The 236,093-nt window shown below is 33.8% G+C and overlaps 2 protein-coding genes across 2 annotated transcripts; one reads left to right on the top strand and one right to left on the bottom strand.

Annotated features, from left to right (window-relative positions):
- Window positions 1-32,453: 32,453 nt before the first annotated feature.
- LOC147074614 (oxysterol-binding protein-related protein 9) lies at window positions 32,454-233,770 on the bottom strand. The gene is made up of 16 exons (XM_085943848.1): window positions 233,574-233,770; window positions 172,178-172,306; window positions 170,417-170,614; window positions 167,740-167,817; window positions 165,770-165,820; window positions 158,341-158,428; window positions 132,861-132,981; window positions 46,399-46,541; window positions 45,121-45,227; window positions 44,161-44,246; window positions 42,706-42,881; window positions 40,818-40,949; window positions 38,710-38,884; window positions 37,250-37,472; window positions 36,198-36,425; window positions 32,454-35,479 (listed from the first exon to the last, which is right to left on the bottom strand). The coding sequence occupies exons 1-16, from the start codon at window positions 233,679-233,681 to the stop codon at window positions 35,318-35,320; spliced, it is 2,205 nt and encodes a 734-aa protein (XP_085799974.1). The 5' UTR covers window positions 233,682-233,770; the 3' UTR covers window positions 32,454-35,317.
- On the top strand, window positions 178,247-193,298 carry LOC147074615 (very long chain fatty acid elongase 4-like). Its single transcript, XM_085943849.1, has 6 exons — window positions 178,247-178,483; window positions 181,469-181,528; window positions 184,947-185,137; window positions 186,616-186,862; window positions 189,425-189,567; window positions 192,921-193,298. The coding sequence occupies exons 2-6, from the start codon at window positions 181,480-181,482 to the stop codon at window positions 193,119-193,121; spliced, it is 831 nt and encodes a 276-aa protein (XP_085799975.1). The 5' UTR covers window positions 178,247-178,483; window positions 181,469-181,479; the 3' UTR covers window positions 193,122-193,298.
- Window positions 233,771-236,093: the final 2,323 nt, after the last annotated feature.

Below are 236,093 nucleotides of genomic sequence, written 5' to 3'. Positions count from 1 at the left end.
TTATGAGTTCCATCACCAACCAGTTCCGTCAGATTTCAGTTGCGCCGTGGGAGGAGGGCCTTAGTGATAGTGAGTATTTATAACAAGTCACGTGTTTATAATAAAAACATCTTAGTTACTTATGTTAACTTAACGACGTCATCATCTTTGCATTTGGCCATATTTGTAGAACTAACAGAAGATTGATTCCTTGTGTTGCAATTGGGTTTGTACCATGTTTTATATTTGGATTCGTGTCTGTCTGTTAACATAATAGTGTATGTCTCAATATATACTACAATACTTATTATTAACAATGATTTCAATCTTAACTGTTTCACCTTTGAAATTTATATGAACCAATTTTATTTATTTGTATTTCGAAAAATATTTCAACAAAAATATCATAAAATTAATGTACTAGAACAGTGATGCACAACCTTTTTATTATTAGTAGAAAATATTATTCATTATTTAATAATTAATAATATTCATTGTCCGCACAATGTAAGTACCTATAAATTCCCGGAAAACGATAATATAATATTCCAGCGAAAAATTCTATTTATTTTTTTGACACACCTTCATCAATAGGTATATGAACCGCGCACTAAGCTAAGTATTATAGCAAAGGTGACATAAGTATAATTATTATATTACAACGTATTTATCAAGAACATCTATTGTAACGTAAAATAGTTAAATATATGTAGGCAGTGACGTCCCGTGGGGGTAGGCAGATCGAGCGTCGCTTGGGGGCGGTAGTTACTCAAAGGGCGGCAAATCTAGTAGAATCATTAGGTAAAGGTATATAGAAATAGCTATCTAAACTTAGTAATAACAAAAATATCTTTCCATTAGAAGAAAAGCGACACGGATCGCCCTTAATTCCTCATGAAATAGCAAATTAATGTATAGCAAAAATGAAATGTAAGAAACGACTGTATTAACAACGTCAAAAAATCCTCACTTTTAAGGAAAAATATTTATAAATTTAATTTTGTTAGTTTTAGTGGTAGGTATATATTATGTTAATAATGTACCCATACAATTTATTTCTACGATATTGGAGACATGAAAGGGTGATAAAAAATACTATATAAAAATAGGGCGGCATTTTGTCTAGGGACGTCACTGTATGTAGGCATATAATTAATGGATGAAAGCATTTTACAATTTTTCATTGAACACCTATATTGTATTAGCATATTATTATGTTAGGATTTTATTTTGCGAATTATGGTTGTGCACCACTGAACTAGAAAATCTTTTAACTGCATTGTTTTGGCAAATTTTATTAAAAGAAATAAAATGTTGAAGAAAGAATATTTTGAAGTGAGAACGAAAAGTTTTGGAGTGATTGACAAAAAAATTGATGTAATATTTAAAAAAAAATATTTTTAGGACTTAACTGACTCTTACCAAATCTCATACTATTTATAGAGAAATAAATTAGATCGTAATTTAATATTATAATTGCCTATTTATGAATTATTATAAGTATATTTATTGTAGAATAATTTTGTGTTTATCAGTCAATTATGCTGGTTGAAAAAAATGTAATTATATTATCGTCATTGAGATGTCCACACCTTCAATGACATTTATTTTTATTTTTTGTTTGTTTATAATTATATGTCTGCATTCAGTGGCGAAGGGTGGAAGTAGACTGTTAAGATTCGACATAATCGTGCACAAAAACTTTCTCAGTCAAACGTATTGTAGATAGTCTTTGCTAGATTTTTTAAAAATTCCATTAAACCCTGCCTAATCGAAGGCATAGTAGATAATTGTAAAAAATATTCGTTTTTCTATAAATATCTAAAATTATGCCACTAAACCATACATAATTTTAGATATTTTATGTATAAAAGAATATTTTTTATCGATTATTGTTTGGTTATGCAGGATTTAATTAATTTAAAAAAAACTAACCGACACTAATATGTATTCGTAATCAACGAAAAACAATAAGTATGATTGAAAAAATGTGCACTATTTTAGGTCGAATCGCCCATAACATACCTAAACTATCACGGTTTGGTTTAGGCAGGGTTTAATTGAATTTTAAAAATTAGCCAGCACCATTTGTAAATTGTATTCTTAGTTCAGTGAAAACAAATAAGTATGACTGACAAAGTTTAAAGTGCACTATTTATGTCGAATCTTGACATCCTACCTCCATCCTTCGCCACACTTCATATTATAAGTACGGGCATGTCCGACTTCAAGCATGTTGTGATCTACTGTCCAGAATTGCCATTCTTCCACTTTTAACAAACAAATTTAACTAAAACAAAGAAATACTCAATGTGTGAAAAATATTAAAGTTCGGTCCTCTTTCGGGCAGTCGTTGCAATCGTCAAAAACTGTATAAACAGCCTACTTCGCGACATATTCTTTTTCTATCACTCCTGTGACAGATTATGAGTGGTGTTATACGCGTTGGACATGTCTGGTATAATAGTAAATCCATCAATGTTCTAGGAATATAATACTTATATAAGTATAATAAAATATAATAAATAATAGAAACCTTCGACGTAAAATGTCTTATTTAAATAACATCGTAATACTTTAAATTTTATATTGTAGCCATAAATTACATCGGAGCGATTTCAAGTATTCAATAATAACTGAACCCTTTTACCTCTTATTTAGATTAATCAAACTATTCACATAGGGATTGCAATACCGGTATTTCAAAACCGGTATTCCAGGATTTATCGATACCGAAGTACCGGTTTTAAATATCAAAAATATTGGTATATTCGCTATTAAGAATCATATTTACTTTTTGGAAAACGAATTTAATGTTTACGATGTATTTGTAAAAATCAATAATTATATAATTCACCTGTAGGTGCATATTTTCAAACATCAACATAATATTATCAAGGTAGGTACTTAAATACATTTCCTATAAGTATACTATCTAATGTATTAATAGAAACTTTCATTTTTTCTATATCGAGTTTAGAATGGAAAAAGGGCGCAATTCAAACAAATTAAATTTTGCAGGAGGCACAATAACGTTTTTTTTATGGTTTTCGGTCAAAGTTAAAATACAAAATAGACATAACCGTGAAGTGAATGATTAATTTGGGTTTTATATACCTAGTCTGATATTATTTATTGAGTTAATTATAGAAAAAACCGACACATATGATGGTTAAGTCGTTTTTCATCTTTTTTTTTTTAAATCGCCAGCTTAATTTAGACTATAAATTCGCATTTGCAGCTTACATCCTTGGATACAACGTGTATTTAGTCGTGTACAACATTATTATCCAATATAACCTATTTTGAAAAACTGAGGGTTACATCCTTTTCCCTTTCTACAGTCGATATGTTTTAAAGAATACAGGTATTCAATAAGAAATACCGGTACTTATTGATATTTTCATTCGGTATTGCAATCCCTATATTCACAGACTTGAAAATTGTTTGTAGCTTTCTTGTAAAAATTAAATATTTTATCATCGGTGATTTTTGTAGCTCAATGACGGTATTAGATTTTTTTATATAAAATTTTTACTTCGTAGATAGATAAAAAATATTGGTGTTAAAATAAAAATACATGTCCAAAAATTAGTGAATATCCAAGTGTCGTCCCATATTAATATTATAAAAAATTACAATCATAAATTCAATGGTAGTGTGGTGTTGTCGATTAAATTATAAATAATCGAGTTGTTGAAGATTGAACTAATACAAGTGAACCGGTTATTTGATTACTATTCTTTTTTAACACTACAACAAACATAATCAGATAAATACACAGGCTTCGAGAAAATCACATACTTACTTAAAAAATAATGTTTTGTGACCTCACCAATAATCGAATCCGAAGCCCCTACGGGTTTACGCATGATAGTCTGAAAACTACATACTTACTATATTTATTTAAATTCTACCACCTGCAGCCCTATGTTGTAACTTGTGACATGAAGTCACCCGGCGACATGACGTCATATGACATCATTGTGACGTACTACCGGAGTGAGTCAATAGTCTTCGAGAAATTAACGCAATACTGGCGTTATTCATTGTCCCCATACACAAATAGGTGTTTCAGCATAATAATATCTATGGTGAGCCGTGTGCATTGGGCGGCTCGCCTCGATGCGTGTATTGAGCTTACGTCACAATTACGTCATGTCGTCGGGTGACTTCATGTCACAAGTTACAACATAGGGCTCTGCTGTAGTTGTTTAATGTCGAGCAAGTCATGTATTATAAAAATATTTAAATTTAAAATATATTTTATTGATTCAATTGATCACGTCCTTACCTTAACTTGCCCCCTGCCAAAATCTACACTTACCCCCCCCCCTCAGATTCTGCCAAATTAGTGACGTAACGAAAAAAATTGCCGTCCTCAATTCATAACTTATAAAAAAATATTTTACTATTAATTTTTATGGCTATGTAATGCAATAATATTATTTTATAAATTTCGACATTACTACACATCCGCTGGCTTTAACTTTTCCATTCCTACCTTAGTTTGCCTACCTTTTCCCACAGGACGTCACTGCGCCTATTTAACCATGGGCTAATTTTAATTAAACATTGTATCATGGAATCTATTTGTTGTACGTTGTTTAGAACTTTCAAAATTACATGGGTACATGAAAAGCTCGTAACTCTATGCTATACTTAAGTCTTTGCATAATATTTCCTAAGTCATCGTACTATCAAAAGGGTTATTTTCATATAAAATAAGAAGGCTTTGGTTGCAATCTTATAATTTTTTTTATATTAAGTGTATTTTTACAATAAATACAAAATTTGTGAATTAAATGACGTACCAACTTAAAATTCTCTAAAATTAATGCAAGTTTTTATACAAAGTCGGTGAAATCTACCAGTATATTGATGTACCTATTAGTAATTTGATTAACAAAAATAATAACTAATACAAAAGCCGATCGCCAATAGTAATTTTGGAAAACGCTTCAGAGAGTATTAAAAGCCATTAGTTAAAATTTGTAAATTAAGTGTGGCGCCTTTAGTGTAGTGATCTATGTGCATGGGCGCGAAACCCGAGAGATGCAGGTTCGATTCCTGCAGGGTGCTTACTTTTTTCAAAAAAGATTTTTTCTATTGCTTTTAATATATTTTTAGTAAGTATAGTGTTTTCAAAATTATGTATGTTCAATAATTAGAATAAAAAATATAGTTAATTAAAAATTCAAAATATGCAAAATATATACATAATTTAACAAGAAATATCCAGTATGACGCGAAAATTTTATAATTTGAATAGTGTACCATACACTATTAACAAAAAAGGTTGGGAATCACAAGTTGGCAATATCCAGTGCTCGAAATGGAAAATGTTACGAACCAGAGCGCCTAATATTTTTTCCAAAACATTAATTTACCTAGTTATCAATTTTATGAACTTCCCTATATTTAATAAAAATAAATGTTAGATTTTTTGTGAGACAGCCTATTTAATTCTGATGGTCAAGGTGTTGTTTCACGAGACGGAGCGTTATTTTTGGGGATTTCATGAACCGGAACAGCGCTCCGGTCCATTTCGACCCCTGGCAATATCATAAAAACGCAACTCGCATTCATTCTGCTACTAATAAAGTAATTGTGAGCGCAAACCTTGGATTTTGCGTATCATAGCATCGTTATTTTGTAGTATTTTTTCATGAGCTAAGAAAAGTTACGATTTTCTTTTTAAATCAATTCTATATAAATAGGTTCTCTTCTTCCCAGGGGGTGTACAGTTTGGAAATAGCTGAACTTTATGAATTACCACCGAATTTTTACAATATTGACCACGCAATCAATCCATTGTAAATAATTTTATAATTTGTAAATGAACTTTTATTTTTAGTTAGAGCATAAATAATTCTTATTGCTATGAAGATTTTTTAGTGTTGAAATTTGGAGAATAATTAGTCAAAATAATAATATTACTGTAGAGTTTTACTAATTCAAAACAAATCATTATTTACGGGTCCATTAAATTTGTAATTCTAATTGTGTAATTTTATTATTATAGACGTAAGTTTTATTCACTCTTTAATTAAAAACTAATTAAATTATTACATAATATTATTATTATTATTATTCCATGTGTGTTGGCAGTTTATAATAATATTATTATTATAATAACATAGATGGCATTGTCAAATTGTATTTAAATTTATTATATTATTACAATAATAAAAATAATTACATACTAACTGTGCCGAGAGTTAAATTAATACTGACAAAAATATTTACTAGACAAATTTTTTCATGTATAAATGATTAAAAATAATATAAAACATTTTTAATAGTTACAATTATTATAAATTTTATTTGTATAAACCTCAGATATAGTTTATAATTCTCTTATCAGCCTAAAACATTATAAATACTGAATTATAACTTGCAATTTTATCAACTATCCCTTTCCCACATTACATAGGTCCTTTATTACCTTCACCGCCCAATGGCAAAAGCTCATCAGGTGAATGAAACTCATTGACAGACTACCCTTTATCTTAGCGTCGGGTGCTGTTTCTTTCTACACAGCACAATTGTCGCAATCTAGGTCTCCCAGCCCTAATTTTCTCCTCTGGTCTATTCTGCCCTTCTAAGGAAGAAGGCAGTAACTGATTCTCACACACTTTCGAGATAAATGACATAATGTGGTTTTTTTTTTAAACTTTGTACCCTGAATTAATAAAAAAACCGTGATAATTTTTATTAGTAGGATGTTAAAATACAAATAAAGTAATAATAAACAAGTAGTAACTGCAATAAATAGGTGCAATTACTGGCTTTTTGCTAAGAAATTTGTATTATTTCAGCAGATGTCCAGTTTTTCACTAAGAATTTTAACGGTATTTAAGTGATAATACTGATTTTAAAGTGAACAGAATATATAGCTTTCAAAATTACCTAACGGATGGCATTCATAACTCAATTTCACAAATTTTGCGAGTTACTGCCTTCTTCCTAGGAAGGGCAGTATTGAAGAGAAGCTTCTTGTGTGGTTGGTTACTTCCATCCTTAAAACATGGACGACTCTATAAAATCTACATAATCATCATAATAAGCGGGATCGATCCACTGCTGGATGAAGGCTTCCCTATAGCTCCTCCTACTCTTCTTGGTCCCTAGTTCTTCGGTGCCATAAACTTTATGGGTTCGTCTATTTTACAGGTTTTAGAGCATTCCTCTGGGGTACCAATATGAGACAGCATTTGCCTAGCAGTTGTGCACTCAAACGACATTGTCATTTTATCTACTCAGTAACCTCTATCACATTGCGTACTGTTGTCTGCTTCCTTATCATTGGTTTCTTTTGTAGTCTTTCCGCATTATGCCCAACATGCACCTTTCCGTGCCCATGTTTCATTACTGGTAATTTTTGGATTTCTCTTAGATTAAAAGTCCATGTTTCACACGCATATGTGAGCACTGGTAGCACACATAGGTGTGCATTAGACACATTACGCTTAAGACACAATGTGACGTCACTTTTGAAAATATTTTTCAGGCTGCCTAACGCACTCTATGCCAGTTTGGTTTTCTTTTCGTTTTTGGGATCGCTTTTGATTCAGCAAAACAGTTTATCATTACCTATATCTTCAAGGCATTTATCTTTTAATCTACTGTATCCCGTTCTGAAGGTCTTCTGGGGCGTTCGCAAAGAAACAATATCGTCTGCAAAGCGAAGGTGACTGAGGTATTCCCCGTTAATGGCGATTACACTGTTCTCCCAAGTAATTTCTGCCACTCTACATAATGTTATTGTTAATTGTGAAATCCACAAATAGATGGCAGTATAATGTTGAATTACATAATTCAAAAATCATAAACTATATCTGAAGTAGATACACGTAATACATTACTATTATTCAATGTGTCTATTATAGTGTGTTAAAATGTTTATAGTGTACCTATGGAAAAATGCTATATATCTAGTAGGTATGAATTTATATATTATTTAGAATGTAATAGTAAAATTTTAGGGCAAACTGTGTTCATTTATAGTTGTGAATTTCACGTTCCCTCTCTATTTGATTCTATAATACTATAATAAAATAAATAAATGTTGTCTTCCTTCGATTGCATGTGACTTTTCAGTATTATACAATATATATATATATATTATATATATGTAAAGAATTTTCATTCATTTGGACAGATCAACATCATTTCCACAAAGCAATTTAACATTGTGTGAATTTATACTACTGACATTATAAGTGTTCTAATAATATTCTATACCTACTTATAAGCAGTGTTTATAGGAAATAAGTAAATTTAAACTCTGTGGTTCTTAAACATTGATTTGATTAAATATAATATCCTCTTCAAAGTGTCAGTCATTTAATGAAACAAAATACATTATATTTATGGATTTTAATGATATTTACTTGTAATAATATTTAATCTATTTTTATTATATTCATATTATTACATTTTCCCTGCTTCACTAATGCAAAACTCATTTCAATTTACATAATGCTCAATGAAATATTTAATAAAAGCATAATATTATTTTTAATTTAAATATTAACCGGTTCTATGCTTTCAGCGGGTTATCTCGCTCTATGAGGCCGTGACCGACAGGCCGCACATACAAATTTCGCGAGTTATCTCATCTGACTCTCAAATTACTAGCCACTGTCGATTGATTTTCATAATCTAAAAAATTAAACACATCGTCGCTGTAGGATTGGTTTGTTGAATAGACCAAATGTTCAGGAGACGAAAAACAAATTTCATAATCCTATATTTAAATACATGGAGATATTTAAATTGTTATTTTTACAGCATATGAATGATGTATTCATTACTATTACAAAGTAATTTAAAGAAAAGGATGGTTCTAGTCCATTTAGATACAAAAAAACATTCTGCATTAAAAGGTCGATTTCGATGAAAACGGATATTCGACAAACCAATCCCATAGCGACGACATGGTGAAATCTCCCCCCTAAAGAAATTATTTATTCATTTTTGACTGCAATGACCAGGAAGTGTTGGCTTATTCTGAAGTTATTCATTACTCATTTTTTTTATTTCATACCAACTAAATTTTATATATTGTAATTTATAATGTTATTCCCTACCAAGAGATGACTAAGAAAAACTAGTCATCAAATTTTTGATTCATTAAAATTAGAACTTTTTATAATATGTTCTAATAAGATTATTAATTTTACTAAGCGTAGGTTGAAAAAAATTTAAATTATTAAGAAATCCTTACATATTATTATGATTCCATTTCAATAGAAGTATATTATTATTTATTTTAAGTTTGTACAGAAATAAACCAAGCCATGTTAAATACAGTGGATTTAAAAAGACAAATATTGTATTTTATTTTTGGTAATTTTTACCCCTCATTTATAAACCACAATATAATATCTCGTTAACTTTAGAATGGCAGCTAATTAAAGGAAAAAATACCATCCATTCTTTCTCAATAGTCGTATAAGACCTCTGTAGTTATTAGGTACTTATATAATTATGATGACATCTATGGGACTGTAACATCGTGGGGCTGCTGCCAAAAGTTGGTAAGTCGATAATTTAGGTATTTAGAGTAAACAAAATGTATGTTAACAGAAAATTCAAGGTCATCTGAAATATAGAACATGCACATAAAGCACTAATAAAATAGAATTATGCTTGATTTTAGAGGGCACGTCAAACTTCAGATTGCAATAATTATTTCTCCATAACATGATTTCGAGACTTACCAAATTTTGGCCAAGTGCTAGTGCACAGATGATACTGCATATTATCAAGTTTTTACTGAAATTAAGCAATTGTTAATTATATTGTTCTTTCAAAATGTGGTATCAGAGAAGATATTTGGATATTTTCACATTAAGTTACAATAATATGTGTTGCTGAGTTTCAAATCCCGATTCAACACTTTTTCATTATGTTGAGAAAATCAATAAAAACGTTTTGAACTAAAAAGGTTTTTGAATGTTTCAGTAGTGTTATAGCGGAATTTGATAGACGCATTGATTTTGTTTCATAAACGACAGTTAATCGTAGCGGCTTTTGAAAGAGACGATAAAATTTTCATGTAGAGATTTTAATAACAAATCCAACGATATATATACATCGTAATTATTTCAAAAAAGTGTTATAGCGGGTTTTGAAATTTAGCGACACATATTATATATTATATCCTATTCGCGTTTGATTTTCAATCAAATTGAAACAATCACATTATGATTATCACATTACAAAATCATGTTATGAAGTAATTACAATTTAAAATATTGACATGCCCTCTGAAATCAGGCATACCTACTGGTAATTTCTTTTTTCATTACGTGCATGTTCTGTACATCGGATGACCTTTTTTTTTCCGCATATATATTTACTTATATAATAATTACTATATAGGTAAACGATGGCCGCATGGCTTAAGCGCCGGTCTATAGTGTCGAGGGTCCCAGGTTCAAATCCTGGGTCTGGCAAGTACACATATTGTTTTTCAATTTGTGTATGAGTCAGAGTATGGACCTAATAGGTTGAGCAAGTGGCTGACATCCACTTCTCGTAAAAATAAATCTGTTAATACAAACCCCCACTCTGTGGAGGCCCATATGATCCTATTAGGATCGGACAAGGTCAAAGAAGAAAAGAAGAAGAATTATATACGCATAATCCGTAACTCTAAATACGCAACTCACCAACTTTTGGCAGCAACCACATGATATTCTGTTTACTTTCTCATTGTCATGCAATCATTGTCCAAGAAGAGGCTATGGTTTTTTCTTCAGCTAGTTGCCGTGGTAAATAAACAACATGATCACATTTGAATTAATTACAATTCATAATATTATTTGGCTACATAATTAGCTTCCATATTATTATTTACAACCACTAGATACTTCAATTTTATAGATTTTACATGACAGCAAACATATTGGATTCTATTTTTTTTTTTTAATTATTTTAATCAAAGCTTGTAAATAATATTATTATTACAATCTCTGATACCTAAACATTGATTAAACTGATTTTTTTACGTACTATTTTGTGTAAATTTGACCAATTTTGACTTCTTTGTGAATACTAAATGTAATATGTAGTATTCTATAATATTATGTTGACTATTCTATATTGTATGTAAATTAAAAGATAAAAAATGTAGGCCAAAGTTAGAATGATTGGTCAAAGTTTCTTGAATGGACAGTACATTTTGTATAATTTCCCTTTACCGAATGTTCATCGGTTCCTAAGATTTAATGGTAACCCAGAGTAGAATTAACATTTTTATTAAATAATATAATTTTCCTTAAATATTGTACAATTATTTACGATGCTTAGTTTAAACTATTTTACTGTTTTACTATTTAAAAAAAAGATTAACAATGCAATGTTTTTTTTTAATTTGTACATGTTTCGTATTTGTATATTGATATTAATTTATAAATAATGCATCATTTTATTTATTAAAAGTGGAATTTCTTCCTATATTCTGTTTATTCTCACTATGGATATCAATAAATTATTTAGATGTTATAAAAAATGTTAGAATTTTAAACAATTTCTACCTATAATGAAATAAAATGTGACAGTAAGTAAATGAGTCATTAATGAAAATATTCCCTTTTAGGGCTAAAACACGTGGCGCTACAAGTTACCGTGTTGATGTCGATACTATGTTGGTTTTTGCATAGACATTGCAATGCATATTATCTTGTACAACCAAATCAACCTGGTATCCGCGTCAACGCGGTGCGAATGCGACATCTTGCAGTGCCATCCCAAATGGGTAAAGTGTGGATGTAACAGTGAAATCTAGTGATGGAATTATGAAACATAGATAGGTACCATTTAAAGAACATTACTTTTATTGAATATTGTCACAATACGATACGACAATTAGATATTAATAAAAAGGTTGAAAGTTAACCACATTTAATATTTTTTAAATAATACAAAAAATTTACAAAATTTTTCTCTACATCTTCGGGTTCAAAAGTTGTCAAACCACATTTCAATAATATTAAAATAATCATAAAAAAGAAGTACCTACTTACTTATAAACATATCACATTAGCGTGAAATTTGATAGTTTTGACAGAAAATAAGTCATAGCTGACACAGAGAAAGTGATACAATAAGTTTGAAGTAAAGTTTTATAATATACATATAAATTAATTAAAATTTTTAATTAATAATTGTATTTGATTAGATGTTTCATAATTCTGTCGGTAGATGTCTCTAGTACTACAAAGCTATGCTCCACCATTTTAAATGACGTGACCTTTATCAAAATCACAATGGGTACAAATGCATTTCTGACTTTTGAGTGAAAACATGTATTTGACAATATTGAAATAATCACTGATTTCTGATTATCGAGGACAGATACTGATTCAGTATCTGTCCTCGATAATTTTTCTTCGTTGTGCTGTAGTTCAGCTGTTTATTGACAAGGCATGACTAGCCATTCTCAGTTGTTATCTACGGTTAGGCATTTTTTTGACTCACTGAGTCAATGAGTATGTAAATAATTGTCAATACATACATATATTTAAATGATAACTGTATTTACAATTAAAACAGCATGTGGACAAAAACGTTTTGTGTTTCGTCATGTTTTGTCATAAGATTATAAAGAAAAACTGTCATAATAATATGTAATATATTATATATTACGTATATGTTTCTATTGTAAGATGTTAAACAGAATAATGGAAAAGAGCCGATGTACTAACAATCGACAAAGACTGGATATATAAGCTGTATGAATGTTCCAATAAATTAATAAAAATATGTCTTAAGTGTTTTATTTAACTACCTATCTTTATTATTCATCGAACTAACACTGAAGGAGAAAGCATACTCGAACAATTGGCCCCATAGACATAGACGATTGATTGAATGGGTAGATTACTATTACCCACTGTTACCTCCCCTCCTAGGCACTACTCTTTGAAAATAAAGGGGAAGGGAGGCAATGAATGGTACCCTTACCGGTAGGACAAACATATTAGGAAGATATATTTCCCATGTATATTAGAGCATTATTATTTATTTTTAAACATATCCGTTTCTCAGCTAGAGCATAATATAGACACCTTGCGGTGCATTCAGAAATCTATGTTGCCTAACCCTTTCTATGCCTTACGTCTACGATATTACTATTGCAGTATCTGACAGGCCGCACATTTTTAACGACACATGTAGAATGTGGAGCGAGCTTTACTAAAATCGCTGTAATAGGTACCGATAATTTGTGGCTTAGTAATTCTTATACTAAGGCATAAAGTCCACTAAAGCGGACTTCCGGGGCGCTCGCGCATATTCTATATGAATCATCGAAAATACAACGTAATCAAATACGCCAGCGCACACTGGATTTGACGACGCATTGTGTCCGCCTGCCCCATGATTCATCGTTTTTTGGCTTCTCAGCGATACGAATTAACGAAAATACAACGTAGTCCATTCATTGAACACGGCAAGGAAAATCACGCTCCTGGAAGCGTCGTCGATAGACGGGCGAGAAGCCATTATTTAATAACAGTGAACTCTTTGTTTAGTTATTGCGTGTCCGATATTTCGCTGGTATAATGATGTCATCGTGAATATTAATTACAAGCCCCGAGAAATTTAATAATATTTTTATTGCTTTGTTATGAGAGACGCTGATAATAATAATTATTTTGTGCTCCTTGAGCCCCTTATTACATAGGTGAAGGGTAATGCGCGGGTGGGAGGGGGCCTACTTCGTAGAGAGCGCACCGAGCGCCGCATTGGTGGGCTTTATGCCTAAGGAGTCATTCATCAATTTTTCAGATTCATATGTATGTAAGGTGACTGCTATAGTTATTGGACACTTAAGAAAAGTTTCTTTTTAATCAATGTATAAGTCAAAAAATATAAGCATATTGTAATAAACATGCTGGGTATGTAGTCATAATTATTCAAACAGATGTCACTGCGTGTTTAATTTTTTAGATTATGCAAATCAATCGACGATGGCTGGTCATTTGAGTTTAAAGTTGAAATTTGGATGTGCGGCCTGTCGATCACGGCCTCATAGAGCAAGAAAACTTGCAGAAGGCGTAGAACCGGTTAACAGACTTCTTGCGTTTTCTCCAGATATGCCAGTATCCCATAACTCTGCCATATACGCTGGGATCTGTTAGCTTAAAAAACAGGCAGGCCAGGTTTAAATTCTCTTAAGGCATCCGTATTACGTGGCCGAGTCAGGTCCAACATCGCTTCTTCACTCTAAATGTGATGTAAGAAATGTGACCCAATGAAAGCTAAAATGAAAGCAAGCACAAACTAAAAGAGAATATCATTAGGTCACCAGAAAGACGAGGATGGGTTATTATGATGAAAAATGATGGCATAAAACACAAATTATTCGGGGTCGGCTTATTTCTCAAAATTATATGATATTGATGACAATCATTCATCATATTATGACATTACAAATAATAATAATAAATAATATTATATATTGAACACTTTGTTTTTCCACAAATAATGTTTAGTAGTAGACGAAGGACACATTCTTCTGGCATTGCGGTCACGACGAAAACACTTTATAACAGTGTTATAGGCCATCCATGGACTGAAACCGTATGCGGTTTCGAACCGTGTGCTATACTAAGCTTATCTTTTCTGGTCATGGAAATATATATCCACAAAGTATATTATAAGCATTTGATCGTATCCATTTATACTATACACTTACACTTACAAATTTAGTGAAAATATATTTTCATGAACAAAAATCATAAGTTTAGGTATGGCACACGGATCTAAACCGCATACGGTTTCAGTCCATGGATGGCCTCTTAGTGTCATTTAAAAGTAACGATACCAATCTCTGCACTGCCAGAAGAATCTAACACTATTCTACCTACAGCTTAAAGGATCTTCTATTGTAACTTTGAATAATCTCACTGTGAAAATTTTTGATATTTCATTCGACATGGTGAAAAAATTGAAATTAAATTCAAAACCATATTTGGCTTCTATTCACAAAAATGTGGCCATTGTTAAAAATAATTACAAGATAAAAAGAACTTTTTATATACAACGTTTTTAAATTTTCTGTTGAATTATTATGCTCAATATGCTCAAACTTGTACTTGATATGAAGTAAATAAAAAACAAACAAACAAATAATATAGAATACTGAAATGTCATTTTGATTTCCATAGTAACGCACGTATATATTAATAATTTAGTTGCTAGGACCACCCCCTTAGCAACCAATAATAGTCTTTTACTTTTTACGGATTTTTCTGAAATAACTTTCCATACAAAACAGAATTAACTGAAAATGAATTTAATTCTGCTTAAAGATGGTTAAAAGTATTAAAAGATTGCATCGGCATCGTGTTCTGATATATTCTAAAAGTTTCAAATGTCTAGCTAGTCGGGAAGTTAGTTAAAAATTGATTGCAAGATTTGTACTGGACAAACAACCACCGGACAAACGAGCTAATAAAAATGTTGTAATAAAAATATTTTGTTTATTTCATTAGACGTGCTATTAGGAAAAATGTGTCAAAAGCCTGCAATTTTTTGGGGTTTACTAAAGTTTCCACTTAATGCGTCTATCCCAGACATCACAGGAAACCATCAAACACATTAAAACATTTAAAGCCTCCATAAAAAGTATAACGCAAACTGCATAATCTCATTTATTTTTAGTCCAAGGCTGGCAGGTCGATCCCGATCGATCTATGTGTTTTAATTTGTAACACTCCCCCATAATAAATTTGAAAAGTTTACTGCCAACCACGCAACCTGTAATTTTCTTTGACTAATGATAGAACATTATGAGTACTGGCACAGATGGTTGTATTTAGTACGTCCCACTTTTAGTTTGGTTTAAGATGCAGCCTTCAATTTTGTTAATTTGGCCGGTCGTAATTCACAGCATCGATGATTTTGCCTCAATCTTGCAATTTACGACCGGAAGCAGGGGCTATAAAACTAAATTTATTTAATTATATATTAAATCTGTATATAGAGTTAAAACGCTAATATTTTCAATTTTCCTATACGGTGTTGAAATCTGGAGATTCAGAGAATGTAATATGGAGAGAATTGATGTGTTCGAGATGTGGTGTTGACGGAGGATAATCTGCATTTCTGCTACAGCTTGGCATCAAAAAAATGTCTCTCGGTTAACTGCAAGGGACGCGTTCGTCAATTCTTTGTCACATGGTAAGAACAGATCTGGAGCACCCTTGAGAGAAGAATGATCTTTGGTGGTGTCAAAGGGAGGAGATCGTGAGAACGTGCGCCTTCCAGATGGTGTGACACGATCAAGAAAGCGAAGGAAATTGTAGGCAATACTTTTATATCCACTAATCACCATACTCAGTAATAAGGTGAAGTATATTAAAATTTTACATCGGTGACATCTTTACGAATAAACCTTTCAATATATAATTGCAACTGAAACACAGCTGTTAGAAATTCCCATTATATTCAGGCCGTGACACGAAACTGTGAATTTCGATCGTAGTGCTTCGAATGCAATATGGTAATCTGATGATTTTTTCATATTGAAAAAAAATGGTAATACATAAAGTTATTAATATGAGCGAAATACGCTATCGAAAATCTTAAATTACTGACAACAGGTGAACACATCGCATTCGAAGTCGGCATACCATCGGAACTTGTCATTTGTGCCGCAACCTGACTATACACAGCCTTGATTTGTTATGATAAACATTGTAGATATATTCACATATGCATGCTACAAGAGCTGTCAGATGAAGATTGAAAAAAAAAGTTAGATATGAACCTTAGAGTAATAATATATAGAGAGTGCTTATTGTTCGGCAAAATGAAGCCGTGTTTCTTGTGTACGAGGGTGGGTCAATAATTCCTTAGAAAAAAGCATTAAAACAGTTTTTATTTTTGTATTTTTTTTTTTATTTCTCAACATAATCTCCTTGGAGCTCAATACACTTGGTTAGACGTTTCTCAATTTTTTTTAAACCGTCAGAAAAATAAGTTTTCGGAAGGTCCTCAAAATAAGCATTTGTCCGATCGATGACTTCTTCATTTGAAAAAAAACGTTGTCCACTTAGCCATTTTTTTAAGTTTGGGAAAAGGAAAAAGTCACTGGGGGCTAAATCTGGCGAATACGGTGGGTGGTCGACCAATTCGAACTTCAATTCTTCAATTTTAGCCATTGATCGTAAACGTGTGTGAACACGGGCATTGTCCTGATGAAAGAGGATTTTTTTCCTGTTTAAATGAGGCCATTTTTCTTCAATTTCGTTTTTTAGCTGGTCCAATAAAGATGCATAATAATCCCCTGTTATTGTTTTTCCTTTTTCCAAATAGTCAACGAAAATAATTTCACGTGCATCCCAAAATACAGTAGCCATAACCTTACCAGCTGATTTTACGGTTTTCGCCTTCTTTGGACATGGTTTGTCTTCGCAATCCACTGCTTTGACTGTTCTTTCGTCTCGGGAGTATAGTGGTGTATCCATGTTTCATCTACAGTCACAAAGCGACGAAAAAATTCATCCGGATTGCGTTGCATGAGCGACAACAGGGCTTTAGAGGCCACCACCCTATTGCGTTTATTGTCGACTGTGAGCAAACGCGGCACCCATCTTGCAGAAACTTTTTTCATGCCCAATTTGTCATGTAAAATAGAAATGACGCTACCTTTTGAGATCCCTGTAACCTCAATTATCTCACTCAACTTTAATCTTCGGTCACTTAACACCATATCGTGGATTTTATTGATCATTTCTGGTGTAGTCACCTCTACAAGACGTCCTGAGCGTGGTTCATCCTTTGTTGATGTACGACCACGTTTAAATTCATTTAACCAGTTATAAATAGTTGCAAGTGAAGGAGCAGATATGCCGTGAACTAAATCCAACTCATTTTTTATTTCCTTTGCTGTTAACCCTTTTATATTAAAATGTTTAATAACAGCTCTAAACTCAATTTTCTCCATTTTCCATTTTTCCATTTTCCACAAGCGTTAAATGTACGAAAAACACACAACAACCCGACCAATCTGATTGAAACTTCGCAGCATACTGAATCGGTAGTGCCGCTGCATGAAAACAAACCGCTTACAGTACTAGTCGCGCCACTTGTCGGCTTTTCTAAGGACTTATTGACCCACCCTCGTATAATGCACAGTAGAACCTCGATTTTATTATCATCAACTTAACTATGAAACGTTATACCATCATGTTGCTTCTCAGTACGGCTACCAAATTTAAACACAACATAGTTAACAATATTTTCTACTAAATTAATTAAAAATAATTACCACTAACTTTATATTTAACACAAAAACAATAAATTTTAGCAACACATGCTCGTAGTATTTAAATGAATGTTATTAGTCAAATCCATATTTACCGGCGACGTTTCCAAAAAATATTTAATTCAGCCGTAGAAATTCTATCTTACTCTAACGCATAGTGCGGAGATATAAGAGTGCCGAATGCTTACTCACTCACACTTATAGTTCGTTTTTGTTTAGGCCTTGATATGAACTAAATAGTTACCATAAAAAATAAAAACAAAACATCATTGATTAAAAATGGCATTATTTATAATAATTACGCAGAAGGTTGAATATTTCTGACTGGTGAGAAATCAATCAGGTTTTATTTGAGGAAAAGTTGAATGCATAATAGCAGACAGATGCATTTTTTTAATGATTGTTTTGTCTACGGCCAGACTGGGCTAAAAAAATATAAAAGCAGATGACTCAATGACGTGACCTATCTGGCTGCATATTTTTATTACCAATACAAAAAAGAAAACAACAGAATTGATTCTAGTGATATTTTTATCAAATTTATTTTAGTGTGTATTTACATATAATATATGACATGAATATTATAAAATAAGGTAGATACTTAATAGGTGTGTATCTTTGGTGCTACAAGAATGATTGACATACTTTATAATTAACAAAGTAATCGTGTGTAATAAATGGTTGCATGTAAATTGTATGTAAAACATTTCACCGCGGCACAGTTCGCCGTATCGGAAAAAGATGACCGTATACTATACGGTCTCCAATTTTAATAGATTCAATATGAACATTAATTCAATTTGCATAGCTGATTTAGACAAAATTCATGAATTAAAACCCAACCTAACATAACAAATAATCCAGTGTATTGGCTATTTTCAAAATTTGTTTGCTGCTGGCTTCTTGTAAAGTGTAAACTGACAAGAACTGTGTTTTATTTAGACTTGAATTTTATGTCAGTACTATATGACCCAAAAAGGTAGGACGGTTTTTAATATAGGGCCATATATTTCCGATACAATCATGGTGAAGTGTGATATGGCGAACTGCATACGTACAAGTTTCCGGACACGGTAATAAATATGTCACTGACACAAATGAGTGAGTTTCAGGCATTTTCTTTTCAATTTGAAATAATCATTTTTGCTGTACAAAATCCTAAGCTGGAATCCTAAACTCGAACGAAAGATCCTGAAGGCAGATAATGAAGATGGAGAGTGGTGTATTCGTCACATTTGCAAAGTCTAAGAGGAATTTGGGGAACCCAATATAATCCAAACTCTCATAATGTTTTTCAAAACATGGATCCCACATCCTGAAGGGGGACTAGGCTAGGATCTTTGGCAGGCCCCCTACCTATTTCTAAGGTTAAAAACAGTTGTGATACTCTAAAATGACGCTTTTCAAATGGTGTTTCCAGACACGAATAAAACCAGGGTTTCGAACCATTATTTTATTTCATTTCAGTTTCCATTCCGGTTCAAGTAAAAAAATATATCGGTTCGGTTCTGGTTTTCATTCCGAAAAAAATAACGGTTTTTCCTGTTTTCGGTTCAGCCCAGAGTGATTGATTTTTAAATGTTTTTTTGTAAAAAACAAATATTTTCTACCATAATTTAGAACATTTTATGATACTTGTATGATAGCCCGTCGCCATGGTCCGAAACCAATGGTTATGCTGCACTGCAAGGCCGAAGCCATAAATATTAAAATTTAAAATAATGTAAGTATTATAAATTATGAGAATTATGTTAAGGTGCATTACGACAACTGAAGTGGGGAGTAAGATCATGTTAACGCGCGTGTTTGATACGTATTTCAAATACCAATATGGAGTTGGTTTTAGTTTCAGTTGAGTATGAAACTTTTGTCGCATACGCACGCCAAACGCTCTATATAGTATTCCAAATACTAGTAAGTATTTTGGAACAAGTTTCGATACTAAGTATTTTTTTATACTGGTAGTAAGTAGACTTAGTCTTCAAAATCGATCAGTTTTCCCATCTCTAGTGTAGGGGGTCAATAATTAAGGTGAGTAATTTTTGTTGTAAATAATAACAATTGTCTGTTGGCTTATTGCAAGATTTATTAATCATTTCTTACAACGCTTAGATTATTTAATTTTAATATAATACAATTAAATAAATTCATAACTTTTAAGTCAATCACATAAATGTATATATACAGAATAATGGTTTTATGCAGCTCTTAGATCAGTATAAAACGTCTATTTCCTTCTATCAATGTGCACAATAAAATTAATAACCAATCATTTTTGTTATTTTTTTTTAAGTGATATACGATATATTGCTCTAGAAGAAATTGCTGAATTTACATCGTAACTTAAAGTGTTTATTAAACATTTTTGAATTTAAAATCTATCTGCTACATATCACTTTACAATATGACAAGGTTGTATGTCACTTTTTAGTCAATATTGAGAGACTATATTGCAGTGGTGAAGGGTGGAGGTAGGTTGTTAAAATTCGACATAAATAGTGGACACTAAAACTTTGTCAGTGAAACGTATTTGTTTTCATTTAACTATGACTACAATTGAACGTAGTTATGCAGAATGTAGCCAGTCCACAATAATGTCGAGCCGAGATAATGGTACTTTAGCAACAACATGATGATTAAAAATGTATGTAAAATTGTAAATAGTATTTTATTTCGAAAATAATAATTTTTTTGCGGCTTGGCTATTTTCAGCAGAACGTAGAGAAAACCTTCTCGCATCTGATCTATATCATATCTCATTTTTTTTTATTTTTTGTGGACTGGCTACTTTCTGCATAACTATGTCCAATTTACAGATGGTGTTGGTTAGTTTTTAAAATTCAATTGAACCCATCGAAAACCAAGCCATAATAGATAATTGATGTGTAGATAGTTTTTGTTAGTTTTTAAAATTTAATTATACCCTGCCTAATAATTATTGTTAATTCAATGAAAACAAATAAGTGTGGCTGAAAAGGTGTGCACTATTTTTGTCAGATCGCCCATAAAATATTATGGTTTGGTTTAGGCAGGGTCTAATTAAATTTTAAAAATAAACCAGCACCATCTGCAAATTGTATTCTTAGTTCAATGAAAACAAATAAGTATGACTGACAACGTATAAAGTGCACTATTTATGTTGAATCTTAACAGTCTACCTCCACCAATCGCCGCTGTTATGTTGTATTCATGAAACACGGGTAACCCGCAAATCTAAAATATCAGATACAACTTTGTTATATTAAAACAATAAATAAATGTAAAAATGCATTGTGAGTATTTTTTATATAATCTTTATGTTGTAATGATTTCAAATGAATTTAATAAGAAAAAAAAATTATAGCTCAATAATTCCGTGTACGAAAGAAATACTTTGATAACTCTAATTATTAATTAATTAAAAAAAAAAAAAACATAAGACGAGGTTCCTCTTTGATTAAATTTATATTGTTTTAAAATGTGATACTTCATCATTACTTAAGATATCGTAATCCACAAATAAAATAATATTCCTAATTTGCATTTGATGATAATGTTGAACCTTGACAATTATTGACGTATCAATATATTCTCACATAATGCACGGAATTAGACCAATCAAATTGCTCATTTATCTCTCCGTTTGATATTTCATAGCATCCGCTACTGAGATCTAAGTAATTACTAAAATATATTATAAAACAAAGAAATAATGATGTATATAGATATAGAACAATATGTCATTTATATAAATGATAACTGTATCTGAGAGCCAGTGTATCTTATGTCCAAAAAGAACACTTTCTGGAAAATATAATTAAAGATTTTTCATGCCTTAATAATGTACTTACGGCTTTAAAGTTTTACGACTGTTATGAATAGACTCAAAAAGGTGAATTGATGAATTTATTAAAGGTAAAAATTTAAAGCATATTCATCAGTGTTTTGTAAAAAGGGCGAATCAACCATTTTGACAAAATTGAGATTTTAATGAAAAAACACTATGTACTTCACTACATAGCTTTGTTGTGTAAAAACGGCGAATCTGTACGTCCACAGGAAAGTACTTAAAAATGATAATCGTTAGGGTGAATATCCACTTAGTGTTATGGATAAAAAGCGAATGTGACATATTAGGCCTTTTAAAATATTATATTATAAAGCCTATTATAAAAACAGTATTCTTTCTAAGCTTTATTATGAACTTGTTAGACATTTATAATCATCCATAGGGAATTAATAAGTAAATGTCAACAGTTAAAAATCCTCATCCTGTAAAATAGCATTTTGGTTAATTCGCCCTTTTTACAAAACACTGATCACATTATCTGTTTCGCAAAAATGGTACTTGATCTATGAATGCATAAGACCATCCAAATTGCTATTAAAATTGCAGTAATTCAAGTTACTGGACTTAATAGTCAACAATATCATTTGATAATATTAAATTCCTGTTACAGTAAAAGGTACATCTGAAAATACAATATTCATTTAGCATTTTCTAACGTTTTAAAGAATTGAGACAAGCAAATAAATTGCAATGTTCTTTTTCTCCCACAGTTGACCAGTGGGCAGCACGCCACTCTACAAATCTTCAGGTAGCATGTTCGAATCCTGCAGTTGGATCAAATTCACATGTTGTTTGGATACAGCACTTGGTTCTAATGAATTGAGCGGGTGACATATTATATTCATTCCAAACAAAAAAGCATATTAGATATTACTCAACTGTTCATGATAACCAGAAGTAATGAATCACTGTCGAATCAGGTGTACAAATCCAGTGTTGGTACAGTTAATATTTTTCACATTATAATTTCATGTAAAACACAGTTTATCAACAAAGAAAAGAAACTATGACACATTAAATTAATTGTAGTGTTGATCAACGGAAGTGTTGATTTATTATTGTAGCGTTGATTAAATTTCATTGTTACAGTATTGTCTATGGTTTTATGATTGCATCTACAATAATACAAAGCGTTGAATAAGTCTTAAAACTAAGCAACATGATTTTTCGTTCTTACAAAAAGTTATTTACATTATTAAATATTTTTTTGCCATACAGATGAACTGCGTTTTTAAATATACAAAAATAGGCAGCGTTGAATGTCTTTTATATCCAAAGCATGTTCAGAAAACCCTCGATGTTTTATTTCTGTTAACGGTGGAACAGATATCTGTTTACCCCATCGTGTAATATATTATTTTAAATATATAATTTTTAGTTTTTGTTTGCGTCATTCTGTGGTACACATGAGGGATAAAATGGCCAAATAACTATGGAAAGAGGCCGTTATCCAACAGTAGATTAAAGCTGGATGGTAAATGTATTACACATATCAATTCAATTTACATCCTGTGATAATGTTTATATTCAACATTTCTAAATAATTAACATTATTGAGTCTTGGATCTTGAAGGCAAAGTAGCGGAAGGCAATCGATGCCAAATGTTTTGTATTTCTTGGACAGAGCACATGACGAGAATCAGTCCAGAATTCAGACTCCATAACTGAGACGCATTCTATAATTTTTTGGACATATTATTCCGCACAGCCTGGATAGTCTGGAGACACCGATGGTTTTGTGTAGCCTCCAGGAAAGTGAAGCAGAGGAAGAGCATCGGCGCGCTGGAGCGTCCAACTGAAGGAGCTTTCGCTATGCCCTGAGGGTCTATTCTTAACAGTTATGACTATGTTTTTGTTATTTTCATATTTTCATAGAAGGGATTCCATACACTGAGCAGTTATCGGCAGCTATCTCAAATAGTTGGTAAATTCGGGTATGTTCGTGCTGACAGTTATGGCCAAACCCAGGCGGATACGGCCGAACACAAGAATTTTTTATTGACACGTCAGACATACAAACATAATCTACAATTTTATTAGTCATGCCATTGCGATTGCAGCACAAAATGTAATTGCAGTAAAACAAATATTATGTTACTGCTATCTGCTACTAGCCATTCGATATTTGACAGCTCGTGGGGAACTATAAATTAATCATATTTCAAAACAGTTGGATCTTGCATTTCAATTCACAATATGTAAAATTTATGCACTCTGTCTCGCTCTACAAGTTAACACAGTCAAGAGAGGAGCTGTTAAAAGATAGCACATTTTGATACTTCAGACAGTTAACTTGTTTACATAATTAACCGCCTGAATACGTAAAGTGATAAGTGTGATATATTTATCACAATTAGCTCTTTTTGGATGCTAAGTGATATGTTAGAATAGGCCTGCTGAGAGAAGCAGATGACCAAGAAGAAGACAATACTATAGACTGAGGGTAAATTATGGAATTTCAACTTTAATTCTAATTGATTTAAGTTTTTTACTTTTCCATTAGAATTATTTTACCATCTTCAGGCACTATGCATATTCACCGATGGGAAACGTACAACTGTCACAGAATATAGTTACTTACTGTATATATATATGGAAACCTATTAAAATAATAATAAGTACTAAAAGATTGCGAAAATACACTATTTTTATCTAAAGAATTGATCCAGGCATTAGAAAAAAATCTGTACATTAAAATAATTCTGTGATAAATGTATTTAAAGTACAAAACATTAAATAAATTAGAATTTATTCCAGATAATTAATTATTGAAGAAATTCTATTTGAAATCGAAAAGGTGAAAGTAAAGATTATTGATTATAAATTAATTTCAAGATGTGGGTCAGATCGCAACATCAACCGTGTTTAGTAAGTATTTATATACTGAGGTTTTTCTGACAGCATCACATATATTCTTATGGTAATGTATACATCATTTAACGTGGAAATAGTCAGTATCACGACAAGCTTATAAAATTTGTTAAATATATTTTATTACATCAAAATAAATACACGTAAATTTAAATATGTCGATTACAATTTATATAGTGTCTTTTTCAGGCGACTAATAGTTGAATAGTCAAACAATATTTGTGAGAATTCAACGATTGTTAAAAATTCTATGTCCTTTGGGATATTATATATTTTGCTACGTTGTAACGCAGATTTATCGAAACAAATAATAATTCTAGATAATCTCCATTTAATGCACGATCAGAGTGATATATTAAAATACTTCTGAGACTGTCATGTTGGATACTAATACTCTCGATGACAGATTTTTTTTTTTTAAATAAATGAATGTATGTAGGTAGCATTTGCTGTCACTAGCATTATGCACTGGCGTGGAGTGGGCAAGCTAAATTGTATTACAAAATAGAAAGTCCCACACCACACCGTATTACCGGGCAACTGGTATCACATTATTATTTTCATTCAAAATACCTTTCGTTAATAGATTCGTTCCACATATTTTAAACGAAATAAATGTAATTAGATAAGGTGGGGTGGGGAGTAATAGTTATTAGAGACATCTATATTGTACTGACAGAATTAGGAGGTATCCAGTTAAATAAAATTAACTGAAAAATACCTTTCACACAGTAATTGGATGAAAAATATAAAATGCTTGAAGTATAAAATAAAGATTTTGATCTACTTTTAATCTACGTTGCCGCCAGCAGGGATGTTTTATTATTAATAATAACAGACAACTTTAATTGAAATCGTCTATAAAATTATACTAAAAAATATCACCATCGATTAGAGATATAAATAAAAAGGATTTCGATTTTAAAACATTTCTTTTATGTTATTTTTAAATAAAATAAATATAATTTAAACTATAAAAATAATCATAGAAAATATGTACACAAATCAAGCATTTTTAATATTGTATGTTGTTTATCTTTTTTAATTAATTTTTTATTAGATATTCTTTTAAGGTAGTATTAATTAATTAAAACACATTTGGTGGTATTTGTTTTAGTAAATTGTAATATCAATCGCAAGTCTTGTAATTCTGTCACAAGATGCCCCTTGTATCTATCACATTAACCCTTAGTCTTCTTAAAAAGAGTATGCTGTCACAACGCATAAATATGAAGTTATTCAGATGGATACTTAAGATTTTGTAGTGTATAAAAAACAAATTATCTTAGACACGAACCTACGTCAGAACAATGTTGAATAATTACTATCATTTATTGAATATTCGTCAATACATATATATAATATTATTATTAATTCCACTGTGAATAGTTCATTGTGGTGATAACATTAACATTGCGTATAAAATATAATGTATTTATATCGTAATGAGTTACACAATATACACCAAAATTACCTAGCTTCTATCAGATATCAATTGAGGGTATTAGATGCAAAGTTATTCAACTGCACTTTTTTGATATTTCGTGATCCATTTTGTTTTTTCTTTTTGTAAGGCAAAATGACGTTCTTGAATTGTCATCGGTTATGTGTTTAGTTTTCGTCTTTCTTGAGCCTCTACTGAGGCATTGCCGTATTTTATCAACATCATATTTTAATTGAATTCAATCTTCAAACTCGATTAGGTAACTTAAGATTAATAGGTCAGATTTACCGCAAGTTAGGACTGGGGTGACAGTTTTAGCAACCTTTTAATTACATTTAAATAACACGTTAATTATATCTAATGGCCAATGACTCCAAACACACCAGTCACGGTGTTGGCACTAAATGAGTTTATTGAATACAGCTCTTTACACACTAGTAAAATTGGGTCAAAATCAGATGATATTAATTAACCAATAAGGAAATATCGTATTCTATTAATTAATATGATGTCCAGGTTCATTATGGCCTATAATGTAGTGGGTCCCAGGTTCGAATCCTGGGTCAGGCAAATACACATATTGCGTGCATGCATGAGGCAAAGACTCAATCGACTGATTGTAATTGTGACTGACTTGATATATGGCGTTGAGAGAAATTCAAATTTAAATTTTGACAAACTTGCGCTAGTTAGTATGTTTTTTATACAAGGCTGAATAAAACCAGAAAAAAATGTCTGTTTTTACATCTCATTCAATTCACATTCTTTTTCTAGGTTTTTACTAATGTGTCTTCAATAAAACGAATAAAAAAATATTTCAAGTCAAAACAATTATTCTATGTAACTTTTAATAAACAGTCAGTGTTTTTATGAGTATCTCAGAATAAAAGGTGAAGTATCCGAGCTTTGCAACTAGTACCCTCAATTCGTTAATGGTTACAAAAATATCTATGACATCTAAATTACCAAAGAAAAAACCAATAAATTTAATAACGGTTAACACCTTCCAAGCTCATTACTAATACTAATATAATATTGATCTTTACTTTCCTTGATTTTGTCATTGTTAATTTTTGAAAATTTTCGAGTAGGTATTTCTTTTACAATATTCTTTGATTAATACAAAGCATGTATATAAAAAAAATGGGATTGAGGGTTCAACCAGACCATACTGAGCAGAATAAAGAAAACGAAAAAATCATTGCGTCCATAGAAATTAGTGATTCCCAACCATTTGTGTCACAGAATTTTTAATTAAATATTTTCAGAATACTTACATAATAATTAATGTGGAAATTTTCATATTACTCTGATACTCAACTGCGGAATGTAATGCCTATGACGTAAAACCATTGCAACCCTTTTTGTCTCCATTGTTTACTGCCTTATGATAGAGTTTATATGTTTGCCTTGTGACGATTATGGTAACTCTGCAACACGTGTTATTTTATGAATTTCACTAACGGAATACTTTGTTTTTGTCGCAAAAATGCAGATATTCTGATGTTGCGGCTATGTTCTGTTTTACTCTGCTCAGTGTGATCAGACTCTTAGATGAACGTCGACAATTAATAGCAGTGGTGTAGTGGAGAGTTGGCATAATACAAAACTTACCAAATTATTTGTTTAGGAGTTAATATTATTTTTTGCTTTAGACAATACTGAGTAAATCAAATGGGCTGACAGCACAAAAACTATATTCAACTGTTTTATTATTAGATTGAATAGAGTTCTTTTTTATATATTAACCACTTAGAAGAGAGATTTTATAACATGTTTCTAGTGTGTACCATAGACTAGTAAAAGTGAGTGAAATTATGTGTAGGTAACTGTTTTAATTTGTTCAATTTACTACTTGTTTAACTAATGCGTCGATGAGATCGAGCTGCTTTACAAGCTGCTTGTCAGCGAGTTTAAAAGCGGGCGAGTCAGCTAGTGCGATTGTGATGATGACAAACAAAACTTTCCACTCGCTCAGAAGCCAACAAGCTAGCGAGTTGAAACCGTAATTTTTGGTACTATTTTGATATGACGTATGGAGTAGTTCTTTTATTTACCGGGAGGTCGCCACTATCGCTCTACTGAGCAGACGCAGATCGTCCACACGACAGCGTGTAAAGTAGCCAGGCTGTCAACTTTTATTGGTAGATTGTTTACAATCCGCTTGTTAGCTAGTTCGATGATGACACTGGGCAAGTTTACAAGCAGATTGTATCGCTGGCTTGTAGCACGTAAAGTAGCTCAATGTCATTGAGCCATAACTATAAAGTAACATTTTTTTTCCACTACACCACAAAAAAATATTTGAAATAGAAGATAGATACCTAGCTTAATTGATCTAAGTTTAAAAAAATATTTAGTAGAGTGGAGAGATATAATATTACAATATATTTTTAATTGGGGTGCTTTATTTTATTTTTATTCAAGTGAAATGATAATATTATGAAAGTTTATTAATTAATTTTTTTAGGTATTTAATGTCCGATATTTGGATCACAGCTAGAAAACATAATTAAGGCCGCGTAAATGATTGTTATTAAGTCTCTATTAAGCGTATAACTAGGTATGAAAAGACACTACCGAGAATGATCAGAGTTGATATAGCATCGTTTTAGTGATGAACTGACCTATCCCACATTTGTAAATTTCTTGGTCTTTTCACTACGATAAAATTTGGTAGCAGTTAGATTGGTCAAATAAAATAATTTTACAATATACCAATGTATTATTTATTGCACATATATTTGTATGTCCAGTTTTTACCAAAATTGAGTCATTATATTATATTATAAAACACGTATCTGTATCATTTTACCTTTATAGTGTAAAAATATTTTAGGTCATTTAAATTGGGTATTTGAAAAGATATTATTTCATTTAAAGGTATCATCCCCATCTTGTAAAACTTGTAAATCCCATTTATGTTGTAATAAATTTTTTATTGAATTTACTAGTATTATCAAACATGGGGTCCCCCCGACAAAACTGTCCGGACATTGCCGCCAAAACAATTTAGAAATGAGACTATTTTTATTTTTACATATCATATTTTAGATACGCAAATAAAAAAAAAAACATATGAATAAAGATATTATTTAAAAATAAAGATTTAATTAAAAATTAAATTTCAATATTGTGTGCTAGCCTTCGTAAATATTCTAAATTAGAAATACTACCATAGAAAGGCATTAACTCTTGCAGTCTTTCGTTTAATTGGATTTAGTACTAAGTGTTAAAAGCTGATGATTTTATGCTATTACCCTACGAACAGCTGCAACGGATTGAATCTCAAATTATACTGATTATTGTAAGTATGTAAATTTCTATCGATACGCAATTCGAAGAACCAAAAAAGCAGTTGTTTTACATATTTTTGTATTTTTTGTCTATGCGGATTTGTCCAAGCGGTTTTGACGGGGTGACATTAAGCATATCTGTGTAAAATTCTTGGACAATAATCATTTAAAGAATTAATCCATAAAAATTTCCATTACTTGTATAAAAATTTTAAAATCTTGTAAATAGTAGGAGCTGATACCCTAAAAGACAATTATTATTGTCTCATGGAGAAAAATTGTATTGTATCATTATTTAGAAGACAGAGTGACAATCAACATTCCCTCTTAAGTGAGCATGCCCAAATATTTCAAACCTTTGCACACAGAATTTTTTTAGAAAGTAGTTTGTGACACTTTGTTTGTGCTTTTTGGTTTGTCTTGGTTTGGTTCAAACATTTTATTTACGACCAAAAAATTACTTGTTGGGTGATTACTTTCTTTCACGGCATAATAATTTGACGAGGTCAATATGATAACTTTTTTTGTATAAAATTTACTGCCCAGATGAATTTAATTAGAGAGAACGTTGCTGACCAAATGTCGATTTCACATTTGATTTTGTCAAAATATACAAAATTGGACATACATCATATTTTATCCACTGACCCATCAATATATTACGTGGTGTAGGTCAGTCCATCACAAAGGTGATAATAATTTTATTGGCAGAGCACATTGGGGTAATAATTGAAATATCACAAATGGAGCACAGATATACTTACAATATTAACGTAAATAAGTATTTTGTCTCCGTCATTTAAAAATTTGCCTATAGTAAAATCTCGTTAATATGAACACGGTTAATTCAAAATTCGCCGTAAATCAAAATTTTCGCGAAAATTCATAAACTCTATTGAGAGCGATTTTAATTCACTGTTTTTTTAACAATACATTTTATATTTCGTAATTCGAATTTTGTTTGGTGGATTTCGAATTAACTGTGTTAATATTTTATCATTTTTCTATGTAAACTTTAGTGGGTAACAAATTTGGTAATTATTAAAGTGTCGTTTTATGTATTTAGATATCCATCAGCCTAAGAGTCAATTTAGAATGTTTAGATATAATCCCACCATGCATGAAGGTCTTGGAAAGGAAAATGGAGGTTTATCTACATTTTTATAATATAGAAATAATCGTAAAGACACCATTATATATTACTCTGGACTGTTATAGGATAGTAAGGATTGTTAATTTTATTAATTAATAATAACTAATCTGTTGTACACGTAAAGTTAAACAAACTTATTAATGCTTTGGAGACCTTGCACACACAAACTCGAGACTACTGCAAATTGTTGACACTTAAGTGATTTAATTTAGATGAAAACACATTTAATTTAATGTATTGTCAAACATACATACAGTCAACGCAACATTGTCGCTTTTTGACTACAATTCAAATAGTTGTTGCAACATTGTCGTTTTTTGACTATAATTTAAATGGTTGTAGCACCATTCTGTCAAAACGTACATAATTCGTGGCAACCGGACATGTATTTTCATTTGTAGTTCAGGTATTCACCTGTCAAATCAAAGAGTACAAAAATGCTAATGGTCGACGAGCAGAATATTATCTTTTTCCCTACACGTGATTAAGAAATATCCATTCAACAGTTGAACAATGACGTTTTGACATGAGTTTGCATCGCATTATTGTCGTGGCTGTGTACAGAAAAGACTTGAAGCATTGCTGGCAGTTATGATTTATGGCCATGTTGGTGTCGAGTTGAATTTCAGTGGGCATTGCACATTAAGCGACAATAATGTAACATAACGTCTAAAGTAACAATGTTGTATGCCACATGCAACATTGTTATATAGGTTTTTAACTTACATGTACAACCAATAGTTAATTCCTTTAATTTAGAAGGTATGGACAAATAGATAGTGCATGTTAATAGAGACTGTCGTATAGTAATATATAGTACATTTATAATTAATGGATGCACCCAATCCTCCTATTTCTTATTATAAAAATCATTGAATTTTTGTCTGATGACATAATGATGTTTAGTCAGTTTCGGGTGTTTTAAATTATTAAACATTATTCTACGGACTAAATTGCAGTTTTTCAATTTGTGTTTGAGTCAGAGTATGGACCTAATAGGAGCAAGTGGCTGATATCCATTTCTCGTAAAAACTAAATATGTTAATATGAACCTCCACTCTATGGAGGCCCATATGATCTTATTAGGATCGGACATGGTCGATCTGTGTGCACGGTCATAATATAAGCATTTTTTTTTGACTTCAGATTAAGTTGAGAAATATCAATAATAAAGATTTGAAATAAAATAAAAAGAGGGCAGTAGTGGGTGATTTAATTAATGCAATTATTGTGCCGCCAATTCTAAATGGCATATTATTTATCTTTGGGTGAAATATATGAAAAAATTGATAGATTTTTGTTTGGAAAGTGCTTTCGAATTAAGTGGAAGGGTATAATATTTTATATTCTCTCACTTTTTGTGATTTACGATGAAATAAAATAGATCTTTCACTACCATAATAATATTTTAAGCTAAATTGTTTACTAGTTTCTTGCAATTTTTTATAATAGATAATAATATATAAGTATTATAGATTATGACTAAAATTCTAAGTCATATTAGAATAAAAATTGCTTTAATACAGTAATGTTAATATATTCTGCGATGGGCAGGGAATATTTGTTGTTGTTGTTTTTTTTTTATTAAGAATTGATTATTAGAAATATAAAATTGGAAGAGAATTTTATCTTCGAACCACAGAAACAATTATTTTCTAGCTAGGAGAAAGATTTCTATCGTATTATTTATTTATTTTTTAAATTTAATTTAGTACAAAATGAAAATATAGCGGAATAAGTAGAATCTTCGATTTTAAAAGATTTGATATGTATTAATAACATCTATGTAATGAAAGAGGAAATAAAATTAGAAGGGAAGTGTTACAGAATGGATTCAAAATAAACTTAACACACAAACCAGGATCGTACAAATTATTTAAACAATCGGATGAATATACTGACGGATCAAGTTCCATTTTTGAAAAATCGCAGCAAGACTGCGTCATAAAAAATCTCTTTTACAAGAATATAGTTTAATTTTTGTCTATTTAAATTCAAGGCTTTATTCACAGATGGTACTATCTTGATCAGTCAATTCATTTATAGCCATTATTATTACTGATTATTTTATTAGTTCACTTACTAAATATTTATCAGTATGATAATCGGGTTATGTGTAGTTTAGTTAAATGTTTTTAAAATTTTCATTTTATAGAGTATTAAAAACAGACAGCAAAAACAAACTATCTTTTAACTTCATGCAAACTATTGTATGTCTGTAGTAATAATTGAATACCTATTTATTTGTTGAAATAACTAAATTATATTATTTAATACAGTGCAATTTTACCAAACCCTCAAAAGAATTTTTGGTTCCACAAACCACCGTTGCGGTTACATACTATATACAGTAGGTACTGGATATTAATGATAACTGTTAAAATATTGATAAACGAATCGTATGCCATATTTATTGCGATTGTGGCAAGTAATTTTTTTTGAGTCCATATGAACGCGGTCTAAATAAAACCACAACCAAATGGACGCAGGATAGTAATATCACTTTGGTAACATGTGTTGCGTGTCCTGCTGAAATTTCTCATGTGTCTATATAGGCAATATTTGTGGCACGTGGCAAGATATTTTTTTAGAGTTCATATGAACGCGGTCTAAATTGTCCATGACCAAATTGACACGCCATATATACCCTCCTGGGTAACATCACTGTTCTGGCAGAAGACACTAATTCGAAAAAATGATATTTGAGTTTGTTATACCAAAATGTTCCTTATTACAAACTTTACTGCCTGGAAACCTTCTTAATAAATAAACAGTCTTAATTTTAAAGTCATCCTTTTTACGATTACTTAATAAACTCACTTTATAGACCATTTCAAACATTTTAACAACTTCAATGTCAAATTACTCAAAACTAGTATTCTACAGTTAGTGTGTTCTGCCAGAACAGAGACGATATGGAAGCGGTCTGACTACTGTACCAAAATTGCACTGTACTAAAAGTATTTTCAATTGAAACAAAAAAAAAAAGATGTATACAATACAACAATGAAAAAAATGTAAAAAAATATTTCATTTTATATTGAAATTCATCAATTTAATGGAAAAATTCAAACCGATTTCGATGTTTTAGCCTTGTCTTTTATAAATTAGTACAATTTAACAATTAAACAACAGTTGTGTCTACTATTTTTTAAATACAATAAAAATTAGCAATAATAGAGTCATTACACCAAATAGATTCCTTTTAAAAAAAATTAAACATTACAATAATAAAAATATAAATAACAAAGCTTCAAAATCTTTCTAGCACGGATTTTCTAGGCTCCCGTTCTATATTCTAAAAATATTTTTAAAATAGCGTCTGCGCGTGCGCCATCTTGCTTTAGCCGAACTGTCAAGCCTCGCGGAATTTGCACTTAACACATGTTATTTTAGACAATGACATGATAAAGTATAACAATGATATTCGTTTATTACACATTCAAAAAAATTATATTTTTCTTGAGATATTCTTGATGTCAGAAAAAAACATTATGTAAGTATCTATAAAATAAGTACTTACTATTTGTGACAATCGCCTAAGGGTCTAATGCATAGTAATAATATACTTATTTGAATAAGTTGGCTTATGTGTTAGTCAGCCGATTTTCAGATAAATAAGAGATAGTGTAAAACCAATGCAGCGAAATTATGGTGTTGGGCACATCAAAATTGTATCGAGTACCGATTGTAGATTTCGCGGAATAATCGTTGAAGCGATTTGTGAATAATATTAATAAACACCGAGAGCGTGTTGCCATTTAAATAAAAATTATGCTTTATCCGCGGTGCGTGTATTTATTCAATAATCACTGACAAAGCAACTATCAAATTATTGAAAGTTTTTAATAACACTTTTAATCTCAGACAACGATGTTGCCATATTAGTCAATGTTTTACACAATGTCACCAATCTATGCATTAGGCCCTAAAGGCAATTATGTCAACTTTGCAAAAAAACACTTGATATATTATTACAATAATATGTAAATGTGTAACGGAGTACTTGAATGTACGGAATTATTCCAAGTCACATTTTACAGTCGAATTAAATTATTTATTTTTTGTAAACAATGATGTAGAGTTTTTGTAATATAGGAACATTTGTCTACATAAAAAAAAATACCTATAATTATTGGATTTGGCCGTTTCAAACAATTTCAAAGAACTAGGAATTTTAATGTGATTTATGAGATAGTCCTGTATTGTTAAAAAATAGTTTACCAAGACGTACGTAACTTGGTAATTCATTCGTTCAACACATGTCATTGTCTAAAAGATCGGAGCACAGATAAATACGACAGCGCGGGCCCGGCGCAGAATTGTCAAGTAGTATTCGTTCACAAATATATATTTTGTACTAGGCCGATGAACGGGGGTCGCACGGGGGCCCCACCGTCCAAACGTTTGGGATATGCAGCGCGGTGAATCACTTTCATTTCACTGCGGTCGAACATTACCTCAGGTGTACGTCACCCGAGGTGGGAATGTGGCTTTGCTCCGTGGGGCGGTGGGGGTCGGGTGAGTCGGATGCCTGCACGGGTTTCGCCTTCACCCTGGTCTTCAGGGGTGTCGTGAACTCCCACCCGTCATCCGACGACTCCGGCTTCTTGAACAGCTGGAATTGTTTCAGAGTTGTTTAGAGATATCGACAGCGGAAGATACTACAAGTTGTCAAATGCCATTCCTATTTTTACTTCCTTGATTTATATTGCATCACTCATGGTCTGCTTCAGGGGTAAGAGAAAGAGAAGATGTGAATCCCCGCTCTTTAAACTGAGGCGCAGTTTTAGCATACTGTCACGCAGTAGACTTTTGCACACCAGGAGAATATTTTGGTGATGGGTGCAATAATGAGTGTCCAAAAGAAGACCAAAACTCATCATTGTCACAACGAATTGGAAACTAAACATTTCTTTGAGATGGTGTAAGATATATTGTTTAATTTGTAACACTTCAGTATCTTCAGCCATATATAATACATTTGTAAAAGTTGAAGAATGACAATGGGAGAGTATAGAAGATGACAGCCAACAGTGTCACAAACTTATCTGAAGAATTGATGGGGGCGCTACAGTCGAAAACTACCCCATCAAGACTCGCAACTGGACAGAATCTGACATTCGAATGACGTTTTCATTATGGCGTGGCCGCCATATATAGCTATAGTAATTCGTAGTTCCATTTTTGACCGTTCTTCAGATAAGTTTGTACGACTGTACTTGAAGTTGGACATGCCTGGTCTATATGAACTGTACATGCCATCCCCAATATTTATATGACTAGTTCACTTGAAAGACATCATGAATGAAAACTAAAAAACATAAATATCTTACGACAGTCTCCCAGGGTCTGCTAGTGAGCTCTCTTTGCCGGGCGGCGTCTCTTTGTGTCTGCTCAACCCGGCACTTGGCCCGTGTTGCCCCGTCGATGTCTTCGGAGCGCAGGCCGGCCGTGACGTCTCGCCACACGCGCCTCGATTCATTGCACGCCTGCGAGCCTACCGTCCGGACCAATTTGCGCTGTGCACGCATCTTGCTAGCGTCGAATAATACTTCCGTTCGCTAAAAATTGAAATAGGATTAGACGAGACAAGAAATAATAGGAAGTAATAAAATAAACAACTCTAATAATATCTCGAAGGGTCAGACATTATAGGTCCAGCAAATTTGCATCAAGCTTTTAGGATATTTCGGAATATTATTGTCTCAAATGCATAATAATATTGAAAGTTGTGTTTTTAAATAAAATAGACAATGGTAGCACACTTTTGATGCTATGCTTTGTTTACCTTTTTACCTACTCATCTAAATAGTAAAATGATCAAACATTATATTATAAAAAAAACGTTCATTAGACGCATTTTTGTCTGGGTGTGACCCTGCTAAATAATTTTCAGAACACAAATGTGAATCTTGCTGCAAATGAATCTGCAGATAATTATTAGGTAGCCTCCAGTGACCTTTTCTCAGTTTCATTTTCATATGTGTATTTTGGCTCTATTTTCAGTTCACAGCGGTTGTATTGGATGACATAATGTTATCGAAAGAGATTCTTGGGTTTTCACCGCATGTACTTCTTCCTTCTTTCCTCAACGTTTCGGGTTTGTTGCAGAGGTCATTATCAAGAGATATGTGTTAGTGTAGGTGTATGAATGCAAACGCCGCTCTGAGACTGCCAAAAGGAATACGATTTTGCATTCATATACCTACACTACACTTCATCATAACACATATCTCTTGATAATGGCCTCTGCAACGAGCCCGAAACGTTGAGGAAAGAAGAAAGAAGTACACGCGGTGAAAACCCAAGAATCTATTACGATAAAAATCAAACAATAGACGTTACGTTGGCTACAATAATTTAACTGCACAAATTTAATACTTACACCGGATTCCACCCATTTCAATTCCATATATGTGTTCCACTCTCCCTGCGCTATAACAAACGGTTTCTTGTCTCCCGGTCCGAAGACCTCGCAGGAAACTCGATTCTTCTTGCCTCCGTAGAAAGGCTTCGTGAGGAATTCGATTGTCGCTCGGTGGCCAGTCGCCGCACAGTCCACGGTGACTGTGCCGCCAAGCTCGATCCATGGAACGGTCAGAATCGATCTGTAAAAACATTTAACAGTGAACAGTAGCCGAAACAACCGGTGAGTGCCGCTGAGATGAATACGTACATACTCTTGAGAAATCCAATGAAGTAATGCTGTTGCTGTTTTGGGTGCTGACAATATATTTATATGCAGAGTTTTGATGGAAGATTGATGCTATTATAGGCAGCTGCTCTTAATACCTGGTGATGCACACACATCACAGTAGATGGCACGTTGAAAAGAGAGTTTGTTATACAAATGAAATGGTTGAAGTACCATTTATGTATCTCACTGTGAAAAATTCTTGGGTTAATAGCAACACTCAATTAAAACCATATGCCCCATGTCCAATGCTTGTCTATGATGGTTCTGCTTTTACGGTCGTGAGTCGTAACACCTTACGAAACCTAAGAACAACCATATATGTACTGAACTCCGGAAACAGATGCTTATGGCGGATACCAGTGGCGAAGGGTGGAGATAGGCTGTTAACATCCGCCATAAATAGTGCACATTAAACTTTGTTAGTCACACGTATTTGATTTTATTGAACTAAGACTATAATTTACAGATGGTGTTAGTTTTTAAAAATCAATTAAACCCTACCTAAAACAAACCATATTTCTGCACATTTTTTCATTCATGCTTATTTGTTTTTGTTGGGTTAAGAATACATACATATTACACATATTGTTCATTCATTTTTTTGATTCATTAAGCCCTGCCTAAACCAAACATAACAAAAAAAAAAAATCAAACTATAATAGATAACAAATATTATTCTATCTATAAAATATCCAAAGTTATGTGTGATTTGATTGCATAAATATTTTATACAGTGTAGATATTTTATAGATAGATGAGTATTTTTTGACTATTATCTATTATGGCTTGGTTATTTTTGTTATTGGTTCAATTGAATTTTAAAAACCATCCAACACCATCTGCAATTTGCAATCTTAGTTCAATGAAAACAAATACCTAAGAATGACTGCAAAGTTTAGTGTTCACTATTTATGTCGGATCTCCACAGCCTACCTCCACCCTTCACCACAGGCAGATACTGGGAGTGCAGTGGTATGACTTAAAAAGATGAGATAAGAAAACGGACCATTAATCATAGTGAAAGTGAAGAAGCAACATTCAATCTCGCTCGCCCAATCCTAATAAATTCCCAACCATAATAATATGTCAGTTTGGGTCAGATATTACATATTTTTAATAGTACTTATTTGATTTAAGATCTGTTTTACCTTCCGTATCCATTGGGGAATGTGAGAACATACTCCTCTTGAAGGTCAAGCAGGTTGACGGTTCCTTTACCGATGTTGTGGACTCCGATGGACAGGCCGAGGAATTTGCTTTTGGTCCATACCCACGCGTCAAACGTTATGCGCTTGTTTATGTGCTCTGCGTAGAATGCTGAAACTGAAAATAATCATTATTGATTACTGTTTATGTTTAATTATACAATGCCTTGGCAACATCAATGGTACCATTCCGTTTGGTCTGCTGCAAGCTTCCTATACTGGTTTGGTCTCAAGGATGCTGTGCTGTGATTAAGTACAATCACTTTAGTTAAGGTTTTGCAAGTCTCTATTTTGGTTTGTGATTTTTATAAGAGAACCTCATAAAGGGGCTCTGTGGTCGATCTGGGTGAGGGCACAATACAGATGGCCCTCGTTTCGCACGTAATTTGCACCTGAAAATGTGATTGAATGTTGAATATTCAAAAGTAGAGGGATGTAAAAAAAAACATAAAAAATGTACTTTAAAATATTTATTTATAATGGGTATAATAAAGTTAGCGATGCGTATTAGCAATCAGGTGTTTTCTTTATAAACTTGTCAAGAGATAGTTGAATACCACCCTTTACGTATATGAAAAGATAACGGATAGCAGAGGAGAGAGGAGTGACTGCATGGAAGCGCACAGTTCTTGCAATATCAACAAAAATCAAAATTTTTGTACGAAATAGCGAATTGTGTGAAAGTAAAACGTTCGAAAGTCGAGGGCCGCCTGTATGTGATTTTATGAAAGCCTACTGTTTCACTAGACTACTGTCATTAGGTCTCATGGCTTGTTGTAGTAAAACAAGGCGCACTATAGTCAGGCCACGACACAAAATTGGAAACTTCGATGGTAGTATTAGTTATTACTCATACTTCAAATACAATATGGTACCTACTGTTTAAAGATATCTAATATATAAAAAATAATATTTGTTTGTGGGTTTGTTTGTTTGTTTGTTTGTTCGTTTTGAATGCACTGCCATACCGTTCATCCGATTGCAATAAAACTTTGTCAACTTATTGCTTGCACTTTCGCGAAGAGTATAGGCTATACTAATATATAAAAATGAATGTCGGTCTGTCTGTATGTCTGTCTGTCTGTGTGTCTGTCCCGTAATAACCATTAATAACATTAATAACGTTTGCGTATTTTGGATTCGATTTTAATTTAGTGTTCTTTTGTTTGACCTTTACTCCTATTAGAATTATTTTCATATTGATATATTGTATTACACAGATATTTTAATATTAAAAAAATAATTACCTCTTATTATTTTTTAAATATCTAAGATAAATATAACCACGAAGCGACCCTGTGCGAAGCCGGGTACTTCAGCTAGTATATATATAAATATTGTCTGAAGAAAATGACTGTTGTATTAATGAAATATATGATAATAATTTGCAATCAAAAATATTCATATATTGCGATCAGCGATGAGCACTACTATCGTAATTCGCAATTCAGTAATTCAGGCCTATGCATAGTTGTCGATAATTTAGGTATTTAGAATTGACAACAGATTTTGTGTCTTTACCAACTTTCGGCAGTAGCCTCACCCCACGTATATATTTATATCGGTGGTGTGCGGGCCATAGATGCTGTGGATGCTTTATAGTATAAGTATGTATTAGTAAAACCAATAAATAATTTTAATAACACACTAGCTCCCCGGTACTGCTACCTATGATAAAACTCAAGTCAAAAAAATTACTGAAATGGAAAAAAAAAATTAAATCAATCAGAATCGAAACAAAATGTTTGTTTAGAGGCAATGAGCATAGTAAGTTATTAATGTGTTCGTTTAGTCAGGTAGAGTTGCCACTTTATAACTTTGCACTCTGACCGGTGAAAATGATGTAATATAATGAAAAAAAAAATATTTATTTATTACTACAAATATTAACACAAGTGAATATCATTTGATCTAATTTTATGCGAGGTAATCAGGCAAAGATGCGTATTAGTATAGTGAAAAGTTATGAAGTGTATAAATACTCTACTCTGAATCCATTTCATCTCTTCTATAAATATTATTATGTATATGACTTGAGTATATTGACTTACTTGGCGGATGATGTGAAACTTGTTCAGCCACAAAAGTGAGCTGATGAGGTCCACACCAGGGAACAGGACCACCGGAAACTACAGTCGATGAAGCTATCCTATCCGAACCGTTTCCTGTGCTTGTGTTGCCACCTGAAATGGAAATATACCATTAGATATACTATATTGTCATTATTAACATAAACACAATGAAATTTATTTTGACTCAGCAAGGAATTGAGCCCACGACCTTCAGAATCCTATAGATTGGAAGTGTAAGTACATTTTCATGGGTTGGTGTCGGGGAGCACAAAAATAATGGGAATTGGGTTGCCTTCTGGATGAGACTGTAACAAGGTCTGAATTTTGTGTGTGGAGAAATATTGGATAAATTTAAACACTAATTGTTAAAGAATATGTTATTTTATATAGTTAATCTGTACCGCAATATGCATTAAATTTTGTCACGTAAACATAATGTGCATTCAATATGGGAAATATTTGAGAACAGTGGGTGCGTTTTGTGTTTAATGTGTTTTATGGCCTGACCGCAGTAGCGAAGGGTGGAGGTAGGCTGTTAAGATCCGCCATAAATAGTGCACATTACACTTCGTTAGTCATATGTATTTGTTGTTATTGAACTAAGACTACAATTTACAGATGGTATTGGTTAGTTTTTAAAAATCAATTAAAACCTGCCTAAACTAAACCAGACTAAATCGTTTTGGTATATTTTGGACGATACAACAAAATTGTGCAAACTTTTTTCATTCATACTTATTTGTTTACGTTGGATTAAAAATACATATTACATATATTGTTAGTTCGTTTTTTTAAATTCATTAAAACCCTGCCGAACCAAACTATAACGGATGAAAAATATTATTCTATCTATATAATATTCAAAGTTATGTATGATTTAGTTGCATAATTTTAGATATTTTATAGAGTATTTTTTTACTATTATCTATTATGGCTTGGTTTTCACAGGGTTTAATTGAATTTTAAAAACTAACCAACACCATCTGTAAATTGTAGTCTTAGTTCAATATAGTGATATCCCGTGGGGGTAGGCAGATTGAGCATCGCTTGGGGGCGGCAGTTACTCGAAGGGCGGTAAATCGAGGAAAATCATTTGGAATATATAGAAATAGCTATATAAATTTATTAATAACGAAAATATCTTTCCATTAAAAATTTCAGCTCACTGATTTTGTCGGGTTCGCGATATCCAGTTTACTTCCGTTGCCCTTCGACATCTTTGGTGACCAGAAACGACATGTGCAGATTTGCGAATGATTAGTCATATATTATTTGTTAGTAATGTATCCATACAACACATTTCTTAGATATTGGACTCATGAAAGGATGATAAAAATAATGTATAAAAAAATGAGGCGGCATTTTGGCGCTGCCTAGGGCGGCATTTTATCTAGGAACATCACTGAGTCAATAACAACAAATACGTATAACTGACAAAGTTTAGTATGCACCATTTATGGCGGATCTTAACAGCCTACCTCCACCCTTCGCCACTGCCTGACCGTCATAAATTAATAAACTGGCGCAAAAGCTTGGTCCACGATGATTGGCTTTCACATTTCTTTCTTATTAATCTTTTCTGTGGTTAGTGTACATATTAGTATGTCGAATGTCAAGTTATGTCAAGTTATGTTTTAAGAAAATGTAATTTGAAAGATTTGAATCGATTGGAAATTGAAGGCGAAATAATGGACATAGTAAATATTTGAATGAGAAAATTAATATCTTCTAAATTTGGAGGTACAACATTTTTACTACATAAAGGTATGACGCAGACATGTGTTTTGTGTAATGATTCAGGAATTACTTGAGGTTTGAAAATAAGAAAATTGTTGATATTATAAGTGAAGTATGTTGGAATACGAGCCTGTGGTCGCCGACGACCCTCCATCTTTGACATCCCAGTGGCATCGGAAGACTTCTCCCAGCACGGGGTTATAGGGCTTCTTCGCGACGGCAGACTTGCGGCCCGCGTGATAAGAACTTAGGTACCATCGTATCACTTGTACCATGCGGTCTCTTGGGGTGGGCATGTCTGCTATCCTGGAAAAAACATGAATACTATGAGACCAAAAATAGTAAAAAAAATTTAATACATTTGAAAAGGTTTGCATACTATTAATTATTATTATCACAAAGAAATAACTCAAGAGTCTGAAGAGACTTCAGTGAAGGCAAAACATAGTAAAAGCCTCGGCACACTGGATCAGAGTGAGTAAAGGAAGTAACAGGAAGTAACCTTCACTCTGCTTCGAGAGAAAAATTAAAAACTAGAAGACTGCGAAAATTATAACTTGAAGTGTCATAGCCGCCGCCGTGGCACTGCGATATATTATGAAAGGTTTGCCAGTATTAGGAGACTTTTTTCCCTACTTTGGGTTCCAAGAAAATACCAGATGACATTTTTTTTCCAATCTGTCGGGTTAGTTTTAGTTATAATCAGTGGCGGCTCGTCCATATGCACTGTGGAACTGCAGCACCCCAAGCAAAGTGAGAAAAATGTAATATTATAATATATGTACATAAATTTATGTATAGGTATTATATGAAAATATCAATATTATTTAAGCGTGTATTAAGCTCAACCGCGCACCGATACATCCAATGATTATCATACACCGCGGTACTAGTATCAGTAAGTGACCATCTTTATGATTTTATGCAGTACCATTTTCAATGGAATATGCTCGAGTGGGCGAAGGAGGGGCGAGGGGAGCGGGGCTTGCAGTTGGAAGCTTGATCGGTACTGCCGGTCTGACAGTATTTCGCCGTTTTTGATGTTAATAGTAAAATATACTTAAGCCAAATAAACATTTTTTTTATTTTTAATCAACCGCAGCACCCCCAGATATCTTATCCACGAGCCGTCTCTGGTTATAATATAACACTGAAATGGCAAAGAATATCTATCTGTCATTGCGGGACTCTATCATCGACCTTATTTATAGGCCCAGTGCGCTCATTTTGTTTTTTTGTTCTTCGCAGTAGGTTATAACACGTCTTATAATCCTCCTGCTACCACTTCTTGCATTATTAACACGTTTAAACACTTTACACGAACTTGCAGCACACACAAAAATAACGAACGTCAAATGATTGCATGGCGAGTGGAATGAAGAGGAAAGGGTTGAAGGATTGTAGTTCTCGAAACGGCCACGCTTCATGTTATACTTGCCAGAGCCTAGTTACTAATTAAACGTATTTAAAAAAAATCCGGAGTCACTAACAGGTATTTTAACATATTATGCAGTTCGATAGGTTCTCCTTTTATTAGTTCGAACTCAAGAAATAAAATAAAAATAAAACTCTTTGGAAAACTAACCTCACAAATTGATCAGGATGTGCGAAGTAATCTGCGTACATTTCTAAAAGGGATCGCCGCTCTAAAATAAATGTCGGCAACACAACCTGTGAATAAAAAATCATAAAAATTAGTAATATATTTAATTACCATTATTGGTCAGTGTAAGTATACATATTATTGAACAAAATACTGTCAGAAATGATTTAAAAATAAACCGACCAATTAATAAAATTTAGTAATAAAGTCTTAGTTAAATGAAAACAAATACGTATGACCGACAAAGTTTAGTGTCCACTATTTATGTCGGATCTTAACAGCCTACCTCCACCCTTCGCCAGTGTAATACATTCCCTTTGCCAAATCAGTGTGGACAAGAAGCACTGTTGGTCTATAACAATGACACTCAACCTTTTTTTTCTTCGGGCCAAATACATATATTTGTAAAGTAACGCGGGCTGCATCACTACTGATGTGACGAAAAAAATCATGAAACCCCCCCTTTTTACAAAACATTTTTGAGATTTTAAAAATTATGCGTGTTTTTAAATTAATCATGTGCAATAGCAACACTCTTTTACCAGATCTGATGTGGACCATAATGACAATCCTCTTCGGGTGTCACTATCTGTGCGTCAAAGTCGAAACGAATCTCAAGATATACGAAATTCCTGATAATAAATGTGTTTCGGGCCGCACATAAAAGCTTAAGCAGGTTGAGTATCGCTGGTATATAGCCTGCCTATTTACTATTGTCAATATGTCGATGAGATTGTAAAACTCTGTGATTCCTGGGTAAATCTTTGGACGTCAAAAAAAACTATCAAGGAAATTTAACTTTTTTAAATATTTAATATTGATATAACTTATAGTAGTTTAAAATATTCAGAATTTAAACACAAAAAAGTACGAAACATCAACGAATTAAAGGCTACAATATTTTCAAAACTGTGATATATCAACGCAACAAAACTGACTTACCTTGGTGAGGTCCATGCCAATTTTAACTTGCGACAGAAGGTGAGTGACGACGGACCCATGTGTCTCCATCGACCCAATGTCGCTATCACTGTCGCACTCATAGAGGGCTGGAAAATAATGAAGTCGCATTATTAACAATGTTCTAAAGAAATCTACAGTTGTATATCGTTGAGGATGTTGACCATCTTTACGCCTGAGGGTAGACAGAGTGCTGGAAGGCAGTATTTTGCATAAAAGGGTGAAAAGCAAAGAGAACTGAAGGAATTTGGTTGAAGCAACTTGCTCTGCAAATACCAATTAAAAATGAAACTGTTTCTGTGTCTAGTTAACAGTATTAGGTGGATGAAACATCTCTTATGCAATCGAGACAGAGGTGAGGTGAGGCGATCAGGTGGTACATCAAACGCATACTGGTCAGCGGAGTCGAAACCTGAATGTCAAAGGAACGGACTATATAAAAACTGGAGGTTTTCAAGATCAGCCATGGACCCCACATCGTGCAGGGCCCCCCTACCTATCGCTAAGGTTAAAAGTAGTGTGATGCTCTACAGTAGATTTTCCCATATTTTACACGTGAATTATCATTTAAATATATCGATCATCATATCACATCAAATTGGATCGCACAACCACATAATTTAAAATTTTAATATTCTTTAAACAAAATAGTGCTGACTTTTTAACTATTAGAGGAAATGTTCGACATGTGTATCTCGACCGGCCAGGTCGCTAGGTCTTCTCCTATGCCCGAACCCTATGCTACAGCCCTGTCAGCCCCCTCTCTCTTGTGGGGTCATGGTATCAGCAAACCATGAAGATTACTAATGAGGTGATTTGAAGATAAGCTACCCAGGGTTAAGGTGATATATCAGTGAAACGGCAAATAATTTTCAACTATAGGTGCGACGAAATTTTGGACTCGCTGCCATTCGGAGAGAGAACGTCGAGCTGGAAACACGTCAATTTGTTTCGTGATGGCGACGGGCGTATTAATTCTTAAATCGTGTAAAGATGACTAAAAACGTTACCCATTTACTTTAAAAAGAAAACATGCCAATGAATATATTATTATTGTTACTGATAGAACAATAAACAGAACATTAAATGGACACATGTTGGATTTACATGACAATTTATATTTCGTTTGACATGCGTCATTTGCACCCGCGACCCGCAATCCGCGCATCGCCTAGCCACGATCTTTTTAGACCGTGCCTCAACTGAGGTATAACCTTAACATTGATATAAAGATGCAAATGCTGATATGATAATGCTCACCGTCATAGTCTATGGATCCGTCTTTGTTTCTTGGAAGAGTCCTGTCGTCGGAGGGCGTGAGGTCCGACCGGGTGGAAGGGGAGTCAGCTCCTGGCACTACCCCTGACCCAGACACGGAGACTGCGGTTGTCTGGCGGGATGCACTGTAACCAAAGAGAGAACACAGTGTTAATGAAAAACATTTTTATGACAATTTATTTGCACCCATGGTGACCTAGTAAGTTCGCTGATTCTTAATTTGTGGGTTGATCCAACAGTTTGCAAAAAAAAAATGTACTTATGTTGTTTTTTTAATGTGTGTTTAATGCAGTGCAATTATCAATTATTAATGGTTTGAATGAACGACTAACAATCATTCTTTATAAAAACTCTGTTAAATTAACTTCCAAGTAACTTTAGTTAAATTTTAGTTTAGTTAGTTAAAGTTAACTACTCAAGTTATGATTTAACATGGTAATTAACCTTTTTATTTTATTTTTTAGATAGGTTACATCAGTGTTTCCCAACCAGTGTGTCGTGAATATTTTTCGATAACTATAATACATACTGCTCCTAGGCTAGAGCCGTGTCGGCCTCCCCTTATGCGGGCCATGGTCAGTAGTTTAAAATGGTGGACAAAACACTGGATATACTTTTATTAAAAATATTTTAAATTTTGAAAAAAAAAGATCAGTTCGTACCCCCCCCCCCTCTGTGGAGGGGGCGTGCCATAACATTTCTAGAATTATTGATAGTAAGACATAATATAATAAGTACGAGTATATTGTATGAGGTTACGCATTTATATATCAAGAGACGATTTGACGATTTAGTATAAGTTATAAAATTGAATTAAAAGTGTTGTTTTTTCTCAATTGAACATAGTTATGCAGAATGTAGCCAGTCCACAACAATGTCGAGCTGAGATAATGGCACTTTAGCAACAACATGATATTAAAAATGTATGTAAAATTGTAAATAGTATTTTATTTCAAGAATATTTTTTTTGCGGCTAGGCTATTTTAAGCAGAACGTAGAGAAAACCTTCTCGCATCTGATCTATATCATATCTCATTTTTTTATTTATTTATTGTGGACTGGCTACTTTTTGCATAACTATGTCCAATTAATATGTATGCTTTTAAAGATTTAACTAATGGCTGTTACTATTAACTATGTCGTTTGATATATGAATGCATAACGCGGTCCAATTATTGCAAGATTAGTTACCTCGAGCTGTCCCTTCTGAGCGGCCACCTGGCTGACAGCACCCGAAGCATGTTTTCGAATTTGGAAAACTAGCTCACGATGACATTTGAAAATGGAACGTCGGTTTTAATTTTTTTTAATAGTTCAGAGCACGACTTCATGCAGTGGTAGTGATCAGGGACTGGCATTTTGATCGTTGTTTTCAAGGGCGTAGAATCGATTGCCGAGGTTTATGAATATTGCACTAGCAAATGTCGTTTCACAGAGTATAATTATTGGTGTTTGCACTGACTGTTACTTGCTGATTCACATATACCTACGAGTGTTTTAGGTAGGTATGTATATTTCTTGACCATACAAACAGCTAAACATGCTAAAATTTTATTACCTATAATGAAAGTAAAAGAAACACAATGTACAATTACGAAAAATTATCAGTACACCCTGTGGCGAATTAATTGATAGCTCTGGGGCCTGAAAAAATAATTGAAATATCACTGTCACACAGACTAAATTAAAATGAAAAAGTCATCGCCACGGAAGATTTTGAAGCAGGGTACTTATAACGGTAGAAAACGCACTGACTACCCTCAAATATTGAATGCACGGTACAAGCGTTAATGCATATTATTATGATGCAGACGTAACTATTGAAAATATAACATATTCTTTAACAGATGTTTAAGTTTATGCCATATTTCTTCACACTCTAGATCCGTAGCCTGTTATACCACACCCAGTAGGTAAAGATAGTTCACAATAATTTTGTAGTCCCTGCGCTGCCAGTAGATATACAGCGGCAATTTTCTTTGACGCGGATGACGCAACCGATCCGTCATAGGATTTCAAAGAGGCCTCGAAACTGTTTAAATCAATTAGATTATTAAAATAATTTATAGTACTATTTGACAGGTCGTGAAAATCGGTTAACCTCAAAGTGAGTCTGCGCGGTGTTCGTTTATTTACCGGCAGGTTCGCCACTGTCGTTCTACTGCGCAGATATCGCAGTCCAATTGTCGCGTGAAAATTCAGAAGCTTCTGAACCTTTTTAATCCATGCATGCAATCTTGAAATTAGCACGATAATGCGTGTATATACGTACATTTTTTGTTATGGCCGCGATAATACGTAATGTCACCAATAAATCCATAAACGTGTAAACGGGGTATAAAATATGTACCGTGAAATTGGGTGAGATTAAGATTAGACCAATATTAATTTCAAAACTTTTGCACCTAATTATTGTTTTTTCGCCTCAATTATTGATACTTTCTTTCAATACGATAACGATGTCAGGTATTGACACATGCACACGCACGGTTACATGTAAATTGTACGTAAAACATTTCACCGTGGTACAGTTCGCCGTGAGCTTTCTATCGGAAAGACATGATCGTATACTATACGGTCTCCAATTTTATTAGATTCAATATGAAAATTAATTAAATTTTCATAGCTCATTTAGGCAAAATTCATGAATTCAAGAATGAAAACCTAACCTAACAAATAATCGAGGATATCGGCTATGTTCAAAATTTGTTTGCTGCTGGCTTCCTGTAAAGTGTAAACCGACAAGTTATGTTAGTACTACTACCCAAAGAGGTTGCACGGTCTTTAATATACGGCAATATATTTCCTATAGGTACAACATTTCACGGTGAAGTGTGATACGGCGAACTGCATACGTACAAGTTGCGTGGACGACGTTACAAGGGCGTGAAGATCTCTTCACATAATTTTTGCCGTCCGTTTTGCTAGCTACATTTATTGTTATAAACTAAATTTATTTTCTTTTATGTAATTTCCATGTGTCTTTCTCTCCCCGGCACTTTGCTTTACAGTAACTCTTTAAACTCAGTCAAAGCTCACACATTACCAGGCGAAAAAACTGTACAGATGCCTCACATCGCTAACGTAATGTGCCTCGTGATACGCTCGACTAAGCCCGAGTGTGGTGCGGGACGGTTGGTTTGGAGGGTCCTTCACTTTTTTTTTGGTCTTTAATATGCGGGCATATATTTCCGATGCAACATTTCACGGTGAAGTGTGTAACGGCGAACTGCATGCGTACAAGTTTAGTTTCCGGACACGCACAGGCATCATAAACACGGCATGCAAAATTTGTCACGTACGGATTACCATACTAGCCGCTAACAACAATGATTCGTGACACATCCGCAGCTAATAAAATAATTTAGATACACTATTATACGACACGCAGTATGAAGTCTGTGAACGAACTGAATTAAACAAATCAAATCACATTACACTACGACAAACGAAAGCAAGGTAATAAAAACAACATCGGAAAACCCTATTACGGTCCATTCAGGCGCCTCATCAGACCCAAGGTTGATGTTTTGTTTACCAATAATTTCATTCAAACCCCAGAATATACAATAATAAAATGGTGGCGAAGACTTCTACTATAAACATATCAGAAAATACTATTTTCACCACTGCGTCATCCATGGCACCATTTTTTGGAAAGTAAACGTACTCTATCAGACCAGTAATTCTTTTCAAAATTATCAACGGATTTGTTGAGCTGTCAAACCTACTCCAAATGGTGGGTTTCAATAATTGGGTGGTTCACAATGATTATGGATCAAGTCCAATTTTCATAAAATTCGATTCTTTTGTTTCAGTGGCTAGATAAAACAGATTTCTATACATATTGTGTGTTAATATCATAATCGTAGCTCTACAATTTTATACTAGTATTGATAAGACATAAAATTGAATGTGAATCATGTCCATTTTGACAGTTCCTTCAGCTGTATAAAGAGGTATTTGCTAACATTAATTTGCTAATATTAATAAAGCTTGAAAATGCTTTATGTTTCGACTATCTATTTAAATTGATCCATGTACTAACAAAATATGGTAAGTATATACAGTGAAAACATTCCTGATTTTTACAAAAGGTGTTTTAACTTTAGGTCCAAATATCTCAAAATCCATTTTCATGGACTTGATTCATAATTATTGTTAACCATCCAATTGTCTTACTTTGTACCATGTCAGTCGTAATGATTCTAATTTTACACCAAACTTTTTATTCGGGGCTCGTGATCCCACCGTTGATCCATTCAATAATTCACATGTTTCATTTGAACGCGCCATCTCCAAAATTGCGTATAATTGACACTAACCGAATTACAAGAACAATCGGTAACAATAATTCTATTAATAATAATAAAACGAAAATTTTTTGAGTACTTGTTACACTTTTAATAAATAAATCTGGACCGGTTTCGTCCGCCTCAGAGGGACATTTAGGGATTTTCAGTTGAAAAGGGTAGAAAAAAATTACAATTAGAACAGAGGCACGGTAAACAAAACAATGAAATAGAAATCAATCGCAAAAAGTAATTCAAGGTTCCGCCGAAACGAGCTTTATAGATTCTCTGTATAAAAAAAGCTCTTACCACTAAAGTAGGGAATAGCTTTTCGGCCGTTTTAATATTTTATTTATCTCTATACTCACGACCGCTAAAAGTTCGGTTGGATGCTCGACAGAGCGTGGAAAATACGAAAAAAAAATATTGTACTTATGTGTGATATAAATACATTTTCTACAAAACGAATGGATACAAGTGTCAGGATGTGTTTCTTATATAGCAGGCATGTCCAACTTCAAGTGGTCTGTGGTCTAGTAACAAAACTAATTCAACTCAGTTTTAATTCGAATAAAAAATTGTATTTGGCTGCGGACATAGGGGCGTCACAAATTAAATAGGCAACACTAGTATGGGCACTCATCATCAAACTATTCTCTTGCTGATCAAAGAGCCTACTGCGTGACGGTAAGAGACACTACGCCTCAGTTAAAAGCGCGGAGATTAACACCTCTTTACATCTCCGTGAGTGATGCAATTCGAATTACGTGGGCATCGACATGGTTAATTAGCAAAAAAGACTCACGTAAATTGATTAAGTATTTTTTATGTATCATCCCTTTCATATGATGACAAAAAACTGATAAATCGCCGATCAACCCCGTTGCATATTTTTGTATAATATTGTAACATGCACGGTGCGACGTTTGCCTGTACACACTGACATGACTTTATAGAGACATCTAGTGTGTAAAGTAGAAGTATCAATTAAAGATTCATATCTATAAATTATTTGAAAACATAATGGTAATGTTCCCTCCAATTTTTATATAGTGTGTGTGTGCAGATCATAAACTTATTCGAGCATTCATCATTTCATCGAGAAATCGTTTAGTACATATATAAATATATATATAAACAAGGAAGTAATTATTATTATTGTTATGTACGGTGGACGAAGAGTAGACGGAGCTAGGGGAGACTTTCATCCAGCTGTGGATCGACCCCGGCTGATGATAATGATGAATATATATAAGTTTAAAGTCACACGGTTCAAAACGACCCGCAGTTTTAAGTCTATGGGTACCTCCTGCTAAAATACACGTCAGAACTTACACCATAGCTTGTCACTTGAACAGGAATATCATTCGCTTCCCTCCAGGAATTGCTCGACATAATCTATCTATACTATATGTGGTGGGGGTCTCGAATATCAGATTTAACCCGTTGCACCCCGGGGACAGTTTTACGGTTTTTGCGGGAAATGCCGCCGCGTACAGGGCCTTGAAACGCGGAAATTAATGCTGCAACCCCCATTTTTTTAAAGTGAAAATGTCGCTAGAATGTGTACATTTTAAAAATATAGGCGTTTATTTCAGCTCGATCGGAGGTCAAATGGCAAAGTTAGATGCAAATAATTGTGTTATTAGAATCGCTAATCGGCAGGGAGCCAACCGAGCCGGCGCGGCGCGGCCGACGCAGTGCTGCCACATTAGACTGGAATGCTTCACTCACGAACAATTGTATTTAGCGGAATCAAGAGTGAGGAGTAGTAAAATTCTATATATTTTGGCACCAAATGGAAAAGCCACAAATATTGTATATCGAAAAGCCCTGGAATGATGGATTGGATATTTATATTATGGATGGATATTTATATTATATAGAAAAGCCTTAAAATAATAAATTGAATATGCACTACTTGTTAAGATATTTAAATACAAAAATATACTATACTATATTACGTTAAAAATAAAAATCTCTAATATTATATTTTTTTACTTTTTTAAATTCAATCCTTTGCACTCTACGTATTAAATTTATAGATTTTATTTTCAAATATTAAACCATTCCACTCCTGGGCAGCGCCGGGCGATACTGTTAGTATTTTATGGACGTAAAAAATAATTGAAAGCACCTATAGTATATCATTATTTATAGATGCTCTCGTCGTGAACGAGAACATTTTGTGTCTAGAAAATTTGACTATAGTGTATAGTATTAAACTATGTTCTATTGTGTCCTTGAAGTTTGAAATAAATTTATGTTAAGAAATGCGAAAAACAATACGTAGGCATGTGTAGCTTTCACATTTTCTTTTGTCTCAGCTATCCTTTGAATGAAAAATATGTACGCGTGTAGAAAAAGTTGTTTTTCCATTCAACACCGCTTTTGTTGGCGTATTTTTAAATTGCCGCGATATTTGAAAAATTTTCCGCAATAAAGAATGGAAATGTATCATTGTACCACGGCTGAAATCGGGTGATTTTGAAGGACTAGCCAGACATGGGTGATTTTCTCGTGACATCACGTCCTATCGCTTGATACATCTTTCTATCGTCTTTTTTCGTGCCGTCTTCTGTCGAAGGTTGGCGACCAGATTGTATCCAGGGGCAGTCGTATCAGAATATCAAATCACCAATGTCTTGGACCGTGTCCGGAAACTTGTACATACGCCGTATGAAATGTTTATCGGAAATATATGGCTGTATATTAAAGACCATCCAACCTCTTTGTGTCGTATAGTACTGACATATATATTAATGTCTAAATAAAACACGGTTCCTGTCGGATTACAGGAAGTCAGTAGCAAACAAATTTTGAAAATACCCGATATACTGGATTATTTGTTAGTTTAGGTTAGGTTTTCATTCTTGAATTCATGAATTTTGCCAAAATCACATATGAAAATAAAATTAATGTTCATATTGATTCTAATAAAATTGGAGACTGTATAGTATACGGTCATCTATTTCTATCGGAAAGAGATGACACGGCAAACTGTGCCTCGGTGAAATGTTTTACCTACAATTTACATCTAACCGTCTTGGACAATGAGATTCTTCTGCCTACTATCTTGCCTTGCATTATGATATTATACGTTGGAGTACCTACATCTACGGATAAAAATATGGACACTTTAAGGGTGGTTATAGTCGGGGGCATATGTTACCCCGTGGAATTTTGAATAAAGAAATTGAATGAATACCTGAAATTCATTCCTTATGTACTCTATAATCATGACTTACCGAGTGTTTTGCTCGAAATCATAATAATTTCAAGTAATTTTATTATGTGGTAAGCAGGTAAGGTATAGTCGGTAAACTTTAGATTGGAGTTTTTAATTGACTCGAGTTTTTTGTGAAATTGCAATATTTTACATTACGTATTTTAAACAAAAGTTTGGCATATTATAACTCTTTAATGATAAAAGATATGAAGAAATATGTATCACTTTTTTGTTTATTTGTCTACTGTGAACAAAAAATGTAAAGCACAAAACTGTCATAGAACATCACTGTGAAAGGAGATTTGATTTTGATTTTACTCGTCAATCTCTGGAGCAGCCGCCATCTTGGATTTAAGGCGTCGCTAAAAACATCTGTGATGATTTCAAGCAAAACACCCCGTAAGCCATGATTGTAGAGTTCATAAATAATGTAATTCAGGTGGTCTTTCCACTTCTTCAATTCAAAATTCCACAGAGTATCGTTTATACTACGTATGCCCCAAGGAAAGACATCAATGTAAGGGTCCTTTTTTATTGCGGTTTGTTTTAGCTATCCTATTGAATACAAAGTGACCCCCGATTTAAACATTATGTAAGTAGTATTTTTCCAGGTTTTTGCGAAAATTACTTTTCCATTTTATAAGATTTCAATAAAAAATAAAGTAAGTGCCGAAGGACAGAAAGAAGGGTTTCAAAGTGAAACAACACAAACATGGACCCCTCTAAACCAATCCGCCCCGCACCACACTCGGTCTTAATTGAGCGTATCACGAGGCTCTACATTTAGGATGTGAAGCATCAGAAGTTGTTAACGCCTGGAAATGTCTCAGGAGCAGATACCCAAGACTGAGATACCCACGCTCAGGTTTTTAATAAAAAGTGCCATGGGAGAGAAAGGCACGGTGACGTAACATAAATAAATGAATTTAATGATATATAATATACAAAAATAATACGGACAAACAAAACTATGTGAAGAGACCTTCACGTCCGCATTTTTTTAAAATGCAATATAATTTGTCATATAAATCCAACATGCGTCCATTTAATGTTCTGTTTATTGTTCTATTAGTAACAATAATAATATATTCATTGACATGTTTTCTTTTTCAAGTAAATGGGTAACGTTTTTAGTCATCTTTACACGATTTAAGAATTAATACCCCCGTCGCCATCACGAAACAAATTGACGTGTTCCCAGCTCGACGTTCTCTCTCCGAATGGCAGCGAGTCCAAAATTTCGTCGCGCCTATAGTAGAAAATTATTTGCCGTTTCACTGATGTATCGCCGTAAGCATCTCTTCCCTCTCGGAGCACATTCTCTGACATTCCCAAAGGATGTGGTTTGCACCCTGTTAGTCAAAGTGAAACAGTATCTAATAATGATCTAATACTGATATAAAATAAAAGACGTAGATATGTGTGCAGAAGATTGTATAAATACACAGATATTCGAAAAAAAATATTTACTTACTATTCAGAGAATCTTTCAAATGATTCATATCGTAGGGCATTTTTGTTATAAAAAAATAATAGTGAATGGAAACAGGGTTTTCTTTTTGTGTTTCCCTCATATATCCTCTTAATAATACAGTTTAACGGCCCACATGCTCAGCGTAGGTCAAAATGGAGGTTTTATGCTATTTTCAGAGCATAACCCTGGACATTCCTTAAACGTTGTAGATAATCAATTTATATAATTTTGAAGCCTTATTATCCATTATATTTATTTTAAACATTTGATGACTGCATTAAGTATTTTTATTACATAAAATAGTATTCTTTTAAACCCCTCGATCTAATGTTTTAGAATATAGTCATATTTCAGTACGTCCATGTGCAGTGGTGTTAAGATTTTTTACATTTATTGATCTTTAAAAGCATTTATAAAACCATTAGTAACATTTATGTTGACATTATTATAGTGAAATATTTACGATAAAAAATTATATTGATAATCTCTGTGATCCCAAATTTGACAAGAATTAGGCATTTTATTATTCAAAAAATGGGCAAGATTTTAAGATACATTTTAAGATAATTCTAAAGATACTGATTATAAGCTATGTCTTTGACCATTCAAATGTGATAAACATTCTACGAATAATGTTTGCTTTATAATAATTATTGACCTAAGAATAAGGTAGTATTTTAGTAGGTAGGTAACATTTCCCAGTGGCTAGCATAAAACCTCCATTTTGACCTACGCGGCGCACGTCCCCTTACCTACCTACCGTACCTTAAGCAGGAATTCGGCTAGACCCGTAACAGCTTATCATTTTTATAATACATTGGACCATAATTACATTAATTAACCATAACATGACGTGACCACCTGATTAATTAATTAATGATATATTATAATTATTGCTACGTAGGTATATTAAATAAATACCGAATGATGAACGGCTGAGTAGTTTTGGCAAGGTTTGAGATATGACTAGAGGAAAGTGTTGTCATGAATCATGATAATTAATAATATAATATTTTTTGGCGTAGGTATCAGGGATGCGATTCCAAGTTTAATATTCCTTCAATCTCATATTCCGAGTTTTGAGTTATTTTGTTTTGAGTTTTTGCACTTGGTTATTTATCTACTTCATACCTATGAACTTTCCTAACATTCAAATATTTAGTGTCGTCCTGAGAATGGCGTCTGCAGCAAGCCAGAAAAGTCGAGTGAAGACTACAACTGAAATCAATAACAAATCCAAACCCTACGGGTAGCGCAACATGGCGCGGAGAGGTGCGTGTTGGGCATAACACGGAAAGACCACAAAAGAAACCCATGGATAAGAGTACGCGATATGATAGAGGTAGTACAGGTGTTGAAATTTCACAGTAACGCCCTAAAACACGTTGGAACGATTAACTCATTCAGTTCGGCGGTTCTACGTGGCAGTGAAGAGTGAGAAGAATGGAAGATGGTAAACCAGTAGTGAATCGACTCTAGGCCAGGGTAGGCGAACCTTTTTACGTACGCGTGCCAAAATGTCTCAAATATTGACTGTCTGGTGTGCCGAGCACTTTTGTATATGGAAAAAATAATTATAAGAATTCTATTAAAAAGGTTCAAAAATATAATTTATTTCATGAATATTACTGAATTACTTAGTTTGGTTCTTTACAAATTGACGTCAGAATTACTGAGATCAGATAAGCCAAGCCTCTCGCTCGCTACAGTGGTCTCAAGTATTATAAAATGATTGTAAATCGATCAAAATCAGTGGTTCGCGGCGTGGCTTCGCGTCGCCTGTTGAGGACGGTGTGGTAATATTATGTGTGACATATAAAACCTAAGGACCGACCTATGCAATTAAATTTAAACGTAATGCTTGTTCTTAAAGAGTATCCCCGCCTGCTATTTTTTATAGTGAAATCTGTCATTTATGCTTGAAGTTCGTTTCCGTTTGCGCATCGATTGTGTAAATATTATTAAAAACCGAAGAAAATACGCATGACTATGTCGTTGTCATTTTTAATATTACTTGTATAATATATATATTTGTAAAACTTTTTTGTAAATTTTGTTTTCAACTATTATCTCTTATTTTTTTTCCTCTTTAACATAAAACATTCGCGTGCCATAGGTTCACCATCTCTGCTCTAGGCAACTATATAATAAATTATTATATATTAAAACTAGGGCGTATGTTAGTTACGAGGAATGGCAGAAAACTCACCATGATTTTGATACGAGGTGTAAGTAATTGATAATAGGTTCTTCATTTACGGTCGGATTCAATCAAACATTTATTTCAGTACTAATTTACATATTTGACAAAACACATTTACAAGGTTATTCAGTTGATTTTTAACTTATGTTCGAGATGACAACACACACAAAAAAACACGCATGTGGAAGTTACATTTTGAATTGAATGCTTATTCGTGCTAGCAAGGGTAAAGGACAACTGATAATTCATCCCTTCTCTGGGGGTATACGAATTCGACAAGTCTAAATAAGACCGTGACGTAGGGATGTGATCACTCGGAGATCGTTGGGCTATGCCTACGTGAAGTTCCAACAGCCGGCCGATGCCGAATGTACATTGGCCTCGAGAGCCCGATAAGAATTATGACGTGGTCCCAACGCGACCCTTACTTGCGAAAGTCGGGTGTAATGTCGGCAACGTAGTATTCATTAAACACATTGACACTAACGACGATATCGCCCACGACGGTCGAGCGGCTTACGCGTCGGCTTATAATGTTGTGGGTCTCAGGTTAGAATCCTGGGTCTGGCAAATACACATATTGTTTTTTTTAATTGTCAGTATGGACCTAATAGGTTGAGCAAATGGCTAACATCCATTTCTCGTAAAAACAAAAATCTGTTAATCACTGCACTCTGTTGCGATGATCCAATTAGGATCGGACATGGTCAAAAAAGAAATAAGACCGTAAAGCACTGCATCTTGTTAAAACGGCGCAAATTTCAAACAAAAATCAAACTGGCTCTGCTTTGGTTAATAAATTATCATGATTACAATAATACACCGGTTCACATGTGTTACCGATGTATTATCAGTATTATATTATCACAATGATAACAATATATATATATGCAGCGCTCGGAATGGAAAATTTTACAAACCGGAGCGCTAAACAATTTTCCGAAAATATTAACATAGTGAATTATCTAATTGTATGTATATATTTTTGTAACAATAAGTGTCTTATATTTTTTGTTACATGGCCTATCTAGCTCAGATGGCCAAAATATTTTTTCCACGAGACGGAGCATAATTTTTGGGATTTTATGAACCGGAACGGCGCTCCAGTCCATTTCGAGCCTTGGATATGCGAAATAGCCGGGTCCCGAGAACACCCTGTCTGTACATGAGGAATACGTATGATGATATTGTATGATCAATGTATGTTTTATTACAATGACTAATGTTTTCAACACAATCATTATTCCATACACGTGTAATAATACATAGACAGCGCTAATACGCAATGAATACATCCCTGGGAGATAATTTATTATTATTTATACACAATAGACCGCAAGCAAGTAGAAGTTAGGATAGAGTAGCATACCTGGCAACTACTTAGCCTACTTGGGAATTGAAAGCACGGGAAACATATTTTAAACACGTGAAACTCCTCGTATACGCAGATGACATGGGTATAGGTACTCGCTAAAACAGTATGCTACCTCGAACGTGCCCATTTAGGCGAGAGGTTTAAAAGAATACTATTTTATGTAATAAAAATACTTTATGCAGTCATCAAATATTTAAAATAAATATAAAGGATAATAAGGCTACAAAATTATATAAATATATTATCTACAACGTTTAAGGAATGTCCAGGGTTATGCTCTGAAAATACCATACAAGCTCCATTTCGACCTACGCTGAGCATGTGGACCGTTAACCATTTTTTATTTAACAAATAATTCACAAGATTTAAGAATATAACATTCTAATAATTATTGAATATACCTAATTTTGAAAGCATTTCTGAGAAAATATTATAACAAATAGAAACAATATTTTTGAAAAAAGTAAGACACCCAGCAGGAATCGAACCTGCATCTCTCGGGTATCGCGTCCACGCACATATACCACTGTGTTAAAGGAGTCATACTTAATTACGACAAATTTTAACCAATGGCTCTTTTTGAGAATAAATTATTCGTTGCATAAAAAAATAGTTGATTAAAAATTATTAGCAAGTAACGACATAGTGTAACGTATACGGGCCAAGACACACGACAACGTACACTGTTGTGACGACGCAGGTCTTACTTGATTCCAAATATATTCAATTGGGATGGTCTTGCTTGATTCCAGTTGAATACATTTGGAATCAAGTAAAACATGTGTCGTCGCAACGGCGTCTGCGTTGCCGTATGTTTTGGCCCTTTGATGTAATCGTAATCATACATAATATAGATTGTAGGAAATTAATGAAAGCGTCATACGCCTTATCTCGATTAGACAACTTCAGCGGGCAAGACACGTGCAGGCAGGTGTTTTGCAAAAAACTCTAAAGAAATGCATCGGCATGTGTGATTGGCGCTTGTCAGCTGAGGAAGGTCGGGTTATAATTACGAAGACCTACTGAAATCAGAAACGTAATCGAAATCAGCCCATAACATTAATTGTATATGTGAGCTATTATCCAACTAGCTAATGGTATTTGAATTACAATATTGCTACCAAACCATCAATTCCCAGAGGATTTTTCCGGCAAGTTCGTTGACAGTGGAAACATGTCCCAGAAGATTTACTAGGCGAAGGTCGACCTTGCAGCCTCTTATCACAATACAATGTGGAGCAAACGTTTGCACGCTACGGCGATTAGGACGGGAGTTCCCAAGTTTTTTTGGCGTGGTGCCCCCAAACGCAATAATATTGAGAGGCCATTATATTTTTATTTCACAAATAAAATTCGATGATATTTTCCAATTATCATAAGATGCATTATAATTGAATCATCATTGTCACAAGTGCCCAAATACGTACAAACATCTTTGACTGACAAAGTTTAGGGTGCACTATTTATCAGTGGCGAAGGCTCCATAGTAGGCGATTATTTGAAGCCTACCTTCTAAGAAAAATAGATATAAAGTATTTAAATTTAAATAAATAGAAAAATGTGCGGGAACCAATTTATCGTCAGAATAATTAATCAATATTTAGAAAATAAAAATGAGAGCCATCTATCGTCAGAATTTAGAAAAAAAAGTGTCAAAGCAGCGCCACGTGCTCTTTAGCGAATATTGAAATATCGATTCATTCGAGATGATTTTGGCGTGCTTTTTGTATGAAATTTTTTCTCATAATTTCAAGATGTCTGCAGTAGTCCATACAAATCTGTAAGCTATTGACCCGAAGTCTACATACCTATAGTCTGACTTTTTAACCAGTGCGAGGAATTTTCGAGATTTTCCATCCCGAATCTCAAGAATTGAAGTTTTAACATTTCGGGAAATCCCGGATCTCGAGAATCTTTTCTCGGGAATCGGGATTTCTTTATTATCAAATATTAATTGAAAAAACGATTTTCTATATGAAAATAGTGGACATAAAACACAAAACGTTCAAGGACTGATCGGGACATTTAATACAATTAAGCCAACGTCGACTCAAAATGAGCGCAATTTTTGCAATATCAGGGAATTTTGTGTCTTAAAAACGTGCGTACGCGATGTCAGACGCAGCGATTGACAGTCTGTGTTTTTTGAAATTCTATTTTAATAAGTAATGTTTTGAATTATTTTTGTTTCCCTACGTCTATTTTGTTTGTCTTGTTACGTAAATTAAAAAAAACATATTTTTTTGGAATTGGTCTGTTTTTACACTAAATTTAGGATTTTTACAGGTTTTTTTTACATTTCCCGATTTCTCGAGAATTCTTTTCTGGAAATCCCAAGTCTCGAGAATTCAAAATTTCATCATTTCGGGAAACCCGAATCTCGAGATTGAGATTTTCTCGGGAAATACCCAACTATACCTATATGTAAGTACTTAGTTTTGACTACAGCCTTCTAAGGGTACCTACTCACGAATTACATGAATTGTATATTTGTGATGTCGTGATTAAAAAATATTAGTTGTCATATATTATATCGTCACTGTTCTACCAGAAGACACTAATTCGAAAAAATTACATATTGAGTTAGTTATACCAAAATGTTCCTTATTTCAAACTTTACCGTCTGGAAACTTTTTAATAAATAAACAGTCTTTATTTTAAAGTCATCCTTTTTACGATTACTTAATAAACTCACATGATAGACCATAAACATTTTAACAACTTCAAAGTCAAATTATTCAAAACTAGTATTCTCCAGTTAGACTGTTCTGCCAGAACAGAGACGACATATAGTATAAATTTGTGCCAAAAAGACGGTAATAATCTTTAAATTTATTCCAATTCATTTTTTTTTATTACATACGGTGAACATTACAAATTATAAATTTAAGACGTTCACAACATGACATTTAAAAACAAAGAAGTAGTATAAAACAGTGGTAAAGAAGAAATAACTGTATGCAGTATCATGAAAACAGTATGAAAAATAAAGTAAAATAAAGGTACAAAAATATGTAGGAGTTCAATATAAGTAAAATACAAAACAACATCTCAAAAAACATGCGTTCAGCATTATGTAATATAGTGACCGAATTTTATACGGACGTCATAATGCGATGACTGTGGATTATGTATATTGATAAAGTTGCCAGTCGGCATATATTTTGAGCGCCAGTGGGAACGAGCAAAATGAGACCAAGAAGACTAAGTGGATAAAGACGTACAATCATTCGGTGGGCGACTAATACCTATTGGAAATACGATAAGACGTTATCCAAGGTACCCATTTGTCACACACATAATATTTCTTGCCAGTAGAAATAGTTCTGTGTTCTATGGCCAAATAAAATATGAAGAAATATAATTAACTGGTGGTATATTAACTGAGGCTTTAGGTCTCCTTCAGTCTGCTGCAGCAATTTGGTTTGGGTTATAATTAAAGTTGAAAACACTCGCATATGTATTATAGCAAAGGGCAATACTACATTTAGTGTGGTTTATGTACTAATTTAGATTTTTTGGGAGTGTCAAATCACTTTGTATTTCTTTCAAATAAAATTGGTCCTGTAGGATATTAACACTGAATATACATAATTTTTGAAAACACTTCTGAGAACATATATTAAAACCAATAGAAAAAATCTTTTTGAAAAAAGTAAGACAACCCGCAGGAATTGTACCTGCATCTCTCGGCTTTCGCGCCCACGCACATATACCACTATGTTAAAGGTACCATACCTAATTACGACAAATTTTAACTAACGGCTCTTATAATACTCTCTGAAGCGTTTTCTAAATTGAGCTACTATTGGCTATCGGCTTTTGTATTTTAAAACAACGTAGGTAATACCTACATTAATTACTAACCGACGTCAGGGATCACTCCAAGATATTTTAGTGTTGTAGCATCCTTGAACTTGCTAATAAAATTAAAATCAAAAATTATGTATTATTGTGAATTATTATGTGTCTTATGAATAATTATTCGTTGAATAAAAAAGTAATTAATTAAATATTAATAGTTGTATATGCGATTATCCGCAATCACGATATGTTTTACAATGGGTATTACGATACAAATTAATATGTTATGTTGTGAGAATTTTTTATGCTTCAACTTTTTTTTTAAACTTAGATATCGACATTTTCTAATGAAGCGACCAAACCATAATTTAGGTATGCTATGGGCGATCCGACAAAAATAGTGCACACTTTTTCAGTCATACATAAGTACTTAACTTGTTTTTGTCGAATTATGAATACATATTACAGATGGTGTTTGTTAGTTTTTTTTTAAATTCATTAAGTCCTGGCTATTCTAAACTATAATTGATAAAAAATATTGTTCTATCTCTAAAAAATCTAAGGTCGTGTTGGGAGAGCTGATTGAACAGCAAACGATCATAAGAAACTGTAAGTCCCAAAGACTACGATGGGCGGGACATGTGGAGAGAATGCCTGAAGTTAGAGCGCCAAGTATCATGACGAAGTGACTACCCCAACGGAAGAGACCCAGAGGCCGTCCAAGGAGATGTGCTGACGCCGTAGAAGTGGACTGGCTTCATATAGGAAGACCCGGTAACTGTGGCGAGAGACCGGAGTGAGTTGAAAGCGGTAGTGGAGGAGGCCAAATCCCACCCCGGAATGTAGCGCCGTGGAAGAAGAAGAAGAATAAAACATCTAAAATTATGTATGGTTTAATGTCATAATTTTAGATATTATATAGATAAACAAATATTTTGTAACTAAAAAAAAAACTAACAAACACTTTTTTACAGTTTTTTTAAACATTATAATAACCATTATGTTTATGCATTTCTACACAGTCATATTAGTTCACTGAAAACAAATACGTTTGACTAACAGTTTTAAGTTTAGTGTGCACTATTTATTTCGGATCTTAACAGCCTACCTCCACCCTTCGCCACTAACATTTATAGGCAACAAATTACATATTTAACGTTTGAGAAAAAAAATAAAGATCTATATAATTACGCAGAACAATATTATAAAGGAAACATATTTAGACACAATAATATAGATTGAAATCAATTTTCTGATATACTTTAATAACGCCTCTCTTGACATTGTAAGACGGAATAACAAAAATTTCTCCCCAATTATATCGGGTCATTTTTCCTGACGAGATTGATTGGTCTGCTTTTGACAGTTCGTCAGAAACCCATTTCAGTATACCTACATATAAAGATCGACAGATATAATTGCATTTCTTGAACATCCCTACTCTTATATTATTACAGGGAGTAATCACGTTTTGATTGACATCTGGATAATTGGACATTTAGGAAACTGGCTGGTGGCTACACCATCAAATCTCGTGACTAATGGGGAAACCATTATAAATAATAACGTAATGATTTAGAGAAGTAGTTGAAAGGGTAAGTATGGTCGACTGTGTATTTTCTGTAAGACAGAAGTGAAGCTAGTTTTTCATGTGGTAAGAATGTAATAAGAGAAAAGTGCGAAATAGTATCATTGGTTCTCTTAGATCAGTGGTCGGCAACCTTTTGAGAAACTGGGTAAAAAATTTAATTATGAAAAAATTATTTGGTTAGTGGGTAAAAGTTTGAAACAAATTTTTAATATATGTCCTCATGGGAAGAAGCAAATCGCAACTCTGCGATGAATGTCATGTTTTAGAGGACATTGTACACATAGCACTACAATGCCCTAAATATGAGCTTCACAGAGTACAGTTGCGAATTGCGGATATCTATGAGAATGTCGACGAATTGAAAGGTGTCCTGGCGGTGGGTAAGACGGAAGAGCTAGGTAAAATTGTAAAGTTATTTAACAGAATAGGAGTGAGGACCTGATCGACGGATCCCCTTCTAGAAGAGAAGAGGCGATATGACAGCGAGTCGAAGTCAAAGCCTCGGTAAAATCACAAAAAAAAATAATATTTAAAAAAAAATATTTTTATAAAATAAAATATATATAAGTATAGGGATATATATTGACATATACATGTGTGTAGATACAAATTTATTTTATAAGTGGCTTCCTTGGTTTTGATTTTTTTCGACATTTGCCAAATACGCAGTTGTCTTAAGTCGAGTAGTCCGGAGACATTTTCATTTGAGAAAATGTTTGCTCACAACAATATGTTGAACCAAATGCTGATAATAGAGCAAATGCAATTTTTTTTAAGCATGAAAATTTTTGTGGTAATGACGCCCAGCATGATGATATTGCATTCATGTGATCATGTTCTTCACGTTCAATGATAGCAACGTCGAAATTGACATTCAGTTACTTGGTTAAAATTCACAAGTGAAAAAAACATTATTATTTATACATTTAAACTTTTTTTAATTATTGGTATTTTCAATAGGTAAATAAATAATTTTATAAAAATAATAATTTGAAAATATTGTCATATTTTCTTGGCGGGTAACTCAAAATGTTGTAGTGAGTAATTACGCGCTCATTATTAATTTAAAATCCGCTGGTAGTAGGTTGCCGACCACTGTGTTAGATTGTCGAAGCATCACCTATAAAACATGGGTTACGGGTTCGATTTAGGACTCAAATGCAAATTATGTTGTTCTAAATTATGTAGGGATACAAAAATTAATGGGAACTGGCTTCCCCTACTGGGTGTGGTATAACGGTGTCATGAATAAACAGAACATTAAGAAACAGAACGGTGACAAAACAGAACAGCGTTAAATATAACTGTGGTCCTAATGTGTACCAGATACGGGTTCCCAAAAATATCCCTAATTTTTTCGAAGGGTTCCACCAACCAATAAAGGTTGGGAATCAACGCATAGAAGAAGCTTTTTTTAACATCTTTGGCCACGATACTGCCACCATAAGCAAAAAGGAAGCTTTTTGCCAAAGTCACATTTTGAGATAATGAGAGATTAAGGTTTTTTCAACTTTTCTTAATAATTCTTTAAACAATGTGGATGAATCATTTGATACATGGTATAAGCAAAAACTAATATGTTTTCAATCGATGCTGTATTTTTGCTTATGAGACTCATTATAATGTATTTTTGTTTAGAATAACTACAGTTTTTGTGAAAAAAAAACGAAAAACAATGTGTTGATTTATTATACTGAAATAAATTTTATACCGCTTTTGACTTTATGTCAAATGGTTCAGAATTTCACGTAGAGCATTATCTGTACACTTACTCAATTTGTGATGTGTGTGTGTGTTGTGTCGAAAAGCTGCCTTTTTCCTTATGACGGCAGAATACATATTATCTATGTATTTTAAAATGAAAATATTTAATATACAAATACCTATATATCAATTAAATTACTACACGGAACAAATGAAACTGTCATATATATATAGGTATCAACAATCTTCGCAATGAAAGTATTTTTTTAATGATTTATCGACGCCATATATATTGAAAAGAGGGTATCGGAAAAGCGATGAGCGAAATATTACGCCCAATGGTAGACGGCCTGCGATGAAAATGTGTGAACACGAACAACGATCTCTCAGGGGCATTTTTTTTACATATTTTTTTATTTTCGCCGAATACAACCCAACCCGCTCACCTGGTGTAATTGTAAAACACTCAAAAAACATACATAATATTTTATTATTTAAAAAGTATACAGGTTCAACAAAATTTATACGTATTTTGCTAGTTTACATTTGCCACGGCTCTCGACGACACACTAAACTTTGTCAGCCAAACGTATTTGTTATCATAAACCATTACTTTTATTCAGATGAATAATTCACAAGATTTTGAGAATGTAATATTCCATATATTGAACATACATAACTTGAAAACAACTCAAATTAATATTATTATTTGACCATGTCCGATTTTAATAAGATCATATGGGCCTCCCGCAGAGTGGAGGTTAGTATTAACAGATTTTTGTTTTTGCGAGAAATGGATGTCAGCCACTTGCTCAACCTATTAGGTCCATACTCTGACTCATACACAAATTTAAAAACAATATGTGTACTTGTACTTGCCAGACACACGATTCGAACCTGGGACCCACGACGCTATAGGCCGACACTTACCCACTAGGAAAATTCATATTTGAAAAAAAAATACGAAACTTGACGGGATTTGAACCCGTATTACCATTGGTGTCGCGCCAATCTGTGTATTAACCAGTTAAGTGCTCAAAGCGTCTTTGGACGCCCTAATTACACCAATTCTTATGTTAATTACTATCAATTAACTAATTGCGGCATATAAAGGATTAACAATAGTAAATAATAACGATATCTAGTCAATAATAACGCAATTTGATAAACATTTCATGTATGACCTACTAGTTTAAATTGACGTAATTAGATAGGAGGCTCGTAGTATAATTGGTCAATGCAGAAAATGGCACAACACAAATGGTTATACCGGTTCAAATCCCGTCGAGTTTCGTATTCTTTTTAAATATGATTTTTTCTACTGGGTAGTGGTATATATCTGAGATGTTTTCAAGTTATGTATGTTCAGTATTTGTATTCATTTAGTAAACAATATTTTGTAAATAGTAGGTATACGTTAGATTTTAAAATTCAATTAAGCCCTGCCAAATCCAATCAATAGTAGATAATAGTCAAAAAAACATTCGTTTGTCCATAAAATATCTACGATTATGCCATTAAACCATACATCAAGTTGGCAGCTTAAATAATTATCATGTTCGCCTTGACAGACTGGGAATCATTTTAACAGTTGCTTTACGAGGAATGATTATCAGTTGTTACTTCGAACCAGCTAGTCCTTGCATATTATGAGCAAATAGACACCGAAAAAACATTAAATTTCCGGCCAGCCGCAAGATCAAAACCCGTGACCCGACTGAGAAACGACCGCGAAAGTTGTGATTATGAAACATAAAGAATAAATATTATAAAGCTTTATATTTTTTCAGAAAACATCTGTAAACCTTTATAATGTATAATATTTAATAATAAATATTATAATATGTCAAATGAGCGAAGAGTGCTGACCTTCACACTGTGAAAGCTTTCAAGGCCAAAAGCTCAGCTGGAGAGGTTACGGGGTATGTATCGATTCCGGTACCGCAGTAGCCTACGCAAAGCTCGCTTGACAATAATCACACCCCATACTAGCCTCACTTGCCGGTTGGAATTTTAAATTAAGCCTGTCGACATGTGGGTCTATTCTATACTTATCGAACACTAAAGTAATAAATAGTATCAAACTTAGGGTAGGTTTGTATCAAAATATTAGCATTTATTGTAACAATTACACGAAGCTGGTTTTTATTGTTGCAATAAGTGCGATATTTTAACAGCAGCAAGATAGGTGCTGTTAAAATATAGCACTTATTGCAACAATAAAAACCAGCTTCGTGTAATTGTTACAATAAGTGCTAATATTTTGATACAAACCTACCCTAAGTTTGATAATATTTATCACTTTATCACTTTAGCAGTCGATAAGTATAGAATAGACCCACAGGTAGATATATTATATTATTATTGTCACGTGACTGAAACCAGTTTTGATGAACAAAAAAAGAATAATATAGTATCAGGGTGCCGCTGGAAACGAAAGCAAATGTGATATAATATGAACATATATTTTATATATAACTGATTGGAAAATACTCGGATTCTACCACGATGAAAAACATTTATATCTCAAGAAACTAGTACGTAGTAATAACTTCACTGTTCGTGGTGTATTCGGTTTAACCAAGTGATAAATGATAAGTAGTATGTATATAGTATTTATTGATATTTAACTAAAGTGTTTTAATAAAAATGATAGAAGAAATACACAACGAACATTGATTTTAGATATTTTCATTTAGGGTGTGTTACAGGTATTTTTTTCACAATGCAATACTGCAATAATAAGACAAAAACATAAATTAGATCGACAATTAAAAAAAAATTAACCAAGAAATTTTATAAATTCCGTTCAGAACCAAAATCGAGGGTCTTTCTTTTTTTGGTATTCTCGAGAATCTAATTGATGATTTGTCGAGAAAAGGGAATTCTCGAAATTTTGGAAAATTTATTTCTCAATTACAAACTCTAGATTTGAGTATATTATATTCCTTTCCTCTTGAAGTGACAATGTTTTTTATTGCCGAGACATTATTTTAAAGGGTGTAAAAAAACAACACGAAACAGCAAAAAAATATGTTGTGTAACACTGGTCTTGGGCACTGCAGATATAACTTTTTTTAAATTTTATTAGAATTATGAATACATCATACGCAAATTGGGGAAACCCTGAATTACGTGCACGTAAAATCTGGGTTTTACTATTTATTATACCCATAAAAGCGAAATTCGCTATAAATATTATATTATACAAATAAAGAAACCATTATATTATTTAACGTATATTTTTATCTCAATAATTTCCATCAATTTATAAGCATTCAATGTATATTGTGCCATTTTCATAATGTTGCATGTCAATTAAAAAATATTTATATAATTATCGGGAAATCGAAATTTACATTCTGACTGGAGAAACGTCTCCTCGTTCGATTTTACGTAACTCATGATTCTCTTCAGCTTAGGCAAAGACAATAAAACCATAACTTTGAAAACTCTCTTCTGGGCTATTAGCAATTTGCTAGTTGGATAGTGCTGTTAGGAAACATTTGAAAAAATACATGGTTGAGCCGTTTATATTCGCATTCATCCTTTCTTTCCACCAAACTCAATCCCCAATTATTTTCACAAGACCACCAGTCACGGGTCACGATCGACCGTGATAAAAGTTAAGTTTAGTTATCTCAAGACAACTGGTGCGTGTAGGCCAGTTACTGCTAAACCACAGTTTATTGATTAATTCAATCATAAAAGACTGATTCAGAAGTTGTTCGTGGACCACGGCCGGGTCAGCTTGATATAGTTTGACCGTCGTCCAAGCGATACTTCTGAATACCTGGCAAGCCGTGATACCGGCTCTCATCAGTCGTCAACCTCATACGAGTGATAGTGGAACTAAACCACGGAGCCATCATCAAGATCATAAAAGGTCAGTGTCTGGCATCTTGGTAACCCCTCACCTCATACGTATCTAATATTGTATCCTATGAACCTATCTAGGTAATTTTATAGTCAGTTATTCGCAGTCACTTGAAAGTTCAAATTGGTTAGCTAGTTTATTAGTACTGAGTGAATGGTGTACCTATATTTAATTTTATGATAGTGGCAACGGAGCTTAAAGCACAAACTTGTTGGAAAGCTCTACCACTTTAATTAAATTAAATTATTATAGTATATATTATATTTAATTTTATAGTGTAAGAAACGGTTGGCATTCACTAACGAGTCCAGACTGGCACCAAGAAGCAACGAGAAAGTCAGGGAGCAGCGCAATCGCTTCCACCCCGATGTTATTTTATTTCTGCAACGCGACATGGGGGAAACAACACAGTCATGTTGTAATATATTCCATAAAACACAATATATATTTATATTTTGTCACATCAGCAAGGGTGTGGCAAGTTTGGTATTTATAATATTATCATTTAAAGCCATAAAAAGTACTATTATAAGTGGGAAATTTTAATATAGTCACAAAGTTTCAATTACCAATTTAGCATCTGTAGTTAGAATTAATCATATAACTATATAATACAGTTCTAAACGCCATTTCGATCAATATATTAGAATGGTTTAATAATGAATCAAAATTAGTATATAATACATATAAAAAAACATCCCCTACATTGCGAAGATGAGAAAAAAGAATTCGATGATGGAAATAGTACCTTTAAAACAGTGTTTCCAAAAGTGATACTGCTCCCTAAGAGTCGCAAAAGTGATCTAGGGCAGTGATTCCGAAACTTTCACATACCACGTCCCCAAAATTAGTAAAAACTAATTAAAACAGTCATAAACTTACGAGCCATACTGATATCTTATAAAAATATTAGCTTAGCGTAATTTGAAAAATCAGTAACTTCATCAAGCTGAAATGCAAAGAAGTTGTTATGTTTAATCGGTAATATTGACTGACTTTTAATGCTGCCTCTCATGCATTCAATAATTGAATATAAGATTTTCAATGAGTTCTTATCAGACAAATTAAAATAATTCGTGCGGTTGCTGCCAAAAGTTGGTAAGTCGATAATTTAGGTATTTTGAGTTAACAACGGATTATGTGTCCAAGTATAAAATATATGTATGCTAAAAAAATTCAAGATCATCCGATATGAATATGCACATAAAAGTCCAAAGAAATGAGCATTATGCTTGATTTTAGAGGGAATGTTAAACTTAAAATTGCAATTACTACATAACATGATTTCGAGGCTTCTGGCAGTAATACATAAAATGTATATAATTGTGAAAACTATTCATAAATAATTAGTATTTTGTAGTTTCATTCAATTCAATTCAATTTTTTTTAAACATATTGTGGACATTACAAATTATAAGTTTAAGACATTCACAACATGACATAAAACATTATTATAAAGAAGAAAAAAAGTAATAAAAGCGATAGAAATTAAAATAATAAAAAAAAACATAATATAAACATACAAAAGCAGTGAAAATACAATTATACATCTATAAAAGTACCTACACCGAGTTTGCTGAGACCCTATTTTAAACACTTTCCTTAGCGACCCATGAGTATGAGCGTGATTACAAAAATCCGGAAAAAGCTTTATGTTTGATTTGATAATTGTTATACACGGATTGGAGACGTATTATTCATTAATGTGAGCCAAATATAAGTTGTTTTTTTTAATATCACATGCTAGAATATTCCAGGCATGTCTAACGCGTCGATCGCGGGATGGATTCTAGTCCGAAAGGTTTCAAACGTACACGCTATAAAAGATACATTTTCGTAGAAGTTTGTAGAACGGAAATGACCTTTAAACAGGTTTAAAAATATTCTTACGACAAAAATTTTAAAAAATAGCAATTCTGCATAAAATTTAAAAGAATTTATAAAAATTACCATAATAATAATAATAATATATTTGATAACATACGCTGCTTATCGCAACTATGATCTCCACGAAGGCTGTGGAATTTGAAATGAGTTAAGTGGAAGCTTATTCATAAGTTCAAAGTCACAGCATAACTTAAGTAGCGATGTTTTCACCTAATAATTCCAGTCACTCAAAACAAGTAAGTTTGAAAAACCTCAATAAACAGATGAACGGAGTGGGATTAAAACTTTTGCCTTGCACTATCCAGGGAGTGGAATTATCTTTCAAGCTTTTCGACAATACGAAATGATTAGTTGCTACTAAAAAGTAACTCCTCTTTTAAATTCGAAGATGATGTAACAAGTAGTAATAATTACTGCCCATTACTGCCCACGTTTGCGCGCGGTAACGTGTCAGCCGAAAAATTCATGTTTTTTCAATGCGTATTGGACCAGGTTGAATAAATGGCGAACATCCATTTCTTGTACAATAAAAAATCTGTTAATACAACCTCCACTCTTTTTAGCATCGAACATTGTATAAAATAATAACAAGATAAAAAGAACTTTTTATATACAACGTTTTTAAATTTTCTGTTGAATCATATAAACTTGACTTGACTAGCTTAAACGATCAAAAAAATTTGTATTTGATAGAAATAATACTGAAATGTCATTTTGACACTCATATTGATTTCCATAGTAACGCACGTATATATTAATAATTTCCTAGCAACCAATAATAGTGGATTGGATTACGGATTTCTTCAGAAATAACTTTTCATACAAAACAGAATTAACTGAAAATGAATTTAATTCTACTTAACGATGGCTAAAAGTATTAAAAAATGCATTGGCATCGTGTTCTGATATATTCTAAAAGTTTCAAATGTCTAGCTAGTCGGGAAGTTAATTAAAAATCGATTGCAAGATTTGTAGCGGACAAATAAGAATACGACCTAATAAAAACGTTGTAAAATACTACATTCTCTTCCTATCATTACTGCTAATGGTGATCTCTAAAATTCGTCAACAATCCTTTTCCATTTGGAGCGATCCTGTGGTGATTTTGTTGCATTAGTCGCTTTCCGGATGATGTCGCTCCATCTGGAAGATGCACGCCGTCGAGACTCTTTCCCTTAGATATTACCACCTCTCCAAGCTTTACAATGATGTACCAGAAGCATTAAAGAACACGTTTCTTGCAGGTGGCCGAGACGTTATTTGGTGCCAAGCTCTTCGACTATAGACATTTGTGCGTCTGACAGTAGAAAACTAAGTATTTATTATATTATTATATTTTATTTGATTAAATGTATACATTGAGAATTATTAACGTTAACGATTCAAATTGATAACTTTGTGTTACATTTTTACTTTTGTTTGTTTACATATTTGACTCTCTCACTGTATATGTCAGAATTTCTAATCACACACAGTGTGAATGTTAGGTATTTCGGTTAATAATCATTCTTTGCCCCATGGGTCACAATCGTAAAAACATTAATTTATTATTTACAGTTACCAATTGAGTCCACGATGACCGAGCGGTTTACGAGTCGGCTCATAATGTCGTGGGTTCCAGGTTAGAATCCTGGGTCTAGCAAATGCACAATGTTAACATGCATTTATCGTAAAAACAAAAATCCGTTAATACAAGCCTCTACTTTGTGGAGGCCCATGTTTATCTTAGGATCGGACATGACCAAACAATTGAGTACTTATGTTAAACTTTGGTAAAGCTTTTCATTCGCCACCGGAATCGGTCCGCGGCACCGTCTGTACTCTGAGCTTAAAGCTCTCGCATGTGCTCACGGAATCGGTCGGAAATTCGCTCCAAGGATGTTGGATGACAGTAGAAGGCGGTCTGATTTAATATGTAATTACTTCCCAGAGTAAAGTAATAATACTCAACATAATAAAAAAAATTGAAAGTTGATCCCAAGCCAATTTAAGGTAAATTTAGTCGTTTTTTTAAACAACACATTTATTATTCTTTCTATTGTGATTCTTTCACATTTTTTTTATTTTGTGAATACCTAAGCAATTCGTCGCTCGAATGTAGAGTTATTCGAAGTCACATTTTACATATTTTACAATTTATAAGTAGTTCTTTGAACCATTCAAATATAATTATCTATTCTTTGTACAGACACATGTACGCATAATATTCTTCGTTTAGACATATGTGAGGAATACATGTATCTATACAAGTCTATACTGCAGTAATTTTTGGTTCTTTGTAACCGCTAGGATTATATTGATGAATCTTGCACAGCTACGAGTAATAATATATTACAATATCGGTACACCAAGTTCCGAATAGCTCTTCGAGAGACTGGGGCAAGTGCAATGTTCGACGATTCATTTTTAAGGGTATACTTCAGCTGAGGCATGGTCTAAAAAGATCGTGGCTAGGAGATGCGCGGATTGTGCAAATGACGCGTGCCGAACGAAATATAATTTGTCATAAAAATCCAACATGCGTCTTTTTAGTACATACGTGAAGTTTTTTAGTCATCTTTACATGATTTAAGAATATTTTCGTGCGCACACTTCGACTGTCAGTCTCCGATTGGCGAGTCCAGGCGACGAGTGAGAAATTTCGTCGCACCTACTGTTGAAAATTATTTGCCGTTTCACTGAAGTACACCATTAAATGTTTATTCGAACTAAGTGATATGTTTTGCAGTTTTGTAAGCAATACAAAAGGATAGTTATTTTCATAGCAATATAGGTAAAGTAAAACTTTGAACTAACGCCTTTCAATGTTGACCCCATTCACTGCGGACCAATTAATTACTATTTAATTAACATGCTAACAGTATCTAATGGCGACGCACCAGTTGCGTAGGATGCACGGGATGGGTTAACAATAACTTTCCGGTTATATGCGAGCACAGGTAACATACACCGGTTGAATACTTTAAAATAAATTAATGCAATAAAAATATATTATTGTAAACGTCGTGAAATTGAGAATAAAATCAGAGTTTTGTAATTTATCAGATATCAGCGGTTAAAGCACCTTTTCAAACTACTTTCTCGTTAATATGTGCATTATAATAGTTTATTAATAAATAACATTATATTGAAAAATATTTTCAGTAAACTTTTTATTGGAGTTTGAAATTGGCTCGTAACTTTATATAATATATTAGGCATTATTTTACCTGCTATATGTATTTTATAATTGTTCAATATATTATTATCTCAATGTCCATGATCGTGACACATTGAGATTTACGGTGAGAAAGGACATTATAATGACATATACACATTTCTTATAAAGTATGTAAGTATACAGATTGTTCAGACTAAGGTCCTAAATACACATTAAAATCTTACATTTCGGCTGTCATACAGCGTGTCCGGAAATTTGTACGTATGCAGTTCGCCGTATACTTCACCGTGAAATGTTGTATCGGAAATATAATAGGTATATGGTCTTATATTAAAGACCGTCCAACTTCTTTGGGTTGTATAGTACTGAGATAAAATTCATGTCTAAATAAAACACGGTTCTTGTCGGTTTACAGAAAGCCAGCGGCAAACAAATTTTGAATAGCCGATGTACTGGATTATTTGTTAGTTTAGATCAGGTTTTCATTCTTGAATTCATGAATTTTGCCAAAATCGGCTATGAAAATTTAATTAATGTTCAATTGAATCTAATAAATTTGAAGACCGTATAGTATACGGTCATCTCTTTCCGATAGAAAGCTCACGGCGAACTGTGCTACGGTGAAATGTTTTACGTACAAATTACATGTAACCGTCATACAGCACATACGCCCTTAAACGAGATAAAAATGTACTCGGACAAAGTACGATTCTTAAAAGCAGGCGTTGAGAGAACGGATACGATAAAGAGGCCCATATAAATAGATTTATTCGAAATGTAGAAATCGTAAAATACATATTGTGTTATGCAATCAAGAAGAACATCGAATATTAGGCTAAATTCGAAGGCATTCAGATGGAAAAATATGTATTGAATATTTAGAATTGAAATTAGGTGTAAGTATCTGTATCTGATACGAAATAATGTCACATGACAAATCAAATGCCTTGAAATAAGTTATTCAATATAACTACTTAGTATTTAAATATGTATGTAAACTTAGAGAAATAGACATTTGTATATTATTTAAAATAAACGAATTCACACATTTCACTTGACAGTAGGTACTCAAAGTTTTGAATATTTTGAATTAAGCTTTGGCGGAGGGAGGTACTTACATTTTACTTTCAGCAATATTACATATTGAAATACAGTCCCGGGTCTGGCAAATTCACGTGTTATTTTTTTTTGTGTGTTTGGAGTTTTGGACCTAATAGGATGAGTAAGATTTTAATATCTAATTTACTTAAAAACAAATACAGCCTCCACTCTGTGTAGATCTATATGATCATATTAAGACGATACATCAGTGAAATGGCAAATAATTTTCAACTATAGGCGCGACGAAATTTTGGACTCGCTGGCATTCGGAGAGCGAACGTCGAGGTGTCAATACGTCAATTTGTTTCGTGATGGCGACGGGGGAATTAATTCTTAAATCGTGTAAAGATGACTAAAAACGTTACCCATTTACTTGAAAAAGAAAACATGTCAATGAATATATTATTATTGTTACTAATAGAACAATAAACAGAACATTAAATGGACGCATGTTGGATTTATATGACAAATTATATTTCGTTCGGCATGCGTCATTTGCATCCGCGACTCGCAATCCGCGCATCGCCTAGCCACGATCTTTTTAGACCATGTCTCAACTGAGGTATAGCCTTAAGTGATATAATGAAAATGAAAATTATGAAGGTATTCCAGGCAAGGAATCAAAGATTTTTCTTTTGTGTTGCATACTATGAAGACCGCGCACATCTACCTAGTGATAGTCGCACGTAACCTTCGAAACGTATATATATTTGGATGCGGCGATCGGCAAGCTGGTATAGGAATGACCAATTCGTAGGTGTTTGTATGCGTCCTGGCGTCTTCGAATCGCAGGTCGAGAAGCATGCCACTTGTCGATTGCAACAGTAGATTTTTTTTTCAAGCTAAAATCTGCGGAGCTCCATTTGGCAACGTGTGTTTTGTGGATAACGATTTGACACGTTGCAGGCGAGACGAGTTTTGATGTGTGAGCCGGCTAACACGTAGGCACACATGTGAATAATACCAATAATTGCGGAGTAAAAATAAGTTTCAAGTTCAAATATAGATATGTGGCGATGGGTGACTTTTGGAAAGAGGTAGGCTGTGGAGAACTGAGAAAAAGAGCACACTTGTCAGGTATACTTACGAGAAATAAGAATATAATACGATATTACTACAACTCAATGCAATGCATTACAATTCAATGAAACTTAAAAAAGTCACTGACGACATAAAATTGGGCGTTGAGTTTAAAAACAATCTATAGAATTAATATGCGATTAATTTATTAATTTAATTATTATCTAATTACAATCTATAGAATTAATATGCGATTAATTTATTAATTAATTATTATCTAATTATTAATTATTTTGGACAAAGTGCAGTCAGTGATGACAATATTATGGGCGAAGGTTTACGGTTATGCGATAGGAGCTTACTATATTTCATACAATTCGATAGACTGACCGAGGTTACGTGAAGTCCATACGAAAAAAACATCACAATTCCTTCACACATAATCCGACCTTTATTTACGTCAAGACTGATGGCGCGTTGTGGTATATTTTTTTTTAACCTTTGAAGATTGTTTTGTAAGCTTACATTCCTATATATACGAAATCTGTCGTTGAAAAGTTCAATTATTTTTATAGAATATGAAATAATCAAGTGATTATATGCATGTCAACATGCAATATACAAAAGGTAGGCTTTAAATAATTGCCTAGCATGGAGTTTTCCCCACTGTTATCTTCTACCGGTTAGTTTAGATTAAGAACGACTACCGCAAAGTGAATGTATTATAATGTATTCAAAATTATATGGTAAAACGTAAATAGGTCAAACATATACATATATACGAATAAAGTAAGTAGATACAATTATAAAGCAAGATTAACAGACTGGTATGGGACATGGTACAATATAATATTTTAAGCCTAGATAATATTAGCAAAGAATTTCGTTAGTGTTTAAAATATAAAAAGAATGACAAGGGTTATTTCCATAACATAAAGCTATGTCAAAAAAATATGGGGGTTGTCAGGGGTTTACGGGTAAAAGCTTGATATTTTGAAAGCCTTTTGTTCGTGGACGATGCTGACAATCTTGCTTCGTGAGTTCCGAATAGGGTCTAGGACGATTCGGCGCCGGGACAACTGGGCGCCACGCAATCGAACGAAATTCGAAAATAAATGGACGTTAAATCACATACGTCATATTATTATTTACAACTTGGTGTGAATTTAATTATATACTTACAGTTCCAACGAGACGAGAGTTCTTTTATTTTTATATAAAGCCTCAAGCATGATAATTCTTAATCCGCAATAAAAAACATTATGCTAAGGGCAAAATTAATTAAACTACTAAGTAGTAGACAGAAACTGATTAAAATTTCTCGTCTACTTTCTGCATAAAATCATAACGAACGCCTATTTATTTCATTTGACAGTGCGGCGCCCAATTGTCCTGGCGTCCAGTTGTCCCGTTCCTCCCGAATACTAGCCCTGTGGACATTCGTGATGATTTTTCCGAATATATTTTACTATATCATTTTAGATAACAATTGAATAGGGTGTATATACATGCTAATTATGATTCTTGCATCTGACTTGACACGTTATTTCGATTTAGTGTAACGTCGAAATTGTATGCATGTGGGTTTAGTGTATGTTTGTATTGCTATTTATTATTACATACAAATGAGAGAATAGTAATTGTTGTACATATTGTCACCAATACAATAATGTAACTTCAGGGTATATGAGAAGTTGTTTTTGTGAGTACTTGACGAAAACAGCATGCTTGATTTTAAATTTCGCGCGGTTTTGCCCCAAAATTGTTCGAAAGAAGAACATCATGCGTCGCCCTAGCTAACCGCATGAACCTTTTTGGAGCTGGTCTTCATTTTACCACACTCTCGCCCTTGCGTCAGATATATATTTTTAAAATGATATTTTGATGTTAGGGGAGATATGCAACCACCCTCCTAGCCACCCGTATATAATTAACTTTAATATAACACTAAATAGGTCTGTCAAAAACCTGAATATGAAATTAAATCACAAAAGGTAGGCAGCCAATCAGAAGTCGAAAAGTTACAATATGTAGCTAGTAAGACAATGAAGTGATTTATTAATTTGAAAATACTAGAATTCCCAAGCGTAGGGATTGTAATACCGAATGAAAATACCAATACCGGTATTTCGGTAGTTCTTATTGAATACCGGTATTCGTAAAATAATTGAATAAATATAATACACGTAAAAGACTTTTTAAAATATTAATATTTTATAGCATGTGTCATTCGACGGTGTCACCAACGACGATGAAGGGCCACGGAAGTAAACAAGACATCGCGTAACCTGACAAGAATATTACAGTCATGTTAAGCCTTTTATGTTAATACATTTTGTTTCCAATTTCAACACCGAATATATCGGTAAATGGCGATTGGAGATAACCAAATATCTGACTCCTGACCATCACAACATTCAATTTGTGGCTCGACACAGTGGGTTCGCTGGCAAGCTCTTTGAGCTTGGACTTGTAAGCCGTCCTACATGTCCATGCGGAGGGGGAATTCAGGATGCCAACCACATCCTCTGGGAATGTCTTAGAATGTGCTCCGAACGGGAGGAGATGCTCAGGTCGGTCCAACCAGCTGTTGGGCCCATCGGGCCGTGCGACTTGGTTGCTACTAAGGCCAATTATCTTGCATTTAAAAATTTTGCGGCATCTTACTACGGGCGTGAAGATCTCTTCACATAATTTTGATGTCGGTATGATAAGCTTTATTATTTTTGTTATATATACACGAGAATTATTTTTAATTTTTATAATTTCCTTGTGCTCTTCTCTCCCCGGCACTTTGCATTAGAAAGTAACTTCTTTAAAGTCAGTCAGAGCTCACTTTGAGCGTAGCAACCTTAGTCCTGGGTATCTTTCTCCTAGGGAATTACCAGCCTAAAACTGAACTAGATGCTTCACATCGTCGATGTAGGGCCACGTGATACGCTCGATTAAGATCGAGTGTGGTGCGTGGCGGGTTTGGTTTGGAGGGATTAACTTCAATTGTATTGTCTGATTTTTGAAACCGGTATTTCGGTATCGAAAAGTACTGGGACACCGGTTTTGAAATATCGGTATTGCAATCCCATCCCAAGCTATTACCTAAATGAACATTCTACGAACATAATTATTTTAGTATTAGATAGTATGTTTACATCAAATTTAGTAGCAGGGTAAATTATAAATTGTAATTTAATTACATACTAAACATAATAATGTAATAATAATTGTAATCGTGCAAGTTGGTGAGATTAAAAGCACACAATTGGAAACAGTTTGACGAGGGTATTTCCCTGAGGTAAAATTTTCCGGGAAAGCCCCCAAAGCGGCGTGGAGTGGCCTTTTAATGCACGAGACCGTGCCTAAGTAAGCAAAAAAATATGGAAATAATGTACCCATTATAAAAGGTAGTGACTAGTGAGCGGCCGCCAAGTTTTTATAATAATCTATATTAGATTAAGAAAATTCGTTTTCATATTGGATTATCATTTTAATTTTGGGATAAGAGTTACAACTAAATAATGACTCATTATAAAATCGTGTCCGGTTACATCCACGAAACCTCTTATAGCATTATCGTCAATTTCGCGATACAAGGGAATACACAAATAAGGTATGCGGGTTGCCTTTTCAGTGAGACTGTAAAAATCGTGTGGAGAAATATGGGATAAACTTAAACATGTTTACGTTAAAGACGCCCGACGGTTTTTGAATTTTTTACGTTTTATGGCATGACCGTCATTAAGTAATAAACCAAAACTGGCTTCGAGGCCTTGATGCATAGCGACTGCCTTTCGCATTTTAATCTAAGTAATCTGTTATGTGGCTGGTACCATCGTTACGAATGCTTTCATAATTGCAGCACCAGCACCAAGGCCGACTATATTCAGGCCGTGGCACTGAATTGCGAATTACGATGGAAGTGCCAGTTATTGATTATATTCGAATTCAATACTGTAACCGTGTAGCCTATTCGCAATAAATGAAAAGTTTCAATCGCATATTTCGTACAATTTTTTAATATCAATTTCAATATAATGAGGGTTAATATTAGTAGTGTCGTTAGATTAAGATACCAACGTGCTTACCTAAATAATATGTGAGGCCTGAACACTCCTAGTGCTTTTTACTTTTAGTATAATAACCCATCCTTGTCACACCTACAATACATTATTGTGTTTGTATTTGCTTTCTTTTCATCTTCCGAATACATTCCTTACAGCAGATTTATTTTTATATTTGGCCGATCGAGGACAGATTTGAATAATTTGCCGCCAAATTTATATTATATACTAGAGAGTACCCGGCATGCGTTGCGATGCCACTCAAAGAAAGAAAGTGTTTGTTTTTTAATTCTGTTTATTAAAGTGCTTTTGGATACACAATATTTTTTGTTTTTCCGTCTGGTGCGTACACGAATAAATCAGAAGGTTTTCCAACGCGTGAGCAGTCCACATACAGTTGTCCATGTGAGAAGCATGGATAATCCAAATTTGGCATACGAATAGAAGAGGTTTTTCTAATTCATACAACAATTAACCAAAGTTTCATCGCAATCGGATGAATGGTATAGGAACGCATACGGGACAGACAGACAGACAAACAAACATTAATTTATATATATGTGTCGCTAGATTTCAAAATCAGCCAAGTCCACCTTTAGGTATGTTTTACTTTTTTGTGAATTCCTGAAGAACTACTACTTTCTAACATTTCTGCTTTATCGAAATGTGGAACTTATTAATTTTAAATATTCTATACTCGAAATAATATAAACTTCCACCCTTGTGACTGTGTACTTGAGAAAACAAAAAGCTGTTTTTCTCCTATTCATCTATTATGGACTTGGCTGATTTTGAAATCTAGCGACACATATTATATAGATATATATTATTTACTTCGCAATAATCCGTATCTTCCTAATCTATCTCACGTGTACCTGTATTTCTCCTGGAAAAGAGATGCCGTCACTCACATCGTTTTTGAAAACTCGTTATTATATGATTTTCTGGATAATATATATTGTTCAACGTAACAGACAGTGGTGTATAACCAGGGGGAGTAATAGAGACGATGGTTGAAATTACGACGATTATAATACTTTACTTTCACAATAATATAATGCTAAGATAAAATTACCAAATGTCACCAGAACAAACAAGCGTTGACTTAGAGGTCGATGGTGTGTCTTTAATGTTCGTCTCATTTCGTTTGGATAATAAAGCAATGAGAATAGACGTCGCGGCGCTTATTAATAAACCGACGCCGACGCCTCAAAATCGACGCCTTCCCTTCGCGAGCGAGTCTGCGAAAATTATTCGCGAGGAAATGAATATAAATAATTCAAAAGCGGACGGAAGGCGGATGAGAAAATTGCGAGTGATAATGCATTAAGCTAGCGTTGAAATATGATTATTATACTAACGGAAAATACTTCTTTTCACTGGAGGGATGGAAGTGCTTCTTCAAAACAATGTGAGTTTAGACAATTGTATAATTTATCCCGAGCTATCAGTCGAGAATTCATTAAGATATTTCTTAAAATAAAACACTTCCTTCGCAATCGAGACCTTTATAATATGTACCTACCTGCGCATTTATTATATACACAAGACTGCTTTCGGCCCGCTACGGCAGCTAACTAGGGTAGGAAAGTATCGACATATTAACACTTATTGTAACAATTACACTAAGTTAGCCGTCTAAACAGTCAAAACTGACGACTATCTCGCTTTTAAGAAATGTGTTGTATGGATACATTACTAACAAAATATCAGACTAATAAGGACGTCGAAGGGCAACGGAAGTAAACTAGATATCTCAAACCCGACAAAAACAATGAGCTGATTTTTTTAATGGAAAGATATTTTCGTTATTACTAAGTTTAGGTAGCTATTTCTATATATTCCAAATTATGTTCCTCAATTTGCCGCCCTTCGAGTAACTGCCGCCCCCAAGCGACGCTCAATCTGCCTACCCCCACGGGACGTCACTGGTTAAAACATAGCACTTATTGTAACAATTGCAAGTATTACAACTAACGTATAGTAATTGTTACAATAAGTGCTAATATTTTGTTACTTTCCTACCCTATTAGAATAGATGCGCTGAGATTATATTACGAGTGTATGGTTCGCTGTTAATCGTCTCAATTATTGTCTATGGGATGTGGACACTGAACAAAGAGTTAAGACTTGTAAACTGTGGTTGTATATATATTATACTGCCATACTAGGGTATATGGTACTTTACGGTGAATGGTAGAAAGCTCAACATGATAACTTTGATACTAATTTACACATTAGACAAAGCATATTTATATGATAATACACGGTTATGGAATTGATTTTAACATTGTGAAAGGGGCTCGGGAATACAGCACACTCACTTGCCCCAAAAATAAACAAGCCGGAGAAGTTACATTTTGAATCGGATGATCGCTATTTCGGCTGAAGGAAGACTGATTTCTTCTCCAGTATAAAAATGCGAAAGCGTTTATGTTGGTCGCATTCGCTGGAGAGCAGCGCGTCTTGCTAAAAAGGCTTGAATTGTAAATAAAAATCAAACGTCTCTGCTTTGGTCAATTAATCACGATAAAACTTCGGTTTAGACGTCTTACCGATGTATTATTATGATGGTAACAATAAGTATATTAAAAAAATGTACTGACGCCCTGGTAAGGTGACAAAGTCCTCAAAATAATCAAAAAGGATCTAGAACAAGGCCTGAACAAAAACGATGCATGAGTGCGAGTGAGAAAGTATTCGGCACCCTTACAATCTCTGCGACACGCGCTAGAGTAAGATAAAAGGTCTACTAGCTACAAGCCAGTTTCCAAAAGTATCGCCATCAAATCGGGGCGAAACGCTTCAAATAGCGTCGACATCTTGCGAGCTCGTGTTGCTAAAATTGATATTTTTTGTGTTAAACATAAAGTCAATGGTAAATATTTTTGGTTAATTCAGTAGAAAAGATGGTTCTGTGTGTTGTCTTAAAATGTGGTAGCCGTACTGATAAGCAAGAAGATGGTATTACGTTTCATAAGTAAGTTGATACATGTTCGTGATAATTTATTTGTATTTTATTATATATTTTAATATCAGTGACCTAGTGTTTCTTTAAAACAACTTAAATTATGGATATCTTTATCTAATGGTTGCATTTTGACCGCTTAAAAATACTATATAACGTAAAAAAATAGAAAATTATATTTTAATTCTGAGCGTCTAGTGCGAGCACTTTGGGAGAGCACTAGCGAAATGGTCTATGGTCTCGAACATTTGTAGACGAATACGAATGCGTTCGCTCGCTCACAAACTGAACGCAAGGCACGCGGCTTCATTTAGCAATGCAACGGGTGGCGTCTATATGTATCTATAGTCTAAGATCTAGAAGTTTTCCGTACCATTAAAACTACAGTACCTCGTCTCCATCATGATAAGAGTACAGCATTTCTAAGAATTACAATGATATCAAAATGTTCGGGGTAGCAGACGAAAATGTGGAGATCACCCTAATGGTAGTGATTGCAATACCGAATGAAGATACCAATTAATATTATATACATGAAAATCTCTTTAAAATATTAATATGTTATAGCAAGAGTCATTGTTGATCACCAAAGACGACGAAGGCCCACGGAAGTAAACCAGACATCGCGTAACCCAACAAAAAATACAGTCCTATTAAGCCTTTATGTCATTTAATACATTCTGTTTCCACTTTCAATACGGAATAAATATCGGTATTGTTTGAACTTTAAAACCGGTATTGCAATCCCTACCTAATGGTGACCGAGCTTTTCTATGGGATGGCACCATAAAAATAAGAATATCAGTATTGAGGGAATACACCACGATAACACGTATTCTCATATAATCATTTAACTAAAATATTCAGTTCTATGGAGGTCTATACTCTACCTACACGTTGGTCTTGAAGCGAAAATAAATAATGATTTACATTGTATAAAGTTTGGTTTTTAATGTGATCTGATACTGATATCTAGTGTCACCATCACGATAATGCACCGATAAGACTTGCAAACTGAGATTTACCAAATTAATTTATAAAATTATATTTTGTAGCCATTTGCACCACCAGAGTGAAACAGTACACGAATACTCTTAAAGGTTTCTAGGCAGTGAGTAACTGATATCGTCAGAAAGTATTCTTTAATAAGAGATAGCCTAGCCAACCCTTTTTTTTCTTTATGGGGCGAAGGGGACTATTAAGTTAAGCCCCAAAGCCCATGTATGGCCATGTAGTTGCTAACTGTAAAAATATTCGTAAAATAAATACACTTAAGGAGAGATCGCCTGCACATAAAATGTTTATTATGATTTAGCACTCATTCCGTATTAAGAAATTAAATTCCAATTGTCAATTAAATCGTCAATTAAAATGTGATTATATCATTAAAATGAAAGCAAAAATTACTCTGGATGTATGGATACAAGAGGTATGGAATGGAAGCGGTCACTCGACTTAATAAGTTTTACGTCGAAAATATATTCGAATATGGCGGTTTTAAATTAGAAACAATTTGTATTAAATATGATGGTAGGTACAGACTATAAAGAAAGTCGTAATAAATTTAATACATTCACAAGGCCAACAAAGTCTTTACAAAACACATTAAGTCAAATCGGCCATATTATGCAAATGTTGGCAACATTAACCGAAAGCCAAGTCGCTAGGGAGAGCTTTTGGAAGTCAGACGCACGTGGGCATTTCAGAATAGTCTATTAGTCTGCCAAAAAAACACAATCGATGGATAAGAAAATAAGTTTCGGGACAAGCAACGCGACGTTTTTGAAGCTTTTGCGAATACTAAATGCGATTTGATAATAGAATGAGCCAATTTTCCGGTATTATGTGTATAATTTGATTTTATTCTCAGGAGCTTTTTTACACATGTACACGATGAAGATATTGTCTGAATCAAAATCACTATATTGTGAATGTAGGTTACTAGCAGAACGCCTGAATAGTATTTTCAAGTAACCTCAACTAAACTAAACTAAAGTTCAACCATTGTGTGATACCAACGCTCACGTATGCGTGTGAAACATGTAGGTACTATTAATGTAAGATAAATCCAAAAATTACGAGTAGTGCAATGTGGCATGGAAAGGTGAATGTTGGCACAAAAGAAACAGTGGAAGTACATAAGAAATACGCGATAATATGCTAGAGGTCACCAAGCAGATTAAATGAAAATGGGCTGGCATGTCGCTCGGCGAGTGGACAACCGCTGGACAAATTCCGTCATACAGAAGTACTCAAGGGGCACTAAACGACCACAGGGACACCTTAAGTCCGCTGGGTAGACGGTGTCATAAAGTTCGTGTCCGGAAACTTGTACGTATGCACTTCGCCGTATCACACTTCATAGTGAAATGTTGTATCGGATATATACGGCCGTATATTAAAGACCATCCAACCTCTTTGGGTCGTATAGTATTGACATAAAATTCATGTCGAAATAAAACACGGTTCTTGTCGGTTTACACTTTACAGGAAGCCAGCGGCAAACAACTGTTGAAAATAGCCGACATACTGGATTATTTGTTTTTGCCAAAATCAGCTATGGAAATTGAATTAATGTTAATATTGAATCTAATAAAATTGGAGACCGTATACTTTATGGTCATCTTTTTACGATAGAAAGCTCACGGCGAAATGTTTTACGTACAATTTACATGTAACCCATAAAGTTCACTCACTCAGCGAAGAATTAGGGATCGATAAGAGTGGAGGGAGCTAGGGGCCTTCATCCAGCAGTAGATCGACCTCGGCTGATGATGCCGATGAAATGACTGTACCCAAATAATTTTCATTCCTGTTATTTCTTCGTGGAAGTTAAATGGTTTGCAGCGATTTGAGGACAAGACAATGCCGAGTTCTACAGACTAGCTAGGTCACGTACACCGTATGAATGACAATCGAACGTGTAATCCCGTCTAAGTCGAGAAATCCATTAGGACGCTGAGTGTAGGCTAGGCCAAACATTCATTGGCTAGATTGACCTACAAAAGACTGCCGTACACTTGGGGTACCAAACTGGAAAGCGGCCACTATTGCTAGGGATAGCTAGACAGAGGGTCGATCACTCCGGAATACTTTTGATTTAAGCCTTCTGAGCTGAGGAATATTAGGATACCCTAATTGCGGTGGTTAGATGGCGTAGCCCAGGATGCGCGAGTGATCGGAGACCTGGATTGAAGTAGGATTGCGGACGACGATTTAAGAAGGACGGGGGCCCTTCCTAGGCTTTTGCACCAAAAGTGGTGAGTTGAAAACAAAGTCACTTAGAATTTTTGACACAGTGTTGGAAGTAGGGCATGCAAAATTATCGACAAAAGGCATTACTGGTAAAATATACCGGATAACCGGTAATTGTTAAGTTATTAAAATAATCTTAGAACGAGAAGTTTTAACAAGGAAGAGGGATTGAAATAAGCAGTTTCATCATTTAAGATTTGGTCACGTTTTATTTCAGATCGCTCCTGATGGAGAGAAAGCTCTCTCTGATTCTAGACGATTTTATTAATGTAAATTGTCATACATAAACCAAATTGTAAACGATGAAACATAAATATTGTATAAATTGGAGAAAAGAGTAGTTACTGGCTAGTTTGACTATTAACCTATAGCATATTATATTGCCTTCATTTGAACGAGGTCGGAGATTTCTATGATTTTTTGATAATACAAAGACTCACTTATCTTGCCGTTGTAGGTACAATTCCATATTATGATTGTGTGGATCAGAACCAGACTTGTCCAACCCACAAAAACGAAAAAACTGAGTTAGTCACCTCATCGCTATTAAATATTCATATTTTGTCAGGTTCAAATATGACCATCACTAAAAATTGCCATCTTACGACACTACCATCAACAGTCATTTCTTGCGATCACATAAAACAATTCATTATGGGTGTCATATTTATCCATTCCACATAAAAATGGCGGACAATATTAAGATTCGTTAAATGCTGGAAGAAACAGATGAAGATTTTTCAACAGATAACAGTGAATATAAAACATATCAAAGAAACATTTTATAATAAAAAAAAATATATATTAAAGCACAGTTTTTTTTTCCAATGAATCTATAACTTTAACATTAATTGAACGTAGTTATGCAGAATGTAGCCAGTACACAATAATGTCGAGCTGAGATAATTGCACTTTAGCAACAACAAGATATTAAAAATGTATGTAAAACTGTAAATAGTATTTTATTTCAAGAATAATATTTTTGCGGCTTGGCTATTTTCAGCAGAACGTAGAGAAAACCTTGCATCTGATCTATATCATATCTCATTTTTTGTGGACTGGCTACTTTCTGCATAACTATGTCCAATTATCTTAGAACTCAATAATTGTGGGTTGGACAAGTCTGGTTCTGGTCCACACAATTGTAGTTTCATAAATACCCACATATATAATTGTATTAGAAACTAAAAATACGTATATATTTTATACCGAAATAACGTTAATAATAAGTACATTGATCGGTAATTCGGTAATATACTTTACCGGTAAACCAGTTTACCGAAAACCGTTAATACATTAACTGTAGTTGGAAGGGCACGACGAGATTGCTGTCCATCTCAGACGGGTCGGTGCGATTTGATAATTCGCAATTTAATAGGAAACTCCCGGCGATTCGGCTCGCTATTACTTATTAGTTATTGCCTACGTGCGCTGTTAATTATGTAAGCCGGTACCTACTCTCTGAAATTGGTAGGTGAAACGCAACATAAAAATGATTTTTTTACTATCGTGCTCGCTGTAATGTCAGCTCATAAAACCTCCATACTGTTTCAAGGATCGTGTCAAAAAAAAAACCTGGAAAATGGCGTGGGGGATAGAAAACAATTTTCCTGAATAAAATAACATTAACGACCCGTGCGAACCGTCATGAATGAAAATGAAAAGATAACTGTTTTTGTTCGCAATATTTTTATTACGCACTTTTATAGAAACCGACTATACCTAGTTAGCATATTTCTATTGTATATATTCCATAGGCTTTTTGTTATCTTATTCACTGGTCTCACGATAATAATATGGTCCGCTTTATGTGTTCACACATCAAACCACGTTTTCTTGAAGTCTCCACTTGAGAAATAAATTATTAGGTATCTCGTTATCTTACCCGTTCCTCACAATTCGTAGCGTTTCTCGCAAGCAAGTACCTACAGCGAGATGTTTGGCCATTGTCCAAATACCTGAGTGAATGCTTTTGAGTGGCCAATTAAAAACGCCAATGTAAAGTATACCGACCATGTTATACTATATAAATATATTCATTATTGAAATCACGAGTTTAATTGACGCATTGACGAAAGAATAATTTTAAAAACTGTTATAACGACAGAAAAGTAGTGTACCGAAATAGGTACTTAATACATTTTATGGTAATAATATATTTTATTTGATTATCCTTTCCTAAGTCTACATAATGTTCGTAATTGCGAATCAATTGAAAACTACAATGTAAAGTTTACAAAATAAATTTTACATTATAATGTTATTTATTATTAAAAAATGAAAGTTGCACGTATTGACAAAATAATAATTTCAAATGGTCCTGTAACCACGGACGAGTGACGTACCAAAATAATATGTCTTTATCTTTGTACAGTACTAACTAAAGAATTTGGACTATACTTTTTTTAACCGTGTCCGATTATAATAAGATCATATTGGTCTCCACAGAGTGGAGGTTTGTATTAGTTTTGTTTTTTAGAGAAATGGATGTTAGCCACTTGCTCAAAATAATAGGTCCATACTCGAACACAAATTGAAAAACAATATGTGTATTTGACAGACCCAGGATTCGAACCTGGGACCCACGACACTGTAAACCAACGCTTAAGCCGCTCGGCCATTGTGGGCATATCACATAGCAAATAAATCAATGTAGGTACTATAAATAGAAGAAATATAGAAGAAAAGAAAAGTATTTAGCAAACTTATGAAGCATGGTTAAGTTGGTGAGCTCCACAAATATTAACATCGCTCAGTTGCCATTCCCATTTTCTTACTCGAGTAATGGGTGCAATTTTTAATGTCGAAAGATAGTATAAATCTTAAAGTACAGACGCTATAAGTACAAAAAACGAAATTTCGCGCAAACGTCGACTAAAAGTGTACCTATACTAAAGTGACAAAATGAATAGATTAAGCGACACTCTTCAGACTTTAAATCACGATTACTGACTGACAATAGAATATTTGTACACAGTAAAAATATGGACTAAATATACCATTATTATATTACATATGTCAATATTGATAAAGTAGCCACACTACGCCTGTGCTATAAAATGGCTGCTATCAATCAGTGGCGTGCGGTCCATAAATACACTAGATGCGAAACATCCCCAGAAGTAGTCGATAAAGTACTATTTAGGCAATAACATTATGAACTTGCTATGGAATTGTATGATAAATCTTACTTAACTAAAGGTTCTGTATTGTTAATATTAAGTACCGTAAAATGGGGTGAATAGAGACAAAAACAAGGGATGAACTAATTTAACACAATTCTACTTAAGAATATTTTTTTGTTTCTTCCTTTCTTTTTTTGACCATGTCCGATCCTAATAGGGTCTCTACAAGGAGGTTTGTTTCAACAGATTTTAGTTTTTTATGAGAAATGGATGTTAGCCACTTGCTCAACTTATCAGGTCTATACTCCGACTCCAAAGGCAAATTGAAAAAAAAAACAATGTGTATTTGCCATATCCAGGATTAATGATGCCAATATCAGTTATCGAACGGCAAAACCAAAGCCACTCAAAGATCTGTCAAAGTTGAAATAAATACATTATATTATTTTGATGCCTGGGGATCGCTACTTTCCGACTATTCAAAAAGTTTATTATTATTTCACAAATGGTTAATAAAACTATGTTATTATAATTAATGTTTATTGTATATTTTGTTTTATATAATATAAATACGCTTTTTTGGATATTTAATTGGGTTTCGGCATTATTACCTATTTTGTAGACATTGAAAAAAAATTGTCTGTTTTTTTTAAAAATTATAATCGTTAGGATATTTGCAAAATATTTTTATGAATATGTAGAAGGACGATAGAAATAGGTTTTAAGCCATTAATGTCTGAATAATATTGAGTAAGTATATAGATATGTGGTCGTAAAGGGTATTTATTCACCCCATTTGACGGCACATAAAAATCTTTAGAATATCAGTGTTACCACTCCGCAATAATACACACTATAATATACCTATCATTACCCACCAGCTATATTATAATATATTATATTTCATGGTGGGTATATAGATTTTCAATAACATCCCTACAAGTAAAAGTCACCGCACATCACTGACCGATATGATACTTGATCAGTTGAAGCAGAAAAGATATAAGTAGGAATCCCTATGTATTTGAATTCACGAATAATTCGACTGCTAATCTTTAATCTAATCGAAAAATCCGTTAAATTTTCAATTTTAGTATAAAAGCAGATTTCATTGTGCTTCATCTCCGAAGTGAATACCTACCTATATCGCGGCAATGACTGATAGTGAATTGAAAAGTATATACGAAAATCATGAATCAATTTAAATATTTATACAAATGTTATACAAGCACAATGTAATGCTGCCACACAAGAAAGTTGCCAGATAATGGATTTGTGATAAGCCTATATTTAATAATAATTGATACTAAAATATATTAAAATATCATAGATACTCAAACTGCAAATAAGCAATACATTTTTAAAAATAAGGTTTACATACTTGGCTGAAGCAACTTTCTACTCGATGCGGAATATATGGGACTCACGACTATACTCGGCGAAAACTAAATTCCGTATATCCCTCCTACGCATGCATTTTGACGGTGCTGATTTATGGTAGCGAATCATGGCACCTTACGACCCAACAACCGTATAATTAGCTACGAGAACATATATTTGTGACGAATACTGGCTGTGCAGTAGCGGTGGAATGACAATAGAATGCACCAAGCAGCCTCTCATCAAGCTGAGAATGAAGAGGCGACGTTGGACATGGATCGGCCATGTGATGCGGATGCCAGAAAAGAGTCTCAACCTATTCTGACCGTTCTTAAAGTCAACCGGATTCCGGCGTCCTGGAAGGCCGCTGAATACTATCTATAAAGTGTATACGGTAGAGTTATAGAATGCTGGTATGACTCGGAATGATGCAAAAAGACTGGCTAATGACTGGGATTCTTGGAGAGGCCGCATGGTCTCCATATGCTCGGGCAGATATGGGTGAAGATAAATAAGAAAAAGACTTTCAGTATATTTTCTGTGATTTTAAGAGTTTAGGTGTAGTATAGGTGGTGCAATCTAGAAGGAATAGGATATTACAAAAACCCATGCCCTAAATTCAGATACACATCGATTGAAAAAAAATATGCACTAGGAATTGAAACGGACTACCTTATCACTAATTATATTATATTTTAGCAAATTAAGCATATTTTTTTAGACAATTACGTGTACAAAATATACACGTTAAGGCATAAAACCCACTTAACGCAGCAAGTGTGGCTCTCGCGCAAAATTTCACAAGTGGCGCGTAAATCAACGAAAATACAACGTAATCAAATACGCCAGCGCCCACTGGATTTGAAGACGCATTATACGCGCCCGCCGCATGAATCATCGTTTTTTCGCGAATCACCGCTTCTCGGCGATACGAATGAAAGAAAATACAATGGAGTCCATTCATTGAACACAACGAGCAAAATCACGCTCTGGACGGCGTCGTCGATCGACGGGCGAGAAGTCATTATTTAATAACAGAGATCTCATTGTTTAATTTTATTGCATGTCCTATATTTCGCTGGTTGAATAATGTCGTCGTTAATATTAATTACAAGCCCCGAAATAATATAATATTTTTATTGCTTTGTTATGAGAGACGCTGTAATAATAATTAGTTTGTGCTGCTTGGGCCGCTTATTACATAGGTGAAGGGTAATGCGAGGCAAGAGACGTGTGATTATGGTTATGAATAAACGCTTCATACGCCGACTTCGCCCGCTCGACGCGTTCTATGGGCACTATCGCAGGCAACGGTAAATGATAAAACTATTATTTTAAATCGATACGGAATACAGTTACATACATGATTTAAGAATGTTAGATTAATATTATTATTAAATTACTTTTTCTCGAATACGGAAGAGTGGCCGTAATTTCGCACAAATTGAACATTAAAAAACAACATGTGAGTTTGATTCAGCCGCGAGATACGAACCATTAAATTTGGAGGCGAGTTTTTTCAGTCCACTAGGTACTCCAATTTAATAAGAACCCCCTCTAGTAGTAGCAGTAAGGTATTCATTATATTATGTGAGATATTTAAAATTATTATGCGGTATCCCACGCTAGTTTGAGCACCGCTGAATCAAATATTTAAACGGGTGCTAAGCAACAGTCGTCGCACTATCGACAAACAAATAAAGTAAACATAAAATATGTCAGTGATTTAAATAAAAATATATTCAGCATCAAGTGTGTGGTCAAATTAACGAGTTTTCAATGCGTAATTAGGACGTTTGATCTAACACTCGATATTAGAATCTAAATAGCGGGTTCACTTGGTATTTAAAATAATATTATTGCCTTAAAATAAATATGTATACAATGTATTTACAAACAACAGCTGTTATCTTATTAAATTTGATATTATTTGACATGTTGCCATGCAAGTTTTTTATTTGTTGGGTATATTTTTGTGTGTTTCTCATTGTTTTAATTTAAGAATGTGAATGTTTTTCTAGCAGTGTCATAATATTATGTAAGTTGACAGTTATGCATAAATTACCGATTTAACGTTAAACATAAAAACCGTAAATTCACTACCGTCAATTACCGCTATTTCCGTAAATTAAAAAAATATATTTTTTACTTTTTAATGTAATTTAGGTACCGAATTAATGAAATATATAGTATGTTTTTTGTTTATAAAATTTCATTATAACAGTTCACAGAGATTTTTAGCCAACAATAACAGAGAATAAATTTCAAACTGTACATGAAAACAGAATAACAAGATAAGATCACTCGCTCGACCAAATAACCAGACGAACTTGCCAAAGAATTAGTTCAGTTCAGGTAGGTATCACATTTGACAACTAGAAACCACACCTGTCACTAGAAACGAATCTCGATAGTGCAAGGTACTTAGTTTAAAAATAAAGGACTTGTATTACCAAAAGGGTCAGAGCTAATCAGACTGGCTGTAAGAATGTGAGAGATAAAAATTACGGAGTTAACACAGAGTTAAATCCTAATCCGTCTACATAGCGCTTGCGACGTCCATTCAATGGGTTGCGCCATCTATGAGTCTCTTTTTGAAGTCACGCCGCTACAAATTATAATTATTTGTAGCTGCAACTACAAGACTGGTATGTTTTACTTGTAAATTCTACTTTACGCCTACAGGGAGTACTGCATAAGTCAAACTTAGTCATAAAATAATATATTCCCGATGGATAAGAGATCAATTATTATCATTGTGGACGACAAATTATTGCTCATTGTTTCATCAACGATTTGGTACCTACATATTTCTATTTTACAATAAAATATAAAATTCAAGTTATATTTGCCTCACTAGAATTTTTGAAGAACATATTGAGATTTGCTTGATTTTTTCTAAACGCTATCATAATTACATGTAATATCTAACTTTTAATAACCGGTTAAAAAAATATTAACCGGTATTTCCATAAAATATTATTGATTTACCGGTAACGCTTTTGTCCGGTAATCTCGCATGCCCTAGTTGACATATTATAATAGCTAGTCAATAGTATACCTGACCTTGATTTAGATCGATTGATCGTTGCAGTTTCAATAAATAAATTGGCATTTTATTACCTGTGTCATATGCGAATGACAACGTCTCTACCCATTTAGACCCACCCGAAGTAACTATACTGCCCTTCCAAGGAAGAAGGCAGTACCTAACTAACTCTCAAACACTTTCGAGATAAATGATATGTGTTTTTTTTTCAAATTTTTAGTACTGTGAATTAATAAAAAATGGTGATATTAGTAGGATGTTAAAATACAAGCAAAGTAATAATAAACAAGCAGTAACTGCAATAAATACGAGTATATGCAATGAGTTCCCTTTTGCTAAGAAATGTGTATTATTTTAGCAGATATCCATTTTTTCATTAAGGATTTTAACAGTGTTTTAGTGATAATATTGATTTTAAAGTGAACAGAATATATCGAGGGTATACTGAAAGAACGCATTAACTCAGTTTTTGCTGTTTTCCTGTTTCAATTGTCAAAATGTATACAATTTTACGCTCTACGTCCCGGTAAAACGCACAAAGGCCTATAGGATATAATGGTAAGATATTAGAAACATTTGTTATTTTTTTATTCTGATAGAAAGCGTGATAATGACCTAATGCGTTCTGCGTATACAAAATACAGGACTTGTATCATGTGGTATATTGTGTTTGCCATAAAGGTTAGCCTTTATAATGTAGAAAAAATGTTTTTAAATCATAAAAAAAACTACGTGGGAAAACGCTTTGAAAAAATATTTTAAGTCCTTTTTGCGATTATCTCAGAACTTGTTTTAATGACAATGCTTTCTGTCAGTATACCCTCGATATAGCTTTCACGGATGGCATTCATAACTCAATTTCATAAATTTTGCAAGTTACTGCCTTCTTCATTGGAAGCGCAGTACGTACCTATATCAGTAGTCAACATTGGTATAACACTCTATTCGTACGCTTCCTCTCAGAGCAACTTTCAAGACTGCTTCTCGTTCGTTACGCCATAGAATACGGCCGAACCTGTGTGTTTACGTGCCGGTCGGACGGCAATTGTTTTATAGTAAGTATATATAGAATTAAATTCAAAATAATAGTATATATTTAAATTATTAAACATTTCTTTTGTATTATTATAATACTATCGACCGAAGGTACTTGATGGAATTTGAATTTAAATTCTAATGGATTTAAGTTTTGTACTATTCCATTTGAGTCATTTTTTGCGACCCGGGGTTCATCTTTCGTCATTTACAGGCACCGTGTAAACTCACCAAAACTTATATGTCAGTGTTTATTTGCCTTTTGGTGAGTTTACACAGTGCCCGAAGATGCCGAAAGGCGAAACCCGGGTCGCAAAAAAAAACTCAAATGGAATAGTACAAAACTTAAATCCATAAGAATTTCTTTTGTAATGTGATTCGGCGGCTAATAATCCTTCGAATTCTTAATTAGATGCCGAAAGGCGAAACCCGGTACGCTAACACCAATTCTTATGGAATAAATAATTACAAGATAAAAAGAACTTTTTATATACCACGTTTTTAAATGTTCTGTTGAATCATAATAAACTTGACAATTCTATGTATTAATAAATTCTTTTTTTTTGTACTTGATAGAAATACTGAAATGTCATTTTGTCATTTCATATTGATTTCCATAGTAACGCACGTATATCTATATTAATAATTTAGTTGCTAGGATCCCCTTAGCAACCAATAATAGTGTTAAAAAAACAGAATATAAACAGAATTAAGTGAAAATGAATTCAATTCTGCAAAAATGGCTAAAAGTATTGAAAGAATGCATTGTCGTCATGTTCTGATATATTTTAAAAGTTTCAAATGTCTAACTAGTCGGGAAGTTAGTTGAAAATATACAATCGTCCAATACAAATCTTGGACAAACAAGAAAAAAATTGTTCTGGATAAACAAGAATACGAGCTAATAAGAAATCGGTAATAAAAATGGAAAAGTCTCATGAGTTATTGCGTAATAATATATTGAATGCAAGGATTGTGCAATACGAATCCCCGCCTACTATTCATATAAATTTATATAGGTATACATAATATTATATATAAAAACATAAGAACAGTTTTCATATATGTACGTATATATACGAATAGTTGTACAGTAAACGTGTATTTCATTTCATCAGTTTTATATACCTAAATATATCTGAATTCAAAAAAGGAACGTGTATTTAGTAGTTAACGCTCTATGATGTTATTGATTTACTTGTCATAACATAAGAGTTACAAGTTTTTTTCTATTAATATGCATTATATGAAAACATAAAGGTTCTATAAACAAGATAATAACCTAACTACATAAATAAATGTATAATTAATATATTGATAAAGGCCTTTGTTCAAGTAGGTACTTAATAAAATATAATAAACATAAGTCAGGTGATTTACGCCTAATTCAAAAATCAAATGTCATCGATTTTGCCAGCGAAATAATCTTCTAAAAATGAATCACTGATAGAGTGAAAATTTAAAATAAACACCGACTCTATCTGTCAAAATATCGACAACAAAAACACTGCCAATCACCGATACATCTTTTGGTCAACTGTCAAGAATTTGTTTATGTTACGACACACATTGATAGACGTTGGCAATTAACACACACACGAAAATTATTTAAACTGTCGAACGAATGTATAAACTTTGTGAGCACTGCGAAAAACGTAGAAAGAACAAAAAACGCACTCAAAAGCGAATCCATAAATAAAAGATCGTTACAATTCACTCATTTATAGTTTGATTCTGACAGAACTTATATAGCAAATCACAAGTAAAAATATAATACTCTTTTGAAATTGTCTATTGTTTATTTAACACGGTGAATTAAGTTTTTCAATAATATTATGATTTCGCGTTTTTCTTGTATGTGACGTCGTTTGGGACGACCGGCATTTCGGCGTCGCGACGCTACAGTGCAGACGGCGTCGGAGCGAGAGGGCCGCACCGAGTGGGAAAGGGAGGGAGCGTTTGCGAGGGTGGGAGGTAAAATCCGGTCCCAAAATGGCGGATCGAGCATGTAATAAAGTGCCGGGTCGCGACGAAGTCCAACAGACCAGTTCTCTATTAGACTAGTGTTTATTTCTTAAGATTACGAACGTAAACATCCATTAATACTTGTCAACAAATCTCAACAAGTTTCTCCGTTCCAAGACATTGGGCCACAATTTCAATTGCATCTTTAAGTCACTACTAAAACCAGCTGTTACCGTGTATGGTGTATGACAAAAAACAGAGAGAAGGCTGGAAACCTTTTGAAGAGGAGGTGCTTCGTGGTTTTTTTCGGACCCGTCAATGACAGTAAGTCATGGAGTAGGAGATATAATGAACAAATCTGTGGGCTATATAATGACCTATAAAACTAAGATGGGATATCTCAGATATACTCAGATATACTCAGAGTCAAACATGTAAAAATATTCGTATATTTCGAAGGCGAGATGGAGAAGTATTGGGTGATCATGTAAAAAGTGGATGGAATAGTGTAAAGTTCAACCTTAAGACGCTGGAAATAAAAAGCTGGAAAGAAGCTGCTAAGTAAGAACAGAGATTTTAGGAGATGAATGATGAATGATGGAATAGGCTAGGATCCCAGTGGCGAAGGGTGACTTTTGGAAACAGGTAGGCTGTGGAGAAAACACACTTGTTAGATGTTTTTACGGGAAATAAGAAGAAAGGTACACAAAAACCGATGAAATTTCAAAAGTTCACACATGGGATAAAATTAAGCCATTAATTTGAATTATGTATTTTCTTACAATATAAACGCAAGATACGATCAAAAAATATTGAAAATATCCGTTGTTGTGAATCTGTTCCATAACAATTTATAATTTAACCCGTAAACTAGACATTTTAAAATACTTCTATATTTAAAACACAGACTTAGATACAATATCAGATTTTAACTTACATAATTGGCTGAATAAATTGTCTTAGTCTATGAATAAACTAACTGACAAATAAAAATCACGAGATAAATTATTTATTATTTTTAACAACAATCAATATTTATATGTGATTGAATCCCTAGAAATAATTTTTTTAAATTATCTTATAAATTATTTTGAATAAATGTGCACTTACGTAATATGTAAGCGTAAGCGCTCCTTAAATAGCTTACCAATTTATACGGGCCGCCGCAGACGTCTTGAAATTATGAGAAACAAACTTCATATAAAAAAAGTTTTCGATTCACGCGAACGTAATCCATACAATATGTAAAGCGAAACGAGATGTCGCTTATTTTTGTTAAACCTTCGAGACATGCCATAAATGGTGCTTATTGAAATAGTGGAAAAGATCGTAAAATTATTATGACAATTATACAATAGATGTCGTTGGGCATATTGAATATATTGTTATGTGATTATATTATTTGATATGTCAATATAAAATTTAAAAATATTTTTCTTAAGAAGGTAAGCTTTAAATAATCGCCTAGTATGGAGTCTTCGCCACTGTAGGATCCACACTGGGTTGCATTACAAAAAGAAGAGTTATTGCCTAAAAACCGAGCTCTGAAAGTCAAATGTTAATTTGGAATGGTTTTGATTTCGAGTCACGATTTGATCATTCTATTATTACGATGGCAATTTTCTGCAGATTATCGACAGAAGGTCTATGTCATCGAGCAAGAAATATGAAAAATGGGAGGAGAATTCTATGTATAATATAGTCCAAGAATAATGCAATAATTGACGAATCCAATAAATTCAAAGTGAATACAAAAACCAGACGAATATCGATACTTACCCCATTTCAATCAGGAAACAACTCAAAATTTCAAGGTTTTGAGTTAATAATGCCATTCGATGTATAAATGTCTTTATAATCCAGCAAAAATAAGAGTCAAAAAATTCTTCAATGTGTCACAAAATCGAATAACCCTTTCTGAGATTGATCATTAATTCAGTTATATACTGAAATTTCTGGACTAATTCTTTATTTAACTATAAAATTTCATTGGTCATTGCTGAATTCCACTAAACTGAATATAAAAAAACATACAATTTCCTCAAAACCAAGACCTTGTAATTAAAATGAGAATTTCTGCACAAAATTCAAACGCCATTATCTTGGAACAAGATTTTTGAGTTGTTTCCCTTTTTAACTGTATCGATATCGTTTTAATTTCTATGCAAACTTCTGATTTTTTATTTGCGAACGGGATAAACAAATAAAATAAAATATTTAATATGCATATAAATATTATAATATTATCTATATTTTAAAACAATCATATTACATTGTTTTATTCATAAGATGTTTGTTATGAAAACAAGTGTTTCGAAACCTTTTTTCTCCAAATTCGCTAAATTGTGATGTAAACATAAAAATATAATATATTCCTATTGACATTTTTTTAACACTTGAATACCCCTGAATCTGGGACTACAAAAACGATTGTGATTGCTACTACATAGCTACTGCAGCGAACGCGAACAAGATAGTTGCTTGGGTATCAGCTGTTATCAACGTTAACAACTAATAACTTATCTTTTCTTTTATATCACGGACTAATAATATAATGTAAACCAGAGGTTTTCAAATTGTGCTCCTCAGGGCCCTGTGGCGCAATGATTAAGTCCCATGAGCGTAGCATGATATGCAATAAAAAATACCATACAATATTAATTTAGTGCACAGATGCACAGTCGCAATTCATCTGTTATTGTTTTTTTTTCAATTAATAACACATTTTCAATAACGCATATCGCTCTTCTCTTTTCGCAGATATTAAGGATATTACGTCACTTCCGTCTCTCTAAATGTAATGCAGTTGTTTCTCTTATGATATGAATCAGAAACACGAATTCAGAAAGTCCAGGGCTAGTCGGCGTAACTGAGCATAGCTGGTTGTCGCTATCATCGCAGAGCCTTGCAATTTCCCTCATATGTTTCACATATCCAGAAACTCCTTGGTTTGAATTTGGTGATGAGCACTTGGACTGCAGCTGTATCCACTGGTAAGAGCTCACATGCCAGACGCTGCGAGTGACGACTGTTTATGTAATTCAGCCATTAGGTACTGGGTAGTGAATACGCTACACTCAGGTTTATGGGCAGGTTACAATAAACGGTATTAGGTTATTTTTTTTTTTTTTGGATTATTAATAACCATGTCCTTGCTTTTTCGTACAAGGTGGTTGTTAGTAATTTTGAACAATCACACAGGCTTTGAGAAAAACACATAAATATTGTGTGCCCTGGCCGGGAATCGAACCCAGGAACTCTCGGGTGGAAGGCAAGCGCTTTACGCACTGTACCACGAGAGCCGCCGGTATTAGGTTATTAAAGATCTTTGGGAAATATCTTTTATGAAGTATATTTTATAAAATCTTTTACAGTGTAATACATTATGTATTTCATGAAAGGTAAAGCACAGTATGTATATTTTACCAAAGATTAGATAGTCTATGTGCTCCGCAACATTTTCTCACCGACGGCACACCAAAGGTCTTCCAGAATTCCGCGCCACACCAGACGTAAAACAATTTATATACCAAAACATGAACCCCATATCCTGGAGGGAGACCCTAGGCCAGGATATTTGGCGGGCCCCCCTACCTATCGCTAAGGTTAAAGACAGTGTGATAAAATAGCGTTTTTCAAATGGTGTTCGAGGTAAAATTAATGGTATTGATTGTATGTTCAGCGATTTTTTTGTATTTATTAATACATACATCCACTTATATTAAGACCAGCGTAGTAAAATTGCGTAGGCGATTTTTTTACTATTAGAGAAAAATTGTAATTTGTGTTTATCTCACTTATCTGGTTGACCTGCCATGCCAGGCCCTCAGGCTAGAGCTCTGTCAGCCGCCAATTGTGGGGGCCATGCATCAAAATTAGGTACACTAATTTATGTTATTTTATTTGACACACAGCGAAGAACTAAATGTACATATTTCCATGTATTTTTATTATCAATATAATAACTAATTAATACGATACCTGAGCTTGTTTCAATGAACGTAAAAGTTTTATATATTTTGACATGATATTTGAAAGAGCAACCCGAAGTTCTTGGTCAAGACCTTTCAAGCAAGACTACTTATTATTTTTAATTATAAGTTGAGTTGAAAAACTTTGCTCACCTAGATATGTCTTAGAAAATGGGAGCTGAACTGCGATAGCCTTGTCGGAAATCCGAGAATATTCGTAATTAACCAAAATCCAGAAAATAGCCAATGGAACATCGGCGAAGTTCAGTTTTAGCGTGCCGTTGTTTCTCAATTCAACAAATTCCTCTCGAATTTATAGGGAACGAGCTTCCATAGAATTTTCGGCATTGGTTGCAAAAAGGTTTCAAATCCAGTCGTTTTGTTTGTATAAAAGTAATGATGAAATTTCTTTTGCAGCAAAGTTAATTTTTTTTGAGACAGATCCAAGATTAATTGTTTTCAATGGTGGTCTGGTAGGTTATTTGGTACATTTGTAGAGATCCTTGTCTTAGCTCCTTCTAATTTATCAGAGCACGTCAATATATTCTTACCTTGCATAGTTTTATTAAGTTTATGCACCACCAAAGACATTTTGCACCACCCATGAACGCGAATTTCGCTATTTAGTAAGTATTGTATAATTTACAAAATTATTTGTTTTTTTGGAAGCAATGTACCTACCGCAGCACACCGATTGCGGAGCACTGGTCTATGGTAGGTATACTGCCCTGCTAAATAAAAAGACAGTGTTTTTGGTTATGGTGAAATGAGAACCCAAGTTTTAACAACCTTTTGTCTTATATTATGTAAAATTATTGGGTTGTTTTGTCATACGGAAAATATGAGATGCTATATCTATGATGGGAGAACTTATAAGTCCAAAAAGACAAATTTACAGGAGAGCAAAATCAAAGTTAACCACTGTCTATTAATTGAGTTAGCATTTACTTGGTAGAATTCCATTTTACAATAAATGAACATATAATTAATATTAAATTCTACAGGTTTGTAGCCACTGTAACCACAGTCGTCATTTTTATACCATGTTGTCAATTTTTTAAACGTAACTTTTATATTCCAATGGATTTAAATTCAAATTCCATCAAGTACCTTTTCCTTCCGTCGATAGTATTAATAATAACTTTTATAAATTAAACTTTTACGTAGTGTAATAATGTGTTCAAGCCCTCTCGTGTTTTATTTAAAATAGATGCTATAAAACATCATTGTTAGGTTTATACCGGACATACAAGAGATTACTACTAATGGATAGGGGATAACAGCATGTATTTTCTACAAATATACAACCGGTCCTCCGTAATCGTGACTCTGGTAATTAGTATTTCATGAATTAATGATTGCTCGCCAGGGCAGCAGCCCTAAGGAATTATTAATTCGGGGATGAAATGTTGGATACGTCTGCGTCAGACCAATACGACGTGCCCGGAAGGGGCGAGTTTGAGGGGAGAGCGGGGCGAAACGGGCCTCGGGCTCCCGTCGAAAGTGCGAGAAATAAATCGCAGCGGAGGGAGGCGAGCAGTGTCATCGTGCTCAGCTATACCCATGCAGGGTTTATTAGAAAACTTTACTTCCAGATTCGAGGATACTGGAGTTCAGCAGCAGCGGGATACAGCAGAAATCATTATAAAAGTTTTGCAAGAAATGTCGAGGCCTGTCCTATATTGTAAATTTCATCGCTGAAGATGTTGAGTATAGTCGTATGGTTTAATATTATTAGAGTAAAGTTCTGTGCTAAGAATGTTTGCAACACGTAACGTATTGAGATGACAATGAATGATTATTTTATGAATGATTATCGAATTTTGAACAGCGCGGAGTGGTGACAATGATGTAATAAACACAAGACGAAAAGGCACACAGTTTATAGTGTATGACTTCATTATACAGTTTGAAATTCCCTTGATATAACGATGAAGGTGTAGAAGTTCCGTATAATCCTATAAGCGACATGTTATATCTATAAAAGTCCATAGACAATAACGAAAAACGGAAATGTGAACGGTTGTCTTTCGGCCTTCGTATAATGTAGTCAACACGCGTCCCGCGTTTCTCACTTTATCAAAATTCCAAATTAATGTAAAACTTTCAACTCAAACTAAAATCAATGTGTATAAAACCAAGAAAATACCAACTCCGTGTATTATTCATATCTACCCGAACGCACGTCACACACAAAAACAACCTATCTGATATCAAACTAATAACTGATGCAGTTGGGACAAAGTCAGCGCTCGAAATGGAACAGTTTACAAACCGGAGCGCTCGACAATTTTCTGAAAATATTTACATAGGTATCAAACTTTGTGTATTTTATAAAAATAAGTGTGTTAGATTTTTTGTTGTGTAGCCTATCTAACTCAAACGGTCAAATTATTTTTTCCACGAGACGGAGCGATAATTTTACCGAGCTCACGAACCGGAACGGCGCTTCAGTCCATTTCGAGCCATACAAAGTATTATAACCACGAACATCCCTTATAAAGGTGAAGATTGATTCCGGCCTACTGGGTGTCTACCGGGCTAATTAGCCCCATGCCGTCCATTATCATCGTCAGCCTGGATCGATCCACTGCTGGGTGAAGGCCCCTCCAAACTGTCTCGATTAAACTCGGTCCTTTGCATTGGGTTACATTATTGTCTATATATAATGGACCCACGTTTAAAGCATCGAACAGCCTCATTTTTTTGTAAAAAATAAAAAGCCCAAGAGAAGTGAAGTTGGTAACAATAAGACGGAAATGTATTAATTAATTCGCGAAAAAAAACCTAGTAACCCTGCAGCCTAAACATAAAAAACGTGTATATATAATAAAAAAATCGGCAGAGATAACATCCAGTTACAACTATAAAACTCGTGAAAGCCACGAGGAAAATAAAAGAAATGTTTATGGTTGGGCAGAGTAGGTTAAGTGGTGGTACGGGGCAATGTTTAACGAAACGAAAGGACACGGGCAAATTCCGGCGAGCTTTGCCTTGCCACACTGGTCACGTGGAGGGTACTTTGCCCACATGAACATTTAGCAAAACATTTATTACCCCTTTTTTCGTTGGTTATGATATTTTGCACAATTGTGAAAAATTCTTCTTTCGCTATTCAGACTGAAGACGCTACAGGCACTGACAAAAATATTCACGTGACGTGACGTGACAGCAACTGAAGGGCCGTTGCGAGCGCTGCAGGCTCCTGAATGCGAAAAATAGACATACTTACTTAAAGAGTTCTGAGATATAAAAAACTCTTACTAGTATAAAATCAACATATATATTCTATGTACGTCCCGCATACATAAAGCATTTGTATAATAACCATATCGTCATCTACCACAACTAGATAACTCTGATTCGGTCATTGTTTAGATTTAGTTGTATTTTTTATATGTATTTTAAAAAACATCGATTTTTATAAAAAATATAAATGTGTATAACTTGAAATCCTTTTTATTTATATCTAATCGAGCTTAAATATTGGGACCATATCTGAATAAGATTTCATATAAAAAAAAGGATTTCAAGTTATACATATTTATATTTTTTATAAAAATTGATGTTTTTTAAAATATATATAAACATATTATTAAAACTATGATTTAGTCAAAAATCTAAACGGTGAAAAATTGAAAACTTAATAAACTAAATTTTAATAATAAATATAACCATAAAAATAATGTAATAATAACGTAACCTATGTACCAAATATGTGACAAATTCACACTTTTTTACAGTTGTAAGTTTATTTTTGACTTAAAATTTTTTTTTTGTTTTCAGATACATATTTATTAATTAATACAGTTGAAATTGTAAATTATCAAAAAGAATTCTCAAATTAGAAGCTTCGTATTTTTTCCGCTAGGTTCTTTGTGGCATATAGGATCCCCCTTAACGTCACGCACTTCAATACTTTACATATTGTATATAATCACAGCGATATAATACATTGTGTATAATATATATCAGATCAAAACAGAATCTCACAAAATGATAATAATATTTCTGTATATGTACTGATACCTTCCGCTTCTCCGCAGCTCTTCAAAGATTTGAGGGTATTGCAAGTAAATGAGAGAGAGAAGACAATTTATTGTAGAAATGAAAACACAGTATTTTTGTGAATGACAGTTGAAACACTACACACATGACATCAAAGATAGACACCGTTGTACGTATGCAGTTCGCCGTATCACACTTCACCGTGAAATGTTGTATCGGAAATATATGGCCGTATATTAAAGACCGTCCAACCTCTTTGGGTCGTACTCATGGAGTACTGACATAAAATTCATGTCTAAATAAAACACGGTTCTTGTCGGTTTACACTTTACTTACAGTAAGCCAGCAGCAAACAAATTATGAAAATAGCCGATATACTGGATTCTTTGTTAGGTTAGGTTTTTATTCTTGGATTTATGAATTTTGCGAAAATCAGATATGAAAATTGAATTAATGTACAGTATACGGTATCTCTTTCCAATAAGAAAGCTCACGCTAGGTGTTACGGTGAAATGTTTTACGTATAATTTACATGTATGTCCAACCTCATTAATTTTAAATTAATTTGTTATTGGGAAGGTATTATTGGACGGATAATTTATGTACCTATTGTTATATTATTTCTGTCGCTTTGGATTTTGTTTGATAAATATTGTTTTAAAAAAAAATGTATTCAGTTGAAAATGTCCCTCTGTGGCGGACGAAACCGGTCCTAATCTATTGATTAAAAAGTGGAATAAGTACTACAAAAAAATGCGTTTTATTAAATTAAAACAACAATACAATGCAGTGATATTCATATGATTCCATGAATTGACAGTTAACAAAATAAAAGAAATTGCAAGTAGCCACTAGACACACGGGGCACTTGAATCCATGTGAACATTGCTGAAAGTAGCTTTGAAACTAATTGATAAGTTGAGATGGGTGCTGTTCAAAAACAATTTCGTATCATAAAAGAAAGTAATGGAAGTCACAAACTGGTACAATAATGGTGATCATGCATCGACGAATAGTTGAATTAGGATTGTCTAAATTATTAGTTTGAATATCACTGTGTTACACATTACAGATAAATGCTAAACTTTGTCGCTGGCTTACGCTTCGGAATCTTGATGAAGAAATAATTCTGTGACGTCATGCAAGAGTAATTACTCAGGAAAGCGTCTCAACGGTGACGTCATTTAATTGACAGTTTCCTGTGGCATTCGCGAAATGCAACTGAATTGATTGCACTCTGAAGTCTTTAGAAGCTTGCGTACGGCGATGCAATTTTATCCTTAATGCAATTTATAGCGCAGTTTCTTTAAAACTATTTTTTGTATAAAATACATAATCTGGAATATGAATAAATTTAATAAAACATCAGTTGATCAATCAAAAAACCATGCAATCAAAGTATCTGTAAGAAAATGCTATTAATAATTATATTTCAATAAGTCCGACTATAGATCGATTGAAAACGCGACAACCATAAGCATGTTTTTTTTTATAATAATCATTAATAACCATGTCCTTGCTTTTTCGTACAAGGTGATTGTTAGTATTTTTGAATAACACTCAGGCTTTGAGAAAAACAAATAAATATTGTGTCCTCACCGGAATCGAACTCAGAACTCTCGGGTGGAAAGCCAGCGCCTTACGCACTGCACTTGTAATGAATTTTGACTAATTCATAGTTTTGATACATATTTATATTTTTATAAAAAAATTGTTCTTTTTAAATAAAATATAAAAACTAAGAATTAGTCAAAAATCTCTTCACGAAATTATAGAAAACTTAATAAACTAAATTTAAAAAATAAATATGACTATAAACAAATATGTAATAATAACACATCTTGAGCGGGAAGGGTATTTCTACCCGCGCGCCGTACCGGTGCTCGTCGGCGGGACGGGTAGAAATACCTTTTACGCCGGCTCCACTTGAAGTGCGGGAAAGGTATTTCTACCCGATTATTGCATACGAATATTTTATGTCAACGGTTTGAAAATGTTTCAAACTACACACACATCTACAAAAAAAAATAATTTACCGTCGATTCATTTACTTACACACACACTCTTGCGCAGCCCAAATGAGAGCTTGTGCGTAATCAGGAAATTTGTTTAGAGTCACTAAATCAGCGAACTATATTTCTGTAGACGATAAGAATGCTAAAACTATATGCGTCTTCTTTTTACACTTGTTTATTTTTTGATGGGTGAGCAGGAAGACAACATTTTGTGAAATATCGATGTATTCTTTAAACATGGTTTGTTCGCTGTACTGTGAATGCGATTATATGTATATTTTTATGATGTGTGATAAATACATAGGCCTCCTTTTCATACTATAATATTATCCTTTGTGAGCGAGTGAAAAGACGACAATTTGTGATAGACGGAATGCATTCTTCGCACTTGTGTAAGTGATATTGTGCGGTGCGATAACGCTGGTATGCGAGCGGAGCAATAAATTATAACATAAGTGGAAACCAATGTTATTTAGATGTCTGTAATCTACTACGATCTATATTGAATATCAGTATTGAATTTTCAGTCTTGAAATACGGCGCTATAGAACGGGTGTGTTTTTACAAGTGAAATATATTTAAGTAATCGATATTTTATTTAATCTTTAAAAAATGGCTTCAGACAATTATGAAAGCGATGACGAAATATTTGCCGATAATTTGTCTGCCTATTCGGGTGAAGATTTACCAGAATTAGGCAGCGACAGTGATAGCGACAGCGATAGTGAAGAGTTCCCTCGCACGAGAAGGGTACCAGTGATACCGTTACAAATCAGTGATTCTGAAGACAGTGAAGTGGAGGAAGAGGAAGTCATGGAATGGTCTGAAATAGACAACCCACCGCATATTGAACCATTTTTAGGCAACGTTGGTATTTGCGTAGCACCAAACAATTCTGAAAATGTGATGGATATAGTTAGTTTATTTATTGGAGATGATTTACTTAGCATGATGGTAGAGGAAAGCAATCGATACCGCACACAAAATGAATCCCGAATCAAGAAAATGAAGAAATCTATCAAATGGAAGCCTGTAAATCTTGGTGAGATGAAAAAATTCCTCGGACTCATTTTGCTTATGGGACAAGTTCGAAAAGACACAAGAGATGATTATTGGTCTACTGATCCGAGTATAGAAACACCAATATATTCTAAAACAATGAGTCGTGATCGTTTTAGACAAATTTGGCAATCGTGGCACTTTTCAAATAACGATATCATTACGGATTCCAGCGATCGCCTTGAAAAGATTAGGCCAATTATGACATACCTAATACCGAAGTTTTCTTCGGTTTATAAGCCTCAAAGGGAACTTTCTTTAGATGAAGGTATTATACCGTGGCGGGGAAGACTTGTATTTAAAGTATATAATGCATCTAAGATAATAAAATACGGTATCCTAGTGCGCATGGTCAGTGAAGCCACTACGGGATACATCTGTAATATGCTCATTTACAGTGGGCAAGGAAGACCACTATTAGACACCATCCAATTGCTTCTTGGTCCGTATTTAAATTTGTGGCATCATGTCTATATGGACAATTATTATAATAGTGTAAAAACCAGTGAAGCACTTTTAGAAAATAAAATTAGGACGTGCGGAACAATTCGAATAAACCGAGGCTTCCCAGAATGTTTTAAACACGTCAATCTTAGTGCAGGACAGAGTATTTTCCGTCGGCGAAAGGATGTATTGTTACAACTCTGGAAATCAAAGAGAGATGTTCGAATGATTTCAACAATACATCCATCTACCATTTTAGAGAGTCACAACACCGATTGGAATACGAGACTACACATTTGGAAACCGCTATGTGTTATCGAATATAATAAATAAATGAAAGGGGTTGACCGTGCGGATCAGTATCTCTCTTACTACTCGATCATACGAAGAACAAAAAAATGGACAAAGAGAGTTGTCATGTATTTGTTAAATTGTGCTTTTTTCAATTCTTTTAAAGTTTATAAAGTATTAAATCCGACCAAAAGGCTAACTTACAAACAGTTTTTGCGTAGTATAAGCAAATTTTGGATAGCCGACCATATCGTTGAAACCGACGCAATTTTGGAAGAAGCAGGGCCATCTACATCACGATTACCAAGAAGAGTGGGTAAAAGTGATCATCCTGGTAGGTTATCACTCGATATGAAGAAGCATCGAATGATAAAAATTGTTACAGATGGTAAAAAAAAATACCCACAAAGACAGTGTCGAGTGTGTTCGGTGCACAAAAAGAAAAGTTTGACTAGTTATATGTGTACATTTTGTGACGTCCCCCTACACAGGGGTGAGTGTTTTCATAAATATCATACTTTATCCAAATATTAGAATAATAATTTTTGTGCGGGAATTTATTTATAGTGAATGGAATATTTTTTACGAAACCTTCCTGTAAATATGTGATTAGCACCATGTACTTATGTTATTTTAAACAATTTGTTCTAAAAAGAAACACAGCACTGAGGAGCAATATATGGTGAGTGTGAATTCCAAATTTCATTTAAAAATAACCGATAGTTTGGAAGATAGAGCGATTTTTGTAAAATTCGATTTTATTTCAATTGCCGCTGGTTTTCGCCCGCTGCGTGTACCTGTGAATTTGTATTGAGGCCCGCGCAAAATGTGATAAGATGGGATCCTTTAACAAATACACATTTTATAATTTTTTTTTTTAATTGTGAGTGTATCTTTGACTTAAAATAAAAAATATTTTTCTTTTGAATGTTTTCAGATACATAATTAATACATTTTAAATTGTAAATTATAGATAAAATGTCTCAAATTGCAAGCTGGCAGGTAGAAGATTCTCCTTAGGCACACGATTGTCTCCAGCAATATAGAATGATCCAAAGTTGGACTTCTACCTGAGATCTATATTAAAAAATGCAAGACATGAAACCTATATCAGCAACAGGAGAGTAGAATAGTGTAGTCTACAATGCAAAAGTTCGGGTGCATCGTTCGCATTCGTGCATACTACAGTCCAAAACCAACACAGACCAAAAATGTTCATCGATCGTGTCTGCAGCGAAGAGAACTAATATCGTACCGACGACGCAAACGGTTAAAAACGGGTTTAGTTATGCAATATGAATAGTTATTATACTATACACAATGTAGTAGAAGAATGAACGACCCCGAAGTCATGGGTTGTGGGTAGAGTTGGATTTCGGGAATTTCCCGACGGGAATTCTCGAGAAATTTTCGAGATTTTCCATCCCGGATCTCGAGAAAAATCGATTTTCTATATGAAAAAAGTGGACAGCAAACACAAAACGTTCAAAGACTGATCGGGGCATTTAACACAATTAAGCCAACGTCGACTCAAAATGAGCACAATTTTTGCAACATCAGGGAATTTTGTGTCTCAAAAGCGTACGCGATTGTCAGACGCAGCGATTGACAGTCTTATGTTTTTTGAAATTCCATTTTAATAAGTAATGTTTTGAATTATTTTTGTTTTCCTACTTCTATTTTGTTTGTCTTCGTACGTAAATAAAAAAAATCATATTTTTTTGAAATTTGTCTGTTTTTACACTGATATTAGGATTTTTACAGTTTTTTTTTTAAATTACCCGATATCTCGAGAATTCGTTTCTGGAAATCCCGAATCTCGAGAATTCAAAATTTCATCATTTCGGGAAATCCCGAATCTCGAGATTGAGATTTTCTCGGGAAATACACAACTCTAGTTGTGGGTTGATTTCCGCGTCAGGCAACAATTCACAATAATAATCTTATGTTATGAGGCCAGGGCAGCTGGCATCCGAAATATAATTACACATATTTCGTCATTAGCTTTTTTCAATGCACTGGTGGATGAAGGTTTATTCAAGCTCTCTTTTCGACCCTGTGGGACGACCTCTCAGTCGCCTTGTAGAGTATATACATCATAACTTTGCACTTCGGCTCTAGGATGAAAATGATGTTAGTAATAATATATTCTAAAAATATATTTTTTACATATATAATCTATTTATTTATTTATTACTACATTTATATCAATACAAGTGATTATCATTTGATCTAATTTTATGCGAGGTAATCAGGGAAATCTAAGCATTCGATCATTTTTTGTCTTTACGCGTGATGCAACTCTAGAATACCATGGAATGTCGTCCATTGATGCTAGTGGCGAGGATTGGAGGAAGGCAGTTGAGATTCGACATAAATAGTGCACACTAAACTTTGTCAGTCAAACTTAAGTATTTGTTTTCATTACCATCGTTTTCCAGGCAGGGCTTGATGCATTTAAAAAAAAACTATTCTTATTTCATTTTATTTCATTTCCGACCATGTCCGATCCTAATAAGATTATATGGGCCTCCACAGAGTGGAGGTTTGTATTAGCAGATTTTGTTTTTACAAGAAATGGATGTCAGCCACTTGCTCAACCTATGAGGTCCATATTCTGACTCATTCACAAATTGAAAAACAATATGCATAGTTGTCAGACCCAGAATTCGAACCTGAAACTCACGACGCTATTGGCCGATACTTAAGCAGCGTGGCCATCAACCGATGACATTATTAATGGACAACGCACTCAATACAGTAGCTAGCAAGTAAATTCGCGCATAGCGTCATTCGCACATGTATAGGTAGACGTCACGCAATTTCCATTATGCGATATCACGCATCGGGAATTTATAGCAATATCACCTTTATTGTAATGGCGTTAGAACAGTGTTTCTAGTGTCAATGTTCATTTGAGCGAACCCGTTCGAACCGAACCATTCGGCAGACCCGACAAAAAGCATCGGGAATTTATAGCAATATCACCTTTATTGTAATGGCGTTAGAACAGATAATGCCATTCGGCAGACCCAACAAAAAAGTGAGTGTCATTTTTTTCCCAGATGCTTCGTCCATATAATGTCATTGCCATCAACGGACACAAAATAAACATAACTGAAAAAGTGTGCACTATTTCGTTGGATCGTCCATTTTATACTTTAACTATTATGGTGTGGTTTAAGCAAGGTTCAATTGATTTTTAAAAAGACCAGCACCATCTGCAATTTGTAGTTTTAGTTCGGTGAAAACAAATACGTATGACTGACTAGCTCCACCCTTCACCACTGGCAAATAGTAGGTAGGTACTTGGTTAATAAGTAATTTTAAACAAAATTCCCAGGAGCTAGTCGCTTGATGAGAGAATTTTGCTAGTCTCCAGTGCCGACTGCTAATTCCAAGGGTTGAAAGTGAGTCATCGAGAGATACCCATCCAGGAATTCAAATAGTAATAATACAAAAAATGGTCTATCGCGGTTCGTTCATGAAATTATGCAACTGTAATGAAACGAAGTCCACGAGGCATTGCAATTTGCGACGTCTGCAATTTCATGCACCGACCGTATCGATTTCATCGCGCAGGCAAGTGGGTTGGCACTTGCCAGCAGATGTGACCGACAACAGGGTATGTATCTACCTTTTAACTTTAACTGAAAGGTTACGGGGAAGAGTTAAAGGTTAAATATAAAAAAAAAACCTACAGTGAAACCCCGGGTTTCACGTTTCATAAAAGACTGACGAAAAGGCGTAAATAAATGGAAAACGTAAATTGAGTATCGAACACTTTTATTACAACTTGGTTTGGAGTATATTATGTCAACATGTCCGTTCACCTCTTCGAGAATATTCACTTTCTCTTGAACTGACAATATTATTCTTGCGTGATACATTATTTGAGCGGGTATAAACAGAATAATTACAAGATAAAAAGAACTTTTTATATACAACGTTTTTAAATTTTCCGTTGAATCATATAAACTTGACTTGACTAGCTTAAGCGATCAAAAAAAATGTACTTGATAGAAATAATACTGACATGTCATTTTGACATTCATATTGATTTCCATAGTAACACACGTATATATTAATAATTTAGTTGCAAGGACTCAGACCCCTAGCAACCAATAATAGTGGATTGAATTACGGATTTCTTCCGAAATAACTTTTCATACAAAACAGAATTAACTGAAAATGAATTCAATTCTACTAAAAGATGGCTAAAAGTATTAAAAGAATGCATTGGCTTCGTGTTCTAATATATTCTAAAAGTTTCAAATATCTAGTTAGTCGGGAAGTTATCGATCGCAAGATTTGTACCGGATAAACAACCACCGGACAAATAAGAATACGACCTAATAAAAACGTTGTAAAATACAAATGTCTATAAAATATAAAGAAATAAAAATATATAAGTACTTATACGTAATTTTAGTTGAATTTCGAATATTTCTGACGTAAATTGCGGGAAATAAAAAACGTAAAACCGGTAATTAAGATGTACTAAATTGTAATGGGTTTACAGAAACCGAAATTCCGGGCACGAAAAATTAGTGTTCTACTTTGGGGGCATCTAGCGTTAAAATACGTAGTTTGCAATTTAATAAAACTTATTGATAAATTGCATTTCAAAGTACAATATATAATCATCATCAGCTTGAATCTATTCAATGCTGGATGAAGGCCCCTCCACGCGGAAACCACTTCTCTCGGTCCTGTGCGTTGCGTTGCCACGTACTTACGCAGAATTTAATCATTTCATTGATCCAGCGGCCTCTTAGTCTACCTTGCGGACGTTCTGTACCTCTTGGGTACCACTGGGTGACTAGGTTTGTCCAACGATTGTCCCTTCTTCGAGCTGTGTCCAGCCCATTTCCAGTTGAGGCTCTTAGCGAACTCTATTACATCGCAAACCATTCTCTGTTTCCTTATCCACTCTTTTTGTCCTTTCGCGCTATGCCCAGCATGCACCACGCCATACCACGTTGGGCTACTATAAGGTTCTGGATCTCTATTTTATTTAGCATCCATGTTTCACACGCATATGTGATTATATACATTATTACACAATATATACCTAACATTAAATAAAACGTATTTTCCAACAAGACTGTCTTCTTAGGATTACAATATATTTTGATTATATGGTTATTATGTTTATAATTAAATGTAGTCTTTAATTAACTATTTTTTATTCAACGAATCACAAGATTTAAGAATGTAACATTCTAATTATTGAACATACATAATTTTGAAAACACTTCTGAGAAAATACATTGTAACCAAAAGAAAAAATCTTTTTTCAAAAAAGTAAATCGAATCTGCATCTTGCGGGTTTCGCGCCCATGCATATAGGCGTCATACTTAATTGCGAGAAAATTTAACTAATGGCTCTTCATTCTCTCTGAAGCGCTTTCCAAATTCAAACTCAATTTGATTTTTTCTATTAGTTATATTATAATATAACGGTAGACACCCACGATGGCCGCGCGGCTTAAGCGTTGGACTATCACTCCGTGGGTCCCAGATTCGAATCCTGGGTCTGGAAAGTACACATATTGTTTTTCAATTTGTGTGTGAGTCAGGGTATGGACTCAATAGGTTGAACAAGTGGGTGACAGCCATTTCTCGTAAAAAACAAAATCTGTTAATACAAACCTCTACTCTGTGGAGGCCCATATGATCCTATCAGGATCGGACATGGTCGGAAACAAATATTTTCAAAATTATTTAAGTAATGCAGTCTAATAAGTGCTATCTAATCAAATGTACCAGAAAGATTTTTGAATAATTAATATATTTAATATTCAATTAGTGTATTCGATTTTTCCAAAAAATATTAATATATTCGTATCATCTTTTCCGCAGTATACAAAATTATATCAATGGAAAGAGATACAGAAGATTATATCAGGAAAGAGCTTGATTTATTCTTTAGCTCAAAACCGAGAGAATTTAATCGATAAGGAATTGAAAATTTACGGACAAGATGAGAAGAAATCTTGAATCATAATGGAAAATATATTTAATTAATTATATTTTTTTTTCTATAATTTTAAATATTCTTAAAATAACGTGTTGTTTATGAACTAATATTTAGTTATAGACTTAGAGAAGTGAGCGTTCAATGTATAAAAACTGATTTAAACAGCAAAACTCTGAAATAGTATGGAAGAAGGAATATTATGATTAATGATATAATGTTGGAGTTGACGTACCGCCTGAAAAGGGCGGAAGCTATTTCAGTATAGAAAGTAAATGGATAGATTTACCAAAATATTAATAGGAAAATATAAAAATAGATAAAAATGACGCAGGATTTTAATATAATAAATAGCCTTATCGGATATTTTGTTGGTAAATTGTCAGGTAAGTGTGTGGTTTTACAAGATCGCAGGGCCAATTCCTATTTCAAATAAATAATTATAAAATATACATAATTTTGAAAACACTTCTGAGAAAATATATTATAACCAACAGAAAAATCTTTTGAAAAAAGTAAGACACAGAAGGAATCGAACCTGCATCTCTCGGGTGTCGCGCCCACGCACAAAGATTTTTTTTATATTGCTTATAATATATTTTCTCAGAAGTGTTTTCAAAATTACGTAGGTACGTATGTTCAATAATTAGAATGTTAAATTCTTAAATCTTGTGAATTAATAAAAAAAATAGTTAATTAAAAATTATTAGCAAGTAAGTTACATCAAAAAAATTTCGAGTGATCCGTGACGTCGGTTAGTAATTAAAGTAATACCTACTTTGATTTAAAACACAAAAGCCGATCGCCAATAGTAGCTCAATTTGGAAAGCGCTTCAGTGAGTATTAAAAGCCATTAGTTAAAATTTGTCGCAATTAAGTATGACTCCTTTAGCGTAGTGGTATATGTGCGTGGGCGCGATACCCGAGAGATGCAGGTTCGATTCCTGCGGGGTGGGGTCTTACTTTTTTCAAAAAGATTTTTTCTATTGGTTATAATATGTTTTCTCAGAAGTGTTACATTCTTAAATCTTGTTAATAATTCGTTGAAAAAAAAATAGAATCATAAGATATTCCAATTAAAGTGTATTTTTTCTATTCATAGCATAATATTGATTTTATTGGGTTTCTCTATACTAGAAAGGACTAGAATATTATATCAAATTTTGGGTACCGTAGGCAACGTTTTTGTAATCTCCACAAAATCTACTCTTGTTCTCTTCCAGATCTACTGACCTGTACTGGACGTCACTAGCAGTAAAAAAGCAGTAATGATAATTAAGTAGCTTATACTTTTGAAAAAAAATCTTACACTTCAGATTAGCTGTAAACTGTAACCGTTTACACGTGCATGGATTTACTGCTAACAGTACGTGTTATCGCATAAACACGTATTATCGTGCAATTTGCAAGATTGCATGCATGGATAAAAAAGTTCAGAAGCTTCAGAGTTTTCGAACGTCTTGTGCGATATCTGTGACAGCGCAGCAGAACAATAGTGGCGGACCTGCTGGAAAAATACGCGCAGCGCATTTTGACGTTTACTAATTTTCACAACCTATCAAATAGCACCATACAATCACAACAACGCGTCTCGCTTACGCTTGAAGAATGAGATTGGAGAGACAGTCAGCACTTTTGCGTGTAAACATTTATTATCGCGATAGTTTAATTTACACACTATTGGTGCCAGTAAATCCATGCACGTGTACAGGCACTATTTGTGTGCAACGAAATTCTTTTACTGCGAACGAATTGCATAGGGTAAATCTAAATATTTTTACCGTCATTATTTCCGACTGCTTTTACATGATGCTTATTGCATAGTTTTCTCTCGCTCTGACTATGTCATATTTTTTGTCAAAACTATCAAACTTCACGCTTAAGTGGTATGTTTATTAGCAGACATATTTTAAACGATTTAAATAAACAACACAACCGTGCATGGTAGGTGGCGATATTTTTTACTGACCAATCAATTCGTCAATAATTGTTATCGGTTCATCCACTGCTGCTATACAATTTCCTCTCCCAAGTAAAACTCTTTGTTTCGATTACCAAATTATAAATTAAGCGAATTTTCCTGGAGCACCTGACACTGCTCACGGAACTCAGTTGGGAATCACCGATTACACCGTGAAAAGACTTCTTGCATTGATCTAGTAAGAAAGATAGGTATAGTGACAGAATATGTTATCAATGTAATGTATTATTTATTAAATTTTAACAGCACGGTGCTGTTAAAACATTCGCTGGTACAACCATACGTTGCTCTCCCTCATAATTATGACAGGACAATATAGCAATATTGTAGTATAATAATTAATCATACCTGGTTTCCAAAAGCATGACGTCAGCAACGTAATCAGAACATCATTTACAGGCACAAAGGAAAATTTTTGACACACAAAAACTTGTTAAAAACGTCACTTATAAACTTTCACAAAGGAAATTTTTTTTAAATATTATTATCAAAGCTATTAGCTCTCTAAGTAACACTCAGAATTATTTATCACGCTTACTTTCTTTTGTTTATTGGGTGGATAGTATAAAAACAACTGTCAAAATCTTTATCAATGAATAGTAATTTGTAATCAATTAAATAACGAGTGACCTAAAATCATTAAAACAAGTTGTCCAATTTATTTGTATAAATCAAGCATTTATTTGATATGTGTTTTTGTTTTTTTAGGCCTATATGTGAACCTAATGACTACTTAATGAAACATTTTTACTTTCTACCTAATAAAACGTATTTATTTTCAAATTTATGTAATTTATAATTACAACTAAGGTAAAAAAATACTTAATTAGCAAGAAGGTTGGCTAATTACAAAACAATTAAGGGCGTAAGACGGTAGACCACCAGTCGCAGTGAAAGATTTATTTGCTTTATGGTTGTCCCAGGGTCGAATCATGGGTCTGGCAAATACATACGTAATATATTGTTTTTCAATTTACGTTTAGAGTCAGAATATGGACCTAATAGGTTAACATCCATTTATCGTAAAAACAAAAATCTGTTAATACAATCCTCCACTTTCTTGCGGCCCATATGATCTTATGAGGATCGGATCGGACATGGTCAAAAACAAAAAAGATAGTTTCTTTTATTTTGTTAACTGTCAATTTATGGTGGAACTGCATTGTATTGTTGTTTTTATTTAATAAAACGCAATTTTTTATTGTACTAAGTGGAATAAGTACTATAAAAAAAATTGCGTTTTATTAAATAAAAACAACAAAAAAGATAGTGTTTATTAGGTTTTAAAATTCAATTAAACTCTGTCTAATCCAAGCCATAGTAGACAATAGTAAAAAAAATATTCGTTTATCTATAAATAATTAAACCACACATAATTTTAGATATTTTATATAGCGAAGGATACTTTTTATCGATTATGGCTTGGAGTAGGCAAAGTTTAATGAATTAAAAAAAATAACTAACAAACATCAATAATATTATGTACTTATTCTTAATTCAACGAAAACAAAATAAGTATGACTGAAAAGGTGTGCACTACTTTTGTCGGATCGTCCATAGCATGTCTAAACTATTATGATTTGGTTTAGGCAGGAATTTTAAAAATTAACCAGCACCATCTTCAAATCGTATCCTTTCAAAAACACGAATCTTTTCAAATAATTAAGCGTTAGATTGGTTGATAATTTATAATGTATAATTATATATAAAATACAAATCATATTTGTTTGTTCCTTCAAATTTTGTGTTATTTAGTGATATTTTTTGACTTTTACTGCGGACAGAAATATTTTTATGTTGACATTCCGGCATTAAACAGTTTGAGATTGAAAAATGTAATTGTTATTGTATTGTATAGGTGCATATCGATCAACGACGCGACCTCGTGCGAGTTTTTCAGCAAGTAATTTATAAACTAGATTATAATAATTTGGTATTCGCCATATAAAAACATTGTTTTTACGACACGTGCATCGCGCATGTGGCGAGCTTTATCGTAAAATAAATATTATTTTATACTATCTGAAGTACCCGGCTTCACCGATCGATGTAAATTCATCTTACTCAACAAAACAATAATAATGAATTACATTCTTCAATATTAAAATATGTCATACAACAATGTCACAATGAAAATAATTTTGACAGCTAAGTCAAACAAAAGAACATCGAATTAAATTAATTAAATCCAAAATATGCAAACTCTTTCTTGATCTGTCGTGGAAATTCAAACTTGGAATAACAAACGTTGTATTTTACAACGTTTTTATTAGCTCGTATTCTTGTTTGTCTGGTAGTTGTTTGTCCAGTACAAAAATTGCAATCGATTTTTAACTAACTTCCGACTAGCTAGACATTTGACACTTTTAGAATACATCAGAACGCGATGCCAATGCATTCTTTTAATACTTTTAGCCATCTTTAAGCAGAAATGAATTCATTTTCAGTTAATTCTGTTTTGTATGGAAAGTTATTTCAGAAAAATCCGTAAAAAGGAGAGGACTATTATTGGTTGCTAAAGGGGTGGTCTTAGCAACTAAATTATTAATATATACGTGCGTTACTATGAAAATCAAAATGAAATGTCAAAATGACATTTCAGTATTCTATATTTTGTTTTTTTTTTTTATTTACTTCATATCAATATAATATCAATTTGAGCATATTGAGCACAATAATTCAACAGAAAATTTAAAAACGTTGTATATAAAAAGTTCTTTTTATCTTGTAATATTTATATGTAGATGTCAGTTGGTGGCAAGTAGGAAAAGGCAATCAAACAAACATAATATTTTGAGTTATATATACCGACTCTCTCAAGCCAAAAGGGCGTGAGTAACATTTCGGCGATTTTTAGTTAAATATGAGGTTAGGTTTGCAAAAAAAAATATCTACAGACTGGCAAAATTAACGATTATGACTACAGAAAGCCAATAAGAATTAGCCTACCACTAACGTAACGTAACAAAATTAAAATGATGATAATAATAAACAAATAAAACATAACAGAAATACAAACAAAAACACGAATAAAATAATGAAAAAAAAAAAAAAAAAAACAAATTAAACTCCAATTACGCCGATAACGTCGCTTAATCTACAGACACAGCGCGGTCCGCACAAAATATGTATAATTATTTTTACCGCCAGAATTGAATTGAGAACACTCAAACCAAATATTAATGGATCGATCTACTTGGCACGAAAATAAGACACGGACTGGTCTTGTGAAAGACCCAACTGAGAGACGGCACGATCTCAACTAACAAAAACATACCTATGTCACACTAATAAAGTGATCTAATAATAACACATTGTCACACGGAGAAACACAAGTTCAAGATGCAATATCATATACTTAACACAATGTTGTGTTGATATAAATGACGTAGGTGCTGATAAGTGACAGTATTGGCATATATTTTTTGTTATTCTAGGCCCTAGGGAATCCAATCCCGGGATCCCGAACAATTTTCGACACCTGCCGAACCGATTATTTTAGTAAACATAATCCCGAAACCTTTGGGATTGATTTTTTTATCAATCACAATCAATTAGTATGTGTACAAAATTATGTTAGTGACGTGTATGTACCTGCACATGTCACAGGGGGAATCGCCGGATGCTCACGGATAATAAATAACCATTTTTAGTTGTCATACGCAATTGAAAGAACATCAGAAATATAATAAATTCGTTCATTTAACCAGCTAGACGCCACTGACGTTCTGGCACGCGAACGGCGTCTAACCGCCAGTGCCACGGACGTGCAGGCAGGCACTTTTTTCTACGTCGAATTTTATGAATGTTATTTTTTCTTAAATAAATAAAAAAGTTTTACTCTCACATTATTATCTATATTACAATATTATTTACTCTATTAAACTATTACAAACCAAACATTTACTGGGCGAAGTCGGCGAAGCGTTGAGCGGCGCGCGCAACTCACGTATAACCGTGTGTGAAAAAGTTCGTAGACAAAGTCTTTTTTTGGTTATACGTTTATACGTTTGAGTTGCGCGCGCCGCTCAACGCACTGCCGATCGCGCTTACCTAAGACGAGCCGTAAATTAAATGTCTTAAATAGTTTAAATTATACTGATATTTTGACCGATTTTATCAATGCTATTTGTATACTTAAATAAAAATAAAGAAAACATTATGTATCGAAAAAAACGCCAATCCCGGGATCGTCAAATTGTATTCCTGAAACCCCAGGATCAAAATTTTGGCTCGGGATTGGATTCCCTACTTACAGCTGTTCTGAACTGCGACACACATGAAAGACAGTACTTACACCAAATACGTTCATGAGTGTGTCAAACACCCCATCGACACGAGCTTACGATAATAAATGTAATGTTTGAAGACACTGTAAATGCGCAAATTCAAAAAGGAGTTCTTCAAGGGTCCATACTATCACCATTTTTTTTTTAAATATTTTATTCTGTACACATAATATATTTTACGGATGAATCAAAGTGTTGCGATGTTAACTGATATTTACTAACTAATCCGAAATTAATATGCATGTCCCTTTTAAGTCGTAGGTACTCACTCGTAGATACAGAGTAAATCCTTTAACATAAATAGTATTTAAGTCCAACGCGTTGATCGCGGGATGGATTTTAAATATAACGTACTATAGAGTCGTAAAAATGTAAGAAGCATATAGAGTCAGTTGTAATATAATTGAGATTATGAGGAATCATTAACCATTCCAATTTTTATTTAATTAACCAGCTTACACGAGAGTCGTTTTCAAATTAACCATGATAAAGTTATCTTGATCTCGTCGTATCACTGCCGCAGCAGTGAGAGAAAAAGAAGATATGAATCTCCGCGCTTTAAACTTAGGCGTAGATTCCTCTTCCTAGTCCACTGCGCAGTAAGCTCTTTGCATATTATAATAATCGCTTGACGCTGAGTACCCAAAAGATCAACCAAACGAGTGTCCTCTAGTCAAATACGTTTGTTCAAGTTGAGTGTGATGAATCACTGCCAGTCTTGATACTGGATATCACAAACTACTTGAAGTAGGACATGGTTGACCTACATCACAAGAAATATCATGTACATACAGTTCAATGATTGACATAATATATTATCTAGCTAGATTGGTTTATTCAACCGGTGTAGGTACTAATTTTACGTTTTGATATATCGAACTCTACGAAATTACTTGGGGCGACTTGCACTTTCTGTATACGGAGCGTTACGTCTTATTATTATTACGTCGATACTGATGTGACATGGGGTGTCGCAGATAATCTAGTATGTCGATTCAGTAAATATTACTCAATAATCTAGATTATTATTGATAAAGGTTTGTAATCAGTAATCACTAGGGCCCGGATTTATATGCTAGTGCATGTTTTGTTGGGGTGTATGCACAGCTACGAGATGCGCAGAAATCCGTTTTGAAAGACACAGAATCCAAATATAAAATTTTATTGTGTAAGTACTTATATAAATGCATATTTGAGACATTAGTGTATATTTCATAAATAAATGCATATTTTAGGGCTTTTGCATTTTTAATTTTGGTTTTTTTTTTTAATTATTTTATCGAAATTTTGCATAACTAGCAAATTTTAATTTTCCACGAACCGTGGATTTATCAAAAAGTCAACTCGGGCACCTTTATTTAAATTTTGCCCAATCACCTCTGTGGACGTTGAGAGGTCGTTTTCCGCATATAAACAAAATACTGACCGATTTGCGGAAAAATTTAATGTCTAAACACATTGAAAAAAATAATATTTGGTTAAACGTTTTTGTTTTTTTAAGTGGTGTTTAGTTTACATTGCATTTCTTATTTAATTATTTTTACTTGTCAACAAAATTTTTGAAAATTGTAATTGATTAACTTTATATTTATTATTTGTGTTTTTTTGTTATTGTATTATATCTATTGAATATTGGTTAAGATTATTAATTTGTTATTCGATTTTATACCAGTAATATTGAGTGAAGTGAGTATTTACTTTTTTTTTCTCATAAAAATGTCAATTTTTAATTGCATATTTCTTCGGTTTTAGTGCATATTTTAATGATTTTAAGTGCATACGTGCATGCATATAATCATGTTTTTTGTTGCATATAAATCCGCTCCCTAGACTAATCACTATATATCACCGCAGCGCACATGCATTTCTTGGCATCCGTATTAATTACGTTAATGAATGACTTATACCTTGGCACAATAGAAGCACATCGTTCACACAATAACAGATAATATACATCTAATAAAGCGGTGTTTATCAAACTTTCACGTCTCACGGCGCCTCTAAAACTTAAAGGTAGAGTAGTTGTTATTCGTTTAGTCAACTAGGCCCGTTATTATTTTATATTCAGAATGTTGCTATTGTATGTACGTGATGTTGTATGGGCAGTGTTGAAGCAAAACACGCGTTGGTATTTTATATCGTTTTTATAAAATCAAATGGATATGGGCTGGACACAGCTCGAAGAAGGGACAATCGTTGGACAAATTTAGTCATCCAGTGGTATCTAAGAGGTACAAAACGACCGCAAGGTAGACCTAGAGGCAGCTGGATCGATGAAATGATAAAGTTCTGGGAAAGTACGTGGCAAAGCAATGCACAGGACCGAGAGAAGTGGACTCAGCTTGGAGAGGCATTCACCTAGCAGTGGATAGATTCAGGCTGATGATGATGATATTTCACAAATACATTAGTAGTATTACACGGCAGATAGCATGAAGGTATATTAAACAATGTTTTTGAGTGTCAAGGTTTATCCTGATTCGTTTAACTCCATAATTTGGAAAAGGGCTGAATGCCCTTGTAACATGCCCTTGTAACACCTACATATATTGAAGGTCTCTAGACAACTGTCATTTCCGACTCGCCGTTGTCTCTGCTCTAAACATGTTGTGTGTATGTGTGTCAGTTGTAGAGTTTGGTAAAACCTCTATAAACTTACATAGCATTTTAAACGCTAAGATATTTTTAATTATTAAAAATAAATATGTGTACCTACCATTATAACCGCAGGCGAAAAAAAGTCGTCGCCTACAGGCAACGCATGACCTCCCTACCACACAAGACGTTACGACAGATAACGTCATCAAAATCAGATACATTCTTTCCATATTATTTACCTGAAATTATTAACGAAACAAGATGCTAAGGTGAAATTCGTTATGTTAAAAAACAGTTTTATATCATAAGAGGAAGCATTAAAAATCAAAAACTTGTGCAACAGGATCTATCTTTAGACTGTGTGGAACAGTTATATAAAATTTTCAAACATCTTGCCGGCGCCAGCGCTTTCATAAGAAATGTCGGTACCTAAAGTAATTATAGTTAAAATTCAAAGGAATGACAAAGAAATCTATGAAAGCACAGGCATGTACTGTTACATTTAATCGCGGGCCCTTAAAAGCCACGAGCTTCAAAAGTTGCAACATGAAAAGCTCGTCCGCGACACACAAGTTACGAACAAAAGCTCTCAAGGGCAAGTAGCTGTCTGCAACATTTTCTCATGCGCTAACTAGATTTATTAACAGCATTTGCCAATCTGTACTCAACACGTCACAATATATCAAGTATAAGTGTGGCCTATATATACAATAATATATCAACGTGAAAAGTCTTGCCTTACTGAAAAGAAAACTAGAAAGTGACTTAGGCAATAAATAAATAAATAAATAAATAATAATCGGTGTAAGTTGAAGCCGAAATCTGAAAGCTTCGAAAACTGTTTTTTACATTTTTACTAAAGCTTTACATACTTAACCGTCTGTCAATCTCCCATGGTACACCATAATAATAAATTAAATATGATGCACCTTATAAATGCTGCAGTGGCGAAGGGTGGAGGTAGGCTGTTAAGATCTAACATTAATAGTGCACAATAAACCTTTGTCATTCAAACGAATTTGTTTTCATTGAGTTAAGATTACAATGTGTAATGTTTGTTAGTTTTTAAAATTCAATTAAACCCGTCAAATCAAAGCCATAATAGATAATAGTCAAAAAATATTCATTTATCTATAAATAATTAAACCATTAGTACATAATTTTAGATATTTTATATATAGAGGAATACTTTTTATCGATTATGGCTTGGTTAGGCAGAGCTTAATGAATTAAAAAAACTAACCAACACCATCTGTAGTATGTATTCTTAATTCAACGAAAATAAAATAAGTATGACTAAAAAGGTGTGCACTTATTTTGTCGAATCGCTCATAGCATACCTAAACTGGTTATGGTTATGGTTTGGTTTAGGCAGGGTTTAATTGAATTTTAAAAATAAACCAGCACCATCTTCAAATCGTATTATTGGTTCAATGAAAACAAATAAGTGTGACTGACAAGTTAAGTGTGCATTATTTATGTCGACTCTGAACAGTCTACAACTATAAGAAAACACTTCTGAGAAAAAAAGCCGTCGGAATTAAGTATGGTAGCTTTAGCATAGTGGTCTATGTGCGAGGGCGCGAAACCCGAGAGATGCAGGTTCGATTTCTGCGGGGTGGGGTGGGGTGTCTTATTTTTTTCAAAAAGATTTTTTCTTTTTTTTGTTTTCAAATGTTTATTATGTAAGTATGTTACAATAATTACTATGTTATGATCTTTGTACTTATGTAATTTCTGCAGCACACTAAGAGGACATTCGCGCTACACAGTTTAAAAAACACCGACTAAGAAAGACACTTCACTGAATCGAAAACCACGAATCGATTCGGACCGAATACTCGGCTCGCGGGGCGCAGGTCCTCTCCGCATGACAATTGAAACTCCGCAAATACCCGAGAGGATGACGACTCGGATACCTAATCGCGAAGAAATTATTTCTCTGAAGAGCGACAGGAAGTCACTCCTCTTCAGTCTGTGCCCCAAGTGAGATCGGGGCCTCGACCCCAAGGGCCTACGGGAAGTGATAAAAAATGCGTTGGGGGTCGAATAAGGTCACGAGTTGATACGGTGAAAGGTTAATTAATTTGGGTATCGAATTTAGTTGAGGTCGTTTTCGTGAATATTAATCTATTTTCCTGGCGACATATTATTAATGGTATATGAATTATTTATCGGTGTGCTGTATAGAAAGCCAAGAAATTAGTTTCATATTATGTGATATTTTGATACAGTGTGAAACTTGTTGGGCAGTTTATCTAGGTCAGACTTGCAGAAGTTTAATTACTTAGTATAAAGAGTGCATACTATGTAGAATGGTGTCAGAGTTACAGCTTAAGCAACAAGTTAAGCGGTTTTTGAATTTTCATGCGATAATTTCAACTTTCATGATATTTGCGCAGTAGAACGATAGTGGCGAACCCGCCGGGAAAAATACTAACTACACCGCGATGGGCATTTTGACGTTCAACAATTTTCACAACCTGTCAAACAGCACCACAAAATGACAGCAACGCGTGTCGCTTACGCTTGTAGAATTCATACAATATACCTACACCTTACTGTGACACGTTCATTTTTCAACTGTCAACACTCAAAAATGATAACTCTAGTCAGCATAATTTACTGTTGCTGCGCGGTGTAGTTAATATTTTTTTCCGGCAAGTTCGCTACTATCGTTCTACTACGCATGCGCAGATATCGCGCGAGTTGCAAGTATCGCGTGAAAATTCAGACGCCAAATTGAGCTTTTTTTGATTCATGCAAGCAGTCTTGTAACTTGCACGATAATACGTACTGCCAGAAGTAAATCCATACACGTGTAAACAGGCAATGAGATTAACTAGACAGTCAGCTGTTTTGCGTGTAAACAGTTATTGTCGAGATAGATTAACTTACACGCTATCGCTGGCGTTAAATCCTTGCACATGTACAACGGGTCTAGGACGATTTGGCGCCGGGACAACTGGACGCCGCGCAATTCGAAAATAAATAGACGTTAGGTACTTATACGTACTTTTAAAAAAATATTTAATACTATTATTTATATTTATATTATTATATTATGATTTAATAGTTGGTGAGAATTTAAATATGCACACGTAAATATTGATTTAATCGTGCATATGTTTAAGTTCCAACGAAAAAATAGTTTTTTTATTTTTATGTAAAGCCTTAGGCATAGTAATTCTCAATCCGCAATAAAAAACATTATGTTAAGAATACAATGAATTAAAACTACTAAGTAGTAGATAGAAACTGATTAAAATTCATCGCCTACGTTCTATTTACGTGTCTACGACAGTGCGGCGACCAATTGTCCTGGCGTCCAGTTGTCCCATTCCCTGTACAACAGGTGCTAGTATGCTATATAAGGCATAAGCCAATAACAATAAGCGTCGAGACGATCCAATTGGTATGTGAATAGTTGTGAGTTATAGTTATTTATTATTGTTGACATGAGTCTGCGAGCCATTGTTACTAATTTTGTAATTTTGCTGTAAAGTAAAAGCAATATTCTTGTAATAAAGTACCCACGCGAATCTATCGATTTTTCAATTGAATGGAAGATTTTCTCATTCATGTTAGTCGGGGGGGAGATTTGAATTTTGAATTGAAACGATAAAAGGTTTTCGGTAAAGCTATCAGCGGTTACACGAAGCTTTCGAGTAGCTTTTACTTATTCATAAAAGATTAATTTTATTTATAATACGTGAGCTTTCGTTAAGGCTTTGTTGCAATGATGTTGCTTTGTTGAGAGTATTTTGTACAACGGGAACATAATCGAGCAAACCGAACCTTATAAATGTCTCAATGGTATTATAATATTTACTGAATAATTAACAAAACTGTGATAACAAAGCTTACTGTAATGAAGGGAGTAATACAAACTTTTTTTACATGAAAATACGTGGTGGTAAATCTAGAACGTTTTATTAAGGGCGGACGTCCTCAGCGTGGGTCAAAATGGAGCTTTTTTTCTATTTTCAAAGCATGATCCTGGACATACCTTAAACGTTGTAGATAATCTATTTATATAATTTTGAAGCCTTATTATACGTTACGCATTTATAAATCCATCAGTATAATTTATATCGACATTATTATAGTGAAATATTTACGATAAAAAAATATATTGATAATCTCTGTGATCCCAAATTTGACAAGAATTAGGCATTTTATTATTCAAAAAATGGGCAAAATTAACACATTGGAAGATAATTCTAAAGACACTAATTATAAGCTATGTCTTTGACCATTCAAGTGTGATAAACATCCTACGAATAATGATTGCTTTATAATAATTACTGACCTAAGAATAAGGTAGTGTTTTTTTTTCGTTTAAAAAAAAATCGGTTAGGTACATGTTCAAACACGCGCGTTAACATCATTTTACTCCTTGCTTCAATTATAGTTTGTCAATATATAGCTACGGCCATATGTTGTAGCTTAACCACTGGGGAATGCCAAAAGAAATGGCGTATTTCAAAAAATAAATATAAAGGATAATAAGGCTTCAAAATTATATAAATAGATTATCTACAACGTTTAAGGTATGTCCAGGATCATGCTTTGAAAATAGAACAAAAGCTCCATTTTGACCTACAGTGAGCATGTCTCCCCTTAACGGTGGCTGAATTGTTAAATATGTACATACCTAACTATTTCTTTTATTCAACGAATAATTCACAAGATTTACCATTCTAATTATTGAACATACATAATTTTGAAAAACACTTTCTGAGAAAATATATTATAACCAATAGAAAAAATCTTTTTTGAAAAAAGTAAGCCACCCCGGCAGGGAATCGAACCCTGCATCTCCCGGGTTTACGCCCCAACCGCGCATTACCTCTATGCTACGCGGTGACATACTAATTGCGACAAATTTTAACTATTGGCCACTTTTAATACCCACTCATCAGCGCTCTTCTAAATCAAACTAATAATTTTAGAGATGAACGAATATTTTTTGACTATTATCTATTATAACATGTTTACACAGGGTTTAATTGAATTTTAAAAACTGACCAACATAGGTAATTACCGTTTTTACAAAATTTAAAAGATAACCAGAAAGTTGGGCTGTGTACCAGTGGCAAAGAGTGGAAGTAGGCTGTTAAGATTATCTAGTATGGCTTGGTCTTGGCGTACGCAGGGTTTAATTGACTTTTTTAAAAAATAGCTGACACTACCTGCAATTCGCATTCTTAGTTCAATGAAAACAAATACATATGACTGACAAAGTCTATTGTGCACTATTTATGTCGGATCATAATAGCCTACCTCTACCCTTCGCCATCGTAATAAGTTCATATCTTGACATTTTTGCAAAGTAAATATTTTTTATCTCAACTCGCTCCATGGGGTCAAGTCGATGTGCCTTGAGAATGTTTAGAACGAGAAGTAAAGTGTGATACGGCGAACTGCATACGTACAAGTTTCCGGACACGCCTCGTGTCACCTTGCCCACAGGCGCTTCTTAGACGATGCCAACACGATTTCATCATCGGAAATGCTACATTAACTAACACTGTATACACTGTTGAAACCGGAAGATTTAAAAATCGACAGTTCCGTTATTCGGACGGAGTTTCTCTGATTGATCAATTTGTAACCAGCCGACGAATCCTAAAAATACGAAGCCTTAATCAGGCTAATACGCTTTCGCCAAATCAGCAGCCATTTCGTTCAGATTTGCCAATTATAACATAAGTAAAAAATATAAATCATCGGGTAGAGGTTCGTAGAGGTTCGTTCAGTCGGGGTCGCGCCCCGTGGAACAGGTCAAAGTACGCTAGGGGTTGAATAGGAATGGGGCGCAGCGAGATGCGTGCTTAACCTCGTAACCCCAATGGGCCAAGTAAATCAGGAACAACAACGGCCCAAATACATCTATACAAGTAGTGTTTTGCTTCTGATGTGAGAAAGTCGAATCGGAACGAATTACTGTACCTATAACGTAGTCGGTTTACAAATTGAAGGCGTCCCCCGAAAAGGGGTCTATATCAAAAAACAAAATTGTTCAGGAGAGGAAAAAACGTTTTATTCAATCATGCGGACTTTTGGAGTATATCTGTTATAATAATTATGTTGATGAAAGCACTCTTTATCACTGACAATTTAAAAAAAAAATTTGGGTAATAAAATAAATCATTTAGACCCCTCTTCTACGGTAAGCATTTTAGTATTGCTAATATCTCAAAAACTGTGACAGATAAAATAATAAAACTTTCCAATAACGTGAGCAATGCTATATAGGTAGACCCGTTTTAGTCAATAAAATCACTTTTTGACATGATGTATTATATATACCTACTCCTTTTCGGGGGACGCCTTCAATTATAGTTTAATATAATATTGAACATACATAATTTTGAAAACACTTCTGAGAAAATATCGTCTCTGTTCTGGCAGAACACACTAAGTGGAGAATACTAGTTTTGAGTAATTTGACTTTGAAGTTGTTAAAATGTTTGAAATGGTCTATCATGTGAGTTTATTAAGTAATCGTAATAAGGATGACTTTAAAATAAAGACTATTTATTAAGAAGGTTTCTAGACAGTTAAGTTTGAAATAAGGAACATTTTAGTACTTATAACTAACTCAATATGTCATTTTTTCGAATTAGTGTCTTCTGCCAGAACAGTGACGATATATTAAAAACAATAGAAAAAATCTTTTTGAAAAAAGTAAGCAGGAAACGAACCTGCATCTCTCGGGTATCGCGCCCACGCAAATAGTCCACTATGCTAAAGGAGTCATACTTAATTACGACAAATTTTAACTATTGGCTTTTTAAAACTCATTGAAGTACTTTCCAAATTGAGCACTATTGGCAATCGGCTTTTGTATTTTATCTTATTTTATTTTAACCAAACATCAAATTGGTATGAGAAAAAAATCAAAAATCGCAATGGGATTGCGCACGCTCAGCGGTTTTAACACGTATTGTATACGTCATAATTGATCCAGGAGCTATCTGTGTTACCTCAGATCGGCGGCGATTTTATTTTTGACGCAGATGACGCAATCGACTTGGCAAAATATTTTAAAAGGGGTCTCAAGACAGTTCAAACTAGTCATACAATTAATTTTTAAATTGTCTTATTATCTATTAAAAACTCTTTAAAAATGAAGGTATTTCTCCTAAATTGAGTACACAGTATTGCCGAAGCTATAACGAAATCCCTTGCAACCAATATTAAAGGGGCCCATAACAATTTACCACTTAGGTAAATATACCTACACGTACTTGTACAGTAAAAAAATTAACCACAAATATTACTGTGCGTCATCATCTTTGATAATAATTATTTTTTAATAACATGATAAGACCGTTTAAAAAAAAAATCGGTTAGGTTCATGTTCAAACACGCGCGTTAACATGATCTTACTCCCTAATTCAGTTTTGGTTTGTCAATTTATGGCTACGGCCGTATGTTGTAGCTTAACCACTGGGCAATGCCAAAAGAAATGGCGTATTTAAAAAAAAACACTACCTTATTCTTAGGTCAATAATTATTATAAAGCAATCATTATTCGTAGGATGTTTATCAGACTTGAATGGTCAAAGACATAGCTTATAATTAGTATCTTTAGAATTATCTTCAAATGTGTTAATCTTGCTCATTTTTTGAATAATAAAATGCGTAATTCTTGTCAAATTTGGGATCACAGAGATTATCAATATAATTTTTTATCGTAAATATTTCACTATAATAATATCGACATAAATTATGCTAATGGTTTTATAAATGCGTTTAAAAATTAATAAATGTAAAAAATCTTAACACCACTGCACATGCATGTACTGAAATATGACTATATTCTAAAACATTAGAGCGAGAGGTTTAAAAGAATACTATTTTATGTAATAAAAATACTTTATGCAGTCATCAAATGTTTAAAATAAATATAACGGATAATAAGGCTTCAAAATTATATACATAGATTATCTACAACGTTTAAGGAATGTCCAGGATCATGCTTTGAAAATGCAATAAAAGTTCCATTTTGACCTACGCTAAGCATGTCCCCCCTTAGAGAAGGGAAACACTGTTATTTTACTAGGTACGTCGAAAGTTGGAATTAATGTTATTTTAATTTAATTTTCTTGGGATCAAAATCAGTCATTGCCTCGGATATCCACGTCTCTAAGCCCACCACTGGATACGAAGAAGTTGCGTAAAAATACACTGTAAAGTAAATGAATGTATAGGTGGGTAGAATGAAAAAAAATGTGGCAGACTCACGTTGTAGGACTTCCTGCTATGCTCACCGACCCGTACGGGGCGTCGTCGGCGTCATAGAAGTCTTCTTCTTCTTCTGAACTTGAGTATGATGTATCAGGTACCACCAGGCTCATAGCAGGCCCTTTAATCAAACCATAAGAATACTATGAGAATGTAAACATTGTAACCAGGGAACTCAGAAATAATGGGAACTGAAATACACAACGGGTAAGGCAATAGTAGGTAACCGACCCGAGTAAGGAAGAACCCGGGTTAAACTTACACACGTGTTATGAATACGTTTTACGACGAATACTAAAAACTGCTCTCGGTTTATGCATTTACGCTCATTTAATGTTGGTGTATTACAACACACACTATTGCACGTGCATAATGCGTGCTTCATTTTCGTAGGACACTCACACATTCAAAATCCTGCTTCACCATGCGGCGTATTGAATATTGCCTATCGGTATTCTATTTATTATCTGTTCTGTGATTGTAACATATACCTAGCTAGTATGTACATAATGTTAAATAATAATATATTTATTTTTTTCCAGAAATTAAAGCCTGAAATGCGCATGTATCTTCTGCGCAGTTTCAACATAACTGAACAACAAAGTCGATGACACATTAATAACAACACAAATCAAAATATCGTTGATGTGATTCGCTAAAAGCAATGAAAAAAAAGTTATTAAGTTAAATTATACGTGGAAATTATATTTTATGGTGGTTTCTACAAATAATGGGGAACATTTTGCAAAGCATGAAAAAGATTTATTGGAAGGTTTCAAAAGACAAAAAAAGCACATTGGCGCGACTTCAGGTGGATATGGGTTCAAGTACTGATGGTTCAATATAAAAAATGTTACATTCTCAAATATTGAGAATTATTCGGTGAATAAATATAAATATTATTGGTATATGGTAAATTAAATGCAATTTGGACAGTCCACATCGTATAAATTTGTGTGCTTATTAAAAATTATCATAAGAACACAACATTCCACGAGACCACACGTGGCTACCTCCGATGAAACAGTATACAATTACTTGTTTCTAAGTACATTTGCGAATATTTTCCTTCCGCGGGGGAATACAAAAAAAAACATCGTAAAACATTTTTTTATATATGTTTGAGTTTGCGCTAATATTGTAAAAAAACTCCCATCAAACATTTCCATCATATACCTTCCCAATCATTTATGTCTCCCAGGCACAGTACCAATAATTAATTCAGTTACAATTCAACCGCAACCGCGCAGTAACGTCCCTAGCCAAAATGCCGCCTCTAGGCAGGGCCAAAATGTCCCCCCATTTTTTATACAGTATTTTTAAATCATCCTTTCATGACTCCAACATCTAAGAAATTTGTTGTATGGATACATTATTAACAAAATATAATTACCACTAATCTCCTACCATTTCTGCTTCAATAGAAAATATTGCGAGTCCACGGTTTCAGATACATACATTTAAAAATACACCTGACAACTTCCAAGACTCGCTAGTGACGAGCAAAAATTTTTGGATAAATTTTAAATTAGCTAAGTATGTACCTACCAATACTTAATTCAAATATAATTCGCAAATCTGCACGTGTCATTGCTGGTCATCAAGGAAGTGACGTCTAAGGACAACATAAGTAAACTAGACATCGCGAACCCGACAAAAAAATTAGTCCTATTAAATCTTTTATGACATTTAATAGGTACATTTTGTTTCCAACCAGTGAGCTGAATTTTTTAATGGAACGATATTTCCGTTATTTCTCTCCGATTCTCCTCGATTTGCCGCCCCCCAAGCGACGCTCAATCTGCCTACCCCCACGGGATGTCACTGCAACCGCGTCAACACCATCGTAATTAAATCATAAAATAATTAGCAGAAACAAGTACAGGGTGACTTATCGCAAGAGTGATAAACACAACAATAATCAAACCAAGCGTGCGAGTGGTTGATCAAGGGACCAGCCGGTCAACTATTCTCCACAAAACTCAAATTTCCTCAAAAACAGTCCACTCAAAATTATCGCTAGTTTGTTAACAGATTTTTATTATTATTTTTAAACCGTTTACATATTATGTAAGTACAGTGTTTATTTGTTTATGGATCTCCTTACCTTAATCTGGACTAGGTGCAAAATAGAGTAAATACAAACCTCTGCAGATAATTTCGCCGACCGCAGGCATATCGACCTTTGCGGTTAAACTTTGATAATATTATAACAGCAAAATAATATAATTCGAAGGCACTTAATCACTTTTGTCGGAAATTCAAAACTGATAACTTTAGATTAAACTAATTCAGGTATCCACTGACAAAACTATAGGCAATACTCATTTATTAGTTTATTACAATACATATATATATGTTACGCCGAATGTGCGAAATTGAATATTACATGAAATGGGCAAAATTTTGCCTAAATCATGAAAAATGCAAGCCCGTTGCCTTATTCATGAATTAGACAAAATATCTGGAGAGTGCGTGAATTCGGCAGTAATTTTTCTGCCTAGTTCATGTATTGGACAGATTAGATAGTAGCGCTACGGTGGTATTTTTTTGCAACTAAACTAAATGTATCAAATGCTCATGCATTGGTCAAAATGTACATATTTTATTTATGGTCAAAATAGATGATTGCGCTCCGGTGGTGTTTTTTGCAACTAATCAAACTAACCAAATATGTCAAATGTCATTGATTATAATATAAAAATATACCAGTCAATAACAACAATGACGTTCATATCCATTTACTACGCGCAAAAAAGTCTAGAAGTATAATATGATAACGGAAGAATTTTATTAAAAGGTATTTTCGCGATTTGATTCGTGCTTGGGTATCAATCGTGCAATGGTAGATTGTATGTCTGTGATAGTTTGTTGACACTTGTTAGCTAACCTCAAAATGGACATTCAGTTCGATAATTCAGAATTACAAAACCTAACCTAACCTAATAATAATAATATTATATTATGTCCAATTATAACTAATAAAATCATCCGTATTAAATTTACTTTTTCTACTGTCATGTTGACAGTTTAAGAATTACATACTCTGGCGAATTCACGTACTCGGCAGAAAATTTACCTTATTCATGAATAAGGCAACAGGCTTGAATATTACACGAATTAGCCAAAATTTAGCCCATTTCATGTAATAGTCAATTTCGCACATTCGGCGTAACATACCTTTATAACAAAAACGACCAACAAACTTTCATGAAAGTTACTTAATTGTAGATGAATACGAGAAATATTATATTATAAGGTAAATATAAATTTAAAACTGCGTTTTAGTCATAAATGGCAAGGGCTCCCTGTACGGATCAATAAAAGTACATACTATTATGCAACCGAAATCCTTTGACAGCCTCCCTCAACTATAATTATCTAGAAAGAAAAATTCTAATGGATTTAAGTTTTGTACTATTCCATTTAAGTCGTTTTATGCGACCCCGGTTTCGCCTTTCGGAATCTTCAGGCACCATGTGCACTCACCAAAAGGTAAATACACACTGACGACGAATATAATTAATTCTAACAATAATTGATTATTTTGATGCAAACATTGTAACTCCCAGTTTAAATGTTTAAAAAAACGACAGCAAACCATGTAACTCCTCTTCTGTAATTTCTATATTAATGAATATTCGGTAAAAATAACTGGATTTACTCATTTACTACTTTGAAATACTAATAGTGTTTTTTTTTCAAAATTCTCCTAAACCTGTATATTATGTTCTTCCTCATTAAAAGTTGATCAATCAATTTATGTGAGTTCAGATGACGATATTGCCAAACCAAATTAATAATAGTATGGTGTGTGTCAAACAGGGAACTCAGAAATAATGGGAACTGAAATTCCCAACGGATAAAGCGATAGCAGGTAACCGACTCAAGTAAGGATGAATCCGGGTTAAACTTACACATGTGTCTAGAATACGTTTAACGTCGAATACTAAAAACTGCTCTCGGTTTATGCATTTACGCTCCTTTAATGTTGGTGTATTACACACACTATTGCACGTGCATAATACGTGCTTCATTTTCGTAGGACACTCACACATTCAAAAGCCTGCTTCACCATGCGGCGTATTGAATATAGCCTATTGGTATTCTATTTATTATCTGTTCTGTGGTGTCAAAGTATACCCAAAGTAAAGAAAACCGGACTAAATAATTGAGCAGATTTCTCGTATCAACTTCGTCTACAAATTTAATTTTATTTCAAAGCTGATTTCGTATGTCAATAAATATTCAAATGATCTGTCGCACAGTGGCCAAGTCTGCTTCTTTGGGGGCAGGCAGAGCTAAAACCAATATGAAATTTGACATTAAAGTCATAATATACCTATTACGAGTTAGAAAGAAACTAGCCTGACCTAACTGTACAAAATAATATACACAATGTTAATGACATTGCAATCGATAAAAATATGTACGCAACATACGAAATCGATGAATCATAAGGAAGGCTTGTTTTAAATAAATAAATACATCTGGCATAAATCCGAAATCAAGTCGTCAGTCAATGAAAAAAGCAAATAGCCCACTTATTATTGCATAAGTTCACGATGGTCTATTTGTTCGGTATATTTTTCAAATTTACCACTAGACGACGTCAGCGTTTTTCATACGTTTTAAATCATAATATAGACGTCGTTAGTTTGCTCGCGCTGTCTTTGAATATGGGAAAATAAATTAATTTGTAAAAATAAAAAAAAATAATGGACCGAGGGTACCTACTTGATGGAATTTGAATTTAAACTCGAATTGAATTGAGTTTTGTAAACAATAGAAGTGTGTAAAAACTTTTTCAACTGCTTTTATTGTAGTGAATTGTTATATAAACAACAATTAATTGTATTTGTTTTCAATGTGTATTCGCCATTGGTGATGCCGAAAGGCGAAACCCGGGTCGCAAAAATTACTCAAATGTAATAATATTCATTTATAATTTAAATCAATTTGTATTATTTCTGGTACCGATTGCATGTTGTGTTTAATGAATGTGCATAATTAAGTCATTACTTAACTAGTCAACGTGAACGTTAAATAATCATTTAGTATTGAATATTCACCACTGCTGTGTTTAACAGACAACGTGAAAAAAAATAAAATTTGAAGAAGTACCTAGTAACGAAAAAGTTTCAAATAAAATTAATATAAAATTCACATTTAAATGGCCACAAAAATTATAAAGTTCTTATTTTTTTTATTTATTCAATTTCTAAACATTATTAGTAATGATCACTTTTCAAATGTGGTTAACACCAATAATCTAACGGACATAACCGATTTCGTTATCAGACGAACAAAACGAATTCACTGTATACATCATTTATTAATAACTGAATAATCCGAATGTCAATCTCACAGTATTATGGATTTATTTTATGTCACTTTTAAAAAATGAGGTCAAGTTCAATATTCCAACGGACTTGGCAGATTTTATTTCCACAATAACAGAAAAAAACATATTATCACCATTTACTTTCTTTATTTAGTGTGTATCACTCTCAGTGTTGTTATTAATTATTTTATTGTTTATTATTTGACGTCCAAATTGTATTTAGTAAAAAGAACATTTTCATTTATTATTTCAGTTGACAATGGATATAGGTGAGTTTGTTTTTAATACAAAACGATAATTTTAATATTGTCTACTGTTTATGTGTACAGTAAACACTGTGTAGTGTGGTCCCCGGCGCGTTTTGTCAGACTGAGCTCGGAGCGGTGCACGCCATAGTATGTTATGAAAAAAATCGTGCGGAAGGGTAATAAAAAGAAATGCTACTAAAATCGAATAAAGACGGGAGATGCGTCACTTTTGCAGGGACTGACTGGTGATTTGACCGCTTCCGTCGGACGCTCGTGGCGCCAGAGCTTGTACAATAAAACTTCGCGGTCCGAAATATAATAAACATATTAATTGAAATATCGTTACCTTACTTTGCAAAGGTTCTAACTGACATTTTGGCGTGAAAAGGTTCCATTAGCCACATGCTATCATATACGTTCATTTCAGAGTCATCTATGGGAATTAGCAGTATGCCGGAGTTCTATCTAGATGTCTTTTTATATTGAAAATATAACCATTCCAAATTTCAAACGCTCATAGCTCAAAACATGGTCAAGTTCAATTGGAACCTTTTCAAAGTAAGGTAACAATATTTTATTGTATTCGGATTTTAGGTTGTCCGTGCGTGTTGGTTCTACTTCTTCCCTCGATGTCTCGTCCATATGCACTGCGGAACTGCAGCACCCCCAAGAAAATTGAGAAAAATGTAATAATATAATATACATAAATTTATGTAGGTACGAGGGTGGGTCAATAATTCCTTAGAAAAAAGCATTAAAACAGTTTTTATTTTTGTATTTTTTTTTTATTTCTCAACATAATCTCCTTGGAGCTCAATACACTTGGTTAGACGTTTCTCATTTTTTTTAAACCGTCAGAAAAATAAGTTTTCGGAAGGTCCTCAAAATAAGCATTTGTCCGATCGATGACTTCTTCATTTGAAAAAAAACGTTGTCCACTTAGCCATTTTTTTAAGTTTGGGAAAAGGAAAAAGTCACTGGGGGCTAAATCTGGCGAATACGGTGGGTGGTCGACCAATTCGAACTTCAATTCTTCAATTTTAGCCATTGATCGTAAACATGTGTGAACACGGGCATTGTCCTGATGAAAGAGGATTTTTTTCCTGTTTAAATGAGGCCGTTTTTCTTCAATTTTGTTTTTTAGCTGGTCCAATAAAGATGTATAATAATCCCCTGTTATTGTTTTTCCTTTTTCCAAATAGTCAACGAAAATAATTCCACGTGCATCCCAAAATACAGTAGCCATAACCTTACCAGCTGATTTTACGGTTTTCGCCTTCTTTGGACATGGTTCGCCTTTCGCAATCCACTGCTTTGACTGTTCTTTCGTCTCGGGAGTATAGTGGTGTATCCATGTTTCATCTACAGTCACAAAGCGACGAAAAAATTCATCCGGATTGCGTTGCATGAGCGACAACAGGGCTTTAGAGGCCACCACCCTATTGCGTTTATTGTCGACTGTGAGCAAACGCGGCACCCATCTTGAAGAATTTTTTTTCATGCCCAATTTGTCATGTAAAATAGAAATGACGCTACCTTTTGAGATCCCTGTAACCTCAATTATCTCACTCAACTTTAATCTTCGGTCACTTAACACCATATCGTGGATTTTTTTGATCATTTCTGGTGTAGTCACCTCTACAGGACGTCCTGAGCGTGGTTCATCCTTTGTTGATGTACGACCACGTTTAAATTCATTTAACCAGTTATAAATAGTTGCAAGTGAAGGAGCAGATATGCCGTGAACTAAATCCAACTCATTTTTTATTTCCTTTGCCCTTAAACCCTTTTATATTAAAATGTTTAATAACAGCTCTAAACTCAATTTTCTCCATTTTCCATTTTTCCATTTTCCACAAGCAAATTTTTTTTTTAAATGTACGAGAAACACACAACAACCCGACCAATCTGATTGAAACTTCGCAGCATACTGAATCGGTAGTGCCGCTGCATGAAAACAAACCGCTTACAGTACTAGTCGCGCCACCTGTCGGCTTTTCTAAGAACTTATTGACCCACCCTCGTATATTATATGAAAATATCAATATTATTTAAGGGTGCTAAGCTCTCCCGCGCACCGATACATCTATATCATACACCGCGATACTAATATCAGAAAAGTAACGCATCGCGTGATTTTATGCAGTACCATTTTCGATGGAATATATGCTCAATTGGTGAAGGAAGGGCGCGGGGAGCAGGGCTCGCAGCCAGGAGCTAGTCTGGTACTGCCGCTCTGACATTATTTTTTCATGTTGCGAACGTTGTCGGGTATTATAGCGGCTCTGAGCGCGACAGCTGTCGAGAGCAACTAAAAGGTGATAGTCCTTCTTTCAAGGAAAAAAGACAGAAGAATCAATTTTATAATGAAATAAAAACAGATATAATGTTTAATTTTAATAATTATTATGTTAATAGTAAAATATAATCCAAATAAACATTTATTTTTAATCAACCGCAGCACCCCCAGATATAATATCCACGAGCCGCCACTGGCTGTAACTTACAACCCAAAAATCATATCACAACCGAGAAAGTTGTAAGCAATATAAAAAAAATGTTTATTCAACTATTGGCAAATTAAATGTTAAATTTTGAGAGATTCAGCCATCCGTTAATAATAATTAACGTACCTAATTGATAAATTGATAAGCAGTCTCCAATATGTAAATACCACTAGTTAATTTCTTCGTAGATAATTAGATATGACGCACACGGCTCAATTGGTAAAGCGTATTGGCGCGAATCCAGTGGATGCGGGTTCGAGTCCCGCTGGGCGATGTATTTTTTTCAAAGTTTTTTTTTCAAATTAATAATGTATAATAACATTAGGACGTATTTCTGCGAAGAAGGTCCAACACAGACGTGTGACATTTAAATTAAAAATGATGTGTGATTCTTTAATTTAAACATCGGATGTTATACCATGATAGAATTAAATAATCACACATTACGAATGTGCGATCAAAATATCACGTGTGGTGGGTTGGATCTTATTTGCAAAAGAACTTCCAATTGTTATTAAAAAAAAAATTAAACCTCTTTAGAAAAATGCAAGACAGTGTGATTTTTAGATTTCTTGCATAGTCGAAATCGCACGGCATTCGACATGATTGCCGAGATTTCCTTAACGTTGCAAAGCTACTACAAGAGCGATCTACGTGCTGCAATGTTAAAATTGCAGCACGTACATTTTTTTTTAATATATTACGCCGGTATAAATAAATCATTCTACAGTGAAACCGTGGCATTTTTAAGTACCTATATTATATATATTTTAAATGTAAAGACCTTACGTAAGTATAATCGTTAAGAATGGAAACAAAAAATGTTATATCGCTATTTTTCTGTTATAATATAAGTAAGAGTGAAATATTTATTTCAAAACTAATACCTAAAGAAATTTAACATCCGTGAGGCAAGCAGAATCGGCAGAAAAAATGGCAATGAAAAATTCAATTTGATGTTTCCAATTTATCATTTAAATGTCGCTTTTAAGTGGAAAACTTTACTGAGATTCTGCGATTTTTGAAACAGTAGGTAATTCCAACAAAATTTTGTTTCGCGTACGAAAGAGAAGAAGAAGACAGACGACAGGAAGTATTCGTAGTGTGAAAACAAAAATGAAAATGTTTTTAAGCTGAGATTATTTGTATTTATATCTAATCGAGCTTCAGTATAAAATGGCAATGCAATACGAAAATTATCTTCGACTGGACTGTTCCAATTTCAAAAAATATTACATTGAATTATTCTGCTGGTCGTATACTTGTATGTATATACGAGTATTATTTACAGAAGAAGTGATATATTATTATGTTTCGCTGTTTGTATATTATCATTATTTATGTACTAACATTGTCTAATCGCTCCAATTCTGATCCAATGGAAGGCAGGTTTTTAATTAATTCGGATTAAAAATATGTATTTACCTTCATAAGTAGAGGTGATGACAATGGAATTAGACTGACACAATTTACGATTTCATCTCACATGACCATTATTTTGATAGGTAAATAGTTAGATAATACACATATCTAAATCCTTGTAGTCTATGCATTTTGCTTCTCATTCGGGGGCACGAAGTTCACATTTACGTGATTTGGTGATCCAATTGGATCATATTGAATTAATGAAATCAACATTTTAGTAGGTAAATGCATTTATCAGGGTTAAAACTAACTGAGTGCAACTGCTGTATTCATAATAATTATATTTGTATATTTATTTTTAGTCATCAATGAATCGCTACCTGTAAGCAACAGATAAAGTAAAAAAATGACAATTTTGAGATAATTGTGTGCCAATTGATTGCTGAAAACTATTCCTACATAATGGTTCACCGAGATTTAAAAAATATATTGTAATATGTCATTAAAAGAAAATGCAACTGTTGCATTTACTAAAATAGTCCTGTAACTTCAAAGCAACAGTGGGATAACTGAGATATCCACTGTTAATAATGGTATACAAAAATCCTACCATTATCATCCATTATAAACAGTGACGTCCCTAGACAAAATGCCGCCCCTGAGCAGTGCCAAAATGCCGCCCCATTTTTTATTCAGTATTTTTTATCATCCGTGCACGTGTCACCCAGGACGTTGAAGGGCAACGGAAATAAACTAGACATCGCGAACCCGACAAAAAATGTACAGTCCTGCTAAATCTTGTATGTCAATTAATACATTTTGTTTCCAGTCAGTGAGATGATTTTTATTAATGAAAAGATATCTTCGTTATTACTAAGTTTAGGTAGCTATTTCTATATAGGTATATACACAATGATTATCCTCGATTTGCCGCCCTTCGAGTAACTGCCGCCCCCAAGCGACGCTCAATCTGCCTACCCCCACGGTACGTCACTGATTATAAACCACATAAACAATAAAATAAACATTTAACTAACAAATGAAATATTGTTTGACACAAACATTAAAATTCAATTAAGTATCTCGAAACTAGTATTTTTTAATTATACCTCTGTTGCTTTCAGCTAGTGAAATGTAGTTTATTAAAAGTTGGATCGAATGTGTGAACAAAATATTGAGTTGCATAGAAATGTCAATGTTTAACATACCACTGAAAGGGTGAATTTAAAAAAAATATTTATATATATTGTGTTAAACTCAATTAACACAAAATTAGTGGCGTTTACTCGCGATGTTCGTGCGTTCTTCAAAATCCTTTAGCGTAATATTATAATATGCGATTAATGGAATAGATCAATCCATTCGTAACATCTGACGAGAGTCAAAACAATGAAATAAATAAAACATTAAGAGTTTGAATACCTCAATCGTAACATTCAAAACATATCAATCAGCACGCCCGTGTAAGAGGATAACATCAATGAGTATTGTAAAAAAAATTACCACACAGTATAGCGAACTTAAAATATTATAATTTTAACAGATACACAACCATGGGCGCCTCATCCTTAAGGCTGTACCTCAGTTGAGGCACGGTCTAAAAAGATCGTGGCTAGGCGATGCGCGGATTGTGGGTCGCGGGTGCAAATGACGCATGTCAAACGAAATATAATTTGTCATATAAATCCAACTATTTTATGTTTATTATTATATTCGTAATAATAATAGTATATTCATTGACATGTAAAGTTTTTTAGTCATCTTTACACGATTTAAGAATATTTTCATCCGACGCCATGACAAAACGAATCGACGTGCAGACGCCTCGACTATCGTTCTCCGAATGACAACGCGGCCGTAATTTCGTTCTACATACAGTTGAAAATTATTTGCCGTTTCACTTATGTACGCTCGTAACACACCCGTGTGTGGTGTCACCTTAGGTTACCCAACCCGGTAAACTACAAATAGTTCATACATAATTCTGAAAACACTCGATGAAAAAATATAGGCAATACAAAATATCTTTGAAAAAAGTACGACACCCGGCAGGAAACGAACCTGCGTTTCTGGGTATCGCGCCCTGTGCATTACCACTATGCTACGACTGCCATGCTTAATTGCGACAAATTTCAACTATTGGCCTTTTTAATACCTGCTCCATGTATGTTCAATAATTAGAATGGTACATTCTTAAAATCCTGTGAATTATTCGTTGAATAAAAGAAATAGTAAATTACAAATAGTTCAGTTAATATGCAATTTGTCATAGTCATATTTCGGCTATTTCTAGAGTTATCAATATTAGACTTAATTAAAATATTACTCTTTTCAAAATCGATATTACTTATTATGCACTAACATATTATAATTTATATATGTATATTTCTGTCAGATTTTATGTATCTGTCATAAATTATAAATGCACATTGCATACAGATCGTCGCATTCCATCATGAACAAAAGCATAAATGAAAAAGCGAGACACTTAATTGTGAGAAAGAGATATGAATATAAGACGTGAGATCAAGAGAGTATGTTGGCTTGTACGCTGTAAGAATGTACAGAAATATTCATATGATTATAATTTAGTTTTGAATGCTTTTTGATCATTTTATAGACAAAACAAATGGCAAATAATGATGAAACCCTGTTAGACTTATTCATGTTGCCAAAATAGGCATTTACTTTTTACCTACAGTAATATTATCAATATCGTAAAATAACCCAAGATGACATCACCAGAACGAACGGAATTTACTAGCATCGTAAAGGGAAAGTTAATAAGGAACGTGTGCAGCGTGCATGAACGGCCAAACCAAGAGGCGGCTGCAGATAACCTCTTAAATTTATGTAAGTATATTTGTTTACATTAATTTAATAATAGTAATCTGTTAAAAAAATATGTCATTCTGAATATAAACAAAACGTGACTGATTTGAGTGTGATGCTAATGATATATAATGTCATAAGTAACGGCAAAGATTAAGGTTGCACAAATGACATTTAAAAAACTGTTGAAATTTAAATTACTGCATTTAAAAAAAATACTCTAAACATCGATTAAACGAATGTCTCTTATATTACGAAAAAGGTGACAGTACCCGTTCTATGTAAAGAGAGAAGGATGATGAAATAAAACCTAATACATTATATTCCATGTGGTATAAAAAATACCACAAATTGACTTTGACCTATTTGAATTGGAAATAAATAATGTTCTAATTAACGGTTGGCTTCCTAATAATCAAATCAAATACCCAGTAAAAATCGACCATATAATATTTCCGTAATTTGTTTAAAATTATGCGTAAACATCAAATTTAATGTATGCATGTAGCTACTTATACAAGTGATATATTTTCGCGATAACCATTATTTGTAAAACATTGTATATTTTTTTGACATAAAGAGTTAAAGGGGATGCTTCTACAACCAGAGGCACCTAGCGGAAAAATACGAAACTTGCAATTTGATACTTGGTTTTTGATAATTTATAATTTCAATTGTATTAATGAATACATATGTATCTGAACACATTAAAAAATATTTTCTTTATTTTAAGTCAAAGATAAAATTGTAAACAATTGTAAAAAAATGTTATAAAATGTGAATTTGTCATAGGACCGCATCTTATTATTACATTATATTTTATGGTCATATTTATTATTAAAATTTAGATTTTTATAAAAATATAAATGTGTATAACTTGAAATCCTTTTTATTTATAAGTATCAAATCTTATTTAGGTATGGTCACAATATTTAAGCTCGATTGTAACAAAAGTTAGTACAAAACTGCCGAAAAATTTAAATGAAGAGATCTTCACGTTGGCAGTATGACGCCGCAAATTTTCTAAACGCAACAAAATTAGCATTAGTCCAGATGGACCCAACAGCTGATAGAATCTTGACTTGAGCAGTTCTTCCCTTTCCATACACCCGAACTTACAAATTCACTTGAAGCCATCTTAATTCGACGTGCAAACGACTTGTCGTCGGGTTCGCAAGGGGGCTTCGGGTCCGATTCCCGGCGATGTCACAATAATTATATTTAAATACTACTTGATAAACTGTGTGTTTGATTGTTGTACTTGCACAATTTTTAAACAATGTCCGATCCTAATAAGTTCATATGGGCCTCCACAGGGTGTAGGTTGTATTAACAGATTTTCGTTTTTACGAGAAATGGATGTTAGCCACTCGCTCAACCTATTAGGTCCGTACTCTGGGCCCAAACACACATTGAAAAACAGCATATGAATTTTTGCCAGACCCGGGAACCACGAGATATATTTCGACAGCATTTATTGATGTCATACGTTTTGTCGGGAGTCCAGAGGCGATTTTCTTTGGCGCTGAAGACGCAATCGATTCGTAGTGGCAGCCCGACAAAACCGCCCAGACATTGCCACCAAACCAAATGCGCCCGTACCAGTGCTCGTCAATACCGCCCGGACAAAACCGCGCGCAAAAAAATCAAAAATATATAAAACAAGTGCTTTTTTGATTTTTCGAATTGCGTATCGATAGAAATTTACATATTTACGATAATCAGTGTAATTTGAGATTTAATCCGTTGCAGCTGTTAGTAGAGCAATAACTTAAAATCATCAGCTTTTAACACTTAGTACTAAAAACAAAAAAAAATGCCGATAATACGTGTTTAATCCGATACAGCTGCATAGCTTATACTTGAGTTCCCTAATGGAATACCTGGGATATCTACTATTTTTTATGTCTTTATTCATGTTTCTAAAATATAATACGAGTATTACCTATTAAAAATAATAATGTCTCATTTCTAAATTGTTTTGGCGGCAATGTCCGGGCGGTTTTGTCGGGACCCCATTCGTCATAATATTATGATTTAAAAGGGGGTCCCGAAACAGTTAACGTATTCATGGTTAAAAATTAAATGTTTTCTGAGAAATTTACAATATTTTCTGTCCATTATTAATTCCTATGAGGGTATAGTTCACCCCTCGCCGTGGGGCGATGGCGATACTGCCGCCGTAAGCAACGGAATACACAATGTCGCATGGGCATGAAATATGCGTGATATGACTCACTGCATGCGAGAGGAACGATCACTAATTATTTACCGAGGGAAAGGAGGCCGGGATTAATAGGCGTAATACGCATCTCGGGTAAGTGGAAGATTTTATGACACACGTGAAAAATTGTGACGAGTTTGCTTTCCTAATCATCGTAATGTTTGTTGTGTCTGCTTATTCAATATATAAGCAAAGTGAAACCCCGATTTTACGCTTATAAAGGGACTGACAAAAATATGTAAATATAGGGGTTAAGGCAGTGGTTCTTAACCTTTTCGAAGTCACGGTGCACTTTTGAGCATAATAAAAAATTGCGGTGCACCAAAATCAAACGATCAGAAAACAAAGAAAAATATGCGGACATAATTTTAATGTTATTACAAATTTAACAGATTATAAAACAGTCAAAGAAAAAAATATTAAAGAAAAGATATACTTATACAAATATGGAAAAACTGTAACTAAAATTACCCTTAACAAAATGGAATTTATTTGATGTGAAAATCAATTAAATGTGAGTGTCGGATTTTGCAATTTCAGAAATATTAGGTCGAATATTTGACATAGCTATACTCAATTTCTTCATCAAGCCAGTCACTAACAGAGCCGATACTTTTAGTCTAATTGTGAATCTCATCAGGTTAGTCCAAATGGCCATTCTCTCACTGCGCAATCTTGTATGTGATATAAAATCATTCTATACACTATTTCTGCAATTACATTATGATCACGTCATGTGCTGTCACCATTCCGCAGAATATTTTGAATGATTACTATCTCTACAAATTCAATTACCAACTATAATTTATTAGTATTTTGAATTATTATTCATAGTAATTTTAACGGTTTCTTCGTGTGCATACATTAAAATTACTTGCGATATTGCATCCATAGATAATATTTTAAACAGAACCCAACCACCAGATCATAGATGATAGACGTAAACACCAGACGTAGATAATAATTTAATAGAAAATCCATAAAGAAAAACAACGTTTTGACGTGAGTCGAAAATGTTTAGGCATGCAGAACATACTAACAAACGTTCATTGAGTCATGCGGTTGCCGATGTAGCGCGGTACGCGTGAGGTGACCTCATCGTTGTTCTGGTGATTTTGCTAACTGATAATGTTCGTTTAAAGGTGCAAAATGTGCAACGGGATGGGAGCATCAGTCTGATAACATTTAAATACCAAGAAAAACGACATTACACACTTTTTTCCCATAGCAGCAGCTTACTGTGACAGCACATAAAGTGATAATAATGTATTTGATGCATTTGAGTCACCTTCGATTAATAAGACAATCGATACTTTTTTGATTAATGCTTCAATATTTCGGTGTAAGTCTTTCTCGATTTTTAGTTATTGTTGAGAAACCGAGCTCACACAAATATGATGTAGAAAAATGTAACAAGATTTTCAGTGTCCCTCATGTAGACAGCTGGACAGGAATCCAAAATTCTCGATAGTTATTTCAGAAAATTTAATTTTTAGAGTACGATCTCTTGACAAGGTGACCAATTCTTCTTCTTGGTACATTTTTATAATTTCGCGAAGGACTTTTTCGGTTTTCACTATTTCGCGGATTTTTTCGCGGTGAAGTGCACCAGTGCTCCGCGGTGCACCGGTTAAGGCCTAATTAGCCCAGCAGGCTCGCAGACCCAACCTTTCAGACATGGTGAAAAACGAATGGAACTCACGATACATAAACTCATCGACAGGGGAGTTGACCCGAAAGTTTTTACCTTCAATTTTAGCAGCACGAGACGTCAGGGTGCATAAGGGACTGTGTTTTGAGATGACTCAGATTCTTACAGGTCACGGAGTCATGCGAGCATACCTGCACCGGTTTAAAATAACATCTGATGGAAAGTGTCCATGCAACGACGGAAGCGACCAGGACGTCTTACATTTACTCCTAGATTGTCAAATCTTTAGCAAGGAGCGGCACAACCTGAACTTTTTATTACAGATGGCAGATGCGGACATTCGAGACCTTCCGGGGACCATGGCAAACGAGGCCGGAAGAGATGCCCTTTTTAATTTCTGTATTGATGTAATAAAAAGAATAAAAATAATAAATGGTGACATGTAAAGATGATTCATGCCTTTCAGATCCAGTGACTGCAATCATATAAGATAGGATAAGTATATACTTAGAACATTAGTCCAATGCGACATTTCTTTTACCACGGGAAAAAACTCGACTACAAATCGCAGTCCTCAGTTCCCAATGAATACGACAAAATATTCATCAGAATCACCTCCGCCTTGCGCTACTAAGAATTTTCCAGGGTTTTTGCAAGGCGGCATCATAGGCCCTGGCCGAATTCAAATTAGCAATACCCGATGCGGGTAGAAGAACAGTTTTCAATAAGGCATATTCTCTCAGCCGGCACAATTTTCATTTGACTAGCATCAAGTAGAGTAGTTTGCGTGCCAAAGTCTTTAAGAAACCTCGATAGTAAATGCGAGGTATCCATAAAGGCATCTAGAAAAAAAAAAAAAAAAACCATATTCAACGATTCAGCTGCCAACTCAATCGTGTTGGCGCCTGATTTGGTCGGTCCCACAGAACAGATAATAAATATAATACCGATAGGCTATATTCAATACACCGCATCATGATGCAGGGTTTTGAATGTGTAACCTACGAAAATGAAGCACAAATTATGCACGTGCAATAGTGTGTGTAGGTAATACACCAACATTAAATGAGCGTAAATGCATAAACCGAGAGCAGTTTTCAGTATTTTCAGTATTCGACGTAAAACGTATTCTTGACACGTGTGTCAGTTTAACCCGGATTCTTCCTTACTCGAGTCGGTTACCTGCTATCGCCTTACCCGTTATGTATTTCAGTTCCCATTATTTCTGAGTTCCCTGGTCGGTCCATAATATACGTTCAGTTGCTAGTGTAAATAAAGCAACAAATGAAATTTAGATAAATAATGAGTTGCTGATGTATTATTTTTGTTTTGTAGTATTATTGTTTGAACATACATAACTTGAAAACACCTCAGATATATACCCACCAGAAAAAAATCATATTTGAAAAAAAAAATACGATGCTCGACGGGATTTGAACATGTATAATCACTGGTAACGCGTCAACTGTGCATTAACCAATTATGCTATTATGACAATTTAAACTAGTACCTAGGTCAAACATTAAATGCTTATCAAATTGCTCTATTATTGACTATCGGTTTTTGTATATTAAATCAAGGAATATTAATTACCTTATTTACTAACCGACGCCCGGTTCTCGCCAAATATTTTAGTTATAACGTCTACATACTTTAACTTGCTAACAATTTTTAATAAACCATTTCGTTATAATATGTCCGGTATAAAATTTCATGGTGAAGTATGATACGGCGAACTGCATACGTACAAGTCTCCGGACACGGGTTTTTCAGTATGTGTGTTTCGACTTAATATGTTGAGCAAGTGGCTAACATCTATTTCTCGTGAAAAAATATTTTTATACTTCGTGAGCCCCGCCCCATCTTGCCCAGGTCAGATATGGTAAAAAAAAGATTTGGAAGCAAATCTAACAAAAAACCTCTCAATTTAAGTCTAAGGCCCGTTTCAGACGGGACACCGGTGTCGCTCTCGATATAATATAGGAGGCCTTTGTATTCGAATAAAGGTGCCTTTGTATTATGTCTATGAACGCCCCAGAGCTAATGAGTCAACGCATAATTTCGCGTTATAAATTAGAACATAAAACAGGCTGCGGTAATAAAAACAAGTGTATCGGCGGCTTAAGAATGTAGCGGCCGACGGAAAAGTGTACCGGACACGCGTTGACTCATAAGTTCTGGTGCGTTCATAAACATAATAGAAAGGACCCTCTATTCGAATACAAAGGTATCCTTATTATATACGAGCGCGACACCAGTGTCCCGTCTGAAACGGGCCTAAATTCAATAACACGAATTAAATTGAAAGCTCATGGATTATAATAACATATACCATTAGTGCATAAAAGGTGATACTAGAAGGTAAGCCTTAATTATTAATTGGTAATTTGAAGTACCTAGCCTCTAAACTTTGGTTCATGGTGCACGGTACACTATTGACTTTGATCGATTTCATACTAATATTTTATTCGACTGTCAGAAATAGGGTCAACTGGGGTGGCGTGATGCGCGAAATCACGAACGAAAAAAAATATTCTAATTCGCTGCCAAAATTGCCGCGAAAAAAATCTATTTCCGGTCATCCATAAGCATTTATCTCGCAGCCGTCGGAAGCAAAAACAAAAGAGGGGGGAAGAAAAAATATTGCTTGTCGATTTTTACAAAGTTTTTCTTAGGTCGTATTCTTATTTGTCCGGTGGTTGTTTATCCGGTACAAATCTTGAAATCGATTTTTAACTAACTTCCCGACTAGCTAGACATTTGAAACTTTTATAATATATCAGAACACGATGCCAATGCATTTTTTTAATACTTTTAGCCATCTTTAAATACAATTGAATTCATTATCAGTTAATTCTGTTCTGTATGAAAAGTTATTTCGGAAGAAATCCGTAATCCAATCCACTAGTATTGGTTTCTAGGGGTCTGGGGTCCTAGCAACTAAATTATTAATATATACGCGCGTTACTATGGAAATCAATATGAATGTCAAAATGACATTTCAGTATTATTTCTATCAAGTACAAATTTTTTTGATCATTTAAGCTAGTCAAGTTAAGTTTACATGATTCAACAGAAAATTTAAAAGTGTTTTATATAAAAAGTTCTTTTTATCTTGTAATTATCCATGTTCAAATCATTAGTAATTAATGTGAAGTTAGTAGATACCAAATTAATATTGCTTTTAACTTTAAAAAAAGGGACACTAAAGTAAGTACCATCACATTCCCTCACCTTCGATGAATGAGTGGTAAAGTGTAGTTACATGTAAATTGAACGTAAAACATTTCACCGTAGCACAATTCGCCGTGAGCTTTCTTACCGTCTCTAGTTTTATTAGATTCAATATGAACATTAATTTAATTTTCATAGCCGATTATGGCAAAATTCATGAATTGAAGAATGAAAACCTAACGTAACCTAACAAATAATCAAGTAAGTACCTACCTATATCGGTTATTTTCAAAATTTGTTTGCCACCGGCTTCCTGTAAACCGATAAGAACCGTGTTTTATTTAGACATGAATTTTATCTCAATAATATACGACCATATATTTCCGATACATTTCACGGTGATACGGTGAACTGCATACGTATAAATTTCACAGTAATGTGTCTGACATAAATTATACTGATGGTTTTATAAATGCGTTTAAAAATTAATGAATGTAAAAAATCTTAACACCACTGCACATTTATGTAATGAAATATGACTATATTCTAAAACATTAGAGCGAGAGGTTTAAAAGAATACTATTTTATGTAATAAAAATACTTTATGCAGTCATCAAATGTTTAAAATAAATATAAAGGATAATAAGGCTTCAAAATTATATAAATAGATTATCTACAACGTTTAAGGAATGTCCAGGATCATGCAAATAGAATAAAAGCTCCATTTTTACCTACGCTGAGCATGTCCCCCCTTAACACGATTTAAGAATTAATTGCCCCGTCGCCATCACAAAACAAATTGACGTGTTCACAGCTCGACTTTCGCTCTCCGATTGTCAGCCAGTCCGAAATTTCATCACACGTATAGTTGAAAATTATTTGCCGTTTCACTGAAGTACCGTCTTAATAAAAATGTCAGTAGGTAAGTACCTATTCATTATTTATTGAACTGACTTATAGGTACGTGGTAAAACCAGGGCTCCAAAAGAAGCGTAGCGCTACCGGATCGCAGCACCGGTTCATAAAATCCCTCAGATTACGCTGTCTCGTGGAAAAATTATTTTGAACATCTGAACTAGGTAGGTGTTATAACTAGGGATCCTGAGCTATTTTCGATACCTATGAATCCCGGGATTGGTAAACATAATCCCGAAACTGTCGGGATTGATGTTTTTGTCAATTTTTATGGAAAATAAAAGAAAAACGAAAATATAACAGAAAAAATACTTTTAATAACAAATAACTACATTAGAAATAAACTGAGTTTGAATGAAGTTTGATTTATACCCATGTGTAAGTTGCCGATTAATTTTATTTTTTTACATAAAAATAATAAAAATGAGAAAGATTGGAAAAAAAACAATGCTTCGCACTATTAACAAAGTAATTACACCATGATCTCATACGTTTTACGGCAGTTCCATATTTGGCTGACTAATTAGATTTATGTTGCGGAAAGGCCATAAGTACACCATGATTTGCTTTACTATTTTAAATCTCGCTAACCCATTCATTAAGTCTTTACTATCAGAAACAGCAATCTCATATTAAATTCAAATTATTATTTATATTACAATATTATTTACTCCATTAAACTTATGTATTTCCAAGATTGAACGTGTACAATATTAACAATAAATGTCAACTTATTATACTTATAATTATAACTTACTATTAACAATTGGATTGTCAAATTGTAATCCCGAAATCCCGGGATCAAAATTTTGGCCCGGGATTGGATTCCCTAGTAGGTAGGTACCTATTCATTATTTATTGAACTGACTTATACATCGTGAAACCAGAGTTCGAAATGAAGCGGAACGCACTGGAGCACAGCACCGGGTCATAAAATCCCTGAGATTGCGCTGTCTCGAGGAAAAATTATTTTGACCATCTGAACTAGGTAGGCGTTGTAACAAAAATCGAACACACTTATTTTTATAAAATATACATAAAATTAGATAAATAGTGTGTTAATATTTTCTGAAAATTATTGAGTTCATACATACATAATTAACAACAGTTTTAAATACATTCACATACAAAAATTATTGAAAAAATATACATAATTTGGAATAGACATACCTATTAGTAAAAATATTTCTACATACTTAGCATGAGTAAAGTTAAACCTGCATTCATCGGAGTATAGTCAATTTAGTTTACCAATTAATTAATCTGTTCAATACTAATAATGCCAAATTTACTAATAACATTGAATTCCAATTGATTTGACTTTTGTAGTATTTCATTTGAAATAAAAATTTGGAAAGGCTCTGATGCCATCTAGGAATCACAGCAAGAAACTAAACCTTGAAAATCACAAAATATGGTGACCAATGTTAGTAAAATTATGCACAATAATTAATATTGTACAGGTTGCTGTAAAAATTAGTCACATACTGGTTTGGTGCAAATATTTCTTCTAATAGCCATGTTTCTGAGCTATTTCAAATTATGTATAGTCAATGGGGCATTTTTGCTAAGAATTATTGCACATTGGTTAGTTCTCGGTTCGCATGCGATTAGTAGAGGAAAAAGCGGTTACCTGCGAGGGAATGCTGCAGACTAGGATGCCGCCTCTCCAGGCACTCGGAACCCTCTTCGATCCCGCAGATTATAGAAGCACAATCACCTGGACACGACAAGCCAAACACACTATGCTTACAAGTTATGCCAAAACAAGGGTTAATGAGAAATCAAATGATATATTATATTTAGAAAGCTTCTTTAAAAAAAGATTGTAAGTATTGTTATTGTTTTGTTAACATCCATACATCTAGAATCCAGTGATAACCAACTGGGTCCACAAGTAGTGCATGGGGCAATTTTTAAACAATGAAGTATTTTGAAAAATTTGCGTGATTAGAGATATCGCGTCAAATGTATTATTGAAATATCTAACGAGAGTTATATTTTTTCTTCTTATAGTGCTATTCTCTATCGTGTCCGGAAACTTGTACGTATGCAGTTCGCCGTATAACACTTCACCGTTTAATGTTGTATCGGAAATATATGGCCGTATATTAAAGACTCTTTGGGTCGTATAGTACAGACAAAAAATTCATGTTTAAATAAAACACGGTTCTTGTCGGTTTAAACTTTACAGTAAGCCAGCAGCAAACACATTTTGAAAATAGCTGATATACTTAATCATTTGTTAGGTTAGGTTTTCATTCATGAATTCATGAATTTTGCCAAAATCACCTATAAAAATTGAATTAACCTTCATATTAAATCTAATAAATTTGGAAACCGTATAGTATACGGTCATCTCATTCCGATAGAAACCTCACGGCGAACTGTGCCACGGTGAAATGTTTTATGTACAATTTACATGTAACCATTCTCTATTGGAGGTCGGCCACCATCTTCGCTCTATCATGGCAGTTCAACAGAGCTGCAGTCATACCAACCACGGAGGTTCATAAACCATGAAAAGCGGTGTCAGTTCTCTGCTACATAATAAGTTGAAAAATGCTGTACTTCTGTCATCTCATAATATGATAGTGTAGTTTTCTTGTCTTGATATTAAGCAAAACTTCTTGGTTCTTTCCCATTGGTTTGAAGACATTAACATTTGTTACTGTGTCAGTCCAAGGAATTTTGATGTGGAGTCTACAGGTGGTCTACTTTGAGTGGAGGTACAACTTGAAAGCATCAACTTGCTTTGAGATCTTCTTGTTTAGCGTCCATATCTCCATGCCATAGAGGATTTGAAGAACATAATAGCAAACAATGCGGAGTTACACTGAGAGAGAGGAAATTTCGTAGCAATAATGGGTGAAGAAATAATAATTGAGGAATTGCTCGATGCGTTTAAAATATTTAAGCTAAATACGAAAGCATTTGAAATATGTACGCTACTGGTACAGTTATAGAAAAGTATTCGTTTATATTCAGTGTATAATATTTCCTATGTATTTTTTGCAATAGTGTTATTAGGGATAGCAGATTATAAGGCAGTGGTGAAGGGTGATATAGGCTGTGGAGATCTGACATAAATAGTGCCAACTTTACTTGGTCAGTCATATTTATTTGTTTTCATTAAACCAAGAAAACAAATTGCAGATGGTTATTAAAATACAATTCGAATTTTTTTAATTAGAATTTCCAGAAAAGTGAATCCTTCTAATCTGTGATGAAGAACCGTTTTACCGTAAACGTAACGATGATAAATTTACGAAAAATCAAGTCTTTCTGATGGACGCTATACTGTGGGGTCTGTAAAAGGACGCAACAATGATAGCTGGATTTATATATATATATACATACATTTACAGTCGAACTTGGTTATTACGAGGAAGATGGAACCGGCTGAATTTGTTCGTTATAAGCGTTACTCGTTATATCAGAGAACGAGTATTTTTAAATGAGCGGTCACATAACACAAAAAGTCACAATTCAAACAAAAATACTCAATTAGAATTTTTCTCCGAAACAAGCATGGCATTCATAAACTACAAAAGAAGTTGTTTATTGTAATGAACGCTGGTAGGTAGCTACTGAAATCACAAACCTTGGATTTTTTACAAACAATTTCAACCATATGCGTGGATACTTTTTCAATATTGTCGGCGAAAACAACAATTTGGTTGGTACTTAAGACACTTAACTAGTGTCATAAACGTAATTCGATCCCGGCGGCATCCTGTCTGATCAGGTTTTATTGCTTAGGGTCAAAATATTTTTAAACGATCGATACAGTAATAGTTTGTTAAAATTTCACATTAAAATTTTTGACTATATTTTAGCTCGGCATACCCGATAAGTAGATCATTATAAAAGTGAATATGGTATTTATATCGTATTATTTTCAATAATTGAAATAAAAAGTAAAGGCAGCGGACAGGATCGATCTGTAGACCTTTCGATTAACAAGCGCAAACGCTGTCGATTCACTTATTCCGGCCATCAGGTGAATGACAATTTTTAACATAAATAATTGTTGACGGAAACCAATAAATAATCGATTCTTAAAAGTATGAGTTTGTGGTAGTATTAACAGATAGCAACATAAAATTGTTATTATATTTGTTTTAAAATTTAAAAAAGTGGTAATATTTATGTAGTCTCCCACCCCTCGACACCCATGATGGCTGGCTGAGTGGTAGCGTGCCAGCCTATAATGTCGTGGGTCCAGAGTTCGAATATGGGGTCTGACAAAGAAATTGATATGTTGTTTTATGAATGTGTATTTGTAACCACCAGATTATAGACCTAATAGGTTAGGCGAATGTCTAACATCCATTTTTTGTAAAAACAAAAATCTGGTAACATGGAAAAAAATAGGTACCTAGTAGTCATGCGAATTGAGTCTTTGCGTCAATTAAATTTCATGTCTCGTTCTTAGTTTTCATTTATCCAATATTCAGAGCTTATTTTATAACCCAAAAAAGTTTGAATCTAAATATCTATGAAATAAAACAGGTAAATAATACGGTTTTTTATTCCTATCATATTGGAATAATATGTGACCAATGATAATCTATTTTTGATTTACTTTGAAATTCGATCGCTAAAAAATAAATAACTGCACATGCAGGGACAATTATTTATAATAAAAATATTACTCCATGAAACGTCTGGTTGATCATGCACAATTTACGTCCCCCGCTAATTAGTTCATTGTGCCTTGTTATGTTGCATCCAAAGCGAGAAACTCGATCAGCAATCTGTCACATCCACAAGTGGTTACGATATTATTATGGCAGCAGATTTTTAATGACACACATTGAATATAAAGCGAAGCTCTTATTACAATCGCTGTGATACCGATAATTTGTAGCTTAGTATTTCATAATTATTCAAACAGATGTCACTGTGTGTTTAATTTTTTAAATTAAGGCTCAGTAAAGGCTTCACCTTAAGTACATCGATCAAATCAATCGACAGTGGCTAGTAATTTGAGTTTAAAGTCGGGCGAGATAACTCACGAAACTTGTATATGCAGCCTGTCGATCATCGCCTTATATAACGAGATAACTTGCTAAAGGCATAGAACCAGTTAAAACAATTCGCCATAAAGATCGGTACAACTTAAATAGTATAATAATTAATAAAGAAAATGAAAAGATTAGGCATTTGCAGGATATCGAGGTGCTTTACATGATGAAGAAATGAAGGCAGGCTTACCGTCAATTGGCGAGGCGGAAGGAATCTGTGCAGTGGTTATTACGGAAGCGGGGCCCTGATAGATTCCGTTCACAGGGTTCACAGTGTTCTACAAAACAATATAAGATTAGAGTCACACCATCAGTTGCTCGGATAGATCAGGATTAAGTTGGCGGGTTAGTTAAGCTTTTAAATCTGTATGCAGAAAGAAAAGGAAGATTGGTCTAAAAAATCACTACATACTATCCAGGAAAGCTAAATGATTGAACAAATTTCTATGTAAGTAAATGAATTTCTTAGTTGATGGATGAAATTTACTAATACATAAATTGATTGATTCAATGCACTTCATTTCTCCTTTATGCATGTGTCGCCATTGATGCGTTTAATTTACCAATTATACCCTAACATTCTTAAAGAGCCTCCGCACACACAGCCACGTTATTATATTAAAACTTTTGAACGAATGAAAAAAAAAACACTTACGAAACTCAAGATGACAAAATAATAATTTAATTAAATAGTGCTGACAGATTCAAGATTTTTCTACAACATATTCCATGTCTCCACTCAGAGTTTCGTGTGGAAGAATCGCTATTTGGTCATGAGGTTTTGCAGAGTTCTTGGCCTTTTGACTTTAGATCACTATATTTTGAGACAATGAGGTTTGGGAAAAAAGTTTCTCTAAATACGACCATTCTCATATTGCAAGGCGTCATCTAAGGCCCTTCGCTCACGGAGAAATTAAAATCCGACTAACTGGTTGCTGATGGAACTCATAAGCTGGCCAATGACTTAATGCTTCGCACACGGCGCTACTGAAACCCATTTACAATAATAATCTCATAACCTCAAACTGTCAAACCCATTGTCTTCCCTATTTCATTCTACGCTTTTTCCATAATATATTTACAGGAATATTCTGGCAGCCTGTAATTATACAGGCAGGAGTATTTCTCAACATCTGCCACATATTTTAAATTAAAAACCGGTTTGCCCATCTTTAACTTTTGACGTCTAGACTTGTTATTGCTTGTTCAGTTCAGTTCAGTGCTACCAATTTTGGTAAAAAAATATGATTTTTCATCGAATCTACTGATATTGGTACCACTGTTTTATGAGTGACTGGAAACTGAGAGACTGGGAGACTAGCATGTCGCGTCTCTTTGGTTTCAGCCGCGAACGTTTTGAAACTGAGAGATTCCAGTCTTGCCGTCAGCGAGCTGCCATTGCTAGATATTGGCTGGAAATTTAGTTTCAGTCGCGTCTTTTTTGAGTATTCTCGTGAGCGGATGGCCTAATTGGAACCACATGTTCTGTGGGGCAACCAATTGAGGTTGGATACCATAAAGTCATGTATAATTACTCTACAGCCATCACCATTAACCTGCGAATGCATTCCCTAATTCAGGGTTTCCCAAACTTTTTCTGCAATGGAACACTTCACAAACCCGGAAATTTTACCGGAACACTAAGTTTATTTTGTAGGTTATTTATTAGCGCAGCTAACCGTTCTGCCAACTTTGGCAACTGTCGTTAAACTGACAAGACTTGTCAGCTGGTCAGTTAAAAACAATATACCCCATCTTTTTCATGCTTATAATGTTAGTATGCTCGAAATGAAACAGCGCCTTACAGACATTTTTTTACTATTAGTGCATGTTTGTGATGTGTGTTTAACTCACCCGGGCCCCCTGTAAGCCCAGGCCCCCAGGCTAGAGGCATGACCTATCTAGATACTTGACGTCATAAACATCAGTGGAGATTGATCATCACTCGCCTTTCAATATGAAGTAGATTGTTTAATTATTTTAGTTTTACGTATTTTACTTATATGTACTTAGCAGAAGATCTTTAAATGTGTTGCAGTGTATAAAACCTTTCCAAATGGTCATGGAACACGTATTCACGCTCGGCGGAACACTGGTGTACCGCTGAACATAGTTTGGGAAACCCTGCCCTAATTCATCTTCGATGATATATAAATCAACCTATTACGTATCGGGATGTCACCTCATACTAAAACGTTACTATATCTGGGTGCAATGGCCATGAATAAATTTCACAAGGATTTTCCTTTCCAAAAACTGGTAATTTCGTATGCTGACAGAAATATTTAGTTTGAAATGAGCTTCTTCCGATATCAATAATTTTGAATAAAAATCAATGATTTAATAGTACTTCAGAATGCACTGATTCAATTTAAAACTTTTTGAGTTGCTTTTCAATATTTTAGAAGAACATTTAAACAAAGTCAAAATAAAAAAGTTATAATAAAAATAAATGGGGTGATAATATAAGTATTTAATTATCAAATCTAAAATATTTATTAAGTAAATAATTTACTAATAATTATAGTTTTACCAAATTGATTCTATGACAACAGCATTCGTTTTTAGAAGAATGCACTTTTTCTTCTCTTCTGTGGAAAGATTTTTTGATTTCAATTGAATAAGTCTTGTGTAATTGTTGCAAACACATTTCCTAGAAATGGAATGGACAGATAATGAAAAATGGGTAAACTACTGAAAATGGATGGTACCTATTAGTTATAGTTAACCCATTGGTGACCGAATTAATTTTTGTATAATATAATATATATATTGACTTCCAACAATCAAATATTAATAACTCAAAAAGTAGGTGTTTAAATAATTTGATTTTTTAAACATAAATAAAAAAGGTTGCTTTAATATGATTTAAAAGACAGAAAATAAAACAGAAATATTTAAAGCAAGATAGGGAGGTTCAAAGTTCAATGAATAAAAACTTTCATCAATTTTTCTTCAGAATTTTAATTTTAAGTTTAGTGCTAAATAAAAAAAACAATTATGTACTACGATAACGCATAAAATATCTGAAAATTATTGACAAATGCCATACTTTTCGCATTTCTAGCAAATAGTGTAATTTCGCGAACTTATTCCGAAGTTTCAGAACTTACGATTTATTATCTGAATACTTGAAAAAAAAAATGATAATTTTTAATAAAACTGTTTTCTGTATTATCCTGTATGTAAAATCGCTTCAAAAGTTTGTAAGAGTTTCAAAAGATGTTCGTTCGTGACGCCAATAAAAAAAAAGGTCAATAACGTTTGTGAAGCGTATATTTATAAATGTATTCAATTATGGAAACATGGATGGTTTATTTTTTTTTGTGTGCCGTGAACCGTTATAATACTTATTGGACTAAAGATTCAATCAACAGAAATATATTTTACTGGATTGGTAAGAAACCCTGCTATTATTTTTATTAAATCTGTGGAAGATTTCTTTCTAAACACATTTAATACCAAAATTTTTCAATAGATGCCCCAATACGGTGTAAAAAAAAATTACTAAGTAGCTCTTCTAACATGAGAATTACTTGTGTTTGGTCACCAATGGGTTAAGTTCCTATTCCTCAATTCAAGGCAATATCATAATTTTCTTTTGCAAGAATACATTCGATTGGAACGCGTCATGCATGTGAAAATTAGGTGATGTGTTGGCTTTACAATTTAATCTATTCTTAAAATACGTATGCAAATAGCACAATCGATCAAGATTCAGCCAAAATAATATGTATCTATTTTGATGACTGTTGAAATTTTCATTATATAACTTAATAGCGCCTGTACACGTGCATGGATTTACTGGCACCAATAGTGTGTAAATTAAACTATCGCGATAATAACTCTTCACACGCAAAAGTGCTGACTGTCTCGAAAATCTCATTATTCAAGTGTAAATGAGAAGCGCTGTTAGTTGTCATTGTATGGTGCTATTTGATAGGCTGTGAAAATTTGTAAACGTCAAATGCTCTGTGCGGTGTGGTTCGTATTTTTTTCGACAGGTTCGCCACTAAATTTCTACTACGCATGTGCAGATATCGTGCAAGTTTCAACTATTGCGTGAAAATTTAGAAGCAGCTGAACTTTTTTAATCCATGCATGCAATTTTGCAACTTGCACAATAATACGTGTTTACAGGTGCATTTTCTTGTTATGGCCACGATAATACGTACTGTCAGCAGTAAATCCATGCATGCGTAAACGGGCTATTATAATGCCTGCTCTACTGTCATGCGTCATTCACATAGTTCTGTATGTCCGTATTGTTTTAGTTTTGATTTTTGTACCATATTATATATTAATTAGAATCATTTGTTTTTGTTAGTTCACTATGCTCATCTCTTCCATGGGCACTTTTATTAGAAAGTCCCTGTAAAGCACAATTAAGTGCGTGGCGACCTTAGTCTTGGGTATCGTCACCAGGCGTAAAAAACAGCCGATGCTTCACACCAAAAGTAGGGCCTTGTGATACGCTCGATTAAGACTGTGTGTGGTGTGGGACGGGTTGGCTTATAGGGTCTATGTTAGTGTTGATACGCTCGCCTCGGCTCATGTGGCAGTTTTTTTATGCGTGTATTTTTATAATAAACACCTATATTATAGTTGCAGAATTCTAGAATGAATTATTGGCAGACATTTTAGCAGAGGCTAGAGCACTCAAGATGAGAGATATAACTCCCACAGGTATATTCAAAGGTAAATATTTAAAAAATTTATATTTAAATATAATTTGCTTGTATTGCTAAATGCTTAGTACTGTCTATAAGTCGTGTTAGTAATATAATAAATTACCACAGTTCAACTACAAAGACGGCCTTTCTAACTCGGCGAAGACTGTAATAACTCACAACTCGTATATGAGGCGTCTAATTACAAAAAGCGACAAGTCCACAAATCAATATTTTCGGGAAACAACGTTTTTATGTTTCAAGCTTCAATTATTTGTTTTAACGTGAGATTATTTTTTCCGTTGTATTCTATGTCGAAATTAGAACCAAAGGGCAATTTGTTTCAGCCGATAACCTCTTAAATGTAATAAATATAGGCAAAATAAAATTGGACATAGCGCTATTTGTAGCTCACTTTTTAATTTACTCCGCATAAGGCACATATTTCTGTGGCACTGTCATGAGTTTACCAGATGCTACAGAGACGCCCTTTTCAATATTGAACGATCCTTTATTGGTTGACTTAAACACGCGCGAAATCAACCAAGCTTTAAATAATATGAAACACGGACTTGGCGCTTTTTGTAATAAATCGAGAGTTCAAATATTTTTTTTTGTAGGGTTATGTCGCGTTTTGGAATTTATAGATCAATACATATTGTGTAAAATTATACAAAGAATATGTGCGTATTTTTTTCTCGATTTTGACCAAATGTGGACTTATCGCTTTTTGGAATTAGATGCCTCATATTATATTACATTTAATTTATATGAATCATAGTCAGGCCATTAGCTCAGGGATTAGAGCAGTCACCCAAACAGAGCAAAGATGTGAGGTTTGAGACCTTCTTGACCTAAGTTTTTTTGTAGAATTTTTCCTAATTTGTATGGTTCAGATGTATTTTAAAATCATATATTATTAAATTCTGTGTCGACAAGTATTGAAAAAAATTATCTTATAATGAAAATAGCATTTGAACAAGGCCTGAACAAAAACGAACCATAAGTGCAAGTGAGTAAGCATTCGGCACACTTATATCTCTGCACTATGCATTTGAGTAAGATAAAATTTCTACGGCTGAATTAAATATTTTTTGGAAAAGTCACTGGTAAAAATGGATTTGACTGATTAAATTCGTTTAAAAACTGCGAGCATGTGTTGCTGAAATTTAGTGTTTTTGTGTTAAGGCCATACCTTAGTTGAGACACGGTCTAAAAATATCGTCGCTAGGCGATGCGCGGGTGCAAATGAGGCATGTCAAACCAAATATAATTTGTCTTATAAATCCAACATGTGTCCATTTAATGTTCTGTTTATTATTTTATCAGTAACAATAATAATATATTCATTGACATGTTTTCTTTTTAAAGTAAATGGGTAACGTTTTAAGTCATCTTTACACGATTTAAGAATTATTACGGCCGTCGCCATCACGAAGCAAAATGACGTGTTTCCAGCTCTACATTCTCTCTCCGAATGGGAGCGAGTGCAAAATTTCGTCGCGTCTATGGTTGAAAATTATTTGCCGTTTCACTGATGAATCACCTTAAATATTACATTAGTCGCAATTATTTATTATTAGTTATTTTAGTAGAACATAATATGGTTAACTATGTTGTGTTTAAATTTGGTAACTGTACTGAGAAGCAACACGATGGTAATCGTATAACGTTTCATAGTTAAGTTGATAATAATAAAATCGAGGTTCTACTGTGCGTTTACACAAGAAACAAGGCTTCAGTTTGCCGAACAATAGCCGCTCTCTATATATCATTACTCTCAGCATTTGAAGGTATGAGTTGTACGCTGTAAGAGGTGAAATAATCACATGGCGTATGAAAATGCAGATATTGCAATGGATCGGCCATGCCATGTGCATAGGATGCAGGAGAGGTTACCAGAAAGTTGGGCTGTCCACCAGTGGCGAAAGGTGGAGGTAGGCTGTTAAGATTATCTATTATGGCTTGGTCTAAGCAGGGTTTAATTGAAATTTTAAAACTAACTAACACTATCTGCAATTTGTAGTCTTAGTTCAATGAAAACAAATATGTATCACTGACAAAGTTTAGTGTGCACTATTTATGTCAGATCTTAACAGTCTACCTCCACCCTTTGCCACTGCTGTATACCCATCCACTGAGGGCAAGAAAGGACCTGGAGAGCCGATACCAGTGGTGGCTGGACTGCGCCACCCCAAGGCTCGGCCAAAGCAACTGGAAAGCGCCGGATTGTCTAAAATGGAGAAAGTTTTTGGAGAAGGTCAAGACCCACCGATAAATGACCAACATAATAATACATCACTAAGTGATGTAAGCTAATACCCCGTTTACACGTGCATGGATTTACTGCTGGCAGTACGTTTTATCGCGGCCATAACAAGAGAATGTACGTGTAAACATGTATTATCCTGCAGTTGCAAGATTGCATGCATGAATCAAAAAAGTTCAGAAGCTTCTGAATTTTCATGCGACAGTTGGGATTTTTTCGATCTGCACCTGCACGGTAGAATGATAGTGGCGAACCTGCCGGCAAAAAAACGAAATACACCGCGGAAAAACTCATTTTGAGGTAAACCAATTTCTACGACCTGTCAAATAGTACCATAAAATGACAACATCGCGTCTCGCTTACCCTTGAAGAATGAGATTGGAGAGATAGTCAGCACTTTTACGTGTAAACAGTTATTGTCACGATGGCTTAAAATACACACTATTGCTGCCAGTAAATCCATGCACGTGTACAGGCGCTATAATGTTGTAATGGTTGGGATTTTTTATTGACATAACTGCCCGCTTATAAGAAAGTGCCAATAGCTACTAATGCAATAGGCAATCCAATTATGTGTTCAAACACATAGGAGCAAAATACAGCGTATATCATTTCAAAACTTAAAACGCACACTTCAACAAAAAATGTCAAAGCCGTATTAAAAAATATTGTTTTCTCACCTTTGCTATCTGCAAGAGTACTATGGAATGTTTGATATTCTCCAGCATGGCCTGAAATCAATTACAACATGAAAATTAAACAATTAGAAAAATTGAATTATTTTATTATCCTAGAAATCATTAAAGTGAGTTTAGAAAGCGAGAGAGAACTGTCTTTCTTTCCCACTCTCTAAAATCAGAGCAATACAATAATACAATGCAATGATACAAGCATCATAAACATGGATTACAGTGAAGATTCTTCATTTGAATCGAGTGATATCCTCCTAATTCTTTTCTATTGCTTTTCCAAGCAAGGAAATACAATCGAACTTCGTTATTATGATTATGGAAATAACGAGATCTCGGATGTAATGAGGAAACATTCGTTGACATTTTAGTTAATGATTTTCTCCATACATTTATTCACTTTTATAACGAGCACTTCTCGGGTATACCGAGCAAAACTGTTAATGTGTTGATCGTTTGAAAACAACATTTTCGACCCTAAGCAATAAAATCCGACCGATGCCGCCGGGATTGGATTTAATTATGACACTAGTTAAGTGTCTAAGTACCTATTGGTTTCCAGTATACAGTCGAACTTGGTTATTACGATCACGGAAATTGCGAGATCTCAGATGTATATGAGGAAACATTCGTTGACATTTCAGTTTATGATTTTCTCCATTTCACTTTTATAACGAGCTACTTCTCGGGTATACCAAGCAAAACTGTTAATGTGTCGATCGTTTAAAAACGCCATTTTCGACCCTAAGCAACAGAATCCGACCGGGTAGTTAACTAGACCGATGCCGCCGGGATCGGATTACGTTTATGGCACTAGTTATGTGTCTAAGTACCTAATTGGTGTTTTCGCCGACAACATTGAAAAAGTATCCACGCATATGGTTGAAATTGCATGTAAAAAATCCAAGCTTTGTAAAGTCAGTAGGTACCTACCAGCGCCGGCGGCTCAGCACTTTTTTTGTAGTTTATGAATGCCATGCTTGTTTCGGGGATATTTACGATGGTGTTCAGATTATTTATGTTCTATGCTTAAATAGAATGTGGCGCGAAAAATGTTATATAAGGATATAACAAGTAATGCTTATAACGAGCAAATTCGGTCGGTCCCATCTTCCTCGTAATAACCAAGTTCGACTGGACTGACAGTCTTTTTCAGTCGTGTCCTTGCGAGAGACCAATCTTATCACTACTGGTAATAACGAAAACCTTCAAAATAGTACGTTTTACACCATTGAATAGTGTACCGTATTATAATGATAATATTAACTTGGAAATATGTAATCTAATATATAAAAATTAATATTTGTTTGTTTGTTTGTTCGTATTGTATGCGCTGCCATACCGTTCATTCGATTGCGATAAAACTTTGTCAACTTATTGCTTCCACTTGCGTGAAGGTTATAGGCTATATCTTATATATAAAAATGAATGTCTGTCTGTCTGTCCCGTATGCGTTCCTATAACATTAATTTGATTGCGATTAAAATTTTGTCAGTTGTTGTGCGCACACCTGCGAAGGTTTCGAAATCAGTATTATACAAAATACAAAGTTTGTTGTTTGTTTGTTCCATCCAATTTAGAATTTTTTACTACATATTAATACTATTAATAACGTTTGCATATTTTTGATTCGATTTTAATTTAGTGTTCTTTTGTTTGACCTTTACTCCTATTAGAATTACTTTCATATTGCCATATTGTGTTACACAGATATTTTAATATTAAAAAGATAATATCTTATTATTATTTTTTAAATATCTAAGATAAATATATCCAAGAAGCGACCCTGTGCGAAGCCGGGTACTTCAGCTTGTATTATATAAAATCAAGTGTGAATGTTGTTTGGAGGAGTTGATGATTGAAAGCGGAAATCACATGTGGCGGTGTTAGAGGTCACATGTGGCGGTGTTAGAGGGGGTGGCTAGTTCATAATTTTGACACACAGGCAAGACAATACTTACGTTTGCTTGGTCGTGAATTCCTTGGCATTTTAATTTGTCCTCGGGGTCAACTATTACATCTATTCTGTCTTCAAGTTTCTGAAATTAAAATGATACCAAAATTAGCTTTAAAATATAAAATATATATATTATTGTATTACAGGTACAATAAGAGATACGGCTTGTCACCTCCGAAAGGAGGGGGGGGGGGCGTAGGACGCACTGGACCCCCCCGGGATGATGTAATGTCAAGGTTATGTCTGCTGGCTTCTTCTTTCGGGGACATGCGTGTTTGATTGACAACGCGGATTTACGGCGGAAACAGGGCTTTTTATTGTTCGGAATACATTTACAGTAAAGTTACAGCGTATAAAACGTAATATTTAACTGAACCATCTGTCATTGCGCACCCCAGAAATAGATTTGACTGCGAAGTTGGCGCCATATTGATTTGATGCATGATTTGACATATTTTTACAGAATAACGATATTTCTTACGGGCTAGAAATTTCTGTATCGTAATCGACCTGCTCATATCTGTGAATCGGCCCGATAATCGTTCTGGCCTCATGAAATTGGATCCTCTGCGGATGCCATGCTTTAGGCGGTAACAGGCTTAATCGTCATTAATATTGATACACAACTAGATGCAATCACTAACCACAGCCATCTGTGGTTGCCACAAGCAGTGGACTGCATTTTTATCTTTGAGACGTTCGCACACATAGCATCGTTGCGTCGTTCATCGGCAGTAGTTGAGTCCGGAGCTAGTCACTGCTACTGACCCACTTCAGCTCTGCGCTAGGCCCTCGGCCCACATTAATATGTTTTGTTTTGCGGAACCCATCCATGGCAAGTATCAGGAAACCAAACAATAAGGGAAGTAGATTACCTTTTTGAGGTTGAGTATAGGTGGACTTTGTTTTATAAATTCTTAAAATAGGGTCTACTTACAGTATGTAAAAATAAATAAATTTAAATTTGAATTTTGAAATAAATTTGAATTCTCAAGTGTGGAGAAATATGGGATAAAATTCAATTTCAATTTATTTTTTTAAACATATTGTGGACATTACAAATTATAAGTTTAAGACGTTCACAACGTGACATTTATAAACAAAGAAATATAAAACAGTATTATATAAATAAGATAGGTACAAGGAAGTACACCAGATGAGTTAAGCAGACCCTATTTTAAGAATTTATAAAACAACATCCACCTACGTAGGTGGAATATATCAACACCCAAAGCAATTTCGTTGAACATAGTTATCGCCCACCCAATTGGCATTACCAGTGGCAGGTTGGTTCTGCACCTTGGGAGAATAAACAACTGATGCTCTCTATATCTAAGATAGTTATCAGGGACACACAGGCCAACACTGCCCAGAATGGCAGAGTTCTCATTTATACCTCGTATAAGTCGAAAAAAATACGTAGCTAAATAAAGATTCCTTCTAAATTGCAGACTGCAGTATGTAAGCATGCCTGAGAGATAGATAGGTATGTTAAAGAATATGTTATTATCCATAATATGCATTTAAATGTGTCACGTAAACTAAACAGAAATTCTATTTTGGAAATATTTGAGGTTACTCAGCAGACGCATTTCTTGCGTTTTATGGTTTAACCACATTAAGGGCAACATGTACCGTTTAAAAAAAAGATTTTTTTTCCAGTTAGGTACATGTTCAAACACGCGCGTTAACATCATTTTACTCCCTACTTCAATTATAGTTTGTCAATTTATGGCTACGGTCGTATGTGTACCGTTTAAAAAAAAGATTTTTTTTCCAGTTAGGTACATGTTCAAACACGCGCGTTAACATCATTTTATTCCCTACTTCAATTATAGTTTGTCAATTTATGGCTACGGTCGTATGTTGTAGCTTAACCACTGGGGGATGCCAAAAGAAATGGCGTATTTAAAAAAAACACTACCTTATTCTTATGTCAATAATTATTATAAAGCAATCATTATTCGTAGGATGTTTATCACACTTGAATGGTCAAAGACATAGCTTTTAATTAGTATCTTTAGAATTATCTTCAAATGTGTTAATCTTGCCGATTTTTTGAATAATAAAATACCTAATTCTTGTCAAATTTGGGATCACAGAGATTATCAATATAATTTTTTATCGTGAATATTTCACTATAATAATGTCGACATAAATTATACTGATGGTTTTATAAATGCGTTTAAAAATTAATAAATGTAAAAAATCTTAACACCACTGCACATTTATGTACTGAAATATGACTATATTCTAAAACATTAGAGCGAGAGGTTTAAAAGAATACTATTTAAAAAAAAATATTTTATGCAGTCATCAAATATTTAAAATAAATATAAAGGATAATAAGGCTTCAAAATTATATAAATAGATTATCTACAACTTTTAAGGAATGTCCAGGATTATGCTTTGAAAATAGAATAAAATTTACATTTGACCTACGCTGAGCATGTCTCCCCTTAAGTTATAAATGAAGATGTTTTTCCATTAAACACTATGCAGAATAGATCTTTTATTTGAAAGGTAGGCATTTTTCATTGCACGCTGCTCGCCTGCATAAAACTATCAGTAATTGTCTTCACTGTTGTCTTTATACATACGGTTATAAAGCAATGTATGGTACCACATTAAAGGGCTAAAAACATCAATTACACCATACTGATACGAGAAACGTCGATTACCTTGACTTGATCTATCATAATCTGGAGGTAGGCATCGGCTTCAGAGACTCTTCTCTCGAAGTCCTGTGCGCGGGCCCCCGGATTGTGACGGGAGCCTCTGCCGACGGATCCCACGCCCAATCTGCCCGCTCGGCCGTGCCGGGCTATTACATCTTCTAAGGCTCTTACCCACCGCTCCCGTTCTTCGCCATCTCTGGCCTGAAAGCGATAGAAGAAGAAATTCATTGCTGGTATATTTAAAAAAAAATCCTAATATCAATATGATCAGAGTGCACGGTTCGTACTTAATACTACGTTGACTATTAAAACATTATTCTCTTCCTTCAATGATTCATTCCTCGTCGAAATTTAGATAACATTTTCTTCTTCTTGGTCGTTCCCTCATGGCTGAGGATTGTGACCACTTTGGAATTTTTTGAGCGATCAAGACTTTCCATCCCACTTGATTCTCTGCTTCTCTCAGTGCAGAGTGAATGCTGCCCCCTGTCAGCTCTTTCACTTGGTCGCTCAAGTGTGCCGACACTCGTCATCAGCTATGCCTTTCTAGGAGGCTATCCGAAACCACTAGTCTCTCAAGGTTACCAGTCCGCGCCTCTAACATCTATTGGCAGAAAATAAATCGGTCGATATTAAAAACACATGTCATCGAACAGACAGTACAAATATATGTAGTCCATCCGCAATTGATGTAAAACTAATTAAATAAATTTTGTTTAATTACAAGATTGCAGTTCGAAATATATGTGTACCGTTATGAGTCTGCAACCAACAGTAAAAGAATAAAGTCAAGATAAAAAGATAAGTCCTATGTTTTAATTCAATGTGTGCCTATCCAAAATCAAAAATTAGTAGTTGTGCATAACAGAACCTTAAAATAATTATAAGATAAAAAGAACTTTTTATATACCACGTTTTTAAATTTTCTATTGAATCATATAAACTTAACAATTCTATGTATTAATAATTCAGGACAAATAAGGAAATAATTGTCAACAAATCATTTTTTTGCTATTTTGAAACAAGCAAACAAATATAGAATACTGAAATGTCATTTTGATTTACATAGTAACGCACGTATATATTAATAATTTAGTTGCTAGGACCACCCCCTTAGCAACCAATAATAGTGGATTGGATTACGGATTTCTTCCGAAATAACTTTTCATACAAAACAGAATTAACTGAAAATGAATTCAATTCTACTTAAAGATGGCTAAAAGTATTAAAAGAATGCATTGGCATCGTATTCTGATAAATGTTCTAAAAGTTTCAAATGTCTAGCTAGTCGGGAAGTTAGTTAAAAATCGATTGCAAGATTTGTACTGGATAAACAACCACCGGACAAACAAGAATACGAGCTAAGAAAAACGTGGTGAAATAGATTTTATTATAAACCAACTACGAATGTATAATGTTTGAGACTTTCACAGTTGTTTGTTATCGTATTAGATTTTTGGGTTTTCACCGCATGTTCTTCCTCCTTCTTTTTTCAAATTTTTGTATTCGTTGCAGGGGCCATTCTCAAGAGATAATGTGTAGATGAAGTGTACTGTATGTGTATGAATGCGAACACCACCGCCAATGGGTCAATCGTAACAGATCCCCAACGTCTTGGAGATTGACCCACTTACAGAGGTTGCATAACCAAGAGATTATCTTTCAAACCGCTCTCTACCTTCAACTGCATTGAGGTATAATCATACTTCTTATCGTGTGGCAGCGACAACAACAGCCACTGGGATTGATGAATCGATTGTTTACCTGGAAGTGGAAGGTCTTGTGGTCTACGGTGATGGTGAAGGTGGAGTCGTCCTCGTCGTCGATGCCGATGACGGCGGCGCGCAGGCGGACACATCCTCGCCTCACGCCGCGCATCATTTTCTCTTTTGACTGGAAGAAGTAGAGAATTACACAAATTAATCATTGAAATAAAACATATCCTGCAATTCATTGTGCGAACGTGGTTACGTGTGTAAATCATTTCTCACGTGGTAAAGTGAAAACTTAATATCATAACTGTTTTTACTTATCCATGTATTACCCCTTTAATCTTCAGTTCGTCAAAAACTATATAAACAATGAAAATTCATATTTATATGTGATGGATACCCAGTGATAAAAACATTTACGGTGTCCAATAATATACAATTTGTTAAGGCGATACTTCAGTGAAACGGCAAATAATTTTCAACTATAGGCGCGACGACATTTTGGACTCGCTGGCTTACAGTGTTGCCATGTCTACTGAAATTTCAGTAGATCTACTGATATTTTTGGCAATATACTGAATCTACTGATATTTTATGAAATCTACTGATATTTCTTCATTCCACAAAATTCCCACCATCCGGAAAAAAAACGAGCCGACCAGCCTGCGGCCCGCGGCGAAATGTCTCCTAAAAAAAACAAGCAAGCCGACTATGAAAAATTGGGAACCTGCGGCCCGTGGCGAAATATTTTTCCTAAAACAGAAATCTACTGATATTTTGTCGAATCTACTGATTTCTGTTTACACATTCTACTGAAATTAAAAATTTTGACTTGGCAACACTGCCGGCTGGCAGTCTGAGAGCGAACGTCGAGGTGTCAATACGTCATTTTGTTTCATGATGGCGACGGGGGTATGAATTCTTAAAGGCCCACATGCTCAGCGTAGGTCAAAATTGAGTTTTTATTGTATTTTCAAACCATGATCCTGGACATTCCTTAAACGTTGTAGATAATCTATTTATATAAGTTTGAAGCCTTATTATCCTTTATATTTATTTTAAACATTTCATGACTGTATACAGTATTTTTATTACATAAAATAGTATTCTTTTAAACCTCTCGCTCTAATGTTTTAGAATAAAGTCATATTTCGGTACATCCATGTGTAAATTAATGTTAACATTATATAGTGACATATTTACGATAAAAAAATATATTTTATAATCTTTGTGATCCCAAATTTGATAAGAATTAGGTATTATATTATTCAAAAAATGGGCAAGATTTACACATTTGAAGATAATTCTAAAAATACTGATTATGGCCGTATGTTGTAGCTTAACCACTGGGGAATGCCAAAAGAAATGGCGTATTTCAAAAAAACACTACCTTATTCCTAGGTCAATAATTATTATAAAGCAATCAATATTCGTAGGATGTTTATCAAACTTGAATGGTCAAAGATATAGCTTATAATTAGTATCTTTAGAATTATCTTCAAATGTGTTAATCTTGCCGATTTTTTGAATAATAAAATGCCTAATTCTTGTCAAATTTGGGATCACAGCGATTATCAATATAATTTTTTACCGTGAATATTTTACTAAAATTATCTCGTCATAAATTATACTAATGGTTTTATAAATGCGTTTAAAAATTAATAAACCCAAAAAATCTTAACACCACTGCACATTCATGTACTGAAATATGACTTTATTCTAAAACATTAGAGCGAGAGGTTTAAAAGAATACTATTTTATGTAATAAAAATACTGTATACAGTCATCAAATGTTTAGAATAAATATAAAGGATAATAAGGCTTCAAAATTGTATAAATAGATTATCTACAATGTTTAAGGAATGTCCAGGATCATGGTTTGAAAATGCAATAAAAGCTCCATTTTTACCTACTCCGAGCATGTCCCCCCTTAAATCGTGTAAAGATGACTAAAAACGTTACCCATTTACTTTTAAAAGAAAACATGTCAATGAATATATTATTATTGTTACTAATAAAACAATAAATATTAAATGGACACATGTTGGATTTATATGACAAATTATATTTCGGTCGGCATGCGTCATTTGCACCCGAAACCCGCAATCCAAGCATCGCCTAGCCACGATCTTTTTAGACCATGCCTCAACTGAGGTATAGTCTTAAGGAGATAGATATTGATTTGACGACTAAGGTTCTGGAACCTCAAGAACCGTTGATTACGAATCTTGCAAACCTCAAATCAGAAACGCAACCACTTAAAATGACTGGGTTCTGGAATTTCAACTGTTTTATTACCCATTTTTTGTTAATATTCACTTATAGTGGAATTAGTTGTTCCAAAACATTGTAGTATTGTTTTACTTAGACTTATATGATTGCATGCTTATAAATAATTGTGTGAATATGCTTCACCTGGTAAGAATATATTGAGATAATAGTAAAGACAATTTACCCACTGATTTTTAAAACTGAATAAAACATCAGTAAAACCCTTAGAACTATTTAGGTAAGTATACTTAGGCAAAGATATATGTTTTAAGAACAGGAGCCAAATCATTTTGAGGGTTCTAACAACTTTACAAGAAACAAAATATTATTATGAATGTGTCAGACGCGTGATGGCTCTATTCTTTTTAGAAATTGCCATTCATCTATCAATAGCATGGGTGAAATTCAGGAAACAAATGCTACTAAGTATCCACTGTGAAGTTATTCAAAAATTATTTTGTTTTCTTGTGTAGTGGCACCGGAAGTGAACTTATATAGCGGTGCATTGACATTGCGCATATAATTAGCGGCCAGGGAATAAATTTGCATTAAAAATTGTGATATTTGTTAATTGGAATTAATTTACGGCATGTCATTAAAGCGACTTATACAATCGCCAATTGCAATGCTTAGGTATGCAGTATTAAAATTAAAATGTTAAATATTAACCTTATATTATTTAAAGACTAGTATTCTTGGCATTGTAATAATAGACAGGGTTAAAGAGAAAGGAACAATCCCACAAATGCAAACTTTTGGGGCTTAATTTTTTATTACACATTTTTGTTGATGCTATATTTTATGCCCACGGTGGCCGCGCGGCATAAGCGTTGGACTATAAAGCCGTGGGTCCCAGGTTCGAATCCTGGGTCTGGCAAGTACACATATTGTTTTTCAATTTGTGTGTGTCAGGGTATGGACCTAATAGGTTGAGCAAGTGGCTGACATCCATTTCTCGTAAAAAACAAAATCTGTCAATACAAACCTCCACTCTGTGGAGGCCCATATGATCCTATCCCATTAGGATCGGACATGGTCGAAAAAAAAATGTTATAAAAATCATTTTTAGATTTTCAATCACGATTTTTAGAATCTCAATAATATTATATTTTAGTTGTAAAGAGTGCTTATTATCTATAAAATGTTTAATTTAATTAAATATGGTATTATTGTATTACCAAAGATGACGAATAAAATCGTAATTGAATATATGAAATGAAGGTTACTAAGACTAATAATTAATTGCTATACTTACTAAACATTTTGTATTTCAAATTCATAATGAATTATGTTTTGAAGTTTATTTACTAAAACCGCACCGAAATAATAGAGCTTTTCATTGGTGCTGAGATTAAAAAAAAAATATTATATAAATAACGACTGTTATTTAGATGAACAATCACGTAAAATCGTTAATAACAAGGCGTAAGAAAGTAAGTGAAATAAAACGTCAGAGCAGTCGCACTTTCTTTATTTTTTAAAGAAAATTAAGCAAACGCAGATATTATTTTTACTATAGTCACCAACAATTCAACGATACCAAAAAACTTTCTTGAATCACACTTGAGAAAAAATATTAAATTTTAATATAAGTCAAGCTATCGTCCAAAAACTTTAGGATTTTAAAATTAATATTTTGTTTGATATTAAACTTTTTAAATTTAATGATATTCGAACTGTAAAGAATGAATTTTTTTTCAACCACCACCATACATACTATGAAGAATTTTACATTTTACAAGAATATTAAACTACGCGCAATTTGTTTTTCAGTCGACAGTTAGTTAGGTTGTAACCACACTACCAAGGCTTGGTAGTCTTTGTGGAAATATATTTACACTAATACAAGATGGAAGTAAATGCTCTCTTAATTAATTCGGTAATATTTACTCTTTTTGTAATAAAAGTGTGGGCTAGTGCTTTTCTCCATAACGCCAACCAAATGCATGAAAAATACTCATCATGATCCTATAATCGATGAAAGTGACGGATCATAATATATGGAACAGTCTGCATTGTATCCTGAGAGATGTACACGGTCGTGAAAGATAAAAAGTCTTGGTTCGCTCTTGAAATCCTCCACGATGTCGCATATCATGTTATTAAGATGGGATTCGTACAGGGCATGGCCCCCACAAGGAGGGGCTGACAGGGCTCTAGCCTGGGGGCCCGGGATTAAGGGGGGCCTGACGTGGCGGACCGACCACACATCACAAAATTGCACTAATTGTAAAAAATGTCGCCTGCTGCGCTATTTCACGAGTATACAAACATTGATTATTGTTTGTCAATATTCGACAACTCCACAATTCAAGTGGGTGCATTAAAATACAAAAAAATCGCTATAAAATACCCTAAAATACACTATTTGTATTACACAACTGTAGATCGTCACACTGATTTTAACCTTTGCGATAGGTAGGGGGGCCCGCCGAAGATTATAGCCTGGGGGCCCGCTTCAAGATGTGGGGGCAATGGTACCGGGAATGCCTGAAACGCATCGCTCAAAACTCCAGCCCTGTTCTACTTAGTTGAAAGTCAATTAAAAGTTTAAAAAAACAGCGTGAAAGATTTTTCATGGACAATATAGCGATCGACCTAAATTGCATCGCTGTTTCTCAATCTGAATTTCCGGAATAAATATCTATAACAATTTATTGTTTGGTTAGCGAAAATTGTATCATGCAGTAACAAACCGCCCATTAGATCTGGACGAATTTGGTGGGAAGTGGTGGAATGTTTTTGATGACAGGGGTTGTTTTAGGGTGAACACAATTTTCTTAAAATTGATTTATCGACACCGTAGAAATTACAATGTTGGTTCACATGACATTTGCAGTTCGCAATGGCGCGTCGGAACGATATATTACTCCTCTTATTATACAACGGGTATAGGGCAGGAGTATGTATTACATTAAGAACGGGTCTTATCGCTTAGGGATGTCGATACTCGGTACGGGATCTAACAAATACTGCTAATAAACAATTCCATGGGTTCATCGGTGGTACGCATCGTAAATCCAACCCAACAAACAACCGTGAAAGTACCAAGAAAGAACTAGGAAAACAACAGAATACTCTATATTAATATCTTTTGCTAGTTAACCTTATTTTAGAATATACGGTTTTAACCGTAAGGAAAAAAAATCGAATGGTAAAAATCCGAATCGGCAACAAGTCACGCTCTTTTCACACTATATGGTTTATACACGGTTTTTTCCATCACAAGCTCAGTTTGTGGTTCAGTGTTGTGCTGTTTGTACGATTTAAAACCGTCTAATGTGAAAGTGTGTATTAGGTCACGTAAACCACTGAGTCATCGGTGGCCGTCCGGGCGCCATGAGTAGGTACAGACGGCTGCTATACGGCGCCGTGTAATGTGAAAAGGGCCGTGCTCTTCTTCACGCCACTGAAAGAAAGTCGCCGTTCGATTTTTTGCCGTACGGTCAAAACCGTAGAGTGCGAAAGAAGCGTTTTTATCCACGGTGCGCTATAAAACTCTAATACATTCAGAATACAATGTCTATTATTAGACAAATTAATTCACAATTTAACTGTCATAGTTTTTTTCTCTCCCGTAAAAGTATCTATTTGGAGATATGCGCACATCTTCTCCTATCTTAAAATACTTAATAATTTTTGATGAAACTAAACCACCAATATCGGAATTATTTTATTAAAAATAATCAATAAAGTTTTCCAATAGCTGCCAAATCAATAAACGATTCCAGAAACCAACAAAATCAAAGTCCATTCCATTGAATGCAAATTACGTGAACATTCTTTGATAGGTGATAGCCACAATTCAACCTGTCCCCTAGTCAGTATCCAACCAAGTGCAGACGGATAGATGTGCGAGGAATACTCCAGGACGGACTTGCTCAACCAGCCAGCGGGAGAGAGGAACCTCGCGGATCCCACGTGGCCCATGCTGATCTTTTTGATGCTAGTGTTTGTGTTCTTGCCCCACGCCGTGGCCAAACTGGTTGAAAAGAAGAAAAACGATTGACGGTTGAAGATAAGTGACAGTTGAGTGGTTTCAGTCATCGTTGGGGCATAGCCATCCTGCCGCTGATACGTGAATTAAGTGAGTGAAACAATAAGAAAATTTATATTACAATACTTCGATAATGTTCATACTGAAATTAAATTGATAATGATTAGGGATTGCAATACCGGTATTTCGGTGTTTTTATTGAATACCGGTATTTGTCAAAATACATTAGAGAAAGAAAGAAGTAACTATCAATAAATATCGCTTGTTAAAATCTATTTAAAACACTATTGACCTTTATAAATATGACGTATAGATCATACTATTTTAGAACTGCTAGAATTTTTACAAATAGTCCAGGCATGGCCCCCACATCTCGAAGTGGGCCCCCCAACCTATCACTAGGGTTAAAGGCAGTAGGACGCTCTACACAGAATCGTTTTCTAAATGTTGGTTCAAGTAAAATTAAGGGTATTCGGTGTATTTTTAGCGTTGTTGAATCAATCCACTTGAATTATGAAGTTGTCGAATATCAACACACAATAATCAAAAATTGCATCACGCAATTAGACAGTGTGTTTATCTCACTTATCAGATCGACTCACTACGCGGGCCCCCCAGGCTAGAGCCCTATCAGCCCCCTTCTTGTGGGGGCCATGAATCCAGGTACAGGAAAATCTCTTTCAAATTAAACGTTTGTTGGATGTTCTATCAACATTGGTTCAATAGTTATAAAATAATTGGAAATATTTGCCACGAATGTTTTCTTTTCCGAAATATGTATGTTAATTTCATCGCGACAATTCTATAGTATATTATTGTATATTAAGTATATTATTGAGGGATGTTGTTTTATTATTATTTTACTTTTGTTGGTTTCAGTCAATAAATTTATGTTTAGGCAGCATTAATCCTATACACTAAATTTAATATACAATATAGTATGTAGTAAGTATTGAAAAACTAACATTAAATACATTTTCGAAAAACAAACGCGTATGCTTTTCTTAATACCGAAATACCGGTATTTCGGTATCGATAAATAATTGAATACCGTTTTTAAAATACCGGTATTGCAACACCTAGTCATTATAGTATTGTAGAGCAATTAATATTTCCTGTGCTGGCAACATTGATTGTAAATAAATTAAGAAAATGGCAACCCGTTAACGCCTTGCTTTGACATAATAAAGATTTCAGCTAAATCTGGCTGTTGGCCTTCTATTGCTTAATACTTCATCTTTTAGTACCGTTTTCTATCGAAAGTTGGATACCAAATTGCAGTACACTTCTCTAGCATGATATAAATGATGAAATAGCATGAATCCCGAAATCCCGGGATTGAATATTCTATGAACATGTACCTAACCGATTTTTTTTTAACGGTACATGTTCAAACACGCGCGTTAGCATGATCTTACTCCCTACTTCATTTATCGTTTGTCAATATATGGCTACGGCCGTATGTTGTAGCTTAACCACTGGGAAATGCTAATAGAAATGGCGTATTACAAAAAAATACTACCTTATTCTTAGGTCAATAATTATTATAAAGCAATCATTATTCGTAGGATGTTTTATCACATTTGAATGGTCAAAGACATAGCTTACAATTAGTATCTATAGAATTATCTTCAAATATGTTGATCGCGACCATTTTTTGAATAATAAAATGCATAATTCTTGTCAAATTTGGGATCACAGAGATTAAAAATATATTTTTTTTTCGTAAATATTTCACTATATAATGTTAACGCTAATTATTTTACTAATGGTTTTGTAAATGCGTTTAAAAATTAATAAATCTAAAAAATCTTAACACCACTGCAGATGGATGTACTTAAATATGACTATATTCTAAAACATTAGATCGAGAGGTTTAAAAGAATACTATTTCATGTAATAAATATATTTTATGAAGTCATCAAATGTTTAAAATAAATATAAAGGAAAATAAGACTTCAAAATTATATAAATAGATTATCTACAACGTAAGGAATGTCCAGGGTTATGCTCTGAAAATACCATAAAATCTCCATTTTGACCTACGTTGGGCATGTGGGTCCTTAAGTATAAGAGAAATATCTATGTCAATTTATTATACGGCGAGCCACAAGCCTTAAAGTAACGATTGGTTCCGCGTTCGAATTTCGCTTCGGATGGGATTTTTTTTGGCGAACAAATGAACTCGAAGTAGTCAGGAAAAAAATTGATTACCTACCTACTCTTTCCAATTTTCCAACTCCAACGGCCAATTGCACAAAAATGCACCGTTTATAGGGCAAAGTCCGAATTTGGTTAATATAATATTATTAACCATTCATATTATGGTCTGCAATTTCAATTCTGGCCATAGTAATAACACCCATAGTAATAGTCTGTCGAGAATGTTCTTTGGTTAATACAAAGACCAACCGGTGTGAATTTGGCATTATTGTCTGGAAATCAGTGTGTATGTCTAAAAGTCAAAATATTAACCATTGCCCATTCAGTGTTAAAGTTGAGTTGCATTTAGTGTTGTCAAAAATATTTTACCATATTAATTAATATTTTGCGGCGTAGATTTTTAGTTATTTCTATTTTCTTCTATTTTCTTTCGACCATGTCTGATCCTAATAAGATCATATGGACCTCCACAGAATGGAGGTTTGTATTAACATATTTTGTTTTTACGAGAGATGGATGTCAGCCACTTGCTCAACCTAATATGTCCACAATCTGACTCATACACTAATTGAAAAAACAATGTGTACTTGCCAGACCCAGGAATCGAACCTGGTACCCACCTTAGTAGGTACCCACCTTAGGTAGACCGACGCTTGAGCCGCTCATTTCTATTATAAAGATAATAATTTATTATCGTAATATATTTTTATCTTTAATGAGTACATTATGTCGGATCTTAATAGCCTACCTCCACCCTTCGTCACTGTAATATTATATCCCGTTTCATGCATACATATGTAAGTCGAAGACTGCTCCTAATTAATTTTGGAAATTATAATATATCACTTGTACTAATTTAATCCTCGGCGCATCAATTGTAATTTATATTATCATTGTTTATTTGATTTCCAGATACTAACAAGATGACGGGAATCTACGACACATACGCTTGGCTATTCACAGACCTTGCAGGTAAAAAATATTATTTAATACGACTGTAATTTAAAATAGGCAAAATTGACTAACTACCAGCGGAGTGACATTCAAGGTTCACATATTGGCCCCCGATTAAAAATGTAACCGAAAAGAAAACAAAACACAAGAATAGATTGGCTAAATAATCAATACACAATACTCGATAGTGTGGCATATTTTCTTTACGTGGAAATAGTACGCACATAATATATATCCAGTGTTTAATCGGAAAATTCATCAAATTATAACACAGCGCAAATAAAGTATAAAGGAAAGTCGGACGTTAGGGGTGTCAATTTTCCGACCGCGCCTTTTAAATTTGACGTCGCAGATTGTGTTCGGTAATTTGTACGAAAGGAAATTTATCGAAACCAAATGGCCGATTCACAAAAGGCAACAAACGATTCAAAGCGAATGGAGTTTTCGTCGATTAACTCCTTCATGCCCATCTATTCTATACACAAGACTGTTATAGACCGCTATCTAGTTAGCCGTCTCTAAACAGTCAAAACTGTCCATCTCTCTCTAAAATTTGACGCAGCCAAGAGAGGTGCTGTTAAAACATAGCACTTATTATAACAATGACAACTAATTTATTGTGCTAATAGATCTTTGTACATACATACAGTTTAAATGAAGATTGTTTTTTGGTTGTTTATGCTACTTAAAAAAAGTTCACAACCGATATTGAATACGAACTTTAAACAAGACATTCCAAATTTCAGCGTTGATTTATCACGTAAATAATTTAAAAGGGCATTCATATTTTTAAAGGTGTAGCGGTATGACTTCGAAAAGAGAACCACAGATGGCGCCACCCATTGACTAGATGTCGCAAGCATTATGTAGACGGATTAGGATTTAGCCCTATGATAAATCCGTAATTTTAACTCACAGCAGCAGCTTGGTGCGATTAGCTCCGACCCTTTTGTTCATACAGGTCCTCTATTTTGAATCTAAGCACCTTACATTATCGAGACTCGTTTCTAGTGTTAAGTGTGGTTATCTAGTTGTCAAATGCGATAGATACCTGAACTGAACTAATTCTTTTGCAAGTTCATCTGGTTATTGGATCGAGCGAGTCATCTTATATTGTTAGGGCCATACCTCAGTTGAAACACGGTCTAAAAAGATTGTCGCTAGGCGATGCGCGGATTGCGGGTCGCGGGTGCAAATGAGGCATGTCAAACCAAATATAATTTGTCTTATAAATCCAACATGTGTCCATTTAATGTTCTGTTTATTCTTTTATCAGTAACAATAATAATATATTCATTGAATCATTGACATGTTTTCTTTTTAAAGTAAATGGGTAACGTTTTAAGTCATATTTACACGATTTAAGAATTATTACGGCCGTCGCCATCACGAAGCAAAATGACGTGTTTCCAGCTCTACATTCTCTCTCCGAATGGGAGCGAGTGCAAAATTTCGTCGCGCCTATCGTTGAAAATTATTTGCCGTTTCACTGATGAATCACCTTAATCTATTTTCGTGTACCATTTCAAGTATTCTCTGTTAACTCTGATATCTGAATAAATACTAAAACCGGAAGTTTTTTATTTTATAGGAAATAGGAAATCTAGCATTTTCCTGCTGAAATAGCTTATTTTACTACCCTGTTTAGCGTATTTACGTGATATAAGAGTTGGCAACATTGCTTGACAGTCAACAGATACTAGTGAAGTCAATTAAAATGTGATCATTTATAATTATTATTCACATGAAAAAAAATGTGATGTTTGCTAAATTATAAATGTACTTAAACACAAACTGAGAGAAATTATAATTAAAAAAAATAAAGCGTCTATTATTCGCGAGGTTGTAGGTTACTTGGATAAAGGAGATCGCGAGTCTAAAAGGTTAGAGTAACCGTGATATAAAACTAAAAAAAATGTGGTAGCCCTGGAACCCGAATACGGGTGTGATAATGTATGATTTATGCTATAAATAATAAAGGTACGACCAGATAATTTAATTAGCCCGATTCGTAAATAAATCAAAGGCAAAAACATGAGCACAGACCCAAAACACGAACGGTCCTCGACCAAAATAGATTTTGATACAACGCTTGTAATAACAACAATAAAATGATAACATCGAATCAAATAAATAATATGATTCTGATTTATATGGAACTCAATGTGTTAGTAATTTTATCTAAATCCGGGGATTAGTGGTGGAAGTAACTATATCAAAAAATACACTAACTATATTATCCAGAATCGATGATTTTATTTTCATGTCATGTTCGTTTATGGACTACTGAACAATTAATTGTTTTTGAATAAACTATTTTTTTATTTAATGAAAACAATTGTCAAAGAGCTTCAAGATAATATAATATATACCAGTGAGGCGGCTCTCGTGGTGCAATGCGTAAGGCGCTCGCCTTCCACCCGAGAGTTCCAGGGTTCGATTCCCGGTCATTACACACAAATATTTGTGTTTTTCTTAAAGCATGGGTGTTTATGACTGTTCAAAATTTACTAACAACCACCTTGTACTAAAAAGCAAGGATATGGTTATTAATAATTCTAAATATATATATATATACCAGTGGCGAAGGGTGGAGGTGGGCTGTTAAGATTCGGCATAAATAGTACTTACACAATAAACTTCAGTCATAATTATTTGTTTTCATTGAAATAAGACTACAATTTACAGATGGTGTTAGTTAATTTTTAATATTCAATTAATCTCTGCGAAAACCAAGCCATAATAGATAATATTCAAACACTACTCGTCTATCTATAAAATATCTAATAGTATGCAATTAAAATATCATACATAACAGTGAATTTATAGATAGAATGATATTTTTTATGTAAGTATTGTACTTTGGTTTAGGCAGGGCTTAATGAATTTAAAAAAAAAATAAACCAACAATATAGTTGTGTGATATGTATTCTTAATCCAACGAAAACAAATGATTATGAATGAAAAAGTGTGCTCAATTTCGTCGTATCGCCCAAAATATACCAAAAGTATTATGGTTCGGTTTAGGCGGGGTTTAATTGAGTTTTAAAAACTAACCAACACCATCTGTAAAATGTAGTATTAATAAAAACAAATATGTATGACTAACAAAGTTTAATGTGGACTATTTATAGCGGATTTATAGCCTTTGCTACTGATATATACATATACTATCCGTTAATTTCGTTGCAATTATATATGACGCACGTAGCTCAATTTGTAAAACATTTTTGCGTGAAATCAATGGATGCGGGTTCGAGTCCCGCCGGGCGACGTATTTTTTCAAAAGTTTTTATAGTAGGTCTGAGGTGTTTTCAAATTATGGATGAAAAATGTTTTAAATTTGACTGTCGAATAAGCCGTTTGTGGTTGAACATTACGATTGAAGTCGATAATCTAGTGACCGAATCCAGACACGACTTTAAAACTTTTCCAGATCCTAGAATATCAGATTGGCCTATGATGAGCGGTCCAATCCCTCTGGTGCTGTTATTGGTGACGTACCTATACGCGATAAAGATCGGCCTGCCCAACTACATGAAAGGAAAGCCTGCCTTTGACCTGACTACCGTCATAATGTGGTACAACATCTTCCAGGTCTTCGCCAATTCAGTCGTCTGCTATGGGGTGAGTGAAAATCAATACTATTTACCACCAGCACATTGAATATTCACTGCCATTTTTTGAATGATAAATAAAATTGATAAATATAAATACTTATGTTGCAAGATGATACTAAATCCATCGTGGAAAACAAAACGTACAGCTGCCAAATGCACGATATAATAATATGGTTTTTTAAATTTTAATTTGTGTATATTACATATAATATGCCGGAATGACTAATATTCATATAACGAAAGTAATATCTTCTTTGAATTCATGTGCACATAATATATCCCTAGAATTGAATTCATTTTCAGTTAATTCTGTTCTGTATGGAAAGTTATTATTGTTGGTTGCTAAGGGGTCCTAGCAACAAAATTATTAATATATACGTGCGTTACAATGGAAATCAATATGAAATGTCAAAATGACATTTCAGTATTATATATTTATTCAGTATTTCTATCAAGTACAATAAAAAGTTTTTATTAATACATAGAATTGTCAAGTTTATATGATTCAACAGAAAATTTTAAAACGTGGTAGGTATATAAAAAGTTCTTTTTATCTTGTAATTATTGTGTTTTACTTTTGAATGGGGTTACTCCGGATCTAACATCAAACCATCATCCGGCATCAAACATACCTCGCATACAACCCTGTTATGCAGGGCTCGAAATGGACCGGAACGCACCGGAGCGCCGTTCCTGTTCTTGAAATCGGTAAAATTATCGCTCCGTCTCGTGGAATAAATAATTTGACCGTCTGAGCTGGATAGGCCATATAATAGAAAATCTAACACACTTATTTTTATGAAGAAAAAAAAACACATAGACTTTGATAACTTTACTATGTAAAAATCTTCAGAAAACTGTCGAGCGCTCCGGTTCGTAAATTTTTCCATTTCGAGCGCTGCTGTTATGTCAATCACGACTCAGTCAGTGGCCAAAATGATAATTAAGTTTTTTTTTATATCGACGTCCAATATGGCACACACACACACACAATGAAATGCCCAGTCCATACCGAATCAAATTTTAAATAAAACTATCATTTATATAGAAGAGGTCATTAACACGGACATAGGAAATATTCAAATAATATGTTAAAAAAAACATGTGGAATTATTATGCATTTTTACATGACTGAGAGATAGTTAAGTATTGAATAATTAAGTAATAACAGGTAATTTTGTACATTTCTATATATCAATACACGAGTCTGCAAATGCGAATTGCAAATCGTCCATTTAGTATTTATTATACTGATTACTGAGTAGGTACACGGATAACCTAAGAGCATTGAACTAGGCTTTACATAATGCACACATTTTATTATTATCTTCTTCATGATATAGCGCTGGTCCTTATGTCAAAGCGCTTCAGTAAATCTAACAAAAACGTAAGGGCCCTTACACATCGGCGTTATTTAGAAAACGCGATAATACGCCGGCGTGGCGCAACTTTAATACTTTTTTATATTTCTAAATCTTCTCGCAGATGTTAACATCCGGATGGACAACCACGTTGACACTGGGCTGCCACATACCAGACCGTTTGGACACAAGCCACGCAACGATGCGAATGGCATCCTGGATGTGGTGGACTCTCATGCTGAAGGCTGTCGAGCTAATAGAGACGATGTTCTTCATCCTGAGGAAGAAAGACAACCAGGCGTCGTTCTTGCACATCTATCACCACTGCACCACGCTGTTCATCATTTGGATCGGCGTTAAATACGTTCCGGGTAAGATTGTCTTCTTCTTCATCGCGATATTTACTCGCGGACCTAATGCTCAAATTACATTGGCAGATTGCGTCTGGCGCGATCGGCTTCTGCCACGATTGTCAAAATCTCTATCTATGGTTTTCCAAGATCGAGAAAGATCGTGAGCAAATTGGATTACATCATATTTCCGTCTGCCACGATTCACGAAGATTCAAGCGAAGATTGCCGAGAACGTACGAAAATATCCTAAGCTACCGCCCGCTTGCGAGGTTCGGTTTGACAGCGGAGTTTTGACGTAAAATTGCGAGGGAAAACTGCTCAGTGTAGCCACTAATCTAACGAAGAAATAGTTTTTGGTCAACCTATATTTTTAATAATAGCAACATTATGTTTATTTTAAACCAATCAAAAGCAGGGACCAATGCGAATTGTTTTTCTTGTAAAGACGTTGGTCACGACGATCGGCGTGGATCGTTGGATCTGGTTGGATCTGCGCGTCTGCCAATGTAATCAAGCTTTAATACAATCAGTGCTAACCTTTTAATTACCACATTTAAATAACACGTTAATTATGTCTAATGGCCAACTACTCCAAACGCGCCAGTCGCGGTGTTAGCACTAAATGAGTTAAGATCGGTATGCCTACCGAAATTGAGAATATTGTACCAAAATGAGTAATTTCAAAATTATAGCGAGGGTAAGAGTGAGCATCGTATAAGTTGAAGTACAGCGTTATGGTGAAGAGGTGTCAGAAAAACATGTCAACCTGACGCTGTATGAATATTATCAGTTACATTATCCGACAAACTTTCTCTTGAATCTTGGGTGACCAATGACATTAATTCTTGCTAATGTTTATATGTGTGTCCCTGACAACTGTTGCAATAACCGTCATCAACCAAAGAGCTTCAGATATCGACACATTAAACTCGCGTGAGTGCGAATTTTAAGTTTTACAATTTTACAATATGATATAATATTTAGTTACTTCACGCGGTGTTTGTCCTTGTATATAAGATTGAAAATATGTAATAAATAGAGCCAGACTAGCAAAAGTCAAATTTTGTCGAAAATTAGTAAAGTACAGATATCATAGTATCTGTCAGGCCCGATTTTATATCATGTCGTACATACCCAAAAACTGAACAGGGTGAATTTATGAGCCGATGCAGATTACCATGAAAATACTAAAACATCACTCAAAATTATTTCAATATACTTATTATTTTATCACGCTGTAAACTTTACAACGCTACCATCATATGTATATTCAATATATTTATATGGAGATTTAAATTTTATATGAGAGGCAAAGATACGATATTAGTCGAAATAATAATAAGGGTAAGTCTGGGTTAGTGGATTACCCTACCGTCTAGATTTAATTCGATTTGAAGTCCCGATATATTGTGACTAACCGGATAACCGCACGTCACTAAATTAATCGAAAACCGTGTAATTTTACGCGGTTGACCGGCCAAATTCTTAATAGGTGGGTATTTGTACGAAGAAAAAAATAGCCATTGCAGTTTAAAGCAGAGCTCGGAGCAGGAGCACTGGAGCAATGGGATTTTACCCGGAGCACCGAAAATTTGTAGTGCTCCACTGCTCCAGATGTTGTTTTTTTTTATTATTCATTTTTCGTCCTAAAATCCAATAAAAATAGTATATTTTGACACTTTGCAACACTGGAATTATTTGAAATATGGCAACACTGCCAAGTGATCATTAACCTCACTTTTTTGACAGAAGAGGCAATTAATGAGAGACGATTTGCTGTCAGTTTTGTTTAATAGAATTAATAATGAAAATGATGATTATGTTAAAACTAGGTACTTACTTTTTTGTTTTTTCAACATTAAATTTGTATACATATAACACTTATTATTTTTTTTTTAACGGAGCGGAGCAAACCCTGGAGCGGAGCCGGAGAAAGTATTAGGTCCCGGATCGGAGCTGGATCGGAGCAACTCAAAAAAGGGTCTGCTCCAACGCTCTGGTTTCAAGGCTAATTAATTTCATCGTTTTTAAACAGGGCGCACGTAGCTAAATTGATAAAGCACATTGAATGAAATTCGATGACTGCAGGTTCGTACTAACCGAAAACCGGGTTATTTTACGCGGTTAACCAGCCGAATTCTTAATACGAGAGGATTTGTAAGAAAAAAAAAATTAAAACCACTGCAGTTTCAAGGCTGGTTAATTTCATCGTACTTAAGTAGAGCGCAGGTGGCTAAATTGGTAAAGCATGTTGAACGCAATCCGATGACACCATATATTTATCTATACAAATATACTTACACCAAGAGTTTTTTGTAATAAGTATGTTTGTGAGGTATTTCCAAATGATATTATTTAGCTAAATACCTATATCAAAAATATTTAAATACGCACCATATTTTTCTTAATTCTGACGTTTTAAACCGGTTAACCGGTCAGTTATTGAAAAAAATGACATAAATAAAGGATAAGAAAATAAGCAAAATCAAAAAACAATACATAAAAAAGGTTAGCATGATAATATATTCTAGAATCTAGCCCATCGACTAATAGCTATGTTTTTTAATGATTTTGTTCTAGGGGGTATGGCCAGTTTTACTCCAATGATCAACACGTTCGTCCACATAATCATGTACAGTTACTATCTGGTGTCATCGAAGGCTGGCCCAGAGCTGAGGGCATCCCTCAACAAATGGAAGATGTGGCTGACTGTCATTCAGATGGTAAAGTTTTATATACACTAAAACTATGAAATAATTTAGTTATTAGAGACCCGATGCGTATAACAAGTAAAATCAAAACTTTTTTTTTAATAAATTGATTTTCACACCATCATACAACCATTTCTGAACGAAAGAAGCTTGTGAACACAGAACAGATAATAAATAGAATTCCGATAGGCTATGTTCAATACGCTACATTTTAATGCAGGTTTTTGAATGTGTGAGTGTCCTATGAAAATGAAACACGCATTATGCACGTGCAATAGTGTGTATAATACAGCAATATTAAATAACCGCCAATGCATAAACCGATAGTAGTTGTTAGTATTTGACGTATGACGTATTCTTGACACGTGTTTAAGTTTATCCCGGTTTCTTCCTTAATCGAGATCGGTTACGTGCTACTCCTTACCCGTTAGGTATTTCAGTTCCCATTATTTCTGAGTTCCCTGCTTGATTAAAAGGTAAGCTATAATTATGTATCAACAACAACTTTTCTAATTAAAAAGCGGATAATAATCACAGACCTATATTAATCATATGGCGTAGTAAAAGATAAATATAACAAAATCGTATAAATACAATTGAATATAATACCTATGTCTTCATTTTATATTATTGGATTAGTCTCCATGATTTCTTTGTGGATGAATTTAGCACGAAGATAACCAAACTGACTTCAGACCGTTCATGGTGGATTCGCCGAATCTTATGGAGCGAATTGGACACATCATTTACGTGTATCCCAATGACCCAATATGTCGATTAAAAGGGAAGCGCCAATACACGTCAGTCCAATCTTCACATGGTACGTTCAGCCATGGTTTCCAGAAGAGTTAAATAAAGAATATTATAGTCAATTTGCAGCGTAATACGATAAGGTCTCTCCTCATCTAGGATCAGCAGAAGTAACATTGGAACTGGAATTTCAAAACCTTGGTCGGCGCCGGAAATATATAAAAGAAAACACGTTGTGTTTTTATTTTCATAATAAGGAACTTGAGCGATAGTATAACGATAGTGGCGGACCAAAACGGCGGTAAAAAAACGAACTACCCCGCGAGACCTGTCAAATAGTACCAAACAATGATAGCATCGCGTCTCGTTTACTCTTGAAGAATGAGATTGGCGAGACAGTCAACACGTTTACGTGTAAACGGTTATTATTGCGATAGTTCAATTTACACACTATTGGTGCCAGTAAATCCATACACGTGTACAGGCGCTATAATGTTAAATTAAAGCATACATATTTAATTAATTCGATGTAGACGTTCGATTCTTAGAGACTAGTTTTTTCACTATCATCTATTATGGCTTGGTTTCGCAGGGTTTAATTGAATTTTAAAAACTAAAACCATCTGTAAATTGTAGTCTTATTTCAATGAAAACAAATAAGTATGGCTGACAAAGTTTAGTGTGCACTATTTATGTCGAATCTTTACATCCTACCTCCACCCCTCGCTACCGATATACCTACGTACATTGAAATACGTCGAAATAGCAATATGAAATAACTTCACCCACTAAAAACGCAAAGAAAACACGTTATAACAAGGCTCAAAAGCTCAGGAAAATCCAGCGTATTTTTCATATAAGTATTTGTTTTGTGTATGATATGAAATAAAAATACACACGTAACGTACCTTACGTTCATTCGATATGGTTTAATAAAGTAACAAGCGAGTATCGCGAGGTAATAATATAAAAGTTTAACAAACAAAATAATAACAGAAAAGAGTTACGAAACGTGTGGATTTTGGACGCTTAGTAAATATCGTACAAAGTTAACTGTATATCATATTGGCAAAGAGTTCTATCTACCTCCTCTAGAGACCTATACAATAATTTTCAATTTCAATTTATTTTTTAACGTACACCCGATCCTCTTTTTTCACGGGGGATACCTAGGGGCGGCAGGTTATATGAAGTATGGTGAAGCAGGCTAGTATGGTGAGGCGGGCTGGTAATCAAGTTGCGGCAAAATTTCCACCTTAACATTATACTATATGGGTACGTTATAATGACCAAAGTAAATCCTCAGTGATGCCCTGAATTTTTTTATATCGCGTCGCTATTTCTCACAGAGATTATCAATACTTATATTTTTTTATCGTAAATAGTTCACTATAATAATGTCGATATAAATTATACTGAAAATTAATAAATGTAAAAAATCTTAACACCACTGCACATTTATGTAGGTACTGAAATATGACTATATTCTAAAACATTAGAGCGAGAGGTTTAAAAGAATACTATTTTATGTAATAAAAATACTTTATGCAGTCATCAAATGTTTAAAATAAATATAAAGGATAATAAGGCTTCAAAATTATATAAATAGATTATCTAAAACGTTTAAGGTATGTCCAGGATCATGCTTTGAAAATAGAACAAAAGCTCCATTTTGACCTACACGGCGCACGTCCCCCCTTAAGTGACTTAAATCTACATCATATTATGGTAAACGACCGTTCTTCTGTACGGCGTACTGTTTAGTACCTAAACCGTAATTGCTTTCCACCTTTCACGATTTTATTAATTAAATATTCCAACCCCTATTTATATTCAATTATTACTTGGAATTTTACCAACTATCCCTTTGATCTTTGATGAAAATTTCCCATGGAAAAATCCGGAAGTCTGTATTGAATTTGACTGATTTGTTCTTGGAAGGAAAAGCTAAAGAGTCAAGACTCGGTACCTATTGTAAAATCAAATTAATAAAAAAATAAACTGTTTCATTTTGTGGTTGGTCCAGGGCATCTATTCTATATACAGGCAGCTATCGAGGATAGTTTATCATATTTATGTATTGAGTCGGTTAATTGTTACAATAAGTTAACCGTCTAGTCTAGACTGTCAAAAAGTGCTAAGTATGTTTTAACAGCACCTCTCATGGCTGTGTTAACTTTTAGAGCGAGATAGACAGTTTTGACAGTGTAGACGGTTAACTTATTGAAACAATTATAATACGTCAATACATAAATATGATAAACTACCCTCAATAGCCGCCGGTAGCAGTCGTGTGTATAGAATATATGCGCTGGACCCATTATGAGACAAATAATCCAATTTCATAACATAATGTTAGGTAGGTACATACAATTAGTAATCTCACGCTATTTGTGGAATATTATATTAATGTATCCAGCATTCATAAGACGCGAGAAGATAACATAGAAATAAAATCACCCATACAGAAGTGCACTCTTTTACATAATTATATTATACCATTTAAAAACCTATACTCGCCTGGTAGTTTTTCTTGCGACTATAATATTATAAACCGTCATATTTAGCGTTATAAAGAATAATAAATATTAATTACACTCTTGACTTGTCTCCAGGTCCAGTTCACCATCATACTGGTGCACAGCCTGCAGGCGCTGTCACCGTCCTGCCCGGCTCCTCGCATCCTGGTCTGGTTCTACATCCCCAACGTGGCGCTCATCTACTACCTCTTCTACGATTTCTTCAAAAAGACCTACAGTTCTAAAGCGACTGCATCGTCAGCGCCGAAGACCACCACCAAATTTAAGCACTCATGATGATCAGCGATAGTCGATATTATGTACTGTTTTTAATTCTTACAATATACACAACACAGTTACGAAATAATTTTATTTAATGTTTATTTTTGATGGATTACTGTTGGGAAAAGTGAAATAAAATATCACTTATTCTTGACATTTTTACCACAATCGCTTACAAATTACGATGTACATATGGAATAAGCATTTAATATAAGTAAGCAAACACAAATGTAATAATATATATTAATCTTTGATTAAAAACATAGTGTATTAAATTATTTTCAAGTGTAACTACGTTATAACTTTAATTTAGAGAGATCCGAACACCGTTTAGTATTAAATTAAGGTAATTGATACTTTGATTTAAAATACAAAAAGTCGACTGTCAAAATTAACGTAATTTGTGAAGCGCTTAAAAAATGTAAAAATTATTAGTTAATTTCGTCATAATTATATAGGACGCACATACCCAAGTTGCTAGAGCACATTGGCGCAAATTAAGTAAACAATGTTTTCTAGTAAGTAGTGAAACTTTAGTCAAATATGGTGGTTTCAATATGAAACCACAATTTATTATTTGTATGCTGACGTTGTCATCTGGTTTCGAAAAGCCAAAACAATTTACTACGAGAAAATATAGAACAACCAATATATTAAAAATATAGTTCATAAACTAAACATATAGGTACAACGGATTTATTCAAATACGATTGAACCTTGGTCAAATATGTATGTAAATCTGTGAGACAATAAATTGCGGTTTCACTGTAAAACCATCGTTAATTATTTATGCGCCGATCTTGTTATCTGATTTTGAGTAGCCAAAACTTTTTGTTATGATAAAAATAGAGAAATCAATGTATTAAAAATATATTTTATAAAGTAAACACAGGTACAAAAGATTTATTACTATAGGATTAAACCTTAGTCAAACACTTGTGTGTCACATGAAGTGATATTTTATCGTAAACAGTGATTTACCAAAAAATGTTTTAAAATATTATTTCTTTCATAATATCATATTTTATTTGAAATGAAATGGCACATGGTCGATGCATTATCAGTCAACGGCTTTAATTGACTAATACCAATCACTATCACTTCCCTAGAGCATATTCAAACATCTCTCTATATTAGCTGATGACATTGTTAAAAATACTATGTAAATATGTAAATAATATCATCCATGTATACCTACTAAACATGGACATCTAGTTTTTTTTTTTAAATGGAAGGTTTTTTTACGCGTATAGTGAGGTGTAAAAAACCCGTAATTATAGAACGTCGTCATAATAGTGGCGAAATCAGCCGCACAACGATTGAAAAATTGTCACGTAAGAAAACATACGAACGCGCTCCTAAAATAGGAAAGTTCATACAAACGAATGACTGCGTTTCCGAGAGTGGAGAGGAAAACAACAAAAGAAATTACTTTGGTCATATAATATTTTTTTTTTTAAATTTAAATTTTGTGACAAATCTTTGTTTGAGTTTTATAATAATAATAATTTTATTGTTGTTACTACGAGAGGCATGGGGGGGAGGGGGAAATGTCTATATAATTTGAAACAGGAATAGCTGATATTAAAAAAAAAAAAAATAAGCACCTAGCAATTTTTTTTTCAAATTAATCGATAAATTAAATATTATGAAAATATATTTAAAAAAAATCAAAGTTGCAATAGGCGAGAGAGTCGATGTCTGATTTGGAGCCGGGGTCGTTAAACAACCGTGAATGTGAAAATCGAAAATATATGGCCTATATTAAAGACCATTGAAGTTAATCCTTTCAAACCAACACCCCGCCTCGCACCAGACTCGGTCTTAATCGAGCGTGTCACGGACAGTATATTAAAGGCCGTCCAACCTCTTTGGGTAGTATAGTACTGACATAAAATTCATGTCTAAATAAAATACGGATCTTGTCGGTTTACACTTAACAAGAAGCCAGCAGCGAACAAATTTAGAAAATAGCCGATATACTGGATTATTTGTTAGGTTAGGTTAGGTTTTCATTCTTGAAATCATTAATTTTTCCAAAATCAGCTATGGAAATTAATTGAATTAATCGTCACTGTTCTGACAGAAGACACTAATTCGAAAAATGACATATTGAGTTAGTTATACCAAAATGTTTCTTATTTCCAACTTTACCGTCTGGAAACCTTCTTAATAAATAAACAAGTCTTTATTTTAAAGTCATCCTTTTTACGATTACTTAAGGGGGGACATGCTCGTCGAAGGTCAAAATTGAGTTTTTATTGTATTTTCAAACCATGATCCTGGACACTCCTTAAACGTTGTAGATGATCTATTTATATAATTTTGAAGCCTTATTATCCTTTATAGTTATTTTAAACATTTGATGACTGCATGAAGTATTTTTGTTACATAAAATAGTATTCTTTTAAACCTCTCGCTCTAATGTTTTAGAATATAGTCATATTTCGGTACATAACTGTGCAGTGGTGTTAAGATTTTTTACATTTATTAATTTTTAAATGCATTTATAAAACCATTAGCATAATTTATTACGAGATAATTTTTGTAAAATATTCACGATAAAAAATTATATTGATAATCTCTGTGATCCCAAATTTGACAAGAATTAGGCATTTTATTATTCAAAAAATCGGCAAGATTAACACATTTGAAGATGATTCTAAAGATATTTATTATAAGCTATGTCTTTGATTATTTAAGTGTGATAAACATCTTATGAATAATGATTGCTTTATAATAATTATTGACCTAAGAATAAGGTAGTGTTTTTTTGAAATACGCCATTTCTTTTGTCATTCCCCAGTGGTTAAGCTACAACATACGGCCAAAGCCATAAATTGACAAACTATAATTGAAATAGGGAGTAAAATGATTTTGACGCGCGTGTTTGAACATGTACCGTTTAAAAAAAAATTAAAAAAAAATCGGTTAGGTACATGTTCAAACACGCGCGTTAACATAATTTTACTCCCTACTTTAATTATAGTTTGTCATTTTATGGCTACGGCCGTATGTTGTAGCTTAACTACTAGGGAATGACAAAAGAAATGGCGTATTTCAAAAAAACACTACCTTATTCTTAGGTCAATAATTATTATAAAGCAATCATTATTCATAAGATTTTTATCACACTTGAATGGTCAAAGACATAGCTTATAATAAATATCTTTAGAATCATCTTCAAATGTGTTAATCTTGCCGATTTTTTGACTAATAAAATGCCTAATTCTTGTCAAATTTGGGATCACAGAGATTATCAATATAATTTTTTATCGTGAATATTTTACAAAAATTATCTCGTAATAAATTATGCTAATGGTTTTATAAATGTATTTAAAAATTAATAAATGTAAAAAATCTTAACACCACTGCACAGTTATGTACCGAAATATGACTATATTCTAAAACATTAGAGCGAGAGGTTTAAAAGAATACTATTTTATGTAACAAAAATACTTCATGCAGTCATCAAATGTTTAAAATAACTATAAAGAATAATAAGGCTTCAAAATTATATAAATAGATCATCTACAACGTTTAAGGAGTGTCCAGGATCATGGTTTGAAAATACAATAAAAACTCAATTTTGACCTTCGACGAGCATGTCCCCCCTTAATAAACTCACATAATAGACCATTTCAAACATTTTAAAAGCTTCAAAGTCAAATTACTCAAAATTAGTATTCTCCAGTTAGTGTGTTCTGCCAGAACAGAGACGTAATGTTCATATTGAATCTAATAAAATTGGAGACCGTTATATTTTTTCGACAGAAAACTCACGGCGAACTGTGCCACGGTGAAATGATTTACTCCATACTTCAAGACTCCGTAGCCCTTCGTTAAAGACAACATGAATATATATCTAATTTCGAGAGTTGAACGTTGAGAACAGCTGAATTATTACAAAAATTGAGGAGTAAAGTTACCCTGGGTGAACGTAATCAATCATCGTACAACATTACGACGAATAATCGAAAAATCACTAAACTATTTACGTCAAAATAACTGTTTAGCCGAAGCAGCACAATAAAAAAAACTCCCCCGATCGAAAAAAAACATTTTAACTTAAGTATGTAGCAACTGCTATGTTAAAAGCTTTCGAAAAAAATACCAAAGAAGACAGCGTATATCTTATATTATTTTTGGCAACACTATGATATACAACCACATCAATGTCACTTTTGATAGAATTTTTCCATAGTACTGAAACCGAAAATAATAATATATACATTTTGACGATCGAATATAAATAATAATATTATATGCCCGACACGCGATATGCCCAGAGGACGCGTTCGTATACTAAGCTACAATACAACAACGAAACGATAACATAAAATATATATTATTATTCCACTATCGTTTTTAATGCAATAGTACAATATATAGTGATATTGACAGCTTTGTTCTGGAGGTTATCTATTTGACATGGCCTACCTACACGAACTGCAATTTGCGGCGGTGGATGTGATTCCGATATGTACACCTAATGTATATAAATGTGAAGGCTGCCACATCGGACCGTGCGCTAATCCTACAAAACATGTTAAAACGCTACAGACTATACAAAACAAATCACTTAGAATAATCACAGATTCCCCATGATTTGTACGCAATACCACTCTTTATAGGGACTTGAATGTAGAAACTATTTACGACCATGTCTTGAAATTTTCTAAAAAAATCTACAGCTCCATGACAGCAGACTTCCCAAACCAGTCGATCAAAGATCACAATTATTACGATCCAGCCATCCCCATCGAATTTTCGAGACCACGAGTAACACTTCTCTTAAAGTTTTCTTAGTCCATATTTTGTCAAACAATAGGATACAAAAAAATACCACTTAGTTCTCTCTCCACCTGAATAGATATATAAAAAAACGCAGAGGTGACTCCGTCAATTCGAAGGAGAAACCACTGAATAACCCATATTTTTCCTAGTTCTTTTTCTATTTTTTCCTTCAGACCCACGACGAAGGGCCATGCGCTCTTCGTTAATATGGTTATAGTGGCGTTTTAGTTGCTAATTTGAAGTTAGCCAAACTAATATATTGGTATACTTGTTTATATATACTAAACATACATAAAATAAGAAAAAAATCATAGTTGACATAAATAATAATAAAGGATCCCGAGCTCAGGACATGTCAGCAGTATACCAAGAAAGAACCCTCAACGCACACCCATATGGGAAGACGAAGACTCCGCTGGACCGATGGGGTAAAGACAGTTTAAAACAGAGTTGAGAAGCAGGATTGACTAACTTGTGCTGCACTACCATTTTGAAGGAGACAGAAATCTCGTGATATCTTTTATAGTGTTAACTGTCAATTCATGGTGGAACTTCATTGTATTATTTGATTAATTATTTAATTACAAATAATTAATCAAATAATCTCGTAAAAATAATTATGTATCTTTATAAAGTACAGCCGAGCCTGGATTTGTAGGCAGTTAACAATCGTATGGCAGCCGCAGGTAGCGCAGCCACATTAGCAGCCCACACCGATCGCAAAATGTGTTTCGTCTGCGAGAGGCCTTATAATACTGGCATATTTTATCAGTTGTAATCATCGAATACGTGCGTAGCGAATATTATTGTATGCATATTAATGCTTAACTAAACAAAATGTAAGTATATTTACTCTATTTTAGGAGGGTTTGATTGATAGTGTAGATTTATTTAATTAATTGACAGTATCAGTTCAATTAATACTAACTCATAGATACTGCTAAGCTTAGTAGATAATATTGAGCCGTTTAGAATTATGGTATGTAGTGTAATTCAAATTTAAAAATGGTTATGGTAATCATGCATTTAAAGCACTTTTAAAAATATATAAGTATAAATAATTACAAGATAAAAAGAAATTTTCATATACCTACAACGTTTTTAAATTTTGAATCATATAAACTTGACTTGACTAGCTTAAACAACCAAAAAAATTGTACTTGATAGAAATAATACCTACTGAAATGTCATTTTCACATTCCATATTGATTTTCATAGTAACGCACGTACATATTAATAATTTAGTTGCTAGGACCCCAGACCCCTAGCAACCAATAATAGTGGATTGGATTACGGATTTCTTCCGAAATAAGTTTTCATACAAAACGAAATTAACTGAAAATGAATTCAATTCTACTTAAAGATGGCTAAAAGTATTTTAAAAATGCATTGGCATCGTGTTCTGATATATTCTAAGTTTCAAATGTCTAGCTAGTCGGGAAGTTAGTTAAAAATCGATTGCAAGGTTTGTACCGGATAAACAACCACCGGACAAATAAGAATACGACCTAATAAAAACGTTGTAATAATAGTGGGGGTGTAAATATCCGTTGATAATTACAATTGTAATTCTAACTTTTTCTTACTATATCACTAATATTCATTGGAAACTATCTCTACCCGGCAGTGGCGAAGGGTAGAGGTAGGCTGTTAAGATCCGACATAAATGTGCACACCAAACTTTGTCAGACATACTTATTTGTTTTCATTAAACTAAGAATACAAATTGCAAATGGTGCAGGCTAGTTTTTAAATTTCAATTAAACCCTGCCTCAATCAATACATAATAGTTTACATAATTTACAATTCAGCAAATGTTTAGTCAAAATGTTCTTCAATGTGTCATAAAATCGAAAAACCCTTCTAAGATGAATCATTAATTCAGTAATATACTGAAATTTCTGGGTTAATTCCTTATTAAATTGTAAAATTTCATTGTGCATTGCTGAATTCCACTAAACTAAGTATAAAAAAATCATACATTTTACTCAAAATCGAGGTCTTAAAATTATAATGGGAATTTCTGCAAAAAATTCAAACGCCATTATCTTGGAACAAGGTTTTTTGAGTTATTTCCCTACTGAAATATGACATCTAAATAATTAGTGGGTCAGAACAGGCGCACGCACGGAAACACAGTAAGGAGGGGGTGCATTTCGAAAAAATATAAAAAATTTAAGGCGGCGGGAGGGTGCGGTTTTCACAACATCTAACAGTTGCTACAAAATTTCGGATTTACCCCGCCTACTACATGTAGTTTCTCGTCGCGTAAACCGCGGAACCCCGCGCTTTTCCGGGTGCATTCCCTATGCCCAAACACTCAGCACTTTGAATAAAGCGATGAATACCTGGCCTGCAGCTCTACGGGTGCTAACCTGCGAGTTATTGCGACTTGTTGCATCCACATGTGATTATCGAATACGCGTGGTCTTACCGTCATAATTATTAGGATTGTAATGTCCGTTTGTTTCGTCTGCCGTGTTTAGTCTTTTAGACATGTTGCGTCAGGATAGCAATCCATTACTGGCCTTACGTGTCGTAGAATGCCGAGAGGATTGAGGCTATCCCGTTTAGAAGGCTGTTCGATGACCAAACCATCCGGGTCACAATCCTTCGTTACGAGGTCCTGTTACAAAAGAAGAAGTGATATTTCAGTCACCTTCATAATTTGTACCTTTTCGTTACTAGGGGCGGGGGTCCGAACCCGAAACCTCCCCCCCCTTGTGTGAGAACCTGGGTCATAAGGTCAATGCACCGACCTCTAGTTAACGGTGAGCAACTCCAGTAAGCAGGCGCCTACCCCGAAAATGTTTTATGTAATAATTATTTAATAACGTTCATTAAATTTTTAACTACGACGAATTTCATAACCCACGGGTTTTCAAAGTGTACGTTTACTCCTTACTTCAATTATAGTTTGTCAATTTATGGCTACGGCCGTATGTTGTAGCTTAACCACTGGGGAATGCCAAAAGAAATGGCGTATTTCAAAAAAACCCTACCTTATTCTTAGGTCAATAATTATTATAAAGCAATCATTATTCGTAGGATGTCTATCACACTTGAATGGTCAAAGACATAGCTTATAATTAGTATCTTTAGAATTATCTTCAAATATGTTAATCTTGCCCATTTTTTGAATAATAAAATGCCAAATTCTTGTCAAATTTGGGATCACAGAGATTATCAATATAATTTTTTATCGTAAATATTTCACTATAATAATGTCGACATAAATTATACTGATGGTTTTATAAATGCAATTGAAAATTAATAAATGTAAAAAATCTTAACACCACTGCACATTTATGTACTGAAATATGACTATATTCTAAAACATTAGAGCGAGAGGTTTAAAAGAATACTATTTTATGTGATAAAAATACTTTATGCAGTCATCAAATGTTTAAAATAAATATAAAGGATAATAAGGCTTCAAAATTATATAAATAGATTATCTACAACATTCAAGGAATGTCTAGGATCATGCTTTGAAAATAGAACAAAAGCTCCATTTTGACCTACGCTGAGCATGTCCCCCCTTAATTCCAGGCATTCAAAATTTAATCGACTGATGGACGGTCATAATGATATATTTGTATGGTTCAATAATTGTTCAGGTGAGTGGCGAAGGGTGACTTTTGGAAAGGGATGAGGCTGTGGAGATATGAGAAAAAAATACATTTGTCAGGTAGGTATACTTACGGGATATAAGAAGATAATCCGATATTACTACTGATGAATAGGTACAAACTAATGACAACGACACACTAAATCGATGAAATTTCAATAGCTCACTGACGATATAAAATTGAACGGTGAGTTAAAATTATGTATTTGCCAAAACATTCATACACGCAACATACCCTCTTAATATATTGTCATCTTCTATGTGGTGTAACTATGGGCTTACCCAAACTACTAGGAGCGGAATGGAGAAACATTTGTCATAACAAAAATTTCCTCAGCAGAAAACACTATGCAGAAACATTGTCCTTAGTTAAGATCATGTTGTCTATGGTTCACCTCGTCTTAAAGCTTCGTTCGTTTTTTTCTATTGAAAATAATACCATATTTAAAAATTCTCTTTCCTATAGTTTAGGTAAATTATTTTGTAATTGTTAAACGATGACAAAAATATGACAATAGCACTTTATAAATGCAATAACTATAAATACATAATTAATATTTAATTATAATACTCTTATGTTTCCATTATCAGTCATTATACGTGATTCCACAGGCACCGCAAGATATTTTTTTAACATGGTAACACTAACGTCAAGTGTCATTCTGTCTGGCATCTTGTATTTCTGCGGGCTGGCGTATAAAAAGTAAAATAATATTTTGCATATACATGCCAAACGAATTAACACTATCAATATCCATATTGAGATAAATTGTTAAATGAAATTGAGTGTATGGACTGTTTTATAGACACGCGAATTTATTTTGACAGCAGCTGTCAGTGGTAAATGGTAATACAGAAGGGAGCGTGTTCATAACAAAATTAGTCTATGGTTAAGGATTCCTTAACTCTATATTCAGTATAGTCTATAGTTTCGGCAACTTATCCTTAAGATCGAAATATTGGATTCTGCATTCTGCTCTAAGCAGAATATTTTTTGCAGGGCGCCGTGAAACGAAGAAGTTTGAGAACCAATATAAGAACTAAAATACCTAATATTCAGTGGCGGAGGGTGGAGGTAGGCTGTTAAGATCCGACATAAATACTGCATACTAAACCTTGTTAGTCAACTATTTGTTTTCATTGAACTAATAATATACATTGCAGATGGTACCTATTGGTTAGTTTTTTTTTTAATTCAATTAAACCTTGCCTACAACAAACCATACTAGATATTAGATACAAAATCTTCTATCTATAAAGTATTTAAAATTATGTATGATTAAATGGCATAATTTATTTTATAGATAAATGAATATTTTTTTATCTATTGTGATCAGGTTTAGGCAGGGTTTAATGGAAAACTATCTGCAATTTGTATTCTTAATTCAATGGAAACAAACAACAAGTATGACTGACAAAGTATGCATTATTTTTATCGGATGTCTACAGCCTACCTCTACTATTATGGTTTGGTCTAGGCAGAGTTTAATTAAATTTAAAAAAAAACCAATACCAACTGGAATAATAATTTATTAGTTCAATGAAAACAAGTAATTATGACTGACAAAGTTTAGTGTTCACTGTATATTTTGGATCTCCACAGCCTATTTTCACCCTTCGCCACTGCTATTCGTATTTAATGCAAAAATACTTTCATTTGTATCTTGATAAAATGTTGAAATTTATGACCGAATATTAAACGCTCGTAAGCGACTGATAAAAATATACAGAAAACATGAAACATGCTAATAATAATGTAAAAGTCGTAGAAAATCATGGAAAATTGGTCATGGTATTATAATTATGTATGTGAAGAAATGTAGGGATCCTATGGGTCGACCAAAATCCATCCATCGATTGACCCGTTGGACATGCTGGTACAGAGAATTCTTTTCATTTTCTTTGAGAGAGCCCTGTTTTTTTAAATCATTTAATTTATAACGTAATATTATGTGTTTCGTAATGTTGATTTGTTCAATCATAAAAAAATCTTTGAATTAAGTAGGTGGGTACTCGAAAAATTCTTTATAATTTTACAAAATTATCGTTTATACTTTATAACACAAGTTAGCGGCACGGTGGACGGAAAAGGACATAAAAAGGGGTGCGTGCTATGAAAAAAAAAACGTTTCCGTGAATATTGTTTTATGTGAAAATGTAATAAATATTATAAAATACACGTTACCTTTTTCATAGGAATCATTGCGTGCACAAAGCAACAATTTGATACGTGCCCAGTTTGAAATCTGGCGTATTGTATATTGTTACTATGCATGTTATTTTGGCCACATTGGAAACAATCATGCGAAATTTTAAATGGTACGGCTTTAATAAACAAATTTATGTAAATCCCACATTTTTTCAAACGGTGACATTTCACTCCAGACTGGAAACCTCGTCTAGAACAGTTAACTCATTTTACAACGTTTTTATTAGCTCGTATTCTTGTTTGTCCAGTACAAATCTTGCAATCAATTTTTAACTAACTTCCCGACTGGCTAGACATTTGAATTCATTTTCAGATAATTATGTTTTGTATGGAAAGTTATTTCGGCAGAAATCCGTAAAAAGTAAAACACTATTATTGGTTGCTAGGGGTCTGGGGTCCTAGCAACTAAATTATTAATATATACGTGCGTTACTATGGAAATCAAAATGACATTTCAGTATTCTATATTTGTTTGTTTGTTTTTTATTTACTCCATATCAAGTACAAGTTTGAGCATATTGAGCATAATAATTCAACATAAAATTCAAAAATGATGTACATAAAAAGTTCTTTTTATCTTGTAAGTAATTATTTATTTTGGTGCCGTCTCTGTCAAAATAAGTACAGAAGTGTTACCGGATTTAAAGTGTAAAATCTGTGTGGGTACATCTCTATTATATTATTGTCTTTGCCTTTAATACCATATTATTATTATAATATACAGCAAAATATTCAACTATTTTGGTTATTAACTGATATTAAATCCGGTAATAGGGTTATTATATCTAAAAACATTTTGTGAAGTTTATAAAATTATACGTACACACAGAGGTTTTGAAATACAACATTAAATATTAGCACATGATAACGGACAACATTATTGAATAACGTGTGTACAACACAGTTGAAAAGAAACTAAGTAAATAAATAGTGGAAATAAAAATAACTCAGTGTTTTTATCTAACTAAAAATATATATTAGCCGGCTCGCACATCAAAACTCGTCCGTCTGCAATGTGTCGAATAGTCGACGTGAAGTCATCGTTATTCACAAAACACACGTTGTCAAATGGAGCTTCGCAGATTGGTCGAATGTGACTTTTTAGTTTGAAAAAAAAACATCTAGTGCGCATACACACACACCTACAAATTAGTCATACAAAAATAAAAACTGTTTTAATGCTTTTTTCTAAGGAATTATTGACCCACCCTCGTACCATATTATTATAATATACAGCAAAATATTCAACTGTGTTGGTTATTTTTTTGGTAACTGATATTAAATTCTGTAATATGATTATTATCCCTAAAAACATATAAGTAGTAAAGTTTATAAAATTACACGTACCCACAGAGGTTTTACAACATTAAATATTACCATATGATAACGGACAACTATTGAATAACGTGTGTACAACACAGTTGAAAGGAAACTGAAAATAACTGAGTGTTTTTATCTAACTAAAATTATATATTAGCCGGCTCGCACATCAAAACTCGTCCGTCTGCAATGTGTCGAATAGTCGACGTGAAGTCATCGTTATTCACAAAACACACGTTGTCAAATGGAGCTTCGCAGATTGGTCGAATGTGACTTTTTAGTTTGAAAAAAAAACATCTAGTGCGCATACACACACACCTACAAATTAGTCATTCCTATACCGGCTCACCGGTTGACGCATCAAAATTTATATACGTTTCGAGAGGTTGCGCGCGATTGTCGCTAGGTGGATGTGCGCGGGCATTATATGCAACGAAGAAGGTTTGATTTATGGCTGTGCGGCAGACGCACGAGTTTAGATGTGAGAGGCGGCTTAGACATTGAGCATTTTATGGTGGTTGCATCGCCAAGAGAATTTCCTTCTACCTACGCTTCTGCTGCGTCGCATTTCCCTGAATTATTCATATACCTAAATATTCTAAATAATGAATTTCGGTGTAGTTGCTGTCGGTCTAATTTCAGCAAATCACGTGATTTGTATTTAATATTGTGAATGCTTCATTTCTGGTGCAAGTCGAACATGTTTCGTATTCTAAATGGTCGATGAATGCAATAATTATTAGCAAAACGTTACCATTCATCGACAAATACAAGTTTCAAGGTTAATATTAGCAATATCTGTACGTGGAAATCAGGGAACACAGAATTAATGTGAACTGAAATACCTAACGGGTGTGGAGTAACAGGCAACCGATCTCGAGTGTGGAAGAATATGGGATAAACTTAAACACGAGTCAAGAATACGTGATTTTTAGCTTGTCCTTCGTTCTGCCAACTGCTCTCGGTTTATGCATTGAAGTTCATTTAATGTTGGTGTTTTACACACACTATTGCTCGTCTATAATGCGTGGTTCATTTTTGTAGGACACTCAATGTATTTATATCAAAGTAATTGGACCTAACTGCATGCATGTGATGGTATTATTCAGGGAACTCAGAAATAATGGGAACTGAAATACCTAACGGGTAAGGAGACGCAGGCAACTGATCTCGAGTAAGGAAGAATACGGGATAAATTTAAACACGTGTCAAGAATACGTCATACGTCGAATACTGACAACTGCTCTCGGTTTATGCATCGACGCTCATTTAATATTGGTGTATTACACACACTATTGCACGTCTATAATGCATGGTTCATAGGTCATAGGACACTCACATGTTCAAATACCCTGCGTCAAAATTTACTGTATTGGTATATAGCCTATCGGAACCAACCTATTGATAGAAGACGGCACCAAAAGAAGAAGAATAAATTAATAATCAAAACAACATTCCACGAGACCGCGCGTCCCTATTTTCGATGGAACAGTAAAAAAAATCCCAAAAACATGACCATACTTGCTTGATTGTCGGTACATTTGGAATACAAAATAAAATGTATAAAATATATTTGTACACTGTTTATTTGCTGACGGGAAAATGTATCTTTGGCTACACTAGGCATTATGAAAAAACCAACGCCGCTATCGTAAAAATAAATTAATCAATATTATCCACACAACAAATCTGTTTTTAAAACTGTGTCTGACTTTGAAATATTTCTTTTTAATAAGTCAATTAATTGCGCCGGTGCAAATGAGGCGTCGCGGCGCTCTGATATTGCAACATTTTATAATATACGTACTACACGGAGCCGATCATACATAGAAACAATTTGACAGAAGGAAAACGAAATTATGTTTACTTCCAAAACCAATATTCGACGGCCGACCCGCGTTGATTAAAAGTGGATATCCTCATATAAAAGACAGTGTTTGAATAAAAAGATTGCTTTGGAAGGGTCAAAGATTTCGGAGACTTTTTTAAAAATAAATACACTACCCTCTTTAAACCTAACCTCATATTGGATGATTAAATGGTTCTAAAATTGTAGAAAATAATATATAAATGCTCACATGTCTGCAAATAAATTGTTAAAAAAGTGATGAAACATAATTATTTTTTTTGTTAGATTAAATAAAACATAATATTTATCAGTGCCTGATAGAGAACAGTACTACGACAGTCATACTTAAGGGACGTGAAATTTAATTTTGTTTGCACAACGCTCGAAAAATAAATACAATTAAACCAAAACCGGATAAAAGGCTATTCGGTAAACGCCTCCATTTCGCCTATAAAATCTAAAATATTATTTGTGACGTCATCGGCGTATTTGCTTTAAACACATGACAGTTTTTGTTTTCCCCGTTGAAGGCGTGAAAAGATTGCGATAATTGATAATTCACTGTCAAATTCACGTAAATTGTAACAGGACAAAAGTGAAGCATTGACCAACTCATTCATTATCAGAGGAAAAATCAATGGTAAATAATATAGATAACTAAGACGCTGCATTTCATGGCTAAAGAACCTCCATCCTCGTAACAAACGATAAGACAAAAAATTGATGTTGCCCGACATCCGATAAGAAGGAAAATAACAGATGTGGTTTCGTCCGCTGAGGACCAACGAGAACTTGTACATAATATTAATAATGTACCCAAAGTAGAGTTGGTAGAAAATCCGTCTCTGAACCTGTAGATGTCACAGATATATTGCGCGACTGGCATAAAAATGCATTTTCAACGTGTGTTAGATCCAGTGCAAGGACCCAGTGAGTTGAGAGAATAGCTAAGGAGAATTTCCCATAAAATAGTTTGTAAATATAACCCCTACGCTGTGAATGTCCATACGACGATATTTAGAAGATTTAGGGGTGGTCTACAAGGTGAAATGTGAATAAAATAGCAAACACAACTAAATAAATCAATTTTAAGTAGGTATATAACTAGGTTTATGGAGCAGGAAACATAATGCGACTTTGACTTTGCTTACTTTTGCAGGGTAAACAAACACGTAAACATAAAATAAAAATGTCTAGTGATGTCAGGCTCTTCGGTTTTTATAATTATCGGGTAGTCGAGGATTTTTAGAATAACTGAAAGGAAGTTGATAAAAATAACTGTAGGTAAATGACATGATATGTGTATTTAGTATTAAGATATTTAAATATACATACATAATTTTTACGATGATTCCCATTTAATATATAAAAAAACGTCTCTTGTCTATGTATGATCGGTCACTCATAAACCTTGACACAAAAATATTGCTTAACAAACGTTGGTGTCACTACCTATAAAGTTAGTAAAAAAAGTAAGAAGACAACACGCGCCCGTATTGCTATACGTATTAAGTGTGGAACAAATACAATTTAAAAACAGTCGAATAGGGAAACACCCGAGTAATCGATACTGGCATATACATCCCTAATCGTAACGTGTTTGGTACCATTATCAGATTTGATTACAGGTAACATAAATAACACTGTTTGTTCGTAAACGGGGAATACTTTTTTTAACATACAACATAAATTTTGATTTGGCGTTGTTTTCTTATTCTCTCTCTCCCTACAGAGTAGGTACTGCCCTGATTCGGCCAAAATTCACTGACTTAGCAACCAAATCTACTAATATCTAATATGTCTACTCTAGACCCAAGATACGTATGAACAAATGAACAGTGTACCAAAATTCTTTGAAATTTGAATAAAAACTGTTTACGAACATTTCAAATTATTTGGTACAAATAATGTACATATTTTTTGTATTCCGCCGAATATGGAAAACATATTTGAATGCATTGTAGTGTTAAAGCGCCTGTACACGTGCATGGATTTACTTGTACCAATAGTGTGTATTTTAAACTATCGCGATAATAACTGTTTACACGTAAAAGTGCTAACTGTCACGCCTCTTTTTCGGGTGCAAGCATACAGTTTTTTAGTAACACGTACAAATGCATGGGCTCGAACATTTATTTCGTTCTCATGTCTACACCTGCAAACATTGCTATCAAATTAAATGTAGTTTGGACAGTTTACATCCTACGAACAAATTTGCACGCTTTAATCAAAACACCATTTCCAGATTCCAAACGTCGTTACTTCCAATGAAATTGTCAAAATTTTCCCGCAAAAAAACCACACACCGACAAAACATGGATAATGTTTGTTAACAGTTTTAATACAATATTTCTTTGTATACGAACATATGTATGTCGGTCGGACTAGGCCGACAAAAAACCGCAAAAACGTACGTGAAACGAAAAAATTAACACATCCCTTACGTTGCAAAACGAAAAACACTACTTTAGGGTGTTTCAGTTAGGTGGTACGCTTTGGAAGAAAAAATTAACGGATGCTTCCGTGGCGTAGTCTTAAAATGCCTTGACAGGTATATGTATATAAAAAATAGAAACTAAATATCTACCTACTAAGTAAACCGAAGCGCCGCATGACCAGAAAAGCAAAAGGTGCAATATTTATTAGATCAACGATTTACGTACTCTTAAAGTGATATTTATAGCATAAACGCAACTTATTTATAAGGGGGAGGCAAACCCATAAGGGCCAATATCCTATAACCATATCAGTGGCGCCTGAGCATCTTTTGTTTTTGAACAACGGGATAAAGAACATAAACAATGTGAATCTATTAGTTAAAAAAGCGTTTGTCAGTCATACGTATTTGTTTTCATTAAAATAAGACTACAATAATTTATAGATTGTGTTGGGTAGTTTTTAAAATTCACTAAACCCTGCCTAATTCAAACCATAGTTGATAATAGTAAAAAAATATTCGTTTATCTAAAAAATATCTAAAATTATGCAATTAAATCATATATAACTTTGGATATATTGTTATAGATAAAATACCTAATATTTTTTTTTCTATTACAGTTTGTTTTAGGCAGGGCTAAATGAATTAAAAAAAAAATGAACCAACAATTATAATTGCATAATATGTATTCTTAATCCAACAAAAACTAATACCTTAGTATGAATGAAAAAGTGTGCACAATTTTGTCATATCGCTCTAAATATACCCTAACTATTATGGCTTGGTTTAAGCACGGTTTAATTGATTTTTAAAAACTAACCAACAGCATCTGTAAACTGTAGTATTAGTTCAATTAGTTTTGTTTAGGCAGGACTTAATGAACCAAGAATATGTGTATCTACACAATATGTATTCATAATCCAACGAAAACAAAAATAAGTATGAATGAAAAAGTGTGCACAATTTTGTCGTATCGCCCTGAATATACAAAAACTTTTATAGTTCTGTTTAGACAGGATTCAATTGATTTTTAAAAACTAACCATCACCACCTGTAAATTGTACGTATTAGTTCAACAAAAACAAACACGTATGACTAACAAAATTTAATGTGCACTAATTATGGCCTACCTCCACATTTCGCTACTGATAATATATCTAGCGGGCAAGACCCTGATTATTTGAGTCAGATGTTTTTACTGCATTTATAATTATAATCCAGAATATACACATTGGACTTGTATACTATCACACATACTTATAGCATGTAATTTTTTAGATCTTCCGGTCAAAAATTTTATACGATAAGATAAGATAAGAAATTCTCTTCAGAATGAAAGTCGAGACCGTTGCTTTAACGAGAAATCAAATTTACTTGATTCCATTCACTTTTTTTAAAATTCCGGTGACGGTCGTCAGCTTAGTCTAATGACATTTTTTCTATTTCTCAAGATTAGCCTTTTTTTGATTATTTCTCGAGAATTCTCGAGACGAAATTTCTACATCTAAATACTATGCTACGATATGTAGACGGCCGTGATTACGGGAAACAGGTCATACCCATTTATATGTATTGATCGCTACCAGTTTTAAATCGGAACAACGTGTTTGCACTGAGAATTTTCAAAATATATTTTCTCTGACCATTTATGATAATTTGTCATTCAGTTGTATCCGAGCATAGTCCTAAGAATTATTGCTGCTTCAAAGAAAACTAAATGCACTACAGCAGCATATGCAGGTATGTATATCAAAGTGATTGAACCTACCTGCAGGCATGCGATGGTATTACTGGTTCAGCATAAAAACAGCTTGGGTGCCGTGAGAAAATTTTATATGTATTTTCTTTGTCTACTATAATATATGATAATACTAGCTGACCCCGGCAAACGTTGTTCTGCCATATAAATTATTTCTAGTGAATATTTTGGTTGTTAAATAAAAAATAACGAATGTATCGTAAGTGTGTGGGGATGGGATATATGACAGAAAGAGGAATAGAGCGCTGTATACGATGACCGCCGATAAAAACAAAAAAACATCAACCATTCATTTTCTCAATTCAAAATGAGTAATGATGTTCATAATGAATGAATTACCTGTGATAGGATCTCGTTGTTTAATGATTATGCAATATCCGTCTTGTCCCTTCCAGAAAATTAGCGGATATTGGAGAGCGTCGTATGAACGGTGTGTGTCAGCGATGAACTCCAGATTATTGTTTCTTCTTCCAATCACGATTTCTCGCGTTGATGTGCGGTCGCCAACCATGATTCCAGCAATGTCGTCAACAACAGGCGCATTGAATCGACGCACGTGCTCTCCAGCTGGTGTTTTATCAGGATTGATGACAATAGCGTGATTTTCACTTTGCAATTCGTGCAGGTGTGCTTTGAAGAATTTCAATAATTCATTGTGCTCATTCAACAGGGCGTCCAGTTCGCCGACGATGCGCCTGGCATTAGGCGAATTGAGGCTATTGTAGCCGCAACGTGCATCCACATGATTGATGTCCTCACCGCCCATGAAGTAGATTTGTAAAAATTTATGTGGTTCGTTTGACATTGGCAGCAATGAGCCTACTTTGTGGTATACTTGGCCTTTGATTTTGAACGTAGAATGGAATTGTTGACCATTTGCCGCAGTATTGTGAACTATTTCTGTTGCTCCGAACGAAGTCCGTTCAATGGTTCTGGTGGTATCTCAATTTCTGCTAGTTGCACTTTTCCTGATGCGCAACACATCCCGGCTGACTCATGTTTGAATTTGAGCGCATGACAATGGGGACATTCTTTGTCCATAGCACCAATCAGCACTTTCGGATGAGCGGAATATTCAATATCTGGCTCGTACTCGAATGCGAGACGAAGGAACGAAGCGGATGTAAATGTTCGATGTACTTGTTGGCGTTGTCGGCCATTTGCTCTGCGTGTGTTAACTACGAACCGGCGCGCTTGGCTCCGTTCAAATTGTCGTTGTTGATTTCGTTCAGCTCGTGCCTCTAGTGATTGGGATGCACGCAATTACGACATGCTTACACGCACATTTTTGTTATCTTGTTGGATTTGATCGTCTGTTTTTTCTGCTCTACTATTTTGCATGTTTGTTGCTTTATTCGTTCGACGGCCCAAATGGCCCCCCTTGCGTCTTGCTGGCATTGTGCACTGTAATACACGCACATAAAAATAGATAATTTAAAATAAATCGTACAAAATTTTGCACGCACTGCGTTGTGATATGCCGAATGAAATGTCAAAATGACGCGACGCTTCTCTTAAATTCTTTTTGGACGTAGCGCCATCTGTCATTCAACAACATAAATAATTTCGTTCTGTTTGAAATACGAACGACGGTTAAATTTGTTCATACAAAAATAATAAAATCGCGATTAAAAAATGGGAGGGTGGGGTTAGGAGGGTGAACATTTGGGTTTATAGGTATTTTTTATGGCAAATAATAAAAAAAATACAAAAAAAAAATTGTCAAAAAATCAAAAGAAAATTTTTCTGGATAGAGATACCCTAATCATCTAGCGGTATGAAATATATTTGTTGACCTATTCTCATACCTAACAAATATACATAAAAAAATTCATAAAAATCGGTCAAGCCATTTCGGAGGAGTTCGACCACAAACATCGTGACACGAGATTTTTATATATATAGAGATATTATTTTCATTCAATGTTTTCCGAGCTTACACCTAGCAATGATTGGTGTTTAAAAAAAAACAAATACACTAAGTACTGCAGCACAATATAATATATGTATATTTATATCAAAGTATTGGACCTAACTGCATGCATGTGCTGGTATTATTCAGGGAACTCAGAAATAATGGGAACTAAAATACCTAACGGGTAAGGAGAAGCAGGCAACTAATCTCGAGTAAGGAAGAATACGGGATAAATTTAAACACGTGTCAAGAATACGTCATACGTCGAATACTCGTGCATGTGATGGTATTATTCAGGGAACTCAGAAATAATGGGAACTAAAATACCTAACGGATAAGGAGAAGCAGGCAACCGATCTCGAGTAAGGAAGAATACGGGATAAATTTAAACACGTGTCAAGAATACGTTATACGTCGAATACTGACAACTGCTCTCGGTTTACGCATTGACGTTCATTTAACATTGGTGTATTACACACACTATTGCACGTCTATAATGCGTGGTTCATTTTCGTAGGACCCTGCGTCACAAATTACTGTATTGGTATATAGCCTGTCGGAATTCTATTTATTATCTGTTCTGTGGTATTATTAGTTCAGCAGAATAACGTGGGCGATCTCAGAATTTTTAAAATTTTTATTTTTTCTGCCAAATTTAATATATCATCTAAGAATTACTATTTAACAAAATTTCGTGTGAAATAGGCAAGGTAAACGTTATTAACTAATTTACCCAAATTAATTAATTTTTATTATATACGAGTACCTAAGTATAGAATATATATTTTTTTACTTTTATGTACCTAATATTAAAACAAAAATTTGAAATATTCATTATACCAAGTTTGATCACCAAGCAAGAGTTGTACGGGGTAGATAGTATGTATATATATGTAGTATACGATTAATATAAATTTACGCTATGATACTTTCTCGTTTGTGATGACATTTTGCTTATGGCGGCGTTGTAGATATTTGACATATTATTATCGCAGGCGAGCATACTGTGAAGGATTGCGAGCTGCGTGCGAGATTGGTACGAATTGAATTTAAATGATATTATATTATTAGAGTTTCGTATATTATGTTTCGTTGATACCCCATGTGCGGAGCGCCTAAGGCGTCGCACGGGGGCGTTCGAGCGCAAAACGACACGAAGCGAAAACCCAAATGTCGCCAAGTATTTCACGGCACTATGCGTAAGTATATCAATAATATTTTGAATATATGCAAATAGATACTCATAGTAAAATGACACATAAAAAATCAAATGCGTTCTTATTACGTCTCCATACTAGTTTTCCAACTATTCATTTGTCTTGCAATACTTACATGGAATATTTACAAAATAGTTTCTCGTGCAAGCAACGTTTTTTTAGAGGGTAATTCATCATATCCAAACTTATCGTTGAGGTTCAGGAAGGGAAATAATTTGACACCTAACTTGCAAATACCAAAATAATACTTTTTTTTGGGGGACAATTCTATTTTACTACGTTTTTCTTAGCTCGTATTCTTTTTTTTGTCCGGTGGTTGTTTATCCAGTACAAATCTTGCAATCGATTTTTAACTAACTTCCCGACTAGCTAGATATTTGAAACTTTTAGAATATATCAGAACACGATGCTAATGCATTCTTTTAATACTTTTAGCCATCTTTAAGTAGAATAGAATTCATTTTCATTTAATTCTGTTTTGTATGATAAGTTATTTCGGAAGAAATCCGTAAAAAGTAAAATACTATTACTGGTTGCTAAGGGGATGGTCCTAGAAACTAAATTATTAATATATACGTGCGTTACTAAATAAATCAAAATGACATTTCAGTATTCTATATTTGTTTGTTTGTTGCAAAAGAGCAACAAAATGATTTGTTGACAATTGCCTTATTTGTACATAGAATTGTCAAGTTTATATGATTCAACAGAAAATTTAAAAACGTGGTAGGTATATAAAAAGTTCTTTTTATCTTGTGATTATTTGAAATAGTCAGGTAGCTCAAAATTTCGTTCGTTACGAAACAAGGAAACCATATTATTATAGTGTAAAGATATTTCACTGTTTATTTATATCACTTCACTATAAGTAGGTACTAGCCGCGAGTTTATACAAAGACGGCCGCTCTACCAATAAGGATAACGTGGATGCAAAATGCATTTTGTTTTTTTTATCAATGTGTAGATGGATATTTGATCCAGTGCAAGAACCAAATGGGTTGGGACTGTTGGGAAAATGGTTAATAACTATTCCTAGTATAAAAAAGCCTATTACATATTATACTCCGCTCAGGAGCGAACATGTTAGTTTATTTTTTTTATGTAATATACCTCAAATCTCATGAATTTTTCATTCATAATCAAAACTAGATTTCTTAGTTTTTCTTCGGTTTTTTACGATTTTGAATATTTAATGTACCAACCCTCATGCTCGTAGTAAAAAAATCTCAGATTCTTGATAATCTCATTTACAACATCTCAACACATCATGTCCCGAGAAATAGAAATCTCGAAATTCCTTTAAAAATATCGAGACATGAAAAATATTTTTCGCCAACCACAACATCGAGTAGATAGTAGAATTGCAATCATTCAATTTAATTAATTTTTAACATATGTGGACATTACAAATTATAAGTTCAAGACGTTCACAACATGACATGAAATAATATAATCATACAAAAGCAGTGAAAATACAATAATACATAATTATATAGAAGTACCTACACCGAGTTTGCTTAGGAGACCCTACTTTAAGATTTTATAAAATAGCGTCCACCTAAACTCATCTCACGCAACTGGAATATAATGCAAGTGGAATATAACATACGAGGGTGGGTCAATAAGTCCTTAGAAAAGCCGACAGGTGGCGCGACTAGTACTGTAAGCGGTTTGTTTTCATGCAGCGGCACTACCGATTCAGTATGCTGCGAAGTTTCAATCAGATTGGTCGGGTTGTTGTGTGTTTCTCGTACATTTAAAAAAAATATTCTTGTGGAAAATGGAAAAATGGAAAATGGAGAAAATTGAGTTTAGAGCTGTTATTAAACATTTTAATATAAAAGGGTTAACAGCGAAGGAAATAAAAAATGAGTTGGATTTAGTTCACGGCATATCTGCTCCTTCACTTGCAACTATTTATAACTGTTTAAATGAATTTAAACGTGGTCGTACATCAACAAAGGATGAACCACGCTCAGGACGTCCTGTAGAGGTGACTACACCAGAAATGATCAATAAAATCCACGATATGGTGTTAAGTGACCGAAGATTAAAGTTGAGTGAGATAATTGAGGTTACAGGGATCTCAAAAGGTAGCGTCATTTCTATTTTACATGACAAATTGGGCATGAAAAAAATTTATGCAAGATGGGTGCCGCGTTTGCTCACAGTCGACAATAAACGCAATAGGGTGGTGGCCTCTAAAGCCCTGTTGTCGCTCATGCAACGCAATCTGGATGAATTTTTTCGTCGCTTTGTGACTGTAGATGAAACATGGATACACCACTATACTCCCGAGACGAAAGAACAGTCAAAGCAGTGGATTGCGAAAGGCGAACCATGTCCAAAGAAGGCGAAAACCGTAAAATCGTAAATTATGGCTACTGTATTTTGGGATGCACGTGGAATTATTTTCGTTGACTATTTGGAAAAAGGAAAAACAATAACAGGGGATTATTATGCATCTTTATTGGACCAGCTAAAAAACAAAATTGAAGAAAAACGGCCTCATTTAAACAGGAAAAAAATCCTCTTTCATCAGGACAATGCCCGTGTTCACACATGTTTACGATCAATGGCTAAAATTGAAGAATTGAAGTTCGAATTGGTCGACCACCCACCGTATTCGCCAGATTTAGCCCCCAGTGACTTTTTCCTTTTCCCAAACTTAAAAAAATGGCTAAGTGGACAACGTTTTTTTTCAAATGAAGAAGTCATCGATCGGACAAATGCTTATTTTGAGGACCTTCCGAAAACTTATTTTTCTGACGGTTTAAAAAAAATTGAGAAACGTCTAACCAAGTATATTGAGCTCCAAGGAGATTGTGTTGAGAAATAAAAAAAAAATACAAAAATAAAAACTGTTTTAATGCTTTTTTCTAAGGAATTATTGACCCACCCTCGTAGTTATCGCTCTCTCAATTGGCATTACCAGTGGCAGGTTGATTTATTGGTCCCGGCCGACTGGGATTGTTGAAAATCGCAGAATTTTTATAACTTTTCAAATGTTTAATAAAAAAATACAACAAAATTTTAACCGTCTCCCTTTTTTACTGGTTTATTCTAATCCCTGGATTGAAAAAAAAAATATTCCGTAAGCCCGGGATTACAATTTTTACATAAAATAAAGTTACTTATTTTATACGCATAATGCAGTTACTTAAATATTTCAATTGGGTATCGCCTCAAAGTGATATTATTTTTGCCGATTTGAAAAAGCATCGCACGTCACTGAAGGTTCACGATTTTTCTCCGAGATTTTTCCGGACCGACCGAATTTCCCGAACCAACCGTGTGTAACTTACCATCTTTTTCCCTTGATAGTATCTTTATGAAAAAAATACGCAAAAGGAAAAATTGGGGCCGAGCTTTCGGGAGAAAATATAGCGGTTTCAATGAGAACTTAATGATCCTTCAAAACATATTATTATATCGAAGCACTTGCCTACATATTTTTACAGCAACATACGTATTAGATATGGCTACCATGTTTTAAATCTAAATCAAAGTAACAAATGACAAAAAAACAAACGTTCACAAATCTTTTGTGTGTTCAGTTAATAATGAATCCGATAACCAATAATATTTAAATTTATTTCAGATTAATTTTTAACATAGGTCACATTTATTTATTGTACTCTGAGATATAAGTACGTATTTACTAAGTAAGGAGGCCTTAGGTCGGTATTTGATTAATAAAATATCTTTGACAAATATGTTTTATGAAGAATAGTTTATAAAATCTTTTACAGTTTTATAATCCATAATAAGTACATATTATAATATAATACGTTTTATAAATAGAAGACTAGAAACATAAAAATATACATCCAACATACGTTGTCCATTTTTTGAACAACCTTTTATAAAATATTTTACAAAGTGTAATATTAGGTATGTCTCACGTATTTTATAAAATAATACACTTCAAAGAAATGCCATAAAGCATTTGATAAAAGGTATTTGTCAATCACTTATAGTCTAATACCGACCATAGTAACAAGCTATTTTTTTTTTAATTATTTAATAAACGTCATAGTTAAGGCCTTGTCCACATGGCACGTGGCTCGCCGCGATTCGTCGCGAGTGAATGTGGGCACCTCAATGAGGTCACCCGGGGCCTTGTGTTATAACTTGCGAGTTGTAGTCGCCCGGTCGACATGACGTCATATGGCATCATTGTGACGTACTATACTACCGGAGTGATAATAGCATTCGAGAATATAACGCTACTAAAATAGTGGCGTTATCCATTGTCCCCATACACAAATAGGTGTTTCAGTATAATAATATCTATGGTGAGCCGTGTGCGTTGGACGGCTTGCCTCGAGCGTGTATTGGCTGACGTCACAATTACGTCATGTCGTCAGGTGACTTTATATCACTAGTTAGAACATAGGGCTACTGTACTTCGACCGCGCGCGACAGTCGTCACGGCGCGAGTGATTGTGGACGGCTCAATGAGGTCACATGTGACTTACGCGAATCAAAACGCGCCATGTGGACAAGGCCATAGATTAAAAATCGTAAATACGTACTATACACAAAAACAGCTGGCCGCACATTATTTAAAATATATATATATATATATTATATAAACGATGTATTGAAGTTAGTTAGTTCGTGTTACTGCCTCTAGTTACAGTGGTTCAAATCAGGGCGGATTTGCGATAATATAACCGGGCTATGACGTCACCCGCGAAGCCTTAAAAGCTCGCACAGTTGCGACGTACAAACACACGTCAGCAGTCATAACTTCGACGGTAGGTACCTAGTTAATTGATACTATTTTGATATACATTATAAATTACCGAGAGTGCAATGTGTTTACTAAATAAACGTGTCGAATTGAGCATTAGAATAATTACAGAATTAATGGCTTGGTCATGTGGTTTGAATTTACCATAAATTTACTATAAACCAGTGTTTCCCAACGTGGGCCGTACGCCCCAACGAGGGGGGGGGGGACAATGTTCAAATCATTAATATTATTTAGTACATTTTTTGTTGTTGTTAAAAAACGCATTTTCAATATTTTAAAATATTTTTTTGATATTGCAAACATGACTTTCCGAGAAAATTACTGTGCCCATTCCCCATCATAATATTTAGCTGAATGCGGCGCTTTATCGCTGTACTTAAATGATTTGTTTCTGAAAAAAAGAAATCGTTTTGATATCACAAACTGTGGAGATTTAAGATTAAAATTGACCAAATTAGTGCCTCACATAAAAACTCTTTGCAGCCCACATCAAGCACAAGGATCGCACTAATTTTCTTCCGAGTTGTACATCTACTATAATATACATTGGTACTTACGTACGAAAGTTAAATTAAATAATTACAAGATAAAAAGAACTTTTAATATACCACGTTTTTAAATTTTCTGTTGAATCATATAAACTTGACAATTCTATGTATTAATAAAAAAAAATATTGTACTTGATAGAAATACTGTATAAATATAGAATAGCGAAATGTCATTTTGACATTCCATATTGATTTCGATAGTAACGCACGTATATAATAATAATTTAGTTGCTAGGATCCCCTTAGCCACCAACAGTAATAACTTTCCATACAAAACAGAATTAACTGAAAATCAATTCACTTCTGCTTAAAATAGCTAAAAGTATTAAAAGAATGCATTGTTGTCGTGTTCTGATATATTCTAAAAGTTTCAAATGTCTAGCTAGTCGGGATGTTAGTTAAAAATCTTCAATCGTCCAATACAAATCTTGGACGAACAAGAAAGAAATTTTACTGGACAAACAAGAATACGAGCTAATAAAAACGTGATAATAATAAAATAGTATTGCCTGTGTGCATTTTTTATTTGAAGCAATTCATTTTTTTTTTCAGAATTTGTTAGTTAACTATGAAATTTTGATAGGGGGCATGGATATTTTGAAGCGTTGAATGGGGATGGCACAAATAAGGTTGAAAAACAATGCATACACATACATTTTGAGAGAAAATATGACGTAGTTGGAGCGACGCTGATTGAGAGAAATCGATGGAATAAATAGGCTTCATGTAAGAGCAGTCATAAATAACAATAATTAAATTTACTTTATGTAATCCGTGCGCAGTAGAAGAAATTGCAATTTGCGCAATTTCAGGGTTACGTTGTTCCACTATAACACTAGGGGTCGTAATGGATTGGAAAATAAAATCGCAAAGTGAAAAAATCTGCATGGTTGATCATGAAATCAATAATAATTTCAACTATGCATTAGGTAATTTATTGTTTTCACGCGTTTCATTGTATGTAATAACATACATAATATGACGTAAAAACTTTGTATTTGAAAGAGAAATTATTCTAATGAATATTTCGCCATACGAAATTAATAATATACAAATTCAGTGAATTACATTTTACCGTACATGTTGCAGACATACGTTTGTGTCGCCGTTGGATTACGGCGTGTCCGAAATTCTAAATTGTACGCATACAGTTGGCCGCATCACAGTTCACTATGAGATGTTGTATCAGAAATAGACAACCGCATAGTATTGAGATCAAAATCATGTCTAAATAAATACGTAATAAAAATCACTGAAATGCAAGGGAAAAACAGAAGAAAATATGTAGGTGGGTACATATTTACGTAATTTAGAAATACAATCATATCGTATATATTTATATAAAACTAAGAATAATTCAAAAATAAGTTAGCAAGTAGGCGCTCATAATTATCAAGTATTGTCGAAGGGTTGAGGAAGGCTGTTAAAATCCGACATACTAAATAGTGCACACTAAACTTTGTCAGTCGTACGTATTTGTTTTCAGTAACAGCCTACATCCACCCTCTGCTACTGGTATCAAGTTATATTTATCAAAATTAAGGTTATTATTGAATCCAATACAATTGGAACATTACTGTCCGCAATGCTTCATGAACGTGTCATTTTTTATCGCAATGATATTCGCCATACGATCATCTTTTTCCGGTACGTCAGCTCACGTGAACTGTTATTTTACATGTAACCACAATCTACCCTAACTATAATAATTCTAGTTAAATATATCGCCCACGGTGGCCGCGCGGCTTAAGCGTTGGACTATCACGCCGTGGGTCCCAGGTTCGACTCCTAGGTCTGGCAAATACACATATTGTTTTTCAATTTGTGTGTGAGTCAGGGTATGGACCTAATAGGTTGAGCAAGTGGCTGACATCCATTTCTCGTAAAATACAAAATCTGTTAATACAAACCTCTACTCTGTGGAGGCCCATATGATCCTATTAGGATCAGACATGGTCGAAAAAAAAATATATATCTATATATATCAGCGCCATGCTATGTTTTCAATGTTTGGCAAATTCACATTGGCGGTTTAGGTAGTTTAGTAGACAATATATGTGATATGTAATTGCCAGGCTACCTCTTTCATTTCTCTCTAAAAATACCACTGTTCTAACTGTCAAGTGGTTTCTTAGCTCATACAAATTAGCCGTTTGCTGTTCAAGAGAAGTGGCTTCGGCGTCAGGCAGGGTTGTCATAGAGTTTTAAATTTGAATTTGTTTTTGTTTATCATTGTCATAGGGTTATCCGAGCTAACAAACGACAGGGCTGTGAAATTCGTACCACGAGTTGGATAACCCTGTACCTACATATATCATTATCAGCCGGGGTCGATCACTGCTGGATGTGAGGCCTCTCATAACTCTCTCCACAATTCTCGGACCCTAGCTCCTTGATGCCACGTAGGTACATCCATCAAACTTTAAGAGCTCTTCTATCCAGTGGAGGGCGTCCCTGTGGGCGTTTAGCGGCCAATGGGTACCACTGTATAACGGCATTTGTCCAGCTGTTGTTCATTCGCCGAGCGACATGACCAGCCCATTGCCATTCATCTGCTTAGCGACCTCTATCACATCGCGTACTCTTTCTTGTCTGCTTCCTTATCCATTGGTTTATTTTGTGATATTTACGCGCTAAGCCCAACATGCACCTTTACATGCATATATATAAAATTCTGAAAGATTCAAAAGTAGGTTCACGGTGAACTGTGATACTGTGAAATGTACTACAATTCAATTTAAATTATTTTTTTTTAACATATTGTGGATATTACAAATTATAAGTTTAAGACGTTCACAACATGATATGAAACATTATTATAAAGAAGAAAAGTAGTAATAAAAACGATACAAATGAAAATATAGAAAGAGAACATAATATTATCTAAAAAAGCAGTGAAAATACAATTGTACATCTGTAGAAATTCAAAGAAGTACACCGAGTTTGCTAAGGAAATCCCATTTTAAGAATTTATAAAATAACGTCCACCTAAACTCTCCCTCACGCAAGTGGAATATATCAACACTCGAAGCAATTTCGTTGGACATAGTTATTGCCCTTCCAATTGGCATTACCTGTGGCAGGTTGGTTCTGCACCTTGGGAGAATAAACACATGTTTGTGTAACCAGACCTGTCGAGGTTGTGGATCTACCAATATTCTGAATTTAACTTCTTTATTTCTTCTTCTTTCGACCATGCCCGATCCTAATAGGATCATATGGGCCTCCACAGAGTAGAGGTTTGTATTAACAGATTTTGTTTTTTACGAGAAAGGATGTCAGCCACTTGCTTAACCTATTAGGTCCATACCCTGAGAGACACAAATTGAAAAACAATATGTGTACTTGCCAGGCCCAGGATTCGAACCTGGGACCCACAGCGTGATAGTCCAACGCTTAAGCCGCGCGGCCATCGTGGGTGTGAATTTAACTTACTCTTCCTAATTTTGGAAATACGCAGTCTTGCGGCTTTAACTTGTAAAAGAACTTAGGTAGTTACAGATACTAGTCAATTTTAATATGTATATTTTTCAGTATAACCCTTGATTTAAAAAAAAGAACGCTGAAAATTTTAAAAATACAACCGGAAGTGTAGATAGAAACGTCACCGTGTGAAAAACTCGAGAAGTATGTCAAGAGGGCATATGCATAGCTTCCGTCGCGAGGACTCGTCAGAAGGTTTGAGTGGTTTACGCGGCCAGAATTGAAGAGACTGTGTCAGAAGGCATCTGGTACTTCTCTGTCAAAATGGGTACAGAAGTGTTGCCGGATTTAAATTGTAAAATTTATGTGGGTACATCTCTATTACATTATTGTCTTTGATTTTAATACCATCTCTATATATATAAAAATCTCGTGTCACGATGTTTGTGGTCGAACTCCTCCGAAATGGCTCGACCGATTTTTATGAATTTTTTTATGTATATTTGTTAGGTATGAGAATAGGTCAACAAGTATATTTCATACCACTAGGTGATTAGGGTATCTCTATCCAGAAAAATTTTCTTTTATTTTATTGACAATTTTTTTTTTGTATTTTTTTATTATTTGGCATAAGAAAATACCTATAACTCCAAATTTTCAGCCTCCTACCCCCACCCTCCCATTTTTTAATCGCGATTATATTATTTTTGTATGAACAAATTTAACCGTCGTTCGTATTTCAAACAGAACGAAATTATTTATGTTGTTGAATGACAGATGGCGCTACGTCCGGGAAGAATTCAAGAGAAGCGTCGCGTCATTTTGACATTTCATTCGGCATATCACAACGCAGTGCGTGCAAAATTTTGTACGATTTATTTTAATTTATCTATTTTTATGTGCGTGTATCAAAGTAACAATGCCAGCAAGACGCAAGGGGGGCCATTTGTGCCGTCGAACGAATAAAGCAACAAACATGCGAAATAGTAGAGCAGAAAGAACAGACGAACAAATCCAACAAGATAACAAAAATGTGCGTGTAAGCATGTCGCAATTGCGTGCATCTCAATCACAAGAGGCACGAGCTGAACGAAATCAACAATTGGAACGGAGTCAAGCGCGCCGGTTCGTAGTTAACACACGCAGAGCAAATAACCGACAACGCCAACAAGTACATTGAACATTTATATCCGCTTCGTTCCTTCGTCTCGCATTCGAGTACGAGCCAGATATTGAATATTCCGCTTATCCGAAAGTGCTGATTGGTGCTATGGACAAAGAATGTCCCCATTGTCATGCGCTCAAATTCAAACATGAGTCAGCCGGGATGTGTTGCGCATCAGGAAAAGTGCAACTACCAGAAATTGAGATACCGCCAGAACCATTAAACGGCTTGCTCATCGGCACGGTTCCAGATTCAAACCTGTTCCTGAAGTCCATTCGCACATTCAATTCATGCTTCCAAATGACTTCGTTCGGAGCAACAGAAATAGTTCATAATACTGCGGCAAATGGTCAACAATTCCATTCTACGTTCAAAATCAAAGGCCGAGTATACCACAAAGTAGGCTCATTGCTGCCAATGCCAAACGAACCACATACATTTTTACAAATCTACTTCATGGGCGGTGAGGACATCAATCATGTGGATGTACGTTGCGGCTACAATAGCCTCAATTCGCCTAATGCCAGGCGCATCGTCGGCGAACTGGACGCCCTGTTGAATGAGCACAATGAATTATTGAAATTCTTCAAAGCACACATGCACGAATTGCAAAGTGACAATCACGCTATTGTCATCAATACTGATAAAACACCAGCTGGAGAGCACGTGCGTCGATTCAATGTGCCTGTTGTTGACGACATTGCTGGAATCATGGTTGGCGACCGCACATCGACGCGAGAAATCGTGATTCGAAGAAGAAACAATAATCTGGAGTTCATCGCTGACACACACCGTTCATACGACGCTCTCCAATATCCGCTAATTTTCTGGAAGGGACAAGACGGATATTGCATAAACATTAAATAACGAGATCCTGTCACAGGTAATTCATTCATTATGAACATCATTACTCATTTTGAATTGAGAAAATGAATGGTTGATGTTTTTTTGTTTTTATCGGCGGTCATCGTCTACAGCGCTCTATTCCTCTTTCTGTCATAGATCCCATCCCCACACACTTCCGATACTTTCGTTATTTTTTATTTAACAACCAAAATATTCACTAGAAATAATTTATATGGCAGAACAACGTTTGCCGGGTCAGCTAGTATTATTATAAATATACAGCAAAATATTCAACTGTGTTGGTTAATTTTTTTTGTAACTGATATTAAATTCTGTAATATGGTTATTATCCCTAAAAACATATAAGTAGCAGCGCTCGAAATGGAAAATTTTACGAACCGGAGCGCTCGATGATTTTACGAAAATATTAACATAGTTATCTAAATTTATGAATATCATATAAAAATAAGTGTTAGGTTTTTTTGTTTTATGGCTGATCCAGCTCAGACAGTCAAATTATTTTCCTACGAGATTTTATTAATCGGAACGGCGCTCCGGTGCGTTCCGGTCCATTTCGAGCCCTGATAAGTAGTAAAGTTTATAAAATTACACGTACCCACAGAGGTTTTACAACATTAAATATTACCACATGATAACGGACAACTATTGAATAACGTGTGTACAACACAGTTGAAAGGAAACTAAGTAAATAAGTAGTGGAAATGAAAATAACTGAGTGTTTTTACCTAACTAAAAATTATGTATTAGCCGCTTCGCACAGCAGAACTCGTTCGTCTGCAACGTGTCGAATACGTCAATGTGGCGTCATCGTTGTTCACAAAACACACGTTGCCAAATGGAGCTCTGCACATTGGTGGAATGCGGCTTTTTTGTTAAGGCTTGATTTATGGCTGTGCGGCAGACGAGGTGAGTTTAGATATGAGAGCCGGCTTATTATTAACACTTTTTACATTGTAAATATTCCATAATATTCTTAACACATTTGCGTATTGTATGTACCTACTTGTTTTTCTTCGTATTTACTTACTACATTGACTATAAATCCGCATCATGGGTTTTAACATAATGTTTTATTGCTTTAAATTTATATAAAGTTCCTGACAAAGGCAATTGACGCCGATATCTTTTAGGAAGTATTTAGAAATTAAAATTCAGCTCGAGCGAATGATGAATATAAAATAAAAACAATTTTTTTATATTATGTTAGAGGCCCCCCTTTAATTTTTATGATGAATTTATAGCATCGTGTGCGTTATATAAAACCCACCATTGTACACATAAATAGTATTATAATAATTACAAGATAAAAAGAACTTTTTATATACTTACAACGTTTTTAAATTTTCTATTCAATTATTATGCTCAATATGCTCAAACTTGTACTTGATATGAAGTAAATAAAAAACAAACAAACAAACCAATATAGAATACCGAAATGGCATTTTGATTTCCATAGTAACGCACGTATATATTAATAATTTAGTTGCTAGGACCACCCACTTAGCAACCAATAATAGTGGATTGGATTACGGATTTTTTTCCGAAATAACTTTACATACAAAACAGAATCAACTGAAAATGAATTCCATCCTACTTAAAGATGGCTAAAAGTACTAAAAGAATGCATTGGCATCGTGCTCTGATATATTCAAATGTCTAGCTAGTCGGGATGTTAGTTAAAAATCGATTGCAAGATTTGTACTGGATAAACAACCACCGGACAAATAAGAATACGAGCTAAGAAAAACGTTGTAAAATAGTCAAATCGTTTTGAATTCGCGCATGCGTAAAGAGATGGCAAATTGATGCGGGAAAAAAGTTATTAATAATAACAATCTTGTTAAGAGTACTAAATTAAATCGGTTTATATAATATTTATATTAGGTACTATTATATAATAATATAGACGCACTTAGACACTTCATCTACAAAACAGATAAATAATTAAGAAAGTTTTTCACGAAGATAGGAGTTTTACGAAAGCCCTTTAGCAGAACTTGAAACTTTACAACAAATAAAAAAACTAAAGTACATAAAAAAAGGTTTGTAGACAGATTGTCAAATGCTTCAGATATAGGTCTCGGAAAACAATGGTACGCGAGCTACGGAAGGATTTATTTTCACCATATTGTTTATAGATGGAGCATAATATTATATATCCACCGAAATGTGGACGTATTCTAAACTGACATACGGTCACAACAAGCGAGTCGGTGTGCTAATGCCAGCGCTCCATTGGCGAGCCAAAGGACAATAAATCGTCCGATTTGTCTATGCTCTGCTACTGATCAACGAACGAATAAAAAAGTCGAGCTGTTAAAAGTTGGGATTATTGTAATGTCTTCCGATAATCCTATAATTTTGTGTTATTTATATGTAGACGTGCATAAAATAATATAGCAGTGAAAACAACACAAGTTTTATGTTTTCTTTTATGAATTTCGTAAATACAAATAAAAAAATAATCGATTAATCTTTCATTTTCTAATGTGTAAATTAATAAAAATAATCATTGAAAATGTTTAAAACAATCACAGTTTTTTTCCGGTCCGAATGATCGCGTATTAATGTCAAATCGAATTTGCATAGTGATCGACGGACGAAGTCTGGCAACTCAGAGAGTAAAATATCAAACATGTTTGAAATCCAACGAGCCTGGTCTGCGGATTAGAAAAGTCCGCAGATCTGGGGTGCTCCACGCGAAAAAAAAGTCCGAAGACTGTAAATCGTCTGACTTGCGTGCCAATGGAGCGCCGGCTTAACATTCCGCGTACCTACATTGAAGACTGAAACATTACAATTTGATTAGTATTTTTTGACACTCCCTTGGGCCATTTTATTAACACAAAAAATTGAATTCGACTCATAAGTCTGAAAAGATTTCCAACCCCTCGCTTAACGGGTAAGAGTACTCACCTGAACAGTGAATAACGCGAGTTTGAATCCCACTTAGTATATTTTTGAGATTTTTCAAGATAGTTAATTTCAATAATAAGCTAACATTCTTTATTACAGGTTTATACAGGTATTAACCTACATGTTACGAGTTATAATGAACTTTTCAGGTTTTATGAAAGCAAATATAATTTATAATTATTTTATCATAAGCTTCACGTGTTTATGTAGAAGTATGATATTGGTAGAGTGTGGTAGAACCATGGCCCCCACAAGGGGACTACTGACAGGGCTCTAGCGTGGCGGGTCAGCCAGTTAAGTGAGAAAAACACACCACAAATATCCTACCTTAGTAGTAAAAAAGTCGCCTGCGGCGCTATTTTCCTAATCGACTATTAACATTTAAAAATATATGACTACGATATAATTTTATGTGATATGATGGTGGATTGAATTAAATGATAATTCACGTGTAGATTATTTTAAGCGTGTTTCCTGACTTATAAAATGGCTTTTTATCCAACATGGCGTAGGGTTGCATGTTGCCATAAAAGGTGGTCGCTATCAGGGGTTCGTAATATTATTTTGAATGCCGACAACTCAATAAATCAACTGGATTTATAAAAAAATCGCTAAAACTACAAGGAATACACTTAACATTGGGGTGCCGTGGAAAATCACACTGCCCTTAACCTTAGAAATATGTAGGGGAGGGGGCACCATAGATCCTGGCCTGGGGGCTCGTTTCAGGATGTGGGGGCCATGGGTAGAACACTTACAGTTTTGATACTTGAAGTTGAACGTCAGAGTGAAACATTTCACCAGTGAGATACCCTTCTTTCTCCGCGCGAATAAAGAAAGCATTCAAAAAAAAAGAGCCCAAAATAATTTCGTTTGATCAAATAAAATACAGTTCAAAAATTTGCTTGGTTTTTTTAAGGGTGAGAAGTGGTAATTGGGTTAGCTTTATGCAAAAGTTAAAAAGAAACAGGTTTACCAGGTACAATTTCCGCTACAAAGAATGAAATCACGTGTAAATTTTAATTGAATTCTATTTTAACTTTTCGAGATTTAATTTGAATAATATGTACGTATATTTTTTTTCTTTGAATCGCACACTCTTCGTCATGCGTATCAAATACGCTGAAAAAAATCTTGTCAATGAATGTTGAGCCTACATAATATATATTATGTACTTATATGTAAGTGAAGCTGAAAAAATATTGCTATGAATAACAGTGAAATTATCTGCAAGTCGAAGGATCATGATATCCGTGCTACATTTATCTACTAAGCTTACTCTGAATTTAAAATACCTACCTTACTATAACATAACGTATAACAAGCTTTAAAAAGGATGTATATACTATATACTGCCCTCATAAGGAAAAAGGCAGCTTTGCGACAAAAATCACAAACTGAGTTAGTGTACAGATAATGCTCTACGTGAAATTCTGAACCATTTAACATAAAGTCAAAAGCGGTATAAAATTTATTTCAGTATAATAATCAACATATTGTTTTTCATTTTTTTTCCACAAAAACGGTAGTTATTCTAAACAAAAAGACATTATAACTAAAACATAGCATCGATTGAAAATATACTGGTTTTTGCTTATACCATTTATATCAAATGATTCCCACAAATTATTTAAACAAATATTAAGAAAAGTTGAAAAAACGTTAATGTCTCATTATCTCAAAATGTGACTTTGGCAAAAAACTGCATTTTTGCTTATGGGGGCAGTATAGTCAAGCGCGTATACCGTGGTATAACGAACGAGAGATGTTGTGCTGGGAGCGTTTCAGGATTTCTTATATTATAACTCCAAAATCAATAAAATAAGTGTTAAATATAATAATATGTCGTATTCGGACAGTTAATTATACCGGGAAGTTTATTGTCAGGCGTGTTTTTTTGACTGCTCATGACCGTGCTAACCACGAGCTGTCAAATGTCGTTGAGTAGTAAGTACGTACTGCAACAAATTTTTAACACGTTATTGAACTTTTTTATCCTATTGGAGATTTATATTCTGATACCGGTGAGTGTTCTCCAAAATATAATAGTAGAAAGGTTTGGCATGCCTATCATCGCAAAGAAAAAATAAATTAGTATTTAGAAGATGTAGTGATACATCTAAGATGGTCTTTGATTTACAATAAAACATGATAACGATAAACAATAAAAAAAGAGAATAATTTACCCACAGTTTAAACTTTTAAAGCGTGGTACAGTACAGCATGCCTAAATTTGGTCAACTTCTTAGTATTTTATATGTACCAGGATATATAAACATGTATTGGTATAATTAACTATGATTTTTTTATTCAACGAATAATTCACAAGATTAAGAATATAACATTCTTTTTATTGAACATACATAAATTGAAAACACTTCTGAGAAAAGATATAACCAATGGAATAAATCATTTTTTTGCAAAAAAAATACGATACCCAGCAGGATCGAGCCTGCGTCTAAGAATAAAAAAATATAAATGTTTGTAAACAGTTTTTATATAACGTTTATTATGGGTAGATGTATGTTGGTTTTAGACCATAGAATGGCTGACAATCACAATGAACCTGCAATTAAATAAAAACAATATTTTCAGAAAACTAATAAAATCACCAGTCAACACTTTCTGTTTGATCAAGTGTTTTATACTTTATATAGGTAGGTATATACTGAAATATTAATTACTTATATGAGACGACGTGCCTACCTACATTATGCATATTATACTTCGTAAGTCAAACATCATAAAAACGAAAATATTTGTTAAGATTTGATAGTGGCTGAGATGAGTGGAATAATAATAAATAGCATTTGTATCACTAAGATAAGTAGGTATTTATTATACCTACTGTCAGAATAATATCAAAAGTCAAAAGTAACTATATGTACTGTCAACATTTAAAGTGTGTCAAACAAAGATATTAAAGATTTATATATCTATATATAGTTCTTAAATAGTATAAGAAATTGAAGCTGAAAAATAATTATTAATACTAATGATTAAATTACCAGCAAGATATTTCTCATTACATACTTAATCCTGTTCACGTATAACTCTATTATATCTACATTCTGTCAACATCTGGTAAACACCTTTAGATGCATTCAATAAGTCAATTCCACGAATTAATAAATAATGCATACATCAAAATGAACCCTGAAACTTGAATGCGTTTCGAATGGATGGATAATTAATTAAAAATACTTCTGTCCAGTGTGTATTTAATCCAGTGCAACGACACAATGGATTATGCGAATGAAGCTCCACTCGGTGGACGCCCATACCATGCGTCTATTAGCATCGAACATGGTAATTTACCATTTCGAGCACGAAATGTCAAAACAAACTAGCAAAGGATGTAAAGAAAAGTTTACAGCCATCTTTCAACATACCAACCAACATCTAAAAAATTTACACGTCTACTAATTCAACTACACTAAAATTGTTGGGGATCGTGAACAATACAATAATATGTTCATATTACTCCTTTTTGTTATAGGCCTAATCCTAAGCCTTTGGTACTGACCAAATAATAATTTTAATTGATCTAATTCTGTACTATTATAGAACAAAACATGTCAGTTAAAATTTAAATTAAAATTCCATTAAGTAACTTCAGTCGACAGTATTAATTTTATATATTGTAATTAATTAAATAATCAAGAAATAAATTTCTTTAATTATTAATAAATAAATAAATAAAATAATTAATTAATTAAGAATACAAAACGCTTTCAGTTTCTATTATGGGAAGCTACTGGATACCTGGATTTGTATAGTCAATTAGAGGATTTAAAGATGAAAACTAATTAAAAAGTTATATCTACATAAACAATATTGTGCTGATCAAAAACCTACCAACCTATTAAGGTCTTGATGATTTGATTATGGAAGGACTATTATTTATAATAAAGCATTCACTTTTCATATAAAAATTGTATTTATGGTATGCCGAGATCAAGCATATTATACTATTGATAACGAGTCGATTCGTGAGTAGCAAAATCTCAGTCCATCTTAACTCGCACACAAATAATTACAGTCAATTGGTAGCGAGCACTAACAATAACTGTCCATTTGACGCAGATAAGGTGACTCGTGTGTCCCTGATAACTATCTTAGAAATCAGGAGCATCTGTTATTTGTTCTACCAAGATACCTAACCTGCTATTGGTGATGTCAATTGACAGGGCAATAGCTGTGTTCAATCCAGTGGGGAAGGGTGGATGTAGGATGTTAGTAGGATCCGACATAAATAGTGCACACTAAACTTTGTCAGTCAAACGTATGTGTTTGAACTAAGACTACACTGTGTAGATAGTGTTTGTTAGTCTTTAAAATTCAATTAAACACTGCCAAATCCAAGTTATACCTAGTAGATAATAGTCCAAAAATATTCAATTATCTATGAAATATCTAAAATTATTTTATTACATTGTACATAATTTTAGATATTTTATAGATAGAAGAATATTTTTTATAGATTATTGTTGGCATAATAATAAATTAAAAAAAAAACTATCTAACACCGATACTTTGTATTCTTAATTCAACGAAAACAAATAAATATGAGTGACAAAGTGTGCACTATTTTTGTCAGATCGTCCATAGCGTACCTAAACTAGTATGGTTTGGTTTGGGCAGGGTTTAATTGAATTTCAAAAATTAACCAGCACCATCTGCAAATAGTATACTTTGTTCAATGAAAACAAATAAGTGTTACTGACAGAGTTTACTGTGCACTATTTATGTTGAATCTTAACAGCCTACCTTCATCCCTCGCCACAGGTTCAATCAAATCCCCTGAATTTCATTTAAAAATAGTTCCACTTACTTTTATTTGTTTTTAATGTCATGTGAATGCTTTGAATTTGTAATTTATCATGTTCATTATATTAAGTTTGAAATTGTATACATTTAGATCTATCTCTATTTATGTATATATCTGACTGTGGTGAATTGATTGTTTACAACTCATTTTAAGAAACCAAATAAATTGGTTACAAGTGATTTTATATTATATTCTTCTTGGTCGTACTTTCGTGGATGAGGATCGTGACCATCTTTGAATTTTGTCATACTTTGAGTGACCAAGACTTCCATCTCACTAAAGAATTTCTTTTTAAACTATCTAGGAAGTTCCACAATAAGCTTTATTATTTTTTTAAATCGGTTCATTATAGACGATAGGTATTAACTTGGATAAGCAAAAATTCGTCAAGTCTCCAGTGATTGACTGGCAGGTTTGTAAATAATCTAAGGCCAAAGAACATGTAAAATTATGTTGATCAAATATTTTGCAAACCATTGCAGTTATCGTGATTAAAATAGCATACGTGACGTTTTAATATAATATAAAGAAATATTATCAGATATCTTTCGCTTTGAGTCAGATAACATTTTTGATTATTATGTATTGAAACGTCATTCTCTCATGACAGGACAAGAATGTCAAATAAACATAAACACAATACGTCGGCCGGTTAACCAATTAGCGTAGATATTTAACGAGTGTATTTATTTTGTTCAGTTTGACACTGCATTCATTTAAATTTTTGTAAATAATATCAATTCGCAAAAAAAATCAGTTATCAGGTTAGCTGTCAAATCCGTACGTTTTTTTAAGGTGTAACTAAAAAAGTGATCGCTTACCGTGTAATATGACAGAAGTCCGGCATTGTCATCGAGCACAAACCACCGATATTGCCACCCTTTCATCACGTTTGTCCATTTACTTAAAGATCCTTCCATTACTGCCATTTTCACTAATTGATGTTTAATAATTCAGTAAAAAGTTGTCTGCCGAACAGCACGCAGCTGCGGTTCGGGGGCCATTACATTTGTGCATTATGTGTGGAATATCTTCAATCTGATTGGCCGCATTATATTTTTAAGATTCATTGGTCCAATCCGCTTTCTGCGCATCTGGAGTGAAATAAAAAATAACAAATAATAGCTTCATTGTGAATCCAATAGATGCCAGTTGAGAATTTTTTGAAAAATATAAAATTGATTGATTAGATTTAGTTGTAGTTTTGGGGTCAGCAATTAAATTTATTTTATGAGCAACTACAGATTAATGATCTAATTATGAATGAATTCATTTATTTTCTATCATACAAAAACGCTCTATTAAAAGATGTGACATTGCAAACGTATAAATATATAACATTATAATATTATTAAGTTTATAGGAATTCCCTACAAGAATCTACCTAGATAATATTATCATACTAAACTAAACACTACAATAATTATTTTTATATACCCTTTAACTCAATAGATAATAATTATAAACTTACAATAACAATGAAATAAATTATCTAGTTCACACATAAATGAAACTTCTAATATATGATTCAATGAGTAAGCCATTAATACAAAAATCTATGAAGAAATATCAATAGTGTGTAAGGTGCTGGCCTTTCATTTGGGGGCTCCGGGCTCGACTCGGTGAGGTCACAATACATTTTTTCAAACTCTGGGTGTTTGTGAATGTTTATTTTCTATTACTAATTTCAATCATTGGGCCTCATAACCTCTTGTAGTGTTAACAAGAATATAATATAATATGTATCTACCTATATATATATTTTAAATAAATTAAAAAGAAAAAAACTACTGATGGGATATATTATTTCTTTAATATTATAGGTATTTATGTCATTAATCATGGACGACATGTCAGTCTTTAAAGACGAAGGTAATTTAACATGTTGTTATTTCCATGTATCTAATTCAAAACAATGATCCAACCAAAAAGGTTGATCGAAATGCTGATAATATAAAATCCACCCTGAAGCGTCAATTACATTGAGCTTCTTTACGAGCTGTTTGTTGGCGAATTTAAAAGCGGTCGATTCAGCTACTGCGAATTGACGATTACACACAAAACTTTCCATTCGCTGATTATTTTGACAAAACGTAGTTCGTTTTTTACCGGGATGTTGCTACTGTGCTCTACTGCGCAGACGTAGTAGGCCCACACGCCGGCGTGTAAAGTTGACCGGCTTTCAACTTTTCTCGGTAGTGTTTACAACCTGCTTGTTAGCTTGTTCGATGATTACACTGGGCGACTTTACAGGCAGATTTTAAATTCGCCAACAAACAGCTCGTAAAGAAGCTCAATGTAATTGACGCTTGAGGAGGATGATATCACCATTCCATGTTGTAAACCCCATAAGTTCAAATCAACTTTTTTTCAGGAGGCAGTAAAAACTGTCTATTCTTCGTTAGTTTGGACTCACCTACACGTTAGCGATAACACCCCATTGGCTGAAAATCACTTCATACAAATTGGCCGTTCAATTAATAGTCCTGATTGCCTACGGAATATCAAAAATTATGTATGCGTTATCGAATCAAATTTATTTATTTTACATATAATGAACATAACAAATTATAAATTCAAAGCGTTCACGACATGACATAAAATTAGTGTATTGTCATGACCATAATGATAAAATGCAATTATAAACATGTATAATCACGCATGTTGTAGGACTGCACGTTTAGCGGGTTTTAAATTTTCATGCATTAGTCGCAACTTGTATGATGTTATGCATGCACAATAAAATGATAGTGATAAACCTGCCGGGAAAAAAATGAACTACACCGCGCAGAGCATTTTGCCGTTTACCAATTTTTACAACCTGTCAAATAGCACCATACAATGACAACGCGTCTCGCTTACGCTTAAAAAATGAGATTGGCAGACAGTCAGTACTTTTGTGTGTAAATAGTTATTATCGCGATAGCTTAATTTACACATTATTGGTGCCAGTAAATTCATGCTTTAAGAGCCTATTCTGTTCGATAAATCAATGTCCTTAAAAAGAATATAACAATTTTTTTCTTGGTAGTTACAATTGTTTGCCGTTGTATGGACACAAATTACGAGATTTTTGTGAATAGATTTTTTAGGTGATTAAACGTATTATGGGTGCAAGACTCGTTCACAGAGGTGCACATTTGATAACACTATACTTAATTGGGATTTATGAGTTTTACAAGATAGTTTTGCTCTGGCTAGGGGTGAAAATATAATTTACCTTTTTTGTCATTTCCTTCATATAGTTTTAAATGACACAAATCAACCTGCTGATTGAAATTTAAAACAAACTATTTATTTAATTTTCAGCAAAATTTTTAATGGTTCATACATACTTAATA

The sequence above is a fragment of the Rhyacophila brunnea genome, unplaced genomic scaffold (genome assembly GCF_057557595.1).
Source record: "Rhyacophila brunnea isolate RB1 unplaced genomic scaffold, BYU_Rbru_1.0 scaffold_16, whole genome shotgun sequence".
Classification (NCBI taxonomy): Eukaryota; Metazoa; Arthropoda; class Insecta; order Trichoptera; family Rhyacophilidae; genus Rhyacophila; species Rhyacophila brunnea.
Note: the sequence above shows the minus strand (reverse complement) of the source record. Positions and strands in the feature narration are given on the sequence as shown.

Bases quoted from the DNA above. Each gene is read 5' to 3' on its own strand.
- LOC147074615 (XM_085943849.1), top strand. From the start codon at position 181,480: ATGACGGGAATCTACGACACATACGCTTGGCTATTCACAGACCTTGCA. The intron at 181,529-184,946 runs GTAAAAAATATT...AAACTTTTCCAG, and splicing joins GCTATTCACAGACCTTGCAG to ATCCTAGAATATCAGATTGG. The intron at 189,568-192,920 runs GTAAAGTTTTAT...ACTTGTCTCCAG, and splicing joins GGCTGACTGTCATTCAGATG to GTCCAGTTCACCATCATACT.
- LOC147074614 (XM_085943848.1), bottom strand. From the start codon at position 233,681: ATGGCAGTAATGGAAGGATCTTTAAGTAAATGGACAAACGTGATGAAA. The intron at 170,615-172,177 runs GTAAACAATCGA...TATCGCTTTCAG, and splicing joins ACAAGACCTTCCACTTCCAG to GCCAGAGATGGCGAAGAACG. The intron at 38,885-40,817 runs GTAAGTCAATAT...GATTATTTTCAG, and splicing joins AGTTTCACATCATCCGCCAA to TTTCAGCATTCTACGCAGAG.